This window comes from Podarcis pityusensis, assembly GCF_964106645.2.
Source record: "Podarcis pityusensis genome assembly, chromosome: 8".
Taxonomy (NCBI): Eukaryota; Metazoa; Chordata; class Lepidosauria; order Squamata; family Lacertidae; genus Podarcis; species Podarcis pityusensis.
The window spans coordinates 37,251,843-37,493,707 of record NC_138033.1 but is presented as its reverse complement, the minus strand read 5'-3'; the positions used below and the strand labels follow the sequence as shown (position 1 = coordinate 37,493,707).

At 46.3% G+C, this 241,865-nt stretch overlaps 10 protein-coding genes and 1 long non-coding RNA gene across 24 annotated transcripts; 5 read left to right on the top strand and 6 right to left on the bottom strand.

Moving 5' to 3' along the window:
- Positions 1–1,044: 1,044 nt before the first annotated feature.
- On the bottom strand, positions 1,045–51,111 carry NDRG4 (NDRG family member 4). 5 transcript variants are annotated; one of them, XM_081016912.1, is made up of 18 exons: positions 50,933–51,111; positions 39,560–39,651; positions 38,194–38,238; positions 21,210–21,315; positions 17,917–18,037; positions 17,034–17,096; positions 16,441–16,501; positions 15,712–15,798; positions 13,662–13,718; positions 12,302–12,405; positions 11,628–11,684; positions 11,482–11,533; positions 10,284–10,331; positions 9,230–9,265; positions 8,650–8,701; positions 7,063–7,101; positions 3,339–5,068; positions 1,045–3,299 (listed from the first exon to the last, which is right to left on the bottom strand). In XM_081016912.1, the coding sequence occupies exons 2-17, from the start codon at positions 39,626–39,628 to the stop codon at positions 4,908–4,910; spliced, it is 1,158 nt and encodes a 385-aa protein (XP_080873038.1). In that variant the 5' UTR covers positions 39,629–39,651; positions 50,933–51,111; the 3' UTR covers positions 1,045–3,299; positions 3,339–4,907. The 5 variants fall into 5 exon arrangements, with proteins under 5 accessions (XP_080873038.1, XP_080873036.1, XP_080873037.1 ...); XM_081016910.1 differs by lacking the exon at positions 50,933–51,111 and adding an exon at positions 50,506–50,753; XM_081016911.1 differs by lacking the exons at positions 7,063–7,101; positions 50,933–51,111 and adding an exon at positions 50,506–50,755.
- Positions 51,112–63,763: 12,652 nt separating this feature from the next.
- GINS3 (GINS complex subunit 3) lies at positions 63,764–69,933 on the bottom strand. Its single transcript, XM_081016945.1, has 3 exons — positions 69,685–69,933; positions 67,041–67,274; positions 63,764–65,025 (listed from the first exon to the last, which is right to left on the bottom strand). The coding sequence occupies exons 1-3, from the start codon at positions 69,871–69,873 to the stop codon at positions 64,795–64,797; spliced, it is 654 nt and encodes a 217-aa protein (XP_080873071.1). The 5' UTR covers positions 69,874–69,933; the 3' UTR covers positions 63,764–64,794.
- Positions 69,628–86,753, top strand: PRSS54 (serine protease 54). Of its 5 annotated transcripts, XM_081016904.1 has the most exons (8): positions 69,628–69,755; positions 73,975–74,032; positions 74,577–74,873; positions 74,985–75,156; positions 76,303–76,550; positions 77,186–77,310; positions 78,419–78,951; positions 86,522–86,753. In XM_081016904.1, exons 3-7 carry the CDS (start codon positions 74,621–74,623, stop codon positions 78,911–78,913), a joined length of 1,293 nt encoding a protein of 430 aa, XP_080873030.1. In that variant the 5' UTR covers positions 69,628–69,755; positions 73,975–74,032; positions 74,577–74,620; the 3' UTR covers positions 78,914–78,951; positions 86,522–86,753. The 5 variants fall into 5 exon arrangements, with proteins under 5 accessions (XP_080873030.1, XP_080873033.1, XP_080873032.1 ...); XM_081016907.1 differs by lacking the exon at positions 74,577–74,873; XM_081016906.1 differs by lacking the exons at positions 69,628–69,755; positions 74,577–74,873 and adding an exon at positions 70,902–70,949.
- On the bottom strand, positions 79,070–89,923 carry CFAP263 (cilia and flagella associated protein 263). The gene is made up of 9 exons (XM_081016918.1): positions 89,250–89,923; positions 87,441–87,564; positions 86,453–86,614; positions 84,929–85,084; positions 83,860–83,940; positions 83,085–83,240; positions 81,150–81,257; positions 80,156–80,311; positions 79,070–79,396 (listed from the first exon to the last, which is right to left on the bottom strand). The coding sequence occupies exons 1-9, from the start codon at positions 89,399–89,401 to the stop codon at positions 79,304–79,306; spliced, it is 1,188 nt and encodes a 395-aa protein (XP_080873044.1). The 5' UTR covers positions 89,402–89,923; the 3' UTR covers positions 79,070–79,303.
- A 1,295-nt stretch (positions 89,924–91,218) lies between these two features.
- Positions 91,219–119,016, top strand: CSNK2A2 (casein kinase 2 alpha 2). Of its 3 annotated transcripts, none has more exons than XR_013989622.1 (12): positions 91,403–91,584; positions 99,353–99,464; positions 103,749–103,850; positions 104,212–104,262; positions 106,468–106,527; positions 108,130–108,213; positions 109,790–109,900; positions 111,066–111,167; positions 113,357–113,457; positions 113,827–113,975; positions 114,290–116,209; positions 118,586–119,016. XR_013989622.1 is itself a non-coding variant. In XM_081016919.1 (12 exons), the coding sequence occupies exons 1-11, from the start codon at positions 91,481–91,483 to the stop codon at positions 114,364–114,366; spliced, it is 1,053 nt and encodes a 350-aa protein (XP_080873045.1). In that variant the 5' UTR covers positions 91,403–91,480; the 3' UTR covers positions 114,367–114,384; positions 118,586–119,016. The 3 variants fall into 3 exon arrangements, 2 of the variants coding, with proteins under 2 accessions (XP_080873046.1, XP_080873045.1); XM_081016919.1 differs by having other exon boundaries at positions 114,290–114,384; XM_081016920.1 differs by lacking the exon at positions 99,353–99,464 and having other exon boundaries at positions 91,219–91,584; positions 114,290–114,384.
- A 4,054-nt stretch (positions 119,017–123,070) lies between these two features.
- On the top strand, positions 123,071–128,163 carry CFAP20 (cilia and flagella associated protein 20). Of its 2 annotated transcripts, none has more exons than XM_081016948.1 (6): positions 123,071–123,428; positions 124,448–124,527; positions 125,392–125,503; positions 125,876–126,064; positions 126,566–126,676; positions 127,733–128,163. In XM_081016948.1, the coding sequence occupies exons 1-6, from the start codon at positions 123,345–123,347 to the stop codon at positions 127,736–127,738; spliced, it is 582 nt and encodes a 193-aa protein (XP_080873074.1). In that variant the 5' UTR covers positions 123,071–123,344; the 3' UTR covers positions 127,739–128,163. The 2 variants fall into 2 exon arrangements, with proteins under 2 accessions (XP_080873074.1, XP_080873075.1); XM_081016949.1 differs by lacking the exon at positions 123,071–123,428 and adding an exon at positions 123,501–123,646.
- Positions 128,164–141,255: 13,092 nt separating this feature from the next.
- MMP15 (matrix metallopeptidase 15) lies at positions 141,256–156,469 on the bottom strand. Its single transcript, XM_081016895.1, has 10 exons — positions 156,175–156,469; positions 151,862–152,010; positions 151,333–151,455; positions 149,944–150,251; positions 149,523–149,684; positions 148,747–148,952; positions 148,064–148,202; positions 147,188–147,338; positions 146,646–146,761; positions 141,256–144,937 (listed from the first exon to the last, which is right to left on the bottom strand). Exons 1-10 carry the CDS (start codon positions 156,274–156,276, stop codon positions 144,417–144,419), a joined length of 1,977 nt encoding a protein of 658 aa, XP_080873021.1. The 5' UTR covers positions 156,277–156,469; the 3' UTR covers positions 141,256–144,416.
- Positions 156,470–156,675: 206 nt separating this feature from the next.
- LOC308483268 lies at positions 156,676–160,020 on the top strand. The gene is made up of 2 exons (XR_013989626.1): positions 156,676–156,842; positions 158,031–160,020. It is a non-coding gene; the product is annotated as an uncharacterized lncRNA (long non-coding RNA).
- USB1 (U6 snRNA biogenesis phosphodiesterase 1) lies at positions 159,535–168,612 on the bottom strand. 2 transcript variants are annotated; one of them, XM_081016937.1, is made up of 7 exons: positions 166,312–167,251; positions 165,113–165,273; positions 163,297–163,480; positions 162,643–162,696; positions 162,256–162,361; positions 161,480–161,560; positions 159,535–160,791 (listed from the first exon to the last, which is right to left on the bottom strand). In XM_081016937.1, the coding sequence occupies exons 1-7, from the start codon at positions 166,464–166,466 to the stop codon at positions 160,687–160,689; spliced, it is 846 nt and encodes a 281-aa protein (XP_080873063.1). In that variant the 5' UTR covers positions 166,467–167,251; the 3' UTR covers positions 159,535–160,686. The 2 variants fall into 2 exon arrangements, with proteins under 2 accessions (XP_080873063.1, XP_080873064.1); XM_081016938.1 differs by lacking the exon at positions 161,480–161,560 and having other exon boundaries at positions 166,312–168,612.
- On the top strand, positions 167,895–239,806 carry CNGB1 (cyclic nucleotide gated channel subunit beta 1; the record flags this gene model as incomplete). The annotated part of the gene is made up of 33 exons (XM_081016771.1): positions 167,895–167,974; positions 168,603–168,970; positions 198,148–198,281; positions 200,640–200,673; positions 201,645–201,687; positions 202,462–202,594; positions 202,685–202,733; positions 203,757–203,829; positions 204,277–204,358; positions 206,272–206,305; positions 206,408–206,534; positions 207,376–207,451; positions 207,935–207,971; positions 214,009–214,141; positions 217,560–217,644; positions 219,377–219,629; positions 221,128–221,284; positions 221,946–222,062; positions 223,347–223,504; positions 224,372–224,491; positions 225,893–226,101; positions 227,754–227,804; positions 229,155–229,241; positions 231,426–231,490; positions 232,702–232,824; positions 233,052–233,193; positions 234,353–234,512; positions 235,128–235,225; positions 235,314–235,397; positions 235,946–236,064; positions 237,271–237,417; positions 237,590–237,767; positions 238,711–239,806. 33 exons carry the CDS (start codon positions 167,895–167,897, stop codon positions 239,023–239,025), a joined length of 4,071 nt encoding a protein of 1,356 aa, XP_080872897.1. The 3' UTR covers positions 239,026–239,806.
- SPMIP8 (sperm microtubule inner protein 8) lies at positions 182,352–193,425 on the bottom strand. 2 transcript variants are annotated; one of them, XM_081016946.1, is made up of 8 exons: positions 193,274–193,425; positions 190,903–191,127; positions 190,270–190,331; positions 188,598–188,772; positions 184,648–184,709; positions 183,688–183,752; positions 183,563–183,595; positions 182,352–182,473 (listed from the first exon to the last, which is right to left on the bottom strand). In XM_081016946.1, the coding sequence occupies exons 2-8, from the start codon at positions 191,123–191,125 to the stop codon at positions 182,443–182,445; spliced, it is 651 nt and encodes a 216-aa protein (XP_080873072.1). In that variant the 5' UTR covers positions 191,126–191,127; positions 193,274–193,425; the 3' UTR covers positions 182,352–182,442. The 2 variants fall into 2 exon arrangements, with proteins under 2 accessions (XP_080873072.1, XP_080873073.1); XM_081016947.1 differs by having other exon boundaries at positions 193,199–193,421.
- Positions 239,807–241,865: the final 2,059 nt, after the last annotated feature.

Genomic DNA, 241,865 nt, shown 5'->3' with positions numbered 1-241,865 from the left:
AATGTCAATTATAGCGGGTTCCAGGAAGTGGAAATGTTTCCCCACGTGTTTCTTGATATTGTCATTTCTGATGTCCATTTGTGTCCATTTATTCTTTTGTATAGAGGCTGCATGAGGACATTATTGGCAGATGGTGGCATAAATCACATTGGAAAATATAATCGCTTATGGCAAATGTTTTCAAGCTTTATGGGTCCACGGCTCCCTTGACCAACTACATTCTTTCTGCGACACCCATATGGGGCTGAGGAGCCCAATTATTTCACCCCTTGCCTGCAGAGCTGGCAGCCCCTCACCCCTTTTTCAAACACCCTCCCTTGTGGAGTGTTCCCTCAGCCTCCTCTCTTCTCCCCTCTCCTTGGGAGTTCTCTGGGCAGCCACAGCTGCTGCTCCTGGTCTGAGCTGCTCCTCATCCCACCCCAAAAAGAGGTGCCTCCTCACACTGCCCCACAGGGGACTGGGGAGCACCCCCTGACCAGTCCCAGAGGCACCTTTCATTCACCTAGGGAGCATGTAGCCAGGACTGCTGCAACAGACAGCTGTGCAAGCCTTTGGGAGGCAAAGACACAAGAGAGCATCAGGGGTGGGAGGGAAGGAAAGAAAGAGGGACAGAGACGAGTGTTGCCTGTGGCACCCCAAACATCATTCAAGGCACTCCAGGGTGCCACGGAACACTGGCTGAAAACCACTGGCTTATGGACTGCATCAACGCAAAGGAGTTTTATCACATGGCATGTGTCAACACAACTTTTTTGGATGGGAGGTGCATGTAAAAAATATTCAGAATGCTCTGAATGGGATTTCTTCAGAAGCCCCATTCAAAGTGCTGTGGAAAATAGTCAGAAAAAGGTCACCTGATCTCATTATGACATCAGGTGATTGACAGGTAGGCAGCTCCACCCACCTACAAGTTGCCTCACGGGAGGTCACGATCTGGCCCCTGGGCTTGGAAGGTTCCCCAGCCCTGATATATTGGATTCTGCTAACAGTAAATAAATAAATGTGGCACTCATGAATAAGCTGCCGCTTTGACTGCAAAGTGAGTCTGCTTGATCTTAATATCTTTATTAGTTTTCAACACAATAATCCTCTCTACATCAATGGGTTTGTTTGTTTGCCTTGTTTTACATTTTGTAGATATTGTGGCATCAATGCAACCAGAGAGCATCAACAACCATCATGCACAAAAATATTACATTTCACCTCATACAGAAAAAAGAAATCCAATAAATTCCACCTTAATCAGGAAAATGTTTCTTTAAAAAAATCCAATTCCCCCCACCCCCACCCCACAGTAATAGCTAGATCACCTTCAAATGAAAAGCTGCACATTGGTTGCCAATTGCTACAAGTAAATGGCAGGGGTGGAATCCAAGATAAATATTATATATAGGAATTTATAGATCTATCTCATCTGAAAGAACACATCAAGAAAAAAGGCAACAATATCTACAGCAGCCTCCTCCAACCAGGTGCCCTCCAGCAGGTGTTCTCTCCTGCAACTTCCTTCAGCTCCAGCCAACTTGGCTGTGTGATGCTGAGGAGCTGATGGGAGCTGTAATCCAACAACCTCTGGAGGGTCCCAGGTTGGCAAAAGCTGATCTACAGTAAAAGAGGGTCCTAGTAGCCTTCAGTCATTCATATTTAAAGTTTAGAAGGAAGCACACAAAATAAAAGAGTCTGAGATTAGAGGATTACATCAAACAGAGAGTGTGTCTGGACTGGTTGTGGCAACATCAAACCATTTAAATGCAAAGATGCCTGGCTACGCACACATATATTACCCCTTGACGTGCGCACTGTCAGGAGCAAGAAAGTCAGGTGCAAAGCCTGCTGAGTAGCAGAGAGGCGAGACAGACTCCTCGCAAGCTGCTTGTTGCTCTTTGGGCCAAACCCCACTTCAAGCTCTTTGCTTGCGTGGAAACGCAGCGATGTGCAAGATTGGTGATGTGGGTGGGGTGTTTCATCAGAAAAAAGAACTGAGTGTCTGACATGAGATCAGGACGCGGTAAGGATGCATTTGGGATTCAGCAAGAACGATGGGCTGGGTGGTCCAGCAGCAGTTTGGGGAAAGGGGAAGGAGAAGGGTATATTGGCTCATTTGGAGCCCAGAGTGGCATGCACAAGAGCCTTTCTGGTTTCACGTCAATAGCAGGCTTACAGTAATGCAGAGCGAGTAGGGAGAATCGTCTCTTCAAAGGCATGAATGTGCGGAACTTGAGAAGAAATGCGAAGGCAAATTCTTCCTAACTGTTCCTCCTCAAAACTCAGAAAGGGGTTCCGAGATGAATTGAAATGGAAAGACCGCAATAAATTAACAGCTCCAGAGCCACGGGGTGGGGGGTGGGGCTGCCTGAGACCTATCCTAGGGGACACACACGTTTGCTTCCCTCTGGTTTTGTGGTGCTGCCAGTAAGCCAGAACGGAAATGAGGCACTGTCCCAGAGAGCGCTCAGGTGGTTGCGGGGGGATCCTTCAGAAAGTCAGGCAGGACAAAGCACAAGATGACAGGGTGGCATGCTAGTACGAAGCATAACCACATTGCGAGGGGACAAAGTGAAGGGGCTGGATGCTAGGCAAACAGGGCATCTTTAGAAGTGAGGATCCCGCAAGCCTCTTTACTGGAATTGGGGGAACGTATCCTGTAACGTTAATTAATGCATATAGAATTGCCCCCCTGAGAACCTCCATCTAATGAAAGGACCAACGGAACTTATGGGTGGCTTCTTGAATATAAGAGTAATTATCATTTAATGCTTATTAAAGAGTCTATTTTTTTCTAAGTGCCATACAGATATTAAAACACAAGAAGACCCCTGCTCACAGGCTCACAATCTACTCAACAGGAAAAGAGTGGGGAGGAAATTCAAATGAACCAATGTTTTTCTCCCCGCCTTAACTGTGATGACATTACAGTGAGTAAATAAATACTAGATGAAATATTTCATAAGGGAAACCACAGAGGCTGCTGTCGTGAGGGTGAGAGACTGGGTGCTCCTGCGGGTCAATTGGAACAATGGCCTCTATCCAATGCTAGTTCTACTCAGAGTAGAACTTAAGTGGATACAGCATCTAATGTGGACAGGCACAGTCTGGGGGCAGATATCCCAGCACCTTCACATGATCCATCACATCCCTGAGGTGCAGAGGGGGCCACAGACAAAACTTCGGGTTCAGGGCCTTCCATGAGGCTACCTGTTTTTTCATACAGGCGGTACCATGGAGGAGATGTGACCAGCCCCCTATGGGGCTGTTTTTGGGGAGGAATCTCTTTATCCCCATCAACACAAGCCTTTCACCTCAAAACAGGCAAATGCAATGAGGAGCTGATCCTGCACAGTAGGGGCTGGAGTATGACACCCCAAGGGTGCCTGCCTAGTTGGGAATATTTTTTATGTTTTTATTTTCTGTGTTGTGTTTTAAAATAGTTCATGTACCCTGCTCTGGGACTGTTGATCAAGAACAGGAAACAAATATTTTAAATAATTAAATAAATGCCCTCATGTTCCTGGGCCCCATTTTCCATCCCTTGGGGCTGGATAAGCTTCTGCTATTTATTCCTGCTGAGCCTAAAAGCATATGCACAACCGAGCACTGCTTTCTAGGGGGGTTTCCTTCAAGGGAAGGATCCTGGGAACAGTTATTGTGCAAGAGTATCAAGAATCTACTATTCCTGAGGGGAAAGCCACAAGGGTTAGCATGCTCTAAACATGCGTAAATGTGCCCTTGTGTTTTTGATTCCTGCCACTGATTGTCCTTTTAAAAAAATTAATAAGCGATGGTAGTGGGGGCAGCTTATATTGCAACAAGTTTTACCCAATGGCCATTTATAGCACTGGTTAAAAGGCTTGAGGAAACCCCAAACAAATCCTAAAACCAACTATGACCTTTCCCTACCCCTTATGCTTGGAAAGTCTTGCTGCTCATTCCTAGTATTGCGGGGGGGGGGCGCATAACTTCCCACTTTCTGCTTTTGACTGAATTTACATGTAGGGGAAGGAAATGATGTAATAGGACCCCATGGATGGTTTTCTACAGCAGTTGGAGAAACGGCTCGACTCTATGTGCATGTTCCTACCCATTTAAGCTCCAATTTCCATTGTCTTTCCAACAAAACCTGCCGGCACAGAGTCAGCCACCAAAAAGGCTTTCCCAAGCTGTGGAACTAAAAAGCTTGTGCTCCAAAGCCAAAGAGAAGGGTAGAAACTAAGAGGCATTTGCCTTCAAGGTTGCAATTTCCCTCCTTCCTGAACCAGTGCTGTAAAGTGGTTGGAGTGTCAGACGAGGACCTTGGGCCAGTCACTGCCTCTTTCAACTAGCCTACTACACAGGGTTTTTGTGGGGATTAAATGAGGACGGGGTGAACCATGTATGCCACCTTGAGCTCCTTGGAGGAAAAGGAGGGATATAAGTGTCTGAAGATAAATAAAGTAAGTAAACCACTGCACGGGTACACTGTGGATTAATTGTTAGGCATCTAAGCTGAAGGGCCCACGGGAACACTCTCCCCCTTCTGACTCACTGGGTGAGTGGCTTTTCTGAAGGAGAGGCACCCTGGCTAGGCAAGTGTAAAACATCCCTCCTGCTCGCCTTGCCTCAAGCTGTGCAGAGGGTCATGCCTGCCGCTTCCAAGCCAGCTAGAAACCAACCCAATCCCTGGTTCAAAATGGCACCTGGGCCTATGGGTGGAGGTGGCCGTTGACATCAAGCTGCTGCTGCTGCTTCCCACTCTCCCTATCCCCCCTCCCAACTTTGTATTCCATAATGTGAAAGGAAAAGAAAGACGGCAAAAGAAATTAAAGCCACAGGAAGCCGCAGGGGATGGAGCCAGCTGGAGAGTGACTGGATGAGTGGGCCCTCGAGGCCACCCGTGAAGAAGAGGGCGAGGAGGAGTAAGGTGGAGGCCCTCAGCAGGATACCTCCATGGTGTGGTTGATCTGCCCCATGGCCTCGCTGCTCTCCGAGTGGGTGCAGGCTCTTGGGCGGTTGCCCCCGCCCTCCACAGAGCTGGCGCTGGTGAGGGAAGCCGTGCGGGAGCGGGCCAGGCGCGTCATACTGGCAGAGGGCACTATGGGGAAAGAAAGAGAGAGAGAGCATCAAAAAGCGGACCAGGGAGGGTTCAGGCGGAGCGAGCGCCACAAAGACGAGCAAAGCTGCCACAGGAGAGGGAAGAAGCAACATCAAGCCCCTGGCCTCAGAGGGCGCCTAAAGCCCAGCAGCCTTCAGCCACTCAAGCCCTAGCCATGCACCAACTCTTGAGGCGGAAGAACACAAGGGCACAAAAAAAGCTTGTTGGATCATGTCAATGGCCCATCTAGTCCAGCATTCTGTTCTCATATCATAGATGCCTGTGGGAAACTGGAAACTGAATACCAGAACACTCTCCCCTCCTGTGATTTCCAGCAACTGGTATTCCAGCATTACTGCTTCCGACTGTGGAAGCAGAGCAGAGCCACCATGGCTAGTAGCCATTGATCACCCTCTCCTCCATAAATTCATAGTCCAAAACATCTGGAAGGCACCAGGTTGTGGAAGGCAGACAAACCAGCCCAGCAATCACACCCCAAAGACATGACCAAGCTGACTGCGTGGGAGACAGTGGGTGGCTTGTGTGAAGAATTTCAGAATGATGTGCTCTAAGTACAGGAGCCCGCCATCTGCCTTCTCAGTCAACCTGGCCAAAGGCTAGGGATGATGGAGGTCAGGGTCCAGCAACAGCTGGAGGGCTGCAGGGGAAGCCAACCCTGGCCTAAGCAAACAGCCACAACAAGCAGAATGTGACCCAGTTGCTCCCAGTTGCAGAGTGCCAAAACACACATGGGGCATGTCAAGCTGCAAAATAAATTCTTCTACCACTGTTCTGAGGCTCCATCATCCCCCCCTTTTTTTTGCTCCCATCACCGCTGCAAGAGGCACAGGTGACCAGCAAAACGAGGTAGCAGGTAGGGCTGTGGTAGGACAGGGTGGGAAGCAAAGTGACTCTCTGCACTCTCTGCTCTGCCACTGACACACAATCCCCAACATCTGAGCAGCCAAGCAGATGCTTGCAGGAAACCAGCAAGCGGGACCCAAGCACAACAGCACTCTCTCCTCCTCTGGCTTTCACCAACAGGTATTCAGAAGTATTGCTACCTCTGGTTGTGGAGGCAGAACAGCCCATCGTGGCTGGTAGTTAATGATAGCCCTCTCTCTTAAATCCCATGCTGGTCAAGAGCCATGCTGACTCCGCTCTTGTGCATCTGCCCATGAACAAGGCCCCCAACTCTAAAGTTCAGCTGAGCACAATTCCCTTTCTGTGCCAAGATGCACAAAATCCAAGAAGTCATGGGTGCACTTGTAATTGCAAGACATGTGAAAATGCCACAGCTGGTCATTAACCTTCTTTTTTAAAAAAAATCTTCCAAGAGGGACACCCTAGGATTTGTAAGTGCACATGCATGGCTGTTGAGGAGAAATTGCAAACCCCCAGGAACAGTGTGTTTTGGGATTCAGCCAGGTGTGACGCTGCTGCCAAACAACCTGGCTGCTGCATCTCTCTGTGGGAAGATGTGACTATCAGCAGGAAGGTATCACACCAACAACACACTCAGGATGCTTTTGGCCAGCCTCTTGCAAGCTGGTATCTCCCAGATGTTTCAGACTACAGCTCCCATTAGCCTCAGTCAGTGTGGCCATAGGAGACTGGGATTGATGGAAGTTGCAGTCTGAAACACCTGCAGAGCACCAGAATGAGGAAGGCTGCCTTGGAAAGCACAGCGGCAAATCTTTTTTTGGGAAAACTCATCTGTTTCAACAAACGCCATTGGAATGACATAGCTGTGCGCTTCCCATAGTGTGTGAGTCATGCTACAGATGCAGCAGGGGGAGGGCAGATGCTTCTTTTTCTGTCAGCCTCAGTCACCTGTTTACTTGCCTGTCTCTTTACTGCAGGACCAACTATGGAAGCTGCAGCAGAAAAGCACACTCTGTTACAGCAGCAATGCACAATAAGGAGAGGACGGGGGCAAGGGGTACATGCAGCATGTGGATGTGACAGTGAGCAGACATTGGGGGAGGGGATACCTGATCCTCCACTCAGCCTTCGGTCCTTCAGGTACGCAACTAAGAGAGATATGGAGGGGAGGTTGAGTAGGAGGTGGAAGCAAAGAGCGTCTGGTTGAGGGTTGGGAGGGCAAGAGAGGCTTTTATTTTGGAACATCACACATTCAAGGCTTGTCTGATCAACAGCAGAAAAACAAGACAAGAACATCACAACTGATAACCAGAGAGAGAAAGAGAAAAAGAGAAAGAGAAAGAGACAGAGAAGGCAGGAAGAATTTCACACATACAAATTATTCCTGCATTGGAGAGATTGAACTAGATGGCCCTTTGGGACCCTTCCAACTCCATGCTTCTATGATTTTTGTTTATCATTTATTTCTGAGATACCTAATGTCGCTAGGCCAAGCTCTCTCTGACCAGGGTGATTAGGACTGGGAGAAGAGAAGAACAGATCTGAAATGTTTGGCAGATAACGGGTCTTTAAATCCACACTGAAAGAAGTGCAAAATGCCCTTTGGGTTCTGACATCTCTCTGATGCAAAGCCCTGGCCACGCTCCATGTGCTAATTCCCAAAACCATTTATCCTGGAGCTGACCGTGAGTTGTTCTCATGGTGTCACAGACATGCACAGAACTGGGAAGTATCAGACAAAGAACACCCAAACACACTCATTTCCTTGATCATAAACACACTAACGGCTCACTGCCTCTGTATGGCACATCCAGCAGGCCACGGCCCTTGATGGAGGAACCTTGTCCAGGAGCAGGCTCTCAACAACAGGGCTAGTAATCTGTTTGGAGCTGAAGTGGGGACACATGGGAGCACATTAAATGTGTAGAGACCACACCTACACTATTTAAAGCAGTAGCATTCCAACTGAACAGTCATGGCTTCCCCCAAAGAATTCTGGGAGCTGTATTTTGTTAAGGGTGCTGCTGAGAGTTATTAGGAAACCTATATTCCCCTCACAGAGCTGCAATTCCCGGAGTTCCCAAGGAAGAAAGAATGATTGTTAAACTACTCTGGAAATTATAGCTTGGAGGGGGGTGGGAGGATAGGAGTCTTCTAATAACTCTCACCATCTTAAGAGCCTATGACTGTTTATAATGGAACAATACAGCTTTAAATGTGGTCACAGTCTGAGCTGAGAAGGGCTGGGTGGATCATATCTAGTATGTGCCAGTTTTGCCAATGTTTGCTCATGTCCATTCTGTCCATACAAAAACCCATATTTAAATACATATTTGACTCTGAATTTATCACAAAATAAAAATTTAAACCCATATGAGTCTTATGTATGCATTTTAAAACATGCTTTATCCTAAAATACATGTTTTGGTACACTCTTTGAGCTGACAACTGCATCATAAAATTCAGATACTGACCAAGTGTGAAATCCAAAGAATTATACTCTCATCCAAATATTATTCTGGGAGGTACAAATTAGACCAGTTCATTACAAATGTAGACCAAAGGAAATTATCCTCTGCTGAGTCACCTGCTTCTACACTCTCCAATGACAAACACATGAACATCTCTTACAATCCCTCAGTTACACAAACACAGTTTTTGAGCACACTGATCCCTCAAACTAGACAAATACTTACTATAGCCCATCCCTTGAAGGAAGTACTTGAATGCTTCCGTCAGTTTTCCAGGCTGTTCAAGAAATCAGAGGGATGCAGATGAAAAACAGAAAGAAAAGCACCTACAACCAGACATTGCAAAAATAGCGGGTGTGGGTGTGTGCATCAAGCTCAGGACATGGATATTAGACACATGTGGATGAGCCCAGTATCTTCTGAATCTGAGCTTTTAAAATTCAGATTCGGTATTTTAAATCCAGTTTGTGAATCTAAATTCTGATCTTATTTTTATTTCTCCTCCTCCTCCCCCTGCCCTGCCCAGTTGCACAAACTCCCTATCACCAAGCAAAAGCGGGGAAAGATATTTGGGTTTTGCTTTGCTTTAAACTGCTTGGAACCAAAATGTGGATTTTCTTCAAAACAACATCCCTGCAACAACTAATCCTAGAGCAGGACGCAACTCAGAGAGTTTTGGGTGAAATGAAGAGAGGTGGGAGAATCCCACCCAGCCTAAGTGCCCAGGCACACCCAGGCAGAGGTTTCTGAGCTCCACAGAAGGTCTTCTAATAACCAAGAGCAGGGAGGAAAAGGAAGAACTCACCTGTGTGACTTGAGGGAGCCCACCAGAATCAGCCATCTGGGTGGAAAACAAGAGTTTTGAGTCAGACAAGCTTCACCTTCCTTTCCAGGTGACCAGCCCCCTCCCCTCAATTGCATCCATCACCCAGTCATTAGATGGGGCTGATGGGAGTTGCAGTCCAAAACATCAGCAAGGCAGCAGGTTGGGTTAGGCTTTGAGTACAGTCTTAAGGAGCCCCTGAATCACTGCTGGGCCTGGCAAATCCCAGCTTCCATTGGCTTCAGTCAATGCCACTCTGTACCAATCAACCAACCAGAGATGCCCACCATCTTTTCAAGATGGCCGACATCCTCAACTAGTGAAGGGAAAGGTAGACATTAGGAGGCTCAGGTGCCAAATCCCTATCTGTTGGGGGGTGGGGAGGCAAGCAAAAGGGCTGTCTCCCCCAGACTCAGAACCCCATTTGGAGAAAGAGAGCTGGAAGCAGCAGCAGCTTTTGCAAGCACAAAGATTAAGGGAAGGGCTGACACGCTGTGCTTCAAGTCCTGTCCCTTTTTAGAAAGGCTAGGCTGCCATGATGTCTAATGAAGGGCTGTGGCTTCTGAAACAGCCTCCTCGCTGCCCTTCCCAAAGGGCAGGAAGGGCCCAGCCCAAGTTGCACCAAACACAAAGTCAGTATGGGTCTTGTGGGCCAACCTCCCCATTCGCCTTAAATACAAAATATCCAGAACTAGAGTGCCCCCTGCTGGTGGCCTTCCACCCTGTGCTATAAGACCTCTGTGCAATGCCTGTAACTCCTATTATACATCATCTCCAGAACTGTGGCTTAAAAGTAAATGGGGGTAAGCACCACCATCCCCACTGGGTGTCTCAATGGCTCCTATTTTCAATTGGGTTTGGGGGTATAGATACATAAGACATTGCACCCTTGTCCTTAGCCCTCCAGTGGGAGGAAGAAGGGGAGAGCAAATTTTGATGGAATCAAAATCACTTACACAGAATGAGATCTAGGGGTGGGGGAGAATGGACTAGGGATTAGGGCTTGTCCTGAAGACTTGCCCTTCCTCTATCTCACCTTCAGGAAAGTGGTGGTGGTTGGATCCAGTTTGGAGTTGCATTCAACCTAACAAACAGCAAAGTCAGAGTTTCAAAATAGCATCAAGTCCAGAAGCACAAGCATCACCTGCCCTGCACGTGGTGTGACCCAGCAGCCAACACAAGCAGCCTCCGAGGTTCAGTACACCATGGACGAAACTAGGCTTTATTTTACCTAGGTCAAAGACCCAGTTTGGAACCCCTTCACACCTTTGTGCACGCATACACACAGGCTGGGAGCCTCAATGGCACCCCTCTGGAAGCTTCACCTGGGGCAAAAAACCTGGCTAGCCTCCCCGTAGCTTCGGCGCTGCAGTAAACCCCCAAAAACAGGGAAACAGAAGAAAAATGGGAGTGGTGTACAGCTTTGGCAACAACAATTAAAATAAATAAAAGGAATGTGACAGTCCAGTTTTTAACGATGACTCAAACAATAAAGATAGGGGGTGTGGTATAGGGGTTACAGTGCTGGACTACGACCTGAGAGACCAGGGATTCAAATCCCCATTTGGCCATGAAGCTCACAGGGTGACCTTGAGCCAATCACTGCATCTCTCAGTCTAACCTACCTCACAGGGTTGTTGTGAGGATTAGATCAGGAGCAGGTAGAACCATATATGCCACCTTGAGCTCCTTGGAGACAAAGGTAGGATATAAATGCAATGAAATAAAAATAATTTTTAAAAAGTGGGAAGTAAATGCAATAAATAATAAATAAATAAATTTCCTTAGGACCCAGGGGGGTTGCAGCTCTCTCTCTCTCTCTCTCTCTCTCTCTCTCTCTCTCTCTCTCTCCCCCCCCCAAAGCTTCGGGGGGGGGGGGAGAGCAGGCAATGGGGTAACAGGAAGTGCTTCATGCTGATGGCTCTTTTTGGGGTGCTTATCCACCACTGCATTTCACAAACCAATTTGAACAAAGTGGCCAAATCAGTCACAGCAAACAAAGCAGAATGCCAGGCTCAGCGGGGTGGGAAAGGCTAGTCTGAAGTCTGCAAAGGCATCCTCAGGAGGCCTCTAGTTGTTCTTAAATACAGTACCTGCCACCCGCCTCCCCCCAGCCTTCAGACAAAAGACGAGCTTGCAGACTAGGGGAAGGACAAACCCATGCTATGAGCTTGGTCCCCAGACAACATTCATGCAGGGTAGATTAACTCTTCGGGGATTAGCTCCTTACTCACCACGCCATCTTCGGCCGGTGCGTTATCGCCCACCACCAGCATCACTGGGCAGCTGCAAACCCGAAGGGGAGAAACATGATTAGCAGGAGAGACCTGCTCTGCTCGGGGCCCCTCCTCATCCTCCCTGGAGCAAATCAGTGGCTTACCGGAGTGTCTTGGCGTTCGGGATGCTCCCAGGTCGGTTAATGTCCAGGTCCCTGCGACTGAGAAAAAAAATGAGGAATTTTAATTGAAGCAGACAAACATGCAGGGGCTCTGCCACTGTGCTATGTCTGAGTTCAGCAGGACTACAATATTTGCATCATACCCAGAGGTGGAGCAAGGTGGGTGTGGTCTGCCCCAGGTGTCATCCCTGAGGGGGGGTGACATCGCCCCCCCGGGATGTTCACTGTAGGTGGTGCACCCACAGGGTGGGGCGCTTGCCCTGCCCCCTGGGTAGCTAGCCCCACCCCTGGGCGCATGCCACTCCGGGTGCCAGAGGAGCTAGCTCCGCCTCTGATCACACTGTGGCGTTTCCCCTTTTATTTACAACGTATTTGTAAAATTGTGCAAGAAACTCTCAATCAAGCACAGGAAATTTGCTTGGTTTTAGGGGATGTTTTTACAATCAAGTAGTATATACATTTTAAGAAATAAAAACAATAATAAATAGTTTTTTGAAGGTATTATTAAAAACAAGTTTCATCATAACTGGATGTGAGCTATAGTGCTTGCAAGCAAATTTTTAAAGGGGGGAATTGGGGAGAGTATGGTGGTAGCTGTCTGTTGGGAGGAAAGCATGGTCCAAGATGCATGCAGTTCCTTCAGCCCCTGCCCCTACCTGTTGTACATGTTCCAGAAGAGCTGGAGGTTGTACTGGTTCACCATGCTGCTGATCTGCTGTCGATAGCTTTGCACCAGCTCTGTGTTCCCCACCAGCTCTTCCTGCGGGTGTGGAAAAAGGGCAGACAGAAAGGAGGCCAAGTCAGAGCACCATTGAGGACCAGAGCAACCATTCTGGGCTGGAGGAGGCATCAACTGGAAAAGCACCTCTGTGAGCCCAAGGACTCTGCTGGATCCAGCTGTTTGCAGGGCACAGCTCACCGCTTATGAGCCAGGCTAAAATTGCAGACTCAGCCGTACTTAACTTTTGCCCCACATTTTCCAGAGACAGTTCTGCACTTTAAAGCACCTTGTCTGAGCACTTTTCTTTGCCCCTGACACTTTCCCTGCAGAAACCCACCCTTTGATGCTGAATCAGAACAAACAGCAGTTCAGGTTTTCCACAGATTGCTATTTGCTTGGATTCAGCAGTAAAGAGCAGGTTTTTGCAGGGAAAGTGTGTGGGGGGGAACAAAGCACTAGGATACGGTGCTTTAAAGAGCAGACCTGTGCCTAGAAACACAGCACAAATAAGTCCAGTCACCCCGCAATTTTGAGTTTGCAGAGCAGGCTGGCTGGCTGCCAACCCTGATCCTGGGTAAGGAAAGGTATTTGATACCCTGCCAGACGGAGTGTGTGTGCTGCAGACAGGTGGCTTTTCACTTGGTTTCATATTCTCTCTCACACACACCTCCCAGCATGGTCTCTTTGGAGTCATCCTTGGGAAGAGAACTGCGTGAAGTTTTAAAGGAGCCCTGCTCCGGTTAAGGCCTGGCTCAGGGCTTTTGTCCCAGCCCTGAAAACATGTTGTTTTTGTGGGGCAGAACTCTGGCTCTCTTTTACAGAGTCTCTGGCATTCTCTTGCTATTGACTGCTGAAACTAAACAGGGACTTCCTCTCTGCCCCAGGCCCTCCACACCTGTAAGTGTCTGCTTAAAATGCAGCCACCTGGAGATCTCTGTGCATCACAGGGTCACATTTGAGATTTTTTACTGTGAGAAAGCCAAGCCCTCTTTTGGTGGCTTGCACTAAAATATTGCCAGAACTAGGTGGGAAGCTGCATCACAAGAACCAACACCTTGTCAGAATGTGACAACCTCCACCTGGCTGCCTCTCAAGCTCCTTGCATGGGAGACTCAGGCTGCAATGTCCTTTTAAAGAGGTTCCCCCAGTCATTCTTGGACAGGGCCAGCTGGAGGCTTTCAAGAAGTGTCTCAGTCTTGCCCTTTGACAGCCCCAAAAGCAGAAAGGGGGGAGATTAACAGAAAAGCACCCCCCACCGCTCCCAGCTCCTTCCATAGCTGTTGCATGCTTCTTACCTGGCTGAACAGGTGAGTCAGAACTGTGTCAGGCAATGTGCTGGTCAGGCCAGAGAGCTGAAAGTTGAAAGCAGAGCATAAGAGTAAAGAATTAATTGCCTTGCAATATCAGACTAACAGTCCACTCCGATGCCCTCTGACCCTGAAGTAAGTGTGACTTTCTTCTAAGGCCAATTGACGTTCCACACCTAATAGCTGTTGACAATCCTCTCCTGTTCCAGGAATTTGTCTAATTCAGCCTTCCTCAATCAGACTACAACTCCCATCAGCCCCAGCCAGCACAGCACAGCTGTCTGGTGCAGGGGATGATGCACATAGTCCAAAACATTTGGAAGACCATTGATTGGGGAAGGCCGGTCTAATTCACTTTTAAGTCATCTGAGCTTTTGAGCCCATCAATGTTATTTTGTGGTCACTATGAAGCCCCAAATTAGATGTGAACTCAGGGGGGCAGGGAACAAACTGAAGGCAGGCCTCTCCCTCTGCAGTTCAGGGATATTAAGATAGGGCAGTCCACCGTGATGGGCTAAGGATGACTGAGACTTTATGTGCTTGAACTATCCTACAGGTGAATCAAAAATTTCAGTTAGCACATTCCAGGCAATGGGCTGTCAGGAGTGGACATAGAACCCAGTCACTTAGACCCAAGCCAGTGGGGAGCAGAACTCTTGGGAGGAGCTGTCTTGTCAGATGGGATGGCCCACTGTTGCCCACCTGCCCTCTGTCTCCTGAGATAACCCATCATCACACACCCAACCAAGTATGTGCCAAGCTGTGACACCCACAGAAAGGAATGGCGGTGTGCTCTGGTGCAGGGCTCCAGGTTGGAGAAGCCTCCATCACAAGACTGGAAAATAGGAGCAAAGGACTATGGTAACTACTATACAGATCCAGCACTGCAATGAGCCACAGGCAGCTTTATTTTGGGAGGTGTGGGGGTTTTAATTGCCCCAAGAATGGTTGCATGTGAACACGCTGCATACCCCAGTAGCCCACTGAAAAAGATCTAGCTTGTCACATTAAATGTGTGAGCAGCTTCCAGGTCTGGCCCTCTAATTAGGCAGAGTGAGGCAGCTACCTCAGGTGGCAGACGCTGAAGAGTGGCAGCAGCAAGCTTTTGGGGGGCTAGGCTGTGTGTATCATTTGCACACTCTACACATCCCACTCTCAACCCTTCTGTGCTAAGTCACTCATTGCCTTCATTGCTGAAGGTTGAACTGCTTTTCTTCTCAAGTTGTGCAAACGGTGAGGGGTGGGGGGAGGTCACAGGGTTTCAGCAAACAGATGCAAAATTGATTTTTTTTGCACAGGTTATTGCAGTCTGGGATATTTTGAGCAAGAATTCAAGGCCCTAGATGGAGATTAGTAAACAGCTGCTCAATTTGTGATAGCACAAAAATGAAAACCCCTACATGCCTGGGTTGGGTTAAGAAAACCCTGGGATTTCTTAATTATGGATCAATTAGCACAGCAATTTAGAAGCCAAGAAAGGAGACAGAAACCATTTTATGAAAGACTGGCAGGCAGTAATAACATACCTGGAAACAGAACCAGTGAATTAGGACAAGCCACATGAGGGCAAATGTACTCATCGTTTGTACTAATTACCTCAGAATATATTGCTTTCTGTTTGTTTGTTTGTTTGTTTGTTTGTTTGTTTGTTTGTTTGCTAAGCAAACCAAACTAAAAGTGAGCAATCAGGGAGGCCATTGTAATTAGTTTTTTTTATTGATAGGAAAGGAGGGGAAAATTTGTTTCACATTTTATGTATTATTGGCAGTTAAAAATGGATAAAACAGTAAGCTACCAACACCTGCCCCCCAAACATGCCCTGTGGCCCCACTCTGTATGGGCTGCTCTGTATGGGCTGTCAGAGGGAGATGCATGAACTTTGCTTTTTGCAGATGTCCATGGATCCAAAGAGACCTCACTCAGCTGTCCATCCCCAGCAATGAGTATACTTGAGCAGCAGCATCAGAAACCTCAATTGGCCTGCAAGACTTGGCTCTGGCACACACCCAGTAGCAACAGGGAGGGGAGGCTGTCTCACCTTGGTGGCTGCCCAGTCAATCCAACCTTTGCCATTGGGGTCCACATTGACCAGAACAAGGCCTTCAACCAGATCTGGGAAGATCAGCTAAATCAAAACAGATAGACAGGCAGATGGAGTTTATTCTGGCTCACAGACGTATCCACTGGGACAGAGAGGCAATTAGTAAGCATAAAAGTGAGCATCATAAAGCAAGCGCTACATCTTTAGTATCTAAAAATACAAATACACTGATTGGTTAACCATCTCTAGCCTTCCCCAACCTGGTGCCCTCCAGATGCTTTTAGACTACAGCTGCCATCAGCCCCAGCCAGCAGAGCAGTGCTTTTCTGGAACTTATGGGAGTTGTAGTCTAAAACATTTGGAGGGCACCAAGTCAAGGACGGCTGCTCTGCCCAGTAACAAGGCACAGTCAGTCCAATTCAGAGCCACAACTTGAGACTTCCCTGGGGAGTTAAGAAATCAAAGAGGGGGGTGGAGATAGCGCTTTCTCTCCAAAGCCCTGAACTGCAAGTCCCAGGTCACTTCAAATAGGAATTGCTGGTACTCAATGAAGCTGATTGCCCGGCAATCAGCTTCATTGAGTAAGCATGCCAAGGATCAGACTGGAGGTCCCTGCCCTGGAAAACACCAAAAATGGTGCTGGGCCTTGATAGTTTAAAAAAAACACCCAAAAACCCTTGTCTGGCTAGGATGCAGGACATACCCACCCACCATCTGATCACTTACAGCAAACTTGGCAAGGACATAGGCACCTGCTCCCACACCAATCCCGATCACATACTTGAACCTGCGGAAAGAAAAGTGATCAGTGGTCCCCTAGGTAGCCACTTCCTTTCCTTCCTCCCACTGGTGGACTTTTGTGGCTGTCCTTCAAGCCTCCTTCACTCAACTAAAGTTTGATGCTTTGTGTTTGATGCCAAATATCTTAATCATAGAACTTTTATAAGACAAATACTATCAGATTATTTATTTCCTTCCAAGCAACTCATTAACCAGATCTAAAATATTCCTCAGCCTTATCAGTGGCAATTTATCTAATTACTTCATCCACCGTTCACTCATGCCATCATTTTCTCCATCCTGCCGCCTTCCAGATGGGTTGGACTACATTAGCTCCAGCTAGAAGGACCATATGGTGATGGGGAAGATGGGAACCAGAGTCCAAAACATCTATAGGTCAAGAGGCTGGCAAAGGTATGATGCTTTTGCTCCCAGCTAAATTAAAAACCATCCTCCTCCTTCCACTGCCTCTCTGGGAGTCCTGCCCCATCATGGGATTTCACATCACAGCAAGGAAAAGTAGGTCACCCAAGGCTCACCCAAAGTGCTGGACGACACTGGGCAGCATGGCAGCTAACTGGTCCATGGAAGGATACTGGTACCTGTGAAGACAAAGCAGGAGAGCCAGGACACAATGTTGATGTCTTCTCCTAGCATGATGGAGGAGATCTGAGGGAAAGACCGATCGGGGACTAGGGAAGCACCCCTCTTTTTGCTCTTCTCCTTTGGAGAAGTCCCCATCCTCTGAGCCAGTCCTGAACCTCTCCTTCCTCCCCCAATCAGTGGGGGTGTGGGGCTGGCCTGCTTCAGCATCTAAGCTATTGGTTGCCCATGTCATTTACCCTTAGAGAAGGTCCAGCCATGTTTGCCTTGAACCAGGGCCAGCTCACATGACCAACATGACTGATACCCAGACCCATGACAGTTATTCCTCCCAGGAAGAGTTGATATCAGCATGCAATGAGAAGGTCGTCATCCATCACAAGTTTCACATCCTCACTAGGTTGCCAAGTTACAACCATCACCATAGCATGACCCACAAGGGAGTGTTTGAGGGACTCCGTTTAAGGCAGGGATGGAGAACCCTGTGCCCTTCCAGATGGGGTCCAAGTGCAATTCTCATTGGCTCCAGCCCACCTGGCTACCGGCTGGCGATGATGGAAGCTGAAAACACCTCATCCCTGATGGGAAACCTGGCCAGGTGTGGCCAGCTGTGCTGGAATACAGGTGTAGCAATGATGATCAAGCAATCCCATAACACAGCAAGAACAGTGTGTGTCCTAGACGTTTCAGACTACAACTCCTATCAGCCCCAGCCAGCTCGGCTGTATGATGCTGGTGGATAATGGGAGTTGTAGCTGTAATCCAAAATGCCTGGAGGGGTGCCAGTTTGGGAGAGGCTGCTCCATGGGAGGCACCTACCCCTGAGGGAACTGTGAGGCCCCCGCCTGCTGCCCAGGAGCATCCACATGGCAGACCACAAAGTGCTTGGTGATCTCTTGCATATCCTCAAAGTTGAAGAAAGTGTTGAAGCAAAGCTTGTCTGCAAGGGAGCAAAGTGGGGGCGGGAAGAGAGACAGAGTCAAAGTCAACAGGACTCAGGACAAAAAAAGGGTTGCAAAGCTTGAGGAACAAAGAAGCATGTCCTTGGAAATAAATTCTGAGCACTGGTTGCCCTGCCCTTTATTTTATTTTATTATTGTATTTATAGCATTTATAAACCATTGTTTCCTCCAAGGAGCTCAAGGTGGTGTGCGTGGTTCTCATCTTCCCATTCTACCCTCACAACAACCCTGTGAGGTAGGCTAAGCTGAGAGGCAGTGACTGGCCCAAAGTCACCCAGTGGGCTTCAGGGCTGAGTGTGGATTCGAACTCCAGTCTGCCAGGTCACAGTCTAACACTCTAACCATGAACACCACACTGGCTCTCCTGTGTGACCCGCTTGTGCCCTAATGTCAGCCAGGTGTGGGGAGGAAGAAATACTCCTTTCAATTAGTTTCTGCACCAGTGTAACTGCCTAGTGCTGGGAAACCATCATCCCTGGCCTTCAGGGGCCCAATTGTCCAAGTAACAAGGAACCTTTGAAATGGCTAGGTGCTTAAAGGGGTCGGAGCATGACACAAATTTGCATTTGTTCATTGTTATGTATAAATGTAGATTGAATTGGTGGGTGGTTAACTGCACTGGAACCAGAGCCCTCTGAAGAGACACCTCTGCCACCAGACACAGGTGGCTTTGAGAGGTCAGGTGAACCCCGAGGAGACTAAAAGGCAGTCCCCAGAGCCTGAAACAGTGGTTCCCGAACTTTTCTGGCCACTGTCTCATTGGTTCCATAAACTGCTCGCCCCCCCCACTACTCTCCACTTTGGGAACCACTGATAATGCCTCACAGCCTAGAAAAAGGCACTGGCCTTTTATTTAGCCAGATGGCACACCCAGAGGGTGGTGCTTCCATCTTGACTACCACAGCCACACACTGAAGCTCTTGTCAGCATATCCAAGACTCTGTGTTGCCAGCCTCAACCATGGCCAGCAGCACTAGCCATGGGCCTGCTTTCCCCAGCTGCTCTGTGGGACCAGGCCTACTGATCTTCCCCTTTCTCGTGCCAACTCCTTGCCTTGCTGGTGGAGAACACCATTGTGCCAGTCCTTGCTGCTGAGTGTGCTAGCCTTTGGAGTTTCCCACAGAACAGACTTCAACCTCCAGATGTTGGTGGACTCCAACTCCCATCAGCCCCAGCCAGCACAAGCATATGATACTGGGGTTGGCGGGAGCAAGCCATGCTGGCACGCACACACTTTAGGGCAGCCTTTGCCAACCTGGCGCCGTCCAGATGTTGGACTACAACTCCCATCAGCCCCAGCCAGCACAGGCTCATCTAGTGCAACTCCCTGCAACACAGAAACATATACTGGACTGCAATGGTTTGCCACTGGCATTGTCCAGATTCTCAGGGACAGAAAGGGGTTTCATGGAAACAAGGTCCCTGGATCAGCTCTGCTGCCAGCGCAGCCTAGAACATGCCTGCAAGGAATCAGCCTGCAGCTTTCCATTCTGTTCTCTTGACAGCTTTTTTCCTGCCTCTCTCCTTTTTCAGGCTGTGGCAGATCAGCCTCCCAGCCACCTTCCCTGCAGCCCCCCTCTCCCTCTGCAGCATTACAAGGTGACCTTTTTGGACAAGCAGCAGCAGTTTCATGCCGAACAGTCACATGACCGCCGCCTCCTCCCTGCCCAGCCACATCTCTTCTCCCCCCCCCCCCCCCAGCAGCAGCTGCAACAACAGCAGCCTCTGCCACCAGCCAGCCTCTGCTAAAGGCACAGGGCAGCAGAGTAGGCCTGATTTTTCCTGGTCAGTTAGTAGCCCCTGTGACTAGTTTGGAATGTCAACACTTGCTATCTGCACTGTCAGACTCTTGGGTTGAAGCTCAGTGGAAAAGCAACTGCTTTGCCTGCAGAATTCAATCACCAGCATCTCCAGGAAGGGCTGGGAGATATCCCTGCTTGAAGTCCTGGAGAGCTGCTGCCCATCAGTGCAGACAATTCTGAGCTAGATGGATCAAGTGGTCTGACTCAAAATCATATTCCTATGTTCCTTATTGTTATGACTAGGGAGGCAATCTCTACAGTCAGTGAAGGTTAGAGTTTGAGAAGACTCCAACTAATGGATTCCTGAATCCTGGCTGGAAGAGGCTGCGCTGAGAGATAGGGGCCATAACTGGCTGTTGCTTTGGAGCCAAGTTTGCTGAAGCTATGAGAGAAGCCTTGAGGGACACTCTTTGGGTGTAATGTTCTGCACCCCCTCTGTTGAAGGCTCCAGCTGTAAATATGTGTGAACAAATCATATTTTTAAGACATGGAAGACTCCGCAGTGCTTGGATTTTGCAAGGGAAATTTGCAACCACCATACTCAAATTGTTCAAGACATAATTGGGCACACAGGTGACAGCAGGCATAAGGAACAGGACTCAACAATAGGGCCTCCAGCTTTAATTATTCATTTAACAAAATTTATACGCTTCTTGATTGAAGTAAAATCTCTAAACAGTTTACAAAAAACATTAAAATTATCGAGAAGGAAAAACAGTTTAAAATAATTAAAACAGCCAAAAGAGATTAAAGGGTGTCAACATCTACATGTCTGGATAGGCCTGCCTTAAATAAGAGTTATACCCAGGGCCTGAAAAGAGTACAGCGAAGAGCCTGCTTGATGTCAATAGGCAGGGAGTTTAAAATTTATTTATTTATTCATAAGGAACCTCAAATAAATCTTCTTGGTTTCGATTTTCATCTGCCTCTTGATCTGCTGGACCAGCCTAGTCTAAGAATAAATGCAAGAATTTATACCCTTTTTAAAAATACTCATTTTATCTGAGGAAGCGTTTGGTGTAGCTCGGAAGCTTATGTTGTCTTCAGACTTTTAGCTGGCCTAATCATAGTTCTCTACCCAACTCTGTGTCTCTGTTTCTTGGTGACCAACTAAAATTGGGCCCCTCTGTTCTGCCTCAAAAGATCTTGGGACTCTCAGCCCCAAAAGTGCAAATCAGCCAAGGAAGCCTCAGGCACTGAAGTTGTGGCCTGCTGCCCCCATCCTGCTCCTTTCTGGTGCCCAAACCTTGAAGCACAGTTGGTCCAATCAACAGCAACTGAGAACCTCCCACCATTTGGTGGAGTTACTCCTCTCCTACCTTGGTCAGAAGGAAAGTGCTACACTTACGATTGAGTCCCACATCATGGTACGTCAGGAGAGCCGGGCGATTTCCCTTTGGGGACCCCCGAATGATGACATGCAGCAGCCCATATGGAGTCTCAATATCATGCTCCTGGAGGAAAGATGGAAGAGAAAGAGTTGTATCAGTCCTCCCCTGGCAGGAAGAAGGGTCCAGGTGCACATTGCTTGATCCACTTCAGAATGGAGAAAGAGGCACCCCCATCTTCTCTCTCCGATTCCCACTTTCCAATTTTCCTTGTGGAAGGCACTGGTGTTTGTACGGTCAGCCTGTTTGTATGGTTAGAAGAAGCCAGTCCCCATTTTCCCATAAGACCTCAGAAGTGTGGAAGCCTGGCTCCCCTGCCATCCTCTTTGTGTGCTTCCAGGGCCACCACAAAAGTCATCAGTAAGTATGGTGGAGCAGTTAAGAGTGCCAAACTAAGACCTGGGTTCAAACCCTGCCACTCTCTGCCAAGAAGCTCACCAGGTGATCTTGGGCCAGTCACTGCCTCTCAACCTATCCTACCTCACAGGGTTGTTGTGTGGCTTAAATGAGGAGGAGGACTGTGTACGGCACCTTGAGGACCTTGGAGAAAAAGGTGGGATATAAATTCAATGAAATAATAAATATATATATATAGTAAGTGGGCAGACGGATGAACATCCATATCCTGCATGGGATAAGTGGGGTTCCCTTCTCGTAAAACACACATAGTAGCAATCTACCTCATGGAGCTGCTGTGAGAACAACCTAAAACACCCACTTTTTAAAAGGACTCCCTGAATGATTATAAAAATGATGCAAATAGACTGCAATTTGTTAAGTTGAAGTGATACATTTCTAGGATGATGGCCTAGGTTAGTCAATTCCAATAACGATGTGTGAGCCAGTGGATCAGGGACCAGTTCATCTGTTCTCACATACCATGGACCCACAAGAAAGAGAGAGGCAGAAAATGGGGGTCAAACAGCAGCAAAAAGGAGGCCAGCTTCCTGCCAGGATGGATCAAATGTATCTGAACATAGCTGATGGTGGGGCATCTGACTATGGGTCCCTAGTGACCCTGGCCTAGTGAAATTATTCAAAACAGAAGGTAGTGATCTGTCCCTGTCCTGAGAGGCTGGGCACCAATGCTCCAGATGCCAACGCATGAGTATAAAAGGGCCACAGTTGCCAACAATATTCAGAAATATTCTAGTGGCCCATAGGACTCAAGGAAGGGATTGGGGCCCTGCTGCTCACTTGGAAGAAGGCAATCCAGATCTATTATTAGCTATTATTAATAATAAAAATGTATATCCTGCTTATATGCCAAAATGGCTTCTAAGGTATTTACAACGGTAAGATCAAACCATAATTAAAATATGGGATAATATTATAACATCTTTAATTAAAATACACAATAAAGCCAAGCAATGGGAAAACATAACCATTAAAACAATTTTAAACAGAAACCTGGGAAGCTGTTCTAGGCTCCTGCTCATGGCAGCTCCCCTGTTCTGTTCAGTTCTACAGTATCCCAAATTACACACACACATTCCAAATGCAGTTGCAAATTAAATTGGTATAGTTTTCCCCAAGCTGGTGTCCTCCAGATGTTTTGAACTACAACTCCCATCAGCCCCAGCATCATTTGGCCATGCTGGCTGATGCTGATGGGAGTTGTAGGTCTGGGGCAGGAAGGCTAGCATGAAGGCATTATCATTCTGCCTTTCCTGATAATCCCTAATATGCTATTCAACTTTTTCACAGCAGCCACCATCCTGGTCAACATTTTCATTGATAAAATGGATAAAAATACTTTTAAGGCATACAAGGCATACATGAATTTATCTCTGTAAGCTGCTTAGAGGATTTGCTTACAACTAAGGGATATGCAAATTTTGTCAAGGTAATGTTTTTGAAACCCGCTAAAAACCTGAAAGTGCTGCAGAATAGCTTAGTATTGTTATTCTTTATTCTTCTGCTAGCTCCTAGCCATGGTGGTTCCACAGTTGAAGGCAGTAATGCTCCTGAATAACAGATGCTGGAAGTCACAGGAAGGGAGACGGCTCTTGTGCTCTGAGACTGCTTTCTCATGGACACTGGTTGGCCACTGTGAGAACAGAATTCTGGACTGGATGGGCCCTTGGCCTGATTCAGCAGGCTCTTTCTATGTTCTTCCTATTATTTGGCAGTGGAGCCCCTTCTCAGGGCCAGGTCTCTGTTCTGGAACATCTTCCTGTTACATGGGATAAGCTTTGGTATGGTTTGGCCTCACACCACGCCAGTTAAGCTCTAGGGACAGCGAAACAATGTGGCTCCTTCTCACGTCAGTATCTCACAAGCATGACCAGCATCACTTGCGACCAGACAGTGTTGGCAGAGGTTCTCATGCTGTGGTGGGAATATTTCCTTTGGGCTTCAGAACATGTGCAGGCTGCCATTGCAGCATGAATGAGTAGCTCCAAATAGCTTGTACATACCTGGGATTGGGGGCGGGGGGGGGGGGTCACCAGGGTGGAAGGTGTCAATTCCAGAAGCTCCACCACCTCTCATTTTTGATGTTGTACATCTATTGCATCTCTGTTTTGATATAGTCTTGTTACTGCATTTTATTGCTCATTATTGCAAGCTGCCTTGAATGCTCTTGCAGAAAAAAGCAGAATATAAATTAGATAGATGGAACATTAAAAATGAGGCCATAGATGGGGCATTTGGGATGGGAGAGGCCAGCAGCTCTGCAACACACAGAATCCTCCTCTGGGTAACAAATGCCCAGTTTGCCCTTCCCACTCCAGAATGGGAAGGGGAAGGGAAGGGAAGAGGGCCCCTGAAACAAATGCACAGAGTGCCCCAGGGTCCTATACTTACTCTCATGTAGTACCCTACTCAAGACATCCTCACGGCCTGTCCAGATTGGGCTACGCAGCCCAGCGGTCTGACTCAGTACTAGGCGACTCACAGCTCTTCTGAAAGACCAGCTTCATCAGGCCCCTCCCTCAGCTGACCTCTACAGCAGCCATTTCAACTGGCAATAGCAGATGGGGAGAGATGGAAGCAAGGAAGGGCAAAGAGAGACCAAAGTGGCAGCGGCGGCAGAGGCAGCCATGCCAGAAAGGAGGGCAAGAGGGGGAGAAGGAGGTTGGCCTCATGATCCAGCAGAAACTCATGGCTCCCATTCCACCCCAGCAAAATCTCCCCACCGAGCCCCACAGAGGAAGCTGCATATTTTAGAAGCAAACACCTTTGGGAACCCTGTAGATTAGAGGCAACAACACCTACACAGTCTATACCCCCCCCATTCCACCCTGTAGCAGGGGAGCAGCCAAAAAGCTGCTGTAAAGCTGCTATATTCCAGTCCCACCACCATCCTTGAGGAGGATCAGGCTGCAGTTATGGGAAACTCCTCCTTTCTTCCCTTCATCCTGGCAGGTTTAGCCAAGATTATCCCCACATCTTGGAAGTGGAGTGAGATGCCTATCAAGAGCATCAGCAATGGGGGGGGGGGGAGGGAGAGAGAGAGAGAGAGAGAGAGAGAGAGAGAGAGAGAGAGAGAGAGATCCCTGTCAAGGGCAAGCTTTGCTCAAGGTCAAACAGCAGGGCAGAGCTGAAAGGCAAGGCAGCCCTCCAGATGGACAGCCCTGGCTCAGCTCTGCCTCCAGGCTCCACCTGCTCTGTCCTTGATGGGGAAAGCTCTGTGGGGCTCTGGGGAAGAAGAGTTTGCCAGGGGTGGTCTCAGCAAGGACAGAGAGACGTTTTGCCTCAGCTTCATGGTGCCAAAGATGTTCTCCTCCTGCTTTGCAAATGAATCCCGACACCCAGCGCAAAGCCACAAATGAGGTTCTCTCCCTCCACCCAGCTCTGCAAGCCAGGCAGAGAGGCTCTAAGAGGACAGCCAGCAGGAATGGGAACAGCGAGGGAAGGAGCTGTGTACGTGCCAAAAGGGATGCTGGGTGTGCAGAGAAAATGGTGCACTTTCTCTCCCCAGATGCCACACATGCCCTTTGCACATCAGAGAGGTGACACCAGGCAGCAGCATGTGCCTCGGCGGAACCTCTCGCCCATCTGCTTGCTGGGTGCTTCAGGCACAACAGCAAGGAGGGAAACTGCAGGAACCAGCCATGGATTATCCCCCTCCTCCTCCCCTCCCCCAAAATGCCTGCAGCCTCAGCCCTTGTCACTGCAAAATGAGGAGATGCTTCCCCTGCCAGCCCACTCCGCTGGTTGCACCCAGGGAATCCACAAAGGTTTCCCATGCCCTGTCTCCATAGTGCTCCATCCAAGTCTGTGATTGTCCTGAAGGGAAGCAGGAACAAGAGGCTTGGTCCCTCCTGTGGACCCCTTTCCCCTCAATGCCAGGTTGAAGCAATCGCAGAGTGTGCTGGAGCCAGGGCAGAATGCCTCTCTGCTTTGCCACAAAATGCCTACACACATCTCCTGGCATTTAAATGAGAGGGCAGGACCTCCAGGCCAAGCTGGTCTTTGGCACTCGGAATGCATCGTGCCTTGATTTCTCCTTCCGTAGCTGCAAAGGGAAAAGCACCACCCGCCTTCTAAGAGAGGATGGCCCAGGCTGTCCTTCAAGGCTCCTACCGGCCACACGTGCTCAAGGACTAGTGCAGATCCATCCCCCTCATATTGGACTGTGTTAAGCTGGGGCAGAAAACATCGAGATTAAGGAGCAGGCTGGGGTCTCCAGTAACGTTGGGGGGGGTGCCCCCTCCCCTTGCCCAGCAGTGGCATGCAGCAGCCCCACCACCTGCACACGCACACACACACACACACACACACACCTTGCCTGGCTGAGCTGTACCTACCCCATCCCAGCACTCTGGCATGGTGAGCTGCCTTTCTTCTTCTGAAGGAGAAGGAGCAAGAGCAGCAGCAGCAGCAGCGTCCTCCTCTGCCTCTCTGGCCACTTCCAGCTCTAGACAGGCTCTCCTCTCTCTCTTTCAGCTGGGAAGATGCACAGCTCTGCAGTGGGCTGGCCTCTTTCCACCGGCCTTGATAAAGGAGACCCACCCCCCTGGCTTAACTCCTCCTCCTCCTCCCCAGCTCACCAGGGAAAGATTGGTTTGAAGCATTCTACTGCTCAAATGGAGCCCAGTGATAGGCAAGGGCGGGGAGGTGGGGGGGATGAGTCATGCTCCCGCTGGATGGAAATGCACCTGTTTGTTTTTATTTATTTATTTATTTCCCAACAACATTACTACACAGCCAGCCAGCCAGTCTCCATTTTACCCTCATGAATAAAGATGGGAGTGCGCAGGCAGAAGGGCAGAGTGCTGACATTCACTTTCTATGGCTGCACCCCCAGGAAGAGGAAGCAGATCTGCAGGCTCACAAAGGGCCCAGAATTGCATGCCGCACCCCACTAGCATGTTCTCTGAAAGGTGGGACGGAGAAAGCAAAACAGCCCAGAGGTGCCCCAGCTAGAGGAGGAGGAAGATCTCTCTCTCTCTCTCTCTCTCTCTCTCTCTCTCCCTCTCTGGTGCACTGCAGTCATGCTCAGCCTTTCCACCTGCCTTCTCCATAGGAAGGGTTAGAGAACATCAAAGCACGTCAGAGAAAGGACAGAGCCTTCCTGCTGCATTCCCAAGTTTCTCTTCCTCTAAACCAGCTCTCCAAATGCAGATGCAAACACACACACAGTCTTCAGGTTGCAGAAATGGAAAGTCTATTCCAAGGACAGAGACACTCAAGGCTTGGTGGGGAGAGACAAGCAGGGAGGGTGTCAAGCAAACTCCTGACCTCTCACTAAAAAGCTGTGAACGGATACGAGCTTAAGGGTTGTGCGTTCATGCACTGAGAGAGCAGCGGAGGGAGGAGACCTGGGGTGGGTAGGCAGCAACCAGCCCACGGCCCCCTTCCTTGCTCCAGCACCCAATCACTTCAGAGAGTGCATCAGATTTGGGGGGTATGCCCAAGGACAGGTTGTTTCAAGTCTGAGAGGTGACAGATCTGTATCTGCAGCATCTCTGACATTGCCCACCTTCTGCTGCAAACACCAGCCCTCCTGAGGACATTTGCTCTGCAAGAGGGGAGTAATACACATCAACCACCTCTTTGCCTGGGGAGCAGCAGCTCTTCCCCATAGGTGGGGTTTGTCAAGCACAAATCTAGTCCCTTTCTCCAGTATACTTCAATCCTCCAAATAAATATATTTGTGTTCTCTGTGTCACAAAGAGTGCTGGGTTCAGAACAGATGAGAATATATAGCCCTATCTCAGGGCACCGTTCATGCTAGGCATCAAAGTTGGAATTCCCAAGTTTCATTCACTCACTTCTTATGGGACATGTTCCACATGATGACACCATACAGTCACTACCACCCTGTATTTTCCTTGTGGTTCTTCCACCATCTCTCAGACCACACTGAGTGGAATTTTCTAGAAGGATGGAAGAGTACCACAATCTCCACATGTGTAAATATGGTTTTAAAGGAGAGGGGTTCAACATGGGCAGCGACATGTCTGGAAAGTTAACTTATCACAGCTCAGCACACATTGATCGTGACATTTGTGGTGGGTGCTGTTTTGTGACCCTGTTTTTATTTTTTTAATCAACTTTTTAAAGTGTCACTAACATGCTTCTCTAGCTACATTTTAAAAGCAACAATGAAAGAGAGGTATGGTGCTATAACACCATCATGATGTACCATAATTCTAACATAGTGTTACAACACCATGCCTTGGTTTCACTAAAAAAAAAAAGCCAGAAGAGCATTTAGCAATAGATAAATAATTATTTTTAAAAACTAAAGCGGGGTCATAAAATGGCACCCACAATAAGGGCTTTAGTTACTGTGTGCTGAGCTGGAAATGGACACCCACCCACAGCAGCTATGTCATGCCCACTGGTTCAGAGAGAACCAGAGAGTTGCATAACATTTTTAAAAAATGTGACACTCCCAGTTTTGTGAAAAGTCAACTTGCAGCTAGTGCCAGACTCATTTTACCCTTCAAGCAAGCCACCAAGATTGTGTCGGGAGGGCCCCTGAATGGCATCAGCGGAGCCAGCATCCAATATCAGTGACCCACCTCCTGTGGAGCTGTGGGCACGCTATGCATCAGCAGAGTAACAGCAAGAAGTGAGGCTGTGGAGGCATTGGCATCGCGAAAGCTTCCTTTATTTACAAATCAAAACAACAAACGTGGCTAGCGTGAACAGCAGCCTCACACACGTCTGCTCTGTCTGAAAGCAATGAACAAAGAGAGAAAATACAAAAGCACACAGGACGGAAGTTCAGTGTCTGAGTTTCATTCCCACACTCCTATCACAAAGGAATGTAAATAGTGGATCACAAGATCTGTATGTAAATAGGCTGCAAATGTGCTAAAATCTGCAGCAATGATGTCATGAAAAGGGGGAGGATGTTAGTATTTTCATACTAACAGATTGCTTAGACTAGCGTTTGCCAATCTGGCAAGATGTTTTCCAGATGTTCTGGACTACAACTTTCATCGCTATGCTGGAAAGTACCAGGTGTGCAAAAGCTGGCTAAGATTGACCAACCCAAACAAATGTAGCCCTGCCCATTGCACCGAAGTGCAGATAGCTGTCAAGTGCACAGGTTGAGGTCCAGGTAAAGAGGGACCTGACCTCACCTAGGTGGCCGGGAGTTTCACAGGGTGCAGAATTTGCCCTGGATCAGTCCATGTCTGTTTAACAGAAGAGTAAGAGCCTCAGAGGTGGGTTGTATTGCATTTGCTGCCTTAGCTACCGGCTAATCGCCTACCATGAAGGTGCTTCTCTTGCATTTCACCACTGACCTCCCTCCCTCCCTCCCTCCCCCCCTCCTCAGCAGCCTCATTACCTGAAACTGCAGAGTGTCTGTGTGGAAGGCCAAAGAAGGGCAGCAGTATCCCATGCAACTGTCAAGAGGGAAAGAAGTGCGGAAAGGCCCAGAAGCAGATTTAAAAGCAGGAGTCCTCAGAACCCCAAAGAAACAGTTGCAGGAGGAGGGTGGAAACATTCCAATGGTCATCAGAAGAAAGAGAAAGAAACAGAGGGCAAGAAACCAAGGAAAGAAAGTAAAACAAGGCACGACAAGCTGCAAGGATGTACAGTAGACTCCTCTGGACTCAAAGCCTGGAATGGGAGAAAAGCTCTGAAAAACTGTTCTCTCCCTCTCCACTCCACTGATTAAAAGTGACTGCTGCCTGGCTTGGCTCCCACAGAAAGAGGGAGCAAAGTGTTACGATATAGAAGCAATGCAGCTGCGAGCTGCTATCTTGAAAACATCACATGATGGAATGTTAGGACTGTTCCGTGGGAAACAGAGGGACAGTCAATTCACAGGGCAATGCACCGGAATTAGCTCAGAGTGTAATATGAGCTCTTCCTTTTGCTCTTGTACAGGAAGTACAGGAAGTGTTTTGTCTCTCGACTGCTGGAGCTTGAAGAGAGCAGTCATGCTTTTGTAATACTGCAAAGACAGAAATAAAGGAATGTGAATACGTTTCTGTCTATCTCTTTCCCCTGCCGGGGGGGGGGCAGGAAAGAGGGGGGGTGTTCTTCTCACTCTGAGAAGGATCGCCTATCGCGACCTCTGCCTGGATCCTGCTGGGGAATGCAGACAGGGAGGTCATCAGGAGATCAAGCCGGGTGCCTGGAGAGTTGCCAGTTTCTCCTGATAAAGGCTTGATTTCCGACACAAAGACAGGCTGACATCAGATTTCCTCAATCTGATGCTCTTCAGACAGTTTTGAAATGCAGGATTATTTTTTCCTTTCTTTTTGGAACATACAATACAATGGCAGTACCTAGTTATTACCTAGTTACTATTTACCTAGTTACTATTTCAGTAGTCTAATTTGGTTCATTATCTCAAGCAATTTCAGCTCCAGACAAAATTTGGGGGAAATGAAAGTAGCATTACTCGCCCCATTTTAATTCTGCCTTTCCTCTGAGGAGCCAATCCCCAACCTTGCAACATCACTGTGAGGTGCGATTGGTGAAGCTTTAGGCCACCTCATGAAGTTTGTGCCTGATTGGAGATTTGAATCCAGCCCTCCCTGTTCTATGTCTGACACTTTATCCACAATGAGATCCTCAGTTTTATTATGAACACAGACAGACAGTCAGACAGTCAGACAGACAGGCAGGCACACACACACACACACACACACACACACACACACACTCCACACCCCCATAAGTTGCTGTACACATGAAATGAGACAAAGAAGCTGGCGTGTTTCATATTGTCTCCTCAGTGGGATTCTTTATTAACTTGAATACCATTCTTAACAGTCTGAAATCTGGCATAGTGTGAGTTGGACTCTGCAGTTGGTTATAAATATTGTCAGGTTTTCAACATTGTGGTTTCTTAGATGACAACTTAATTCCGCTCTATCTAAAATCAAATCTGGCAGGCCTGACAGATTCATCAGAATCTGGTCCAGAAACCAGATCTTTTGGTTTGCAGAACAATTGCAGTCTGCAGAAAGCTCCAGGTCCCAGATCACAGCCTGGGACAGCCGAGGTAATTCAGGCTGAGCTTGCTCATTTGAGACAGAATCCAATCTGTTGCCAAGCTCTGCTCAGGGCTCAGCAAAGTATGCAAATGAAACCACTGTCCGTGGTGCTGAAATAGACAGAGCTGTCCCCTGGCATACTTCAACTGGATCCCAAGGCTAGAAATAGGATCCTGGCTTACTTGGTTGTGTGTGGTTCACCCACATTTCCACTTGCCCTGCTGCTTTCCCCTACAAAAACATGCGTTTTAGTGCTGAATCAGAACAAACAGCATTCAGGATTTCCAGAGATTGTCATTTGCTGCGATTTAGCACTAAAGAGCAGGTTTTCAGGGGGAAAGACATGGGGGAAAGGCCAAACCGATTGGACCCATGCTTTCTAGGCAAAGCGTGGATGAGCCCATTGTCTATGCAGTCAACAGCAGCAAGCCCTTGGGGGTGAGACTTGCAAGGATGCCAGATGTCTCTGTGTGATGTACAAGCTGACAAATGTGTATGCTGCAATCACACCTTAAGGTGTACACATATGTAGACTCCAGAGTGTCCATATGTATGTGGGTGTCACAGATCAGATTTTTCCATATGTGCTTTTGTACACCTTCATCCACACATGAGCACTTTCAGTTGAACTCTGTCTCATTGCTTCCCATCCACACTAGTGGGAGGTGCTTGATGAGATGTCTTGTTGTCCCCTCCCCTCAATTAGTACTTCCTCATCCTCCATGAGTTCTGGAAACCTGAGGTCTATTGTGGGCATGCCTGCAGCTTTTGGTTTACCTGGGTGCGCTGCCATTTTAAAAAAATATGTTTCTGATATACCAGAAAACAAACACATTTTTAAAAGTGTGTGTCACGCCATTCTCAGCAGCAGCCCACCAGTGGAAGCTGGGGGTCTTGTGAAAGATGGCATCCAGAAAAATGTCACTACACATACACACACACAAAAATAGCCCACACAATACATTTCAATATGTCCACAGTTGGGTATCATGGGCTATTATGTTGGATCCCCCCCCCCTTACCACTTTTATCTGTAGATCAGGAAAGACAAATTAAATGGGGGGGTGTGAGAGTGTGGGCTGCCAACTTGGATGAGAACAATGTCATGTGGATGGCACAAAAAACATGCACACATGAGATGCATTGGATGCCCTGTGAACTGCTGCTTTTACACAGCTCCACTGCCTTTTGAAATCAAATTCCTTTGCTTCTTAGCCTGGAATCATTCTATGGATATATTTCACTCTTGTGCTCCCAAAGTAGCATCTGTCTGTCTGTCACATAATTTCTAATCGAAACAAGGTGTGAAAATACAGCACCAAAAAGATCATTCATAAAAAAGTGAAAAACACACTTGTCTGTCTGTCTGTCTCATAATGTTGTGGTGTTTTTAGGCTGTGTGTGTGTGTGTGTGTGTGCATGTGCATGCATGGAAATGAGTGTTTGCAGAAGCAGACTGAGTGTGGAGAAGCTGCCCTAATTAGCCTCCAACAAGTGAAAGAGGAGAAAGAGGAACATAACGCTAAGGCAGCTGCTCCATGACTGGACTATAGGGAAATGTGATGAGAGAGGGTGGAGACTTGGCTGTTGCTGCACAGATGACAGCAAAGTTTGACAGGTTCAAACCCAGAAAGGAGTTTCAGGGGTTCCATGAAGCTTGTCTCAAAGAAAGTCGAGAAACAGAAGCCAGAAAGGAGTTCCTGGTGGATGTTCTGGTTTTTATAAGGCCAAAGACCCTGGGAGGCCAAGGACCCTCTTGGCTCAATGTTGCCACTGTTTTGCATAGGGGTCACTTTAAAGGGCCACCCCTGGGAGAAGTTAGCAAATTTGGAATGCAGGGAGTTTCCATACACTGAGTCAGAACATTGGTTCAACCTGCTCATTATTGTCTGTCTGACTGGTAGCAGTTCTTCAGAATTCAGAAGTCTTTCCCAGGTCTACCTGCAGATGGCGTGTATTGAACCTGGGACCTTCTGCATGTAGAACCTATGCTGCAACACTGAGCTACGGCCCTTACCCAAAACAATCTAGATTTATTTAGAAATTAACGGCACTGTTTCCAAATTTGCGTGTCTGAAGAACCAACCAATAAAGGTGGAGCATGTAAATAAAGCATGTAACTCTCACTGGTAGGACCACAGGAGAAATCCTAAACCAATCAAAACTGCTGATATTGAAATGATTCAGAATTATTTGGGGCTAGCCAGCATGTGACCAGAGAACCAGAATGAGGTAAGAAATTGGTTGTGCTTATCCAAGAGAGAGATCTTAGGTAGGGTCCACACGGTGGACTGTTGCAATGAGAGAGAAGCAAAATCAGTTCCAAGAGGTTATTAAGAAAGCCAAACATTTAATAATATTTCATAAACCAACGGTGTGGCCACACCTGGAATAGGACTCACAGTTCAAGTCAACCCGTCTCAAAAATAATATTGTGGCACAGAAAACAAAAAGGGGAAATTATCCTGGGGCTAAAATGCCCTCCACACATGTAAAGGTTGAAGCACTGTAGCCATGTTTTTCTCAGCTGGAAAGCCCCACTTTGTGGAGGTCAGAGAGATATTTAGAAAATTATGAGCAACATGAAGAGGGGAAGGTTTCCTCCCCCAGTTATAATATGAGAGTGCAGCATTGCCTCTGTGGTGTAGCCCAGAGGAGGAATTGCCATGGGGAGAAGGTGACCAGACTCCTGCAGGGGTGAGATCCTTGACAGCGGGGCATAATGGCATCCTTGCTCACCACTGACAGACATTGCTAGCTTCTGCTTAGCAGCCAACAGAGCCCTGAACTGTTTGGGAACAGGCTCACCTTTGGCCCATATGAGCCTGCTCTTCATTGGAAGACCTCTTTAGCATCTCATTCTACATGCACCGACACGGTATTCAAAATTAGGTGGGTGGCATCTGAGGACAGAACTTTTTGGCGTGCAGTGCTCTGTATTGAATATACTAATTTTACTGACCCTTGGAAACTGCTGCTGGTGCCATTTGTGTGGCTTCTATATGGTGCTTTCCCTGCTTTCATGAGATGCCACCCTGGGCATCTTGCACTGAAAGGTGGTCTACAAATCCTATAAATGAATAAACAAAAGATGGATCACTGGAGTTTAGCTTCAGTGAACCTCATCCTGCAATGACTTGCAATAGGAGCACAAAGTAGCTCACAGACCAGAAATAGTTGATTTTAACCTCTTCAGCATGCTGGAGACATGAATTGATCTGATTTTTATTTTTTTTAATCGATGACCAGAAGCGCTCCTTCTTAGAGCTGGGGCAGCAGAAAGAAGAAAGAAAGCTGTCACTTGTGCCAGGAAACAGCAGGAGTGATTTCACGGGCTGTGTTGGGGCAGCATTTGCAGTTCCTAATGGGAAGAACAGCTCATTCCCATCATTCACAGGCCACAGAACATTGTCTACCTGGAATTGAAACGAAATAAAACCCGGCTCTTGCAGTTATTTCATTCATCTATTAATTCATTCTCTCTCTGTATCTTTTATGAGGATAAGTGCAAACAGATGTTCAATGGTCTGTGTTCCTGTGCCAGCTCCTACAAAAACCATCCAGATTTCTGGTGACAAAGCAGGAAAACTCTCTGAAGATGCAAAAACCCAGAGCCCTCCAAGGAAACTGACAGCCAGGATAGTTTAAAGCCCAATGTAGTCATGCTACACAAGAGCTTCAAAAAGGACCTGGACTTACATTATCAGGAAGAGCAGGAAAAGCAGATTATGTGAAATTGAAGGCAAAGAATTCAACTTTCTGAGAATTTCATGGTTCTTTAATTTTTAAAAAGCAAGATCCTTTACAGCTATAAAGTGTCTGGGCACTGATGGTTGAAGTTTCAGAAGTCAGAGCAGCTGCTGAACCAGATTTTCAGCAGTCCCTTCTCATGGTGAGCAAAACTAGAATGTATAATACAAAACAGCAAATTTGAACAATTTCATATTGGTCACACAATCCAGCTATGATGGGCACAGAATTTTAATACAGCGGTACCTCGGGTTAAGTACTTAATTCGTTCTGGAGGTCTGTTCTTAACCTGAAACTGTTCTTAACCTGAAGCACCACTTTAGCTAATGGGGCCTCCTCCTGCTGCTGCACCACCGCTGCACGATTTCTGTTCTCATCCTGAAGCAAAGTTCTTAACCCGAGGTAATATTTCTAGGTTAGCGGAATCTGTAACCTGAAGTGTATGTAACCCGAGGTACCACTGTACTTCTAGCAAGGAGTACACACTTGAAAGCAAGCAGACAGAGGCTTTGCGAAATGTTAGAAGAAAATGACTGAGATGTTTGTTAGCCCCTGAACAGCAAGAAATGTGGCTGTGGCCACACTGAATGAGATCGCAGTAAGTGAAAGGAGAGGTCTCCTCCTACCAGGTTGTGGTAGAGGTCCGTGGTATGGTAGCTGTGGAGGGTGGAGCAGGGAAGAATGTGCACAGTTAGGAGGTGTGGTTAGGAGGAGGAGAAGGAGCACTCCTGCCCTGCTTTTGAAAGTCCATCCAGTTCTCTAAGAGGTATAGGCAAACACAATGAATCCAGCACCAAACCACACTGAGAGTCAAAGCGAGACCTGGTCTGTGCAGTTCCAAAAAGACCAGCTCTGGAGTGGCTGGAATAATCATAAATGCAAACTGAGCAAGAACCTGCAATCTAACCTGCAGTTAACACTGCTTGGAGATCCTCGTATCAGCAAATCAAAGGGATGCAAGAAGCAGGAAGCCCAGGCCCTACCATTGCGAGGACTGAGGCAAAACAAGTTTGTTTGCCTCTGTGTGGCTAGTCTCCCATGTTTTATTCAACTTCCATGATTCAGGTTCTTCCTTACATCAGCATCTGGGGGAAAGGGATCCAACCACAGAAAGGCATGGAAAGAAGGAGGGAGGGAGTGGAGACAGTGCCTAGTTGTCTGGGGATTCTCCTTTGTGGTCAAAACTAGGACATTATGCTGAGGATGCTCAGAGTATGCATTGGAGGAAAACTGTGGATATGCCAAATATTTATTTTTAACACTATATTAAAATGATTTGTGTTTTGCTTTGCTATTCAAACACCAAGGCTACTTACAGAACAACAGCAACATATAACAAATGTCTTAGTCTAAAGGACAAGAGGCAGCTCCTGCCAGGCTTGTACAGCATACAGGTGAAGAGGAGTTGAGCAATTTCCCAAGCAGCCCACCCTTGCCTGAGCTTTGCTTGTTGGGGAGGCCAGCCGTTAGCATGGCCTCCATCCTTCCCCACATGACAGTTCATAGTCTAAGCAATGAGGGCTCAGAAGCTGCAGACTTTTGTCTCTTTGGGCATGAAAACGAAAGAAAAGTCAGTGGCACGCAAAAGAGCTGCTGAAGCTTTGACATGAGAGTCCTCAAAGAACTGTTGCTCAAGCAACCACTACCATGGAAACAAGAGCAATTCCTCCCAGCCAAATGAGCTTGGATTTCAGGCACTCAACACCCCTCCACGCAGCTTCTGCAACAGACAAGAGGCCACCTTCTTTTCCACAACAGCTCTACCCAACCTGATGCCATCCACATGTTATTGGACTAAAACATCTGGAGGGCACCAGGTTGGGAGAAAGCCATTCCACAGCAAGTTCCTGCTGTCAGCAGAGCTAAACTTCCAGAGCTAGACTGGAAAGGGCAGAAGTGGCCCTCACCTGGCTTCTAGATCTCAGGTCTGCATTGCCAGATGTGTCTGCTATCCAGTCAGGCTCATGCCAGATGTCTAAGCCCATTTTCCAATCTTCCGAACCACCATTCCACAAAGTTGGGGTCTTCCTCTGATGAGCAGTCTGCTCACCCATCCATTCAATATGCACATCTGCCCATCTGCTTTGACCCAGAAGAAACTGACTGTCAAGCTGCCCTGATAATGATGATTACAGTTTAAATTGTTAAATTAAACAATAAAAGAATCAATAACAACCACACTCTTCAAGTCTGCAGTTATTTCAATCAAGAGTCTTGGTAGCCTCCACAAATTAGGGTTTCTGGGTAAATGTCATTTTGATGTCTCACCGTGATCTTCCAACCTAGAGCCCCAGATTGATTGCAAATTCAGGGAACAGAGGCAACTCTCTTATCTTTGGTGACTGGGAAACAGAGACACCACCACAATATTTGAAAATCCCCCTCCAGAGCAAAAGGTGAGGTTCTTGAGGCAAGGGAGAGAAAAAATATTTGGACTGGGTAGGTAATGGACTTCTTTAGCCACTTGGCCAGTCAAATCAGCAGGCTCACCCAATGGGGGGGACGGCCTTTGGGGTGGCATCTCACGTGCAACAGAGGGTTCAGCCTGAGGCCTGTCAGGGCATGCCCCTTGCAGGTGCCTGAAGGTTTTATCCTGTTACTCCCTGTGCAGTAGAGCCAGTCCTTCCGCTGTGCAAAGGTTGTGTCTCAACCCCCACAATAAAACACCTTCACGCACCAGTGCTGCCCTCTCCCAGAGGCAAAGACAGTTGTGGGAGAAGGAACCAAAGCATTGCTTCCTCTACCTAGTCCCGGGGAAAGGTAGGCACAGGGTTGGTGAAGGCTACATAAAGAAAGCTAATGTGACAAGAAGCCCTATGTAGTGATGAGTAGCCTAAAAGATAACTTGGGAGATGCAGTGAGAAAATTATTGATAAGTACACTGACAGATGGTCTAAGGTGTAAAGGCAGTAAAAGTATGAATAGATGTTATTCTTATTAATTTATTATTTATTAAATTTGTAGAGCACCCTTAATCCGTAGATCTCAGGGCGGTTCACGACATACATACAATATAAAAACACAAAATACAAGAGAAAAATAAGAACAAAACACACACACACACAAACTAATAACCCCCCCTCCTGTTTTAACAGAGTCAATATGTCTCTGAAGACATGCAAAGGAATTTGCTGCCACAGATGGATAAACCTATGGCCTTGTTCTTCAGTTCTTGCCTGTGATGTTGGTTTTGCTCTGTCCGATAAGGCCATTGCCTAGTTACCCAATTGCAACTCTGCTTGTTATCTGACTTTAAATAAACAAAAGCTGTCTTAAACATCACAACTCATGTGGTTAATTGCATAAAAATCACTAGAGACACCTGCCAGATGGACTTTGCTAAACCACGCATTTGGCTCCCACATTAGCTAAAAGAAACTGACCAATGGAAGCCCAGCCTGGCAGCTGACAACACCTTGAACAGCACACCTTTATTCAGAGTTAATAGGTGCCTTTCCTTGTAGCCCCAAAATGCCATTTCTGACATTTTTTTTTCTTACGCCATGTAAAAGACATGGTATTAGAAAGGAGCAGATTTTCCAATGTAAGGCTTTCCATATTATTCATGCTATCAGCAGCTATGTGGTGTTAGTGTAAAATATCCTCCAATCCGTTCCTTCTCTCATAAATTTTAGAATATTAATGCAAAAATCATGACATAAAAATTATTCCAATCTCTTGAAACAGTGTGTAGATAAGTTTAAGCCCCGCCTGCATGTATTGAACCATGCTGAGCATGGCAGGTGCACAAAGGCAAGGAGAAGACATTGCAACTTACCTTCCAGTCTGTGTTTACTGCAGAGAGGAAAGTATCTGAATTCTCCTGGGAAGGAAACAGACAGAATCAAACCATTACTTCTCATACAGGTTATTATAGCTCATGACTTTCTTTCAAGACTACTGAGTGCACTCCCCAAACCTGGGACGTCATCACCATACGTCCCATACGTTTGGGATCTATCCTCTCTACAAATCGGGATGGAGAACCCGAGAAACTCCAGATTGTCACTGGCAAACCTTGGCAATGTCACAGCCATACAACCACCAGCCTCTCCCTCAAATTTGCAGTTTAAGAGTAGGTGCAACTGCCTAGGAGAATCTCTGCCCATCTCTAGAGCACAGATTTTGGGAGGAAGACTGGTTGGTCAACATGCTGGCCAGAGGCCGTGGCGTAGATGCCAAGTGGAAATTGGGAAGTTGGCTGTGTGCTGGTGTGAAGTACCAAGTAGGCTGACCTCTCTCTCCTCAAGCCAGGAGAAAATGATAGTCAGCCAGAGTTTGGAATTTCACTTGCACACACCTGTTTGGAGCTGGATTTAAATCAAGATATAAATATTTGCATATCTATCATGGCAGAAGACAGCTTCCAAACTTCTTTGTTACTGACATGGCTCACCAGGCTTGTATCTTAAGTTCCTTATTGGTGGCACCCACATCAGCATCACACCAGAGGCCCACCTGCCAACATGTCCTGGAGGGTTTTGGCTTTTCCATCAGGCTCTGCTCATCCTCTTGTTTACTGGGGATCCATACTGAAGAAGGAATGGAGGGTGGTAGGCAGGGCCCTGCTTCCTGCTTGTGGCCCAATGGCCATCTCTACACCCACATACATCCCTCTTGCCTCTGAGTGAGCAACTGGCAGTCTATGCAGTATAAAGGGTCTGAATTTGGTCCTGAGGGCACAGACCACAGATCTCCAGTGGAAGAGGTCTCTGGAATGAAAGTGATGGGTGTGTGACCAGCTCAAAGTCACACTGGCACAAGTTTCAGGACAAGTATCTTAAGAACCTTGCTAGATGAGACCAAAGACCTACCTAGTGCATCAGCCTCGTTTCCCCACTAGTCGATTAGATGCCTTTGAGAAGCCCAAAACTAGGGCTTTAAAGGAAGAGTCCTTCCCAACTGTTGCTGACTTTCTGAGTAATTTCTCATTCAGGTATCTTTTGAATCTGAGACCATCATGGACACCGTTCCCAAAGCAGTTTGACAATGGCTGAACCTTGCACCAGTCCTGGGAAAAGCTTAGATTTAAGTCCAGGGGTTGCTTGCTCTCTTGTCAATTCCATACACTTATCAGCTACCACTTGGTTTGTCCCCTTTTTAAATTATTTTTGCTAAGTGATGCCAAATCCAGCAGGACTCACCAGCTCAGTGTCCTGCCCCCGAAGCAGTGGCTTCTCTTCTGTAAATCGCTGCTCATGCAGGCCGGCCATGGTCACTTCCTGCAGCAAAAGTCCTGCACAAGAGGAAAATGCAAGCACAGCAGTCAGCACAGCCCCAGGGGTGCCCAAATCCTGACCCAGGCAGGAACCAGGCAAAACTTCCCTGGACCTCCTTACACTTCAGGTGGCAGAGCTTCCTGTTCAGGAGCAGGAAGTAAAGTTGGATTTGTCACCATGCTTGGTATTCATAGAGCACTTGGCCCACATTAGCTCAGTCATGCTTCCAACAGCCCTGTAAATCAGGCCAGTGTTATCATGCCTGTAAGACAGATTTGAGGGTGGATGGGGGAACACTGAGGCCAGGAGAATCATGGCTTGCCCAAGACTATTTGTGTTGGTGGCCCACCCATGGCTGCATCTGCAGTTTCCCAGGTGGGAAGAGGCTCCCTAGAACGGGGATGCTGTTTCTCAGCTGGAGCAAAGAGGCCCCTCACACTCCATCCCATATCACTTTCCTTGTCTGCCCTGCTCACCATTTTCTTCAAGTTTGTGCCTCTGGCTCCCACAGATTAGCTGCTCAAAGCCACCACCTCATCTGACTTCAGAAGAAAACCTCTTATTCAGGCCAACAGAGGTCCCAGCCTTATACAAGTTTTGTAGGAGGGCAAATGGCAGTGGCTGGACAAGGACACAGCAACACCCCATCCACAGAGATAATGTGAGCCTCTGCCCCACATGTCCTGTTCCCATTGCTGTCCCTGGAGACCTTGCAGGTGCCTCCACAGGCAAAGGACAACCAGGTGACTTCCTGCACATGCTGCCAGAGCCAGATGCAAAAGGCCCAAGCCGAAAACAGAGACCACCTCATGTGAGCCTTGGCTTGGCTTTTTGCAGATTGCAGCGGCAGTGACTTGGAGAAGTTGAAAGAGAGAAAGAGAGCTGCTTCTTTAAGCCAGAAACAGGATACATGGGGACCTTTGCTGCCAGTTTGCAGTTAACTGGCAAGAAGTCACATTCCCTGGGGAGGAAGGAGAATGTCTCATTTGGGGCCGTTGCCAGTATCTCCTGCATTGCAATTCATAATACCACCAGCAGCTTTGCCTGTTGCAAAATCTTCTGGCTTTCTGAGGAGCAGCTGGGGGTCGTAACCTGAACATGGGGAAAGAAACATGCTCTGCATCCTTTTGTTCATTAACGCATTGCAATTTTGCTGTACTTGCATTTTCTTTATTTGGGAGGATGGTTTTATGGATGCCCATGGTTTTTTTGTATGGGTTTTTTTAAAAAATTATGGTATGAGTCACTTTGAGTGCCTTTTGGGGAAGACATGGCAGGATAAATAAATAAGATTTAAATTTAAAAAACATAAACTGCACTCTATCCCTCCCTGCTCCAGTTGAGGAGCCCAGTTCTCCTCGGGGGAAACAAACTACACAGAACATTCTGGCAAGGCTAAGAACCCAGCCCTGTGGCTTCTTGTGCCAGTCAAGAGGCACATGCAAGTGGGATGATGCCACAGGGCAGCATGGGCAGTGCCACCTATGGCTGAGACAGACCACAGCCCTGGGAGGACATTGCCAGCAGCAGCCACTGCACATGGAGGCAGAAGGGGCACATCAGGGGCAGCAGGAGGATTTGCCCGCAAGCCATCCTGGGCCTCAAAGATGTTACCCACTCACTGCAATGGGGTCTTGATCCATTTGCACCCACTAGGCAATCACCTGGTGGAGACAGACTCTGGGACTCCCCCCTGCAGACCCTTGGTCTGCACATGCTGTGCATAATCCTTCACACAACCCCTCTTCATCCACCCTGACGGAGCGAAACCCAGAGCACAAACTGTGGGGAGCATTTAGCGCATGAAGCAAATGGGCAGAAGAAGGTGGTACCATGTGGCGATTGCACAGCTTTTGCTCTCCAGGGAAGAGGAGGAAGTAGTGCAGGGGTGTGTGTGTTAATTTTATTTTTATTGTTTATTACCTTTATGTAAGCCACCGTTTAGGGCACGGCCCACTCAAAGCACACCGAGGTTTGAGGAGGAACCATCTAAAACAGCAGCAGTACAACATGCCTCCTTCATGGAGCCTAGAGCTCTGCACATTTCTGGGGGCCCCAATGAGGCAACAATCTGGGCTGCAAACACCCACTCTCTGTCTTGCTGCATTGGGAAGCCCCAGCCAAGTAACACACACTAGAGTGCCGATTTCACTGCACACCAGAGAGGGTTTAGCACAGTAAAGCAGAGGACAGATGGAGGCAGAAAGCCTTCAGAACAGTCTCCCTCTGCAGCAGTTTACTAGGAATGGCCTCCGCATACCCTACAAAGCAGGCTCCATGATTGCCTGGTTCCTTTGGCTTTCCAGCAGTGGCCCTGTGTCGCTTGGGGGGCTACCAAGTCATGGGTAGAGTTGTTTGCCATCAATGATTCTGTTGCACTAAATCAGGAATTGGCATTGGCTTCTTATTTCAATGTGCTGAGAATCTCAACTTTTTTCCTTTTTTTGAAAAAGCAAGTTTCTAGTCCTGAGGGAACAAAAGTTGGTAAACTCTCACAGACTGGGCAGGGGCTGGGAAATGTTTCCAGTGGCATCGTTGATGCTCACCAAGCTGCCTTGTCATGGGGCTAGCTCTCCTGACTCCCAAGGGCAGGGAAGCTTGGGTCAGAAGGAGCTGAATCTGCCTGCCTGGTGATGCATGGAGACAGGAACTGGGCTGGAGCCAGAGGGTCTCTGCACCTGGGTAGAAACTCATGAAGCTGTCTGCAAAAGAAGGGAAGCCAGGTGATGCCAGGGAGGCCAGAGGGCAACTGATTCTGCAGGGAGTGGGAGCCAAGGGGAAAGGAGAAGAGATGACCAGCTAGCTCAGGGCTTAGGGGGTGGAGTGGGGGCTCAAGTCACAGGACAGAAGCCTGGGGGAAGGGTCTGCCAGGAAAAGGAAACTTGCTGGGGAGGGAGGGATGAAGAGGAAGACCAGATGGGATCACAAAGGTTGTTGGGTTTTTTTTGCCTTGTGATCAGAAGCTAGGAGAAGAAGCCACCACTGCTTTTCCATAGCCAGGTCCTGCATTGATACCTTCTCTCACTCTTGCCTTCACACACTAGCAAGGTTATGCTTAAAATTCAACAAGGAAGGCTCAAGCAGTATGTGGACCGAGAACTCCCAGAAGTGCAAGCTGGATTTAGAAGAGGCAGAGGAACCAGAGACCAAATTGCAAACATGCGTTGGATTATGGAGAAAGCTAGAGAGTTCCAGAAAGACATCTACTTCTGCTTCATTGACTATGCAAAAGCCTTTGACTGTGTCGACCACAGCAAACTATGGCAAGTCCTTAAAGAAATGGGAGTGCCTGATCACCTCATCTGTCTCCTGAGAAATCTCTATGTGGGACAAGAAGCTACAGTTAGAACTGGATATGGGACAACTGATTGGTTCAAAATTGGGAAAGGAGTACGACAAGGCTGTATATTGTCTCCCTGCTTATTTAACTTATATGCAGAATTCATCATGCGAAAGGCTGGGCTGGATGATTCCCAAGCCGGAATTAAGATTGCCGGAAGAAATATCAACAACCTCAGATATGCAGATGACACAACCTTGATGGCAGAAAGTGAGGAGGAATTAAAGAACCTTTTAATGAGGGTGAAAGAGGAGAGCGCAAAATATGGTCTGAAGCTCAACATCAAAAAAACGAAGATCATGGCCACTGGGCCCATCACCTCCTGGCAAATAGAAGGGGAAGAAATGGAGGCAGTGAGAGATTTTACTTTCTTGGGCTCCATGATCACTGCAGATGGTGACAGCAGTCACGAAATTAAAAGACACCTGCTTCTTGGGAGAAAGGTGATGGCAAACCTAGACAGCATCTTAAAAAGCAGAGACATCACCTTGCCAACAAAGGTCCGTATAGTTAAAGCCATGGTTTTCCTGGTAGTGATGTATGGAAGTGAGAGCTGGACCATAAAGAAGGCTGATCGCAGAAGAATTTATGCTTTTGAATTATGGTGTTGGAGGAGACTCTTGAGAGTCCCATGGACTGCAAGAAGATCAAACGCACCCATTCTTAAGGAAATTAGCCCTGAGTGCTCACTGGAAGGACAGATCGTGAAGCTGAGGCTCCAATACTTTGGCCACCTCATGAGAAGAGAAGACTCCCTGGAAAAGACCCTGATGTTGGGAAAGATTGAAGGCACAAGGAGAAGGGGACAACAGAGGATGAGATGGTTGGACAGTGTTCTCGAAGCTACAAACATGGGTCTGACCAAACTGCGGGAGACAGTGGAAGACAGAAGTGCCTGGCGTGCTCTGGTCCATGGGGTCACAAAGAGTCGGACATGACTAAACGACTAAACAACAACAACAACAACAACTCACTCTTGCCTGCCTGCTGGCTTCCTTCAGCAGAACACCCTTCACAGATGATGATGATGATGATGATGATGATGATTTATTTATACCCCTCCCATCTGGCTGGGTTTACCCAGCCACTCTGGGTGGCTCCCAATCGAATATTAAAAACACAATACAGCATTAAACATTAAAAACTTCCCTAAACAGGGCTGCCTTCAGATGTCTTTTAAAAGTAGGATAGTTGCTTATTTCCTTGACATCTGATGGGAGGGCATTCCACAGGGCAGGCGCCACTACTGAGAAGGCCCTCTGCCTGGTTCTACCTATGATGTGGCATTGCAGCTCACGCATATCCATCTTTGCTTCATGGTGACAGTGCTGCAGCTTTACAATGTCAAGTAGGGTGTGGGGCAGACCCCTCAGACCTGCGAGGTTTGCCAGGCATTCTGACGGACGCTTGGGGCAGCAAGAGGTCCTACCCTGATGGGAGTCACTTCACATGTCATTGCAAACCGAGCTGGACTCCTCTGTTAAGGGTGAGCAGAGTCTGCATCCTATTCCCTGCTGCATCCAGGTCCTAGTATTGCTCTGAGGGTGGTCTCTGAGTTCTCCTAAGTCATTCCATGCGGGAGGGATGAGCCCCCAGTCCCCTCTCCTTTCCATAGTGCCCCTGCCTAAGAATGCAGCTGTCCCATTTCTCTCAGACTTGAAGGAGGGGGGCTTGTATATGTTGATATAAACAAAGGGCAGCAAGATTGGATGGACAGAGTGGCTGAAGAAGGAGAGTTTGAGCAAGGACAAAAGTCCAAGGACAGAAAGAAGAGGTGGGACAAAGCAACCAGAGTATTAAAGGTTAGAACATGGAGTCAGCCCAGGTACAGAAGAGGAGAGGAAGCCTTGATAGCATTGCTAAGAATAGCACCAGGAGGAAATGTCCCCAAATGCTGATATTAAACTGGTAAATTTCAAGGCCAACTCTACAGCTGCACTTAAGCAAAAGCTTGTCTAGGAATGAGGAAGTACTCCAGTCCATTCATTTCTTGAGCCTTCCTTTATTGCTTTAGGCACACCTTTACAAGAACTGATTTGTTGGAAGGAACACATTTGATAGCACATCTGCAATTACTGCATTAGAAGCTATCTGATACTGGGTCAAATTAGCTAGTGCTAGGTCCATCTAGCAGCTAGTACAGTCGTACCTTGGAAGTCGAACAGAATCCATTCCAGAAGTCCGTTTGACTTCCAAAACGTTCAAAAACCAAAGTGCAGCTTCTGATTGGCTGCAGCAAATCGGAAGCCCCAGAAGCCCCGTCGAACGTTCGTCTTCCAAAAATAGTTTACAAAACAGAACAGAACAGTCTGCGGCATTCGGGAGCCAAAACGTTCAGGAACTAAGCTGTTCCTAAACCAAGGTATGACTGTACTGCCAACCAGCGACTCTCCAGGGTTTCAGGCAGGGAACCATTCCCAGCCCTACCTGGAGATGCTGTCAAGATTGTACATGGGACCTTCTAGATAGAAAGCAGATGCTCTACACTAAACTGCAGAACTTTCTCATACTTTAAAGAATGCATAATACATGCAAGAAAATGTCTGAAAAGCCATTTGATCTGTCATTGCTCTGGACATTTCACATCCCCTCCTGGTAAAGCTTATAACAACAAGGGTATAATTTTGTCATCTAAAGACAGTGCTTGGTGGTTTTAAAGATTAAATATCAGAAATTATTAAGTCCCAAGGTTTGCTTTGAACATTTACACCAGGGCCTCAATAAAGGTCATCCTTTCCTAGTGAAAAATGGAGATGAAGATGAAATGTAGCCACTTACTGAAGGCTCTCCATTGGCCTTGCCATGATTTGCTCCCCTTTTCTCTTGTTTTCCACATTACTTGTAGGCGCACCCCTCTGCAACTTTCTCTAGGGTCCCTACCTGTGACTTCATCTCTCCTAAATTTGTTTCTGTCAGTCACCCAAAGTTCTCCTACTCAACATCTCTCTCTTCATTCAGTCCCCAGCAAGAAATCCTTCCCTTCTGCAAAGCATCATATTCTCTGATCCAAAGTTCTCTTGTGTATAGGAGAAATACAAGCAAAGCACCCTTCCTGCCACTTCACAAATCTTGATTCTGTAATTCAGAAGCATTAACAGATTTGATATGCCCCTCTTTGCCTCAAACAGGAATGGAGGCAGGCAAAAGGAACATCAGAGCCTGAAGCTACAGGGCCAGTGGAGCACATTGTGGCAGTCAAGCCTGGAGGTTGAGTGTTAGAGGATCCTCTCTGTCAGAAAGGCATGGAGCCCATGCAATAGATGGAGCCAATAAAAGTGTAGATGCTCCCTCTAGATGTCGTTAGTCTCTGAATTACCAGTTTCTGGGGAACAACAGAAGGAGTGGGACTATTGTGTGCAGGCCTTCCCAGAGACATCTGGTTGGCTCCTATGTAATAGAAGGTGGTAAACAAGATAGGCCCCCTTTGATTCACCCTACCAAAGCTCTTCTTTTGTACTTTAAGCAAATTTAGCCAATGTAGCAAGATGCCTATGCAAAAGCAGAGCTGGTTCACACCTCTCTCCTGATGAGGAATTCACAGCGCCATCAAATAGGGGCAGTCCCACGCCTTCAAAATGGGATCCCACAAACATTACTGTGCCTGGATTAAACTTAAATTTACTACGCTCGTCTCAGAAGAGCACTCCAGCCACCAAGGACCCATGACCTGAGGCTGCACTTGGTGGAAGATGACTGGCGCAACCCACTGGACCCACATAAGGCAAGTCCAGCTTTGCCCTGATCTCCCTTTCTCAATATTAATTAATCAGGCTTTGACCTGCCACTAACCTTCCCAAGAAAGGTTGTGCACGCCTTGTTAGATGCTGTTTCCTACTATTACTTGCTTAAACAACTTCTACATGCACTCCATTTCCACAGGGAACTGGATGTGTTCATCACACTAATGGCACTTCAGTCCCAAAGTACAGAATGAGTGCTACGGAAAATCCTAGTGGAACACCATAGTCCAGTCCCCAAGGAGCAGAGTCAGCATCCCCAATTATACATCCTGCGTCCATCCAGACAAGGAGGAATGGAGCCAAAGGAGAGTCATCCTCCAAACTCCAAACGAGATCTGGAGGTGCTGTGAAAGAATGGTATGATCCACATTATCAAAAGCCACTGGGAGGTTTTAGAAGATCAACGTTGTCTGTATTATGGCTGTCAAGCTCAAGACCAGACTTTGCCAAACTTCTGCCTTTCAGATGTTGGGAACTGCACCTCCACCAGCCTCAGCCACATGCAAGACGAAGGTAAACCACCAGGACTATCATGTGTCCTGTTTTAGGGTCTGGGGAGGATGCAGATGACACACCAGTTGACTTTCTTGAGGGGGAACCCTCAGCACCCCTTCTACACTCTCCCGTTTGAGCACATGGCTCTTCCATCATCCTCACAATGACTCTACAGCAGTGGTTCTCAACCTGTGGGTCCCCAGATGTTGTTGGACTACAACTCCCATCATCCCTGACCACTGGTCATGCTGGCTAGGAATGATGGGAGTTGTAGTCCAACAACATCTCAGGGCCCACAGGTTGAGAAACATTGCTCTACAGCTTCCTCCAGTTTCTCCTGCTCCCTAGGCATGAAGGAGCAGACACTTGAAGAATCATAGGCCTTTGCTTACACTGGCGGCAGAGAGCGGGTCATGGGAAGAGAAGGCCCCGCCTACCTTTAGATGACTGCTGAGGCAAGCCGCCTGGTCTCACTGGGAGCTGTCCAAGGTTGTGAACCACCTTGTCTTGGAAGAAGCTCCAGAAATCAGTAATTGTTGCAGGCCTCAAGCCTCAGCAAAACAGGGCAAAGACAACAATTTCTGTCTCTGTTGCACACTTACAAGCCAGACTCAAGTGGGACAACATAAGAAATGCCTTATTTTGAGATTTCAACACGGACTAGAACCTCCAGACACTTTTTATATAATTTGGCATTATGTAAAATGCATATATGGAGGAGCCATCATTTTCAAGACAAACCTCGTCACCAGCCTAGTAAATCTGGAACTAGACTTGATAATGTGGTAACACTGATAGTCTTTACTTGGACTTGGCTATTTTAACGCAGTGTGCTACATGCCTACTTTATAGTTTTGTTTTTCATCTTTTAATTTTCATCTGTTGTCATATTCTCTTTTTTATATACACTATATAATGAAATAATAATAGAAGTAATAAAAAGAGAGAGAGAGAAGAAATGAATGGTTCTGCTGCCACAGGTCTAAAGCTGGCCAAGCCCCCTTTACTGATAGAGTTGGTTTTTTGAGACAAGAACAAATCACTCCTTCCTTACGAGAATGCAGGACACAGACACACACTTTGTTTGCTTTGACCTGTAGCACTAGAGGCTGCCTATTGCTGTCTTTCACCAACCGCAAGGGACAGAAATCTACACTACATGTTGCAGCCTACACAGCACCAAGCAACCAGTCAATGTCACTGAGGGGAGCCAGAGTGTTACAACCCAAGCAACAGGGACCTGCCAGCATTTCTAAGCCCTCTGCAGCAGGCTCCGTTTGAGCTGGAGCATCAAAGCTGGAGCTGAGCCAAGTGGTTTTATTTTATCAGCAAAAAAGCCAAGTAAAAAAGGTCACAGTGGAGCTAATGATGTTTCACCTTCTTGGGACACAAATTTGGAGGTTGAAATGCCCCTTGGCACCAGGAAGAGATCTGCTGGACATGATGCAGCTGATTCGATGCTGGTGGAGAAAAAAAAGTACTTCCTCACTGACATCACCAGCAGCAGCATCTCAAAGGCCTTGCAAGAGGGCTCTGGGGCACACTTGACCAAATCCAGTCCAAGTCTTCTACCACTATTTCATGAGCCGCAGGCAAACTGCTCATGGCCAGTTTGGCCACCGCTGCTACAGTGTAGGAGAGTGACAACAGAGCAATGGGTTTGAACAGTCCAGGAGGTACCAAACTTATTTTAAAAAACAAAAAATAAGAATCTTGAGTCCACCCATTAGCTCCTATTTTAAAACTTGCTAAGGTGCTTCCAAGCAATAAAATCTGTAAAATGCTTTCTGTAGGAATCTTTTCACTAGCCTATATTTACATGGCTTTAAAATACTAACAGGGATGCGGGTGGCGCTGTGGGTTAAACCACAGAGCCTAGGACTTGCCGATCAGAAGGTCAGTGGTTTTAAACCACACATGCCCTGCCTTTTTTAAAAAAAAATGCATGACTTGGGGAGTGGTAAATCCCTGCTCTGACTCTTCCATCCTAACCCAGATCAATGCAATATGAGTTGTGCTCTTGAAGGTGTCGGCTGCAAAGGAATTGTCTCCAGTGACTTTGCACCTCCTTTACAGAAAGGGTTGCACATTTGGAAGCAGAGGACTTGATGACAATTGGTGGTGTGTAACCATAGCAATCTTCTGACACCAACCAATGTTCCCCAACCAATGCCCTCCAGATGGCTTTGACCGCCCCTGCTAGAAAATCTTGGAAATGGTAGTTCACCCCTTGTCAAGCTACAGTTCCCAGCACCCTTAAGAAACTGAAGTTCCCAGGATCTTTATGGGGAGAAACAATTTGCTTTGGACATATGGTGAGTAGGCAGCCTCAGCCTATAAGGAGCGCCGAGTGTGGAGGTTGAGTTGTGCTTTGAAGCAGGTCTCTGCTCCAAAACCAATTCTCAGCGTGAGGGCTTACCCTGATCACATGTGAAATAATAAAACCACACCTCTGAGCATGTGCAGAGTATGCACCCACCTCATCAACAGGTATGACAGTGTTCAAGTGCCATAGCTCAATGGTTAGAGCATCCTCTTTACATTCAGAAGGTCCCAGGTTCAGTTCCCAGCATCTCCAGGAGAGAACCCCGGTCAAAACCTGCCAGTTGGATGCACAATGTGAAGCTAGATGAACCCAAGGCCTGACTCAGAATAAGGCAGCTTGATTTCTATGACCACAACTCCAACTAGTCCCAGCCAGCAGGGTCTGCTAGGAGTTGCAGTAAAAAAACATCTGGAGAGTCATAGGTTGGAGAACGCAGAGTATGCCATGGACCAAACTTGGACCCCCGCCAGGGCATCTGCCGCTGTACCACTGAGTCACAGCCCTCCCATGGGAAATTATGGAGGCTGCCTTGAGCAGAGGCTCCCTCCAGGGCTGCCTGCAAACCCTTTTAACCCTTTCACACCCTCACTGTTTGCCAAGTAAGGTGGGGGGAGGGAATGCCACTCTCAGGGTCCTTTGGCACAACAACCACCCCCCCCCAAATGCCAGCATTAGCTATTTAGGAAATGAGGTACAGGGGGAGGCATTAGGGAGCACCCCCCTTTCCAAATTACCCCACCCTGACACTGGAGCTGGGGAGAGGGCGTTGGATCTGCAGCCCCTGCTGCCTCCTCGTCTCCCCTGGGGGGGTGGGAGTGTCCACCGCAGTTGTGCCAGCCTGGCTCCCCAGCGCAGCTGCATCAAATCCAGAAGAGGCACGGTGGGGGGGTGGGAGCCTCCGAAGCTGGAGCAACCGCCCCCACCTCACGACCTCCGAGAGCCTGCAGGGAACAGAGGGGCGTCGGATTACCTGTCAGCAATTCTATCTTATGTCCCCAGACCTTCATAGTGGCGGCGGCGGCGGCGAGAGAGCGAGCGCTTGCGAGGCAGGCGGCGAGAGACAAAGGCGGCTCCCGAGCTAGCCAGACTGCTCACTGCGGCTGGGCAGGCTGCGAGCAAGCGGGCATCGCTCCAGCGGGGAAGGCGAGGAAGAGGGCGGGGGAGGGAAGGAAGGATGGATGAATGGATGGGGGGAGCTGCCAAGCCCGTCGGTTAGCCGAGCAACGTCAGCGGGGGGGGGGGGTTGAAGAGAACCGTGGGCGGGGGGGACAACCCCCCCCCCGCATTCCCGTTGCCAAGTCGTGCTGCGGGAGGCGGCGGCATCCTCGACACCCCACCCCGCCGTCGGTCAAGCCCCATCTGGGTCTCCAAGACGCTGGGGAGGCGGGTCTACTTACAGCCCAGAGCAGCTGGTCCCCTCCCTCGGTGCCGAGCCAGGCCGGGGTCTCCTCCGTCTGCTACGGAGGGGCCGTCCCGGCGCGGCCTCCCGCGTTGCAGGCGCCTGGGAGCGGGGCGTCGGTGGCTGGCAGGAGGACAGAGCCGCGGCTGCGCTCGGACGGGAGGCCGCCCGGTTTAAATGGGGGAGGAGGCGCCGCCGCTGCGTCAGGAGGGGGAGGGGGAGAGCCAGGCGGGCGGGCGGGGGAGGGTCTCGCGGCCTCGGCCTGCAGCCCGCCTTCCCGCTCTCCCTCGCAGCGGCGGCGGTTGCTAGGGACGCGCCGTCGGGGCTCCCCCCTCCCCCTCCCCCAGCGACAGAGGGAGCTGCCTTCCCCCGAGTCCGCGGCTCGTCTAGCTCAACATTGTCTACCCTGACTGGCAGCAAGGGCTCTCTCCCAGCCCTCTCCGGAGATGCCGTCGGGGATTGAGCCTCCTGAGAGCAAGGCTGGCGCTCTGCCGCTGAGCCTGGCTGGGTGCTTGGACCTTCGATGGACAGAGGCGCTTGGGAAGGCAAGCCAGTCCGAGCGCGGCCAGGCACTCCATCCCTCTCTCCGAGCTGTAGAAGCAGCCGTCGGAGGAGTTATTTTTCCGGTCCGGAGTGCCGCCCCCGGGAAAGAGCTAGCAAGGCGGCCTGAGAAACCGGGTCCCCGGGCTTGTCCCGGGGAGGAATCGTCAGCTGCAGGCCAAACGCCCGCAGCAATGATTCCCAGCCCGTCCCCAGACCCTCTTCCCCCCACGACGTGTCTGGCCCTGTCCACGCAGTGCTAGGTCCCACTGCAAGGCCGGGTGGGGGGGCACAAGGCGTCCCGTCTGCCGCCAAGAGGTGTCCTGGCTAAGAAGGCTTGGTCCCCTGAAGTTCACCTCTCACCCCGGATTGGGTGAAGGGCCTTTTTGCCTTCCCATCTTTCACCTTTGGGGTCCATTTTCCCAGAAATGCAAGTGCCCACGTTTGCTTTTACCAAAGTTGTCTCCTATATCTTCCCAGTCCTGTTAAGCCTGCTACTGATAGCCTGATAGTTCTTATTTGCAACCTTTTGACCTACCTCATCAAATATGGATAATGATGACATACTGGGATCTGAGTCTAGTATCTGAGGCATGATAAGTTTCATTTCCTATTTCTCCACCTCCCACTCCCAGAATTCCTGTATCTTCTCACATGATCACCACTTATGGAAAAACAGTAGGGACCTGACTCTTCACAGCCACTCCAGCATAGTGGACTATTAGCACTTGAAATTCTAACAAGAGTGAGATGAAGCAAGGTACTGAGTTCTCTCTCATCCAGGATGATGCTGACCAGAACAGAAATGGGTCACAGATTTGCTTCCACTTTATCAGCTCAATTTTGAAGTCCTGCTCCCACAGCTTCCTTAAAGGTAAAGGTAAAGGTACCCCTGCCCGTACGGGCCAGTCGTGTTCGACTCTGGGGTTGTGTGCTCATCTCGCTCTAGAGGCCGTGAGCCGGCGCTGTCCGAAGACACTTCCGGGTCACGTGGCCAGCGTGACGAAGCTGCAGCTGGCGAGCCAGCACCAGCGCAGCACACGGAAACGTCGTTTACCTTCCCGCTATAAAGCGGTCCCTATTTATCTACTTGCACTTAAGGGTGCTTTCGAATTGCTAGGTGGGCAGGAGCTGGGACCAAACGATGGGAGCTTACCCCGCCGCGGGGATTCGAACCGCCGACCATACGATCGGCAAGTCCTAGGCACTGAGGTTTTACCCACAGCGCCACCCGATCCCCCCACAGCTTCCTTGGGGAGTGTCTAATACCCCTGTGGCAACTCGCAATAAAATCTTTAAAACTTCCAAAAAAATAAAATAAGAATACAACAGTTAAACCACACATATAAAAAGCATTTGGAAACTTTTAAAATACTCATAAATTACAAAAATTCATATTCAAGGGAAACTAACAGTAAGAAACCCATGTTAACTAGAATCAGCCATATCTTATAACCCATACAAACATACTCATTGTGTGGTTTAGCAACTGCATTATTTTTTACCTTGATAAGCCTTTGATAAAGGCAATTGTGCCCAAATGTGTTGGGCATATTTAACAATGAAGCATTCCCATTGTTTGGGCGTCTTTGAGAGACATTTCTCTCCCCCCCCCGCCCCACCCCTTTTAGGTTAGCGAAAAATGCTCAGGTGGGTTGTGGCATTCAATTCTGGGCATCCCTGGATGCAGCAGATTATCTGGAATCCATTTTAATCTGGTTCCCAAATCCCATGTCACTTTTTTTTTGGACTGAAGCGGCATTGGTCTCCCTAGTGGACGACCTTCGCAAGGAGAGGGACATAGAGAGTGTGACTCTATTGATTACCCTGGACCTCTCAGTGTGGCTTTCGATACCATCGACCATTATATCCTAATGGACCAGCTGGCTGGGAGGGAACTGGGGGCACTGGAGTCCAGTGGTTCCAGTCAAACCTGACATGCTGGTTGCAGAGGGAGATGCAAGGAGGCTGGTGTTGCTGCTACTAAGGGTTATACAGAGTGTTTCCTGTGCTGTATGAAACTACTAGAGGAAGTTGTCTAGGAATTTACAGAGAGGTGCTGGTAGTAAGCTTATAGCAGTTCATTTCCCCTTTCATCAAATTTAGGTGAGGCCAGGGGTAGCCTGAAAAGGGGTCTGGAGCTAATGCATTGGGACATGGAGACCAATAAATTGCAACTTTATACAACTTTATTAAGGCAGCCTTTGTCAACCTAGTGGCTTACAGATATTGTTGGAGTCCAACTCCTATCAGCCCCAGTGCACATGGTCAACGGTCAAGGTTGATGGGAAACGGAGTCTAGCAATATCTGAAAGGACATGGGTTCCCCTCCCCTGCCACAGAACCATAGAGTGGGAAGGGACCTTGGAGGTCACCTTAATGCAAAATCTGCAATACATGATTTGCAATTATAATATCTCTGGCAAACAGGCTGGGCTTCAAGCCTTTGCTTCAATGACTAGTAGCCATTGATGCTCCTCATCCTCTATGAATTTGTCTAATCCTCTTTTAAAGCCATTTGGGTTGGTGGCCATCACTGACTCCTTGTGGTCAGGTCTTGCAAAGCTCTATGCACCTGGGTTTGAAAGCTCAGGTGATCTGATGTTTCATCTTGCAAGACCTGGTAATCAACTGATGCCCAGGGTTTGGGTCAGCTGCAAACCTGCCAACCCTCTTTCAGCTGAGCCAGGTCCTTACCCGCCCCACCCCTGACATCATATACAACATAATGTATAGGACAGGTGGGTGTGGCTTAGCCAGATGGGGAGCCTTAGTGGGCCTCATTAACCCCTGAGGCTGGAGGTTGCCCACCACTGCTATAACTCAATAAACAGTCATGCAGTTAAAATATGGATAGCATTAGGACATCACATTGCAAGCATGTCACCTTTGGGCTAGAGTAAACCTGAGGCTTTGAATCAAAGTTTGCACTGGAGGCTTCCTAGATTGTTACACAGGTGCTGGGCTTCTGCAAGATATCAGCTCTCTCCTCTATGAATCTGTTGGAAATCAAAATAGAAGTTAGTGCAGTGCTAGTTAAATGTCATAAAGACTTGTGCTTTCTTCAGGCAATGTGGAAGTATGTAATAATGACTTGACTGAAAGTTATGAGGAGAGCTCAGGCAAAAAAGGAAGCACCTGTAAAAGGACATCGTGACCTGACCATTGTGCTCTGGTATGGATTTATCCACTTTTCAGCATGCTTTTTAAAATCCCAATAAGTGGATGTTTTCCCCCACATTGCTTTTAGCTCAGCCAAGCAAAGATAAACTAATTAGGGTTATAATTACATAAGCAGTTTTATGTTGTTTCTTTCACCACATGGAGAGGTCCATGTGGTTACACGGATTGAGTAGCAGCAGGCAGCTGGACTGTCCAGCTGAGGAATGTCAGGCTTAAGGTTGGTTCATAATTGAAATGTATGGCCCAAGTGCCACATAGCGGAGATGCACCACTTGGCTGGAAGAGAAATAACGCCCCCCTCAACTGCCCATGATTGAAAGATTGCCAAGCGAATGCCTCTGAAATGCTCTTGGCTTCAAACTTGGGTTGTCCTGTTGGCTAATCATCAGCACTGGCATTCCCTCTTGTGACCACAATTGGCTAAAAACCTCTGAATAGCAATGTTCCATCAATGAGCAGCTCACTAACTTTACAACACCTCGGAAGCTGTCAAAAGAAGATGCAATTGATAAAGATGAGAATTAACGTGTTGTTATTGTGGACACACATTTGCCACTTTTGGTGAGCCAAATAGACCCTCCAAGTGGTTCACAGTTAAAACCTATTATTTTTGGTGTGTCACTTTTAAAAAAATAATAATATTTTTTTCTATTGTATGCAGCAATGCAAACAATATAACACCTGAGAACAATAATGAAAGGGGCATCTGAAATTAAAGATCTCAAGTTTGTTTGCCATACAGTGAAGACAAGGGAGAGATGAGATCACCAATGAGCCTGTCACTGAAATGTCCACAGCTGTCCATGCATACATGGTAGATGGTTCTCTTGTCTGATTCTCTGTATGCACTGAATAAAATGAAACTAAAGAATAGGAGAAACTGTCCATTTTTGGGCATCCTTATGCTTTTTAAATCTGACTTGTGAGCTTCTCAGCCAAAGCCATGTTGCCGACACGACTATACCAAGTGCCCAAGGAAACACCCTCAATGGTCTGGCACTTATACACTATTGCCGCCACCAAGAGGATCACCAAATCGTTATATCCTGGTTAGTGTGCGATACAACCAACATCCTTCAGTCTAATTAATGTATGAAGACCATAGAGTAAGCTGTCCCTCAGGCTTAACTATGTTCACTTCCTTCACCTTGGGAGGAAATAGGTAATCAAGGTTTTGTTCTCCTTCAATCTACCTGAGAAGCTCAGCATGTAAAGAGGTCTGAGCTGATTCTCCAAGCTCAGACCACATGGCTCCAACAAGCCATTCTTACATTCCTATATTTTAGGAAATTTCACCACTTTGTAATAGCTAAACTTCTCTGTCTGTGCAACCTATTCTGAAGCACATGAGTCTGACCTTTGGGGAGTTGGTAAATAAACATTTTTTTTAACTTACCAAATGTGTGGACTTTTCAATGCTAGAGGAGGAAGTTTTGGAACTCACAAGGTCATGTTTTAGAGGTCTAGCAGGCTATATTTCTACACTTTACTTTGCTGCATATTTTGTGATTTTAAATTTCTGCTGTGGTTCCCTCACCAAAGAGTACTTGCCCCAAACTTGGATCTTGGCATCCAGGAATCCTACATTTATACCTATTGTAATCAACAGTTAGAATCCTCAGCAAGGCTGAACCAGGCATTGTGAAGGTTTGACCTATAATGAGTGCAGTTTCTGAAACTGCAAATAAGCTTAATCATAATCATGACCATTGTTACTATAAATAACTGCTTATTGAATCATTTTGTCTTTACATTGTTTACCATCTAGCCAGATGAAGAGTCCTGAAGAACTTGAAAAGCTTGTGCAGTGTTTTGTGATACTTTGGTTGGTCTATTATAGGTTAATCTAAGCGGTTTTTTTTATGGACCAAGATGGTTCCCCTTACTTTTTGTGTGCTTGGAAAATACCAAATTTAACTGTTCAACAGTCAGGTCCTAAAATGAGAATAGTATACCACTTAAAGATGGAACTTGATTCTCTTAGGGAACATGCCCTCCAATTGATACATAAACTACTGGTTTCTTCTGGCTTTTATTTCTCTAGTTCCACTTTTGATAATATGCCTACTTTTTCTTTATTCCTGCTTTCCATCTATCTGAGACAGACCTGGGTAACATCTGATTTTAGTGCACAGCTGTGCTGGCTAGACCTGATAGAAATTTTAAGGACAGTCCAGCCCAAACTTGCTGGAATATGTTACGTCAGCTTTCCCCTGGTGACTTCCAAATGTTTCAGACTACAATTCCCATGAACCCAAGCCAGCAAACATCTATGATGTTGGGGCTGATGGGGATTGTAGTCCAAAACATCTGGAGGGCACCGGTTTGAGGAAAGCTGGCTTAGACATTAGTGGGGACAATCACAATATAGGGATAATTTTACAGAACTGATGCAAGTATTACTGAGATACTGTATATAAAGCTTTTTGAACACTTGAGATGTGCTATATAGGAACTTATTTTTATTTTTTGCTGAGGACAATTGCATTGCCCACTGCAAACTCACATCTGGGTTTCAAAAGAGGCAGACATTCATAGCCTATAACCAGTGGTAGCAGCAACAGCAACTGCTGTGCACTAGTGAGAATCAGGGCAAAATAATTACTGAGAAAATCTCATCCCTCCCCAGAGCAAATGGGATCAATCCACTGTTGTTCAAGGGGAAGGTCAATGGCATGGGAATTGGGGGAGGGATGTATTTATGAAAGGAAGCGCTTCTCACTTACAGAGTCAGCTTCCAAAGGTCTGTCTTTATAGGGGGCGGGGAAGCCTCAGGTTTCTTATCTCTCACTTGATTAATCCAGTAAAAAAAAAGGGGGGGTTGTAGCTGCTTCAGAAAGTTTTATTTATCCACCCATCCCAATTCTTCCTAGGTTTACATGATGTGGTGTTTGGGTCCACAGACACAATGGCAAGCAATAAGATTCAAACTACCTGTGAAAAACACAAAACGGAAAAGCATGATAGAAGTGTATAAAAGGATGCATGGCATGGAGAAAGTGGATAAGTAAGTCCCCCCTTCCCGCTGCTCTTATAACACGAGAATTCATTGACACCCAAGGAAGGTGAATGTTAAAAGATTCAGGACAGATAAAGGGAAGTATTTGTTTATGCAGCACATAGTTAAAACTATGGAGCTCCCTCCCGCAGGAGGCACTGATAGCCACCAACTTGGGTCATGGGGGGAAAAGGGCTATCTATGGCTACTAGCTATGCTCTGCCTCCACAGTCAGAAGTTGCAATGCTTTTGCATACCAGTTGCCTGAAGCCACAGGGGAGGACAGATTGGCCACTGTCCAGACAGGAAGTTGGACAATGGTCCAGTGACCTCATCCAGCAGGCTCTTCTTATGTTCTTAAGCTGAACACTGGAAGATTCAAAATAGACCAAAATGAAGTACTTCTTCACTCAGCACATCGCTAAACTGTGGAATTTACTTCCACGAATTGGCCGCCAACTTGGATGGACTGGATTAGAGTCATAGAATCATAGAATCATAGAGTTGGAAGAGACCACAAGGGCCATCGAGTCCAACCCCCTGCCAAGCAGGAAACACCATCAGAGCACTCCTGACATATGGTTGTCAAGCCTCTGCTTAAAGACCTCCAAAGAAGAAGACTCCACCACACTCCTTGGCAGCAAATTCCACTGTCGAACAGCTCTTACTGTCAGGAAGTTCTTCCTAATGTTTAGGTGGAATCTTCTTTCTTGTAGTTTGGATCCATTGCTCCGTGTCTGCTTCTCTGGAGCAGCAGAAAACAACCTTTCTCCCTCCTCTATGTGACATCCTTTTATATATTTGAACATGGCTATCATATCACCCCTTAACCTCCTCTTCTCCAGGCTAAACATGCCCAGCTCCCTTAGCCGTTCCTCATAAGGCATCGTTTCCAGGCCTTTGACCATTTTGGTTGCCCTCCTCTGGACACGTTCCAGTTTGTCAGTGTCCTTCTTGAACTGTGGTGCCCAGAACTGGACACAGTACTCCAGGTGAGGTCTGACCAGAGCAGAATACAGTGGCACTATTACTTCCCTTGATCTAGATGCTATACTCCTATTGATGCAGCCCAGAATTGCATTGGCTTTTTTAGCTGCCGCGTCACACTGTTGGCTCATGTCAACCAAGACTCCTAGATCCTTTTCACATGTACTGCTCTCAAGCCAGGTGTCCCCCATCTTGTATTTGTGCCTCTCATTTTTTTTGCCCAAGTGCAATACTTTACATTTCTCCCTGTTAAAATTCATCTTGTTTGTTTTGGCCCAGTTCTCTAATCTGTCAAGGTCGTTTTGAAGTGTGATCCTGTCCTCTGGGGTGTTAGCCACCCCTCCCAATTTGGTGTCATCTGCAAATTTGATCAGGATGCCCTTGAGTCCATCATCCAAGTCGTTGATAAAGATGTTGAATAAGACCGGGCCCAAGACAGAACCCTGTGGCACCCCACTAGTCACTCTTCTCCAGGATGAAGAGGAACCATTGATGAGCACCCTTTGGGTTCGGTCAGTCAGCCAGTTACAAATCCACTGAGTGGTAGCATAGTCAAGAGCGCATTTTACCAGCTTCTTTACAAGAATATCATGGGGCACCTTGTCAAATGCCTTGCTGAAATCAAGGTAGGCTACATCCACTGCGTTCCCTTCATCTACCAGGCTTGTCCCAGGGGTCAGCAAACTTTTTCAGCATGGGGCCAGTCCACTGTCCCTCAGACCTTGTGGGGGGCTGGACTATATTTTGAAAAAAAATATGAACAGATTCCTATGCCCCACAAATAACCCAGAGATGCATTTTAAATAGAATAACACATTTTACTCATGTAAAAACACCAGGCAGGCCCCACAAATAACCCAGAGGTGCATTTTAAATAAAAGGACACATTCTACTTATGTAAAAACACACTGATTCCTGGACCGTCTGTGGGCCGGATTGAGACGGTGATTGGGCTGCATCCAGCCCACGGGCCTTAGGTTGCCTACCCCTGGACTAGACTTCCATGGAGGATAAGACTGTTAATAGCTACTACCACAATGGATATGTATGCCTCTGAATTACAGTTGCTGGGAATCACAAGCAAGGAGAGCTTTGTTGCACCCTAGCCATCTGGTTGGCCACTGAGAGAACAAGATGCTAGACTACAGAGGGCATTTGACCTGATCTAGCTGCAAGGCTGTTTGATTGTTCTTATGAACTAGGAGGTCCTGACCCACCTTCTCAGTACAAGTCTTGGTTTAATGCATCCTTTTTAGTTGGGCTGGCCCCTACCAAGGGTGCAGGGCCAGGTGCGTGTGCAAAAATCACATCTCTCCATTCTGTCTCAGAGTAGCTAGGCTCCTGCCTGCCCTCACACTCCTTGGGGCACTCCTCCTTTGCTCTGGGCAGCCAGGCAAGGGACGCAGGCTCCTCTACCAAGCATGCAAAGAATGGGGGGCAACAATACATTTCCTGGCCAAGGTAGCAAGGTTGGGGGGGCACCAATATAGCTCCTTGCCAAGGATGCAAGGGAGCCTAGGTTTGCTTCTGGGTATCCCCTAGGAGCCTGTGGAAGAAACAGCCTTGGGCTGAAGCCTCTGGGCTTGGCTGAAGAACATTCTCAAGCAGAAGCTGCTGGCGCAGGGATGGGGCAGGAGGACGACAGCCCTCCTTGTCTGGAGGCTTCCCTGAGCTTGGTTCGACCTTCACTTTGCCTCAGGTCACATGCACACACCACGTCAATAATGACATGTGAGATAACAAATGAGCTGTCGCTGCCAATTAGCACGCTGGGCTAAATCTGCTCCTGGGGCTTTCAGTGCCACACAGCGGTGCTGGGCCAGCTCCCAATCAGCTCACTTCTCTGGCTCCAGCCCTCTGGCTCTCCTTGGGACACAAGGGCCAAAGTCAAACAACGGAGCGATGGAGCCAGCACAAAGCGTACTGGGGAAAAGCAGGGCCGAGCCTCCAAGGGAATATTAGCGATGACCCGGAGGGCAGGGAGGTCTGTAGCAAGGGCTCTTTTGGCACTGCTGGCTTAGTATGCCGGATGCAGCTCCTTCAAGCAAAGCAGCATCTTAACCCACAGGCTGCACAGCAGCGAATGACCTGAGCCTTCCCCAACCGAGTGCAATGAGGAGGTGAAGAACCCCTCACTTTGAACTTAGGCTGGTAGGCATGTTGGTAGGGCCACAGCACACCCTACAGCAGCCTTTGCCAATCAACATCATCTGTTGCCCTCCACATTTTGGAGCACAGTTCCCATCAGCTCCAGCCAGCATTGCACTGTAGTCCAAGACAGCTGGAGAGCACCATGTTCATGAAGACTACTCCACACTGCAGCCCAGAAACACTATTGTGATCCTGTGCAAAAGAGCATGCCCTCTTGATACCCAGCAAGAGCACTAACCCCTCCTGCTTAAGGCAGAAACCGAAATGGGGTGGGAAGTGTCCCCAAGGAATTTATCCATCCCACCATGCAAGCAACAGCTGCATCTTCCAAGACAGTCCCAACTCAAGCCCCTAAGAGCCTGGCTGTTGTATCAGGTCCAAGGCTACCAAGACCTGTTTCCAGCTTGTCACACCAGCCAACCAGATGCCTCCACAGGGCATGAGTGCAACCACCATCTCTCCGCTCCTGTTTCCCAGCAACTGGTTTTCAGTGACATGCTGCCTGACATACTGGAGGGAATATGTAGCCATCACGACTAGCAGCTATTGATAGCCTTATCCTCCTTGGCTCTGGACGTTGCTTAGTAGCAGAGCAAATGCCTTCTGTGCAAAAAGCTGGATGTTCATTCCCTGGCATTTCTGGGCAAAAAGATCTCTGCTGGGATGGCTGAGGACGCCTGAATCCAGCCTTTGCCAACCTGGTGCACTTCAGATGTTTTGGTCTGCAATTCCCACCTGCCTCAGCCAGTGGAGGTATAGCCTAAAAGTTCTGGAGGTAGTTGCTCAGAAAGGAAACTTCAGCTGAAGAGGTCACTAACTGCTTCTTTTACAAGGCTCTTTCAGTTCCGGTGTGTTACTATAAGGGAAAATGAAAAACAAAACATAAACAACTTTTTTCTTCCAATAGTAGATTTTTGTTATTAAAAAACAAAAATATACCTTTCTTCAGTATCTCAAAAAAGCACCCATGCTAACATTTATTTTCATCCAAATTCAATTAACAAATCAATAAATCAGATTCTTTTGAAAGGCAAAAGCATTCTTAGTCTTAAAACATTTAGGCATGTATGGAGCCTACCTGAAATTCTGTGTGTCCAGCAAGGAGGGTGCTTTGCTTATATTCTTTGCGTCTTTCCTCCTGCTAAGAGGAACAGAGCTGTTCATGTGCCAGTGCTGAAATGAAATAATTTATTCAAAGTAATTGCTTTGGAGCTATCTTTTCTAACCTGGAACACTCCATCATGGCCTAACTGTGGCTAATGGGAGTTGTGTACAAATTCCCGCTCACCCCCTCCCAACAGGTGGGCGGAGTTTGCGACCCTGTGCGGGGCTTACCTGGCCGGGAGCCACCCACCTGGTAACAAAGTGAACCATGAGGACCGGGACATTCGCAGGGAAACCAAATGGACCACTTATAAACGCCATCTCCAACTCCTCGAAAGATTCCATCAACAGTGTCTCCAAAAAATTTTACACATCACTTGGGAAGACAGGTAAACTAATATCAGTGTACTGGAAGAAGCAAAGATCACCAGTGTTGAAGCAATGATTCTTCAACATCAACTTCTTTGGACTGGTCATGTTGTGCGGATGCCTGATGATCGTCTTCCAAAGCAACTACTCTATTCCGAACTTAAAAATGGAAAGCGTAATGCTGGTGGTCAACAAAATAGGTTTAAAGACAGTCTCAAGGCAAATCTAAATAAAAAGTAGTATAAACACTGACAACTGGGAAACAATGGCCAGCGAGCACTCCAGTTGGAGAACAGCCTTTACCAAAGGTGTCATGGGCTTTGAAGACACTTGAACTCAGGACGCAAGGGAGAAAGGTGGTAAGAGGAAGGCACGCTTGGCAAATCCACATTGTGATCAACTCCTGCCTAGAAACCAATGTCCTCACTGTGGAAGGACATGTGGATCCCGAATTGGCCTCCACAATCACTTACGGACTCATTGTTAAAACCGTGTTTATGGAAGACAATCTTACTCAGTTACAAGTGATCTCCAAAGAAGAAGAACTGGTAACAGGGTGTCTTTGGCACACCCCTGCCTGGCAGGCCAATGGGCTGCTGGCGGGGGTGTGGCCTGGGACAGGTATAGGGGCCATTCGATCCATCGCCAATGCTCATGCGAGTCCTGTACAAAACAGCTGGAGGGCAGGTTAGGGAAGGGTGCTTTTGAGTGTAACAACAAACACCTTCAAAGGCCAGTTCTGGTAGTAAAAACCAGGATGTGTGTGCAAAATCAAGAGGTGGCATTTTGAAACTGTCTCCCCAGGAAGCCCACAATGTATGCTGAACCTTTAATGCAGAGGTTCTGGCATTCAGCGTTTTAATTTCTAGATGACTTTTCAACATTAATTAATTTCTGGCCCTGCACACAGGTGCAAACATAATGTTCTCCCAATTTCCATCTTCATGTGTTGCCTCCTCTGAGAAAAATGAGTCGCAGATGGCCTGGTCGGACTCCAAATGCCTGATCAAACACAGGGGACAGACTGAGCAAAATGTAGAGCAAGTAACAGATCAAAGGACAGACACAAAAGGCTGAGTTCAGCCTAGAAGAACTAACTGAGAAATATCAACATCAAACCTTTTCTCATTGTGTACTTCTAAAAATACAAGAAGGGGTTGAGAAATGCTAGAAGGAAGGATGTGGCAAGCACTGGCCATATGGCAAGAGATGAAAAATATACTCCTGTTGTCCCCCATCAGCAGAACAAGAGGCCAATCAGTTGTGGGGAAGAAGGCAGGAATCCAACCAAAATCTGCCTCTACTCCATCATAGTGTATGAGGAGTGCAACTTAAACAAGTGCTTATGCCCACAACAAGGAAGAGTTACATCAGCATTTCAATATGTTTTCCTCCTGCCAGGGGCAGTTCTGATAGGGCCACTCTGGACTTGTGCAACTATGAAGCCATACTAACAGATCTGAATAATTCAGCCTCAATAAACAGGTATAGACAGGCTTGCTTTTGCTAAAATCAGTTTTATTTATAATGCAATGCTAAACAAATTGTAAAAGGGAAACTGTAAAAGGGATTACTAATTTTCACCTACACTGAAATTATGCTGTTAAGGATGGAACAGAACCCAGAATGCAAAATCTGGAACCTGGAGATTCCCAAGACAGAGGATGTTGAAGAGAGCATATACTTTCCTGGAACATAGGGAAATCCATGCCAGGGGATGGTACAGAGGGGCTCATGGGTTGTCAAGCTGAGTCTGCAGCAAAGGCAGAGAAATAGCGGGCGGGAGTGGGACATTTATCCCTCCCTCCGCCAAAATAAGCAATACACAATGGAAGCAGGATAAAATGTCATTTAGATTAAAAGCCTAAGCTATTTAAGTGCAACAGCTTCCTCCAATAAATTGTGGGAGAAGCAGTTTTGCGAGTTCTGAGAATTCTCAGTTAAAAGATCCCAACTCCATTCAGAAAACTGCATTTCAAAGGACTGGGAAAGCTGCCCACTAAATTAAGATTTAGTAGAGTAGCTAAGCCCCTTGGACAGGAAGCTTCCAATGGGCAGGCACCAAGAGGCACATTAAAATATATTGGAGCTGCCTTTTCTCCCTAAGAAAGATCACTTTTCTAGCAAATAAAAGCAAAGGCAATAACCTGGTAGACTATGTACAAATACTCCAGTGATGATTTCTGAGGGCAAACTCAATTGCCTGAGAATTGTTCATCCTTTTGCCCTGCATTTCTAGAGTCATCACTTGAAAGATTAAAACATAGCTGCATTAGATTGAATAAAATGTTAATTATTGCCCAATAAGATTTGTTCCAATTGATTGTATCCATTCAGACACAAACCCAGAATAATCTTGTACGTCCTTAGAAGAGTGAGTGGACGGGTGCAGGCCACACAGTGTTAGCCAACATTCCTCAGAAATATGCTCTAGTTCAATCTCAAGATGTTACCAGGGAGATTTTCAATTCATAAAATGAACATCATTTCCTCTTGCCATGGAAGTGTCAACTGTGCCCTTCATGCACTCAGCTGTCCAAGTCAGAAAATTTTCTCTTCTTGTAATTCTGGATTAGGCTGGATGCTGTGATCTGGGAGGCCTGACCCTTTTCCCAGCACTGGAAGTCATTAAGTCCTTTCTGGCCTGCTTGAAATAAGGCTCGTTCCAACTCATCCAGACGGGCCACCAGCACAGACGTGTCCTCATTGAATGCATTCTGGGAAGAGTCCATGATGCGACGGAATCGGCCAATAAATGTCTGAAGAGGGAAGCAGAGTTACTTAGAATGGAAGGAAGTCCTGAGTAGGCTCAAGTAGCCAAAGGGAGTGCCAGGCTACACACAGGACCAGGTTAACAAACTATAGCAGCAGTCGGCGGGTGGGTGACTTTTTCCAGCCCAAGGTCACAGTCCATCATGGCCAACCTTCTTGGGGCTGCATGTTAGTGAGGTCAGAGGCAAAAGCGGGAAGAATAATGGATGCAAGCCTAACCTTTGTACAATGGGCTACATTTCAGCCACACAAAAGTCAGAGATTTCTACACACACACACACACACACACACACACCCACCCAGGGAAGCAAAAGGTATTATCACAGATCAAGGACACATTCCAGGCAGGCAAAAGCACTCAAGGAAGGCATGGAACAGGGCTGGTGTGGGTCCTGGCCTGGGAAGAGACAGAAAGATCTGGGTCAAGTTGGCTTCTCCTTTGACTGAGGCTTGCTGTGGCTGAATTATGAGTATAATGATTTGGGACCATGGTAGCATCTAGGCCATAGAAGGCCATTTACTTAATGACAATCCAATGGATTTGGTTTAGTTTTTGCAATGGATCAATGCAGCTACCTCCAATTTTCTGTGCTTGGATAATACCATGTTTAGCTATCTAAGAATAGGATTTTAAAACTGGAAAGAAATGATATTCTACCAAACGAAGGTGGGACTTAAAACTTTTGGAGATAACATGCCCTACAAAACACTAGGAAAAACTATCCAAATTGGCCTTTAGTGTACCATGCAAAGTATGCTCCATTTTAAACAGGAGAGGCAATTCAGGTGCTTGACCACTGCCTGGAGCTGGTAATGTGGACCGATACATTAAACTGAATCTGGGCAGGAGAGAGGTACTGTGTGCTGCAGGTACTCAGGTCCAGGTAGTAGGGAATGGGTTGGTACTCCCCTGGAAGCATCTAAGTTACCTGAGGACCAGGTGGCCTTGGTGGCTAGGAGAGCCTATGTCCAGCTCTGGTTGGTATGGCCCTTCCTGGTCAGGGATAGTTTGGCCGCAATGATCCAAGCCCAGGTGACTTCCAGACTGTACTACTGCAATGCACTTGAAGATGGTTTGGAAGCTGCAACTTGTGCAGAATGCAGCAGTCACACTGCTAATGAGTGCCAGACACACATTACAACAGTCTTGAAAGATCTGCAGTAGTTGCCTAACCCAATTTGGCACTGACATACAGGGCCTGAAATGACTTCAGCCCAAAATATATGAAGATACACCTCCTCCCACATCAACCTGCCTGTGTGTGCCAATGGACAGTGGCCAGTGAGAGGGCCTTCTCTGTGGTGGCTCCCAGGTTATGGAATGACCTCCCCTCCCAAGTTTTATCTTGTGCCACTACTGTGTGCTTTTAACTAGGATATTTCTGTAACCCACCCCAGGGCCATTTAGGCTATTACTACAAATAATAAACAAACAAAATAATTATAAGTAAATCTAGATAAAGTCTAGCACTGGATACTGACATGAATAAATGCTACACACTTTATTTTCCAAAAATGAGGACGCAGCCACTGTCACCTCTTTGTCACAGCAGCCCTGGGCACATCCTGCCATGTCTGACACCTGGTGAGGCTTATCTATTTATGTCTGCATAGCCTCTCCTGCACTCCCATTTTAAGATAGTTGTGAACTGTAGATTTGGAGTGACAAGATCCTGCTCAACTCTTTCTACCCTCCCCTCCCCCTCCCTCCTGTTTTGTTGAACATTCGTTCAGATGAAGAGAGTTGAAGAACTTGAAAGCTTGCTCAAAATTTAGCAGCACTTTGGTTGATTCTAATGAAGGTCTTTGCCATTTGGCACTGAAGCAAGTGTTGTACTTGCCATGATAAGTCAAAAAAGCACAGGGAAAAATTGGGTGGGAAGGTTGCTATGAACGTTTAACAGCTCTCAACGAGCAACACTTCACTACCAAAAGAAGCCATAGCACAGAGAGCTCAGAAGCATTAAGGGGAAGAAGCCTTCTGTCAAATTCGGTGTTTTACCTGCAATATAGTCTGAGCTAGTTCAGTATTTTCAGGACTGTCAAAATTCAGCAGCTGGGAGCCAAATCCATAGTAGTATGGCCCCAATTTATGCAGGTCAACCACATTGGCATCTGCATTTAACACCGTCCGCCAGCTCTCCTTGTAAATCTTTGGCAATTCCACAGAAAGGATCCTCCGTTTGTTGTCATATAAGCCTTTGGCCAGCCAGAGGGGGATTTCCAGCTTTGAGCCCTGTATAAATCAAAATACAAACAAGGTGAAAACCAACAATAAGCAGTATACATAAAACTGTAGCAGACTTGCAGCCGTGTTATGTACTCCAAGAAACTTGCATTGGCTGCCATAGTAACTTGGAAGCAAATTTGTTTGCAGCCTAAAGAGAAACTTGCACAAACAGAAACTGCACTGAAATTGCGGGGTTGAAGCACATTCTGCCTCACATTTGGGATGTGGTGTAGGACAGGGAAGCAATATAAAGTGATTCTAACATTTTGGGAGGGGGAGTTGGGAGGATAACAGTTTCAGACATTTGAACAAAATTGTACTGGCAGTGTCTCCCAGATGAACAGGTAAAATTAAGGAATAGACAATAGCAGACTTTCCATACATTTTAGACTACCAGAACAGTAACGAAAATATGTGTTTTTACACTATAATCTTAAGTGGTTTGACGCTATTGGGATGCTTGATTTGGGTAACCCTAATAAAATTTTGTTATATTTTTTTATTGTGTCAGGTTATATTTCTACACAAAATAGCACAGGGAAGTGTAGAGATGTATATAAAAAAGGGCAGGAATGAAATAAAGAGACTGGAAAATTACAAAATTAGAATCATTCCAAATGGAGATAGCAAACTTTAAAAAACAATACTGTGAATAGAATGTTTTTACATTTTAACTGTAATGATATCTGAGAATTTGATTAAAGTTACTTCAGAAAGACAAAAGAAAAGGATTAACTGTTGTCAATCTATAATGAAATGGTTTCAGGCTTTTAAAAATGGATTTGAAAGATAAAGGTAAAACAAAGCAATAATATTTTTATTGCTCTAGAATTTTTTTTTTAAATGGTTCCAAAGTAAGGTGCATCACAAATTTATGCGTGTGGTAAAAAGTACAGAAAATGTAAATTAAGACATTTGCTCTAACTTTCATGCCATATAAAGAGAGCCATTGTGGTGTAGTGGTTAGAATGTCAGACCAGGACTCAAATTCCCGCTCAGCCATGAAGCCCACTGAGTGATCTTGGGCCAGTCACTGTCCTCTCAGCTAAACCTAGCTCACAGGAATGTTGTGGGGATTAAATGAACAGGGAGCTACCTTGAGCTCCTTGGAGAAGAGGATATATATGCAACAAATGATAAATAACCTCATATTGCAGTGGGAAGGTGAATGTGGCTGAAACTGTTAGCTACAATAGCTTTACAGCTGTAGTTCCCAAGGAAGTTGCAGTTCAAAAGAACTGGAGAACAGCAGGTTGGGGACAGCCCTGTAGCTACAGAGGAGAGGAACATAGGAAGCTGCCTGATACCATGTCACACCATTGGTCCATCTAGCTCAGTACAGTCTATACTGACTGGCAGCAGCCCACTGGGGTTTCACGAAGGCTTCTTCCCCAGCCCTACCTGGAGATGCCAGGGATTGAACCAGGGGCCTTCTGCATGCGAAGCAGATGCTCCACCACTGAGCTGTGGACCCTCCCTCAAGATGGACCCCTCCCCCTCCTCTGGTGCCAAAGTTTGGCTGAAGTCTAAAAAGGTTTGGGCTCTACTCTCTTGAGCCAGAGCAAGCCTTAGCCTCTCCTTCCCAGGAGCTCCAAGCCGGCTTGGAGCACCAGCCACGAAGAAGCATGATCTACAGTGGTACCTTGGGTTACAAATGCTTCAGGTTACAGACTCCACTAAGCCAGAAATAGTGCTTCAGGTTAAGAACTTTGCTTCAGGATGAGAACAGAAATCATGCTCCGGCGGTACGGCAGCAGCAGGAGGCCCCATTAGCTAAAGTGGTGCTTCAGGTTAAGAACAGTTTCAGGTTAAGTACGGACTTCCGGAACGAATTAAGTACTTAACCTGAGGTACCACTGTACTTGGGTTGCCCATCCAGAGCCCAATGGCATGCAGATGCCTCATGCTCTGCTGACCTGCATTCAGATGCATTGCACTTTTAAATTATTTAGGACCTCGTTAAGGGAAAAGATTAAAAAGAGAAGGCTTGAGTTACAAGAACATGAACAGCTGCCCTTGCTGCTACCTTCTGCATTCATACAATCATAGAAAGGGACCCCCAGGGTCATCTAGTCCAACCCCCTGCAGTGCAGGAATCCTGTCCGCAGCCGTCTCTGGTTGAGCTCTACCAACCAACCTTCTGGTTAACAGCCAGATGCACCGACCCATTGTGCCATTTCAGTCATACAACTATCTTGGATTCCCCCACTGAAATCCCGGGATTTCTCATTGTCCTCCGAGAAACTTCAAACTCAACCCGGAAACTCGCCATGGTAACGAAGTCGCCTTATAGATCTATGGGCAAAGCCGATTTGAACGGAAGTCTGAACCTCCCGTTCTGTATCGTCACTTCCGACTTGAAGCTGTCGGGAGTTGTAGTCATTCCATCCAGGAGGGTGGCGGGATGTTAGCTCACCTCAGGGAGCGCGTTGTCTGAGGAGGCGGCGGCGGCACTGGCCGCTTTACCCAAGACGGTGGCGAGGCGAGGTAGTTTGATCTCAGCGCGGCACGGCAGCCTCTCTTGCGACATGAGGATGTCTGCCAGAGAGAGGAAACTCTCCTCGGTCCCCAGCGCAGCCTCCACCGGCGTGTAGGCCTCGCCCATAGCGCCGCTACAGAAAAGCCCGCGCTTCGTTCGCGCACGCGCACGCCGCCCTTCTCAATGGCCCCTCCTGCGGGGGGGGGCGGGGCAGGTCGTGCGGCTGCGCTGTGAGCTCGCTGCTGCAAAGCGCTTGGCTTGTGCCTTTTGCTTGTTCGGGGATCACTCGCCCTCTTCAAGGCTGCAGGCCTTCTTGGGGGTATCTCCGCTCCGCAAAGAACGGCTGATTTATAAATTTTCAATTTCAATCGTTCTTGACACAGATATTACAGTATAATAGTTCCTAAACCTTGGTGCAAATCTGGCCACGAAGCTTAAATTAATTTACAACTAAACAGTAAAGAATTTACTAAATAGTAAACCTTGTATGAGACTCTTGAGAGTCCCATGGACTGCAAGAAGATCAAACCTATCCATTCTTAAGGAAATCAGCCCTGAGTGCTCATTGGAAGGACAGATCGTGAAGCTGAGGCTCCAATACTTTGGCCACCTCATGAGAAGAGAAGACTCCCTGGAAAAGACCCTGATGTTGGGAAAGATGGAGGGCACAAGGAGAAGGGGACGACAGAGGATGAGATGGTTGGATAGTGTCTTCGAAGCTACAAACATGAGTCTGATCAAACTGCGGGAGGCAGTGGAAGACAGAAGTGCCTGGCGTGCTCTGGTCCACGGGGTCATGAAGAGTCGGACACGACTAAACGACTAAACAACAACAAACCTTGTATGATTTTTTTAATGTGGCAGCACCTGTACTTTGGGACTCTGCCTACTTATATCAGGCAGGCGCCTTCACTGCACTTTTTCCATGCCTGCTTAAAACATTTTTGTTTTGGCAACCCTACTGTATCCGGTTTTTAGTTTATTGCTGGTTTTAATTATTCAAAGGTTTTAAATAGTTGTCAACAGTTTTTACTGACAATTTTATTGTTTCATTCTTGTTTCATTGCTTTCATTTTTTTATTGTTTCATTCAATTTTATTGTTTCAGTTTTTACAAACAATTTTTTTTATTTCATTCTTTTTTCATTCATTTTTCATTGCTGCATTCTCATGAGGGAAAGGGGGGGACACACACACAGGATGGTAAGGTCAAAAAAGAGCTAGCAGCGGACTCCCATTTCTCCACCAGAGTGTAGCAACTGAGCCAAAAGCGAGTCCTATTTGCATGAATGGGACCTTTCCACCCCCACAGCCTATCATGGGAGGGAGGGCAGCATGCAGGGAGGGTAGGGTTAACCTTTCCCAATTCTGGAGGTGAAGTCAAACCACTGCGTTAACCAAAGTTACCTTCTTTGGGCGCAAGCCTAGGCAGTGTATGGAGGTTCTGGGTCGCCCAGACGTCAAGCCCCTCTTGGCCTTGCTAAAGTGGTCCAAAGGAAAGCAGAGCAATACATTTGGCACCAGTTTAGTTGCAGCAGTTGCTGGAAGGAGGTGTACAAGGCATCATCCAACCATCTTAGGGACTCCACTCTGGATTTATGTAGGGTTTCATCCTTAGGCATGTCCAAAGTTGGGGGCCCGCCAGTTTAATCCGGTCCTCATGGCAGTTTAAAAAAAGCTCAACAACTTTGGTGTAAAATCATTAAAAAGCTAAACAACAACTTCAACCCTAAAAAGGACCAACAGCTTTGGTCGGCCCCCATGGCCCTTCACTTCATCAAATATGGCCCTCTTTGGAAAAAGTTTGGACACCACTGCTAGTCTTTTCTTATCTCAAAGATGTTCCACAAGGCAGCAGAGATTTAGGATCAGGGTTTTCCTTCTAGATGGGCTATCTTCCTAGGTTGACAAGCCCCATCTGCTCCTACACCATGTGCAGAAACCGCCTTCTTGAGCCTGTCTTCGCATGCAGGGGAAGTCCCTAGTTCACTGAGAGTTTGAGACCCATTGGCTACCCTCACCAGGTCTTTTCTTCTAGAAAAAAGAGGTGCAGGAACTTGCTGACCTTTTTTTTAGGGGGCGCGCCTAGCCAAAGTTGTTGAGTTTTTTTAGGGGAGGTCATCTCTAGAAAAGCTTCTCTTCTTAGGATTCAGAAATGACCCTGGGGTCAGATTTGCCTTAAATTTAGGGAATGCAGTTATGGATTTGGAGCGAGAAGGGGAATTGCAAGCAGGTCTAGTCCCAGAAAGGTTATTGGTCATGAGGCCAGCAAGAAGGAACTCCAGCACCATGGCAACCACGACCTAACAATAGTTGAGTCTGCAGTGCCAAATTCTGGCAAAGGGCATGGTCGCTCCTGGGCTCTACCTGATGGCAGGAAATCAGAGGTCAGGAAATGGCAGGAAATCAGACCAAGCCAAGACCTCTTTGGTAAAAGAAGGCAGAAAAATATATGGTTGCTCTTGACAGAATAACTTGGGAGATGGAATAGGAAAAGGCTCACAGAAAAGAGATGTGTTTTAGAAAGAGCAAGACAAGAACCACATAATGGAGTTTCTAGGAAAGTCAAACAAAGGAGAACAAGAGGCAGTGTGGTGTAATGGTTAGAGCAAAGCTTTCCAAACTGTATGTCACGACATGTTAGTGTGTCAGCTGCAGTGTGTAGGTATGTTGCAGGAACGCTCCCTGCACTCTTCCCAGTGTTGGAAAGGGGTTAGTTTAACCTCCAGTTTGCTGGTAAAACTGAATTACTGTGTCGTGAAATGATGCATGTCTAAAGTGTGTCATCAACATGAAAAGTTTGGAAAGTTCTGGGCAGAGCGCTGGAATAGGACCTGGGAGACAAGGGTTCAAATCTCCACTTGGCCATGAAATTCACTGGGTCACCTTGAGCTAGTCACTGCCTCTCACCCTAACCTACCTCACAGGGTTGTTATGAGAATTAAATGAGGAAGGTGAGGGTCATGTACATCACCTTGAGCTTCTTGTAGAAAAAGGTGGGATATAAATGCAATAAATAAAGAATAAACGCAGAACAAGGTTTCAAGAGAATTTGCCATGGATCTTCATCCATCTGTTATACCGGTTGATTTGAGTACAGTATCTTTTCAATCCACTGTGGGAGGAGGGACACCTCTTGTTCTCAAGCCGCACCACAACTCTCTAGTTCAGTCTTTTAAAATGCAATGACCTCCAAATGTTTTGGACTACAACTCCCATCAGCCCCAACCAGCATAGTTATCATTGCCATATTTCAAAAAGTGAATATCCAGACAAATAGGCACACATGCACCTGGCGAGGTCTTTGTGGTTTCCACAGGATCTCCTCCCTGTACAGAAATTAATCTTGAAAACAGCAATCTGTTGTAGTCAATAGAATAAGCTGCAGTGCCCATGACAGCTCCTTTGGTTTGCAAATGGTCCATGGGTCCCAAAAGGTTGGGGGTCCCCTGCTTTAAAGCAGTGGCTTTCCAATTTCCTACTTCCAGGCAACCCTGCACCACAATGATGGGCCTTCCAATAAATTCCCACACTTCTGATAAGGAATTCCAATGCCGTTTTGTGGAGAATTCTGGATCGCCCAGTTTATGTTCAGCAGTAAATAAAACTGTAGGAACGTCATTGTTGGCCCATTTCTACTGTGTGACCAAGGACACACCCAACCCTCTAGCAACTATACATTGCAAGGGAAGAGGGACAAGAAAAGCTGAATCAGACCAATGGCTTATCTAGTCCAGCATCATCTTCTCACAGTGGCTGACCAAATGCCTGTGGGAAACTTTCAAGCAGCACATGAGCACAACAGCACTCTACCCACCTGTGCTTCCCAGCAACTGGTATGTGGACATGAGACCTCTGACAGTGGAGGTAAACACAGCCATTGTGGCTAGTAGCCGTTAATTGGAGAAGCTTGCCTGCCATTCCTGTGCCTTTCCTTGAGAAATCCCTGAAAGGCCTTCCTGAAGACATTTTGAAAAACCATTGTACTAAAGAAGATGACAATTGGTGTCTGTATGTGTTGCCTAGGAGAAAAGGTTTCAAGGTAAAACTGATCACTGTAACACTAGCAGCGCCTTGCTAGACATGCTGCATTTGCTTCTCCAGTGGCTATGGGATTGATCTGGGCTTCGGAACAGAAAGACTGACTTCTGCTGAAGATGAGAGACGAGGAAAGGTCCTGGGAAATGCCTGTGCCGAGCTTACGGTCTGCTTTCTTTTCTTCTAACAGGGACATTGCATAGGAAGCCTGTTTTTGTGCTGCTGCATCTTGCCCTCTTCAGCGGCTGGTGAGTGAAGCATTTGGGTCTGACCTTGCAGCAGAACAATGGCCATGGGCGGTAGAGCTAAGAGACCTTTCTGGGCCCAAAGATGCCAGAGGGCACAGAAATGGGGTGGGGACGCAATGCAATGAAGGTGGACATTGTGTGTGTGTTGTAAGTAGTAGTAATAATAATGGTAGTATCTGCTAGCACTGCCACATTAGATGACCCAAAATCCAAACAGTGCATAATACCATAATAAACCAGACTTTTGCCGACCTGGTGCCTGCCAGGCTTGGACTACAACTCCCATCAGCCTCAGCCAATGGTAAGGCATTATGGGAGCTGTAGTTCAAAAGGTTTGGAGGCTGCCAGGTTGACAAAGGCTAACACAAACAATGCAAACTAGGCAAACTGGTATACTTGCCCTAGGTCACATCTTTAACTGCTGAAGCAGTTTTCAGAGTAGATGACACAAGTTCTCCCTTTCAGGCAGAATTTGGCCAAGGTTGTACACTATTTCAAATGCTTTGCATTCTTTTCCAACTTTTGGATTTTCTTGTGAAAACAGGGCTGATGAGACATAACTGAGAAACAAACGTATCACAGGGAAGGATGGGATTCCTGTGGCCTTCCAAATGTTGGACTCTGGCTTCTACCACATCCAGCTATAATAGAGGGCCTGACTCGTTTGCCTGGATGGAGGATGGAGAGGTCAAATGTACTTCCATTTCTCTGCCCACTTTTCCCTCTGGCTTCACCCTCCGCTGGCATGTGGCCTTTCCCCCCAGAAGGGAATGCAGCCCTTGGGCTGGAAAAGGCTCCCCATCCACTGGAGGACATGTTCTGCTTCTTGCAGCACAATGGGGTAATGAACCTCCTGGATATTAGCAGGACAAAGGAGAAAATACAGTGGCTGAGGCTGAATTCAGACAGGCCTTGATGACTGACTTGCCCCTCCTCTTTCTCACTGGCACAGATTGCGGCATGCAGATCAGCTTAGATCCCAGAAGACCCATGCAAGAGTTTGCAGCTGTAGATGAACTCCCTTGGATGGTATCTTTGCAGGATGTCTATGGCAACCACTTGGCTTTGGGCTGCATCCTGGATAAACATTGGATAGTAAGTGCAGCCTCTACTTTCCTGAACAGGTGGGTGCTAAAGTGGAGGTTTTTACACACATGGAGCAGGAACAGTTATAGCTGCAAATCATCAAACACTGTATAGGAACTTCCTTCAAGGGCCAGAAAAAACTTTGCAACAATTAATAATAGTTCTTGCAGCACAATCCTATCCTTGGGTCATTCTAGCTAGACAAGTAGGTCAACTTGGAGATGTAGCAGGGTTGAAGTGGAGCCCGGGCAGAGGGCTCTGCTCAGTGGTCTGCCCCTGTTCCTTGCAGCAGCTGCAAAAGAGGTGGTGTTTCAGGAAAAGTGCTCCCAGGTGAGTCCATGAAAAGCTTCAGATGAAGACCTCTGTTCCCAGCCACACTGGAAAACTGGCTGCTCAGTTAATCAGAATCCTACCACAATAGGCTGCCAGAAGTACATAGCCCCCAGCAAAGAAACACAATGAAGTTTGGGGCTATATCTGGTTGGCCACTTTGAGAACAGGCTACTGGACTAGATGGGCAACTGGCCTGATCCAGCAGGGGCCAGTCAAAACGTTGGCAAGCCTAGCAGGCAGGAATTAGGGTCCCTTTTGCCACGTGCAAAAGCAGCAGCAGGAGACTTGTGCAGCCTATCTGCTTCTCTCTGTTAAGGCCTCCCCATGGTAACAATGGAGAATTGATTGGTTGTGTGCATTTGGCAACCAATAGGGTTTTTTTTTATAAAAAAAAAGCCAATAGCCACAGTCAGGAGGGTGGGCCAGAATTGTGGCCAACAAGGAAACAGTTAAACCTCCCTTCCCCATTTCCTGCATCCTGATGAAAACCTAACCCCTCTCCTGTTGTTGTTGTTTAGTCGTTTAGTCGTGTCCGACTCTTCGTGACCCCATGGACCAGAGCACGCCAGGCACTTCTGTCTTCCACAACCCCTCTCCTGCCTTCTATTTATTATTATTATTAGTAGTATGTAAATACATGTTTAGCATGATGTCAGGATTCCTGTGCTTTTAACTGGTACTTGAAAGTCAGGCATTCATTAACTGATTCTTTTCCTATATCGCTGCACCTCCTCTTCAATTTCTGTGCCTCAAGCCCAGAAGCTTCCCCCAGGAATGGAGAGGCCTGAAGCAAGGGGCCATGTCTGTGTTCACTCAAGTGCCTTTTCTTTGCTTACGCTTTCCATGGCCAGGACCCAGGTGTTGGCCCTGGTTGGTATCACAGGCCTGAAAGACAGAAGTTTCTTGATCCCCATCAGTGCCATCATCCCGCATGAAGCCTTTGATGAACTCACTCTTCACAATGATATTGCCCTCCTGAAGATAGGCGCCCGGCTCTATTTCAGCAAGGCTTTGCAGCCCATCTGCTTCCCACCTGAAAACTTCCCTGTGACAGCTCTAAGGAACTGCTTGGTTGTGGGCTGGCTGCATCCTCACACAGGTGAGCTACTTGTGTACCATGGCGCTCACAATGGCAGGCTTCACAAATGCTGTGCAAGATCAATTGCTCCATTATTTTTGGATTGCATTTACACCCTGCTCTTCCTACAAGAACATGTTTGGTGTTATGCCTATTTTCAGTTTTTCTCCCATGAGAACATCCATCCCTCTCATGGATACACATCTATTGGCCATCTGCATGTGGAAGACTTCCCATAGTTCCCAGGGATCAGATCTATGTCTTCCTTGCATGTGGTTATTGCATGTGGCTTCCAAGATTTCTCCTGGCTGGACACTTAAGAGACAAGGTGCTATTCAAACCTTTTTTAGAACACAGAATTCTTTTGAACCAATAGAGTCACTAATCTAATTTCAATTTGTAGACATTTTGCCAGAACCAAATTCTGGAAGCTAGTGAGATCTTTCGTCTTTTCTTTACCTTGCCCCTCACTGTTGGGTACTAAGGAGAGCTACTTCCTCTTTGCCCTGGACAGAAGACAGGAAATATAGCTTTTAGCACAGGAGGGTGGGCTTTGAAGGGAAGATGGGCAGCCCAATGTGTGTTGTGTTCAGTTGCCAACTTAGTCCTGTAAAGACCTAGAAAGGCCAGGCTTTGCTCATGCCTTTGTATCTCAGTCCAGACAGGGAGCGTCTCTCTACGGAAGCTCTCGGTGGTGGATGTTGACCCCTGTCCCCTACACAGAATCATGACCACAGAGTGCTGCAGCCACAGGAAAGCTGACAATGTGTCTGGATGCCTGGTGAGAAAGTCATGTTCCTAGGCTCATCTGCTGCTACCTCTACACAATTCATAAACACAACAAGAAGTTCTCTTCTAGTGACTGTGCAAACACTTCAGCAAGGCATAGTGAAAGTACAGAAAATATTTCCCCCTTTTAACACAAGAGAATTGCTGCAGCCGTTTACTGGGCAGGGTGGTGCTTTAACATTAGCACTTGTGTTTTCTATTATTAAATTATAATTTTTAGATATTGTTATAAATATATATATATTTGTGAGCCCCTTCTAAGAATTTTTTTCTAAAAGTTGGGGTATAAATCTATTGAAGAACTTTTGAGAAAGGGGCAGATCTACTCATTCCTAGGCAGCATTTGATAAAAAAAAGAAGAAACACCCATCAAGAGACCAGTTAAGAGCTGGTAGGTGAACCATAGCCCATAAGTAATCTCAGAACTGTAGCCTCAGAAATGTCTTGGAATGTCTAATTTTCATGTTATTCTGATGGCTGAAAACAGGGCCGGGCATGATGAATCTGGATTTAATCCAGTTTATTCAAGATCCACAGGTAAATGTTAAATGCACTCTTAATTCACATTTCTGCTCCGCTGTGAAGCTGAGTGATCTTAGGACAGAGATGGTGACAGGCCCATCTTCACAGGGTTATTGTGAGAATAAAACAGAGAGGAGGAGGAGAACCCTGTATGCCACTATGACACCCTTAGCCAGCCAGCTCACAGTGCCCAATTTCAAACGCTAATGATTCCTGCCTGCTGCTGGCAATCCCTGTTTGTGGAAGTGAGTTGTTAGGGGGACCATTTTCCTTGATCTGCTATTTGGAAGGAATCTGCAGCAGAGAGTAAAACAGCAGTTTCTGCTCCTGATGGAACCTTTTCATTGGACCAGGAGGCCCACCAAAAAGCTCCACAAACTCCTCCTTGTTCCTAAAATTCTGACTTTGTGCACCTATCATGAGGTCATGAGCTCCATATTCTTTTTCTTATTTTGCCTTGCCTTTTATTGTATTTTATGATTTCTCTGTCAGTTGTCTTGAACTGCATGTGGAGAGGTGGGGGAGAGGTATTTGAAATGAATAAATAAAGGCACCTTTGCTTTTTTCCTCTTCCAAAGGGATACCCAGGCAACCCGGTCATGTGCCAGGCAGATGGAACAAGGCAGTGGGTGCTGAAGGGAGTGATGACCAAGGGCGGTATGAGATGCTATGGGCCGTTTCTCTACACCAGAGTGTCTTCCTATGGCGACTGGATTGTGACCACCACAGCAAAGTGGGGAGCTCCGGCCTCTCCCATCCCTGACTCAAGACACAGCCCCTTCAGACCTCCCATGGAGGAGGGCGAAGGGATATTTGAACCCATTGGGGAGGAGAGAGCCATTGACTTCTCAGACCACACCAGCCTTAATCATACAGAGCACCTCACAGAAGACAGCCAGGAGCTCCCAGAAGGGCCAGCTGAGTCACGGGCCAAGCAGTCTGATCCCATCTATTATGACTACTACAGTGGGGAGCTTCTTCCCGTTTCTACAGCCAAGTTAGGCCAGCCTGAAGGCCTCCTCTCTAAAAGCCTCATGCCCTGTCTTCTGACATGCTGGATGGTGGCAGGTTAAGCAGCAGACATTTTTGAGAAATGCACAGCTGAGATATGGTGAGTGCTGTTATGCTCATCTGTCATTTCCCCAGAAGTCCCATTTGGACAATTAAACTTCAAACCCTCCTTATTCAATCTCCTCAGAACCATGTGGTATGAAATGACTCCAAAGTGGTAAATATAGCCAGATATATTGATGACTTATAAAGTAACTCATCACAGGGGAACAGAAAGGGAAAGGGGACAACAACTGCAGGGGTCCTGAGACCCTGGTGCAAATACCTTGTCAGGAAGAGAGAGCCAAAGAAGACAGAGGAAGCAGGAGGCATGTGCTACAGGGACTACTGTTCTCTTCCAAGGCTAGGCAACTGGGCCCTTGGTAAAGTGCCTTTGTCCAGCTCTCTCCTTCTCAGTTGCTCCCTTGCTCTGGGAGAAGAGCCTGCAGCTGTTGACTTGCCAGCTTTGCCTTGTGCCAAGTACTCTGGTAGCCCCGCAAGGCCATCTGTGAGACGGAAGAGGGGAAAAGAGGAAAGCAGTAAGAAACTGAGCTGGGAGTGAGGGACAGAGAGAGAGACTGAGAAAGAAAACCCAGACCAAGGGGGAGGGGGACAACTATTGCATGCCTTCTATTTACCCTAAATGACAAATGCTCTCTAAGTTCCTGCCCCTAAGGTGGGTGGAGCAGCTGTTCCTGGCCCTCTCTTGCTTGCTCATCCTCATTCTGCTCCTCTTTTAAACTCCAAGCAAGGAGAAAAAACCACACATATACAGAGAGGCTGCTTCTCCTCCTGTATCTGCACCGTGGAGTAATATCATTTCAGAGTGCTCCAGAAACAGCATCCACTATCTGCAGGCTTATCTACTTCCTGATGCTCTACTGCCACCTTCACAATCCTAGAAAGCTTAAATAAAACCCTGCTCTGCAAACCAGCAAGGGAGAGAACAAGGACAAGAAAGGATATGCCAAAGGCAACAGGTTGAAAGTGGAGTTTTTGTCCATAGCCACATCTCTTCAAGTTCAGGGCTATCCCTACACTGATCCCCAACTCCACTTCCTGCACACAATCTGAACACCCTTTTCCAATAGGGAATTTTACCTCTCTTTAACCTGGTGTTGAGTATAACAATGAGGCACTTGGCCACATATTGCCCACATCAGAGCCAAGCTTGTGTTCAGAGGCAGAACAGAGGTTTAACACAGACCTCGCTGTGGTCAGCCCTGTGGCACAGGTGCCCAGATGTAAGACCAGCATGCTCATACCTCTGCAATTTCCACCTTCCTCTCCCAGATCTTGATGATGTTCTCCAGTTCATGTACTGCCATCTTCTCATGGACATAGTCAAGGACAGGGGGCACTTTGTACTCTGCCAGTTGTTTCCGTAGCCTTTTGTTCAGGACCTCGGCTTTGAACCGTTCCTATAAAAAAAAGGAAAAAAGAAAATTATTTTGATGAGAGACTCTCTTTAGTTTTATTTCATTGCATTGTATGGGGTGGGGTGGGGACAGGAATTTAGATCAGGGAAATGGCAGGGGGAGAAAAGGCTAAACACCTCTTCATCCAACATCAATACACCAATCACATTCAGAACCCCCAGTGACTTCTTTAAAGTAAAAATAAAAATGTTTGGAGAGCTGATCACAGATCTTCACTGTAATATGTAGTTGGACCCTTCACCGGTCCCTTACTCTGGGGGAAGCACCTGCAGCTGATGACTGGCCGTTTTCATCTGAAGCCAGACACTGCAGGGCTCCTGCTGGTAACCCACCCTATTTTCTGAGTAAGGGAAATAGCTGTTTATCCTGAACGTACAACCCACGGAAGATAAAGAGGCACTGAGCCTTTCCTGACATTCTTTCCTTAGTCAGAGGACTCCCCCTCTTGATCCACGCAAATAAACCATCTTCAGTTTGCAACCAATCACACTTTTCTTCCTGAAAATGTGAAAGTTCCTGTCCAGGCTTTTCAGCATCACTTATAGCAAGCAAATTAGTTCCCAGATAATACAAAGTCCTCCCTTAGTGTACTGATTTTTCTCCTGGGATCATTTTTGCTCTACTTTGACTCACAAGCCTGAAAAATCACATGCATTAACAATAAAAAATAATAAAAATACATTAGGAGCCAGTAAACTGGACATTGTTCCTGGCGGCAACACCATCATTCACAAATAATCCCAGTAAGTTGATCCTGTCACTGTTACTTTAAAACCTTTGCTTGCAGTTAAATAGCTCCTGTCCCTCCCTTCAGTCCTACCTCCTCAACGAGGATGGCTTCATGTTCAATTTTTTCCAGAGACTCCTTTCTCTGGGCAATATCTTTCACCAGGTTGGTGGCCAGGGTCATTGCGGTATACAGTTTCTTCTGAAATAAAACAAGTTGATCCAGACTGAGAGTGAAAAGAAGGTTGGATGGCCTGTGTCTACCTAAGCAGAAGGAACTTTCAGAAGGCAGCATTCAGATTTACTTTGCATGTCTGAATGCTACCTGGCCACACACGGAACAGCTGTAACTGGAAAATGAGGTTTCAGTAGCCAGCACAGACACTAAATCCAGAATGGAAGTATAAAGTATGTTCACAAAATTATGTTCACCTTTACAAAGTTCCATCCTTATTTCAGATATTGTGATATATTGATATATTGCAATGTTTAGCTGGTGATATATCAGGATTATTCCCTGGGAATAATGCCCAAGTGAAAATGAAGACAGTAGTGCAAAGAAGAGATTTGAAGAGATGCAGAAAAAGAGACTCCTGCTGAAATCCCTTCTTCTGGACAGTGAAATATGCTCCAGAAGCTTTTGGGAAAGGGCCAAAGCTAAGAGGTTAAGAGCATCTGCTTGGAATGCAGAAGGTTCTTGGTTCAACTCTCGATGGATTCTCCAGGAAGGGCTAGGAATGGCCCCTGAGTCTGAAGTCCTGGAGAACTGCTGTCAGTTGGTGCAGACATTATTGAGCCAAATGGACCAAGAGTCCTGTGTCCCTAGGCTCATCCTCCTCTAAGTTTGGCCCAGGATGATACAACCTCCTGGACCAAGTCCCACCGTTTTGATTCTTATAGGCTCATTTGCACACAGTGGGATCTTCCTTTGGGGTGGGGGAAGCTTCCCATGGTAAGCATAAGGTTTCAGGGACAGTTGTCCCTCCAATTTTGCATTATGACAAGCCCCCCCCCCCCATGGTAGCCATTTTGTGCCTGGAGCCCCTAAATTCAAAATTCAAAAGGTACCCACTAGTCCAAAATGGTGCCTCTTTCAGGATGTGTGTGTGTGAGAGAGAGACAGAGAGACTCAGACCTTCTTTTAGCTTGCTTCCACACTAGACATTTACTGCAGAATAGCCAAGCTTTACCAGGGGTACCAACTTGAATAAAATATGGGAGAGGGGGCAGGTAAGCTCTGACCCGCATAATTGATCCCAAGACATGGCTCATGCACACCATTTGAATGGCAATGCCCATCAACTTGGGGAGGGGGCACAGCCCCCTCAAATATTTTAGTGGGAGGGACCAAAGGGAGATCGGCCCCTAGACGTTGGGTCCTATGCTTTACACACTCATTTTCTACAGGTTATTTGCATGACATCATAAACAAACATCATGTTCCCCATACTCAGTTCCCCCTCTTTTTCTTTTCAGAGCCCAGAATATTCAACTTTAAAAAACCCCAATTCAATAGCACACAATTACCCAAGTGAATATACCCCCTTCCTCCACTTCTATTCTCGCTGATTAAATTGTTCTGGCCATTTTCTGGACTGTTGCCATTTCCTTTCCTATTCTCTGTCCCTCTTCTCTAGGAATCAACTTGATCAATTTAACTCTCCCTGTCCAAAAAGCATTGCTTTTATATCAGCACCGCTACCCCCATTGCAGAGGGCATGGGCAGGTGGGGGAGAATCATGAATGAGAATGCAGTTTGGAGAAGGGAGCATTTAACCCTCTTGCACAATGTTTCTGACCATTGGAACTCTGCTCTGCAACAGAAGAGATGGAGGAAAAGCTGTGTTTACTCCTTAGCAGAATAATTGCTGGTTACAGAGCAGAGCTTTGGTCTACAGCAGCACTGTCCCCCTCAGTAGGGAAGTGCAGGCAGTTGGATCCCAGGTCTCTTCCAGCAGCCATCTTAAGCCATGTATGGGGAACCAAAGAGCAGGGGAGAGAGAGAGTACTGTGGGACTGCTCTACTTACTCTGTAGAAATTGAGGACCTGGATAGCGTTGCCCACAGTCAGCTTCAGTTGCAGCAGCTCCTGGTTCCGCTCATCAATCTTCTCCAGGAACTGAGCATTCTCGATTTTCAGCTGCTGGAAATCGACCTCGTGTAGTGCCTCCCCGAGTTCCTCCTTCTGCAGACCAACCGAGAACAGTGTGGGTCACTGACCAGGGAGCCCAAGTACATAGCAGGTTTCTCTGTGTACAGTTCTAGTTGCCTCACCTCAGAAAGGATATTGTAGAGTTGGAAAAGGTTCAGAAAACAGCAACCAAGATGATCAAGGGGATGGAGTGACTCCTCCATGAAAGGTTGCAGTGTTTGGGACCTTTTAGTTTAGGGAAAAGGCATTTAAGAGGTGAAAGGATATAAGTTTATAAAGTTATGCATGGCATGGAGAAAGCAGGTAAAAGTTTTGTTCCCTCTCTCATAATACTAGAACATCCAATGAAGCTGAAAGTTGGAAGATTCAGGACATTTAAAAGAAAGCATTTCTTCACATACAGTAGTGCACAGTTAACCTGTGGAACTTGCTCCCAAAGGAGGCAGTGATAGTCAAATTTGGATGGTTTTAAAAGAGGACATGTTCCAAATGTTGGGTGCTCTTTCTGAATTGATGATTCTGGTGTTCTACTTATGGAGATACTCCTGATCAATGAGCAACAACATGGAATGCATGGGACACCAAGCAATGGAACACCCGAGGCGAGACTGGCCTGTTGAGATGCACCTTCACAAACTTGCAGTTTACGCACCTGCTTGAGCTGCATTTGCATCTTCTTCTTCTGGACTTTCAGGGAATCATTTTTCAAACGAATTTTCTCTTTCAGTACATCCTGAAAAAGAAAGTCACCTAATTTCTTTCTCAGGCTTGCTGCTAAAGTTTGCCTGCATTTACATGTACTTTATGTGTGGCTGGGAGATGAGCACTTACCCTGCAGGCTGTGACCAATCACTCCTGGCGGCAAAGCTCTCCAGAGGAAACTCCCAGGTAATAACAGGAATGCTGCTTTGCCTTGGACCTTACATGTATCCAAATGGAATTGCCTCTCAACTCTAACATGTGTGAAGACTTTTGAGTTGCACAGAACTCTATTTTAGGCCAAAGAGTTAGGTGCATCTCAGAAGTATTTTGAGCAATTATACAATTGTGTATAATTGTGTATAAACAGCTCTCAACCCTGATGCAGTTAAACTAGAAGGAATGGCAGCTGCTCATTATTATTGCTATTGCCTTGCACAGGCAATAGCCATTCTCTGAAAGATTGAATTGAGGAAAAGTTGATGAAGATCAGAACTGGGACTTCATAGATACAGTTGCCATCTTTTTCATTGGCCCCACTCCTATGTATTTACCAGGCTGAAATGTAATATAACATGTAGAAATGTGGTGAAGCTGGCATGGAGATAGGAGGATGAGCTTTACCTGTTTTATTTCTGCATGTTAAGGATACAGGTACAGGGTTAGGTATGGTTCTTTAATAATAAATATCCATCCTATTTACTGATTCAGCTTTATAATGTCAAGATATGTATTCCATGGAATAAGAATGCTCTGAAATAGACACATTTCTCAGGAAGTCCTCCTCTGAATGACAAAGATTGCTTAAGGCGTCTGAATGTATGCCACTGTTTGGTGGGATCCACCATGATGTCTACAGGCTACTGCACTCAGTTGCTGGTATCTAACAAAACAAGAACATATGCAGGAGGATTAGAGACACTGACGGTCCCACTAACAGGCTGTTTTACCAAGGTTCTCAGTCGGCTAACAGAGCAAAATGAGAGCAGCTGGTGGGACTCCCCAATGTTCTCTCCACTTACCCTGTAGCGTATCCTATCTTCCATGTATCTTAGCACTTTTTCAGAGGCGATGACACTCCCTTTCTTCTTGGTGATGGTTTTGACTATATCTTTGTCAAAGTCCTGCACAGCTTTCTTAATGTCAACTAGGCGGATGTCTGCTTCCTCCAGAACAGCCTGCCAAATTCAGATTGCACCGTCAGTAAAGGAAGGCTGCATGTCATTGATTTGTTCTCATGGAAAACCATGCTGACCAGCTGCTGCCCGGGGACAAAGCATTGTGTTCTGTAAACTCTTGAGTTAAAAAGGTGGAGACCAGCAGCAAGCAGTAGGTGGCAAACATGAATTGCTTGGCTGTGGTACTCCAGCTGAACTCCTTGCCCAAGACCATTAATTGTTATGACTGTTAATGAGCAATGCCTAACTGATGGTAAGATGTCCAGCAATTATTTATTTACTACATTTATATGCTGCCTTTCTGCCAAGGCACCCAAGGTTCTTTTAGTATTTTAAAATTGCAATCCAACACATGCTATAAAATGTAAAGTTGCCTATGAGTGGGTGAGTCCAACGGAGCAGGCACTGATGTTTCCTGCCTCTCTTGCTTCCCCCTTTCCTTCCCACAGGGCAGATGGTGCAGGCCCAAATAATGTTTTTGTTTATCTCCCTTGCTCAGTTCCCACCTTGAAAGTCACACTCCATTGGAAAAGCTTTCCAAACCTGACCATGTTATTGCAACTGATAATCTTGGAACTAACCCTAACTGGGCTCCCCAAACTCCATGCATAAGAGCCTGTGTGAGCAAATGGCACTGCCAAGCACTTCAGCTGTATTTCTCATGCCACAGCTCCTGCTGTGTTTATAATACTGAAATACTGAATGAGGAAAAGAGTGATTTCATTGGCAGACAAATTAAGCAGCCACCCACTCTGGCCAGCTATGCACTCCAGGTTTAAGTATCCAGAAAAGAGACATTTAACCCAAGTTTTAGCTCTTCAGCATCTATTGTAAAATACACAAAAGAGGAATATTCTGACATTCTGCAAGAGGCAGCCTGGCATGTATCTTCCCAATCAACAGCAAAACTGACAGTCTTTTAAAAGGCAGTTCCTCCCCTTAACTATGGCTTTTATAAGCCCACAGCTCCTTGGAGTGTCCATAAATTGGTGTTTTTAAGCCTTTCCCAAAGTACTACTGCACAGAAATGTATAACAAGATCAGCGCTAAAGCCCAGAAAATACAGGGGATCTTGAAGCCCAGTGTTTTAATGTTATCAAGTGCCATCATTTCCTGCCTTCCGCTTCTCAAGAAGACCAGTTGTCTACAGCCTTGACTAAATGAACTGCCTTTGGATTATAAGTTTGATTGGTAGAAAAGTGCCTCTTCATCTGAATCACCAGATACTACTGAGTGGGCCAAAAATGGCATACCACTGCTCACTTACTAAATTTGACCTGGCATGAACAGGTGCCTCAATGAGGAGAGAACACACACTTCAGTACAGCGATACAACACATGCCTCTTCCTATCCCAGAGCAACTATACCAGGTAGTTCTGCAACAGCCTTTCTGAATTTTCCTTTAACCTCTGAACGTCTTCCTTTGTCTCCTCCAGCTCCCGTTGTGCTATGTCACATTTCTGTTCCACTGTCAGACCCACCAGACGATCTGCTGTTAACCGGGATTTAGATTTGCGCCTGCCTCGTGCCTGGAAACCAAATGATTGCAAGATAGAAGCACACAGCTCTGAATAAGAAGCCACAAAAGGTGCAACTGAACTCTAGAAATTACCATCACTGTATTTGTTTCTTCTTTTCCCCCTTTATGAATATTAATAAGTAACATGCTTTGTTAGGTGTCTTAGATGAAATTTGTGGTGAATTGGATACACAATGGATTGGCAGCCTGATATTAACAATAACAATAATATATGGTTAGTATTATATTTATTTGTTGCTTGTTACAAAAAATGTCTCAAAGCAACTTACAATTATAAAAGCATACATGATACAAAATTCAAAATAAATAAAAAAGATAAAAGAACATTAATTGACTAAAATTACTCATCCTGTAATAATATAAAAAGGGCAAATCATACCCTAATCTACTAAAAGATGAACATCAATTAAGAGCAAAATGCCTGGATGAAAAGGAATGTGGTCTAAATATAGGTAGTGATGGAACGTGGTACATCTCTCTGGGGAGAGCATTCCACACTTGCAAGCCACCTCTGAGAAGGCCCAATCTTGTGCTGGCACCCTCTGCCCCTCCCTTGGAGGAGGGCTTCAGATGACAAGTGCAGGGTCTGAGTAGGTCTAGGCAGGAAGAAGCAGTTCCTAAGGTACTGAGGTCCTGAGCCACCTAAGGCTTTATAGGACAAAAACAACACTTTAAATTTAGAGTCTGCTTCTCATCTGCACTCTGGCCAGTTAAGCTTCAGCAAAGGACAAGGGAGCAGACTCTTTGCACCATCAAAACCACAAATACTGCCATAACAGCTATACCAGTATCTGTAAAATAATCCCATAACTTACAAGTTGTGCTTGTCCCATGTCCATCAAAGAGCCAAACTTTTCCAGCACCAAGTCTCTTGGCTCAAGCCGATTGAAAGTCTTCTCAAACATTGTTGTCTCGAGTTTGAGCATGGCATTGTCATGGCTGAAGGTAGATGACAGATTAGGTGAGCAAACCCAGTGGTTCATGTGAGCAATGCATGTCACAAACCAAAAGGGATAACAGCAGTATCCATTAAGGCAAAGTCTGAGGAAGACAAAATCCTCAAGCTGCAATCTATGGTAACCTACTCCTTAGAGAGGGGACACATAATTTTTGCACCACTCTGAGGGTTGCATTTGAGGTAAAGCAGCAATAAATTCTGGAACAATAACTACCTAAGAAAAGTTTTGAAGTTTACTCTTTAAAACAGGGGTCAGCAAACTTTTTCAGCAGGGAGCCAGTCCACTATCCCTCAGACCTTGCCAGACTATATTTGGGGGGAGGGAGAAGAACGAATTCCTATGCCCCACAAATACCCCTGAGATGCATTTTAAATAAAAGTATACATTCTACTCATATAAAAACACACTGATTCCTGGACCATCTGTTGGCCGGGTTTAGAAGGCGATTGGGTCGAATCTGGCCCCTGGGCCTTAGTTTTGCCTACCCATGCTTTAAAATGTCCCACATAAACTATATATATATATATATATATATATATATATATATATATATATAATTTACAAATATCAACAAAATTCCTCTTCTTGGAACTGCCATTTCATCCATTTCTTGAGAAAATTATTTTCCATCTTCTGTGGGACAATCTTTATTGAAGATTACTTGGTTTAATCTTCTGTCTAAGCCACCGTTTCTCAGTTATGATCCTAGGGTCCAGTACTGGGTTTTAATATTTTTTCCGTACCAGTCCCTCTCAGGCAATGGAAATGCCTTTCACTTCTCCTTCTGGCTTACCTATTTATTAAGGTGTTACATTCAACACCTTAACTAATGAAATTAAGTTTAAAATATATCCTGGGGTATAATATTCTTGCTTGAAATTCTCAACATCTTAGTACATATGAGAAAAGTGTGTGTATACCATTTAAGTTTACCACAGGTAGCAGTCATACAGGGTGACTGCCACAGGTCTGCACACAGCATCACTGTTTCCTGTAACTTTTCCATTTACAGCACACACCCTGAACTTTCTCTTGAGCTTGTTTTCTGAATTTAGTATAGTTTGGTGACATGTTTCCTTACAGGTCGGGGAACAACATTGTAGGGTTAGAGAGGGTAAAGCACACATATTCATAGCATTGGGGGGGGGAGGGGGTTAATAAAACTGAAAAGCCCCATATCTTGGGTTACATCCACACCATACCTTTAAAGCACATTTAAAGTGCATTTCTTCACTCAAAGAATCCTGGGAACTTTAGCTTGTTAAGTGTGCTGGTAATGACAGCTCTGTGATGTGCAAACTACAAAATTCCCAGGAGACTTAGTGGCAAGCCATGACAGTCCAGGTGGTATATGTGTGCTATAAATGTATGGTACGGATGTAACCTTGGCTATTATTTGGATTTAGTTAGTGAAACCCATCCTTAGTAAGGCTGATGGCCAGAATGCGATTTACAGCCAAACCTGCCCCCTAGCTATGCTCCTCCGCTTTCTGCCATAGAAGTGAACGGGAGACCCGCGCCGCCCCAGGGTAGGTCGTTCCCTTTGCCCACAGGGATGGCTGCCAGCCAGTCGGGGGGAAGGAAAGGGGGTGTCTTTGAGGGGCCCCAAGTGGATGTGCGTCGGAGGAAGAGCCGGAGCCGCCGCGCGGGTTCTTCTCGCCGCACCTGGCTTCCTCCACCAAGGAGTGCAGCTGGGAAATGGAGAACTGGGCCAGGTCCTGGTGCAGCTCCTCGCTCAGCTCCCGCGACTCGCCCGTGTGGACGCTGTCGCGCTCCGACTCCTCGTCCGCCATGGCCGTGGGCTGCGAGATCGCCATAGCAACGCGGCACAGGCCCCGCAGGCCGCCCGACCGCGCCTCCTCGTCTTCCAGGCCCGGCCTTCCAGGAGGGGCCTCGTCATCGCGGGCGGCCAGCCGCTGCGCCTCGCGACCGAGACGAGGAGGCTGCTGGGTGGCGGCTGCTCCGCTCCAAGCGGGGAATAACCCTCGGCAAGCGGAGCTTCACCTAATCCCCGGACTATGGCACGGCCGGCAGGAGAGTTTGATGCTGACTCGCGGGCAGCTTGTTCCCTCGCTCCGGCGGCGGCTTCATGCCTAACCCGGGGGCGAGAGCACAGTGGCTGCTTCCTGCGCGCTCGGCCAGAAGCAGCAGCTCCTGACAGGCAGCTGCGGCCGGACTCGATTTCCGGGCATGCGAAGCCGGCCTTTGCGGTGCTGAAGGTGTTGTGCAGCTATGCTTATTCTGTTTATGCCTCGCTTCCCAAACCGAAAAGCCCTGCAGTAAGCATAGATCCGGAGTGTCGTCGCTCTCGCACCGGCAGCCTAGCAATAAAAGTCTCTGACCTACATTGCAAGACGGTCGGGAAAAGATTCCGTCTCCTCCGCCCCGCCTGCTCTGGGAATCATGCCAGTGGGCAACATTGGAAGGATAGTCAGTGGCAAGCACACATTAGCATGCCTTTCATCAAAATATGTTCCAAGGCAATTTACAACGCCGGAACAGGGGGGAAAGCTAAAAAAGAAATACAGTACACACAGTACGCCTTCCCAACCTACTGCTCCTCCAGATGTTTTGGACCGCAATTTCCATCACGGCCGGACGCTAGCCTAGGAATGATGAGAGTTGTTCAAAACATCTGGAAGGGCACCTGGTCGAGCGGGCCATAAGACCTCCTTCAGCATCAATATCATCATTATGAATATAATAATAATTCAATTTATATCTCACCGTTCCTCCCCAAGCAGCACAGGGCAGCAATGATAACCAGGACTTTGACTGATTAAACATTCTTTGGCCTTTGAAATGCGTTGTTGGAGCGTTGTTATTGGTTTGCTTTTATTTTATTATGTATTTTGTGTTCTCATTTTGCATTTTTATGTTGTGAACCGCCCTGTGATCTTCGGATGAAGAGCGGTATACAAATTTCAAAATAAGAAAATAGATATTAAAATTTAAAAACAAAAACATTCTAAAAGCAATTACGGTTAAAAGCATACTACTATCCAATGCGTTTGCCAGGAGGAATGGGTGAACAGCGCTGTTTTCAAAGTTCTCTAACTTTCAGGAGATCACCTCGCTAATCCCCATCAGCTCTCCCAAAAAGGGTTAATAACAATTTAAAGCATTTTGTATTATGTTACATGGCTATTTCAAAATGAGGGGGTGAAAGAAAAATCTCTACAGTATTAAAAGGGGAAAGCCTCCATGTTATCAAAAGAGCACTCGAGCTCCTTTCCTGCCACATTTTCTTTAAAAACAAAAAGCCACGTGCTCCGCTCCTCTTTTGTACGAGTAGGTGCTCTTCTCAACGCCCCGCTCGGAAACAAAGTGTCAATGGAACCCGGAAGTCTTGCGCAACGGTTTGTCTAACCGCGTAAATCTGCGGACCAGAGGCACGCACGTGCTCGCGGCGCTTTACGTCACAGCCCGTCCCTCTCACAGCGAGCAGGAGGCGGAGTCACAGCCGACGCGACGGCGGCTCGGCTTCCCTTTGGCAACGTCAGCTCCTCCTCCTCCTCGCCGCAGGGGGCCGCTGTTGCGCCGGACGCGAGCCGGCCCGTGCAAGGGACTCTCTCCGCGCGCGGAGCCGGGCTGGTGGGCGCGTCGCCGGCGCCGCCGAGGAGGCCAAGGCCGCCGCCGCCGCCGCCGCCCTTTCCGGGTCCGCTGCGGCGGCGCTCCGAAGGAAGCCAGGGAGTGCCGCCCGCGTACCAGCCGGCCTGGCGCCGCTCTTCCCCGTGACCGCCCCGCTGGTGCTGCTGCTGCTGGGCCGCCGCCAGCACCGCCGGTGTTGGGGCTACCGCTACTACTCCGCCCCGCCGCAGCCGCCGCCTTGCCTCGTTTCCCGGCCCCTCCTCGCCGCCGCCGCCGCCCGCTGCCGGTCGCCGCCCGCCCCCGCCATGCCCGGCCCGGCCGCCGGGAGCCGGTCCCGCGTCTACGCCGAAGTCAACAGCTTGAGGAGTCGCGAGTACTGGGACTACGAGGCGCACGTCCCCACCTGGGGGTAAGGCCGGAGGCGGCGGGAAAGAGACCGGCGGGCGGGCTCGGGGTCTCTCGCTCGCTATGGAGCTCGCTCGCTATTCGGCGCCGAGGCCTCGCCAGCCAGCCATGGCCTCCCAGCTTCCTGCCTGCTTGAGGCGCAGCTAGGCAGTCTGTGGCCCCGCGCAAGGGCCGCCCTTTCCCACATGGTCCTCGGGCGCCTCGACGTCCGCCTGGTGGGCAGAGCCGGAGGGCCCGTCTCGAAGGCGAGTCTGCGTGTCCAGGGCGCCTTGGGAGGCAGAGGAAAGCGCAGCTGGAAGTGGGCTCGGCCGCCTGGCGTCCCTTTAAAGGCCCTGCTTTGCTTCTTCCCGGGCCTGCTTTCCGCGTACTGCGCTCTGTCGCTCCCCATGTGCCCATCATTTGCAGCCTTGCTTTGCGTACCGTCCCTCGTGCCGAAGAAGGGGTTGGGAAAGATGGGATCAGAAAGTGGCTGGGATCTGGAACGGTGTTGATTAAGAGGGATTAAAGAATGATAAAATATGAAATCAGGAATGGAGATCTTGCAGTGTAGATCCAGGTTGTTCTTGGACTCCAAATCTCAGCAGCCCGCATGGCCAGTAGTCAGTAATGACAGACAATAATTGGCCACAGGTTTCCCGCCCCTGGGTTCAAGTAGCCTTCCGCGAATTAGTGTCCTCCAGACATTTTGCATTACAGCTCCCACCAGCCCTGGTTAGTAGTATGACTAGCAGCGATGATAGAAGTTGCTGGTCTGGTCTAGGTTGTTGCTGCTGGGATTCACTCTTAATACTTCAAACTTGGATTGTGCAATGCGTGTGAGCTAGTGCTCTTGGGCTCTTCTCCCCCCCTCCCTACAGAAGCCCCACATTTAGTGGTAGGGTAGGGGTAGTGATGGGAAATTCCCTGGAAAGTGTAGGATAACAGTTGCTTACTGTGGCATCATATAAGTGTCCTACAAACAGATCAGAATGAGTGCTCAATAAATAACAGACATGATATAACCATCCCATAAACTTTTTGTAAGGAAATCAGGATGCGAAAGCTCAGTAAGCAGGTTGCCTTGAAGTGACAGTACTTCAAAATGTCTAGAAAGCTACATAGTTGGGAAAGGCTAGTCTAGGCCCTCACAGGCTTGAGATGCACACACAAGTTCCAACTCAGTTACTCTGAACACCCTTCTGTACTAGGAGTAAGGTGATTGTTTCCCATTGCATTTTTATGGGTGAAAATGGGATTCTAACAAGTGTAATCATGATTCAGAAGTAGGGCTTAGGAGTTGCTAGTTATTCCTGATTAACAGGCACAAAGCTGTGCTCTTACGTACCGGTGTTAGGCGTGTGTGCATGTGCACATGTGCTGTGCTGGTTCCTCTGTCCTTTCAAAAATGAATAAGCAAAAGTAGGGTTGGGCATTTGGTTAATTGGTTACTTTGTAAAGTTTTATGAGCATAATATAATTAACAATTTTGATACTTAATACTAATCACAAAAACCAATTTGGATAACATTTATTGTGAAACAATAATACATTTATTAAATGAATTATTTTATTACATATTAATTTCACTCTTCACCCTAATGAGATCAGGAACAGCTTACATGGTTTTCCCCTGCCCCCGATCTTCTCAACAATTGTAAGAATGTAAGAAGAGCTGAAAGACCCATCTAGTCAAGCATTCTCTTCTCACAGTGGTCAATTTGATGCTTGTGGAAACCAGAGCGCAACAGCACTTTCCCCACTTGAGTTTCCCAGCAAGTGGTATTCAGATGCATTGAAAGCCTTATCCTCCATGAATTTGTCTAATACCCTTTTAAAGCCATCCAAGTTGGTGGCCATTGCTATATCTTTGGGAGCAAATTTCTTAGTTCTATGTGTTGTATGAAGTACCACCTTTTGGCTGTCTTGAGTCTACCAATATTTAGCTTCATTGGATGACCTCTGTTTATTTAGTATGATGAGAGAAGGGAAAAAGTCTTCACCCTATCCGCTTTCTCTAGTCTAGACCATGTATGATTCATTACGCCTCTTTTTGCCTTTTTTCTGAACTAAGACGCCTCATAGGGGAGTAATACTTGCTTTTTCTGAAGTTTTTCCAGTTCCACAATATCCTTTTTTTGGGGTAAGGTGACCAGAACTGTAATGTTCTACAGATGGTGGCACCAAAGATTTGTATAATGACATTATGATATTATTGACTGTTTTGCTTTAAATCCCATTCATAATTATCTCTCATATGAAGTTCACTTTTTTCACAGCTTCTGTGGGCTAGGAACACACTGTGGTGTCCAATGCTATACCATGATCTCACTCCTGGTCATCCAGCACCAGTTCAGACCCCATTAGTATTTGTTATGGGGTCAGGTTTTTGCTTTTTGTTTTTTACTGTATTATTTATTTTTGTGTTTTTTATATTGTAAACCATTCTGTGATCCTCAGATGAAGAATGGCATAGGCATGATGATGATAATAATGCTAAAGATGGAAACTTTCCAGAAATTGTGAATCCATAGAAAAAACAATGTTGGGGTATGGGGGGATTTGGGGTGAAATATGCAATCCATTTTAAAAGCATCCTTTACAGTTCAAAAGTCATTTTGTTACTTTTGTTACATAAACTATATTATATATAACTTTGCTTACTATAAAATTACCATGTTTTTGTATGTTAAAATGCACTTTATTCAGACAATAATTATAGGTTCAATTTACTTTTTAAAATCTTAGTTACAAATGGAGCTACAAGGTGCTGAACTGTAAGAATTTTTTTGGGCATCTCTTTGCTTTTACCAGTTTATGAGGAGCCAGCAAAAAATAATAAAAACAAAAGAAACAGCCAACATCTCTGTCTGGAGAGACAATGGAGTGCTCCTCCAGGGGTGAAGTCAAACCCCTGAAGTGACCTTCCTGGGACACAAGCCTGAGCAATGTGTATGGGGGTCCCATGCTGCCCAGATGACAAGACACGTGCCCCCTCCCCTTGGCCTCACTGAAGTGGTCCAAAGGAAAGCTGAGCAATACATTTGGCACCAGTTTGACTGCAGAAGTTCCCAGAAGGAAACTTGGAAGGTGCCATCCAGCTGTCTTAGGGACTCCACTCCTGATTTGTGTAGGCTTTACTAAAAAAAAATTCTCCCGAAAATATCAGGCAAGGCAGCAGAGGTTTAGGATCAGAGTTTTCTTTCTCCTAGATGAGCTACCTTCTCAGGTTGATGAGCCTCATCTGCCGTTTACGTCCCTCTACACAGCATGTGCAGGAACTACCTTCTTGACTGTTGGACCCACCATTGGTCTCATTCTTTCAATCAACTGGAGCCTGTCTTTACAGGCAGGGAAGTCCTTAACTCACCAAGGGTTTGTGACCCATCAGCTACCCTCACCTGGTTTAGCTGGCCAGTCAATTCTACATGAAATTTAATCAGTCTTTATTTCTGAGCTATCACTACCAAGTTCTGGGTCTTCATATTTGTTACTTTCTTTCTCCTTCTTTCGCCAAACCTTTGTTAGGCATTATAGACATATTTGTTACATTTATCATGGACTGCTCAAGTTTTGCCCAGATTGAAACAAGCTGATCTATTTGATATATCAGTTTATTTCTTGATTTGGTGTAAGTATTTCCAAACAGATCCGTTTCTTTCATACACTGTAGAAGTTGAAGGAATCTGAAGTAGGTAAGAAGCACGAGGGGTCAGAGGCTTGCCACCATGCTGCAAGAGGGATTAGTTTGGCAGAATCACAGACTGCATTTGAGGACTGAACGCCTGAATATGTTCTGTATTCTGCAACATTTAAAGGTGCATTTCCAACATCAAGTCCCAAGTTTGTTGCTTGTTTGTAATCTAGTCAAATGCAGAAGCAGTGCTATCATTACTTACTTTTCTGACTTTAAATCATGAATCCAACAGATTTTCACTAGAATCAATTGGGTGGCAACAAAATTCCCAAAACCTTTGCAAAAGAGGAGCAATGGCTCTGACAGTGTCCTAGAACCCTTCTGCCTTACTAGACTTTGGGAAGGACACAGGAGGACTCTAGGACCCTATCAGAGCCCTCCCGCCTCCTTCCCAAAGCTGGGCAAACACTCACTGGGCTTTGGGAAGGCAGCACTCTGAGATGCTGCCAGACCCCTCACACGCCCTTCCCAAAGCTGGGTGGTTCCCGGCTTTAAATGATGCATGGATAGACAAACCCTCACATGTAAGTTACCTGTACATACAAATTACAATGATCTCATACAGTACATGGTATTACATACAGGTCTTTCTGTTACATAGTTTTTAGAAACCATTTTAAGGGAGTAGATATATGAAGACTTTGCCTTAAACATTTTATTCAGCATTGTAAAGGAAAATATTTCATAATCTTTTTTTATTTTTTTTTATGGGGGCGGGTTGGGAGAAAAATAAAATGGTGTTGGAAAACCCTGCACTTTTTCTGAATTTTCTCAGTCCCTCCACCAGGCCTTCACATCTCTGCTGCTCAGTAAACTTGGCTGCTGCACAGTTCACCCCTAGCTCCACGTCATGTATAATAAACAAGTTAAAAAGTTTCGCCTAGGTCCTAGTACCGATCCTTGGAGGACTCCACTTTCTACCTCTCTATTGGGAGAACTATCCCTTTATTCTTTCTCTTGGCTAGCTGTCCCTTAACCAGTTACCTGTTCTTTTATCACATAACTTGGTGAGGAACACAGTGTTGACTGGCTCACTCATATCTATATGGCAGGTGATTCTCTCAAATAACTCTAAAATGTTAATGAGATAGGACCAAACCTTGCAGAAACCACGCTGATTCAACTTTAGCAATACTTAATTTTTCTAGATGCTTAGCCATGCTTCTCGCCAGTTTTCCTGGAATAGACACCAAGCAAGTCAGCCTATAATTTCCCTGATGTCACCTGGATCCTTTTCTTTTTCTTTTTCTTAAAAAAGTGGTGTTACATTGGCCACTTTCCAGTCCTCTGGTATGAAGGCTGATGTTAGAGACAAGTTAAATATTTTTGTTGGAAGGTCAGTGCTTTCGTACCACCTTGGACGGCTGTTATCTGGATTGATTGATTTGTCCATTTTTTGTTAATATTTATTCATATAACATGTACAGTGCATATTAAAAGGACATTAGGAGAAAAGAAAACACCCTGAAAATAACTATACAAAAAATAGAACACAAAAAGCTACTTTAAAGATATCAACAACTAATACCAGTGGGACAGCAAAAAAGAAAAAAAGTTTAAAGGGCGTAAGAGACAAAAAAGCCAAGTATGTTCGGTGATTCTTCTAAATAAAATCATACTTGGCTGAACAAGGCGACCTACCTGAAACTTGTCAACAAAGCCAAGAACTCTTGTCATCACTATTTGCCTCAGTTCCTCAAACTCCTTGAGTAAGTTTCTTTAGGCACAGGATTTGCCCCATGTATTCCACTGCAGAGACAGATGCAAAGAACCCATACAACTTCTCTGCCATCTCCTTTTCCTCCTTTTCCACACCTTTGAGTCCCTTGTTATCCAAAGGTCCAAATTCCTTTAGCCAGTTTTCTGGCTAAATAACTATTTCTGTAGTTATTGTCAGCAAGGTAAATTGTCCCAACACCTTGACTTTCCAGACAACTTCCATCTGTCTATGAGATGGTTTCATGTTTCTCCTTAAAGGAGATAAACAAATCTCTTCGACCGCTCTGTGTTTTATGTTGTGTCCTCAAATTCTTTCTTCGTATCTCTTAACGTTGTTGGCATTTCTTCTGCTAAGGTTTGAGTTCTTCTTCTCCCCTTTTGTTTGGACAAGACTTCCATTTATTGAAATAAGTCTTTCCTCGGATAGCTTTCTTGACCCAACTCATTAATCATGCTGACATCCTCTTGGCTGTGGTGGTACCTTCACTGCTTAGCTTCTGTTATTGTGGTTGCAGGGTGGGACCCAAGCATTTTGCAGAGGTTTGACCCTCCTGACTTTCTCTTTTAACTTCCTTTTTTATTAGAGGTTTCCTCTTCTGAAGTCAAATGGACTGTGTTGGACTTCCTTGGTAATTGCCCAACTATATTGAATTTGATAGCACTGTGGCCACTTGGTTCAAGAACACTTATATCTCCCTCCAGGTCCTCCTGGGCAGCACTTAAGATTAAGTTCAATGTTGCTGCCTCTCTTATCAGTTCCTGAGGGGTAGGTTAGGCTGAGTGTGACTATTTTAACATGATCTAATGAACCTCATCACTGTGAGAGGACTTGAATCTTGGTCTTCCTGGTCTTCATCCGGTACTCTGCTTGCTAGGTTGTGGTTTTTGGCACTGATGGCTACTTATGTTTCTGTTCAGAGAAACCTGTAGCTGTAGCATGGGGCCTGTGAGAAAAGCTTTTCCCATCCTGCAGCAAGGTTTGCCCCTCACTTTCATGGGGCTGATAGTCACTCCTTTCTAACAAATAACACCATTATGAAATAAGTGGCATTCATTCTTGGAATAATTGACCACAGTCAAAGGGGTAGCCAATAGATGAATGTGTGCTCTAGTCTTGAGTGGCAGACCTGACCTCTTAATATGTTATAGATTTTAGTTTGTCCTTGTAGTTTTGCTGAAAAGCCTAAAAGCCTTCCCTCCCACCCTTCCAACCCAATGCTATAATTTTAAGTGTGGATGAGTAGAAGGACAGATATAATTGGTTTGGTAATAAGTTTGGGTTCTTTGGATTAATGTGATAAAGAGGAAATGAATTAACTTTCAAGAGTGTTATGTGGGTTGGCATGCCAGGCAAACTGGAGTGGGTGAGAAGGAATTAGATGACAACTGGGTTGTGTCATACAGGAGCCAGCAGGGCGAGTTTGGACTGCCTTTCAATAACCTTTCCGCAATGTGTGTTAACGTTATAATCTGGTAAATACCTAGGAAGAATGCTATTAATTTTGGATTTCCCCTTTTAATGCATGCTTATGTGCCAAGTGGCAATGCTAATATACACTCAAGGTCACTTTGCTCGAATTGGAAAGGGGGGTGAGGTGTTCATTTCTGGCTAATTAGAGTAAAATTGTCAGCATGATATTGGGTATGTGGGAGTTCGTAAATATACGACTGATCTGGCACATGTAGCTTAATGTGTCCTCAGGATAACTCAGCACACTAGTCAACTCATATGCTTTAAACACTCCCTGATATACAGGCAAGATGATGAAACAACACTAAAAGGTCCAAGCTGGAAAATCTCGGGTGTATGCTCTCTTGGGATGTCTAAAAGCTAATAGTTTAATCTCTGCCTATGAAACGGTGAAGGAGGGTTTCTTCCCCCGCTGCTGATACCAGCCTCATTGTCAGGATGTTCAGGGGAAAGAGAAGTTGTCTGTTAAAAAGGATTGTGGGAACTGTCTTTCTCACTTTGGACTTGGAAGTTGTTAGTTCTGAACAGTTCCATCACTTCTGTAACAAAAATTAAGATTATCATTCCAGAGAAAGAGGTCTCTTGCTATGGGTGGTATAATATCTTTTTCTAATGATGGCAGGTGAATAATGAGTGTTGAGGACTATAGAGGTTGCAGGCACCATTCCTCCTTCCCTTGGATCTGTGGAATTCTGAAATGCTGAAGTTTAAGCATCCTCATAACCATCAGTATCAATCCATGGAGAGCAAGAGTGTGCAGAAGTGGGATAGTTTAGTAGTTTGAAAGGTTTGCGCGTTAATAGGTGCCCTGCTCCTCGTTCTTCAGTTTCAGGGTATTAGGAGTGGAGGGGTCAGGAGAGCATTTCAGCCTAGTCACTTTTCAGTTGTTTTCCTCTTCACTGTCTGCAGTAATCAAGACGATTATCAACTGGTTCGGAAACTCGGCCGGGGGAAATATAGTGAAGTCTTTGAGGCTATAAACATCACCAACAACGAACGAGTGGTTGTGAAAATTCTTAAGGTGAGTTTTTGTTGGATGAATATGAATGGTTTTCTGAGGTGGGAGCAATGCTGTGGCAACAAATCTTCCCTAACACTGTAATGGGCTGTTCTTGATCTAAGCCCCTTGCGTCCTTCATATCATATTGCATATTCATATCTGGAATGGAGGTGCTGCATTCTTAACTTTGTGTCTGGTAGTGGTTTTTGGTTATCACTCTCCTCATCTGTTTTTAAAAGGTAGCATTGCCGTTGGGACCATTTTGTGAAGGAACAGCATGTTTCCATGTGTTGAAATAGCACTGCACACGGTGGACACAGGAATTAACATCTGGCAAGTTTTACTTGGCAGGGCACATGTTAAGGCCTGTTCACTGTAATGCAAAGGCTACCGGAGCATCCTTTGGTTAACATCTCAATGATGAGCATTTGACTTAGCTGGAACTGTGGTGGAGGTGATCAGGCAGGTGGATTTTGGAAAGACTAACTTGGATGTTTCTGTTAGTAGCAATACACCAAAGCACACTTGGCCTTGCTTAAAATGAGGATGTGGGATTTTCATGTTTAGCATTGCTCATCATTTGCCTTCTCCTATAAAAGCATTTTATCAAAGGTGACCCAGTAAATATATTGCCAAGGTTGACATTACCTTGGGGGGGGGGGCAAGTGAATTCTCATGACTGACATGTTTAAAATTCATGTCCATGTTATCAAGGCTTATCTAGTTAGGGGGGGGTGTGGCATGGGGTGGGGTTTTCCTATGAAGAGGACAGTTTAGACTTTTATGTATTTAGATTGCCTCTTATTTATTTAGACTTGTGGTCATAACTAGCATCTGTGATCATTGCTGTTGGCCCAGCATCCTCTTTAAACTTCTCCCAGTTGTCCTTTCAACAGTTGAAATGGTGATCCTCAGTGTAAGGCTTTCCAGAAGTATTTATCACACATCAGTGGTGACTTATAGGCTACTTATTGTGGCTTCAGTGGTTTGCATTAGGTGAATCTGGGTTGGCATTGGCACAGTGCTACCATACTGAAAATAAAGAGATGTGTGGAAAGAAGTCCCAGGATGTGATTTTTTTCAACTTGGTCTGAGCAGATTGCTTCTTTGGGTGGTCAGTTTGTCTCTGTGTGGTGTTCCAATATTGTGTGTTCTAGTGCAGCATTTGTGAGAATTGTTTAAAGGGTAGATGTAGGAGGTAGACACACATTAAGTCTCTGCTCCCGCACCTCAAGACTGCCTTCGCTAACCTGGTGTCCTTCAGATCTTTTGGACTACAACTTCCATTTGCCCCAGCCAGCATGGCTGACAGTACGTCTATCACTTGATGGACTGTGAAGTACTCCTGGTTGAAAAGCATGGCTTTAGTAATGGAAACAGGCAGTGCAAGGAAATGCTTGCTAAGTAATTCCTGTGAAACCCATGACAAACTTCCTGTGGGCACATCACCTCTTTCTTGTTGACAACTTTCTGCTGTCCTGTTCACCAGAGCCCAGAATGTCCCCTAGAGACTGAAAGTGGGAGGGACTGTCAAAGTATGCCCTGAAAGAATCCTCCAAACTAAGATTGCCCTGTGTGACTCTGGTACCATCCAGTCTTGACATCATCCCTTTCTCTTCTGCATGATCCTGTGTCCTGCATCAAAAGCTTGTTGCTTCTTTCCCACTTGATTTGACCTGATAATGGTAGGGAAATGTTGGCTTCCCTAGAAATTGCAAGATTGGAATGGATTGGCACTACTGTCCAGTTTAATGGATGGGTAAGACTTAGTCTTAGTTCTTGTGGAAGACTTCGCAGCTATCGGGTGACTGGCTGTATGTTTAACAAGTGAGGTACAGCTTATGCTAAACGTAGTACATTAAGAGAATGAACTGAGCAAGGAAGTGCCTGGTTGCAAATGTCACCTTAGCCATGAGGCAAACTCCTGCTCTCAGCCCCTCTCCCTGTTCTGTAAGTAGTCCAGTGTTATCTCTGATCTTAGGTAGTTGCAAGGATTTTGGATACCGACATGAAGCATTTTGAGCAAGTAAGAAAAATACAATGTAAAGGTAACTCGAGGATCTTAATGTTTCCTAACTTTTTAAAGTTTTGAGATGCCGTTAATTGTTAAACAAGGCAGTACTGTAGTATTGAAGAGGTGGTCTCAGCAGAAAACTGCTCCAAAAGAGACCCTAGATGCAAATATACTTGCTTATCTTCAGGTTGTGCATCCACCCCTCTCCTGAAAATTGGTGGTTGATGGTGACAAAATAACAATAAGTGTCGTTACTTGTTTTTGTCTTTTTTGTATGAAACCTCTGGATTTGAATTTGAAGAAGAGGGAAACACTGCATGCTAGCCCTGGTGTTGTCACCTTCTGGAGCCCTAAATTCCTGTTTGCAGGGGCCCAAAACTCCTTATACTTGTTAATCCCTGAGCCTGCTCATTGCTTTTCTTCTTGGGCACAGCAAATGCATACTGTTGTGCACCTAACTGGCCTCTATTTTCATCCTGCTCAGGAGGCTTATAGGGTTTCCTGGATCCCCAGGATTTGCTGGTATGCTTCTTTCAGGGAAGAGTTGCAGACTTTGGTTACATGATGATGATAATGTTTATTAGTTAACTTTGCAGGCATTGATCATAAGTGTACAATGTAACTGGTGTCTACAAACAGGAATGGTATTTCAACTTCTCTCAGCCCTTTTAAGCCGCCTCCCACCAGCTCAAAACTGCTGCCACCTGCTTGACCCTAGTTTTCTTGCAGAAACCTCCTCTATCCACCGTGATTGCTAAACGTTCAGAGGCAATGTAGCAAGTGCTATCAGCAGACGGGAGGGTAGTTCTCTATAGTGTCCCATGCAAGACTGGAAAACTGATACTAAAAAATAACATGTATGTAGCACAGCTTTGCTTTTAATCACTGGCCTTGTAAGCCATAGGGTGCATGGAATTGGGTCCAGGCAAGTGAGCAGGCTTCTGGAAGAAGAAGACCCCTTCTCCAGTCCTAGGAAAGGTTTGCAGATCTTACTGACCCTCCTATGCCAGCCCCCAGCAGGCAAGAAAATTGGTTGGCTTATTTACCAGGCTGATAATAGTAAGCATATCAAAAAAGTGGTGACTTCAAGAATTTCAGTTACTTGCCTATTTTTTCCCCTTCCAGTGGCTAGCAGGATAAGAAATCATACTAAATGTATACACTTCAATATACATGCTTAATTTTCCAGGTTCATAATAAAATAAGAATTTTGATTTTACATAATTAATATTATAAGTACAGAATATACAGCTTTGGCTGTCAGCAGACTCCAAAGGAGCTGATAGTCAACCATCTTTTCTCTTACCTGCAGCACAAAAAGTTCTCTAGACATAAGCAGGGAGTAATTTTGCACCGATATGGGAATATTGATGAGATATGGTCAGGTTTTGGGTGTGGGTGCTTTCTAATCTAAACTGGCTACTTGGTGCTCCTCCTTACTGCTGCCTCACTTTTTTAACCTTTGAGGAGGGGTGTTTACCCCACCCCACGGTTCTGTGGTGTGGCTGTCTGCCAGTACACATTAGGAGGGATAAAGCTGTGCTAGCAGCTGAGGTTCTGAAGAGCTTCTCACCATTTTAATTTAAATTATTTCCCCCGGGGTGAGAGTTGACAGCAAGGTGAACCAATAAGACAGCACATTTTGAAGTTCCTGGACCAATGAGGACAGAGGAGCAATGACCTACTTTGGTGCTTTAATTGGTCTAGCAACCCACCCAAGTGGTGTCTCATTGGCTCACTGCACTACCATTCTTGTTCTATGAGAAATCCACTAAATGAAATGGTAGGCAGCTCATAGGACCCTCAACTGCTACTGCAGCACTGTATTCCTAGCATTCACTGCTGCTCCCCACCACTTGCTCCTGGCTTGCCACTATGGGCTATACTTTGAGCTCTGGGCCTTTCCCAATCTGAAACGGACATTTCTGTACTAACCACTTCCCCATGAGGTGTATTCATCATGGGCTGAAATTCTGCCCCATCCACTCAGTCCCTCATCTTCCCCACATTCGGCACGGAAGGCTTTTGCTTATACTGTCAAAGACTCCCCAGCCACATGGCGGGTTCTGCTTTCATTTAAGCATAAATGAACAAAAGCCCCCTGCAGACCTTCTATACTTGGGGAGGGGGGGAGATGGGATGGAGCAGTTTTGGTGATATGCACCAGGGCATGAGGGGAGGTGCTTGCAGGCACACCCCTGCCTCCCATCCAAGGATGTACATTTGTGTGTTCAGGTAAAAATTTAACATTGAAAGAAATCTCACTTCTATTCTCTCTTTATGTATTTAAGCCAGTGAAGAAAAAGAAGATAAAACGGGAAGTTAAGATTCTGGAGAACCTGCGAGGTGGAACAAACATCATTAAACTGATCGACACTGTCAAGGATCCAGTGGTAGGTCCTAGTATGTGTCAGGAGCACTGGAATAATTGGGGTTATCTTCAGAAGTGGGTCATACAGGAAGCTTAGCTCCTCACACAGGTTTCACAGTTCAAGTGTGTGTTTACTGCAGGTGGAACAGGTCTTACGTTGGGATTTTTATTGTTTAGGCATCTGCATAGTTTAAAAACCACGTTAGTTTCTGTTTTTAACAATAAGCTCTTTAAATGACCCTTTGAGTTCTTTGGATAGATAAGGGAGGGTTTATTTCTGTGTCTTGGGGTCAGAGAGAGCATTATCCAGAAGAATCTTGGAATAATCAAGAAAGCAAGTTACAGGAAAGGTGTGGTTATATCATACATATTCTCTCTTGCAGTCAAAGACTCCAGCTCTAGTGTTTGAATACATCAATAATACAGATTTCAAGGTGAGTTTTTCTTCCTTTCTATACATAATGGATTTTCCAGAAAGCCTTAGGAGAGGAAATGTTGAATCTATTGAAACACACAAAATTTATTCTTGCGGAAGAATGAATTGTGCAGTCTTATGGGCACTTTGTAAGAAACTAACTGCAATCAGCAAGCAGTCTTTCTGTGTGGTTTTTGTGGTCCATGTTCAAAGGGAGTAGTGCAATAGAAGTTTACTGCATTTCCTTGATACTCTGTCTCAATATAGCAACTGTTGCCCTGCAGCATGTAATTCCATGCTAATCTCCCTGCTATGATACTCTGTTTACTGTAGTCTTGTTGATGAGGAAAGTGGGGCCTGATTTTTACAGTGGAAAAAAGCTGGATATGAGAGTAGAGTTGGGAGGAAATGTCAAGATTTGTTGAGCATTAGGGGGAAATTTGAGACTAGGTTCTACAAAAGTGACAGTCTCTACTTGAATCACAGTGGAACCAGGTTACTGGCATTTAAAATCACAAAGATTATGCAATTTTAAAGCTATGTTTTTTGGTGTTGGTTTTTTGTTTTTTTTTTAAGGAAAGCAGTCAGTAAATTGGAAGCGTTTGGTTTGCCTCATCTATGGGTGATAGCCTAAATATCTAGGTCTCAAAATGTGATGATAGAATTTGACAGCGAACTTGTAGAAACATGGCAGGAGTTTAAAGGGACCAAAGAATCAAAGGAAAAGTTACACACAAAATTGGACTTTTGGAGGAGAGTTGGAATCTGAAGCAGCAAATGCCAACATGAGCCATAGTGAACGTTTCAGAAACTCAATGAAACTGAGAATCTGTGGAGGATGTATTTCATTTCATTTCATTTTTATACCACTTTATATTTTTAATAAAAAGTTTTCAAAACAGTTTACAACCCAGATTAAAACATCAAATAAAACAATACAGAAAAAAAAATTACAGAAAGAAGTTAATCATTAAGTATACATTCAAAGCAGCATAATTAAGAGGACTCTAAAATATTATCTTAAAAAATTCAAAATAAAGCATTACAAAGAAGGTCAACTATAGAATGCTTCTCTGAGGTGGAGACCTGGAGTTCCTTGTCTAACTGGCAGTGTGCTGATGTGGCTGAGCTGTGCTGATCCCAATTCTTAGTCCAGACCTAGGTGTAGCTAAGAAATATTCGTGTGCTAAGTGTGCAAGGTGAAGGTTCAGAATCTTCTTATGTCATCATAGTGCCCTCTAGATGTTGAGGAGTCCAACTCCTGTCAGCCCCAGCAGCCAGTGTTTTTCATTTCATTTCACTTTTAATTTGTACACTGACTTTCTATATTGCTATGCACAAGATGATTTACATGCTGAAGAAACAACAAAATATATAGCAAAAATCACATATCTTTTAACAAAAAAGTCATAATAAAATGTATGACTTTAAAATAAACAACTTATACAAAATAAGGTAATATTCTGTAATCCATTAGCATATAATAGTGCACAATAAAATTAACCATCAAAATATCAGCAAACAATAATTAAAGAAATTCACTATCAACAATAAATCATCACTAAAATATGATAAAAATAACAGCAAGTTACAATGCATAAAATATAACACACACAAAAACAATGTAAAAGGATCAAATTGAGCAACAAAGCCACATAACTTACAAAAAATAATAATTCACCTCACCACCAAAAAACCCCACCTCTTCTCCCTTCCCAGCCATGGTCTCGGAGAGGCTGTTGCTCAGTTGGACTTGATTGAAGGGGGGGGGGGGAGCAAGGCTCTTTTGCCCTTCTTCATACTTTCTCCCCAAAGAAGCTGGTAAAGAAACTGGTAGCATGCTGAGTTGATCCATGGGGTGGGGCATTTGCCTGCAGGCTGAACCCTGCCCATCAGCTGCCATCACCCAGTGACACCAGCTTGTTGGACAAGTGGGTGTGGTTTGGGGGAAATGGAGAGGTGGGACGAAATAGGCCCGGGGGGCAGAGATTCCCTTTCCTTGCTCTAATGCTTGCCAGGATCCTTTAATGCTTCTCTGAGGTTTGTCTGTCTTCTGCTTCAGAGATCTTGCAGCTCTGTCTCTTGACCTGCCCTTGAGTGTAAAAGAGGTTCTACAGAGTGTGGAACACAGTGAGGCCACTGCAAGGTGGGGGTGGAGGTGTAAGAATGACAGGAAAAGCACAACACTGATTTTTGCAATTTTCTGTTTTCAAATTGATTTCAGCAACTGTATCAGATCCTGACAGACTTTGATATTCGGTTTTATATGTATGAATTGCTCAAGGTGAGTATTCATGGGAAATTTGAAAGGTCACCCTTGGTTTGAATTTTGTTAAGTGGGGTTGTGTATAATTAATACCTGCAGGATTTTTTTATTATTTGGGAAAGGGAAGAACAGCACTGCTCCCATACTTCAACACTTTTTTGTGGGCAACATTATGTCTTGGTCACAGCTCCAGAATACCTCCAAAGTCCTCTGGGACTTCTTGGGCCCTGATTACCTCTTGGAATAATTTAAAGGTGTGATGTGTCTCTGTGGATATGCATAAAATTCATTCCCATCCCTAAACCCTTCTCTGTAGAGAAGGATAGACAAGTCAGAGGAAGTTAAGAAATCAGTCAGTCACATAGCAAGAGACAACCTTGGAAAACAGAGCATACATCTGGCTCTTAGTTATTCTTCAGAGGTCCTCAGGAGTCAATGGATTTTGCTTTCTGACTTTTTAGTCCCTGTGCACTGAAAATGACTCCCAAGTTCATCTCTACTAGTTTCTGCTGCCGCCTTTATCTTCTACCATCATATCATTTCTTTAACGGCTCTCAAATGTAAAGCAGTGTCTAAATAAATTTTGCTGTTTCAAAGTGTTAGAACAACTTGCAGCTTGGTTGAATTAGGTTGAAATGGCCCCTTATAATTTCTGGAGTTCAAAGGCTTTATTCATGCAGGAGCAGATTTATCTTTGTAGGATTTATTTGCAGAAGAGATTAAAGAGAGAAAACAGAAGATATTGTCTCAATAAGTTGGGAGAGAAAGAAACGAAATGATAGAGTTGATTTGAGCAGAAAGGCTACAAGCAAGTGCTGGCTAGATTGCTAGAAAAACAGTACCCTCATGTGGTTTAAAATAACACATGCATTAACTAGAAGCTCAGAAGAAGGAAATGTCTTTACTTGTTTCCAACATGAAGGACAGACAAATTTTTCTTGTAAAGCCACAGGTGCTGGTGACATGCTGGAAACAGGCACCACCTTTGCCCTGGCCTTGACATATTTTTGAACCCAACTGGGATGAGCAGCAGAGGGCAAAGCAGCTGCCACCAAAAGTGCAGTAGCCTGGAGAGAAAGAGTGAGTCCTGGGCCATCTTGTTCTTGCTGTGCAACTAGGCAGTACTGCAGCTTTTAACCTCGAAAGGGGTTTCTAACTAGAGACCCACATCACGGCCCCATGTGAAAACATGAATATCCTTTTTTCAAAGCCTTGGCAGGCTTGGCTATCTCATTGTTAAGATTCCAGGAGGAAAGGTTGCTTGACCTATTTGATGGGCTTGGTTCTTTCCAAGATCTGTGCTTAGATTTAGGCTTTTGGGAGGACTAACAAAACTCTTGGATAACTACTTCTACATGGCAGTGTGGCATCCTTGCTGGGGAGAGAAACTGGCACATAGCACAGATATATTCAGCTGCTATAATTTCATCAGTGGAAAGGTTTAATTTTCCTTGTGTGTCTTTTTTAATGTTTTAATTTAGGTTTGGCATAAGTAACGAGTACATTCAGTATCTCTATTTTCAAATCGTAAAGTCTTTCATACAGGTGAATTACAATTTGAGACATTTTTGTTGTTAATTTTCCTTGTGTTGGGTGTTAACGTCTACATGTCTCTGGCAGGCCTTGGATTACTGTCACAGCATGGGAATCATGCATAGAGATGTCAAACCTCATAACGTCATGATAGACCACCAACAGAAAAAGGTAAAGACATCAGAAGAATGACCCTTGTGCTTTGCTATGGCTGAGTTCTTGATGCTGAGTTGGGTCTCTGCCCTGTTCCCCAGTCTGGTGTCTTTTAGAGAGGCCTCCATCACCAGATGCTTCCAAGATCTATCAGAATTCATGGTTTAAGCTGCTGCTGGGGGTGACCCAATTTCTTTACTGATTACCTCCCCAGTTTTGCCTATGTCTTGATTCTTAGCCATCCCCTCTTTTTAAAATGTGGGTGTAAGTAAGATCTTTTACTATATATTCTAAAGGAATATTATCACTGGCTTTGGCTTCTGTTTTTGCTTTTTTTGTTCATTAGTCAAAGCGGCTTACATAATAAAATGATTGCTTATAAAATCACAAGCTAAAAAAAGTAAATACAGCAACAGTATAACAACTGTTTTTATTTAAGAGCAACAGACAAAAGCAAATTCATAAAAGCAGTACATCAGATGTTAAAAGATAGCTGGAATGAAAAAATTCACGAGCCATTTAAAAATAGACAGCAGGAGCGTGGCAGATCTCCAGTGGGAGGCTGTTACATAATCTAGGTGCAACTACTGGGAAAACCCGTCTCTTGTACCCACCTGCCTAGCTACACAGAGCTGTGTAGGCATGGAACACAGAGAAGGGTTTCTGATGCCAATCTTAAAGGCCAGGTGAATGCATATGAAAGTAGGTGGTTTCTGAGATAATCTCCTAAGCCTTTTGGGAGCTCAGTTTGACTAGGTGGCTGAAGGGGAATAAGGAGAAGCCCTTCTCTATGTAAAATGGCAGCTACAGCTAGAGTGCTGTTAGTAATGCACCACATCAGAAGGCTATAAAAATGATGGGTCCAAGAGAGCAAAGCTGCCCCTTTTTCTTTTCAGCCTCCATAACCAACCCCTGATTTTCACATACACTCAGTGAACAGCCAGGCTTTCTTTGGGCCCCTGCATTTCCTCTCCAGGCCTTCCTGACTATTTCCTCCTTCACTCTCTTGGTCTCCTCTGATGCTGCATGAAAACCAGGCAGCCTTGGATTCCTCCAGCCCGCCTGCTACACAAATATCTAACACAGTCAACTTTTGCACTCCCCACTTTGCTCTCTGAGAGTGGGAAATGGATGTAGAAAACACCTTTGTTTGGCACTTTCTGTTCATCAGATAATCTTGACAGCAATGCCCCTGCACCTTTGCAGGGTTCGTGAGCATGAGGCAGGAAGCCCGGCTTGTGCTTGGGAGCACCAGTTGTATCCTCTGCAAGAGGTTCTTGCCCTTGCAGCTGTCCTTGTGCATTAATGTTGACTGGGGCCTCCTTCCGGCTTAGCTGTGCTCTCCCACAGGTGCATGCAGCTGGTCCCTGTTTTCTGGCAGTCAGTTCACTTTCCTTTTAGGAGTCTGGTGACTTATGATTAGTAAATGAGTCATCCAGTAATACACAATCTGACCAGTACAGCAGAGCTAATTTTACAGAGTCCAGCAGATGATAGGAGCTGAGCACCATCCTGGCTAGCAGCTGTGCAAGCGCCATTTGACCAAAGTGGTGAGCAGGCTCCCTGGCTGACTGACTGCCTTGTATGTTCATAGTTGCGGCTCATAGACTGGGGCTTGGCAGAATTCTACCATCCAGCTCAGGAATACAACGTCCGTGTGGCCTCGAGGTACTTCAAAGGGCCAGAGCTCCTCGTGGACTACCAAGTAAGATTTTGTTCCTTAGCCTGAAGTGCTGGTAACTACCAGTGCTACTATCCCCTTCACCTCCCCAGGGAGGGGTCAGCAAAGATCAGTGTCTGCCAGCAAACCAGTTAAGGGTGACTCCTGGTAAGAAATGAAGGGCAACGTGGAGAGGAATTCTCAGTGGCTGCATCCACGCTAGAACTCAATGGGCTCTTCGAATTTGAGCCTGGGAATGTGAAAAAGACCCATTGTTCCTTCCTCTTTCTTGTTAATATGCCTCAGCATAAGCAATAAGATGGGATACAGGCTTGGAGGCCTAATTCCTGCTTTTGACCTCACCCGTGTATTTCCTGATATGATTTGTGTTCTCAGTTAGGATTATCTTTTCACCTAGTTCATTCCTAAGTGACACAGGAGGCCAGCGTGCTTGAAAGGAGGTGACAGAATCATGGCAGATGCTCTCCCCTTCTCACAACTAGGCATTGGGGATGAATGACTGCCAAAGGTACCTTCAGGGCTGATTCTGTAGGACTCTGTGGGCAGGAAGCAAAAAGAGTCATTGCAATCAGGCTTAATAGTCAGTGGGGGGAAATGTTATAGGGCAGAGAGATTCGTTTAAGCAGATTCTTACTTAGAAAAGAAGTGCTTTGTGTCTCTTCAGCCTCATTAATGGGCAGCCCATGCACATGGAGGGAGGATTGCTCTGCAGATAGAGCTTCCTTCCTGAACTTCAAAACAGGAGGATAGATAATTGATTACAGGATAGAAGTAAGAAAGAGAAAACCACAAGGTAAAAAATTAGTTGGAGGTATGTGGCACTGGAACAGAACCAGTAATAGGAAATGACCAGACTGGGCCTTTCTTGAGTGCTGACAATATTCCTTTGATCAAGTGAATCTGAACATTTCTTGGGAACAGATGGTGTTAACTACTTTAGACAGGACCAGTTCTCTGCAGTCCGGAAATAAAAGTTAGGGTACTTTTAAAGCAGTTGTCTTTCAGATATTGGAACCATACTCTTGTATAATATTCAAGGCTAATATATAGCTTTTAAGTGACTCGGTTTTCAAAATCCAGGTTGCAGTTGCACTTCTAGAGGTAGACGTGTCTGCAGAAACCTGAATACTCAACCTGCCCCAATTCATTTCTTTTTCTGCTCTTTTGTCTCCTCCCTCCCCCACCCCAGATGTACGACTATAGCTTAGACATGTGGAGCTTAGGCTGTATGCTGGCCAGCATGATCTTCCGAAAAGAACCTTTCTTCCATGGTCAAGACAACTATGACCAGGTGAGAAATTATGGCATAGAACAACTTGCAAAAGGAAGCTAGTTGTTGAACATGCCCCTCTCTCTTTCCACAGCTATCATGGCATGGATCAGGATATCTAGTCTTTGGTGGCAAAAGGATGTCCCTGTTTGTAAGATGTTCTTAAGGTTTCTCAAATTAGAAGTGCTTATTTTGAAAGCTTATGCTAAACCTTGCATTTCTACCTTGAGGCTGGCTGCACCATTGGGAGGCCAAAGCACTAAGTTTATAGGGTGGCTGGGGGGGGGGTGCTTCTTCACTTGTGGATGCCTGGTTGCAGTGTTTACCTTTTCCCACTGCACAGGTGGCCAGGGAGACACCTGCAGCCAGTCTTCACTGTCATGTAGGACCTGACTATTGGCAGCTGTCCCAGAGTGGATGCAACAAAATGTGTGCAGAAGTCCTACTGTAGGGTCACTCTTGTTTGGGCAATTAATAGAATCCCAAGAGTTGCATCTTCAAGCTTCATGGCTGTAAACTACCCTTGTGATTATTCAAATAGGAAAGGGTCAAAGGAGACCTTTCTTGCTTGTTTCTTCTTCATTTGGTAGAACTCCACTGTGGTCCCTTTTTTGCTGGCACTAAAGTATGATAAGACTAGGAGGAAAGTCATTGGCATTGGGATATGATTCTGTAGCTAACCTGTGCCCATGTGGAGGATTCTTATTAGTACAGCCAGAGCTGTGCTAGTTTTCTTCTGCCCCTGTACAAGGGACACGCACAGTTCTGAAGCAGAGGGCAAGGAGTTCCCTTGAGCTGACATTGGGCCTCTGCTAGCTTCCTGTGCTATAGGTTTGGAGTTTGCACCAAGGCCTGTTCTCTAGTGTTTCAGTGTGTGTTACCAATTGTAAATACACTAATATTTTGAGAATGCCAATAACCATGTCAGAATAAACTTTAAATATAAAAATAGTTTCCATCAACGAGGCTGAGTTCAAGAGGAGAAAAATGCAAATACAATGTGGAAATACATGAGTGTAATAACTAGAAATACGAAACATCTTAACCAGAACTACTCTACGTTGATCAGCATTCAGCAAATAAGAATTCACATTTACGCTTTGAGCTGTCAAAAATAAAATACCTCTATCCAGCCACATATGTATGGCACAAACTCATATAATTTTATTCAAATCATTCAAGTAAAAAGGTGTTCAAGGCCCATTCAGTGTATTTTAACCTGGGGAATCTGACTCTTGCCTTAATTATTCTTATAGGTCCTATATGTTATCGTGCTTTGGCCTTTTGACATGCAACATTTGTGGAAATAAACTCCACAGATTTTGCATATAAAATGCAAAACCACAGTAGCTGCTCAAAATAAGCTGGAACTTGTTTGAGAACCATCTCACTGCGATCTTCAGTACCCTCAAGTAACTTGTCTGAAAGGCTTTTTTTAAAGTTCCAGCTTTTACATCTAATGTCCTCTTGTGCTTAAACATTGTGCCCTTGACATTGCAGGACTCAAGTGGACGTAGACTTGGTCCTCCTCCTGGCATAGCTCAAACACCCCTTCCATCCACAACTGTTAAAGCAGTCTTCTGTTGCTAGCCAAGGCTGAAAGGAGTTGTAGCCCAAAATGTCTGGAGGGCACCAGGTTGCCGTAGCCCGGCTAAAAGTATTGTCATACAAGTGGGTGGCTTTGAAAGGATGGCAGCTGACATGGGACATAGAAAACTACCTTTTCTTGGTCTGTCTAGCCCTAGTCTTGTCTGCTCTGACTAGCATTAGCTTTTCAGGACAATTCTATGAGTCTTAAGTCTTTGCCTGGCCTGTTGCCTGAGATCCTTTTCAGTGGTCATGGCAGGGACAGAAACTGGGGCCTTGTCCATTCCAAGCATGTGCTGAGCTGCAGCCCGTCCACATTCCTCCTTTGGGTGGAAATAGCTTATTTTAACTAGCAAGATGACTTTGGTGATATGTCTGAGACAGAGAGAGAAGATACAAAATGGAGACACTCCTCCTGCATGCCAAAGTCGTGTACCGTCTCAAGCCTGCTTGCACAGCTGGTTCATTCAGCCACGAGGTGCCCCTTGCCTCTGCCCGGCTCCTACCCATCGCCCTTGCATTGGCAGCTCTTGAGCTAGCTTTGTCCCGGTGGAGCTGCAGAGCGGGTGTAGTTTTGCTTGCTCTCCTCTTTCCAGTTCAACACATCTATTCTTTCATTTCAGTTGGTTCGCATTGCAAAGGTCCTGGGTACAGATGAATTATATGGTTATCTGAAGAAGTACCACATAGAACTGGACCCCCACTTCAATGATATCTTGGGACAGTAAGTTTACTGTGGCATGTTTGTTTCCTGGTGGTGCCCAGGGTGGGAACACTAAGCATGATGTATAGGGCCTTTTCTTCTTCCCTACTGGAAATGGATTTTTCAACCCATGGGATTTATTGTATTTTGGTAACTTGGTTTTTTTTTTTTTAAAGGGGGGGAAAGGGGGGGAACCCTCACAAAGCAGATTTAAAACGCACCCTGTAGGTACATTTACTTGATTAGGTTGCTGATAATGGGAAGTGAAAGCCATTGAGGGGCCAAAATGTCCCTGTGTCAAATATATGAAATGCAGTGCAGCTTCTTTCTGAGTTCCTCCACTGGATCTCTTCATTTGGAAATCTTCAGGCTTTTCTACTTTGCTTACAGGCATTCACGGAAACGTTGGGAGAACTTTATCCATAGTGAAAACAGACACCTGGTCAGTCCCGAAGTCTTGGATCTTCTGGACAAACTCCTACGATATGACCATCAACAGAGGTTGACAGCCAAAGAAGCTATGGAGCACCCCTATTTCTGTGAGTATTTTGCTGGAGCAGGAGAACTGTTCAGTTAGGCACTTGTTTATATAAAAGCTGTTCGCCATTGCAAAAACGTTCGATTACATGAGCAAGGGGGAATAATTCTAGAAAACCTTGCATATAATATTCTGCAGAAGTAGGAGAATTTTCTTGGAATTTAAGGAGGTAACCTCAATTTTGGAAAATAGAAAATATTTTAAAAGGACTCAGTGTAACTGCATTCTGAAATGTTTGTATCTCTCAAAATGAAAAAGTTCTGGGATTTCAAGTCATGCTGGGCCCTGGTAACTGCTCCCCCTTTTCTCCTACAGATCCAGTTGTGAAGGAGCAGGCCCAGCCCAGCTCCGACAGCCCTGTGCTCTCCAGTGGCCTCACAGCAGCACGATGAAGTTTGGGGGAACGACGGGTAATTCCAGAGGTTTACAAATACAAACACACCCTTCAAGTCACCTAGGGAAGGGATGAACCAAACCCCTGTATGCTCTGCAGCAAGCCTCGTCTTGAAGGGGGTTAGGGCTTAGCCTCCCTCTCTCTCCAGCACTTACGGCTACCCAAACTTTCTCTCTGTGTTACTGATCCAAACAGTTGTGCGAGATTTACTTGGATAAGCGGCTGTACCCCCACGGTCTGCACGACTGGCTCTGGGTTGATTCTGCAGTTTCGTACTCTACCTTTCCCAGCCTACCATTTTCTCTGTTCTTCCGTTGGGCAACATTTCAATTTCTCCCCTCACACACACACTGGAATGTAGCATATGCACCCCATAGAGGCAAGCTCCTGTGGGGTCAGATTCTACTTAAGTCATAAGCAAATTAAAGCCTGTAAGTGGTGGATTTCACCTCTGCTCTCTCCAGGCCTCACCCTGGCCCTCATTTTCCTGTTTTTAAACCAGCAAGTCTTGGAAATGGTTTTGAGTCGGTCAAAAGTACATTCAAAGCAGGTAGCCATTGGGGAGAATCCTACTTCCTCCCCCTTCCATTCCCTCTGGGGAAGTGCCTGCCTTAGTTGGAGGAAAGGTCATTCTTTGAGACAGAAGTAGAGCTTCCTCTGGCGAGGCATGTTATTATCGCTAGAAAAGCCAACCTGGTCATTCCCATCACTGTGCAAAATTCAGAATTGTGTTGATTACAGCTGCTTTGACTATGTGAAAGAGGCAAAGAGGAGGTGTTTGGGCAAGGAGACCAGTGGGGAATTTTGGAAGCCAGACATGGAGGGGCTGTTCAGAATTGGTGTGCAACAATCTGCCAAGGGTTCAGATCCCTATAAGCATTTTTACATGCCCAGCCCAGTGTTGGAATTGTTGGGGTAGAATCCTCTGCTTTGGGGGAATGGTGTGTAAGATGCTCCTTTTGTTTTTCCATTGGGTCTCGTCATGAGCCCCATAGTTCAACCCCACCTTTTGGGGGGATTATATTGTGTGATTCTGGTGACTTCATATACCTAAATCCACAAAAAAAAAAAATTGTCGCCATGCCGAAATGCAGATTTTTTTTCTTTCTGTTACATTGTCAAATATTTAATTTTAAGTAAGAAGGTTAGATTGTTTCTATTTGAAGCATCTGTTTACATTCCACATCCCCATAACGACATGTTAGCATTGATATCAGGTCAGATCCATTTGTACAATTCACTGGAACCAATAAATCTCTCTGTGTACAAACTTGTGTTGTCCTCCGTCTAGTCTCTGGGAATTCCTTGGAAGGAAAGATCTGATTTGGGGGTTGAGGTACAATTTTGGGGGCATAGGAGGAAAGCCCTCTTGTTAATCTCTACCCTTAAAGCTCGGTAGCTTGAGTAGAACCTTGGATGTGGAAGACCTGTGTTCAGGTCCCAACTCACTGGCTGGCTTTGAGTGCAGGGTTTGCTCTCTGCTTTGCATCCCAGTTTTGATGTCCCTCTTGGACCTTTTATTTCTGATCACTTTGTTGACCACTTTCAGAGGACGTTAATGCCGAGCAGAATCTTAAAATGATGGACTCTTCCTTGTGACCTCTAATCACTCTTCCCCTAACCATTGCTCACTTCTGTTTTACCCATACATCTTTTCTCACCTCGCTGTCCTTTCAGGAAAAAATAAAGTTTTGTTGCAATTCTGCAATTAGTTCTTTTTTAGAACATTGAATAGCGAGCTCTGGCTAAATATCAAGAAGTAAGTGCATGGATTAATTTTTTTTTTTTAATATTCAGAACAGAGCACTCTTTACTTCAATGCAAAGTGTTTAAGAAAGCAGGTCAGCATCTCCGCCTTCTATTATCTTAATTTGAATTTGTCTACGTGGTTTTCATGGCCCCCAATTTACTATTGTTTTACTTTTAAGAAAAGCCATTGTTCAAAATGCACACAAGATGTAAGACATTCTTGCATAATTAAATGTTAGATTGAATGTAGAATTCGGGGGTGGGGAGGCATACTGCCGATCCTTGTAGCTATGTTTAGCTGAGTTCTGTCAAAGTATGATCAAAACTTACTGAAAGATAGAATCATTTTTATTGAAGTACCTGATGCGTCTTCTCAGTTCTTTGATCCAAAGGCTTCAAACATCAATACAAAATTTCCTCTGCCTTTGACAAATGGGGGTAAGGATCCACCCCACTGCCCCTTGGAGACTGTGATGGAGTCTTTTTGCACAATGTGGTGGTACTATAGCAGCAGTAGTAGGAGTAGTAATGATGATGATGATGATGATGATGATGATGTAGGAGTAGTAGTAGTAATAATAATAATAATAATGATGTAGCACTTTCATACATGCGTGAAGCTTTTTAAACATTAACTTGTAACCCTAAACAACAACTTTGTATGGTAGGTTATTATTATTATTATTATTATTATTATTATTATTATTATTATCCTCATATTGCAGGGTTGAGGCTGAGGAAGGGTGGCCTCCCTAAGGCCACTGTTGGAGGTGAGATTTGAATTGGGGTTGCCTGATTTTTGTAGCAGAATCTATTAGCTGCTTGGCAGCCTCCCGGACACTGGCATGGGAACTGATGGCCCAGAACGAGCATGTTAGGGAGTGATGTGCTTGGCAAGCATTTCTCATTACAAACCAGGTCTGTGGCATTTCTTAATGTTGTGAGTTCAGGCATGCATATCCCAGGAGTGGTGTGGCCACGAGGACCTTTGCTTCCGATTATTGATCTTTGTGTGCATGCTTGTTACTCCTCCTGCGGCAGCCAGCCATTTTTGGACAAGCGTGCCACTTGAGTGCTCTTATGGTATGTACTTCCCTTAGTCTGCTGAGCCAGGGAACAAGAATAAGCATAAGTAGAACTTTGCTGGATAAGGTCAGTGGCCCATCTAGGCCAGCATCCTGTTCTCACAGTGGTCAACCAGATGCCTGGGGGAAGCCTGCAAGCAGGGAATGAGCAAACAGTACTCTTCCCTCCTGCAGTTTCTAGCAACTGGCATTCTGCAACCAGTTGCATAACATAGGAATGTAGGAAACTACCTTATACAGAACAGCTGTCCATCTTGCTTGGTGTTGTCTATGCTAAGTGGAGGCAGATCCATTAGGGTGACTGGGCACCGCTTTAGCAACCTCAGTCTGCCGTGGTCATTGGCTCTGGCTCCACTTATTGCTGGTCTCCCTGCCTTTCACCCTAAGCGTCCCAATGAGCATCAGCCACCACAGTGGCTCTCCAGGGTTTCACATATGAAGTCTTCCCCAGAGCTACCTGTAGATGTTGGGTATTGAACATGGGGCCTTGGGCCTGCAAAGCAGATTCTCTACCACCAAGCTACACCCCTCCCCTAAATGAGCTGCATTTGTATAGCTACTCTTCTGCATATTTCTGGTTTTGCTGGGTCATGAGGTGGGGCAGGAGCTCTCCCGGGTTAGAGTTCCAAGCAACTGAATGCTGTGTCTTTCATATCTGCTTGGCCTTGGCAGAATCTGAGCATATAAAGCCCTGTCTTCAGCCTGTGGCTGGAGGATGTAACAAGTGGGAATGGGAAATCCAGCAGAAGGAGAGATGCATTGAGGCATGCTCTGTGCTGGGGAAAGGGATTTATGTGAAAGAGAAGTCTTCATCGCTTCATAGCCTTCCATCTCGAATAGGTGGACTAATCTTCAGAAACAAAGATGGTGGAGGTACTTTCTGCTCTATCATGGATGCAGTGGTGGAATCCTAATCTGAACATTTATTTTCCTCTGACATTTTCCTTTCTTTTGCTTGCTGTTCCTCAAGGGCGTGGGGTGGGGTTGTTAGTGGTTTATTTTGTTCTTGTTCTATTATGCGTTTTGTATGTTTATCTTGTATTTTTATGCTGTGAACTGCCCGGAGATCTACAGATGAAGGGTGGTATACAAATTTAATAAGTAATAATAAAAGTCATCTCGTATTCAGGCTCATGACTATACCATGTCAGTGCCTTGGAGAGGCATAGTTGCTTCTCAGATTGGGAGCTCCTGTCAAGGCGGGTTGGCTCCACAGTGTTGAAGCCTGCCATTGAAATGCAGTGGTGTTTGACCCAACAGGCCTTTGGTCATCAATGTAAACAGTTGTCTCTGGCTTTTGTTCCTTGTGCTAACCGTTCTGGCTACGCAGTGCCTCCAAGCTCCAGCTTTGCGTTTGATGCTTGCTTCCCGTCTCTTCCCTAGGTCTGTCTGGTGCTGTTCTCCCAATTTTCCATAAGCAGAACAAGAACCAAATCAAACGTTTTAATCTGCTTGTGTACAGAGATGGTGGTGTGCAGCTTCCAGATGTCGTCATCCGAGTGGCAGGTTACGGGAGCAAGGACTGCAGCAGTGGCGGCAGCTGATGGGATCGAACAGCATATAAAAACACAAACCTTAACTTCTGTCTTTGACTTCCTGTTGACCTCTTCCTGACCAAGAAAGCATGGGAAATGTGAAGGGTATGCGAAACCGCTGTTGGCTCAGGTGACTTCCCTGAACCCAGCCCAGTGTATGGTGTTCTGACCACCTGGCTCCTGTTTTGCGGGCTGGGGGAGGAGGGTGGGCCTGTGGCATGATGGACAGTTCTATATTAAGATAATTATATATTATTGAATAAAAGTTTTAAAAGTAAATGTATGGAGAGTCGTACAGATGGAAGAAGGCATGCAGTGAGGCCTCTGCTTTGGAACAGGACAAATACCATATGGGGCGGTGGGGGAATGTCTCCTTGTATAGGTCCACAGGACCTTCCACTAGACAGACACAATTTTTATTAAGTAAAACTTGAGAAAGAGCAATGAAGTTTCCTATGAATTCCTCCCATGTGATAATCATTTAGAGTCAAGGCCCCCTCTCCCTAGAATTCCTCCCTGGTCTCTTCCCCAACCCCTAATGCATGGGTAGACAAACTAAGACCCAGGGGCCGGATCCGGCCCAATCACCTTCTAAATCCAGCCCATGGATGGTCCGGGAATCTGCATGTTTTTACATGAGTAGAATGTGTCCTTTTATTTAAAATGCATCTGTGGGTTATTTGTGGGGCCTGCCTGGTGTTTTTACATGAGTAGAATGTATGCTTTCATTTAAAATCATTTCTGGGTTATTTGTGGGGCACAGGAATTCGTTCGTTTTCCCCCCTTCAAAATATAGTCCAGCCCCCCACAAGTTCTGAGGGACAGTGGACCAGCCCCCTGCTGAAAAAGTTTGCTGACCCATGAAACAAACCAATCAATATGTAAAATGATTCACGGGATTCAGATACTCTCATGGTTGATTTCCAAAGCAGGTGGTCAAAAAATAAGTGAAAGAAGAAAGAGGGAAAGATGTCCTCCTGCTCATCATAGTCACTATCCCTGAAAATCAGAAACTGTTTCACAAATTTGCTCATTAGTGTCTTGGCATCAATCACTTGTTTTTTTAATTATTATTTTTAAATGTAGCCTCTTTCCTTTGATTCCCTTGTCATCTTATGGCTGAGCTATGCATGATGCCTAGCAATCCATGGCTGACCTGTTGGGGTGTTGGTGCAGATTAAAGTGGAGAGGACCCCCAAAGAGCTATAAATTGCATGCAGCGGTGGTGGTGGTGGTGGTGTTGCTGCTGTTGCTGTTGCTGTGCAAGAGGCTGCTTTCCTTCCCTGGGTGGGGTGGTTGGAAGAATATAGGGCACCTGGGAAGCAGGGAAGCAGTCCTTGAGCACAAAAAGGGAAGAGCAGAACGCTCCCTCTGCCAGTGCCACATGCTAGACACTTTCACTATTCCCATTTCTCTGTTTCCCCACAACAAGCACACACACACACAAGATCAGCCACGATCAGTCTCCCGGAGTATGTAATTTGCCTCTCACAAATTCATGTCTGAGCATTCGGGGAGCACTTGGCAACAAAGAATGCCAAGCAGACAGCCTAGAGGGTAAAGCAGTGCCTGGACCGTAGGAGAGAGAACAGTTTTGGAGGGCTGCTTGGAATAGCCTTATTGCGAAGGAGCTCTTCTTGCTCAGTACTAGAACTCAACCTGATACTGGAATACTAAGTTGCTTCTGAGGTCTGGAACACATGCTGCAGTGCCTTGTTTTTAACTTGAAGGCAATTATTTAAATGGGGGGATCCAACTGGATACTGTTTCCCCCCAGTAAAGAGTGTGTTACTGTCTCCTTTAACACAGATAGCATTTCACCCTCTCTGTTGTCCAGACACTCCTGTTAACAGATCTGCTTGTGTGTCTATCCACACAAATAAATTAAATATTGTACAGTGGTACCTCGGGTGAAGAACTTAATTCGTTCCGGAGGTCCATTCTTAACCTGAAACTGTTCTTAACCTGAAGCACCACTTTAGCTAATGGGGCTGTCACGCCGCCAGAGCATGATTTCTGTTCTCATCCTGAAGCAAAGTTCTTAACCCGAGGTACTATTTCTGTGTTAGCGGAGTCTGTAACCTGAAGTGTATGTAACCTGAAGCGTATGTAACCCAAGGTACCACTGTACTTGTGTTCACTGAGATACAACTTTTGTGATCCTTATTGTGGTGACCCTGTGGTTTTTGCTGTATGTCACTACAAGTTTAAAAATGCTTAGCAAGAGCTACAGATGTCACTATAACTAAAATCAGGTGGGTAGCCATGTTGGTCTGACACAGTCGAAATACATAAAAAAAATAAAAATTTGTCTAGTAGCACCTTAGAGACCAACTAAGTTTGTTCTTGGTGTAAGCTTTCGTGTGCATGCACACTTCTTCAGATACACTGAACTAAAATGTTTGTTTACACATAACAGTGGACGGTAAGTAAAATAGCTTTATGGCTTGAAATGTCAGTACAGAAACAACAACAACAACATCATATGGTTATTTTATTTTTTAAATTAAATTTCTATACTGCCCTTCATCTGAAGATGACAGCAGTTTACGCTGATTTGTGTGGGAAGTTCCTTAAAGATAGAGTAAGCCTACAAGCTTCTTTTGACTGGTGCAGGTGAGAACATGGCAGCTGATAAGGTGCCCTAAGCCAAAATCAAATTACCGCCCTGGGTTCTAACATTTCTAAAAACATATCTCTGTTTCAGTCCTTGCGTAGCAGTCCTAATCAAGGTTTAAGCACACATATCTGAGAACCTTGCCACTTGCTTGCTGATGCTGCCCTCTTTTGCATGGGTCATGGCTGTTTTCTGTGCAATCAGGAAACAAGGGGATGTACAACAAAAAGTGGGGCAGCGTGAATATTACTGTTTGGGATTCCCAATATTCCATTCTACTCTTCCCCACCCCAATTAATGTTCCTCACATTCTACAATAACTGTTTTCATTCAATCCTCATTGGACGGTTTTGAGGTGTCTCCGCCCTCCCAGCTTTCTTTTTTTATGTATTAAAAAAACACTCCATGTTCTAAATTCCATACTAAATGATTGCAATGCACTCTATGTGGGGCTCCCTTGAAGACTACTCAGAAACTTCAACTGGTCCAAACATATTATTGGTTGGGGTTGCTTTGAGAACTCAACCCCTATTCTAAAACAGCTACATTAGCTGCCAATTCGTTTCCTGTCTTAATTCAAGGTTCTCGTGTTAGCATTTAAAGCCCTAAATGACTCAGGCCCAAATAGCGAAAAGGCCACCTTGTTCTCTAGAAACCATCTCGGGTGCTAAGGTGGGCAGAAGGGCCCCTTTTCGTAGTTCCACTGCTGAGGAAGTCGAGGGGTGGCAGCAGCCCAACAGAAGACATTCTCTGTGGTGTCCCCTAAGTTGTAGAATTCCCTCCACACAGATTTGCATCTGACACCTTCACTATACAGCTTTTAGAGAATGCTGAAAACACACATCTTTAACCTGGCCTATGACACATTATCAGAATCCACCCTATTCTGGTGACTGTAACCTGTTTCAACTGTTTTAAATCCTGAATTTCAAATTGCTTTACCCCGCCCTGGGACCTGTTGGTGAAAGGTAGGTAACAAATTAGTGATAACCATAATAATAGAAGCTCTCTCCAAGTGTTCTCCAGAAACTGGTACCTAGAGGCTGTGATCCTGTAGGTGATATATAGCTATTGTGACTAATGGTCACTGGTGGTCTGCTTTTTCTGCATGCATTTTTCTACTTTCTTTTTCAAGCTATCCAAGCGAGTGATCACAATTTAAAGGCAAATTCATGGGGAGGCTGTTGGCCCATGATGGCTTCCTATGACCCCCAGGTTACAAAGGTGGTAGCATCCTGCTGGGTATCAACAGCTGAGGTTCATGAATGGGAACAAATAGGGAGGGCAGCTTTGAACTGCTTAAAAGTTTAAAATAAGCAAATCATATTTTGCAGGAAGAGTGCAGCTCTGTATGCCTACACAGAAGTATGCCCCACTGAGTTCAACGAGGGGATTATTGAAGGTAGCGGGGTTGCTGCACAAGCTGCGCTATGCAATGAATTTCTCTGAGGTTGCTTTGGAGGTCAGCTCTCAAGGGAAGTGAGTTGGAAGTTGGAGGAAGGCAAACAAGCAAAAGAGACAAGGGAGTTTCAGACCTACACTAGAAACTACTGAATGGACCTCTCTGCACTTTTCCGATCTACGGGGTAAGCGGACGCGGTGAGGTAGTTCCCTCGTCCCGCCCCGTTGCCCAGGCAACGCGCACGAGCTGCGCGACAACACACGGCGCCTAGAGAGCGAGAAAGAGGACGGCAACTAGTCCCGTCCGGAAAGTAGTCCGTCCCTTAACGACGGGGGGCGTGGCTTCGGCGCCATGTCCGGTTGGCCCTTTGAGCCTCGCTTTAGCTGGCTGGCGGAGCGCTCTTCCAGTCGCGCGGGGACGAAGTACACAGTGAGAGGGGACTTGTGTCCTTCCGCATAGGAATCACTGAGAAGAGCGAGAGACGCGCGCGGCGGCGGCGGCGGCGGCTGAGGAGGGAGCCCAACGCCCTCTCACCCGCTCGGCGGAACGAGCCTTCCCTACCCGCGACGCGGAGGCGGCGGCGGCGGGATGTTCAAGAACACGTTCCAGAGCGGCTTCTTATCCGTGCTCTACAGCATCGGGAGCAAACCGCTGCAGATCTGGGACAAGAAGGTGGCGGAGGGAGCTGGTCCTGGCCTACCTGGCCTGGGGGGCGTTTCTGCGAGAGGGTTTCTAGTCCTCATGGCTGCCAGGGGGTTGGCCTTTAAGGGTTGGCCTTCAAGAGTTGGCCTTCAAGAGCTCTCTTCAGAGCGCCGCCAGGGAGAACCCCAGAGCCAGCCAGCCTCGCTTCCTCCCTCAGGCTTCACATGCTCGAAGGAAGCCCGAGCCAGGTCTGGGGAACCTCCGGACTCTTTTGGACTACAACTCCTGTCGGCCCCAGCGTCGTATTACTGTGTTTTGTTGGGGCTGATGGGAGAACAATATGGAGGGCACCTGTTTGGGGAGGGATCCTCTTAGGGGTTCCCTCCTCGTCTGTTGCCCCATTTCTTTGGAAGCTCCTCCACTGTCCCTTGGGCCCCGACATCTTAGGGTGGTCTAGCAGTGCTTCATGCCTGGTGGTCCCATTTCCAATTGACCGGAAGCAGAAAGCCTCATTTTCCCTTCCTACTACGGCTGAAAAGAGCCCTGTTGGATCAGACCAAATAGCTTTGCAGCCTGTTTCCCTCAGTGGCTAAGCAGATTACTCTCTAAGTCATAACTTCCCCAACTAGGTGCTCTCCATATGTTTTGGGTGCCAGTTTCCGTCAGGCCTAGGCAATGTGGCCAGTGGTAATGGATGGTGGGAGTTGTACCACATAATGTAGTGATGGTCCCTGACTTGGGCAGCTTTTAAAAAGGATTAAGCTGAATTCATGGCCAATTAGTCTAGCAATGACTACTAGCTGCAGTGGTTGTATACTGCCTCCACTATAATACCAGTTGCTAGGAACTGCAAGTGAACAGAGTTCTGTTGTTTTTATGTCCTGCTTGCGGGCTTTCCATGGGAATATGGTTGGCCATTGTGAGACCAGGATGAAGCCTGCACTTCCAATTCAGAAGTATGTCTTCCTGGTAGGGCTTTCAGATGCTATTTGAAGCAAGAAAGTCGTCTGCTTAATTGAGTGATGTCCTATTTCATTCTCACCTTCTAGGTGCGGAATGGCCACATCAAAAGAATTACAGATAATGATATTCAGTCATTGGTGTTGGAGATTGAAGGGACCAATGTCAGGTAAAGAGGAACCACTGTCTATGCTTTCCTAATGTCCCATTGAGAATTAGATGTTGAAAAGCATTGTGGGATTGATTCCCAGCTCCAGTTTCCTCACAGAGATTTCTCCATCAAAACCACGCCAGCTTATAGTGACTATGGAAACAGCTCATTGCTCCCATCCTTGGTAACGATGGGTCTGGGATTGGAGGAGCCCATTGTGGCAATTTATCTGTTGTTATGCTTTGAATGGGCTGACTGCATGTGGCCCTCAGGCCAGAAAGGATTAGTCTCCCATGTGGCAGGAGCTTTCCCTACAGCTGCTGGGATGGAGAACCTTTCTCAGCCCGAGAGCTGCGTTCCATGGTGGGTAAACTTTCAGGGACTGCTAGAGGTAAACCTGGGCATACCAACAGAGGTGACTCTTAGTAGAGCTGGATACCTTCCAACCATGCAAAAGTTAAGAGTTTCTACACAAGCTTTTCTCAATTTTCAATTGAGGCATGGAAGAGGTATTGTCACAGATCATATAATGCATAGGATGCATTCCTGACAGGCAAAGGCTCTTGAGGAGGGTGCAGAGCGGGGTCAGTGAGGGTTTGTGGCCTGGAGAGAGTCCCAAGGGTTGGATGAGAAGATTGGAGGGCCACATTTGGTCCCTGGGGCTGAGTTTCTCCAATCCTGCTCCATAGGGAGGCAGAAATATCAGTATATAAGCTTTTAGAGAATCCTGAAATGCTTGTAGAAATATTTCAAACAAATGGGTTCTTCTGATGCGGATCCTGCACCTGAATTTTTGAAGCCCTGGGAGATGAGATGCTCTCAGAAGGCCTGCTTCTCCTGCAAGTCGTGCAGTCTTGCTCATTCTGTTTCTCTTCCCCACAGTACCACATACATCACGTGTCCTGCTGACCCAAAGAAAACGCTGGGGATCAAATTACCCTTTCTGGTGATGATAATCAAGAATCTGAAGAAATACTTCACCTTTGAAGTACAGGTTAGTTCATGGAGCTAACACAGCAGGTCCAGAACATGACAGCATTAGTGGACAAAGTCATTGGTCTTCCCATCTAAAGTCATGAGATGGTTGTTCCTATTGTGTAAAAGGTGACTTGCTTAGAGCTACTCAGTCTCTGAGATCCATCTGTTGCTCCAACCCTCGGTTCAGCCTTACTGGCAGAGTTCCTCTCCAGCACTTCAGTCAGGTCCTTGCCTAGCCTGACATTGCTTATTCTGCAGGCCCCTCCCTCCAGGGGAGCTGAAGGCAAACTGCTTAGTATTCTTATCAGTAAGGTTAGGGGACTGCAGGCTTGACATCTGCAGCCCCCCCCCCCCCGTTTTCCAACAGTGGTGTGTCTTTCTGTGTTAGGTGTTAGATGATAAAAATGTGCGCCGACGGTTCCGTGCCAGCAATTACCAGAGCACCACCCGTGTCAAGCCTTTCATCTGCACCATGCCTATGCGCCTGGACGATGGCTGGAACCAGATCCAATTCAACCTCTCTGACTTCACTCGACGAGCATATGGTACCAACTACATTGAAACCCTGAGAGTCCAGGTAAGGAGCTGTGCGTTCTGACAGCTGTGACACTTGCATTTCAGTTGCTGATTTGGGTGGTTGCCCTTGTGAAGAAAGAGCCATTGTGGGTCCCTGCTTCAGTCTCTCCATAGCTAGCGGTGGCAACTGCTGGGGTCTTCAGTTAACATGGGGGAGATCAGCATTCAGAGTTAACACTGGAAATTCTAGGCCCACAAGTGTCAATCAGCAGATTTGACTGGTTTCTTTTATCCCTGGGCCTGATCTCTCTTTAGAGGTTGTTCTGAAACACATGCATTGTATATATGTATGTTAGTATTTATATATAAAATTTCTTACCAGTCATAAAACCCAAATCTGAGACTGTACCAGAATGACTTCCTAGCTGATTCTGTTTATAGCGAAATGGAATAGCATCCATTTTGTGGTGGTGGTGGTGGGGGGGGGGGGGCTGGTAGATGTCAGGCTGCTTTGAAATGACTGCTGCTGAAACACCCTTCTTGGGCATGCTTGACTTTTCAGATCCACGCAAACTGTCGCATCCGCAGAATTTATTTCTCTGACAGACTCTACTCTGAGGATGAGCTTCCTGCTGAGTTCAAGCTTTATATCCCAGTCCAGAACAAGGCCAAGGTGAGCAGCTGCTGGAGGATCGGGGGGAGCAGGAGTTTGCATTCTAAAAAGCGCTTGTTAAGCTAGTTGTGGGTGCAGAGACGGCTGGAGTGGAGCACTGGATTTGGAGGGCAAGAATGCATCCTTATCTTCCACCCTCCTCAAGCCAAGTCTGACAGGTTTGCTGCTGACTCATCGAATGACCCACTTTTGCCCACACAATTTGAAATCAAATAGCATGGGCAAAGGCACAGCCTGTAAAGTGCCAACTTTCAGCTAACCTTGTGAAGTCAATGTGCATAAAAGCCCCAACAACCAGATGATCGCCTGAGTTGCGAAGCCATGGGTGGCACAGTTCTTTGCATGCAGCTTTGCAGCTGCTGCCAATTCATCTGATTGGTGCTACATCTTTACCTGCCCCCCCCCCCGAAGTCCTATCTCTGTAGGAAACATGGACATGGCTTGGTCAAAATGGCCTCATGGACCAAACAGGGGTGTCTGGGGGCCTAACTAGGCCCACGGGCTGGAGGTTCCCCACGGCTGCTGGAAGTGAGGGCAACTGATGCCAAGAAGTCAGCTAAGAGAGCTTTATGCGTGGACTGCATGGAAACTTAAGAATTTGGCCGCTTGCAGCATAATCTAGTGTATTATTTAGTAAGCATCTTACACCACTCCTTAGCTGTCAGGTTCACAGAGCAACTGATATACATTCAAACAACATATGCTGCAATATAGCATCACAACAAAGTGGAGCAGATAAATGTCCCAATGTTAAAACGTATAAACTAGTTGATCTTAAAAGGTCTGCACCTGGTGCCTAAAGGTGAGTCTCTCTAAGGAGTGAGTTCTAAAGAAGGAATGCTATGAAAGTTGAGCCTTGGGAAATTGGATTTCAGGTGACAGTTCAGCTATGTTCTAGCAGGGGGCCTTGGACAAATCTCTTGTCTCATGCGCATGCACACACAGGCAGAGAGCCTGCTGGTGAGGGATATTGCTGCAATAAGAGAGATCTGAATGCCTTTTGAATGAATGTGAACTTTTGAATAACTGTCTTTCTCTGCATCTTTCCCCCTGCAGCAATGATGTCACATTGGGAAACACACTGAGAGAGACACTGAAGAGAGGTGGAAGAGTTTGTTTTTTTAAATTAAAAACAAAATTTAATGTTGATTTACATAGGGTAACTTTATTTAATAAAAGTTGGTATCTAAAATGCTGGGACACAGGACAACTAACCATGTCATTGTTTTGTGTGAGCGAGATGATGCACGATCAAGCTTGCACTTTAAAATCAACCCCAGACCAAACTTGAGTTATGGGGCTTGATCCTGAGTGCATGCAGACAACTCTGTTGGAGAGCAGTTTTGAGATCCTTGTGCCCCCGGCCCCCCTCAGATGCCAGTGGTTTTTCTTCTTTGCTGTTCATATCTTTTTTCATGTATGCTCCAAATACGTGTGGACTCCTCCCCTTCTGGAAGCTGCTATTAAATATTTGATTTTCTTTGTAAGGCTGTTCTTGGTTACTACATGCTGAAGGAGGCCTTATGCATCACAGGCTCCCTTGCAGGTGAATTGATTCCCTGTGGTATTGTGCCTGGCCTGCCTTGTCCCCTTGTCAAATGTCAATGTGTGTCTCCTGCTTGTGTGCCAAGGAGATAAGGAGGGATGGTAGCCAAACTTCTGAACTGTCAGATCTGATTTCTTGGGCATGAACCTCAGTAGAACCCCTTCCTCTTTCCCGGTCATGCGGTGTGCACATTCACAGTGCAGTGCACGCAGCTGATGAAGGGAACTGGGAGCATGTTTTGCCCCCTTGAAAAACAAAATTCTGCCTTGGTGCTTTTAATGACTTCTGTAAAGTGGGCAGGGGAATGGCTGCATCTGAAGCTTCTCTTGGAAAGGCGAAAGCAGAAAGTCTGAGCATAGGGAGATTTGACAAGGGACTAGGCTGGCTGCCTTTCCTTGCTGGTGGCATCAGTCCAAGGAAGGGGCTGGGAAATCCGGGCAAAGTGGCCTTCTTGGGGGGGGGGGGCACTTTCCAGAAGCCTCAGCCTTACAAATATTGTTACTAAACTTACTCCCCTTGCTTCACCAGGTCACAGGGTGGGTTACAGCAATTGACAATTCAGTATTAAAGCAATTAATGCAAATTACAGTCACAATAATAGGGTGGCTCCTCCAAACACACATCTCTGGTATCAAAAGAGGTGTGTCTTCATAATTCCCTGAGACTATAGTGAAGGTGCCAGGCTCATCTCTGGGGAGGGAATTCCATAATTTGTTGAACTTCCATCAGCCTCAGTAGGCATGGCCAATAATGAGGGAGGATGGTTGTTGCAGCTGTGGAACATCTGGAGGACGACAGGCTATCCACCCCTTCTCTAAGTAGGCTGGGGAGAGGTTCCTGTTGCATCGAAGAAGTACCTCTGCTAGACCTTTGCCCTTTTTGAGTTTCAAACTTAAGCAGGGGAGGTGCTCCCATGACTCCCCATCTGTCAAAATGCAAGTGTGGGCAGAGTTGCCACCCAGCTTGCCTCATGATGCCCTTTATCTTCCGCTTCTTCCACTTAGCTTAAAATGAGTGACCTAAAATAACCAGAACTCTGAGCTGAAGGATTGTTGACGGTCTGTACTCAGTGAGCACAGGTAGTCTTGCTGGCTGGTCTTTCAGACCAAAAGCCAAGAGTGGGCAGGAGGCTAATACATTTGTTAGGATCAACCAAAACATCACAAATTGCTTTAGAGATGGCCAGAATGTTTCCATTCACACACACACACATGAGGAAGTTGTGCAGCAGTTACTGTAAATCCTGTAACACTAAATTGTGTACCTGTCTGATAATGTGGCTGGACCAGAATAGATCAGCTTGAAGAACAGCAACAGAAGCCCCCTCCCTTGGTTTTGTCCTAAGGAGAGCACCATGACTTCAGCAGTGCCTGCCGACAGGCCTCTAGCATGCATGTGGTGGTGTTCCTTTCACTTCCAGCAGGTGTTGCTGTTGTGTTTCTAAACTCACTGTAAGGTAAACTGGTTAATGGAGGAGCAGCCCTGAAAGGTCAAAATCATGGGCGGTTCTAGGGCCTTGCGTTGTAAGGCTTGCCTTCTGTCAGACCTTGGGGTGCTGAAGGTACATGGATGAAGAGGTTTCTGCTTTGACTGCTTGACTAGTGGTGACCTATGGAGCTCTTGTGGTTCCATGGATTTCCTCTTTAAGGAACACTAGCAAGAACTATGTCAATTCAGTAAAAAAAGGAGCAGCTCACAGCTCCTGCAGTTAGTAAAAAATAGCCCTTTTATGTCTCTGAGTGACTTCTAGCACTAGGGTGGGGAGACCGGCAAGTACACAAATCTTGGTTAGCTGAGGGTTTTAATGGTGTGGAAGTTGGGGGGGGGGCGCATTGTGAGGGTCTTGCCCCCAGGTGAAGCAGGTGTGGACTTCCCTAGGTGGACAGATTTGATAAGTGACTCTCTTTGCTTTTATTCTGTGTCAAGTCCTAGATTGGTCTCTAGAGACTCCGGAGGGCAAGTCCTTCCAGGGCAGTGGAGGTTTTAATAGCTGAAAAGCTTCCACATGCTGATAATTTGAGGCGCTGTCCCTCCTCCAAAAGAACCAGGGCCTCCTGTTGCAATGCCAGACCCACCTTCAGTTGTCGCCAATCCCTGGAACAGAATGTGGCAGTTTTCCTCTGCATTGCAGCATTGAGAACTTGGTTGTTCTATCTCCTGCCAATGTCCTGGATAATCCACTCAAGATAACTCCTTGCTGGAGATGCTGCCTCATCACCACATTTGGAGAGGGAGCAATTTTCTCCCAGCCTGCAGACACAAACACCTGCTCCTTTCTACCACAGTTCTTGCTTGGTTCTCTTCTTGGGGCCTGCTGGTTGTTGGGGTATACCTGCAGACAGCATGGGTCAGTCTGGGCAAGTGGAAGAATCCCACTGTCCCAACATTAAATCTGTCTGCAAGGAGTGAGCACTGTTTCTAAGGGGCCCCGTTAGCCAGAACAAGTGGAGCAGATATGCCTGTGGATGCGCACAAGGCACCAATTGTCCTATCTGGTGTTGCAACTCTCACAGGGCAGCTCCATCTCAGCAGCTTCTCACTTCCTGGCCCCTCCCCACCGCCCTCATTCACTGGACAGCAGCCAGCCACAGATGGCCAGCCAAGCTGGGATGCCCCTACTCTCCTTTTGTCAGATTGCCCATGTCTTAAGAGGCAGACAGTGCCCGCTGGGTAGGGGCTCTTTCATGTGCAGGAGAGGGAATAAAGGGGGTCTTTATTGCTCAGCGGCAATGCATGAGCACAAGGGTCTTCTCTTTTAAATGGGCTTTCTGGTGTGCTATTTTCTGCTGTAGACACCAGGCTTGCTTGGATGGCAGAGATCCTCTCCGAGGAGTGGGAAATGACAAAGGCTGCAAGTGGAAAGTGGGAGCTGTGGGCAAGGAGCGGGATTCAGCCCCAGCCAGCAGGTGTTGGGTTTCGAATTTCCCAAAAGCCAGAGATCCCTCTTCAAATAAAACTACTATCTTGGAAGGGTTTTGCTCCTAACAAGGCAGCACAGCCCTATGAAGGTGTCTGACTGTACTGGCCCCAGGAGCTACACACCAGACACTGGCTATCTGCCTGCAAAGCTATAGGCTTAGGGGCCCAGGACTCTGCCTGTGCTGCAGACCTTCCTGACTCTGTTTGGTGAAGCCTTTGGCATTCAGGCACCTTAAGCCCTAAGTTGGCTGAGTCCTTTGCATGCAGACTAATGGCGACCCCCTTGACATTGCTCCACAATCAAAATCTTACTGTCTCGCCTGCCATTTGCTGACTTGCACTAGTGATGAGTCAGAGGGAACAGACAGGCTGTTCCTTTGGGCAAAATCTTCCTAGGGCATGGGAGGCAGGTGGTTGCTGAAGCCATGCAGAATCGGCAAATCCAGCTGAAGCAATTTCTGCCTCCCTTATCCAAGTGGGATTCAAAGGCAAAGAGATGCTGCCTCTGCAAAGGGCGTAGAAGTTGCACCAAGCAGCTGGCATCATTGGGATGGGGAATCACCAATCTGTTTAAGGCTGCTTGCCCCAATTGTGCATACCTTGATTTCATCCATGTGACATTTCTTTAACTGTTTCTCTTTTGAATGATAGTCATATTTTTAAATCTCAGCAGGCCAGTGCACAATAAACAACCTTGGTGCCTTTATACTATTTGCTATTAAAATGGATTGGCAAAGTCAATGGCCCATTGCCATTGCTTCATTTAGTGTCCTAGCACTTAGTCTACAAATAAGAACTTTTAAAAATGCTATGTTGCCTGCAGTGGTTGTGCCTCAGGAGGATTGTTAGTGGCAAAAGATCTCTGCGCATTATGCTACACAGCCTGCTGCCCTCAAGATGTTTTGGACTACAATTCCCATCAGCCCCAGCATAATATGACCATTCTGCTAAACCATCTTGTTGATGGTGGTGGGGAAAACAGGCTGTTCAGCTGCAGGTCAAACACCCCTGCTCTGTCCCTTTGTCTGCTAGCTGATTTGAAAGTGCTGCCTCCATAGGAATGATGGGAGTTGTAGTCCAAAACCTTTGGAGGACACATGGCTAGAGAAGGTCTAGTTGCTATAAGTATGCTAGTCAGTAGTTTACAATCATGCCACAAAGGACCAATGATTGTGCACAAACGCATTCCACGAAGAACAGGAATCAATTTTGGGACAGAATCACAACTGCCCATCTGAAATACACATCATAACCAGTGCCGAGTGCTTCCCTGCAGAAGAAGCAAAACCTCAAGGATCCACACTGCATTTGGCAAATTGGGTAGCAATTAAGTGCCTAATTTTGTGCTATAAATTGATTGACTGGAAATCAATGCACCTTTTTGCTGTGGCTGCAATCTTTTAAGCAAGCCAGTGGCCTTGGAGAAGTGCTCTTGGAATGATCCTGTTGAGGCTTTCATGTAAATTATATTCTGTTGGAATCAGGTGAACCATTTTTCCGGAACGCATCAAAGCTGGCTGGTGTGGACTTTTTTGCTTCTATAAAGAAAAGTATTTGGGTTGCAGTGTGGAGAGGATCATCTGACAGGCAGGCACAGCAACAGAACATTTTCTACAAGGCCAGTTCCACTCAGCCCGTCTGATGGGAAGTGTTGGGGCAGGACATGCAATTTGCGGATATAGTCAAAGCCCCTGGGCATGCTCTTAATGAGCTTTGTTCCAAAGAGCTACTGTTCCCACAGCAGCAACAGGAGGAAGGGAAGGAGGTGCTGTTATCAAATAGCCCATGATCTCACATCCTCTTCTTCAGATGGTCAGAGTTCACTGCACAACAGAAGCAGCGTTTCAGGAGGCAGAATCAATAATGAACGTATCTTATCAGCCTCCTAATGGGGTCAGGCTCATGGCTCAGTGCCTTCCTGGATGGAAAGAAAAATCTAATTTGCTTGGCAGTTTCAGGAAGGCAGAAGCAGCAGCTGTGATGCAGAGCAACAAGCAGGCTTTAATTCTGATGTCTCCGAAGCAAAGCTTGATGGGCAGAGAAGCCATAACTGAAGGTGGAGGGGGCAGGGTAGGGTGCCAAAGATCAGCCGCTGCTCAGCCCAGCTGTGCAATCTGGACTGTCCCAAGTTTCTGTGCACTGTGCTGAGAGGTCCTCTTTCTGAGCACAGCCAACAGGAATTGGGCTTCAGGAGAATGTGGTCAGCAAATCTTGCAGTTCTCAAGTCACTTCTGTAAAGTGCTACATGTGCTGACATTGTGTAGCAGCAGTAGCAGCAGACCCCCCAAGTGTCCCTATTTTCCAGGGACGTCCCTAATTTAGAGAAGCCGTCTCAGTTTCTTATTTGATCCCAGAATGTCCCACTTTTCCTTAGGATGTCCCTATTTCCACTGGAGAAATGTTGAAGGGTATGAAGTTATCTGACCCTTGAGCCCCTTGTTGTTGTTTTTTTAATAAAATATTTATTAAAGTTTAAACATTACAAAAAAGAAAAGAAAAGAAAAACAAGAGAGAAATATACAAAACATCAACAATACCAAAAGAAGAAAAGAAAAGAAAAGAAAAACATTTTAAAAAAACCCAAAAGAGAACAAACAAACATACAAAAGACCCCCATATTTTCATATCCTTATCTTTCATTAGCTTATTTCCTCGACTTCCTCACACCTCCTTTTTTGTATTCTAGTTCAATTAAATATTCTAGCAAGTCCTTTCCCTCTTTCACAAATTTAGTTCCATGATTTAATTTGACGAAATTTTAAACTTAAATTTACATCTTTACCCAATGTCAGCTATTCATACTTAATTCTTTATAATATTTCTACTAAAGTCATATAACTTCTTTCCAGCATCTTTCTAACATTCATAAATTTTAGAATATTTCTGTAAATAAGCTTTAAATTTTTTCCAATCTTCTTCCACTGACTCTTCTCCCTGGTCTCGGATTCTGCCAGTCATTTCCGCCAATTCCATGTAATCCATCAGCTTCATCTGCCATTCTTCCCTGGTAGGTAGGTCTTGTGTCTTCCAGTGCTTTGCGATGAGTATTCTTGCTGCTGTTGTAGCATACATGAAAAAAACTCTATCCTTCTTTGGCACCAATTGGCCCACCATGCCCAGAAGAAAGGCCTCTGGTTTCTTTAAGAAGGTATATTTAAATACCTTTTTCATTTCATTATAGATCATCTCCCAGAATGCCTTAATCTTTGGGCATGTCCACCAAAGGTGAAAGAAAGTGCCTTCAGTTTCATTGCATTTCCAACATTTATTATCGGGCAAATGATAGATTTTTGCAAGCTTGACTGGTGTTATGTACCACCTGTAAATCATTTTCATTAAATTCTCTTTTAATGCATTACATGCCGTAAACTTGATACCAGTGGTCCATAACTGTTCCCAGTCAGCCATCATAATGTTATGTCCAACATCCTGTGCCCATTTAATCATAGCAGATTTCACCATTTCATCCTGAGTATTCCATTTCAGTAGCAAGTTATACATTCTTGACAAATTCTTAACTTTAGGGTCTAACAATTCTGTTTCCAACTTTGATTTTTCCACTTGAAAACCTAATTTTTTGTCCTGATTGTATGCCTCCATTATTTGGTAATAATGGAGCCAATCTCGCACTCTGTTTTTTAATTTTTCAAAGCTCTGTAATTTTAATCTGTCATCCTCTTGTTCCAAAATTTCCCAATACTTCGGCCATTTGGCCTCCATATTGAGTTTTTTCTGAGCCTTTGCCTCCATAGGTGACAGCCATCTTGGGGTTTTATTTTCTAACAAATCCTTATATCTTATCCAGACATTAAACAATGCTTTCCTTACAATATGGTTTTTGAACGCTTTGTGTGCTTTGACCTTATCATACCACAAATATGCATGCCAACCAAATACATTATTAAAACCTTCCAAATCCAAAACGTCTGTATTTTCAAGAAGCATCCATTCTCTCAGCCAGCAAAAAGCGGCTGATTCATAATAAAGTTTTAAGTCTGGCAGGGCAAATCCACCTCTTTCTTTAGCATCAGTTAAAATCTTAAATTTTACTGACCCTTGAGCCCCTTGAAGGCAGTCCTCTGTAGTGAAGTTTTTAAAAAAATGTTTTATTAAGTTTTTATATATGTTGGAAGCTGCCCAGTGGCTGGGGCAGCCCAGTAAGATGTGTGGGGTATAAACAGTAAAATTATCATTATGGAATGGGACGTCCCTATTTTCATTGAAGAAATGTTGGATGATATTATTATTATTAATAATAATAATAATAATAAAAAATAACATTCACCTATAATAAAAGTGAGCCCTGTCTGTGCTTTAGATGATCTTACTCTGTTTTATTATATTTTTTGCTTAATGTTTATGTTCACAAAGGTGGCGCTGTGGTCTAAACCACTGAGCCTAGGACTTGCCAATCAGAAGTTCAGCGGTTCAAATCCCCGCGACGGGGTGAGCTCCTGTTGCTCGATCCCTGCTCCTGCCAACCTAGCAGTTCGAAAGCACGTCAAGTGCAAGTAGATAAATAGGTACCGCTCCGACGGGAAGGTAAACAGCATTTTCGGGCGCTGCTCTGGTTCGCTAGAAGCGGCTTAGTCATGCTGGTCAGATAACTTGGAAGCTGTCTGCAGACATACGCCGGCTCCCTTGGCCTGTAAAGCGAGATGAGCGCCGCAACCCCAGAGCATAGCTGTCAACCTTCAGATTTGAAAATAAGGGATTAGCAGCCTTGAAAATAAGGGATCAGCAGCCTCACCTGTCCCGGGGACAGTCTAGGGGATACCTAAGAATCCGGGATAGCAGTGGGAAGCAGTGGGAAATGGCGCTGGAATAAGGGAATTTCCCGCAAAAAAAGGGAAGGTTGACAGCTATGCCCCAGAGTCGTCTGCGACTGGCCTTAACGGTCAGGGGTCCCTTTACCTTTACTTATGTTTACAGCTATAGTTGTTCTGAAAGGAGCAGCATCCCATGAAGTTCCTCATTCCAAGTATGTTTTCCGCAACCTTACAATCCAATTCTTCACATTTTTTTCAAGTTTCTCATCAGAGTCCTGTTAAGCACTCAACCCTTTCCTGATGGCTGAAAAGTTCCAGAGGCAACACTTCAGGGCTTCCTTTCCTTTACATGCAAAGCCCTGGTTGTATCTTTGATATTTGCTTTATTTATAGCTATGCAAACAGAGCTTACTGGAAGCAGATCAACACCAGGTTAGCCAATCCACTCGCCCTGCGTCAGAGATCTGCACCGAAAGCTTGACCTTCAGGCTTCAGCCAACTCCCAGCTCCAAACGCTTTCTTGGTCTCACTCTCCTAACTGGCTCCAAAGCAGAGTTTCTCTGCCCTGTTCCTCTTGGAGAGGCAGGCACGTTACAGGCCACAATCCAGTGCTGGAGAGGAATTCCCAACTATCCTGGGCTTGGTTATACCTCTGACCAAGATGGACAAACTCAGAAGACCGCTTTGAGGGTATTTACAACATTGCCTATGCTTATTTATTTGCCTCTTCGTTTTCCAGTTCCTTTCATCCTTACAATTGGCTAAAACATTCCCGCCCTCTCCAGCTACAAAGTATATCAGAACCTAATGAACAAAGACAGACAACCAATGTTAAATCCTCATTGCAATCAGGCTGTAAATGATATAGTAGTAGTAGTAGTAATAAAATTATTATTATTATTATTATTATTAATAATAATAATAATATAGCTTCTTTTAGCCAAATGTTCTAAAAGGCTTTGGGTATTGGCTTTTTGTTAGCCAATATATTTTAAAATGCTATATACGGCCACCAGTGCACAAAAAAGTGTCCCTTTAACCCTTGGTTATGTGAATCTTTTGCAACAGCTTTTCGGCCAGTGCTTTTTCCCAAATTTTGTTGTGCCATTTTGGAATACTCAGGCCCTTTAACATATTCCCTAAACCAGCAGATCCCTGCAGGTATCAGAAGAATTTTAATAAAGAAGTTATTTTAATAAAGGTTACAACTCCTGTAACGATGTTGAGCAATACTAACTCTGGAGTTTCAACAACAACACCCCCTCGCCCCCAATAAAATTTGATAGTTCTTTGAAAATGAAACCCTAGCATTGTAAAGAAACTCTCAGCCTCTCCAACATGGTATTGTCCTTAGATGCATTAATGCATGGGATTCTCAGAGCAAGATACCGTATTTGCAAGCTTTTCAATATCATTTCTCTGTACTTTGAGGTTAATTTATGGGAGAAGTTGTGCCCTTCTGCAGTGTCTGTTAATTTGGGGGTTCATACCTGCCTCTCTCCACCTTTAGCCACCACTTTTCTGTCAGCACATTTGGGGAATTTTCAGCTCAGAGCAACTGAAAGCCATTACCCAAGAGTCATCAGCATTCATCTTGAGGTCTGCTGTTGATGCTAAGTCAGGAGTGACAGTGAAGGACATCTGATTTCACATTGATGTTGTGGGTGGAATGCAAAGATTTGTACCATCTGTGTACATTTGCTCTTGCAACAAGCTTACTCTGAAACCTCCTTTAGTAGGTGAGATATGTCAGACCGCCAACATTTTCAGCTTATAAAGTTTCGTATGGGTTTTAATTTTTGTATTTATTGCAAATCACACTGAGTTTATTTCCTGAAAAAAGTGAATAATAAAAGCAGTAAATAATAATAATAATAATAATAATAATAATAATAATAATAATAATTTTTATTTAGGTTGTCCTTTCATTAAAATCACTATTGATTATTTTCATGGGCTTCTTGCATCTTGAGTCCTTTCTGCTAATTAAAAGTTATATAAGCACCCTGTTTTGAAACTATGTAAGTTGAAGCGTTTGTTTAGGACAGAGATGTGGCCCTCCAGATTTTGTTGGACTAGGACTATGTGTTATGAATTGACACATTAAAAGAAGGATTTACAGGCCAATTTTAGAGCCAACAAACCATCGAAAAAGAAACAAAAGCATTGGATTTGCTCTAGTTACAGTGTATTCTCCAATGTTTGGAAGGAAGTTTTAGTTGATGACATCATGATGGGCTTTGCACCCCACAAGAGCTGCCCAAGGGGTTTTCAAGACCACCTGCTGTTGGCTAGTGTGTCAAGCAGGGTGCAGGACTCGATGGGCCTTTGATCTGATCCAGCTGCAGGGCTCTTCTTACAGTCTTAAATAGAAAGTAGGGACCGAAAGTGGGGGAGCACATTACAAACATGACTGAGCACAGAATCATGTGGGTTTGTTCTTGCTAAGCTTCCAACATTCTTCCATCGTCATGGGAAAGTAAGAGAAACTTGTGGTTTTTCACTGGAGATTTCCACTTGCATCTTAAATTAATTGTTCTGCCAATTCAGAAAGAGCCATTTGGCTTTCGGGCAATGCATTTGTTAATGATTTCACTGCCTTTTTCATTAGCTACTTTTGCATTAGCAGCTGGAGGCATTTGTCCTTACAGCTTCCAGAATTATTTTCTTAACAGTAAGAAAGAGGATGTGGCTTATAGGAGAGCCCTTTGTTAGAATCATGATCCCCAAAATTGCAGGCAATAAGCTTCAGACAGCAGCGCTAGGTAGAAGCACCTTGTTTAGCAGAACATGTTTCACCCATAAGCCGTCTTCCTCACAGGCAAAAGCTTTCCTTGTGATTTATGCTGGTATACCCAGTTAAAACAGCTTATTCAAGTTTCCAGAGATTCTGTCTTCATGTGGTAAATTGCACGTGCAAATACAAGATTGCAGCCTGACTCTTTGGCTTCCTGTCTCTCGCACGCTCAGTATGACATCGAGGGTCATGATATTGTCTCATGTCTCTTGAAATCAGAGGCAGGGCTTTTAAGGAGAATTTTGAGCAGCACAGCAGTAGAGTGATTGCAGTGTTTGTGCCTCACACATGCCACAACAACACACCTGTGCATTTTGCATGTGTGTGCACAACATACTCTTTCTCAGAGCCACTGTTTATGACATACAGAAGACATCACTCAACAGCAGAACTGGGATTTGACAGCACTAATGCAGAAGTGTCTTGTGTTCAAGCTGTACACAGCAGGTGTCATGAACTCTAAGGAAACTTCATTTGGAGTCAAGGCTATAAGAAGAATGAAGAGCAAGAGAATGGACAATCCAGATGAACACACAGAGAGAGAGAGAGAGAGAGAGAGAGAGAGAGAGAGAGAGAGAGAGAGAGTACTCAGCATCCCTGTTTATATATATTTTGGCATCACCACCCTCACTGTATCATGGACAACTTCACACAACTTATCAGGAAAGCAGTCCCCATGCAGAATTATTTCATGAATATTGGAAACATTGGTGAACACACTGTGGAAAGTCCACTGCTGGATCAAACACTGTGGAAAGTCTATTGCTGGACCAAACACTTTGGAGGCCCCTAGGCAGTCAAAATCTCCCTTGCAAATTATTTCCTAAGAAAGCTTGATTATAATTTTCTTTTCAAGATCAAATCAATATTATTTTGAACTGGTGTTGCAGGGCCCCTCAGCCGGTGTCCACTCTGCTTATTTGGTAATCTGGCACTGGAAAAGTAGCAGTGTAATCTGTGGGGAATGTCTTTGGCATGGGGAGGAAAAGGAGGACTGCTTGATCAGGGTCCCAGGGAATACTGGAAGACACACATCTCACATTATCCTCCATCACTTCCTTTTTTTGTCAGCTAACATTATACGTGTTTTGTAGAGCTCAGATTTTGAACTGCACAAATGTTTCCCTTTCTAACTGTGCCTGGCCCTGGATCTGCCTGCTTTGGGTCTGGCTGGTGGACACAGCAGCTTCCGAGTCATTCCTCCTAAACCCATCCTAAACTCTGCTTGAAGGGCAGAGCCTAAGGTTTACAACATAACCTGTCCTCCTGCTCCTCCTAAGCTACCCTGCTTCCCACCAGTTCTGTGTTAAAGCAAAACTGAACTGCCAGCCCAGTTAGCTTTTGCATAGAATTGTTTCGAGGGTGGGTGGCTAAGTGGGCTCTTGCCCTTACATGCTCAGTAGCCATTTGCTCCCATCCAAGCTAACACTGCTCAGTGGTTGCTGAACTCCTTGCAACTTCCCTACTGATACTGTCAAGCGTTTGGCTTCACACCCACCCGCCCAATTCAGCTCTGCTCCAGATATAGCTTGGGGTGATGATGATGATGATGATGATGCCATAGCAGAAGCACCAGGAGCGTCCCAGTCTTCCTAGCTGCTTCCTGAAGTCACGTCTCAAGTGGACACAGCTGCACCGCTGCTAGGCCAGGAAGCCAGGGCAGGAGCCAAGCGTCTGCGACTGAAGCTCATTTCTCCTGACCTCTGGGTTAATGAATGCACACAGAAGCAACAGAGGGAACCCTGTTCTCGAGGTGGACAAAGAGGAGCGGCCACTGGCAGCTGCTGGGGTAGTGTTTATTATGCAGCAACTGAACACAAGTGGTAGAGGCGGCACGTATAAAACTTGTCGGCAGAAGACAGGAGCCAACCAGGGTGTGGTGTGTGCACAGCACAGAGGAGCAAGGTGCAACCTGGCACCTGTTGCCTTAGTGGCTTTTGTGTGTGCGGAGCAAAAGCCACCAGCGAGAGCCATCAGGGATTGCTACCTAAGAGGACCCAAAACCAAGGCCTTCTCTACAGCAGGAAGATACAGACCAAAGTGCCCCTGGTCTATGTGTGTGGAAGAACCTGCTGCCTTTTCAACAAGGAAGTGCATGTAGGGCAAGCATACTTTGTTATTTTTATTATTAGATTTATTGCTACCCCTTCACCAGCAGGTCCCAGGGCAGGTGATTTAAAATTGAAACCAGCTAAAACAGATTACAGTCCCAGGAATAGTGTGGTTCCCCAAAAGACCTATCTCAGGCACCAGAGCCCAGACATCCACCCCATTCTTAGCCATCAGCATCACTGGTGGCTTTGCAGGAGACACACAAGGTGGGTGTGGAAGAGAATATTCCCTTTGGCATTATAATCTCCACAAAATGATTAACGCACAACAGATACCTAACTAAAATGGCAATTCTGGGAACAAAATGGGAAAACCCAGAGCTACAGGCAGACATTATCCTATCGAAAACACAACTTTTAAAAAGAAATAGACGCCACAGAAAATTGCTGAAAGCGCACTTGGAGGCAAAATGAGTTCCACGCTTCAAAACCTAAAGGTCAGCACAATGTTGTGGTTTATTGGCAAGCTGTGAATGTTTTATTTTTTTTGGTAGTTCTGAGCACTGAAAATTAATTGGCTTTTCAGTCTTTGCACTTAGGAGATGCACCAATATATTCGGCCCATCGAAGGCACGCTCCGAGAACAGCAGGCTGGCCCTCATCCCCACAGCAAAGCTGGGGTTTCATTTTCTCTTGCTGTTTTAAAGTTTCAGGGTTCAACCGTGTCTGAAGTTCTACTTGTGACCTGGTGCCCCCCTTTTCTTCTTCTTCTTCTTCTTTTTTTTACATGACTCTGCTTTGCTCCCATCAATGTAAAAGCAGGAGACAGCTTGTTGTGGTTTTAGAATGGAGGGGGAAGAGAAAGTCGATTTGGATGAAGGGCAGGGCTGGGGGTGACTGCTTGGGTTCAGGCCACAACCCCCACCCCACTACCACAGAGATGTCAACACTCACAGCAGCAAGTTTTACACCAGTGTATGCACAAAATTAGGCTCATTTTGCCAAGTCAGTCAACCTAGATATTGGATGACTTCTGCAACAACAATAGAGGAAGAGGGAAGAGTTGGGGCCAGGACCCCAAGTGAGGATCAGGAGGAAAGAAGCAGATGCTGCCAGGCCAGGCCTGAACACGAGAACCTGGGTGCTCTAAAGAAAGGCAAAATGGTGTGTCTTTTAAACAACAACTATTTGATGTGTTCTGGAGCTCACTTTTCTGGAAATAACATATTCAGGACAAATTGAGCTAGGCTTGAGCAAGGGGCTGAAGAGGGTCTCTCCAAGTAGGGGTGGTTTTGCTTTCTTCATGCAGACAGCCAGGTTTATATGTGGACTCCCACCCACCCACAAAAAACCCCCAAAAATTATGTGCAATTGCTTACGCTGCATCATTAATTCTGCTTCCAAAGCGCCAGGTTTTCAAAAATACATGTAATTATTATTAAAGAGAGAAATAGTGTAGAGATAAGAGGCTAAAAAGCCTATAGGAGGGCAGTGGGCAGGAACAGGGCCTGTGGGGCAACTCCTTGGCATGGGGGTTTCCCTTTTCAGAATCAAGGAGATTGTGTTCCTGTCATTGTAGAGAAGACTGAGGAGGGCAATCATGTTTTAAATACAAATGAGAAAGGGAGGGGGGATGAGAGAGGATTCTCAGTCTGCTCAGCTTCAGAGATTCAGAGAACAGGAAGACAAGCCACAATATGGTGCTAATTTCAAGCATAAAAATATTAATATCTGTAAAGCTGAGAGGAAAACACCTAGAGAAGCCTCAGAAAGGGAAAAGAGCCATTAAATTAGATCTCCAGTGATTAGGGAAGGGGTAGGAGGTTCTTTGCTCTTTGGTCCTCATTACCATTGACAGAAGCAGAATAAATGATCGTACAAGCAGGCCCGCTTAATTTGTATAACATGTACAGGTTACAGAATCCTTCCTATTTACAGTCCAAAGAAATACACCCCAAAATGCTATGTGAAGGCACTTGGAAGTCACAGAAATCTATGTAAATCAATGCAACTTTGCTTCTTTTGCCTGTTGCGACGCAAGGCGGTTGGTAGTTGGAGGCAGAAACTCTGAGGCAAGAGAGTGGCCAAAGAGGAAGGGGGGCAGGCTCCCCCTCAAACATTGGGGCTGCTTGGAAGTGCATCTTGAGAGACCAAGGGAACTATAGCTGTGTTGCAAGGAGTGGTTGCAGAGTCTCTTTGGAAAGAACAAAACCTGTTAGGACAGCAGCCCTAGTGCCCAACTGATCTCAACATAAATCTCTCATGGCCTTGAGCCGAGTTCTGCAACCCTGCATAGGTTTAGTAAGGCCATCCTCCTTGCACCTCCCACTTTCAGGAAAATGCACACTTGCGCAATTTCTGTGGCCAATTTTTCAGGTGAACTGCCTGTGCAAATGTCTCATGCACTCAGTTCACGCAAGGTGAGTGTACATCTCCACCTTCCTTGGGAGAGAGGATATATTCCATGGACAAACTGGTCCTCAGCCTTCCAAAGCCCAGGGGTTATCCTTACACCAGCTCAGGTCCCTCCTCTGAGGAGCTGAATCATCGCCTACTCCAAAGTGATACAGGGGGGCCTCAGAAATCAAGCCACGTGGTCACTCCTCATTCACAGTTACAGCACAACACCCCCAACAGCCTCCAAGGCAGCCCAGGAACCCAAACCCTAGGGCTATGTCTGCATCAAGGCTATTCCACCCAGCAGAGTCTGCTTCCAAGATATGCAGCAAAGACCAGGGCAATGGGAACAAAGAGAAGTAGGAAATGCGGGGGGAGAGGTAGGTAAGGAGCAGTAGTCACATAGTGGGAAGGAGACAGTCACACAGACATGCACACACACAGGGCACCCAAACAGTCCCTTCTCCAAATATTCCTGCGCAATCTCCTCACAGCAGTAGTAGCTCTGGCAATTACAGTAGAAAAGTTTCCCACGTTTTGCTCTGCAAATGAAGAGGCAGGGTGGGACGGGAAGCACCTTTGAAAATAAAAGTCAAGGTTTTCAGGATGTCGGTTACTGAGCCCAAGGGAGAACACATCTGCAACTATCCATGGGCACACCAACCTGTCCAGGGCAGCCCATTGGCTGGGGATGGGGGAGGACTCAGCAACTTGCCCTGGCAGGCAATGAAGTGTCTCTCCCACCCCCAAGGGGGCGGGGGGCATCAGGTCACAGTTTCTGGAGTACATGCACAGCAGGGGTGGCACAGACACAAATTGGGGAAGCAGGGCCCCCTCCTTCAGACCTGCAAACAGGCCTGGACTGCCATGCGTGTATTAGGTAGACGAGGGGGGACGAGACCCACAGGTTAAGAGAAGGCCACATGCCGCACCCTTTCCAAAGGGCTGTCCATCACTCGGGCAGGCCAATCAAACAGGGGAGGTCAGTCACACACCCTCCACCTGCCCATGCCTGGGGGGAGGCGGGGTATCCAAGGCTGAGGCACAAAGGTAGGGATGGGGGACCTTCCTGTGAAAAGACTCTGCTGGGAGCCGTGGTCCAGACGAGCCCAGAGACTTCAAGAGCTTCTCCTCCAGAGATGCCCGGGGGAAGACAAGGCAGTTTCCCCACCTGTCCTATGCTCCAAAGCTCTTGATGGAGCTTGGAGGTGGTGTGGAAGCAGTAGCAGCAGCAGTAGCAGCAGCCAGGTCAGCTGTGGCTTCAGACCCAGTCCTGCAGGGAGCGCTTGCAATAGAGCAGCATGCGTGGGGTGCCCTTCCGCTGCAGCTGCACGATGACGTAGACGAGGCCCAGGATGCAGAGCAGGAGCAGGAGCAGCAGCGTCACCATGATGATGCTCATGGTCAGAGGGTAATCGTTAATGTGCACCACAATGTCCACATCGCTGCCATGGCCAGGACCCTGCTCCCGGCCGCCTCCAACGCCATCACTATAATCGTCCTCCGCTTCGGTTTCCTTGTCCTTCTCTGCAGGGTGAGTGTCCACGGCATTGTCTTCCTCATCCACCACCACCTCCTCTTCCTTGTCCTGTCCTGGGCCATCGGGGTGGGAGGGGGGCTTGCCCACATCGGGCCACCTGCGGCCGGGGTCGGGGTTTGTGGCCACCTCGTCGTGGCATCCCATGAAGTCCCGCAGGATCGACTTGGGGTACCCGGGTTCTGTTTTCAGCCGCTCATTGTCAAACTTCCAGTACATTCTGCCTTTGTAGAAGTAAGTGTAGGCTGGAAAACAGGAGGTGGTAGGCACTGTTAGTTGGGGTCCCTTTCCACGGCTCACAGCTTTTTCACATTCTCTTTTTGCCCAGGCTTTCTGTGACTCTTAAGATCTGCTTTATGTGTTTGCTTTTTCCGAATTCCTGCTTAATCCACTTTTATATTGACTTTATATGTATTTATATTACTCTCTAACCGGTTTTGTTTTTGTGATATATTGTTTATTTTTAGACCATAAAACCACCTAGAGATTTTTGAAATAGTAAGTTGTATATAAAATGCTTTTAAATGAATGAAAGAAAAAATAAATAATGATATTCTGGTGTATTCTTAGCTGCTTGTATCATTAAGCATTGGCTTCCACTGTTATGAATTATTTAAGGCCCTTTGCGAACTAAATCACCGTACCATTCCTCTGACTCTGGATTATCAATAAATGTATTTAACCCTATTGGTCCTAATACAGATTCTTGCAGGACTCTACTGTTCAGTTAGCTCCATGGTGGAAAAAAACATTCATTCATTCCTCATCAGAGCGTTGCTGCTGTGATCATGCTTTACAGTCCACATGGGGGACATAATTCAAGCAGATGGGCCAGTAGCTCTCAAGAACTCCTTGGATCATTTTTAAGGAGCTGGCTTTACATTGACTCAGTTCACACATCACAGTAAACCACAGTTAAATCATGGAGTGCAGGGGGTAGTTAATTCCCACTTAGGGGGCCTGATCTGTGCCCTCTCCCCAAGCAAATTTTTCTAGCTTCCCAAAAACTCCCAGTTTGGGCAATGGCAGCAAAAAGAAATAAAAAGTAATTTGGCTCACCAAGGATAAACCAGAGAGGACCTGTTCTTTTCCTCCTCTCAGGTTACACAAAGAAGAAAGAAGCCACCATCCCTGGCTTCGAACAAGGATCGTGAGTTTTGTTTCACGCCCAACAAACCACAATCTGAAGCCAAGTTTTCTTCTTGGTTAACTGGCCGTGGTTTCTCGGGAGCAGAACAAACCACAATCCCTAATTGAAACAGGATGTGAAGCCGGCGATGGTGTCTCGTTCCCTGCTCTGCGTGAGAGTAAGGAGGAGTGAAAGGCTCCTTCAGAGGCATGACTTACTGGGTGACCTGCAAATAGGGCTATCAACTATCCTCCCGTGGAGTAAGGAAGCAGACTTCAACAAGCTGCATATTGTTGCTACAAGACTGGCATTTCCACATTTGAATGCCAACTTGCTAGTTTTTAGTTTAGCAGGTAGCTCTAAAAAGTTATTTTATTTTAACAACATTTATATACTGCTTGATTGTAAGAAAACCTGGAAACGGTTTACACAAAAAGTTATTTTGCAGATCTCTTTCTTCTCCCCCCTTCCTCACAAAGGGTTTAGATGTGGGTCTCTTTCCAGCATCATCTTCAGCGCAGATGGAAGAACAAGCTTTGCTCTTTCCTGTAACATCTAATGCAAGGATAGCAAATCTGTAAAGGGCACCACAATTCCCATCATCCCTGAACATGCTCACTGGAGCTGATGGGAATTGTAGTCCCCGATGTCCTGTGACCTAATGCCTGCCTTTCTCCTCTCTGGTTTCCTGCTTCCAACAGCACTAACAAAATATTCATTATTAGCATTCATAACTTTAGCAACCTGCTCCTCAAGCTGCTACTTTGCTCACTATACCAAGAGTCCACATTTGTCTTGTCAGGTCAGGGTCCTTTTCTACTTACTGGCATCAGAACTTAAGAAGGCTCCCTTGGGGGCATGAGGGATTCCGGCCCATACGCTGATCTTCCTTGGGTATCCTGGATCCACAGAATGGCTCTCCTCATCAAAGCGCCAGTACCTAGTGTTACAGAATCATAGTGTTGGATCCCTGAGGATCATCTAGTCCAACCCTCCCCCCTCTGCAATGCAGGAATGTGAATCACTGGCCCTTCTTTCACCATTCACACTCCATACTTACTTATCAAACTCTGAGTGCTAGTCTTAATGGGCAGGGGGAAAACATCGTCCCTGAATTGGGGACCTCTTTACAGACCCTGCCCACACCTTTGGTAAATGCCTCAGTCCCTGGGAAGGTTAGGAGGCAAAAATCTCGGGATTCTCCAGCCATCTGAAGATCCTGCCACCAAGTGCTATTACAAAAACTCACCAAGAATGCCTCCCTTGTTCTCTTATAAAGACAACGGTGCTGGGCTGAGAGGTGCTGGAACTGAGTTCTGGCTGGGGAAACAGCCCTGCTGCCGCCTTTCACACGCCAGGTACCCACCTGTCCCCTCTGAAGAAGAAGGTGTGCCCTGTAGGCTCCCACCAGATGGCTGCGTCCATCTTGTCGTAAGGAATGCCCTGTCCATAGCTGGTCAGGGGTTGCGGGTAACCCGCTTCCAAATTTGCCTCACGGAAAAGCCAGTACTGATCCCCTGGAGGAAGGGCAGAAAAGAAAATTAGGCAGAGGCTGGGCCATGAAGCACACAAGAAGCTTGTTTTTCTTGTGGGGAACCCCCCCCCCACCTCCATGCCCAATTCTATGGCATCTATCAAGTCCTGCCTATTTCACCTCAATAATATGTATGGGGCAGGATGGGGTGGGTGGGGCAGGTTGCTGGTTTCTGTGCTGAGTGCAGGCGTCTGTCTGTTTACGCTACTTTTTAATCCTGGTTTCTCACACTTGAGGTGCATATTGTTCAGACCAACCTGATTTCTGTGATTGTCAGTTGTTTCAAACTATTTTTTAATAATGTGCTTTAATGCTGGTAACCTGCCCTGGGACCTTAGGCTGAAGGGTGGGTGATTAATTAAATGAATGATGATAATGGTAATACAGAGGGGGCCAGAACACAACACTCAGCTTCCCCACCCACCCTAAAGAGCACAGGAGGGAGTTTTAAGAACAGCTCTTTGGGCTGAACTCCAGGCCCTGAGGTAAAACACAACACATGGACTTTCTGAGGGGTGCCCATGAAACGCCCACCATCCTTCTGCTGGCCCCACAGCAAGGAGAAGAGAAAGGAGTCTGTCAGGAAAACCCACAGGGGCACTTTGGAGTGGGAAGGAGAGGGAGGGGAAGACACACAGAACATTTCTGCTGTCTCGACAGAAGACTCAGGAGACCCTCTACGGGGCCTTTGCTTTAAACTTCTCTCACCTCTAAAGAAGGCGAACCGCCCGTCTTGCCTCTCATATGCAGCATCGATGTTCCCAGGGAGGCCCCTCCAGAAGTGCCCAATGGGCATGGGGTAGTTGTCCAGCACCCGGTTATGACGAACCCGCCAAAACCAGCGACCCTGGATAAAAAAACACAGGGAGCTGCTTAATACCAAGTCAGGCCCAGTGGCCCATCCAGCTCAGTACTGTCTAAAATGGCTGACGGTGTCCATCCCCAAGGTTTCAGGCACATGGAAATGAGGAGCAGTGAACTTGGAACCTCTGGCATGCGAATCAAGTACTTTCTACAGCCTCCCCCCTGCCCTGGGGAAAGGAAGCTCAGGCCTGCTGATTCTGGTCCTGGGGCATGACACCCACACCCTTCTCCTATTCACAGGTTCGCCCACAGGTAGGTGCCACCCATCATCATGGCAAATGAGGCTCATATCCCACTGCTTGCTGCCCACTTCAAGAGCTCCAGGCCTAGGAGCTCCAGCCCTAGGACAAGAGGAGGGAAAGGGGTCTAGGACACTTCAACAAGTCACAAAATCTGGAATTTGAGGCACAGTTATTCCTGAGCTCCCCTCAACACCCCATTGCACAAGCCAGACTCTCGTCTTGAAGCATTGCTCTGGTAACTGCGGAGAGAAACCATGGAGTCAGGACAGAGGAAGCTACAGGTACCTTGAACACAAACATCTCCCCACGGAGCATCGTCACTGTATCAAAGTCCCCGTCGCAGATGTTTGGGCCGTACTGGTCTGGGTTGCCTGGGCTGGGGGGCTGGTCTGGTTTGCCAGGAGGGGGTGGTCTAGGAGGCTTGGGACCTGGCTTTCTGGGTACCACAGTAGGGAGGGGTTTGGTGGGCTGAGGCTGTCCCCCTGGAGGACCTGAGTTGGTGGGGCAGGAGGAAGAAAAGAGGGAGAGGGTTTTGTTTATTGCAACTTATATCCAGCCCTTCATCTGGTATAGGAGCTGAGCGTGGCAAAAAGCACTAAAATATATAAAAACACAATCAAAACTGTTAAAATATAACAAAATACACAATTCACAGGTAATCTATAACTTGACATGAAGTGAACCCCCAACAGAAGTCACATCAGACAATCAACTAGCTCAGTGTCAGGTCAATTCTCCCCCCAAAAGCCCTGGGGGAATAAACATATTTTTAACTGATGTCAAAAGCTAGCCGAAGATGGCACCAATCACTTCTTAGCAGGAAGGGAATTCCAGAGCCAAGGCCCCATCAAAGAAAAGGCCCAGTCTCAGACCGCTGCCTGGCCCTGCAGAGCTTAATATATCGGCTAATGAATGAAGAAGCTGCCAAACAAACGGGAAGATAACACAGCATCTGTCTATGGCTCAGGCCAATCCTGCAATCTTGTTTACATGCATATGACAGCTGATGGTCAGTCCTTAAACATACAAAGACACACAGACCTTGTTTGCCTGGCACTCACCATAGAGCTGCTGGATGCCACGAAGGTCGTCATCTGGCAGCTGGAAGTTTTCTGTGTCCATCCACTGATAGAAAGGAGCCATGATGGCGCTGGGGTTGTTGGAATGCTCCAGGCCCAAGGAATGCCCCAGCTCATGGACAGCCACCAGGAAGAGGTTGTTCCCTGTTGACAACAGGGAAGGATCGTTCCCCAGCTCCACTCACTTCCGCACTGGACAAGAAACACTTCCCCTCGATTCCACTGCTTATTAGGCTGACGTGGAAGAGGAATCCCAGCCAACCCTACCCATGGCCAACCATTAGGGCAGAGCCCAACTGAGGTTCCTGGTATTCTAGGCCAATGTCAATGTCAGATCCCTTTGCCTATGGCAAGAAGAGCACGCCTTCCTTACATCCTTCTCAGGCCCGAGATTCTTCCTTACCAGACACATCGGCATTCTCAAGGGTCCAGGGCTCATCCAAGTCAAAGTGCGCGTCTCCTCCCATACCAGGACCCGGGAAGTACGCATGCGCCAGAAAGCCCCCGGTGCCATCAAAGGGGGAGCTGTCCCCATGGAATCCGGAGGCAAAGAGCACCATGATGTCTGCTTCCTTCCTCCTCTTGTGCCGGATTTCATCGTATGGGATCTCCTGGAAGATGAGGGGCGTCACTCGTTCCCACACCTGGAAGGCTCGGCGGACGGCATCGTAAGAGTAGTAGAGCCCCAACTTCTCTGTGTAGTTCTGGATGCTGGGAACACAGAAGGACAGGCATTACTGGAAGCGGGTGGGGGAACCATGCAAGGCAAGCCTTCCCCACAGCTGCAACGCCACGTGCCTTTTTAGTCCCAAGGAGCCCTTCAGCAGCAAAGATGCACACCAGCAAAAAGTTACTGAAAGGCAGGTGTAGTGGAAAGGCAAAGACTGGCAGATGAATTCCACAGAGGCTTACAGCAAGAATGAATGGAGAGTGGACTGCCCTGCTCACAGAAGCAACTGGCCCCTGTTTCATATTGTGATTGCTGAGGCTTTGGTGCTCCAGAAAACGCAAGCAGGCAGAGGAGGAGAGGGTGTGTTGAGTGCACATCTGGGCAGGTCACCCTTTTGCTATGAAGGGGCAACTTTGCATTTGATCTCGAGGTCTCACCTGGGTTTTTTTTCCTCCACTGTACCTCAACCCACATGTGGGTTTATATATCGCTGCCGCCACCACCACCTTCGTGCCCAGTGTATGTGGCACAGCTGACGAGGCAGGCCGTTTCCTACAGAGGCTCAGGTCACAAAAAACTGGTCAGCCTTCAATGTCCTAGAGAATCTATAGGGAGAATGCTTTTTTCCCCTTCTGCAGGATCCTGACCCAGCTATTCTAGGCATCTCTGGAAAAGCAGCAGGGACCAAATGAGGGGATTCTCTGTCCACTCACAGCATAATCCATATGAATGCCAGTGCACAATGCAAGGCAAAACTTCCTAGGCTAACTTCAGCTTCCTATTCTTTAGAGATATTGCTAGTCTTTATGGCGGCATAGAAAAGTCAACAAGGGGTGGGGCCTCTGAATTATGCTCCCTCCCCGTCTTCCACTTTCCCCCTCCTAATGCTGCCCATCTTTCCTTTGTTTCTCAAAGCATTGTGAATTCTGTAATTCCAGACTCTGCAATCTAAAGATGATTATCAAGCATATTTCTGCAAAATTGCATCATGCACATTTTAAAGCACAAAGACATTTGCAAAGTCTTCAAGCTTCTGTCAACTCTACAGCCAGTTCCTGCCCTGCACCAAAGGTTCCCTCCCCAAACAGTCCTGCTTCATGCCTCAGCAGCTGTGGAACGTACCTGAAGCTCAGGTGAGCCTGGCTCCACCTCCGCCCAGTCAGTGCATAGCGCTTCCGCCGCATGTTGGCCTTGACTTGAGCCCCAATCTTGTCGGCGACACCGCAGCGGGGCCGCTTCATCCACCTGCAAGCGACAGTCAAGCCTAAGCCCTCATGCACGTACACAGGACACCAAGAGCCAGCACCCATGCCCACTTGCAGATATGAATTTGGGAATTCCCACATTAAAAGCTGAAGGAGGTCGCCCCCATCTCCACTTGCCTTGTTCTTGCAAAGTGCTAAGGTGAGCAACTGGGTGCTTGGAAGGATGGGGAGAGAGAGAGAGAGGAAACTCCCATCTAACAGAAAGATCAGTGGCAAAAGGATGGAGGAAGAGAGGGCTGAGCTGGCAGCAGGAAGAAGCATCCTTCACAACACCCATTGTATCCTCCTGGAGTTTCCCTTGCCTCAGTTCTCCAACAAGGAGAAATCCCTCTTCCCATCACAGGTGACCTGCAGGAGGAAGACCTTCTGAACAGGAAAAAACTTACGCTTTTGTCTCTTCATCCAGAATGCCTGTCACAGGGATGCCATAGAAGCTCTGCATCTCAGAGAGGGCTGAGGAGAGGGTCTGAGCTGAGCGCAGGGTGGACATCTGGCGGTTGGACTGCGGAAGGTAGCCATAGAACTGTAACCAGCCCTGCAAGTGAAGAGGAGCCCTATCATCAGCGTGCAAAAAGCCACACCGCCTGCAACCACACAGCTGGAATATCTCCTTTCTGCTTTAAAACGCCTAAGCCTTTCTTATGTGGGGTATTGTCGAGCACTCCAAAAGTAAAGCAACTTTCAATGTATTTTGAGTCAGACAATTCCTTAAAATAAAATAAAAGAACCCTTCCTGTGTGCCCATGCAAGAGTTAAAACCCGGGACCTCCAGTTTAAGCCCTACTGTCACACTGGCAAACTTTCTACAAATTAATATGTAGCCATTATTAGGTGATGGCTCCCATTTTCAGACTAGAAATTGAAGGGGGAAGGCCCAGCTTCATGAACACATTTCTCAAGCTGGCAACCAAGACTATTCATGAAACAGGAATGGCCTGTAGCCTGCAGGCCAATCTTGGCGCACTAGGCCATTTTCCCCATTAGTGGTGTCAGCTGATGGGCAGGAGGACAGGGTATAATCCTGCCTCATCTAAGAACAGGATTTTGCAGCCTAGGTATCAGGATTTAATCCCCAGTCATCATCTGATGAGCTAGGATTAAAGCCCTTTGTCCTTCTACTTGAAAAGGGTTGGTGGTGGTACCTGTGGAGTTGTGTGGAACTCCCCCATACCCTGCTGACACCCACCCACTGCTCCAAATGACACCTTTGCAAAGGCAAAGCCCATTTCAGACAGCCCCCGCCTCCCCCCTCTGACTACCAGAGCTGCTTCACATAGCCCTTTTGCAAAAGGCAAGACTATTAAGCACCATAATGGCATTGTGTGATTGGCAGGGTGTGGCCCTGCCCACCTGTCCAATTTGGCCCAAGAGGCAGATCCCCACCCCTGGACAGATCAGCTCAGTCTGAGGTGCCCTTATTCCATGTGGGACGTTCCAGCTAGCAACAAATCTTGTGAGTGGGTTGGCTTCTCAGCCAACTGCTGAATAGGACAATTGTCTAGTGAATGAGCAGCTGGTAGTCTTGTTGACCCGTACACTCTGAAGCACAGAATCATAAGCTGGAGGCAGACAACAGATTTTCATCAGGTTGGAAGTGGTGCAGCAGACGCCTTGTTACATGTGGAGGACCCCCATTCCTTGACTTGGTCCCCCGTCATCCCTAGTTAAACTGGGTTTTTAAAATATGCTTTGCTAACAATAATGCAGAATAAATATATTAATAACAACCATACAAAGAAAACAACCAAACAATAACAGAATCCATTTAGTATTAGTCATACATGAGAAGCACGAGAAAAAAACGTAAATTAAGATTAATTCACTTTTTACTAATTACTAATTTTGTAAAGACAAGGCTACAATCTGCCAGCAACAAATGCATGAGAGAAATCTCCAGAATTACAACAAAGCTAAGTAAAAATAAATAAAATATTAAACAAGAGCCAGTGTTTAGCCTGACTATCTTCACAAGGTCTACAAGTCTACAGTGTACAGCACAAAGTTCCCAAGATCCTGGTCACTGATCTCCATTGTCATGCCTTTTAGCTATCACAGGCTCCATAAATTTGCATGTTTCTGCTGGTATATTTGTTTCCTCTGCTCTATAATTTATATATTTAATAAAGTCAAATGAAACTGGGTAGAAGACCCTTTTCTTGACAGCCCTTTGTGCAGATGAACTTTACATACCAAATTTCCACTGTCAGTTTATCTGTGTACTTTCCAAAGTGTGTGATGGTCAGTTGCTGCCATTAGCAAGTAGCACATTATTTTTATAATCCAAATTTTGGCCATCCCAGATGTTCAAAATCACCAGGGTGGGAATTGCTAGTGTTTCTCGGTGAGTAATATATTGGACTTCTTCAACACGTGACTCCTGAAAATTGTCACTTTAGGGCAATTCCACCATTTATTTAATTACATTTATATCCCACCTTCTTCTCCAAGGAGCTCAAGCTGGCGTACATGGTTCTTCCCCAATCTCATTTAATCATCACAACAACCCTGTGTTAGGCTGAGAGGTAAGGTCACCAAGTAACTTCACGTCTGAGTGCGATTTGAACCCTGGACTCTCAGGTCCTAGTCTGACACTCTAACCACTACACCACGGAGAGGGACATCAAGGTGGGAGTATGTGCCCTTTCCTTGTCCAACAAATCAGCAAGTCTGTGAAGATGACCAGGAGATGCAAGGCAATTAAACTGATGTAAGATGCCAGCAAAATATGGTTTTAAGCCAGGCATAGGCAAACTCAGCCCTCCAGATGTTTTGGGACTGCAACTCCCATCATCCCTGACCACTGGTCCTGTTAGCTAGGGATGATGGGAGTTGTAGTCCCAAAATATCTGGAGGGCAGTGTTTGCCTATGCCTGTTTTAAGCATTGTTTCCTTGACCCTGAGCCCAAGAGCCTTGCTATTCCAAGTTTCCCTCAAGCTGCACCGTCCACATCAGTGCCAAGACCAAGATTCTTTCAAACTCTGTGCCTTCCCCATGTCCAGTGACAATAAATTTTTGGAAACTTGCCCTTTTAAGACAATACAGCCACCCCCAACCTGGTGCCCTCCAGATGTTGCTGGACTGACTACAACTCCCATCAGACCCCACCCAACACACCATGCTGATGGGAGCTGCAGGGCACCAGGTTGGCATAGGCAGACTTCACATTTGCCGCCTTGCACCATTCCTTCAAAGTCAGCCTAAATTCTCACTCACGTCTCCATACATTTTGCCTTGCAGGAAATAAACTGCTTCCTTAATACTGAGCCAGCGGCTCTCTAACACACCCAAAGCCTCTTGCAAAGTTCTCTCACCTCTGGTGGGTGGAGGGAGACCTTAGCTTGTATTGCTCTCACAGGCTGTGAAGAGAGCATTTTTAAAAATCCAATTGAATTATTAGAATAGAAATCCGGTCTTGGCACTGATAACATGCAAGTTGTAACTTAGCAAGAGAAGGTTCTGCTGAAAATGCTTCACCACCTCACTAACTGCAAACGCAGACACCACAACTACTTATGGCAGGTGTGTGTGCTGTTGCTGCAGCCTGTGAACACATAGACCACTGGGCTCCCTGATGCACATCTCCTCTGAGACAGGAGGTCCTCCCAGCCACTGATTCAAGGGCATCTGCTGCCAACTGTGCCTGTTTTCAGGGCTGCAGCCCAAAGCTCTTCCCACCCCCTATTTATTTCCCCCTAGGAAGGTGTCTTGGGCTTCCTTGCACTTTCCTGACTATGCTGGGTGGTGCCCACTGCAGGCATTCACCTGTCCTTGCAGCACTAGCCCAGGTCCTGGGGCTGCCAACTTCTGCCACTCATGTCCAAGTGGGTGAGGACAAAACTAACCAGGATGAGAAGTTTGCAATCTTTTGACAAGAACCCCTTTGGTATCCTCTCCCCCCCCCCCCTTTTTGTGAACGGCCATTCTGGAAAGCAGAGGTCGCGTTGAGGTTCCCAGCAGCCTTCATCAACCTGGTGCCCACCAGATATTTTGGATCACAATTTCTATCATCCCCGACCTTTGGCACCAACTTGGCAAAGGTTGTCCGGAAGACCGTGGCAGCCCAGCCACGGTCCTGAGTTTATCTAGAACCCAGGGTTCTCCTCTGCCCTTTACACTGCCCAGGCAGGAGGACTTTGCCAAGAAAGCTCTCTCTAGCCTCCCTCTTCCAGTCTTGGATCAAAGCTCTCCAAAGCTTAAGAGCAAAATAAAAGGTGAACACAGCACCCCTCAACCCCACATAATTTGGGCATAGCTGGGCACCTGTCAGGCCATCAAGCCCGAAGCTGAAAGAGCGCTCCTCTTCCCACAAGTTGCTTGTTCCAAGGCCAGGCTCGCTTTCCCCCTATTTGCGGGCCACGATGGAGTCGCCCTTCCGGGGAGCGGGGCGGGAGCAGCCTGGGGCCCCCACGTGGGCCCTCGGCTGCTTGGGTTTTCCCCGGGCCGGCGCGCTGCGACGTTGCCCCGCCGACTACCTGCGCTCTCCGGACTGGAGCCCGGGGCGCAGGTGGCAGTCTGGGGAGCGCAAGGCAGGGCTGCTGCCGCCGCCGCCACCTCCTGGACGCCTCCCGCGGGCCCAGTTCGCCCCTTCCCCCCGGAGCGCCGCTCTTTTGTTCGGCCGGCGGGGCAGGCGGGAGACCTTGCCCAGGCGGCCTGCCTGGCCAAGGCGCAACAAGAAGCGCAGCAGAGCGGGGGACCTACCTCGGCGTCCACTTCGCCCGGGACCGGCCCCGCCGAGGCCCGCAGCAGCAGCAGAACCCCCAGCAGCAGCAGCGAGGGTTGCGAACAGCCTTCGCCTCCCATACTGGACGCCGCGCCTGCTCCTCTCTCGGTCCACAGCACGAGCCGCCGCCGTCCTCGCCCCGGGCCTAGCCAGGCCCCCTTCGCTACTTGTCGCCCGCCCGCCTCTGCTGTTGCTGCTGCTGCCGCCGCCGCCGCGCCTCGGCCATTGCCTTTGTGTGGCGGGCAGGCGCTCCAGCCTCGGCGCTACGCCCGTCCCGTCTGCTCGCCGCTCCCTTGCCCGGCTGGCTCAGCGGAATGCTCCAAGCGCCGCCCGCCCGCCCCGTCGCGCCCTGCGCTGGGCTGGGCTTGTGGCGGCCGCCGTCTAACGGCCAGCCGACTGACCGCCCCTCAAGCCCAGGAGCCAGTCCGGAAGGCCCCCGAGGGACGGGCAGCTAGCAGCCCCACGCCTCCAGGCTCAAACCGGAACGAGGCGGCGGCTTGGTGGTCTGGGCTCCGAGTCCACGCTTGTAGCTGTTTCAGTCCTGGGGGGCGGGGTCCCTGTGCGTTTCCTTACATAGGATTCGGCGGGGCCCCAAATGCCTCGGAAGCGGCGCGAGGACTGAGACGAGCAAAGGATAGCTCACATGGTGAGCGCATGGTGCTGATAACGCGAAGGTTGCGGGTTCGATCCCCGTATGGGACAGTAGCATATTCCTGCCTTGCAGGGGGTTGGACTAAATGACCTGCAACTCAACTATTCTATGATTCTAAGATATTTCCCCGCACTTGATCAAAGTTGTCGCTATTTAGACGTCAAGACTTACACACAGCACCGTTCTATGGAATCATTTATTTATATTGTTATAATGAAACTTTTCCCTCAAAAGGCAAGGGCAGAAGCGACAGGTGCAATGCCCAGCCTAACCGTGTTTACTCAGAGGGTAAAGCCTGCTGAGTCCAAAAGGGCTCTCTTCCAAGGAAGTGTGCAAATAATTATTGCCTTAGCAACTTTCATGTTCTACACTCAAAACAGCTTCTCTTCACCTGCCCCACCCCACTCTTGAAATTGCACAAGTTCACCTTGAATGTGCAGCAGCTTAAAGGCTAGAAAAGCATTCGCCACCCATTCCAAAAAGCTCCCTGCCTGGTTTTGGCACTTCTCTACCCAGTCCCACCAGGACCAGGGTAATCCATAAGTTGTGGATTTGTTGCCAGTTAGCACCTTCCTAATATTTGGCTGCTCAACAACTGTGGCCTTAATTAGACACCAGTTCGGAAGTAAATTTTCACTGAAGACAGTGGGATTTCTTCCAAACAGAGAAGAGGCTATGGGCTGTTATTAAGAACAGCTGGGAAATTCTGTTCAATGCAAAACCGAATAACTTGCAGAAAAGGTTTGGCCTTTGCCAACCTGGTGACCTCCAGATGGACTACAATTGCCATCAGCAGTCCACAACCTCTGGAGGGTGCCAGGTTGCCAAAGGCTGTTCCTAAACAATGATTGGTGAGGAAGGGTCACAGTGGGCAATAGAACTGGCCTGGCAAGAGCAACTCCCAATGCAAATTGAATTCGTATTTTAACTCCTGCCCTTTTGCTTACCTTTGTGACGTTGAGCAGGACTTTGCCTTTTCCCTGGTAAACAGAGTTCAGCAGCAACTGTCAGTGCATAGTTAAGAACTTTTCTCGGTTGGGTGATAAAATTAGGTGTTTTTGTTTTGATCAATTGGGAATCAGCTTTGGCTTGGGTTTATTGCATTTTCTGCCAAAAGATATGGCATCCCTAACACAATCTGACCAGAAGTGCATTAAGGTCAGCACCATCTTTTTTTCACAGAGGTGTTTCCGGGCAACCGATAAGCAGGACACAGAAGATGACAGCTGCTTCCCGCAACACGTATTCAGAGGAATTCTTCCTGTGATGTCGGACCTTCAGCACATACCCATAGCAAGGAGGAGGGCATAGCTCAGAGACAAAGTTGATGCTCTACTTGTAGAAAAGGCCAGGTTCCATCCTCGCATCTCTAGGTGGGCTAGGAAACACTCCTGACTGAAGCCCCAGAGAGCCAGTGGCCTATAGACAATACTGAGCTGGGTAGGTTATTAGCCTCAATTGATACTTGAGAGAACTGCCTTGTCCCTTATATGCCTGGTGGGTCGCTGTGGTCTGGAGGAGAGCTTCTCCTTTCAAGCCCCCCAAACATCAGAAGTCCACTCCATAGTGGTTTGGAGCAGGGCTCTCAGCCTGGCTGCACCTGTTTTGTGCAACAGCATTCCTGTCGAGATACAACAGGCGCTCACTTTTGTGCTTCTGGAAACAACTGAAAGAATTTTCTGTTTTGACAAGCTTTTCCAGCTGGAGGAGAAGAGTCTTAGGGGCTCGTTTTGTGTTTTATTTTTGTACTGTTTTAAAAACTTTTAAAGAGCATTTTTAATGTGTTTTTTAATCACTTGCTTTGACACAGATGCAGATGAAAAAGGTCGTTCATAAATGAATAATAATGAAGCAGCTTTATCAATTGCTGTCCAAAGATTTGTTAAATGCTCCTTTACAGCCCCATTATTACAACTCGTGGGAGCAAACTCTATAAACTATGTATTGTATGTGGTGGTACAGCCTTCCTTAGCCTGGTGCCCTCTGGATGTTTTGGACTACAACTCCCATTACCTATGCTGGCTGGGGCTTGTGGGAATTGTAGTCCAAAACATCTGAGGGCACTAGGTAAGGGAAGGCTGAGGCAAGACTTTACATGTGTCCTGAATCCACTGCCAATCTATCTCATTAGGTGGGTCCACCTTATAATACTATAAGGGAGAATATTTTTTGGATATGTTGTATAGTTTTATAAACCTTCACTGTATTCTCCTTCCTTGCACAAGCCCCCTCTCCCAGCTAAAAAAACCCCTCAAACCCTTTAGCTTTTCCTTCTTCTGAAAGTACTCTAACTAATTGGTTGCTTAGGTTATTTTTCTGTACCCCTTCCAGCTCTACAATGTATTTTAATTTTATTTTTTTTGTTATGACAACCAGAACTGTACATAGTATTGCAAGTGTGGCCCATGTAACAGATTCATGTACTATGCTGGCTATCTTTGAGGCAGCAATGCTTCTGAATACCAGTTGCTGGAAACTTCAGGAGGGGAAAAGGCTCTTGTGCTCAGGCCCTGCTTTCAGGCTCCCTGTTGGGCATCTGCTTGGCCACTGTGAGAACAGGATGCTGGACTAGATGGGCCATTGGTGTGATCCAGAATGGCTCTTCTTATGTTCTTATTTTCAGCCCATATCCTAATAATCCCTAGCATGGAATTTGCCTGCTCCGAGCATTAGATACAACAGCTGCTCCAACAACAGTAAACTATATTTATTAAAAACTGTTAATACGGTTTCTCATTGAAAATTCCAAGGCAGATTGTAACAGCAATACAAAACTTAATTCAAACCTTTGCAGATTTATTTACGCTTTTAAAAAAAAATTAATACCGTCTTTCAGCTCCAATTGGCACCCCACCCCCCACATCAAGGCTGTTTTTCCTACACTCTTGTTGTAAGTTGGTATACCTGTCCTGTTTTACCCCACAGAACTCTGGTGTGGTGGCCTTTTGGGCAAGCTGAGGATTCCCTGAGAGATACCTTTATAGACCCTTTATGCAGCCCGTACCAACCTGGTGGCCTCCAGAAGTTTTGGACTACAATTCCCATCAGCCCCAACCAGCATGGGATGGTGAGGAAGACAGGGCAATTAAACCTCCATAAGAGCAGACTGTGAAGTGATGGTAAGGAAAGCCAACTCAACACTGACCCCTGGTGGTTATCTGGCCAATTGACAACAACACTACTATGGTAAAACCCAATGCCCCTTCTCGCAGCTCCATGTACCCCAATATATATGGTAGTTTTGTGGCTTCTGAAACTGTCCACCCAAGGGGGGGGGGGCAATCTGTACTTCTGTTTCTCATTTGATCCATTTTTAGCTAACAGCTCAGTCTGATAGCCAGGAGGCTTCATGCTCTCAACCAGCAAGGATACTTTCAAGCCAAATGCTTCTTGTGACATCAGCTTTAGGGGGAGGCAGGGATCCTCTCAAACTTGTAATTGGTAATTTCTGTTGTCCTCCAGATCAGGAGAGATTCTCCACAGCTGTTGTCCACTTCAAAACTGAGCATCTTTTTCAACTGGCCCTCAGAACTGAATGGCACTTTTGCATGTCACAACTCCCTCAATAATCATGCTGGCACAAAGCTGTGGCTGTTAATGTAGCCTCTGCATTCTTTTGTAGCACTGGACCCTTCACCTCTGTAGCACTGGACCCTTCACCTTAGGCCCATCACTTGCAAGACCCTTAACAATGAGCAATGGGGGCAAGGGGCTACCGCCATCTAACTGCTGAGCCACAAATATCATTTGTGGCTTCTGACCATTCCTTGTGTCCTGGCGAAAAGGTAGGTAAGGTCCATCCTCAGCTGGCGGCTGCTGCGGATTATTCTCCCAGCTCCTACCGTAAAGGGAAGGAGAAGATCTTCTTGCCAGACTTGCAACGGACTTCGGCCCCAGGGATTCGCACAAGGTATGAAGAGTCCTCAAACCCATTCACAATCTCCTGGAAAAGACAAAGGAGGAGAGAGGGGTGGGAATTATGCAGAGCCCAGGAATCTGATTGGCCCCTGAACATTTAACAGGCAGCATGCTGGACATATTGATATGTGAGAAATGTGGGTAGGAGAAGGCTTATACTTCTGAATACCAGTTTCTGGAAACTACAGGAGAGGAGAGCATTCTTGTGCTCAGATCCTGCTTCCAGGGTTTCCCACTGAGGCATCTGGCTGGCCACTGCGAGAACAGGATGCTGGACTAGTTGGGCCATTGGCCTGATCCAACAGATCTCTTCTGATGTTCTTATGGCTTTGTGCTCCCATTTGGGCCTATCTACCTTGGTACTAATTGGCTTTGAGGTCCAGTTCAAGGCTGCTGGTTTTGACTTTTGGAGCCCTTCACAGTGTGGGTCCTGTGTGCAGGAAGGAGCACATTCTCCTACACAGACCTCCCTGTGTGCCTGCTCTGTCTCCCATCAACATTTAAATCAGCCTTCCCCAGATATTTTTTGGAGCAGCACTCACATCAGCCTCGGCCAGCAGGAATTGTAGTCCAAGACATAAGGTTGGGGAAGGCCGATTTAAAGAAGAGGAGATGTAGAGATAGCTTTATAGTTGCAGTACCCTCTCTGTGGAACTCCAGGTTGTTTAATTCCTTAAACATCTATGCTCGTGAATGACATCCGAGGTGGTTACCTGCAACTCCTGAAGACAACTTTCAAGTTCTTCAGAAAGGTTTCCAACACACCACGCGAGGCTGAGATGGAATGAGGGATTCTGTACAGAAGCCAGGAAAAAGCAGGTGCTAAGAATCTGGAGAAGCTGCACTAACCCAGCTGGGTGCCACTACCCCAGAATTCCTGGTAGGAGCTGAGCACCCTTCCATGGAAATGAGACTCCAGGGCAAAGAGGGAGGCTTTGGGTGGGTTGGTTGGTTTCTTCAACAAGTTTATGTTACCACAGCTACTTTATACACATATCACATGAGATCTGCAGTCTTATTTGGGAATACTGGTTGGGGCTGATGGCCAAAATATCTGGAGGGCACTCGGTTGGCAATTGTATATATATAATGTAATAAACTATATACAGTGGTAGCTCTGGTTAAGTATTTAATTCGTTCCGGAGGTCCGTTAGTAACCTGAAACTGTTTTTAACCTGAAGCACCACTTTAGCTAATGGGGGCCTCCCGCTGCTACTGCGCCGCTGTTCTCATCTTGAAGCAAAGTTCTTAACCCGAGGTACTATTTCTGGGTTAGCAGAGTCTGTAACCTGAAGCGTATGTAACCTGAAGCGTATGTAACCCGAGGTACCACTGTGTGTATATATATATATATATATATATATATATATAATAAACTATATATATTATATATATAATGTAATAAACTGTTTATTTCCAGGGCCGTGGTCATTCAGCAGCAGCCTCTTTTTGCAGACTCCACTCCCTCTTAGAACAGTGGAAGTCTTACCTTGTAGAAAGAAGGGAGACTGAATTCCTCCATAACTCTGTCCACTTCAGAAACCAACTCCAAGAGCTGAGAATGCCCAGAAGTTACCTCCAAGCCAATGAAGGTCCTGCAGAGAGATAAGACAGAATCTTAGAGCAGTTCAGTGTTAATGTTTACTGTGAGTGCCCACTTTGCCCCAGAAGGCAAAGCGCTGAGGGGGCACCAATAGGATGCTGCCCCACTTGAGGCAAATACTGGCCTCCCCCCTCCTCTCTACCAACCTTGTCCTTGTGCAATTATTCTGCTTGTGCCAATCAAGCCACAGGATGGCTGGCAATTTCAGCCTGAGGACATGATGCAAAGCAGCCTAGTGCTCTCTGAGGAGTAGCCTCAGTGCCATTCACTCACCTGCTTTTGGGATCATTGGTGTAAATCTTCACTCGATCTGCTCTACAGGTGAACCTGAAATGGGGAAAGAATCCATCTGATTCCTTTGCAAGATGAAGAGAAGAGGAGAAGGAGGACAGGGGAGAAGAAGTAAGGCATACTGAGACCCAGGGGCTGGGGAGTGCATTTTCTGATTTGCCCCTCCCTGGAGCCTTTAAGTCACTCTCTTCCAGCAATTACAGCTCTCCACACTTACCTTTCCCTTTGCTTCCTTTTACCGATCCAGGTTTTGCTGCTGTTCTCTAAAACAGCTCTTGCCACAGCAATTCAGATGTTTGGACTACAACTCCCATCAGCTCCAGGCAGTGCCAGAATATATAGAGGGCACCAGGCTGTAGCAAAGACTGCTCTAAAGTATAAAAACTGCACACAAATTTTCAAATGGAATAAGGTCAATTGATTTAGTAACCATGTGGAAGGGTGGGTGAGTTCCACGAGTCATTCCACATCACGATTCTGGGGTGAACAGGGAGAGGTGTCTTTTGGTGTGGGTCAGTAATGCCCTGTCTGCTTCCTCACAGAAGAAGTGCGGATTAAGAATATGCGCTAGGTCAAGGGGAGGTGGTGCCAAAAGTGCAAGAGGAAGGCGTGGTCTAAGGGTCCAAAGCATCTTACCTGGGGAAGGAAGCCAGGTGTTCCTTGAGGGACTGGACAACAGGGCTTATCCAGTGGTGGCGCAGGATTACACCCTGAGAAAGGCTGATGTGGAACTCTGCCATAGCCGTCAACGATGGCACGGATGCACGTGCACGCAGGAGGAGGAGCTGGAGCAGGTCGAGGAAGTCTTCCTGAGCCTCATCTGTACAGAACGGTAGAACAACAGTGAAGGATTGGAGCAGGTGGGTGTGTGGGTGCATCTCTGCTAAGCTGCGGTGGCAACTTGGTGGCAAGTCACACTTTCCAGGCCTCAAATCTCTTCTGTAAAATGTGGATTACAATGGCCTCCTCTACCCTACAGCCACTACCAACCAGTACCTGTGAATGGGTAGAGAAAGATGCTCTTTGTCTACCCCAAGTCTCCCCTAGTCACGATGGCTCTATATTACCTCTGCTATTGGAGGAAGCGGAGCATTATTCTGTATATTGGGTGGGGGAGAGCACAAAGAGCAGGAGAGTGTGATTGAGCTGGTGTTCTGGTTTGGGACAGAACAAGGCAAGAAGCAGAGACCCCACGGAGTGAGTAGGTGAGGTCTGCATCTGGGCCTCCCTCAACACTTGCTGCTCATTTGCTACTGCCCACTGGCTGTGGAATGATTTGAGGTGTGCTTTGTTGGTGGGGAGGAAGGTGGCAATCTGGCAACTTCCAGGAACTTTGGGGTAGGGGAAAAGGTTTTTTTTGTGCAGAAAAGAGCAGAGCTGCATGCTCAGAGGTGTCTGTGAAAAAGCTCCATGGTGGTTTTGGAAAGACACCGCAGATATGGCTGTAGCCAAACCCAGGGTGTGGGTGTCATAGATATGGCTTAAGCCGCCTGCCAAAACTCAGGGTCACCCATGTAATTGGGGGAATGTTGGTCAGCTCTTATGAAAGGTGTGTGTGTGTGGTGGTGGTGCTTTACACCGCAACACTTTGTTGCAGTTAAATGATCTGTGGTGCTTCTGATCTGGTTTCCCCCCTCCCACTTCATATTATGAATAGGAACAAAGGAAGCTGCCTTATACAGAGTCATACCAGTAGCCCATCTGCATCAGTATTGTCTACACTGACAGTGGCTCTCCAGGGTTTCAGACAGGGAGAGTCTCTATCATCCCTACCAGGAGATGCTGGCGATTGAACCAGGCACCTTCTACATCAGTTGTGGCATTCTATTGGGGTGTTTGAAAAGAGCTATCCTCTTAGACATGTTTAGCCTGGAGAAAAGACTGAGAGGTGATATGATAGCCACCTTCAAATATCTAAAGGGCTGTCCTATGGAAAAGGAGCAAGCTTGTTTTCCGCTGCTCCAGAGGGGAGGGCCCGAACCAATGGATTTAAATGACAAAAGAAAGGGGATTCCAACTAAAGATCAGGAAGAACTTTCTGACTGTAAGAGATGTTCGACAGGAGAACAGACTCCCTAGGAAGGTGGTGGACTGTCCTTCACTTGAGGTTTTTAAACAGAGATTGGATAGCCATCTGTCAGGGATTGGATTAGATGACCCTCTGAGTCCCCTCCAACCCTACAATTCTATGATTCTGTGTCAGTAAGCACAATTCTATTAAGGATGTCTGGTCAGCCACATTAAGTTGTGACTGTGGCTCTGTGGGCACCTCCCTCCTTTTGCCCATTGGAATGGCACTTCTCTGCCGTACAGATCAAACAGCTGGAAGGGCTCTGCTCCTTGGAGAAAAGGTACCATTTCTGGCTGAATCCCAAAGATGTGTGTTTCCAGAGTTTGACTTCCTAGTGACACTGGGGTTGGAGAAGAGGACAAAGAGCAGAAGGGCACTCACAAGGCACATAGACATGTGTTGCCCAGTTGCCTCGCTCATGCGGAAAGGTCCGCAGGCGGCCTCCATGCTTGCTGCTGTCGTCCACCACTGTCTCTGCCTCCTCCTGATCTCTGAACATACTTAGCACGCTGTCCGGCACAGGAAGGCGAGGAGCTGTTGAGCTGCAAGGCAGAGGGAGAAAAGAGAATTCCCAGCCCTTTTAATACTCCATTTGGAGCAAAACAGGCCAAATGACTCTTGGCCCCTGGACACTGCACACGTTTTTCAGTCCATGTCCTACCCACAACTTCAGCACTCAGGTGAGTGCAAAAATAAGTTGAGTGACTGGATACTAATGGCTCTGCAGTGCATGGAGAAACAGAGCAACCCCTCATGCCCAGAAAGAGTGTGGTTTGAGGAAAACTGGGCAGAAAAATATTTCAGATGACCACATCCCTACATCAAATTTGTATCTAGCATTGGGTTTTTCCTGCTCTAGGGTAAGTACTGTAACTAAATACTGTACATCCTCTCTGCTTTTGTGGAGAAGCAAAAACATTGTTGCCTTGTGAATTAACCGCAGCCCTGTATCTGCTTTATTTCAATTGCTATGCTGTTGATTTCAGTCTGAATTACATTTTAATAATTGTTTTAATTGTTGCAAACCTCTGGGAAACCCAACCCACTCAGCTTTGGGACAGAATAAGGAATGGTGGTAGCTCAGTTGCTGGTGCTTCTGCAGAACACCCCTGGCTCAGTTGGTGCTTTCTCCTGCCAAAAGGGCCCCAAAGCAGCAAGGCTCAGACCTTGCCTTGAGACACTAAGGGAGGAGTAGACACCAATCTGAGGTGTTTTAAAGGAAAGCAGTTGGCACCAATTGCACCAGGAAGTGCATGGAACTGTTGGGAGGTAGCCACCAAAAGGTGCCGGGAGGAGGAAGAAGGGGCAACAGTGGCACAAACCATTCCATGGGGTGGCAGGGGGAGAGAGAAAGAAAGCAGGACCCAGCCCAACTGTTCCTGCTGCCTCTGAATTGTTCCCAATCTAGATGGTCCTTATAAGAACCTGCCATTTTACAAAAATGTTTACAAAAAATATTTAAGAACTGGTGCCCGAGTTTGCCTTTTTCCTTTTCCCTCCCCACCCCGTCTTCCTTTTGTGCGTGTCTTTTCCGGCAGCAAGGGAAGGGGGGGTTTCCGTGTTGGAACTGATACGCCCACCTGTCGCTGGGAGAGCGGCGGCCTTGACGCCCCTCCGCCGAGCTTGCGCCGCCGGCCTCGCCGCCTTCCCCTTGTGCTCCCGAGGATGCGCTCTCATCTTCCGAGTCGGAGCTGCTGTAGCCCACCAGACCTGCGACCGCCGCCACTCTACTCATGGCCGGCACGTCAGGATCTCCACTTCCGCCACCTAGAGAGAAAGAGGGACTACTGCGCAAAAGCGCCTCTTTTGATGAGCGAAGCTTGCAGAAGTCATGCTGGTGCCATCCGGCAGTGGCTATAGACGTTTAGACTCGCGACGCGTAGCGCTGGGAGTCGCTTACGGGTCGCTTCGGGAGAGCCTTTCCCCGCGCGTTCGCGTGTGGGCCGAGCGGTAAGAAGAACGGTGGAAATCATCATCATGTTTCAGCATCGAATTGGTGTGTTTTTATATTTGACTTCGTAAATCGTATCGTTGTATCGCAACTGTGATAACTTTCTCTTTTTAAAAAACATTTTTTTCCTGCAACTTGTTTTGTTATTAAAATTCATTACAAATACTTTTGGGGCGCGGGGGGGTGGGGGTGGATAGCAGCAAAGAAGGCAGGTGATGTCCGCTTCCCTAAGGGAAACGAGGGCAAAATAGAAAATAAGTCAGCGGGGCTCATTATTTCTGAGCTGCAAGATTTCTCCCAAATATTTTCTAATTTGGCTAAGCGCGGGAAAGCACCAGGTAAGCATAGTCTTGTTTATAAAACCAGCTGAATTTTGCAATGAGTCAATTACCACAGCATTAGTATTTTAGAGCATTTTCCTACCATGGAAGGAACATTGTGAGATTGCATGATAAAGATCTCTTTCCTTTCCTTTGAAAGGTGTGAACGTTGACTATCCATTTCCAATATCATGACTTACAACTTTGAGTCTTTTGTTCTTCTAGTAAAGTTCACAAACTCTTCAAAGAGTTTTAATTTAATTTAATTTAACCAGATTTTAGAATCATAACTTTTTGTAAAGTGGTTGGGTTGCTCCATGAATAAGCAACCTGTCAAACGCATCTTGCAGTTAGTTGGTAGTGAAGCCGTGGAGCATTTTTCAATCACTTCAGGCACAATTTCATTTTTGGAATCGTACACATCAGCTTTTGCTAACCTGATAATCCAACATCTGGAGGGCACCAGCTTGGGTGAAGGTTGATATATATACTAGCAGTGACCTCAGTAGTTTTATTGCATTTATAACCCACCTTTTTCTCCAAGGACTCAAGGTGGCATGCATGGACCTTCCTGTCCTCACTGAATCCCAACAACCTTGTGAGGTAGATTAGGCTGAGAGGCGGCAAGTGGCCTAAGGTCATCACCCAATGAGCTTCATGGCCAAGTAAGGGGATTTGAACCCTGGTTTCCCAGGTTCTACTCTGACACTCTAACCACTACACCACACTGGTTCTCCAAGGGCTTGCGCTCAATGGAACCAGCAGCCACAAACAAGGTTTGAAGTGGGCGGCGGGGGGGGGGGGGACACCCCAGGTTGGCATAAGTACAAGAAAAGTTTGGGAAACAAAACCTGTTTGGAGTGGGGAGACAGCAGCCTAATGACTCCTGAGAATGTCAGATGGGCATGGAACTGGCTGGATGACTGTTGAGGCCAAGGCAGGGGACAGAAAGCTTGGCGGAATCATCAAACGGTAAGTTGGGAGGGACCCCAAGGGTCATCTAGCCCAACCCCCTGCAATGCAACTAAAGAATCCCTGACAGATGGCCATTCAACCTCTACTTAAAAAACTCCCATGAAGGAGACTGCTTCACCTTCTGAGGGAATCCGTTCCACTGTCAAACAGCTCTTACTGGGAGGGGGCGGAGGGGGAGATGCATGGAATCTCCTGGAAGAGGGCCGGAAGCCAGCCATGCTCACCCGCAACAGCCCCACTGACACTTGCTCTCCTTGCAGACCCGCTTCTCTCTCTCTCTCCCCCTCTGGACCACTTCGTGGCAAGGCCATCCGTTCTGTTCCTCCGCCTCGGGTCTAACGGGCCCGCGGACGCTGCGCAGGAGAACTTCGCCCTCCACGAGGTTTGCCCGCAATAGAGAGAGAGAGAGGCGAGGACCTACCTCTCTTTCGGGCGCATCGTGTGAACTCTCCTGCCTTGGGGTTATTATTGTTGGGGTTATTATTATTGGATTTGGAGGCCTGGCGGCTTCTGGCGTCGGGGATGCGCAGCTGCAACTGGCTGCTACGGCACAGGCTGGGTGCGAAAGAGGATCCCCGCTTCCCTGCCTGCCTTCCTAATCCTGCTATGGGTGAAGCCCCCAAAGGATCCCAGCAGCAGCAGCAGCATCGGCTACAGTTTTGCCGGTAAGTGACGGAGCGGAGGCCTCTCCCCCCAGTTCCTCCTTCCTCACCCGGCCCGAGCGTAGCGCGCCGCAGTTCTCCGCGCGGTCCGGCAGAGGGCGGCCCCGATCCCACGGCTGGGTCCTTCCCCTGCTGGACGCCGCCCCTTCCTCCTCCTCCTCCTCCTCCTCCTCTGCCTCCTCCTTCCCCTCCTCCGGCTGGCTCGACGCCGCCCCCCCTCCCCTAGCCGCCGCCTTTTCGCCTCTCCTCACCGCTGGGACTGCTGCTACGCGAGGCCGGGGATCCGACGGGGCGAGCAGGCCGCGAGACACCTCCGGGCCTCGCTCTCCAGGTAGGGGAGAAGGGAGGAAGCTGGGCAGGGCGAAGCTAAAGCGCCTCTTTCCTCGCCCCGGAGCTCCTGCCCCGCCGGCCACACGGAGCCGAGCGGGGTGGCGGTCGCTTTCCCCGCGGGCGGCGGAGGAAGGAGGAGGAAAAAGGCGCTCCTGGCCCCGAGCGGGGCCGCCTGCCCTGCTCCTTGGACGGAGTAGGCCGAGGCCCGGCCAGCGGCACGGGAGACGCCCCGATAACATGTGAAGGCGGCGCTCCCGGGCCGGCGGGGCGAGGCAGCCCTTCGCCTGACCCGGTCGGCCTCGTCGCAACCTCTTGGCCGGCGGCCTGGGGCAACACACGGCCCTCCAGGTGTGTAGATCGCCCCCCCCCGCAACTCCAGATGTTTTTGGCTTGCACAGCTGCCTGGGGTTGATGGGAGTTGGCGACCAGCAACATCCGGAGGGCGCCTGCCTGGCCAAAAAAAAGGCTGGCATCTTGGCTGGGGGGGGGGGAACCTTTGCGTTGCAGGGTGATGGAGAGGAACAATCTCGGTGGGCTGTGCAGTGTGGAGAAGCCCTTAACAACCCAGTCCCCCACCAGGGCATTTCTGCGGTCATGGTAGGCAGGATGTGGCCCTGGGCAACCTGAACGGAGAGGACCAGTGAAGCAGCCTTTAGCCCACGCAAGGGCTCTGGACTGTCCAACCTACATCTGGCTTCTTGGGGTGGGTGCTGCTCCCCAAGTCTCTGGCAGAGAAGAGCCTTTCTATGCCACCTGGGATCCTTTTTTACCTGGAGGAGGGAATCTGGGACCATCTGTGTGTAAAGTAGATGCTGTGCCACTGAGCTGCAAAACCTGGCAAGGTGAAATTCTCCGTAAGTTGGAAGAGGGCAGATGTATGCAGCTGAGCATCTCTCTAAAGATGGGCTCAAGCAGAGAATCTGGCCAAATTATCATGCCCTTGAGTGAGGAGATGGAGCTGCTTTTAAAAACTTAAGAACAGCCCTCCTTTAAAGCCACCCGAGTTGGTGGCTTTCACTGCCTTCCATGGGAGTGAGTTCCATAGCTTTTAACTATTCACTGCATGAAGAAGTACTTTTTTTTGTCTGCCTTAATGTCCCAGTCTTTTAAGGTAGTGGAGCAGAGAGTTCACAGTTGCTGCTGTCTTGTCTTATGCATCTTGAGAGAGTAGATGCATTGGCAACATGGTGCACAGATCTTTCCCTGGGCTCAGTACAGCTGTGATCACTGGAGATGATGGGAGCTATAGTACCAAAACATTTGGAGGGCACCAGTTTGCAGTAAAATTCTTAATCAGGTCCCCAGATAGACCAATTTCCAAGAAAACTTGTGATAGGTGGCTCTGCTTCACCAAACTGGAAGGTTTATTTCCTATAGTTTGGCTGTGGATTTGCTTGCTTGAATTCTTGAGCTTTTCCCCTCTTGGATTGTTTCTTTTCCGTGGGACATTTTACTTCTGCTTCTCCACCACTTGATACCTGGCTGTTGCTAGCTTGCTTACGTGGACAACCATCTTAACACACACACCTGCCCTCATTGTATTGTATTGTCAGATCTTGGCATGAGGACAGTTGAGAAGCTCTTCCCATCCCCTGGGGCAGTTTTGTCATTTGCATGCTTACATCAGCCTTCCCCAACCTGGGGCCCTCCAGAAGATTTGGACTACAACTCCCGTCAGTCCTGACTATAGGTTAGTGATGGTTGGGGCTGATGGGAGTTGTAGTCCAAAACATCTGGATGGTACCAGACTGGGGAAGTATAGTTAATTGGTATCCAGCAGACAGAGGGGTTCAAAAGATGGGCTGAAGATGCAGTAGGGTTTTATTTCAGATTTGTATCTTGTGCTTTCCAGATAGCTATGCAAATACTAGATGCAACTTTGATTAGCGTTCAGCTTAGTGTTTGCAGAGCTGATGTCATATTGTCAACAAATGATGTTTGTCTACCTGGCTGCCTCTTTATATTATTTTTAAACTTTTTATTTTCTTTGTGCAAGGGTCTTCAAAGAATGAAAAACAATAATCTTGAGTTCAGTACAAAATGGATTGTCCCCTTTGTGCTATGGCAGGAAACACAGAGGTGAAGGCAGGCAGGTTGGGACGGCCTTGACCCATCCCATGGCAGTCATGGAGAAGGTGAACTTGGCCTTTGAGTTACCCATTTTGTGGCAGGGTGCTTGTACAAGTGCTTGCTGCTGTCCAGAGAGACGCAGCTTGAACTGTACACACAGTCCCTGGTGACATCCTGCCCTGTTTCTGGATGTTTATTTTTTTTATTTTTTTTTTAATAATTTTTTATTAAGTTTTTAAACAAACAAAAAAGAAAAACAACACACACAAAAAACAATACAAAACTTAACAATATAAACACAAAACAATTAATAACGAACTCTCTTTTCCATTACCAATTTTAAATTACTTATTTTCTGGACTTCCTCATACCTCCCTCTTTTGTATTCCAATCCACATTTATTTATCCAGCAGTTTCTTTTCCACTTTTTTAATCCCAATCTTTAATTTAATAAAATGTTAAAATATATAACTTCAACTCTTTTAAATCTAATCCTTGATCTTAATATCCTGTAACTTTAAAGTTTTCCCTTTTAAAATCAAATTTCCATTTCTTTAAACTTCTTTAATCTTAATCTTTAATCTTAACCTATCCTTATGTTTCTGGATGTTTATTTATAGCCAGCTCTGTTCCATGGACTCTTGATGGTGCAGGTTAGCAAATAACTTAGTAGTGTGGACAATCTTTGGCAAAGGAGAATTGTGATCAGTGGAAAGTGTATTTTGAAGCTCCAGCTCGGGCAGAGTCCAGTTTTCCAGAGTTTTCAATAATAATAATAATAATAATAATAATAATAATACCCCACCCATCTGGCTGGGTTTTCCCAGTCACTCTGGGGTAAACTGGTTTGGGCTGAAAAACAAAACAAATCTCACAAAACTTTAGATGTGCATTTTTCTGTGTGGATATAAATAGGTCAGCCTTTGGCAACCAGGGATGCTCCAAATATTCCAGGCTACAGTGGTTGCTGACTGAATAATAATAATAATAATAATAATAATAATAATAATTTATTTTATTTGTACCCCGCCCTCCCCGGCCAGAGCCGGACTCAGAGCGGCTAACGTCATATACGGTAAATAATACAATATGCATAAAAACCAGCAATCAATTTATTAAAATGCATCCCAAAATTAATTCAGATAAATTAAAGTTAAAGTTAAAACTGGACAAATGACAATCCTCAGGTTAAAATTGAAGTGAATGGGGGTGCCTCAGGTCAGCAAAGGGTGTTCCAAGTTGAACACCTGGGACAACGAGGAGCTATCAGAATGATGGAGATCTGGGCAGGAGGAAGAGGAGGAGAGAGTCGATCCTGGGAGAGCCCCTGGTTGTGCTCCCCAAATCAGCGAGGGGGAAACATGATGGAATGGGTATTCCTTGCTTTGGACATGATGGCCGGGTTGAACATTAGGAACAGAAAATGGATCTTGAAGAATTGATGTGTACTGTTAGTCCAGCAGGAACGAAACTGTAGCCAGAAGGGTGTCTTTCTCTGCATCCCAGCAAGCTGACCAGCTTTTTTCCAGAAGTGCCACTGAGACTAAAATGCCACACAGATCTCTGGGGAAAGGGTCCATTTCAAACTACCAAGTTATTGATAAATAAAAAGAAACTGAGACATCTTGGTTCTGCATCCATCGGTCATTTTCTTCTCTCCCCCTGCCCCCCGCAATATATATGCTACCCTAATATGTTTAATAAGCTCATATGGCTACATCAGGTTCTAGAGGTCAAAGATCCTCAGGTGTGTTTAGCCTGAAGGTTAGGCCATTGCAATATATTGGCTTGCTAGCTTAGCTTGAGTCCAGAGTGTGTTCTCCTTGCTTCCAGGATTCCTCTGCAAGCTCTTTCCTACCCAAGCATATGAGAGGATAGAGAAAATACTCAGTTCTCTTGACATCACAGGCACTGTGTGCCCTATAACCTAAATTAAGTACCAGGGCTACCAGGGCTGATGTTTTTAAAGGAAAACAAGCATGGTAAAGCAATATAAATGCTCCTGGGCAAACTGTAGATTGAAAAGGGTATGAAAAAGGGAACCCTGGCCATACAGACTTACACAAAGGGATTGTTTAGGTCTTTTAAAAAGCATAACAACATTAGATAAACCCTGAATCTGGATTAGGCCGGACACCTCCATCTAGTCTAATATCCTGTTCTCTCAGTGGCCAGCCAGGTGACTATGTTTTAACTGAAACTTTTTATAACATTTTAACTCTTTTAAGATTTTTAAAAAAAAGTAAGTTCATCAAAAGATTATTGTAGGATGTACAAACAGATAAAATACAAAACAAACAGGAACAAAACCCTGAACTAAGGCATAACTTAGCCTGGGTATCGCACCCCGCCTCCACAAACTCTAGCATCACAAATAAAATGAGAAAGTTGGATAGCTTTCTACAGATTCACAATAAAAAATGTAAAGCACATTTCAAGAAGCACATAATGTTTTTGTCTCATTTAGCTCTGGTTTTCAAGCCAGTGACCAACAATGTTTGGGAATCTTGTCGAGCTACACAGATTTTTGAGAAGCAGGTGAAAGAAATTGACCCTCCTGTTGAGTCACATAAGTTATGAGAGGGGACCCTGTGCCATCAAATGTACTTTTCAGTTTGACCCCTCTCAGACATCAGTTGTTGTTTCTCAGCTCACTTTTCCATTAAAGCCAACCATTGCACTTTGGTGCACCAAACCTTTAAAGCAAAATTGTGTGTGGTGTCCCCATTGATGCACAATAGGATGTTTTGTTCATTTGTTTTTATGTTGTGGATGTGTTTGCCACTCTGGGCTCCTTCAAGGATATAAATTCAATAAATACATATGGGAAGCCCACAAGTTGGACCTAAATGCAGTAGCACTCTCCCTTATTGGGATTCCCAAAGCTATTGTAGCTAGTAGCCACTGAGAGCCTTCTTGTCCGAGTATTCTCTAATTTTTTGTTCCATAAATATCTTGTTCATGTCTATCTATGCTGCTTGCAACTAGTGTGTGTCCCCTAGTGAAAAAGGCCTCCCCTTGGAGTTAAAATGTTAGTGGGGACAGCTGCTTGCTTCCAAGCTTCTTAAAAAAATATATTATCCCAAGTTTTGTGCAGGATGTCTAGAAATGGGTGGATCCTTCAGGAGAGATCTGCTGCCATTCCAGTTGCTCGTTTGGGATTTCTCGTTTCTTAATTAGTGAGTGTTTTGTTGCTAACTTCAAGACTGCCTTCCTGGCTAGCCTTGGAAGTGTCCGTTGATAATTGTCCAGTAGCAATTGCTTCAAGCTGCAGAGCTTTTTTTTAGTATAGTCGTGTATCTGGAACTTGCATGGCAGAGTTGTGAGCAATTGTTGTGTAAGTTTTCAATATAAGCTTTCAATATGGAAAAAGGTTTGTCCCTAGTTGGAGAAACACTTCTGCAATCTCCAGCCTGCGGTCTCTGGCCTAAAATTAATTTTTTGTTTGCTTGTTCTCCCCACAGTTGTGGGTGGTGGGGAGGTAATCGTTAGTAGATTAAATATGCTTTTTAAGTGCGATAAGCAGCTTTTTATCTGAATTGCTGTCTTTCCTTGCAGGTTCCCTTCCTTGATACCTCCTGCATCCTTTAGGATGTCCCGTCCGCTGGTGTCTGCTTTGCTTTGAGACGTACCACGGTGGGGAATTGTTGCGCCCAGTGCGACGAGTTTGTCACCTCCAGGTTTGGGAGCAATTGCTGCGAACTCAGATCTTCTTAATTGATTTGCCTCAGTCGAGAAGCTGAAGCCCTTATTGTGGAAACCCCGATTTCTTTTCCCCAGCATGTCAGAAAGCTGGCCGCAGCAGCCCCCACAGCAGCAACCGCCGGCGCCGCACCATGCTGGGACCACTGCCCTCCCGGAGCATCCCATCGCCTCCAGCGCTGTGGTGGAGAATCCCTTGGGCTGTGCCGTCTACGGCATCCTCCTTCAGCCGGAGCCCAGCAGCCTGCAGCACCACACTTCCATCCCGGCTGGTGGCGGAGAGCCCTCCACAAAATGCGGGCTGTGTGGACACGACTTGGGGCACCTCTCAAACCCCCAGGAGCACCAGTGCCTGCAGGGGGGCCACGACCGCTCCTTCCAGTGCACCCAGTGCCTGAAGATCTTCCACCAGGCCACCGATCTCCTGGAGCACCAGTGCCTGCAAGTGGAGCAGAAGCCCTTTGTCTGCGGCGTCTGCAAGATGGGCTTCTCCCTGCTTACCTCCCTGGCCCAGCACCACAACGTCCACAACGGCAGCTCCGCCGTCAAGTGCTCCATCTGTGAGAAGACCTACAAGGCCGCCGCGGCTGCCGTGGCAGCCCCGGAGGAGCCTGCGCCACCGCAGCAGCCGGCCGCGCTCAACCGGACTCCCGTGGAGAAGCCCTACAGCTGCTCCATCTGCCAGAAACCCTTCAAGCACCTCTCAGAGCTGTCGCGGCATGAGCGCGTCCACACCGGGGAGAAGCCGTACAAGTGCAGCCTCTGCGACAAGAGCTTCAGCCAGTCCTCCCACCTGGTGCACCACAAGCGCACGCACAGCGCCGAGCGGCCCTACAAGTGCACCGTCTGCGAGAAGGCCTTCAAGCACCGCTCCCACCTGGTGCGCCACATGTACGCCCACTCCGGGGAGGCCCACCTCTTCCGCTGCAACGTCTGCGAGCTGCACTTCAAGGAGTCCTCCGAGCTGCTGCAGCACCCCTGCACGCCAAGCGGGGAGCGCCCCTTCCGCTGCAGCGCCTGCCACAAGGCCTTCCGGCGCCCCTCGGACCTCCGGCAGCACGAGCGCACCCACAGCACGGAGCGCCCCTTCCAGTGCGACCTCTGCCAGATGAGCTTCAAGCAGCAGTACGCCCTCATGCGCCACCGCCGCACCCATAAGGCGGTTGCGGGCACCGCCGCCACGCCAGCACCTTCCGCCGAGCAGGAGCTGCCGGTGGGGCCGTTCAAGTGCTCCCTGTGCGAGAAGGGCTTTGTGCAGCCGGCCCACCTCCTCTACCACCAGCACGTCCATGGCATCGAGAACCTCTTCAAGTGCAACGCCTGCCAGAAGGGCTTCAGCCAGTCCTCGGAGCTGCTGCGCCACCGCTGCGTGCAGAGCGCTGAGCGGCCCTTCAAGTGCGCGGCCTGCAGCAAGGCCTACAAGCGGGCCTCGGCCCTGCAGAAGCACCAGCTGGCCTCGCACTGCGCCGAGAAGCCCCTCCGCTGCACCCTCTGCGAGCGCCGCTTCTTTTCCTCCTCCGAGTTCGTGCAGCACCGCTGCGACCCAGCCCGCGAGCGGCCCCTCAAGTGCCCAGACTGCCAGAAGCGCTTCAAGTACGCCTCCGACCTGCAGCGCCACCGGCGGGTTCACACTGGGGAGAAGCCCTACAAGTGCCCCGCCTGCGAGAAGGCCTTCAAGCAGCGCGAGCACCTCAACAAGCACCACGGTGTCCATACCCGGGAGCAACATTACAAGTGCATGTGGTGCGGGGAGCGCTTCCTGGACCTGGGCCTCCTGCAGGAGCACAGCGCCCAGCACACCTCCACCGACAGCACGTACCCCGTGACACCCTGCCTGCCCTGAGCATCTCCCCCTACTGGTGGGAAAAGGTTCATGTCATCCTCCATGCCCTGTTAGCGCTGGGCCTAGGCTATGGCGAGCGACTAGGCCATGTGGGACCCTTTCCTTCTCCTTTGCAGACCAACCTGCGAACAGTGGAGGGGGTGGGGAGGGCTAGAGCAAGCAGCGTCGGCCTCTGTGTGAGCACTGAGCTCAGCAATTGTTCAATTCAGCCCATTTGCTCCTATGAATGGGCTGAGTGTACCTTCGGAACCAGCTGTGACTCAGGCTTGCTTTGCTGCTCCAGGCGCAGTGTCTGTTTTTTGGGTCAGGGTGAATGTTCCTTAAGCCTGCCAACCAAATCCAGATCCTCATCTTCCCCCCACCCCTGCCCCTCATGATTCATTAGTGTCTACAGAGGGGAGTGTGATATTCAAATAAATTTGCTGCTTGAAATTTATAGGGCAGGACTCTGCAGCAAGGGAAGCCAGGCAGGTGAAATGGTGAGAGATGGACTTGGTGGGCGCGGCTTCCCTTAAGGTGCCATCCCTAGGGAAATTCTGCTTGTTTGCGTCTGTTCAGTTAAAGCGTACATCCGAGAGAGGGAAACTTCGAAGGGAACCAGCTACTAGATGGTCCGATTAGTCTTTCAGCCTTATACATCCAAGAGAGAAGGCCCCAGAGCAGCCGTCAGGGCTGGAGGCTTTTCATTTCCTCCAAACACCGGAGCTCTCAAGGTGCTGTCTAAGCCATTGGTGTGAGTGGTCCCAGGGCAGCGACAGAGAGGGAGGGTGTGGTGGAACACAGTTACATATTTAAACGTCTTCTAAAGCCAGAGCAAAGCTTCACACTGTAGGGGGGAAGGTTCTCTGTGTTGTTTCTAGGCTTTATCAAAATGGAAGGAAAGTTTTTTGTTTTGTTTTTTACGTGCAACTAAAAAAAAGAATTTGGTGGAAGGAGCATTCAAAATGCGCTGCTAGATCTGTCCTGGAATTGTGAGCTAGAGGAGCGCCATTTGCTTTAGTGGTATGATTGGCAATAAGATAAGCTACAGCTGGTATCACAGAGACTTTGGAAATGCTTTCCTTTGGGACCGTTCTGTGGGACACTGTGTGTGTGTGTGGTTTATTGCCCTTTCCACACTCAGCCCCCAAACTGTATTAAATTGGGAGGCTGCTGCAGCAGGTAGAGCAAGAACTGTCGATGGAGCAACCCTCAAAAAAAGCTTTTGTTTGTTTTTTATCTGTTTCACACGGGACACACAGAGTGGCACTGGGGAGGCCATTTTCTAGCCCTGGATCCATCCTGCCAGTTTCCCAGGACATGAAAAGAGGACAGAAGTGGACCATTGGGATGGGTCTGGCCAACTTGCCTCTCAAGACCCAGAGCCGTGTGCCTGTCCACATGCAGGGCCTGCTGACTTGTCTTTCATGACACCTCAACTGTATAGAACTAACTTTTATGGAGTTTGTCTTCATTATTTTTCATATTGCTTTTTTTTAAAAGCAGTTTAATATTCATTAAAAATCTGTGTAGCTCAGTTGGCTGTCCCTTGGAATCCTTAAAAGGTAAAGTCGTTGCATTTTGACATTACTGAATAGTGAGTTCACGATATGCTGCTTAACTACAGGAGTGACACCGGTCATGAAAATTCCTCTTCTGTTCCTTTTCTGGGGAGGAAACTGGTGATCAAGAGGCCAGAATGGTCTTGCAGAACATCCGGTTGTGCTCTGCAGCAGGCTGAGCAGATTGAATTGAAAAGGCCTGGGTGGGTCACCTCGTCCATCGCCTGCTAAGCAGGATGTTTTGAAAGGAAAGGTCCCCTTCCCTCTGATGTCGGCTCAGGAACTGCTCAAGAAAGCAGGGAGGGTCCTTTTGTGGGCAATTTCTTCTTCTTTTGTCTAAATGAGTTTCCAGGCCTGGTGTCTCCAGTACTCAGCGGAAGAACCAAGGCAGCATTGACAAGGCTGCAGGCTCTCCCTTCCCAAGGCTCGGCTGCTTAGGAAGCTCTTGCTTGCCAGTGATCTCAGTTCCATACTGGAGGCCTTGTCAGGGGCTATTCCCCCTTATCCCCACCTCCTGCTCAGAGAGGCCAAACACCATGCACAGGGAGAAGGGGTAATAGCTGCATGTTTGGGGGAGAAGGCCCTGACCTCCCCCTTTTGAAGGAGGTCTTGTCATTAGTCACCAGAAATGTGACTAGGAAAAATAAATCTGCTTGTGGTTGGGGCTCTCTGGGGCTCTGGGACTTAAAGATGAAAGGAAACAAACAGTGATTCTCAGAAAAGGATTTGGCCTGTTTAGTTAGCCCAACCTGGTGGAGCTCCACGTTTTGGACTATAACTCCTATCAGTTTCTGTGCCGGTTGGGGCTGATGGGACTTGTAGTCCAAACCATCTGGAAAGAACACCACATTGGGGAAGTCTGAGCTAGCCAGTGGGCCTGTTCTCTGCCCATAGGACATAGGAAACCAAAACAAGGCTAAATGTGAATGCACCCCAAGTTGCCTTTCTCTGTATGTTGCTTTATTTGGTGGACAGATTTATCCCACCCTTCCAAATAGCTCAGGGAGGTGCATGTGGTTGTTCTCCCTTCAGCCCCCATCCTGGCCCATCTTTTTCCATTCCTCACAACAACTATGTGAGGTTGAAAAAGTGCAGCTGGCCCAAATGAAGTTTCTGACTGAATTGAGATTTCAACCAAGGTCTACCTAGACGAAGTCCATTGCTAGCCACCAAACCCCACTACCACTGCTGTAGGGCTGGGCATTTGACCTGTAAGATGGTGGCTGGATATTTTAAAAGTATTGATTAGAATCATGGAAACAACATAGGAAGACATCATCATCAATATTTGATTTTATTTCATTTAAGTCTGTTACGTTTCCAGCAACAAAGTTAAGCTCAAAGTAGCTCCCAACAATAAGCAAAACATTGCAAATAACATCCCAACAATAGGAAAGTATAATAACATAAAAATGCAGTAACATCAGGAAAGCAAGAATTAAGAAACTGCAGTCCAATACCAGTACATAATATGTAGATTTGATACCTTGTGCCAGTGGTTTTCAACCAGTGTGCCGAATGATGGTCAGGGGTGCCGCAGGCAACACTGGCCTCTGTTCCTCTTTCCTTCCCTCCCTCCCACCTCTGATGCCCTCTCATGTCTCTGCCTCCCAAAGGCTTGCACAGCTGTTTGTTACAGTAGCTCTGACTACAGCTGGCGAATGGTGCCTCTGGAACTGGCCAGGGGGTGCAGGAGCTGAGGCAGTCTCAGAATAAGCAAGCAAGCAGGCAAAGGAGCCTAGCCAGCCAGTCCTCCAGCCCTTGCTGTTGGGAATGGACAGACAAGTCCCAGGCCCCTGTGGGGCAGTGTGAGGAGGTGCCTCTCTTTAGGGCATGGGCAACAGCAGTGGCTGCCCAGAGGGCTCCAAAGGAGAGGGGAGGGGAGAAGAGGCTGAGGGAAAACTCCACAAGGGAGGGTGTTCAAAAAAGGGTGAGAGGCTGCCAGCTCTGTAGGCAAGGGGTGACATAACTAGGCTCCTGAACCCCACAGGGGTGCCGCAGAAAGAATGTACAGTAGTTAGTCAAGGGAGTCATGGACTCAAAAAGGTTGAAAACCTCTGCCTTATGTTAACGACAACCTTCTCTGCCCCTTCCCCTAGGGAGGAAGAGGTTGGAAGAGCATCCATAGGGCTCCCATTTCCCACTTTATCCTCTCTACAGCTGCCTCAGCCAACTTGCAGTTGTGGTCCAAACATCTGGAGGCCACCAGGCTGGACAAGTGGCCCTTGCCGCTAATGACTGCTTGCATCCCATTTGGAAGAAACCTGCAGCTGTAGCAGGTAAACAGTGTGAAAGCTTTTGTCCTTGGCTGACGCCAGGCTTGTAACCCTCACTGACTCACCCTTGCTAACAAATGGCACCACCATGACATTAAAAAGGGCAAGTTGCCATCTGCACAACAGCATTCATGGAATATTTATTGTACAGTACATCATTATTGTATTTAAACCCTGCCTTTTCCCCAAACCAGGACTCAAGGCAGCTTACACAAATTAAAACAACACAGATAAAATACAAAAAGCTAAAAACATATAAAAGATAATTAAGAAGTAATTAAACCATAATATAATTAAAACCACGCAAAAACAAACCTATTAAAATACAGTAAAAAACCACACAGCACTATTAAAAGCCCTTTCCTTAAAAAACGGTTCCCAAAAGCTTGTCAGAATAAAAAAGGGCTTCACTTGCCAGATGGACAACAAAGAGAGCCAGTCTGGCTTCTCTAGGAAGGGAGTCCCAAAGTCTGGGAGGAGCCACTGAGAAGGCTTTTCCTGTGTCCCCACCAAGTGTGCCAGTGCGGGTGGTGGGGCTGAGAGAAGGGCCTCCCCTGAAGATCTCAGAGCCTGGGCAGGGTCTTATGGGAGAATATGGTCCTTCAGATAGCCTGGGCCTAAGCCATATTGCTCTGTTTATCCCAGTTTTTGGATGAAGACTGTTTCCCAAAGTGGTATCCATCCGGTGCTGGGCTGATACTTCCTGGGGCAGAGAGGTGCTGCAGTAACCAACAGCCCTTTGCCCCATGGCCAAGGGCAGCAGCCAGAGGATGTTTCACTTCCCTTCTGTGGCCTGAGGGCAATCTTGGTGAAAAGACTAGGCAGGGAGCTGACCAGCATGCCAACTCTACTTGCCGTTAAACAGAAGTGCTTGCGGATCTGTGGCTTATACTGGTATCACTGGTGAGGACATGAAATGTTCTCTGGGAAGGGAGGACGATCACTTTCTGAGGATGCCTCATTCTTCTAGCCTACCATGGCAAAACAAAAACCAGAAGCTCCTGCAGGCCCAATCCAGCACCTGCCTGGGATGTTCTCGCAACACGCAGGCCCCTTGTACTTCCTCCCATTGCAAAATGTTGAACATTCCAAGCTATCCTGGGAACTGGCTGAGGTATGTTTGTAAGTCTAAGCATGCCTCTTAGCCCTGCGGAGGCTGAAGGCATCAGCTGCGGACAGGGGGGTTGGCCTGAGGTCTCCTGCTCCACTCGCATTGCCAGGATAAAGTAAGGGGAGCCAGGAGGAGGAATGAAGGAGCCCTCCTGCTTCCTTCTCCCTCTTGGGAGTGCAGCCAGGCTGCTGCCAAGTCAGCCTGCACCACCTTTTGCTCTGTCGCCCTGTATTTGTCCTTTGGGCACAGGTGAAGGTTAGACTAACTGACTTCATGTGATGGAGCCCTTCAGGGTTGGGCTGTACAGAGGCCAGAAATCGCCTCTCCTCGCTTCCATCATGATCACAACAGAACCACTTCATATAGCACTGAGACTGCAAACTGGGGGATAGGAGCTACAAAGAGACGTTCCCATCTGCTCCCCCTTCCTGTTCTTTACCTCAAAAAATGCATCCCCTACCAGGTAGCAGTGCTCTCTCTGAACCCGAAAGTTCTGTAATCAGAGACTTCAATGGATCACCCATTCTCTGGCCCCTGACAATGCTTTCCCTTTTAAGTCTCACTATTTTGTTGCAGCAATACATTGAAAAGCTCTGGGCCAACAGGTCTGATGGCTGCAAGGAACCAAAGATGGCACCTCCTGAATCTGGTAAGAGATGCTCAGTGAAGGCTGGCCAGCAGTCTCTTCGTTGTGAACCACTTTGCTGTGGCATGCTGGGAAGAAGGCCAAGGCAGTTTTGGGGTGAGGAGAACTAGCTATCCTTACTGCTCCCCTCCTGTTTCCTCATCCCCCGCTTTGAAGTGTATTTTATTTGACCAGGAAACGCCTTCTCTGCACCTTCCTTGTTGAACCAATAGCATTTATTCCTTGTGGATGTTCAAAAGCTGAAGGAGAAGATTCATGTGGCTTCTTTTTCTGTGGCCTGTCTCCTAGCGCCAGGGTTGGAGATAGTGAGAGCGGCTAGAAAGCAACAAAAGAGACCATTTCATAAATCCACAATCGGTTATTTTGAAATCAGAGTCGCCCAAGGTCAGATCGCTTGAGCTGGGAGCATTGGTGCTGCTTCCTGGGCCATTAGTTGACTTAGGGGTGGTGTACAAAGAGTCTTGTCCAGCCTTGCCCAACTTGGTGTCCACTAGGTGTTTGGGCTACAACTCCCATTGATGGCCATAGTGAATGGGGATTGTGGGAGTTATGATCCAAAGCACCTAGATGGTACCTGGAGGGTATCAGGTTGGGGACGGTTGGTGGTGGTTGGTTTTGTCCATGTGCGAAAGATGAGTGTTCTGAATTCCCATCTTTGAATTCCCGATTCCACTGTCCATCCAGTGTACTAAAATGACTCTTCCCTGCTGAATGAAAATCTAGTGCAAGTTGTACTCTCAGCAACCACTGTCCTTTTCTATACATTCATTTACTGTGTCATAAAAGCACCATTCTTTGAGGGGGGTTATTCATACACATTGAAAACCTTTTCCTGTTCCTCTTAAGAGCATAAGATAAGCCTGCTGGATCAGGCCAATGGCCCATCTAGTTGAGCATCCTGGTCTCACAATGGCCAACCAGATGGCTGTGAGAATCCTTCAAGCAGGACCTGAGAACAAGAGCACTCTTCTCCACTCCTTCCAGCAACTGGTATTCAAAAGCACTACTGTCTCTGACCATGGAGGCAGAGCAGCAGTATGGCTTGTAGCCATCAATAGCATTCTCTTCCATGAAATTGGCTAACCTTCTTTAAAGTCATCTAAGTGGGTGGCCTTCACTGCCTCGTGCGGGAGTGAGTTCCATTGTGGTTCAAGTCACATCCAGTTTGGCCCCCAGATAACAAGGCTCTTCTTAATGAAAGCCATGTGTGAGCCTGAAGGCTTGCTCCAAAAAGAGCAAGATCAAAGTCTGCCCAGTTGACAATGAATTGGTTGTATCTGGCTCATGAGCATTGATGGCTGGCTAGCCTTCATTCAATAGCATGTGACTTTTTCCTCTCTCACACTGAATTGGGTGGGATTCCCCCCCCCCTTTTGTTCCTTTGGGGCCAGCAGAGCCAGTTACCTGTGTGCTGATCCAAAGCTCCTGTAGGTATTGCTGCAACAAAACAAAAAGACGAGTTATTCAAGGTTTATGAGGGAGGTGATTGTTAACCCTAAGGGGATTTAGGTGCATGTGATGATACTTACACAGTGTTGTAGGGCATGGGCTTTGGTCCATATCTACTCAAACTTGGGTTCTGGTTGAGGCAATACTAGCATGAAACAGGGGAGAAAGATGATGCTTTAAGTTTTGAACTGAATCTTAAATCCAAGGTATGTGGGGGTGGAGTGCAGAACCTAACACAAAATACTGCAGTGTAGAGTGCTTCTGTTCAGAGTACCAGCCACATCCTCTCTGGGGCTGCTCTATTTCATTTTATTCCCTTCCCTACTTAGTTATCCATTCCCCCCCACAACAGACCCTGTGGACTGGACACCCTGGTTGTGAATGTGCCCTTCTTAGAAACGTTAGGACCGAGAATCTTTTCCAGCCTCAGGGCCACATTCTCTAGGGAGCAACCCTCTGGGGGCCTGTATGCCAGTAGTGGCCAGAGGCAGCAAGGGGCCAGAGGCAACAGTTGTGACTCTTAACCAGGCATAGACAAACTCGGCACTCCAGATGTTTTGGGACTACAACTCCCACCATCCCTAGCTATAGGACCGGTGGTCAGGGATGATGGGAGTTGTAGTCTCAAAACATCTGGGGGGCCAAGTTTGCCTATGCCTGCTCTTGACCTTTGCCCAGCAGGACTTTCTGCCAGCCACACAAACTGAGGTTTCTTTCTACACACACACTGCACTTCTTCTCCCCCCTCCCCCATCTCTCCATTCTGCTTCCAAGCTAACAAAATTCATTTTCAGAGATTCAAGGATGCTTTCCAGCCAGGAAACGACCTGAGAAAGGGGCAGTGAGAGACATAGCTTGCAGAGAATCCCAGGGGCCAGAGAGAGGCAAAGGGGGCTGCATTCAGTCCCTGGTCCTGAGGTCCTCACTCCGCCACCCCAGGTTCAGAAATTCTCTCCAGGGCATCCAGACAAAAGCTGCTTCAGCCACCACCTCTCACTCCTCACCCCAAACATGCACACTAGCGAACAACAGTCTCTTACCCGCCAGGTCTGCGTGACGTCGGGTTTTAAGTACCTCACAGCATAACAGCTGAACCCAAGAACTGTGAAAGAAGCACAGAGGGCTTAATCTCCTGGTCTGCTTTGCCAGGTGTGGCTGATGCAGCTAAGTAGCCACAAGTGCTTCTGGCGTGTTCCTATGCGCAGGCCCAGAGGGAAAGCTGGGAATGGAAGGGATTTGGCAAGACTTGCTGTGCAGAAAGCAAGTGCCCCAACTCCTTCCTTCTGCACTGAGTGGCTTCAGAATGAGGAAGGAAAGGAAGGTCAGGAGGGAGGGCAGAGTCAGTCCATACAATGCTGGGGATTGCTTTGGGATTCCTGCATTTGACAAAGCTCCTCATTCAGGAAAGGAACTTCACACACTCATAGCTGTTAGTAGCATGTCTCTGTGGCCAAGCATTGCCCGGGGCTGATGGGAGTTGTGGTGCAAAACTTCTGGAGGGCACTAAGTTGGGGATGGCTAATCCTAATAATTTCCACTAAGTGTTGCTGAAAGACACCAGGGATTGGTGCAAAGGCGCTCGTGGTTCTTCTGCCTTCCAGTTCACAGAACCTTCTTTCTAATCACTCCTGATTTGGGAACATTTTTTCACGACCGTTCTGTGACCTGGCAAAATCACCATGTGGACAAAGCAAGATCACGGGAAGATCACAAGCTGAGAAGCACCTGGAGGAGTTTTAGGGATTGAGCCAAGACCTTGAAGACAAATGGATTACAAAAAATCTCTCAAGAAAGTAAATTAATGCTGAACTATAAAATATCTGAACAGGAAGTGGAAGGTGCCATTCAAAACATGCAATTGGGCAAATCTCCAGGACCGGATGGGCTGACTTCTAGATATTATAGATCCTTGAAAGAGTGGCTATTGCAACCTTTGAAGGAAGTCTGCAATGAAATTTTGGAAGGGAAAAGGGCACCAGAGTCGTGGAAAGAGGCGTACATTACACTTATACCTAAAACAGAGACTGAAAAGACTCAGCTTAAGAACTACCGCCCTATATCGTTACTTAATGTGGATTACAAAATTTTTGCAGACATTTTGGCCAAGAGATTGAAAAAAGTATTGATGGAAGAGATTCATAAAGACCAAGCGGGCTTTCTCCCGGGAAGACAATTGTCTGATAATTTGAGGAATATAATTGATATTTTGGAAAAACTAGAAGTGAATATAAACACTAAAGCAGTTCTGATATTTGTGGATGCGGAGAAAGCTTTTGACAATATCTCTTGGAGCTTCATGAAGAAGAATCTACAGGGGATGGGGGTAGGCCAAGGTTTTGAAAATGGTATAGGTGCAATATACTCTGAACAAAAGGCTAAATTAATTGTAAATAATGTGGTGACGGAAGAATTTAAGATAGAAAAAGGGACACGACAGGGGTGCCCAATCCCCCCACTGCTTTTTATATCGGTCCTGGAGGTTCTGCTGAATATGATTAGAAGGGACCGGTTGGTTAAAGGTATACAGGTCGGAGCCAAACAGTACAAACTGAGAGCATTTGCAGATGACTTAGTATTGACGTTACAGGAGCCAGAATCTAGTATTAAAAGGGTTTTAGAATTAATTCAAGAATTTGGTCAAGTGGCAGGATTTAAATTGAACAAGCTAAAAACTAAGGTTTTAGAGAAAAATTGAACACCGATTGAAAGAGAGAGGTTTCAGAATGAGACAGGCTTGACTGTGGTTAAGAAAGTGAAATACCTGGGGATTAATATGACAGCCAAAAATGGGAACTTATTTAAAGATAATTATGAAAAATGTTGGACGGAAGTGAAAAAAGATTTAGAAATCTGGTCAAATTTGAAGCTTTCACTGTTGGGTCGTATTGCTGTGATAAAAATGAATGTATTGCCTAGAATGTTGTTTTTGTTTCAGACATTGCAAATTGTGGACAAGATGGACTGTTTTCAAGAAGTGGCAGAGAGATATTTCTAGATTTGTCTGGCAGGGCAAGAAGCCCAGAATAAAATTTAAGATATTAACTGATGCAAAGGAAAGAGGTGGATTTGCCCTGCCAGACTTTAAACTTTATTATGAATCAGCAGCTTTTTGCTGGCTGAAAGAATGGCTACTTCTTGAAAATACAGACATTTTGGATTTAGAAGGTTTTAACAACGTATTTGGATGGCATGCATATTTATGGTATGATAAGGTCAAAGCACATAAAGCATTTAAAAATCATATTGTCAGGAAAGCACTGTTTAATGTTTGGATAAGGTACAAGGATTTATTGGAAAATAAAACCCCAAGGTGGTTGTCACCGATGGAAGCGAAAACTCTGAAAAGGCTCAATATGGAGGCCAAATGGCCGAAATATTGGGAAATTTTGGAACAAGAAGGAGACAAATTGAAATTGCAGAGTTTCGAGAAACTAAAAAACAAAGTGAGAGATTGGCTTCATTATTATCAGATAATGGAGGCATATAATTTGGATAAGAAAATTGGCTTCCAGGTGGAAAAATCAAAACTAGAAACAGAACTGTTAGAACCCAAAACTAAGAATTTGTCAAGAATGTATAACTTGCTGTTGAAATGGAATACTCAGGGTGAAATCTGCTATGATTAAATGGGCACAAGATGTTGGACATAATATTATGTTTGCTGACTGGGAACAGTTATGGACCACAGGTATGAAGTTTACGGCATGTAATGCCCTAAGAGAGAATATTATGAAAATGATATACAGGTGGTACATGACCCCAGTCAAGCTTGCAAAAATCTATCATTTGCCCGACAATAAATGCTGGAAATGTAAAGAAACTGAAGGTACATTCTTTCACCTTTGGTGGACGTGCCCAAGGATTAAGGCTTTCTGGGAAATGATATATAATGAACTGAAAAAGGTATTTAAATATACCTTCTTGAAGAAACCAGAGGCCTTTCTTCTGGGCATTGTCGGCCAATTGGTGCCAAAGAAGGACAGAACTTTTTTTATGTATGCTACAACAGCAGCAAGAATACTCATTGCAAAGTATTGGAAGACACAAGATCTACCCACTTTGGAAGAATGGCAGATGAAGGTGATGGACTATATGGAATTGGCAGAAATGACTGGCAGAATCCGAGACCAGGGAGAAGAGTCGGTGGAAGAAGATTGGAAGAAATTTAAAGACTATTTACAGAAATATTGTAAAATTAATGAATGATAGAATGATGTTGGATAGTAATTAAGCGGTTTCCAGCTGTAATGTTCTAAGAGAATATGAAAAAAGGGTTATAAATGGGTTAAAATCTAATGGTAAGGATTTGCTGAACCAATAAATTGAAGTGAAATACAAAAAAGGGAGGTCCGAGGAGGTCCGGGAAACAAGCTAAAGGAAAATAAGTAATAGAAAATATGTGTGTTTTTAACTGTTTTTATTTTGTATTTTTCTTTTTTCTTTTTCATTTTCACTGTAATATTTCAAAAAACCTTAATAAATATCTTATATATATAAAAAAAAGACCTCGCCGAGGGACGCGGGTGGTGCTGTGGGTTAAACCACAGAGCCTAGGACTTGCCGATCAGAAGGTCAGCGGTTCGAATCCCCGCGACGGGGTGAGCTCCCGTTGCTCGGTCCCTGCTCCTGCCAACCTAGCAGTTCAAAAGCACGTCAAAGTGCAAGTAGATAAATAGGTACCGCTCCGGCGGGAAGGTAAACGGCGTTTCCGTGCACTGCTCTGGTTCGCCAGAAGAGGCTTAGTCATGCTGGCCACATGACCTGGGAGCCTCGGCCAATAAAGCAAGATGGGCGCCACAACCCCAAAGTCGGTCATGACTGGACCTAATGGTCAGGGGTCCCTTTACCTTTACCAAGACCTCACCATGTACTTGGCACCTCCCAAAGGCCACTCCCTAGGGAAGCTCTCACTTTGAGGACCTGATCATGCCAGCAAATGGCTGTGGTGCAACTTCCTGATAGACAGAAGGATGCTGAAGGTACCTCCTACCTTTTTTGCTAAAGTTGGGCACCTTGAACTCTCCTGCGCTGGATACGAAGCGAGACCAGTCGTCCATAGCCCTGGTGTAGCTGGGCCATTCCTCCTGGTTGGTGCTGGGCAAGAGAGGCGCCATTTTCCCTGCTCGGTACTTTTCAGTCAATGACTTGCCCAGCTCTGTCATACCCTGAGCAATGACAAAGTTACAACAAGGCGCTCCTGCAGTCGGACACAGCGGAGCACAGAAGAGTTTCCTGCGCTCAGTTTAAGGATTGCATGTGGTGATGCCCCCCTCAATTTCTGAGGGGGAAATGTGTGCAAATCAGCTTCCCCCAGCCTGGTGGTCTCCAGCCGTTTTGGATTACAAATCCCATAGGGGCTGGTGGGAGTTACAGACAGTCCAAAACAGCCAGAGGGCACTAGGTTGGGAAAGGCTGGCACAGAGCACACATTGGGTAGTGGCACCAGGTAGTGGCACCAGGTAGATGGGCATTTGTGCCACTTACCCCATGCAACTGCCTCAGGCTTTGTGAGGGATGGTTAAGTGCAGCTGCATGTTTCTAGGAAGAATGTATGAATACACACTTTTTTCTACTTTGAAATGCATGTTCAGAATGCACTGATGTCTCCAAGGAGTAAGTATGACTTTTAGAAGACATCTGAAGGCAGCCCTGTATCGGGAGGTTTTTAATGTTTGATGTTTTAGTATGTTTTGATATATGCCACCCAGAGTGGCTGGGGAAGCCCTGCCAGATGGGTGGGGTATAAGCAATAAAATTATTATTATTATTATTATTATTATTATTATTATTATTATTATTTAAAACCTCCTATCTCCCTTCCCCCAAACACACACCTGGATGCAGAGAAGTTGCTTTCTATAAAGAAGCAGCAGCTCATCCAGGCTCCTCTTTTAAAAGTGACATGATAGAAGTTTATGCATAGTCTGGGAAAAGTGGACAGAGGAAAGGTTTTTCTCTATTTCTCATAGCACTGGAACTCATGGACATTCAATGAAGCTGTATGTTGGGAGGTTCAGGACAGAGAAAAGAAAGGACTTCCTCAAGCAGCTCATAGTTAAACTATGGAACTCACTTCTACAGGAGGCAGGAATGGTCAACCACTTAGATGACTTTAAAAGAGGATTAAGACTAATTCATGGAGGGAAAGGGCTATCAATGGCTACTAGAATAGCCATGATGTCTGCCTCCACAGCTGAAGGAAGCAATGCTTCTGAAGTTGCTGGAAACCACAGGAGAGGAGAGTGTTCCTATGCTCATTTTCCGCTCACTGGTTTCCCATAGGCATCTGGTTGGCCACGGTGATCCAGCTGAAGGCTCTACTTATGATCTTAAGTTAAGGACTGTGCTTTGCTCAAAAAAGCAAATGGGGTGGGGATGGGCGTAATGCACAGGCCACTGAAGGGGCGGCCAGTTAAGGTGGTCGGATGTAAAACTGTAGAGGGCTCCTGCACCTTTCATAGTTGTGTGGAAGAGGGAATTACAGCAGGTGAAGTATGCCATGCAAGCAGCATCTGCTGGAATCCCTCCTTGATCCAACTATGAGAACTTCAGGAGCCCTCTCCACTTCCTCACCTGGCCACCCAACACTCTGCAGAGATGGATGGACCACAGGATGACAGCGACAGCAACAACAGCAGCAGCATTTGATGGCAGTGACTCACCAGGGATGGGAGGCGCTGGGTGGGCACTCCAGCCAAGGTGAACGTTGCATTTTCAAAATCATCTTGGGGGGAGGGGAAACAAACACAAACAAGAAAGATGAGTCAGAGATGTCAAGATTACCTGCCCCATCCCAGCTGGCCATGGGTCCTGCCTCTCTAAAAATATCAAGTGAATTGCAGAACGTGCCACTACACCAGAATCCTGGTTTTGGTTTTAGAATACAGTATGCAAGTTCCTGGTCCTCATCACCTTGATGCATAGGTGGACTGAAGGGGAAAGAGAACAGCCTCTGAGGTTTCTAAGTAGATCTCCCACTCAGTGCCTCCTGTGCTTCTCGCCTGCTACCACCTCCATCTCTTCCCTCCAGTGCGGCCGCATCCTCCTACCACCTGCTTCTCTCTGGCCTCTTTCTCCCCCCCTCCTCTGCCACCTTCAGCATGCCAGGGCTTCCTCAGTCTGCTTCCAGATGGTGGCAGCAGCAGAGGTTTTTTGCCGCAAGTGGTGAAACATCCTGGGCCAGCCCTGTACTCACACAACACCACAAGCAGAGCAAACTCGGGTCTGGAGTTCAGTGCTCAGTTTGGCTTGACTGGCTTGGCTCTCAATACCAATGAGCCATCTGCCCCAGTTACCTTTGCAGCAAGTGGTGGTTGTCCTGCAATGCTCGTCTGTGAGCTTGAAGGCTGCGGTGTCCATATCCATCTGCCTTAGCGTCGGCAAGCGGGGGTGATAGATGTGATGCTTCACTCCAGACAGCATGACTTTTCTGGGCTCCAGCGGGATGAGGACCGCCGGAGAGGCGTAGACAGGAGGAGCATCTTGAGGACAGAGGGTCAAATCCAGCATTTGGGCCATTGCTGCAAAATTAGCCAGAGGAAAGGCAAAGGGGAGTTACCACCTTGCCCATGCTGTCCTCCGGGCAAGTGAAGGCACCCTCCGCCCCTCCTGCAGAAACTCTTCCTTGAACTGGAGTTATCGTTGAGTTCACCGTTTGAAGGGGTGGCCTCCTCTTACCAGTGGAAGATGTGGGGGGCAAGATTTTTATTCACCAAAATGTCTTGGGCTAGCCCTGGGCATCCTTCTGAGCAAAGGGCATGCATAAGACTTGCTTGCAAAGATCCTCAGGCTGGGATGTGAGCTATCAAGCTCCCAGAGGACGCTGAACACTAGGAGGATCACAGAAGTCTTCTGACTTGTTCATAATTTCTTCCCCTTCCATGCAAAATTATGAAGAAGAATAATTTTCCAGGACTTAGAAATGGTTTGAATGCATAACTGCTGTGATCAGGCCACTGGAATCCATGCAGATCAGGGGTGACTGACTTCCAGCCCAGGGATCTGATCAAGCACATTTTTCTGGTTCCCCTAAGACCCAGTGGCAAACCTTGAGGTCTCAAATCTTGTTTTCCATTCTATGCAATAGTTGCAGAGCACCTTGCAGCACCTCCAAGGCTCCATGCCCAGTGTAACCAAACAGGTCATGGTCCCCTAAATCTGCCTCTGCAAGACCCCAATTTTGGCAGTCATTGTACAATGGATTTAAAAAATAATAATTAACAGTGTTGGTGTCGGCAGAGAGCTTGAAACCTGGTTATCAGCTATGGACTATGTCTTCTATCAGCCGGTAGGGTTTAAAGGCACTTAGGCTTCTGGGAATTGTCATCTAGAACTGCTGGGCGGCACCATATTGGAGAAAGCTAGTTTAAATTAAGTTACGTTTCCAAGCTGTGATGAGCCTAAATCAAAAGTGGTTGCTTTCCATCTCCTCTGACATGCACAAAGAGAGGAGAGCATGTGAATGTGAGCCTACAGCTTCCCATGGTTCATGGAATGCTAGACGTAGCATGACATCCAAACTGATCCTGTGCTTGCTGTGTCTCAGAGCAGCAGAAGGAACAGAGGTGCAAAGGGCTGTATAGAAATGCTGGAGGTTGCTGGGGGAGGAAGTTCCTCAGGAAGCAAAAGAGCTGCCTTAGGAGTGAACTTCCTCTCTACGTTTGCAAGGACTGTAGCGGCTGCAGCTTCCCAGCTCACAGGGACACACGCAAGCAACATGTGTCTTTTATCAAATGTGTCAGAACAAGCAGGGCTCTGCAGGTCCCATTTCCTGCTTCCTGTGGAAGGAATTCAAGGCAGCCTTCAAAAGCAGCATAGAAAATGTCTTTCCTTCGACTCCATGCACTCAGGACCTGCCAGGCGGTTGTCACAGTTGTAGGAGTTGCAGCTCTGCATCACTCTTCCATCCCCGCCTCACAACTGCTATTGTGCTGCCCTTTCCATTGAATTATCGTCCTTCCCCACCCCCAATCTGGCAGGCCTACCGGTATTTAAGCAGGCTTATTGATTGCCGATAGACTTGCTTCAAAGAGAGTCTCCTCTGCAATGCTAAGCAAGTGCCTCCTGTGTCTTTCACAGAGTTCCAGCGGCAAAAAGGCCCCCATGGGGCCTGCCTCAGGGCTGGAGGGCAAGCAGTCTGGCACACACAGCTCTGCCTTTCAGCACATGTTACTGCCACTCTATCTGCCCCCTGAGGCACCTGCCTCACTCTCCCTAAAGATGAGGGTGAGCTGGCAACCAGAGTGGTTTAGGGAGAAAGCCACTGAGCTCTAGAAGATGAAGATTCCTCCTGGCAGCAGTGCCAGTCTCCTTCAGGTGCCTTCTAAGACATCCTGCCCATGGCTCATGGAGGACAGTCTTTTGTCTGAAGGACTCTCTGACTCAAGTCTGGTTGAAGATAAAGAGCCCTCGGAAGGGAGCAGTGTGTGGGTTTTCCACCAACAGCTAGGACCCCCACTGCAAACTGAGTGGACACAGAGGGCTCCTTGTCTTTCCCCCACACCAAAAGATGCATTTTTTTTCAACTTACAGCATTTATTTCTAAATTTGCTTCTATGCATGTCAATTAGCAAATGCAAATATAATGCAAACCTGTCTCTTCTTTGCACAAGGGGCCGCTGAAGCACCCTCACAACCGCAAGTCCGCAAGAAAAGGGAAAGGAATACCTCATCCAAGGGGAGACCTGCTTTCTTCTCTCAACTTGTTTCCCGTTCCAGGGCTGAGGGCTCACTTGCCCCTCCAGACATTCTTTGTATTGACCCCCAATTCTCCATGGCAACGGGAAGCCAATACCCCATGGAACAGTTGGGTGATGAGGGCAAGGTTGCTAGGTGACTAGAGCGATGTCACTGGAGTTACCTGGTAACGGGTGATCTCCCCCATTCACCAGGGCTAAAAGAAGGAAGTGTCGTGCCTGAGGTTGTAGTATCTGCTGTGGCCACTAGCCGGCATGTGCAGGAAAAGGCCAAAGAGAAATTTTTACACAAACATACACCCGCCCCCCGCCCCCCGTGCTGGTCCGGGAAGAAAGGAATTAAGAAAAGAATTGAAAATAAAACTGCCAGCGTAATAATGCCATTAGAAAAACCTATGATGTGACCACTTTTGGAATACTGTGTACAGTTCTGGTTAGCTTACCTCAAAAAGGATGTTGTAGAGTTGGAAAAGGTTCAGAAAAGGGCAACTAAAATGATCAAGGGGGTGGAAAGGTGATGATAGAAGCTTATAAAGTTATACATGGCATGAAGAAAGTGGGTAGAACTCGCGGGTGGCTGGTAAAGCTGGCTGTTGGAAGATTCAGGACACAGTGCATAGTTAAACTGTGGAACTCACTCTCACAGGAGGCGGTGATGGTCACTGATGTAGATGGCTTTAAAAGAGGATTAGACAAATTCATGGAGGAGAGAGCTTTCAGCAATTACCACCCATGACAGCTGTTCTCAGGCTCCATGGTTGGAAGCAGCAATGCTTCTGAATACCAGTTGGTGGAATCCCTGCGACGGGGTGAGCTCCCGTTGCTTGGTCCCTGCTCCTGCCAACCTAGCAGTTTGAAAGCACATCAAAGTGCAAGTAGATAAATAAGATAAATAGGTACCACTCCGGTGGGAAGGTAAACGGCGTTTCCGTGTGCTGCTCTGGTTCGCCAGAAGCGGCTTAGTCATGCTGGCCACATGACCCAGAAGCTGTACGCCGGCTCCCTCGGCCAATAAAGCGAGATGAGCACCGCAACCCCAGGGTCGGTCACAACTGGACCTAATGGTCAGGGGTCCCTTTACCTTTATATGAGGGAAAACAGGATGCTGGACTAGATGGGCCATTGGCCTCATCCAGAAGGCTCTTCTTACATCCTTAAGGGCTATAGCAGTTCAATGTTTCAATCCCCAATTGATTTAGTGCACCCTTCTTATGTTGTTATGTAGGAGGCTGGGCAAACAGAAATTGCTGTGTGGTGTCCACTTCCTACCCACAAACAGCAATAAAGAAAGCAGAGCACACCCACACTCCTAACCTGTCAACTGCAGCCATTATTTGGAGACCCTCCCCCCCACCCCGCTGCCACATCAGCCTCCACCAGCTCAGTGGTGGTTGGTATCCAACAGAACTGGTGGGGCAGAAGGCAAGGAGGCTAACAGCAGGGGGCACCAGAGCCAATGACAGGCAAAGCTAAAGTGAATGACAGGCAGCAAACTAATTCTGACATTGCTCCCAATCCCCTCCCTGATTAGCTCTACAAGAGATTAGGGAGGAAGAAGCTGACAGTCAGGGCTGCCCCCTGGACTGGTTGTAGGAAGGCAGGCAAGTGGGGACTGGCTGAGGGCTGACAGAAGACAGTTGTTATTACTGGTGGTAGTAGTAGTACCCCACCCATCTGACTGGGTTGCCCCAGCCACTCTGGGCAGCTTTCAACAAATATAAAAGCATAATAAAGGGACCAGCCCAAGGGACCAGCCTCCACCACACCAGACAGGAGGGCTCTGGCTTTCTGGTGCCTCCTTTTCACCCTCTTCCATCTCTACCAATCCCAGAGTGATTGCCTGCCCGCCAGCACAGCATGATGGAAGTTGTAGTGCAACCACATTTGGAGGGCACTACATTGGCGAAGTCTAAGTTAGGGGTTAAGTCAGGGGTCAGCAAACTGTTTCAGTAGTGGGCTGGTCCACTGTCCCTCAGACCTTGTGGGGGGCCAGACTATATTTTTTGGGGAGGGGGGGAATGAACGAATTCCTATGCCCCACAAATAACCCAGAGATGCATTTAAATAAAAGGGCACATTCTACTCATGTAAAAACATGCTGATTCCCGGACCATCCATGCGCCGGATTGAGAAGGCAATTGGGCAATATCTGGCCCCCGGGCCTTAGTTTGCCTACCCATTAAATGGATGGAAAATCAGCACAAGTACCCTTTACAATAGCAGTGACAGCACATAAATAGATTTATGCTTAACTCTAAGCCATAACAAAACACAAGGGATATTCAGAGCTAAGGTACAATTTTAGTCCTTAGTTTTCTGAGGGCCAACGCAGATAAGGGAAAACACAATATAATAACACTCCGTTTGTTCTAAAAAATTGTCCTCTTCTTCTCTGGTGATCATTTGTAGCTGGGTAAGATTGTCTTCCATGACCGCGGTCTTAACAGTGAGTCCATAAGTGACTGTGGAGGCCAATTCTGGATCCACACATCCTTCCACAGTGGGGACATAGGTTTCTGGGTAGGAGTTGATCATGGTGAAGGTTTGCCAAACGTGCCTTCCTCTTAGCAGGTTCTCCCTTTCGTCCTGAGTTTGAGTGTCTTCAAAGCCCATGACACCTTTGGTAAAGGCTGTTCTCCCATTGGAGCGCTCGCAGGCCAGTGTTTCCCAGTTCTCAGTGCTGGTTACTCATATGGCTGATCTCAGCAACCCTGAACAACTCTGGAACAGCTGATTAAGGGGGAGGAGGGAGAAATTCTACTAATCCAGCACAACTTGTTGGTGAATGCTAGACAGGGGTCAGCATACTTTTTCAGCAGGGGGCTGGTCCACTGTCCCTCAGACCTTGTGGGGGACTGGACTATATTTTGGGGAAAAAAGAATGAATGCCTATGCCCCACAAATAACCCAGAGATGCATTTTAAATTCTACCCATAAAAACATGTGGGCTGGATCTCGAAGGTGATTGGGCCGGATTTGGCCCCTGGGCCTTAGTTTGCCTACCCATGTGCTAGAGCAATAGTTTCCTAGCAACCAAGGTGTTAGCTGGTGAAAGGACATTTGGATGATCCAGGAAGAGACTTGCTACTACGGAATAACATCATCTACACCATTCTTCCACATATGAGCAAGCCTGGCAAGGAACAGGCCTATTCAAAGAGATTAGGGGCAGTAGAAAATCCTGTTAGCAGCACAGAGTCAGTGGGAAAGGGATCATCCTTTAATTGACAGCATCTGCAATGACACAATTAACTTGACTGGCCTCTGGCTCCCGCAGATTGGTCCTGAAGATTGAGAATCCACTCCATCTGCTTTGGGCAGTGGCGTGTGAATGTTCAGTATACTCTTTGTCCAGTGCTAGTAAGCCGTGAACGAGTCATATATGGAGCTTTGCCTGCAAAAGTGTGAATGTGGCTACATACACATTAGTATCTTGGACTGCAGCGAGGTCATTCCCAGCCCCACACTGCTGGGCTTCAAGTCACATTTGTACATTGCGGTGCACACCAAAGAGATGTCTTCGCCTGATGCTCATTACCTGAGTTGTTTCCCTGCAAATGCAACACCCTCTGGGCTCCAGTTCACTGAAGTTGTCATCTGAGCATGTGCAACAACAGTTGTCTGAAATGTATACACCTCATCCGAACTACAACTTCCGTTCTCAAATGAGATGGAAGCAAGTGTGAGGGAAGACACTTCAAACTGCAGTATTTCTCAAGAAGCAACAGGATAGATATGGGTTGTGGCCAATGTCATGTGTGCTCACCTTTAAACACCAGCAGTGGGAGTGTGCTAGAGTTAGGAGTCAACAGTAATGTGTACACAACCTCTTGCTAGCTAAGCTCTTTCTGCTCCAGGGCAGATGTTCTCTCATTTGGGTGGTGCCTCGGGTTGGGCTGCTTTTCTCTCCTGGTTTTTAGAACAACTCAGCCTCCCTAATCCAATTTGTTTACTGTGTTATCAGCTAATCCCTTTCCCAGCTTCTCAGAGGGTTGCATTGTAGCAGGATAGCCAAGGACCTTGTTCTAACTAGCAGCGACAATAGATGACAAGGGAAGCCTGCAACTCTTTCTGCTCTACCTACCTGCCCTCGGAGGAAGAACCACCCCCGGCATAAGAGGCAACAGGACCATGATGGCATCCACGACTCTTTAGCCTTTCTGCAGGTAATTTCAGTTTTCTGTGGGGTAGACTGAGTGGTTCAAAGTGGTTCTGTAAAGAACCGTGGTAGAGGACCTTCTTAGTATGTCAAATTTTCCTGAGTTAGTCCCCTAGCGTCTCCAGGTAGGAGGCGGGGGAACATGTTTGGAAACCCAGAAAGCCACAGCAAGCCAGTTCTAGACAATCGGCAAGATGTTCCTGCAGATAAGGCAGCTTCCTATTGAATTAGAGAGCTAGGAGAGAATTTGCAGTAAGGCTTTGTTGCCTATTGAGGGTGCTATATGCTCAAAATGCTTAATAACTGCCGGCTTGTGTTTGGCTCCCTGTTTTGGCACTGCTTGAATTGTTACTGTTGATGAAGTAAGGTGAGCTGGTTTGGGGAGAGGAGCCATAAAGTCATGTGCGTGTCTTTTTGTTGAAGCCCTGGAATCCATTCAATACATCAAAACAAGTGTTATTTCACACTTTCCGGTGCATTTTCACTTTCCCCTTCACTTATCACAAAAAGTTTGATCTTCTGGGGGAAGTGGGTTTGTGGAGCAAGATCTCCCCATCAACTCTCATTGTGCAGCTTAAACGTGTGAATTAGAAGCTGCCCAGAAATGCCCACAGACTCCCCTAGTGGTATCTTTTTGGGCTTTTTTTTCCTGGCAAGAAGCAGTAATGAAATTCTGCCTTCTGCAGGTGGCAGGATGCTGGGCTGGATTGAGAAAGTCATACCGCAACCTCCTGTCAGCTCCCCCATCGCTGTAGTAGTGGGGAAAGACACACAGGCTGACCAAATAGCTGTAGAAGCTGGGCCTATATCTGCAAGGCAGGTGAGTGGACATCTCAAAGGCATGCTGAGGGTGGGGTGGGGGCTTTGTACCAGGGCCGGCCCGCTCATGAGGCAAGATGGAGAGACTGCCTCAGGTGGCAGGATTCATGGGGGCAGCAGATCCTGATGTAGATCTTCCTTCCTCACTCATTTCTTCCCTGGTGGGGATGGGTGGGAGGTGCAATTTTGGCATGCGCCTCAGGTGCCAAAATGTATTGGGCCAGTCCTGGACCATACTAATTCCATGGACTTTTGACATGTCACATTCTACCCTGGCAAACACAGGCTTGATCTTAAGGGTCAGCAGTGGGAATGGTGTGGTGAGAATGAGGTGAGGATTACTACAGGACAGCTGAGAATGGATCAGCAGCAGAGATGATCACACGTTGGGATGTGGTTTCAAGTGGGAGCTGATGTGCTTTATGAAAACAAGAACAGCAACAACTATCCTTAATTTATAGAACAAAAGTGTTTGGCCACTGGCCATTAGTGAGAAAATAACTCAGAATTGAAAAGTGATAAAAGGAATAGGAAAAAAAACACAGGACAAATTTTTACCACGTGGCAATTTATTCAATACACAAATGATAATGGTCTTAAAGAAAAGCTCTCCAGAGCATTGTTGCAGATATGGTTAGTGTGAACAGTACGGTCTGAACTACACTCTTTTTTAAAAAAATTGTTTGCTATCTGTGACAGATGAGACGATTTATGTGCTGTCCCCTCACATAAGGTTTGGATAATCTGTGTGGGTTGATAAAGAAACAGTTGCATTAATGTGTAACCTGGTAGTTGATGAGAGGTGTAGCAGAGAAGGATTAGAGATGTTATGCTATATGCTTGTAATACAAAATTATTACATTTATTGTAATAAATGAAAATTATTTAAAGAATAAAATTAAAACAAGAGCACACAACTGGAGTGTGCTATGCTCACCTTCTGCTCCATTTATAAAATGAGCTTAACTCACCCTGCTGTGCTTTGGCTTTTCAACCAATCTAATTGTGTACACGAATGCAGCAGTGGCAGAGTTGAGCAGTGGCGTAGCGTGGGGGGTGCCAGGGGGGCCGGCCGCACCGGGCGCAACATGGGCGGGGGGCGCGCTCGCACTAGCAGCTCTCTGCCCCTACTAAAATCCACGGGTTAGGGAGCCCGCGCTCGCTCGGCTTGGCGAGGAGGTCGCGGAAGGGGGAGAGCGAAGCCTTCTGCCGCGGGCAAAAAAAGGAGAGGAAGCCGGGTGGGCGGGCGGGCGGGCTGGCTGGCGGGGGTCTGGCTGCGCCTGCTGCTGCCGGTGCAGGGCAAGGCAAGCAGAGCGAGGAGGAGAGAGAGGGGAAGGGGGGGGGAAGCAGCTAGGAAACGCTGCGGTGTGGAGGAGGAATCAATTAAGGAGAGAAAGCGAAAAGCCTTGGAGAAAGGGAAAAAAGGAAAGAAAAGAGGCAGCTCCAGGAGAGCGCGGGGGAAAGAGAAGCCTCGCTGCTGCTGCTGCTTGGGAGAGTAAATTACTGTACTTGCCTTGCCCCGGGTTAGGGGGCGCAAATTATTTGCCTTGCCCCGGGTTAGGGGGCGCAAATTACTTGCCTTGCCCCGGGTGCTGATAACCCACGCTACGCCGCTGGAGTTGAGTCTTCCACAGCACGCAGTGTAGATTGGAGGCTGTGTGTGTGTTTGGCAGAGATGCTTAGGAGGATGGTGTTCCAAGCATGTCCCTGTTTACAACTGAGAAAATGTTGGAAGGTCTGCAGAGGGTTGAAGAGCTGATGTTGCTTCCAGGCTACTTTTAATTTTGTTAAGGCAGCTGCAGCTTTTGCAGCAAATGCAATTGTCCAAGGCAGCCTTCCTTCCCCAACGTGGTACACTCCAGAGGTTTTGGACTCTACAACTCTCACCAACCAAGTTTGGCTTTGCTGGCTGGGGCTGATGGGAGCTGTAGCTTGAAACCTCTGGAGGGGAATGGCTGAGCTAATGTGATACACCTGGCTGCAGTGTAATATGCTGCCAGCCCTTAAGACTATGATAAGAGCCTGCTGGATCAGACCAATGGCCCACCAAGTCTAGTAAGCTGTGCTCACAGTGGCCAATCTTAGGACAGCCCTCCCCTCTCTCATCCCTGAGTCCATCATTTACACAGCAACACAGTGAAAGAAATTACAGAAAGGTGTGTGGAGGGCTTTGAGCCCTAGTCCAAAGGCTGATATTTAAGATTAGATGGTCTGCTCATCAAGTAGGCAGAGGAGAACTAACTGGTTGGGCTTGAGCAAGATGCTTCTGGCTGATCTTCTCTACCACCCTGTGGGTGCTATTTCACTGCCTGAGAGTTGTTTTCTGATTGTGGTTTCCTCTCTCTTGTGAATCCTCAAGCTAACAGAAAGGAGTCCCGGGAGTGTTGCAGAAGGTAAGAATTGGGGGTGATGGGGAGGGGAAAGAAGAGTACGTGTGTATAAGTCCTGGAGACAAGGCAGGGTTTGGATTACAAATTCTCAATGCTCCTTCAGACAGCCTCTTTATTCAGCATTCATTTTGATTTGCTAGTGCAAAGCTCATGCAGATGTCCTGCCCTTACTGGGTATTCATTCTGATTTGCTTCCAGGGCAGTTATATGACAAGGAGCATTCAGCCTGGTTCACTTGCAGGGTGTTTACCTATCTTCCCATTAATAATTTGCTGGCCGCATACTTCAATGAATGTCCCTGGCACTTCTCAAACTGCAAGAAGTCCTGTTTTGTTAGTAGATTTGTCGTGGGAGGGTGATGGAGAGCTCTAATCCACTAGGATTGCACAAATCTATGTTTCTGGTATGCGTTTGAATCCCTCCTGCAAATTACTGACAGATGACCCACAGGTGGGTTCAGGCAGCTATTGCTTTTGGATGACATCTCTGCAAATGAAGCTGCAAATGCATTGCCTTGTTCGCTTACTATCTACCTTGGTGGCTTGACTCTGCCTCCAGAAGGCTTGCAAAGTGGGAGGGAGTTAGAATGAGTCTGGGGCACCCACACTATTTTTTGGGTTGTCACCTTCTCCATACACCCCTTCACAATTCTGCACTGTTAGCCATCGTAACCACCTGTTGTGTCGCCAACATTTTCAGACGCATCCTTGAACATTAAAAGTATGGGCAGTGTGCAAGGATGGCAGTAGAGGAGAGAGGTGCTGTGGAACCTCCATGCACATTTCCAAACTTCAGGATCTCCTTTGAAAAGTTGCAAAAATGCAACCCTGTCCCTTAAGGAGGTGTCATGGGGGCATCACCAAAAAAGCTTCTGTGGCTGTAAATGTGATCCAGAGAAATCTTATATGCTCCTGGAAATGCAAGTAGCACCCAAGGATAATTTTAGCTTAAAGCTTGGCTTTTCCTCCATTTAGGGTTCAAAGAACATGCTCGTGATTCTGTCTCAACAACAGACAGGTACCTGCCATTCTTTGTTTCTCTCCCCCTTATTTTACACATGTACCCTGTTTCCATCTGGGTTCCTTATTCTGAATTGCGGCTAAAAGGAATAGTAGGGGAAGGAGTCATCTGTTTGAAACTTTCTAGCACACACCGAAAGGCTCCTTTTTGAGGTGGTTTACTCAGAGGATGGTGGCAAACTGTACAAAGTGAGGCCTTCAGGGATCTCCAGAACTGCCCCCTTGTAGAGATGCGTTGATTTTAGACCCTCAAGTCACCACTTTGGGCAAGACGAGGAGGACTGTTAAGGCAGAAGACAAACCAAAGACAAGTTTCATATCTGCATTACAGGCCAAAATGCCCCTAGTATTTGTTACAGAACCATAGTTCCAGGAGACAGCAGTTAAGATCCACATGCTGAGTTTGTGGATCTGGCTATATTCACATATGTTGGGAACTCTAGCATGGGTGAGAAACCAGATCTGGGAACGATGGGATGGGGAGCTTAATTTCTTTCGCAGCCTTTTCAACACCTGCCCTCCTTCCCATGTGGCAGCTGAATCAAAGGCCCTGCTTTCTGCAATTCAGGGTGTGCTCATCTGAGTAGCACCCTTAAATGACTGGGTGGTTCTGTGTATATGTTTGGGGTGATAATAGGGAGGGGGACCCAATTCTTTGCAGCTAGCTGCCTTCTGGGTGGGGAAAGGTCTTGGCTCTGCTTCTGCTGTTAAGGTCTGGAAGGAAGGAAGCTTCTTTGTCCACCCCAGTCCTCCTCCTCCTCCTCCTTTGCAGCCCTGGCCGAGGAGTCCTCTCCTGGATATCTCAGGGCCTGGAGAAGGTGATGCCACAGCCGGCACAGAACTCTCCTGTCATGCTGCAAGAGGCTGCCAAGAGCTTTGAAGCTAGCATTGATATCCCAGATGTGGTGAGTAAGGGTGATCCAGTTTGATGGTAGTCTTGCTTTCATCCTGAAATGTTTCTGATGGTGAAATTTATTTTTTTGGTCTGTGTTCAGACAGAAGTCCAGAGCATAGAGGAGGAGAAAGAGGAAGAGGAAGAAATAGGTAAAGTGCTTGTGTGTGTTTGTGTGTCCCCCGCCTGTGAGTGGGCACTGAAGTGTGTTCCCTGACATGATGTATAGAGGGGTAAAGGTAAAGGTAAAGGGACCCCTGACAGTTAAGTCCAGTCGCAGATGACTCTGGGGTTGCGGTGCTCATCTCGCTTTACAGGCCGAGGGAGCTGGCATTTGTTCGCAGACAGTTTTCTGGGTCATGTGGCCAGCATGACTAAGCCGCTTCTGGTGCAAAGGAACACCGAAATCAGAGCAGCACACGGAAACGTTGTTTACCTTCCCACTGGAGTGGTACCTATTTATCTACTTGCACTTTTTGGCATGTTCTCAAACTGCTAGGTTGGCAGGAGCTGGGACCAAGCAATGGGAGCTCACCCCTTCACGGGGATTTGAACCACCGACCTTCTGATCGGCAGGCCCAAGAGGCTCAGTGGTTTAGACCACAGTGCCACCAGCCCCCATAGAGGGGTAAGTTGCCTGTAAATAATTGACCAGCATGAGGGGCCCCCTATTCAATCATAGCTGTGCAGTTTCTCATATCTTTAATACTCCGCAGAGTTCCTCTTATCTGTCCCTCAGGTATTCACAGCAGCTCCTGCCATTAAGTCAACGATTTAAGAATCCTCCTTAAACTGGACACTGGGTAGGATTGCAGCAACAGGAAAGGGAATGTTTAATCACACACACACACCCCACACACTGAATGTCATGATGAATGTCTTCCCCTAACATTAAGGACCAGGGAAAGGGGGACTTATTATTTTTAATTTTGCTTTATTTGTTTCTATAGTAAGATGCGAATAAAAATATATCTATGCAGTGTACAAACATAATTTAAATCCAATAGCAACAACAACAAAACACAGCAAAATACATTGATGGAAGAGAAGTGCAAAATGAGTTATCTGATATGAAGGTTATAGAAATGATAATCTGGCCCTTTCCAGCAGACGGCGCGAAAGTATCTTCTTTTCCAATCCCCTGTTCTCTCTCTCATTTCCCCTACTTCCACCAGTATCTGTGATTGATGAAGAAGAGGAGCAGAATGAACTGTACTACAGCTCAGACAACAACGCCCCGGATAAAATGTAAGTTTTCCCAAACCCATCAGGTATTTTGAACTTCGCCTGTGCTTGAATCCTAAAAACATTATACAGAAGTAGAAATTTCAAGGTAGAGAGTCTGAAGATGAAGCTTCTTAGTAGGAACCCCTCCCTGAAGGAGCAATTTGGAGTGCCATTTATGCACCTTTAGCGATGCTGCCACTTTGCTGGGAATGCAAAGAAATGCTCTATGATCTTAATCTATGTACTAACTAGCACTTGTGCAATGTTTGACTGCAATTTCCCACAGAAACAGGATGAAGGGAACCACAGGGGGGAATCTTCTTTGTGTATTCCTTTTAGTTCTATAATGTGGACACAAACACTCTCAACATGTGTCTTTCTGTAGCTGTGATGACAGTTTTATTGTGGACTAGTAAGATGAACAATCGTAATAATGTGTTCCTTTTCTCTTTATCTCTTTCTTTGAAGTGGTGGGAAAAAAGTGATCACTTGGATTTGGGAAGGATTTGGGAAAATGATGCCTCAACCTGAAAACATGAAAAAGACGGAGGTAAGTGCAGACAAGGCAGAGAACCAATAGGAAAACAAATAAAAGGCAACGGTATTTCATTTAAACAAAATTCACGGAGACTGCAAAATAATACTTTGCTGGGACCACCCAAGGCTCACAAGGTGGTGTGTGAGATTTTGGCGTACACAAAACTCTTCCTCAGGTTGGTGTGTGTGAGAGAGTGTTTTTTTAAAAAAATAGAATATAATGAAGTTTGCTTTCAGTCTCTTGGGCTGCACAAAATAACTAAGCTGGGCTGAATTGTTGCAGAAGCTCCCAAATGCTGTAGAATTCATTCATTCGTTTGAATTTAGGTTTTAAATTGCTGACTTCCGGGGTGGCGCCATCGGCAATGGCGGACTCCCTCTGAACTGGAGGGACTAGCTCCGCGTGAAACTGGAACAGTTTCCTACTGGAACAGTTAAATGAGAAGACGGATTTGATGACTAATGCGGTCAGAACTTTTGAACAGGCAGTGGGAAACTATGTGGAGCCCACCCAGGAATTAGATCAGGAGTGTGTCCTGACAGAGCAGATGAGAGAAGAGGATGTTGCTGAATCTTGGGCGCCAGAGATAGAGGGAGCTGCGGCCTTGCAGGAACATGAGCTTTTGGATTTGACAAATGAACTTGGAAAAAGCCAGATTTGGAAAGATAAAGTTTGGATTGGTTTGGAAATGGGGGGTTGGATAGACCCCCCTATGCAGGGATGTTTGGACTTTCCGAGTCTGGCAATGGGCCGTGAGATGTTTGGAGCTGTGGGGGCTCTTAATTTTGGAGGGATTCTGAAACATGTTTTTAAATACTACATGGAGTTTAGTCTGGACTATGGAAAAGGGGCTGATTTGTTGAAAAGGGTCAAAAACATCACCAAGCTGGAGTTCCCACGAGTGAAAGGAGAATATGAAGAAGAGCTGCGGAAGGGACATGGAAGAGACTTAAGGGCCTCGGATATAAGGTTACCAGGTTAATGCACTAGATTGATGGGATAAAAAGGACTGACAAAACCCGGGACCAGGAGGAAGGGACGCTGGATGAAGATTGGATTGTTTTTATTTCTTTTTTTTATTATTAGGACTGTTTTATAAAATTGATGAATGTTAGAAAAATGTTGGAACGAAATTACTTGGCTCTAACAAAAATGTTTAAAGAATTAGGTAAGAATATTATGGTTGTGAGAAGTCGGTAAAAATAAGATTTAAGTTTTAAGTTTTAAGGTTTTCTATAAGATAAGATGAAAATAGATTAAGGTAATGTAATGACAGAATATTATGAAATATGGAAAGGATTTGCTGCGATAATTATTAACTAGGATACAAAAAAAGGGAGGAGGAGGAGGTCAAAGAAAGAAGGTAATCAGAGTTGAGGATTTGAGAATGATGGATTTATTTTTGTCTGTTTGTGGTGTATTTTTGCTTTTTGAATTTGTATTGTTTGATGTGGTTTGTTTTTTCTTTGTTTTTTCTTTTTTCTTTTTCTGCTTTGTTTTTTTCCCCTGTAATTTTAAAATTTTTTCAATAAAAATCATTTTTTAAAAAAATGAATTTAGGTTTTAAATTTTATAGGGAGGCTCTCCTGGTACCTTCATTACATATCTTTAGATGCCAGGCAAAAACATTTCTCTATAACAAGGTTTTTGCCTGATAAACATTCAATGGACTTTCAAATGTGTTTGTGGGAAGGTGGCTATTGGCTTGTTTTTGTTTTATGTATTTGGGGTTCTCATTTTGTCTTTTTACGTTGTGAACTGCCCTGTGATCTTTGGATGAAGGATGCTTTTCTCTGAACTGCAGGCTCCTCCCTACCTGCCACTTGCCGCCCTTTTCTACTCCTTTGCAAAAGCCTGTGAGGGAGCAGAGCTGGCATTCATAATACAGGTACCTCTTTTTGCTTTCTCTCCATTTGTGCTACCAGGAAGGGACCCCAGGAAACCAAGCTGCACAACGGGGTGAGTGACTGGCTTTGGGGTGCCCTAGTGATTTGGCTGCAGGCTCTTGCAGGAAGGATGCTAACTTCATTCTCCAACTCTCCTCTTCCCACCCCCTCACAGCACAGAAAGGGAGTTTACCTGCCAGCCCTCTCAGTGAACCAGGGATGAAGCACCGGGCCTCGACTGACAACCAGTCCACTCGGAGCCTCTCTCTCTTTCCTCGAACACTTGGCGGTGATGGGACCAGGTCAGTGTGCAGAGCAGCCTTGCTTGGCCAGTTGGATCCAGCAATTCAGGTGCTTCTAAATGCTTTGCATGGCAATGGAGAACAGCAACCAGATATTGTAGAGTTGGAAAAGGTTCGGGAAAAGGCAACCAAAATAATCAAAGAGGATGGAGCAACTCCCCTATGAAGAAAAGTTGCAGTGTTTGGGGCTTTCTACTTTAGAGGAAGAGGTGACATGGTAGAAGTTTAGAAAATGATGTATAACCTGGAGCAAGTAGATAGAGGGAAGTTTTCCTCCTTCTCTCATAACTCTAGAATTATGTGAAGCTGAATGTTTGAAAATTCAGGGCAGATAAAGAAAGTGCTTCTTCACACAACACACAGTTAAACTATGGAACTCACTTCCACAGGGGGCAGTGATGGCCACCAATTTGGATGGCTTTAAATTCATGGAGGATAAGGCTACTTATCTACTGTCAGAGGCAGTATATCTTTCTGAATACCAGTTGCTGGAAACCCAGGAGAGTGCCTGTGTGCTCATGTCCTGCTTGAGGGTTTCTCACAGGCATCTGATGGACCACTGTGAGATCAGGATGCTGGACTAGATGGGCCATTGGTCTCATCCAGCAGACTCATCTTATGCTCTTATGTTTCGGCTTTGTCGGGTCACCTCACTGAAGAAGAGAAGACTTCATGACTTGAGGCCCTGAGATTCTGGACTTGGATGTGTCTCCTACTGGCTGAGTGTCAGATGACACATTCCTCGGAGGTGTTGGGTCTGTTGCAAGGGCTCTTCAGAGAGCTGTTGGTCCCCCCCAAATTTTGAGTGTGGTTCTAATAAGGATCTTCTTCTGACCAACAGTGTTATTGACTGGTTTGTTCAGGGACTGGAGAAAGTGATGCCACAGCCTGTGACCAAAGGGAAGGAAGATGGACAGGTGAGGAAGGGTCTATTGGGTACCCTTTTTAATGTTCCAGTGGTGGGCCGGTTTATTCTTTTGCTGCTCCAGTGCTGTGTCCCAAATCATTCTGGGTAGGTAAGATGAAATGGGGGTGGAATTAAATTCAGTGGTGATCTGAGTTACTGAGTAGGATATCAATTTTGGAGATTGAATTAATTTAGGATGACTTTTTATAGAGATGATTTAGGGGGTAATGGGTTCTGCCCCTCCCAATTTTACCCTCTTAATCACTTGTGAGGTAGATTATGCTGAGAGGTGGTGACTGGCCCAAGGTCACCCAGTGAGCTTTACAACTCAGTGGAGCTTTCAGCCCTGGTCTCTCAATGTTGTAGTCTGACACACTACACCACACTTGAGAGAGGATGGTTTTGAACCTCTTTTAGGAGCTAATGGAGCAGGCAGATACGAGAGAGCAGAACTTGCCCCTTGACGTCACACTTTGTTTTCTCTTCCCAACAGAGTGCAGAAGCTGCAGACCTGAGCCCAGAGCAAGCAAGTAAGTCATAATGAGTCATTTCCCATTATGCTGTTCAGGAGGCAGCTTTTCTTAGCCATTTCTTCTCAGAGGGTTGGTCACGGGTGGGCTTCTACCCCTCAGATCCAAGCAGCTTCTTTTATGATGCACCTTCACACAGCTGAGGGTGGGCAGTTAAACTTGCCTTTGCAGATAGCAGGGGGAATGAAGTTGAGAAGTTCCTTTGAATGCTCCCTTATTATGTGTGAGGCAGATCTTTGCCAACCTGGTGCCCTCTGGATGTTTTGGGCCACATCTTTCCATCATACCCAGCATCATACAGCCATGCCCTCTGTGGGAATGTTCAGGGTGGCAGGAGAGGATATACTGTTTATTAATCTCCTTCCTAACTTGTGCTAGCAAGTTCCTTTACTTAGCAGAGTTTACATTTCCCTTCTCATGCACAGCAGAAAACTAGCTGCAAACTCGTGTGAGTTTCTTAAGACAATAAGCAATTCAACCTGGCTTGTCCAGATTGAAATGTGTTCTAATATTTTCCTGGTGAGACCCCTTGAATCCCTCCTAAAAGAATAAAGACACCACAGTTAGTCATAAGCAATAAAAAGAAAGTTTACTCATGATCAGGCAGAGCATAGTGTGATCCCTGAAGGCAGGCTTAAGGCTTAAAGTTACAAACTTATACAAACAGCTTTATCCCATAAGGGAGATGACCTGAGGGACTGATTGGCTGGCAGCCAGCAGTTCATTCCAGGAAGTTTGCAGGATGAAAAGAAGATGGAAAAGAGAGAGAGTGGCAGCATGCCTTGCCCTTTAGGTCACTCTCACCCACTAGTCACATGCAAGGAAGGATGCTCCAGCCCAGGAGGAACAGGAAGTTTCGACTGGCTGGACCAAACATTCCCTTGCATGTCCACTCTAGGAAAACAAGGAATGTTGTATTTGGCTGCTGCCAGTGGATTACATCCCATACCCTCAATGAGTGATGGGAGTTGTAGTTCAAAAGAACTGAAGGACACCAGGTTGAAGAAGGCTACTGTAATGACATTTGATGAGTGCTGAATGAATGTTTCTGAATGTATGAGGAAGTTCAGTTAGCATCCCGGGGACTTTGCGGTGGGCGCGTGCCTTTCCATGCTGCTGATAACTGCAGCTCTTGATGTTTGCCGTGGATAATTGTTTGCTCACCACCTCTCCCAGTTTATTTCTATGACCAGGTTGGAAGGGGGCATGCAATTGTATGGCTTGAATCAAATATTATACTACCTCTCCAGCCCTCTGCAGGACGACAAGCCTTCTGTGCTTCGCAGGTCAGGGACAGGAGGATCCAAACCAATTTCAGTGGCTGTTTAGCAAGCATCCTGTTAATCTGACTTTAGCGTTTTGCTCACTGGCCTGGGTGCTGAGCTCCAGTGTATTTCTGTGGGCATGGAGAAGGGTAATACCATGTCAGGGAACTGACATCGGAGCCAGAGGCGGAGGCAAGGCTCCCAAGCGATGCTGGAGAAGGGCCCAGCAGGGAGAGAGGCAGCTCATCTGCTGGGGAAGGAAATCAGCGTAACACCAGGGATAAAGGGGGGCAGATGGGGGAATCGGCGAGGGGGCTCCAGGACTCCTCGCCGGAGACCAGCGAGGAGAGCACGGGTCCTCCGCTACCCACACCCTCCCTGCGCAGAAGACTTCCACGCAGGGAGAGTAGGAGGAGACTTGGCGTCAAACAGCTTTTATGCTGGAAAAGATTTAAGAAACGCCCACTGACGGATTCTGCTAGCGACTGAAACAGCCACGAAGTGAAGGGCTGTCCAGACAGAAAAGGTTTAACCAGGCAACCTAGCCAGGAGTGGCGGGAACTTACGCACGAGCAACCCCTATAATTATTACATACCATATATCTATATATGTATAAATTGTTCTCAAGTTTAGGGAACCAAGGGACACAATATTTGTTGGTCACCTTCCAGGGGCCACATTCTAATGGTGGATGAGGCCAGAGGCAAAACTAGGTGAAAAGTCAGGTTTCTCTACTCCCCCCCCCCCCCACATCTCTCCATCCTCTGTACAGGCAAACGAGAGGCATTTTCACAGGTCAAGAAAACAAGTGAGTTAGTGAAAAGCACTTGGGAAGAGAGGGTAGCAGAGCCTGGGGAAGGGGGTACAGGTAACCCACCAAGAACTGGAATTGCTCTGGGGGGTGGGGAAGCTGAGGGTTTTTGTTTTGTTTTGCTTTGCAGCATTTCAAATGGGTTTATGTTCCCAGTGAGGCTGTGAAAACACCAGACCCCTTCCACCCCACCCCCCCAGTCCAAACTCTTTCCTTTACTGTAACTTCTTCTCCTTTTGTTTCAGGGAGCAAAGGGGCTTAAGTGCCTCTGAAACAAAGGGACACTGAAGATTTGAAGACTTCCTTTTCCAAAAAATGAAACCAGCCTGAATTTATAATGCATCAGGAAGAAAAGACTTTGCACGTTTTATTTTATTTTTCTAAATTAAATAAAGGCTAGCTTTTAAAAGAGCAATCTGAACATGAGGTGGAGGTAGCCTTATTGCTTAGCTGGTCATGAAAGAAAAAGCAGTGTCCTATGTGAAAATCATAGAAATCATTGAATTGTAGAGTTGGAAGGGACCCTGAGGGTCATCTAAATCCAACCCCCTGCAAAGCCGCAATCTCAACTAAAGCATCCATGTCAGATGGCTGTCCAATGTCTGCTTAAAAACTTCCAATGAAGGAGAGTCCACCACCTTCCGTAGGAGTCTGTTCCACAGTCAAACAGCTCTTACCGCCAGAAAGTTCTTCCTGATGTTTAGTTGGAATCCCCTTTCTTGCAACTTCAGTTCATTGGTTTGGGTCCTACCATCCGGAGCAGGAGAAAATAAGCTTGCTTTATGGGAGGGACCTGACAGTATCCTTAGTTTCCAGGTCCAGGACAACATTCCTGATGGAAGAATTTTAACCAAATAGGCTTCACTAGTCAGTAAGAACTGCTCCCATGTTGCCTTCCCCAACTTGGTGCCCTCTAGATGTTTTGGACCACAATGCCCTTCAGCCCCAACCAGTGTGCACACTGTCTGCGGCTGATGGCTGTTGTAGGACAAGCACCAGGTTGGGGAAGGCAGGACTGGTTAATTCATAGGTAGGAGAAAAGTAAAGGATGGCAATACATTTTGGATTTGGCATTGGGAGGTCGGAGACTTGGACTGGGGAGGCCTGTTTTTGATATTTTGTATTCCCCATGTCCTTCACCCACTTTGTTTCTTGATCCAGTAGTGTTTCTCCTCCAAAATAGTCAGAAAATAGTCTTTTACTGCATTCAGGAATATATATGGCAAAGCTGGGAAATGAGGAAAGCTACAACTCACCCAATATTATTTTTCTTTGAGTAGCTCTCTCATGTAGACAAAGTATTTCTGTCTCTTCTATCAGGACATTATAGCTTTACTAGTTTGGGTTTTTTAGATCACCTTTTGGTCAATTTACAAACCTAAAACTATTATTTAAAACACAATCCAACCATAACATCTTAATTAATGTACAAAGTATTAATAGAAACATCACAAAACCCATCAGATTAATATCAAACAGAAGCAGCAGAGGCCAGCCATCTCCTAAGGCTGCTTTCATGCTGGGTGTTTCATGTGAAATTGATTGTTCAAGTCATGTTTTATTGGGGCCCAGTGGATGATGTGAACAACAATTTGCAATCAGCCTTTTCCCAACGCTGCTTCCATCTCTTTTCTTTCTTACTTACTACTTGCTTACTTACATAGAAAATTGGATGTTTATAAGAATGGAAGCCCAGCACAATCTCCACAGGTGTTTATGCCCTCAGCCCTACAATCAGAAAAAGTGCAATATCCCTCAAAATCAATTGCAATCCCACCTGGAGCTTACAGCAGAGAAGCAATCAGTGTTTGAATGCTTCTCAGGAGGAAGCAGCCTTAATGGAAGTTTTCACCAGTACTCTGAACTTTGATGAAGAGGTCAATAGAACAGAGAAAGCTACCATGAAAGTTTAGGCTTTCAGCCCCCTACCTAGCGATCTAGATTTTACTTTCAGGACCACACATGTCAATGGTTTCAACATGCACCATGACCTCCCCAGGGCTATCTACTAGACTATCCAAACAATCTGTCACAAATTAAAAGCAGAAAAATGCTCCCTTTGTAGATGAGTAACTCAAGACAGTTCATCAAGCCCACATGATGTACATATCACTGACTTTAATACAACAACCTGGTTTCTCTTTCCAAATTCCAGATGAATTCCAGACTAGCAACAGGTGAACACTATTGTCCTTCTGAACTTAGTAGAAACTACACAAGATATCATTATTTATTAAATTTCTATACCCCCCCCCCTTAATCCAAAGATCACAGGGTGGTTTACAATATAAAAACACAAAAATACATACCATAACAGGAAACAAAAACAATACTGCCCCCAACAGTCATTACTCAAGGCATTCAGAGCAGTGCACATGGTTTACCCTTGTGTTCATTTTGTCCTCCTCACAACAACCCAATAAGTGGGTTAGGCTGCAAGGGAGTAACTGGCTCACTATGGCCCAGTAAACTTCATGGTTCCTCACAATGAGATTAGTTGCAATTGCTGACCTCTCTCCCTTTGCCCCCATCTGGTGGGAAGAGCTGCTGCTTTTCTTCTTGGCTTGAGGGGTAGGAATCCTCACGTCCAGGGGCCAAAAGTGCTCTCAAATCCTCTCTCATCCAATTCATAGGACTCCATGTGTGTGTTTTTCACCAGGTTGCAAAATGTCATTGAACAACAATCATGCCTCTTGCCTGTCTGTGTGGAGGATTGAGAGGTCTGTGCAGAAAGAGAGTAGAAACCAGACTGCTATTCGAAGACAAAATTTACATACATTACTGTGTCATCTTTTGCCTCTGTTCTTGTCCACCATTGACATGTGGGCCCCAGAAGGGATTATGGCCAGCCCTGTTTTACTACAGAGCCCAGGGCAAATGAAGATGTCTGGTGGCACTAATCTGGTCTCACTAGTGCTACAGTCACTTTTCTCCCAGGATGCAAGTCCACCTTAAAATTACAAGAATAGCCCACCCCCACCCCAGGCTCCCTCCTTTCACAATCCAAAGCAAAGCAGAAACAAACTCTCTGATCTCCCCAAGTGGCTTTATCTGACTGTCCTGCTTGGGGACCTGGTAAGCGACATGCCAGATGCCTCTTCTTCAAGGGGAACAAGGAATGGATTAATCTGTCAGTTTCTGTTTCTCATTTTTCCAGTCTTAAATTCAGTTTGCCACATTTTCACATCAGTTTATGTTTTTTGTTTAGTTTTTAAAGTCATCACGAAAATTAATCAGTGCATTTCTCATATTATATGCCTTCCTCAGTGTAAGCTGGTCCATTAGGACAAATGGGGCAGTGCCCCACCAATAGCACTCTGCTCTCAGCCAGACCCCACTTGCTAACCTTCTTACTTGCAACTGGTCCAAGGGGTGCTGCTGCCTATCAGCTTCCTCCTCTTTCATCTCAGTTTTGCCTTTATAGACCCCAGCAGGAAGGAGGACAAAACTAGAATTAGATCAGTCTGTCACTGGCTCTGGCGCCACCTACTGTTGGTCTCCCTGACTTCTTTCCCTATCAGTCCCAAAGGGCACCAGCTGCCACCACTGACACTCCTGTGGGCAATTTTGCTTAATATTTCTGCAAGCAGTTTCCCCTGCTACATTATTTTCACAAATATACACGTTTTTATGCACACTTTGCCCTGAGATACCCAGTTTTGTATGCCAATTTTGCCACCCACCCAGCTGCTGACTTCCTCCTGGCTTTGGAGTCCTGCTTGGGGCACAGGGGATAACTTAAAATTATCTGGGGGTGACGTTTGCCAGAGCCAAGCCAGCAATTTGAGAGGTTTTGTGTCTGAAGAGGACAGAATCACTGCCTGCCGAAGCGGGACACAATGAATAGTAGCAAGGTGATCCCATTTGGGCTTTGCCACATAGCATCTGTGCCTATAAATAATTAGATAAATCTTCTTGCCCAGTGGTCCCTAACCTGATGCCTTCACCATTTTATTTCAGCCTGCACCTTTCCCACAAGACAGAGCCATGTGGAATTCTTGGTGGAAGACCATGAAATCCAAGAGGAAGCAATGTGTTGGTGTGGCACAGCTGAGTGGACTGTGGGGGCACCTCCCAGCCCCCCAAAGCAGAGGTAGGAAGCCAAAGCAGGGAAATTAGGAGGAAGAAAATCTGTTGCTTGTATAACTTGGCAACTAGGGTTGACATATTTCAAAAAGTGAAAATTTGAACTATTTTTAAGGGAATTCGCTGACATGAGTTGCCATACACCAGAGATTTCCCGAACATGTTAACACTGGTAACAGAATAGAGATATTAAGGCACTCAGAGGACCTCTCTCTGCCACAAAGGTCCTGAATTCAAACAAAGGCCGTGGATTCTTCATTGCCCTTCCTCTAAACGCAAAGGTACAGCTTGCTTTGTCTCTGAACTGCCCTTTAGATTGTGATTTGCTACATTGCTCTGTGGAGAAGACAGCATGTTCAAAGCTCTGCTTTGCTATTTCTTTCAATGTGCAGACCCTCCCCATAACCGATGTTTCCTTTGTGATGAGGAAAGAGACAGGACCAGTTCAGTATATTTTCTTGAGGCAAAAGATAAAATGGTGCCTCTCCTGTTTCCTACACAAAAGTGAAACAAGGCTTCACTTCTTCATACTTCAGTGCTGGAGACAGGACAGCATCTTCTGCTGTCTCCTCTCAGATGTTGTTGGACTACAACTCCCATCACCCTTATCCACTGGCCATGTTGGTTGCGGTTGATGGGAGTTGGAGTCTAACAGTACCTGGAGGACAGCATGACCTCCATCCCTCTGTTAAAACATAAACACAGGGGTTTTCATTCACTTGATCCATCCCTTTATGCTCATATAACTTAATGCAGATGTGGTCAGATCGCTCAATCAAAACCTGTCTCTGTGTTCAGAGTTGGCAACCAAAAACTCTGGCCTGTTCCTGAGCATGGAGATCATGGTTGCGTACACACTATAGCTTTAAAGCCCATTCCAAGCACATCCTTTCCCTCAAATAATTATGGGCACTGTAGTTTGCTGGGAATTGTAGCTCTGTGAGGGGTAAGCTACCATGCCCAGAATTATTTCAGGGAAAGAATGTGCTTGGAATGGGCTTTGTAGGTACAGAGTGCACATAGCCCATGTCAGTCATGAAATTGACCAGATTTTTTTTCCAAAGGAAGGAAAAGCTGCTGTACCAGATTGATTGATAGGTAGGTAGCTTTTCCTTCTTTAGCAGAACCCTGCTAAAAGGTAACTATCAGTGCTCAAATTAAAAGGTCAAATTCTGACAGAAGGATACATTTTATTTATTAAATTTATATCCTTTCCTCTGCACAACAACCCTGTAAGGTGGACTAGGTTGACTGGCAATGAGATTCATGGCAGAGTAGGGATTTGAACCCTGGTCTCCCCGGTCCTAGCCCAACACTCTAGCTGCTATGCCACACTGGCATTCATCTCATGATGAATGCTAGATTTATCATGTGTGGACTGGACAATAAAATAATTAGTCTTTAAGCAGCCTTAGATCTGCAACAAACTTGAAAGGCTTATTTTTCTGCGCTCCCTCCTCAGATGGAGGCTTCTATTAGCAAAGTACATTCAAGGGCTTGCCTATTATGTGTGGTGCCTAGTAACCAGGCTGTGACCCGTTTTCCTCCCTGGCAACTGCTCAGCTTCTCCTAGCAACAGCATCCCTTTGGTCCCTCAATGTTCCTCTGTTGAAGCAGGGAGGGGGGATATCTTAGGGAGCGGGCTATGACAGCTCAGTGTAGTTAACAGGAAATAGGATCTGCATCTAAACTGAAGGCAAAGCAGACACAGGAAAGAGTCAAAAGTCTCAATCTTGGAGCGGTTGCCGATTATTTGAAAAATACATGCATTAAGAGAAGGCTTTCAAGATTAGCAGAGCATTACAGGGCTGAATATAAGCATGGCTTGACGTGCTATCCGCTCAGGGGAAACATGGTTTGAAAAGGTGAGTTTTGGGTTTTTTTTTTTTCTTTTGCAAAATATTTCTGAGGGGTCCAAAGGCAAAAAATGAGGGAATAAGTTAAAGATTTTTAGAAAGGTCGCTGTGTTTGCCTGTTGTTGCAAAACCAACAAGGAATCTTTTGGCACTTTAGACGCCAACAAAATTATTATGGCACAAGCTTTCGGTGTATACTACATTCCACTTCATCAGTTGCATGAGGTATTATATTGAGTTGCAGGTGCCTCTATACATGCTCGTGGAGGAAGGAATTGCAAACAGTGAATGAGGGATAGTACATTAATGAACGCAACTGTAAACCTCAGTGTTTTGTTTGAGCAAATTTGATTTAATGTGTTTTGTTGGTGCAATCAGACCCTGTGGCAAGGAATGATGTTTTGGCTGAAGGAGTCAGCAGGGTGCTTGTTTTGTTTACTAGCAATGTGCCTGCTTTGTGAGGGGTGGGGATACGCCGAGAAAGAGCTTGCATATTCTTTGGACTGCTGAGTGTGTGCAATGAGCCTCTGTATATGCTGTGGACAGAGACACTTTGCAGCCCATGGAGGGTGGGCAGGTTTTGTCCTCACTACAGCAGTGTCAACAAATGCTATGGGCTAAGGTTACCAGATTTTTTTCAATGAATCCGGGGACACTTTTCAACTTCAATTGATTTTTGTATGGGGGCTGATTTGTAAATCTGGGGGCTGTCCCTGGGAAATGGGGACGTCTGGTAACCTTACTATGGGCTGCATCCTCCAAAGCTATCTCTACTCAGAGCAGACCCATTGAAATGAACAAACCTGACTAACTTAGCTCCATTAATTTTTTGAACGTGTTGACTACTCTGAGTAAAACTTAGTTGGCAACGACCTCTTGCTGTTCTTCTCCCCATAGGAATGAGCAGCACCAATTCATTTAAATAGAAGAGGAATGGGGTGCAATCGTGGACAAAGGAGGAGGCAGAGGCCAGGCTTGATCTGCTTTGCTAGGCCTGTCTTGGGTTCAGTTTCTTTGTCATGCTGGTGTGTGACACAGTGTTGAGGGGGACAGGCAGAGAGGGGGGAACACATTCACACCATACATCTGAAGCACCATGCTACAAATTTAAATAGTATTGAGGCGCCTATTCCCCTCACTGAACAGTTCCCAGAGTGGTTTAATAGGTAGTCCCTCTACCCAGAGAACTCTGGGAACTGTAGCTCTGTGAGGGGAAGTCAGTCCTCCTAACAAGTCCAAGCACCCTGAACAAACTACACTTCCCAGAATTCTTTGGGGGAAGCCATGATTGTTTAAGGTGGTAACATAGTGCTTTAAGTATATTGTATGAACATAGCCTGAGAAGGTGAGAGAGTCATCCTTGTTAGTAGGAATGCCAAGAACCAGGCACTGGCCACCTTTGCTGTGGGCCTATATAGTCGATAGTCAGATGGAAAGCTGCTCTGTAAATCTCCTTATTCTTCCAGGGCATTTCTAACACACATTAACTTCAATATGACAAGAAGATCCCTGGGACTTCAGGGTTTGTTAATCATTGCTGTCTGACCGTCTGTCTTTTGTCCCTTATAGGGGTGCCTCTGATAGCTGCACCTTCATGGTAGCTGCTTCAGGCAAAGTCAATGGGTTTGATGCCAACTTAGGCCCTTTACCACAGGTAGGTTGGTTGGTTGGTTATTTATTTATAAAAGCTATTTTATACCCAGTCTTTTGTCCCCTAAAATGACCCCATAAGATGGCTTTATAAAATAGGGAAGGGGCACACTGTCACAACATAACAAAAGTCTGTTTAAAGACAGAACCTGAGTTTTCAAAACAGGAAATGTTCTTCAGAATAATGTTGTGGGTTTTTTGTTTTTGTTTTTAAATTAAGGTAGAAGAGGAAGAAACTGAAGCAGCCTTAGTTGCACCTCAAGGTACTGTATATAGAATGCGCCTGGTCCAATTCTGTGCAGGCCTGCAATGTGGACACAAAGCTCTGAGCAGGCAAGAGCTGTCCTGTTCTCTTCCAGTGAGCATACACAGAGTGTTTGGCCTAAGGCAGCCTTCACCAGCCTGATGCCCTCCAGATGTTTAGGGCTACAACTCCTGTCAACTGCAGCCAGTATGGCCAGTGGCCAGGGATGATGGGACTTGTGGTCCAAAACATCTGGGTGGCACTGGGCTGGTGAAGGTTGGTATTGGACAATTTTTGAAAGCATATGACTCTTGAGTGTGCAGACACAGACGTGAATGTTGAATTATAAACCAAAAAGGTTGCATCATGGTCATGAAATCTCCAGCTGTTGCAAAGCTGGTCACAGAGACCAAGAAGTCCAACAGGGCAATAAGGAACATTTTAGGGGATTGAGTTTGTAAAACAGCATGAAGCTGCACAAGCTCTTTGGGGAATGAGTGGTGGTGTAACCGCCACATCAGAATTTGCCCCTGAAGTGACTCCATTTGCATGTTTGTGCGCCTTCAAAATACAGTATTGTTACAGGCTACCCCACTCCCTGTCAAGCTGTGCACAGGATTCCAGGGGTCTTGGCCCTCAACCAGGGCCTATGCTCCTTTGGAGAATTGAAGACGTGTTGGAAGCTGCTGTAGCTTTAAGAAATAAGATTTATCCACAAATTTGTACCTTCAGTACAAATGGAGTCCAGATGTTACAGCATGATCATCTCAAGAGGAACTTGTTCCTCACAGCAGTGCAGTGCTGGAATCCAAGGCCCAGTTACCCTGACAATTTTCCAAATCTCCTGTCTGTCTTCATACCTTCAGGTGGGGGGGAGGACAGTTCTCTTGCATTGCCAATGTCCCTCAATGGCACTTTATTGTTTCTTAATGACCCTAGCTTGGCCAGGTCATTTTCCTAGCCCAGGAATTCCTCTGCAGGTTGTATATACCCTTCATATCCCAAATAAACAAAATCTTACCATTTATTAATTTCTAGGGTTTAGGGTGGTCTCCACCCCAACTTATAACCATATAATCACATCTTACATATTGGTTCAGTTCTAAGGGTTTCAGATGTATATGAAAACTAGTATACTCAAACATCCCCTGTGTGAGCATCCCTAGCCTTCCAGAGCAGCATACTGAGCAGTCCTTGCCCCCTCCAAAGTGGAAGCCTTAAAAGCTCTTCCCATGCTAGGAAAAGTTCTCCACCTTGCATGAATTTAACTTGCAGAATTTCAACCAACTGACCTTCAACCACGTATCATTGCACGAGTTAAATGAGATCATACTGTGGTCAATGATGATTGTGTATAACACACACACACACACACACACACACACACACGAAATGGCTGGTTTGGAACTGAGCAACACCATTTTTCTCATGTGATTTTATGTTTGCTTTGTTGCAGCTTCAGATCCCCTTGGCCCTTGCTTGGAGCCTCTAGCTGCCTAGCCCCACCATGTCCAAGCAAAACCGCGACGTTGAGTTAGCCCGCCTGGTGCATGACAAGCCACTCAGTCATCCTAGCTCCTCCCCCTCCCGTCGCAGCCTAGCCGAGCAGCTGCCCAATGTCCCCAGCTACCGCTCCACCACTGCCGCTACCTCCCGCATCCCTGTCCTTGTCGCCAGAAAGCAAAAGGCTGGTGTGACAAACCCCAGTTTTTTGAAGGAAGAAGGGTCGTCTTCTCGCACCCAGGGTAACGTAGCATTTGCCATGGCTTTGTGCGTGCAGCTTTGTGTGTCAGGCTTCCTTCGTTTCGTCTGCCTGTGTGTGTCTCTCTTGTGTCTGCTTCAATACATGTACATCCAGTAGCCATAACTTGCAGATGTGTAGCTGTGATGCAGTTTTGCATCAAAAGAGAAAAGGCCAAGAGTTGCTCTGCTGTGCTGAAGGTTGCAAATGGCCTTGCTTCACAAATTGCTCTATTGAAGGTGGCAGGCAAGACCTGTCCCTTTTGGGTATACTTTTTAGAGTAGGAGTGGAGAACCATTTCTGCCCAGCAAGCCAGATGCTTATGTGCCAACTCTGGAGCCCCCCCAATTTAAAAATACATATCTTTATTTTAAAAAATAAAAAGCAAATGTAAACCAAACACAACTGGGCAGTTGTTCCATTACCATTGAAAACAGTCCCAAATGAATTCAAGGAGCATTAATATGTATAGCATGGTGAATGCAGTTTTGAGAGGTAGGTGGGTGGGGCTGTCCACCTGTCAATCCCCTAAAGCCATAGTGACATCAGGTGACACTGTGCTTTGAAGTCCCATTGTTGGGACTTCAAAGCACAGTGTGGAGGATGTTTGAAAGCCCTTTTGCAAATAGTCATGTGCTGCTTTTTGAAGAAGCTAAGTTAATTAATTTTGAAGAAATAATAATTCACAGTATATTTAAAAATATTGCATAAAAGCTTGCTTGGAGTTTGCACTAAGTTATTATCTCTGAAAAGTAATATGTGCTTCCTATCACTACAGGAAGGCATAATCAAACCTCTTGGTGTTTGAAACAACTTGTCATATTTGAATAATGTGCCTAACTTTTCATAGCAATAATTGTACATCTGAATGCATTTATACCTTCCAGTTAATTATTCCTGTTAGTTCTACAAGATAGTTATCTAAATACAAAAGGGTATCAATATGAATCTATGACACAGTTTAACATGATAACACAGAATCAACAAGATGATATAAACATTTTCTTTATCAGGGTATTATAACTAGAATTTATACTCCAAATATTAAATATATTTTATTTATTTTATTTCAACCAATTATATACTATGTAATTACAAGCAGTATACAAGAACAGTGTACAATCAACACAATCAGTTGAAAGTATTAAAAATTAAAATATTTTGAATTGATTCATGAAAAATAATAACACAAAAACTTTGTTTTAATTTTTTTAAAAACCCACAAAATTTATTATATACTTTGGCCATGGTATAATTTGAATTGCATGGAAAAGAAACTGTATAAACCTGGGATAGGACATTTAAGAGGTGGCTATGTTTACTGAAGGTGTCTGAAAATACAGTTGGGAATTAGGAGGTTGTAGTTTCAGGTGTCTTTTGATCAGTAAAGGACCTACATCTTGAACATTTTGGTATGAGGAGCCTCTGCTAGTGATGTATCCACTGGTTTTATCTGTCTTCTTGTTTTCTTCTGGCTCATTTCATATATTTTCTTGCCAAAGGACGGCCATCAGGGAGATACCCCACTGTGAACATCAAGAATAGGAATCCTAAGAATGGCTCTTCAGGGCTGCCAGTATTTGCCGGCCGTGCTCAGACCTCACCACCAAAGAAACCCCAAACCCTCGCTGTACCAGTTATAGCCAAGGCTCCCAAGAGGTATGCACCCATAATGTTTTAGAACCTAAAGTCCAAAAACCTGTCATTTAGCATCCATGCAGATTCTTGATTTATCGAGGAGCATTGACTTGTAACTGGGATACAAACCTGGGATAAGCATTTGCATACCTTTGGGTACACAGCTCAGGTGCATAAATGGGTTTAAAGCTTATGTCAGAGCTGATCCAATATCTTCCCACTGGCTGAGGCTGATGGGAGTTGTAAATCTGCAATGTCTAGAGGGCAACAGGCCAGCAAAGGCTGAATTACCCTATGGGCCAACAACTAGTTGCTAACTTCTTTGTTTGTTATTTATTTTGTTTTTCTGTCAAGTGTCCTAAATCTGTCTGCCACTCTGTTAAAGTGGTTTCTTTCTAAAGACTCGGGGTGCCTTTTATGGGCAACCTTTAATCTGCTTGCACCTTATTAGTTCTCCAAATCTTAATTTTTTGTCTTCCAAATAACATTAGTTTGTGATCACAGCTGAGCTACCAGGGCCAAGGACAATCTCACAGCTGAAGCTGCTGTTTCAAGGCAGCAACAGCAAGACATTGATACTATCAGTGTGGACTAAATTTAGGACTCACTTTTTTAAATGGAGAGAATGTTCTGATCGTGTGTACCAAAAAATACCTGACCTCTTTCTTTCCCCCCATTTCAGGAGGAAACGCTCTTCCCAGGAAGAGAGTGTGGAGGAGCTGAAAGTGCCATCTACAAGCCCCTCACCAGTCAAAGCTTGGCCGGACCTTTCCAGTCCACAGAGAGAAGGATCACTTTGGTACAACACTAGAGACTTTCATTTATACGTGGCATTTATATTCTACCCTTTCTCCAAGAAAGTCAGGGCAGCAAACATGGGGTTCTTACATGTTATCTTTGCAGTATGTTTACATCAAACAAGAGCTAGTTTGACCTCACTGCATCTTTAGCATGTAGTAGCTTAGTTTGTTTGGTCTGCAGACCATAAACATCAGATACATTGTAGGGTTAGCAAGACAAGCGCAGCGTTTTTAGAAAAAGTGCAAGATATGCTTTCCCTTGTAAGTGTCCAGCAGTTCCTAAGAACATAAGAAGAGCCTGCTGGATGAGGCCAATGGCCCATCTAGTCCAGCATCCTGTTTTCTCACAGTGGCCAATCAGATGCCTCTGTGAGAAACAGGCAAACAGGACCTGACCTCCAGAACACTCTGCCCTCCTGTAGCTTCCAGCAGCTGATATTCGGAGGCATAGCAATCATGGCTACTAGTCATTGATAGCCATATCCTCCTTATTTTATAATAGGCTGCAGGAGAAGGCTGCATGACAGACTTTGCTAGAGTGTACTCCAGCCCTCCAGGCTGCAAAGCAAAGAATGTAATGAATGAAAGTCAAGCCACACTGAAAAGCTACCCACCAGTCAATAAGAAACCTATAATTCATCTGCCTATAGCCTCCATCCCAACTTGGTGGTGCCCTTCAGATATTTTGAACTACAGCTGCTATTGGTCCTAGCTAGCCACCCCAGTCATATGATGCTGAAGTTGATGGGAGCATAGCCACACTGGCCGGGACTGATGGGAGTTGTAGTCTAAAATATCTGGAGGGCACCAAGATGGAGAAGACCTACAGCTTGGCATGTGGGAGAAATTAGGTTTCAGTTCACAATTTATGTACCTAATTCGTGATTCCCAAAATAATCCACAATTTGAAACGAGGTGAACCTTCTAAATCCGCACTTCTCTGAATTTTGCAAAACTATCAAAATATGAGTATGTACAAAATGTGTATATTAGAGCAAAGTGTGTAAAATGCATATATTATTGAAAACAACATACGAAATTGTATTATATTAGAGAAAATTGCTTGCAAATATTGGTATATTAGGCACAATTGCATTTAAAAAATGTGTATATGAGGAGAAATGGTCCCTCCTTCACTACAACTTGCTAAAATTGGGCCTAGAATTAATTAATATAGCATTGTTCAATGAAAAGGTTTTCATTCATAATATCACTTCTGGTGATTATAGCATTAAGCAATGGGAAAGTTTTCATTCATAATATCTGGCCTGGTTTTACTATAGTTTGCCAGATCGCAGCAGCTCAACAGCAAGCCAAAACAGTGCAGTTATCAATGACCGTCTGCAAGAACTGGTGCGTCTCTTTAAAGACCGAACAGAGAAAGTGAAAGAGAAATTGATTGACCCAGATGCTTCTTCTGACGAGGAAACCCCCGTGGCGTGTAAGTGAGACCAGCACCATCTATTACAAAACTTGAAGGCTCTCCTTTTCCGGGGGGGGGGGCGTCCTGTGTCTAGCAGGGGGTTAAAGATATTCAACCTATTTCTGAAACATCTCTCTGCTCCTTGTCACCTTCTGACAAGCTCCTTTTCAAGGGTTGCCAACTGCTTATTGCAACATGACTTTTGAGGTTTCTGAAGCCATAGTGCACTTACTTAACTGAAGCATAAATAAGCTTTGCAAAGCTTGGACTCAATCAAACTAGCACTTTGCAGCAGGGGTTTAGCTTCTCTTCAGCTTCCTTAGGATGGGCAGCATAAGCTTTGCTGGACCCTGATAGCTGACCCCGATGGCTGCTATGTCAAAGGTCTTGCTGATTAGCAAATGGGCGCAGCAACTTTCCACACACACACTCTCTCTCCATCCTTTGATACCAGGTTCTTCTATTTGAAGCAGAAATCAGCTGCATGTAAAAACTGACTCTGGGTGTGAGTTGGGGGGGGGCATGACCATCACCAGAGGATGGGTAACTTGAGCACCAAAGTACATGGAGGAAAACAACCCAGGCCTTCTGTGTCTAATGATTAAAGACTCAGAAGCAGCATTTCCCAATCTGATGCCCTCCAGACATTTTGGACTCTTGGTCCTATCTACCCCAGTTGGCTTGAGCTGAGGGGAGTTGCAGTCCAAAACATCTGGAGGGCACCAGGTTGACACCACAGTGCCCAAGCATGTGCAGAGATTTTTTATTCTCGCTGTTGAATAACTGCAGCCTCTGCACACCTAGTATCAATTAAGATGGTCAAAGGCTGGCTAAAAACAATGGTTTTGATTCCAAAGTTTGCCTGGTTTTCACTTGTTCCCATAGCACCTTCCAAAGAAAAGCCTCCAGAAGAAAAAGAGAGAGTGAGTGAGAAGGGTGGAAAGAAGAAAAGTCCCCCACGTGCAAGAAAATGCCAGTTCCCTAGCAGCATTGACCCACTCACCAGTGAGTACCTGGAATGGGCTTTTGACCGAAGAGCCTGCTGTAGAATATTAAGCAGGGGGGGGGGGATGGCCATGTCAGTAGCTCGTCCTACTCTCGAGTAGGACCCTGACAGAGACACATGCCCGACTGACATGTTCTCTCCCTCCTGGTCTTTCATTTGGGAGCTTCAACAGCTTTCTTCTGCCCGAACATTACAGCGACCGATGCCAACAGACATTGGCACACTTAGGGATCCACAGAGTCTTCGCAGCTTGCGTAACAGACCTCAGCAACTCAGCATTTTGGCTAATCTACTTTATTTACATATAAACACACCCGGAGCACAGCAACATGGCTCCCTCTCTCTCTAGCATCAGACAGCAGAGAGAGTGAACAAAGGACAAAAGTCCCACTTCACGGAACACAGTAACACAAACATCCTGTCTCCGTCACTTCCCACTTTGTGGAGTCAAAACAGACACCGTCATGTGATAGACAAAAATCCCATGTGACTGCAATCATGGAGCAGGAATTCTAACAGGAACAGGCCAGAGGCTGATGGGCAGGTTGCTTGATGCTGAGCGTCTCTTTTTGGAAACAGGCACTGAAGAGGGATAAAGCAGTGAACTCCATTTTTAAGTCAGCCAACTTCATTCAAACCTCCTGAATGATCCTTTGGATAAGTCCACACTCCTTCAAATTGCACTATAAAGTGCTCAGCTAAAAAATAAAATACCAAAATGCATTTAAAAGGTGCATTTTAGTACAAAATACATTTAGAAATTCACAAATATTCTATATGTGCTTTGTGACATAACACATGTGTTTGTAAAGAATACAAATTTACATACCTCTTTTAAAATATTGGAGGTTAATATGGAAATGGGATGGAGTGGAATTGTGAAGATGCATTCAAAATTGACAGAGACCAGAAATAGACTGTTTCATCCATTCCAAACAATTCAAATGCGAACAGAATCAAATTCCTGCTCCACCCCTACCTGGAATCCCGAGGCCAGTGTGTAGATGTCCCCAGATTTTCAGATGGAGACCTAAGGCTGAGAGATAAATGCTTGTCTAAGGCCACCCAGTGAGTTCACGATTAAACTGAGAGGTGGGTGCTGGAATGGCTCCATCTCTTAATCAACTTTATTCATAGCAAAAAAGCACTATAGTGGAGAACATTCATGGAGCACATTTATGGTTAAGAACTACTAATTCATCTTGCACAAAGTTCTCATTCTCTGATCCCACAGGAATTGGTTTGCCTTCTATTTTGAGGTCCTGTTATTTTGGACCCCCATGCTGCTGTGCTCAGTTCCTATAGTTCCACTGAGTTACCCTAAACAAGAGAAGCAGGATAAGTTCTTGGCAACTAGCAGAGCTCCTGAGTCTGTTCTGGGTTTTCCCCTCCCACTCTAGATCTGATGTACATCTTGTGGCTCTTCATTGTGGTTTTGGCATGGAATTGGAACTGCTGGCTGATTCCAGTCCGCTGGGCTTTCCCGTTCCAAACACCTGCAAATGTTTATTACTGGATGGCTGTGGACTATTTCTGTGACCTCATCTACATTTTGGATATCAGCATCTTTCAGGTCCGCCTGCAATTTGTCCAAAGAGGAGACATCATAGTAAGTGACACCCATAAGGCCTTTGTTCTATTCGATTAGCCCCTGACGTTTTGGGACGCGGGTGGCACTGTGGGTTAAACCACAGAGCCTAGGACTTGCCAATCAGAAGGTCAGCGGTTTGAATCCCCGTGACAGGGTGAGCTTCTGTTTCTCAGTCCCTGCTACTGCCAACCTAGCAGTTCGAAAGCATGTCAAAGTACAAGTAGATAAATAGGTACCGCTCCGGCGGGAAGGTAAACGGCGTTTCCATGTGCTGCTTTGGTTCGCCAGAAGCGGCTTAGTCATGCTGGCCACATGACGCCGGCTCCCTTGGCCAATAAAGCAAGATGAGCGCTGCAACCCCAGAGTCGTCTGCGACTGGACCTAATGGTCAGGGGTCCCTTTACCTTTTAGTCCTTGAGAAAGCCAAGCATTATGAGGAAACCAGGCCTTATGGGGAACAGTTGAGGGAGCTGGGAATGTTTAGCCTGGATAAGAGAAGACTGAGGGCCTTTCACACTTCTACTTGTCCTGTGCATGGGAAGCATAGGTCTGAACACTTTCCTGCTTGTCCCATTCCTTTGCTCCACCGCTTTCCCCGAGAAAACACACTCCTTAGCACTAAATTGGAGCAGACAGCAATCCGCAGAAAACCTGATTGCAGTTTGTTCTGATTCAGTGCTAAACCAAAGGTTTCCCCAGGGGAAAGCTATATGAGATTATAGCCATATTCAAATATCTAAAGGGCTGTGACACAGAAAATGGAGCAAGCTTGTTTTCTGCTGCTTGAACAAATAGATTCAAATTACAAGAAAGGAGATACCAACTAAACAGTAGGAAGAATTTTATGATGGTGAGAGCTGTTGCACAATGGACTGGACTACCTCAGAAGGTGGTGGGCTTTCCTTCATTTGAGTTTTTTAAACCAAGGTAGGATGGCCATCCTTCAGGGATTCTCTAGTTGAGACTCCTGCTTTGCAGGAGGTTGGGCTAGAGCACCCTTTGGGAACCATCCAGTGCTACAATCCTATGGGCTTATCCACACTTCCTCTTGTCCCACTGCTTCCCCCTAGGGAAACGATTCTTTCGTGCTCATTAGGAACAAACAGCAATTTGGGGTTTCTATGGATTGATGTTGGTTTCCAATTTATCACTAAAGAACAGGTTTTCCCTGGGAATATAGTGGGGCAAGGGGGAAATTGTTCAGACCCATGCTTTCTAGGCACAGGCCAATGTGGATGAGCCCTGTGGATCTGTGAAAACCCTGTGTGGCTAAAGATCACAAACCATAAATGAAGAACCTGTGGCTCTCCAGATGTTGTTGAACTCTCTACTTCCAACAGCCAGCACACCCGATAGTCAGTGATGATGAGAGTTAGGCTCCAACAATGTCTGGAGGGCCACAGGTTCCCCAGCCCTGCCATTGGGCAAGCTTGTTTATCTTCACCGTCCAAGGACCTCTCTTAGCTGTGGACACTTTGGATCTGACAGAAACAGCCAGTGTGGGGGTACCCATAATATATTTTAAATTTTGGTTGGTGGACAGGCTTTCATTCCTTGCTTCTTTCCTGGCTGTGTGGCTGCCCATTATTTGCAAATCTCTGATGGATGCATCTCTTCTTCCACTATGAAACAAGTGGTGATGCCTCCTCTCCTTTTGCCTCCTCTTCCAGACTGATAAAAAGGCCATGAGGAAGAACTATCTGAAGTCAGGCCGCTTCAAGGTCTGTACCATTTTCCTTACTTGTTTTAATTCAGCATTCTGCCAGCTGGCACCCTCCAGATGTTTTGGACTACAACTTCCATTGCGCCCCCTCCCCAGCTGGTTAGGGGCACCTGTTTGGGGAAGGCTGTCGTATGTAAAATGATCAGTGGCTAGAAATTAAGAGTTGCATCATTTTAGTTCAACTACAGCAATTTTAGTTATATGAAGCGCTCATCCATGCCACAATCAAATATTAAAATGGTAGTTTTGTTTTTTATATAATTCACTTATGTAAACAAATGTGCTTTGCAAAGTTGCAAACAGTCCTACTTTGAGGAGACTTTTAAGTTCAAGGTCTGGACAGGGCTGAACCTGACAAATATCTGGAATCTCCTGATGAAGGATCTCAGTACAGAAGAAACCACCTGGGGCTCTGAGCCCCTGGTGGTTTCTCCTGATGGGGACCTTACTCAAAGAGTTTGGCTGGCCTCTTTCATCACAGGATGCCACTGTGTTTTGTTTTACATGCAACATTGTCCCTCCTGCTGTCTTTTCTCCCATCTTCCTGTTTCCCAGGCTCTTGCCTTGAATATCTTTCCTCTCCGCTGTCCCTTTGCACTGTTTCATCTCCTGCTTGCTGCTTTTCACCCCCTCCCTCTTTCCGGCTCACCTCTGGGGCTAAGAGCCCCAGGCCCTTCCATCTTTTTCCTCTTCCTATTTTTCCCTCCTCCTTGTTGTCCTCGCAGAGACAGCAGAAATGTCCCTTTATAACTTGCCTCTTTCCCTTCTAGTTTCATTTATTTATTATTACATTTATATCCCACCTTTCCTTAATGTAGCTCAGAGTGGTGTGGTCTTCCCCCTTCCCATTTAATCCCCACAACAGCCCTATGAAGGAAGTCAGGCTGAGAGACAGTGACTGGCTTAAGGTTACCCAATGAGCTTCATGGCCAAGTGAGGATTTGAGCTCTGGTCTCCCAGGTCCTATCCTGGCACTCTAACCACTACACCACACCTGGCCTCTACCTCACCCCTCTGTTCCCCTTGCATCTCTTCCCTTGCCCTTCAAAACCACCCTGGTTTCTTAGCTCGTGCACGGTGGCCTTTTAACAGGTGCTGAATGCTCTCTTTGTGCCTCTGATGGGAAGCATTCGCCCCAGTTGGATTGCCTGACACCATTATGTGGTCAGAGGCAAGTCACTGTCTCCTAGCTCCAGTTCCGCACATGAAAAGCAGAGATGCTGAGATGACAAACACAATTAGTATTATAAAGCCATTTAAAGGTGCCATCAAATTACATGCAGTGATAGTGTTGGCAGATCAAGTTGCTAATATCTTTTTTGGGGGTGGGCTGTGTGCCTCTTTCCAGATGGATGTGATCTGCCTTCTTCCACTGGATTTTCTTTACCTCAAAGTGGGTTTCCATCCTCTCTTGCGCTTGCCTCGCTGTTTAAAGGTGAGTCAGGACGAGTTACGCTCCTACAACCTATTTTCAAAACTCTTTTTGTTGTGTTTTGGTAGATGAGCAAAACAGGGAGGGGGAGGAAGAACATTTTCCCTTTTTTGCTGGGCTTGCTGAAAGTGGGAAATGCACTTGAGGTATTTATTGAAACCTTTAAATATTTGGATTACAATCGTGGGAATAGACATCTGACCTTGCAGGACAATGTATTCAGAAGCTCTGTTGTGTGCTTTCTATAAAACAAATGCCCTACTGGAACAGCTACATGAGAAGACGAATTTGATGGCTGATTCGATTAGAAATTTTGAACAGGCAGTGGGAAATTTTGAATAGGCAGTGGGAAAATATGTGGAGCCCACCCAGGAATTAAATCAGGAGTGTGCCCTGACAGAACAGGCCCAACAGGAATATGAGCTTTCGGATTTGACAAATGAACTTGGAAAAAGCCAGATTTGGAAAGAAAAAGTTTGGTTTGGTTTGGAAATGGGGGGTTGGATAGACCCTCCTATGCAGGGATGTTTGGACTTTTCAAGTCTGGCAATGGCCATGAGATGTTTGGGATTGTGGGGGCTCTCAATTTTGGAGGGTTTTTGAAACATGTTTTTAAATACCACATGGAATTTAGTGTCGATTATGGAAAAGGGGCTGATCTGTCGAGAAGGGTCAAAAATATTGCTAAGCTGGAGTTCCCACGAGTGAAACGAGCAGGAGACAAGGGAAAATACAGTTACAAATATGAAGAAGAGCTGCGGAAGGGACATGGAAGAGACTTAAGGGTCTCGGATATAAGGTCACCAGCTTAATGCGCCAGATCGATGGAATAATAAGGACTGACAAACCTGGGACCAGGAGGAAGGGACACTGGATGAAGATTGGATTTGTTTTTATTTCTTTTTTTCATTACTAGGACTGTTTTATAAAATTGATGAATGTTAGAAAAATGTTGGAATGAAATTATTTGGCTTCAGTAAAAATGTTTAAAGAATTATGTAAGAATATTATGGTTATGAGAAGTTGGTAAAAATAAGATTTAAGTTTTAAGTTCCAAGGTTTTTTATAGTAAGATAAGATTAAAATAGTTTAAGGTAATGTAATGACAGAATATTATGAAATATGGAAAGGATTTGCTGTGACAATTAACAACCAGGACACAAGGAAGGGGAGGAGCAGGAGGTCAAGGAAAGAGGGTAATGACAGTTGAGGAGTTGAGAATAATGGATTTGTTTTTAAATGTTTTTAAAATTTTGTGGTGTATTTTTGTTTTTTTCTCTCTTATTTTGTGTATTTGTATGGTTGGAAGTGGCTTGTTTTTCTCTTTTTCTACTTTGTTTTCTTTTGTAACTTTAAAAAAAATTCTTTCAATAAATATCATTAAAAAAAAAAAACACCTTTAAATATTTGAAGGGCTGTCACTTTGGGCTCATCCAGAGATCCTAAATTTGCAGATCCTTCCATTGCTACCATAGACTGCCTTGGAAGGTGGCAGACTCTCCTTTCTTAATAAATTAAAAAATTGTCCAGTAGCACCTTAGAGACCAACTAAGTATGGGGTGGGGTTTTTCTCAGAAGGGTAGTAGGAGACGGGTGATTGACTCAATGGGTATGGTAAACCTGTTGACGACTGCATTAGTCCTACAGGAAAAAGCATGGGATAGTATGCAGATGACCAAAAATAGCTTTAGCATGTGTAAGAAAAACCCCACCCCACCTTCTCACTATATATAAGGGTCTGGTGACTTCTGTTTCAGTGTATCTGAAGAAGTGCGCATGCACATGAAAGCTTATACCCAGAACAAACTTAGTTGGTCTCTAAGGTGCTACTGGACAATTTTTTAATTTATTTCGACTGCATCAGACCAACACGGCTACCTACCTGAATCTCCTTTCTTAGACATTTTAAAACAGAAGCTGGATAGCCTCCTGCTAGGAATTCTGTGGCAGTGGATTTCTAGCATCAGGAGGTGGGTTGATCTTGATGACCTTTCAGGTACCTTCCCTTCAAAGCACTTTCAAGGAATTTGATTCAGGTGCTGCTGAAGGGACACCCACCAAATCATTATTTCAGTAATTAAGAAAAAGTGCTGGGAGCTTTTCCAGCTAATTTTATTGTGAAATATTTATCCATTTGTCCCTGAACTGCTCTTGGTGCTCATCTGTACTTTTCATTCTGTCCCACAGTACATGGCCTTCTTTGAGTTTAACAATCGGCTTGAAGCTATTCTGAGCAAGGCATATGTTTACAGGTGAGGTAAGCTTTTGATGATGACCCTCTTCACTCTTGAATGCAGCTGCTATAGGAAGAGGGGAGACTCAGGAGCATTGCAGCATTTTAGTACCTTTCATAACTTTCTCTTTGTACAGTGGTACCTCGGGTTAAGTACTTAATTCGTTCCGGAGGTCCGTACTTAACCTGAAACTGTTCTTAACCTGAAGCACCACTTTAGCTAATGGGGCCTCCTGCTGCCGCCGCGCTGCAGGAGCACGATTTCTGTTCTCAACCTGAAGCAAAGTTCTTAACCTGAAGCACTATTTCTGGGTTAGCGGAGTCTGTAACCTGAAGCGTATGTAACCCGAGGTACCACTGTACTGATCCCCCCCCCCAAACTGAGGGATCACCTACCCTTAACTTGTCCTGTCCCTAGAAAGCATGGATCCAAGTGTTTTTCCATTTGCCCCACCGCTTTCCTCAATAAAACCCACTCTTTAGTGTGGAAAACAGAGCAAGCATCATTAAGAGGAAAACCAAATTTGCACTATCAGGCTTCCCTGGGTGAAAGCAGTGGGATGAGCAGAAGCCTGGATGAGCCCTGAGACCTTCTGAAGAGAAAAGCTGCATGTTGATCTACATAGTCTAATGTAATTCCATTATTTCCAGAATTCACAGCATGTGATGTTTTTTCAGAGGGCAGCAGTTGTGTTGGGCTGTTGAGGTGAAAACAACCAAGCATCTCGTAGCACTTTAAAGCCTAACCAATCTGTTATGGTATAAACTGGGTGAGGGTTAGACAAATTTTTAGATAAGGCCAATGCCTTTTTTTCCTAGAACTCACTAGGTTCATGGCAATCTGCCTTCTGCCCCGACTACATTTTCACAGGGAGACCTCCAGCGACCATCATTGATTGACCCCTGGCCCCTTCTCACCTCTGCACGTTTTAAAACTATTTTTGAAGTTGCACATAGATGATGCTCCTAAAAGAAAATCTGTATGAAGGCAAACTTATGGAATAGGAGGGCCAAAGTGCCTACTTTCCATTGGCATATCCAGTGTAACTACCATATAACAATCACTATAATATAAGATATTTTTTCCTAAGACCATACATAAGTACAATTGACCACTAGTGGCTCTATAGGTTGCAAATGGGAATGCAGACATGAAAAGTGAGATTGTTTTAGAGAACAACTTAAAGAGTATTTTGTTAACATTGTCGTCTTTTTTCACCCTCTTTGTAGAGTGGTAAGGATCACAGCCTACCTGCTCTTCAGCTTACATGTGAACTCATGTTTATATTACTGGGCATCCTCCTCTCAGGGGTTGGGCTCAACTGCCTGGGTCTACAATGGGGAAGGAAACAGGTACTCATTATATATTTCATTTCTGCATTGCTATAATCCAACCACCCCCAACACGGTGCCTTCCAGATGTTTTGGACTACAATTCCCATCAGCCCCGGCATCATAGAGCCAAAAAACTAGAAGGCACTAGGTTGGGGAAGGCTGGTATAATTCATTGTTAGAGGATAAAAGCAGTAGTAGATCAGTTGCTTGGGCATTCTTATCCTCTCATATCTTTTTTTTATAAGCTATATCCGCTGTTATTACTGGGCTGTCAAGACTTTGATAACAATTGGAGGACTGCCAGACCCAGAGACCCTCTTTGAGATCATCTTTCAGCTGCTCAATTACTTCACAGGTGTCTTTGCTTTCTCTGTCATGATAGGTCAGGTAAGAAAACAATCCATGCCTTTTCAGTACACAACAATCCTTGTTCCTCCCCCTGCCCTGATTCTGCCAACCTAGAGGGGGTTAGGATGCAGTGAAGGTTTAGGATGCAGTGGACTCTGTAGACAGGGTGCCTCTGCCACTGCAGAGGTCCCCACTGTGCCCACCAAAAGCTGCGGGCAGAAGCTACCATTGGCAGTACCCTTGCCAGTGATGGCCAGCAATAAACCCCTGAAACAGAGCATTTTAGAGGGTGGGGAGGGGTCCAGCTATTGGCAATGGGTGCTATTCACGCATCTCTGCTACACCAGTCTGGAGGCAGCAGAGTAAAAATTTGCAGTTTGACTCGCCCACTTTCTGCCCTGGCTGGCATGAGTTGAGGAGTATTCACATTTTAAAAGTCTTTTAAAACAATGCTGGGGAAGGGGAAACTCTTTAAGAATGTAAGCAGATGCTTAGAAAGTGTTGGGCTCTGTTGTGTGGAAACTGGGACTTTTCCCAGCCTATTCATGGATAAAGTTAACATCAAGGCATTCCCAGGCTCTCGACTCTACAAAGTGAATGGCCACCATTCAGGTATCATGTTCCAGTTGAAAGAAAGAAAGAAAGAAAGAAAGAAAGAAAGAAAGAAAGAAAGAAAGAAAGAAAGAAATTACCCTACAATCTCATACAATAAAACATCTCAACATGAGTTCTGGTTTTATTTCAGGACTGAAGAAATTTGTGGCTACTTGCCTAGCCGTTTTTTTAATTCAGGCCACATTCACTCTATACATTCAAAGCACAATTATACTGCTTTGAACAGTCATGGCTTCCCCCAAAGAATCCTGGGAACTGTAGTTTGTTAAGAGTGCTGAGAGTTGTTAGGAGGCCCCTATTCCCCTCACAGTGTTACAATTTCCACAGTGGCTTAACAGTCAGTCCCTCTTTACAGGGGACTCTGCGAACTATAACTTACTCCCATTAGTAACTCAGCCCTCTGTGAACTGGTGCTCCTCAACCCCCCACTGCCCCATGATCAACTTCCATCAGCACAGCCACCTGAAGCTTGGAAGCTTTAGTTTGAAGGCATTAGGTTGGGGAAGGCAGAGATAGTTCAATGGTGTAGGTAAGCAATGCTGAACAAAAATTCCCTGAATGGTTTTCTCTTTATCTCACACAGATGAGAGATGTTGTTGGGGCTGCCACCGCTGGACAGACATACTATCGGAGCTGTATGGACAACACAATTAGATACATGGCTTTGTACAAAATCCCCCGATCTGTTCAGAATAGAGTCAAAACGTGGTATGAGTACACTTGGCACTCTCAAGGCATGCTGGGTAAGACTGAACTAGGGCTTTGAATATTGGCTTCGTAAGGTGTTCCTCTGGTTGTTCAATACGGCTTAGGTCAAGGCTAGCCAAAATGGCGCTCTCTGGATGTTGCTTGGCCCCAGTTCCCAGCATCCCTGTCCACTACTTATTGGCTGGCTGCAGGGGCTGCTGGGATGTGGTGTCCAACAACCACTGGAGGGTGCCATGTTGGCTACCCCAGTTTAGGGCCAAACTAGCCATAATATTGAATGCATATTTACATTTCAGGTGAATTGAATGACACAAGTAGCAGCCACAGGGGTGGGGGTGGGGTGGGGAGGAAGAGACTGATAATTACAAGCAGGGTGAGAAATTTAACCTTTTCCTTCCTTGCTATGGTTTCATTGGTGCCAATAGGACCTTTTTCTCCTATGAAAATAGCAGCTTTGGAGGAGTGATTTTTTTGTTGGTGTCTGGACTACTGCAGGGGAGAAAAGGTTTAATCCTTCCTCCCTGACTCCTGAGATCCCGCTAGTTATCAGTCATCCACTCTAAGCAGCTGCTATTTGAGTTTTTAAACATGTGCGCTGGCTAATCTCTAATCCGCGGTTTCAAGAAAGGCAAACTCTTCCTTTGCTGCAGATGAATCGGAATTGCTGATGCAGCTGCCAGACAAGATGAAGTTGGACATTGCAGTAGATGTGAACTATGACATTGTTAGCAAGGTGCCTCTTTTTCAGGTATGGTCCACACCCCCTCAGGGATTCGCTTACTTAAATCCAGACATGCTTGTACAAGCCAACTGATTCTTCCTTCCTTTGAATTCAGGGTTGTGACCGGCAGATGATTTTTGACATGCTGAAAAGGCTCAGATCTGTGGTGTACCTGCCCAATGACTATGTCTGCAAGAAGGTAACCAGCTTTGTCTAAGAAGTGAAAAGTAGGGTTGAGCTGAACTGTGGAATGAGGGGTGAGGTGTGGGAATACTTGCAGGACATTTTAAGTACCCAATTTTCAGTGACTTTGGATTCAGTGACTATGAAAATGTTTGTAGTGGTTGGCGGTCCTTTCTGCACCATGCCTTGATAGTACTGTTCTCCATCATTCAGAGTCATGGCTTCCTCTCACCCCCTCCCCCCAAAAATCCTGGGAATGGTAGTTTGTTATGGGTGATACCCCTTACAGAGCTAACAATTCCCAGCACCCTCAACAAATTACAGTTGTTGTTGTTTTATTCTGATAGCTCAGTTGGTAGAGCATGAGACAATCTCAGGGACAGGGGCTTGGACTAGATGACCCCCGTGATACCTTCCAACTCTACAATTCTATGATTCTATGACATGAAAGCAGCAATAAAAAATAAATAGAACAACATTTAAAACTCGGGTAGTCAGTCTGAAACCTGAAGGGCAAAGGATCCCTGGTGCTGCAAAGAACACTTTTCCTCCTTGTTACTTCAGGGGGAAATTGGCAGAGAGATGTACATCATTCAAGTCGGGCAAGTCAAGGTGCTCGGAGGACCTGATGGGAAAACGGTGCTTGTGACTTTGAAAGCTGGATCTGTGTTTGGAGAAATAAGGTCAGACAGATGGAGAATGTCGATGTGGGGAGGAAACTGGGCTTGGCAACAGGAAGGAGAAGAAAGGGGCTCAGAAAGATAAAAGTATAGTCATGTACAGTCTTGCTTACTTTTCATCCAAAATGAGATCGGCAGATTTTTCAGGTAATTTTTTTCCTTCAACTGAAAAAGATTTCCCTGATGATAAGAGAAGTCCTGATAACAAAGAAATATAGGTACTTTGACTATCCTTTCCACCTTTGAATCTTGAAACTGAATGGCTATAAAGAGATGTACATGGCAACTATCTGATTTTGTTCTAGATTTCAACTACAGAGGGGGCTAAATATACTTTGGCTAACAAATACACTCCTAATCAATCAGGATTGTATGAAGTCGTCCCCCCCCCCCCCAAAAAAATGGACAAATGACTGGAGGGTCTATAATAATAGGAGAAATTCAGTGGAGTTATTGCACATTAAAGTAGATAAATCATCTAATAAAAAAGGAAAGTATGAGATCATTCTAACTGAACAATTGAAGCTCTCTCTTGGAGACATAGAAATCCGCATGAAATAGGCTATACTTATTATTCAATTGTCCATGAGTCATATTCCTGCAGAGTTTTTACTTCTCCTGAATTAATACAGAAAGAGAAATCTGTATCTATAAAGACGGTGACAACAGGGTTTTCAAAACTCTGAAGAATTCCATCACCTAATGAGGAACGCAGAATGCACAGTGCAGAACCCAGAAAGCAAATTATGATGCCTTGAAAAATGACACCTGAAAAATTATACAGTTTACCAATAATCTGTACCCATTTCCCATGCCTCCTTCTGCCAAACTCTCATTATGGAAATGCAGAAGAGCAATTTGGTTCAGGGGCAGCCCACCCATGAGGCAAGGTGAGGTGACTGCCTCAAGCAGCAGAAGCCCATGAGGTGGTGTTCCACACAGGCATCTCGCCACCTCTGCTGCCAGTGGAGAAGCGGTGCTGGCAGGGGCACCGGTTTCTGGTGAGATCTCACCAGATCTTGTGGAGTGTGCAGTCATACAAGATCTTGCTGGAAGCTAGATATTTCATTGATGCTGAATGAGGTCCTCAGGAGATGCTGAGAAAAAAGGCACAGGAGCCAAGCTTAGTGCCCCAATGTATTCAATAGTAGATGTTGAGTTATGGAAACCAGATTGAGTCCCCAGTTGATGTCTTTTTCTTTTTCTTAGCTTACTAGCTGTGGGAGGTGGAAATCGACGCACAGCGAATGTTGTGGCTCATGGATTTACTAACCTTTTCATCTTGGAAAAGAAAGATTTGAATGAAATTTTAGTGCATTATCCAGAGTCTCAGAAGTTGCTGCGGAAGAAGGCCAGGTGAGCTGCAGGATAGCCAGGTGCTGGTATGTTTGTGCACAGCCATACTCTCTATCAAGTCCGAAATTTCATGAGTCCAAGCTGAAATTTAGGCTCAGCAGCTCATTGGCTCCTAATATTCCCAACACCTGAACAATGTGTGAAAATACCTGTTTTCCCTTTCTGTTCTTAGGAGAATGCTGAAAAACAACAGCAAAACTAAGGATGACAAAAGCAAAGGCATCATCATTCCTCCAAGAGCTGGGACTCCTAAGCTCTTCCAAGCCGCCTTATTCGCTGCAGGAAAGATGGGAGGCAAAGGGCGGTTGGCTCATATCAGATGGAAATTGAAAGAGCTGAAAGCTATGCAGGTAAATGCACAGAAAAAGTAGCTGCAAATGTCAGCAGTGAGTTCTCTCCGGAAATGGGGTAGAAGAACCTAACAAGTTAGGAAGTTCCATGGTGTTTTTACAGCTGGGACCCCACAGGGGAAGAGCAACTGAAGGAGGGCTGGTTTTGAGCTGAAAAACAATATAATGAGCAGCAGGGAAATGGTTAAACACTTATCTCCCTGCCCTGCCACCATTCCACTCAGTAGCACCAGCATCCCAAAGCCACTTCTCATTTAGAGATGTTGGGACTTTGTTACCTTTGGCTCAGTGTGTCTGATTTCCCTAGCTTTTTAAAACAAAACAAACCTTTCCCGTAGGCAAGACTTAATCTATGCAAGAGCTCTGGACTGGCATGTTTTCAAAGCTCGGACTGAAACTAGAGCATATAAATAAATAGGGTGCTTCCTATTTATTTATAGCTTCCTCTAACAGCAAGCTTGGTGCCCCAGTGTCAACAGGGATGGTAGCAAAACAAGGTCACTGAAGTAGTGATGGGCTCGAGTGAACCTAAATGTTTGCCAAAATACACACATTTTTTGAAAAACACAAAAAAGAAGCAACTAAAACCCCTTCCTCCCCAAGAGCTCAGTGGACACCAGGAGCACAGAATTTTCCTGAATTGTTATGCGGAACGGTGGGTGTCAAGAGGGAGAGCTGCGTCAGCCCTGAACAACAACTAGTTTCCTGCCTGTATCCCAACTAGCTGGCTAGCACCAAAAGCACTTTGGCTATGGGGTGAGAATATACTTTTGTTCTCTGAATACTACTGAGAGTCTCTACACATCAGGGACTAGAAAGATAGATTATTTTTGGATCTGTGAGGGTTGTTTCCATACAGACTTGTGCCAGACAGTTCCCTGCTCCAGATACTAAGCATGCCCCTTATTCAAGTAACCACTAGCATGATACCTTTGTCTTTCAGGAGGCCAGTGCCACTCCAGTTCCACCTAAATCACCCGCCAGTCATAGATCGCCAGCCGGCTCCCAGAAATCAGTTCCACCTAAATCATCAGCCAGTCATAGATCACCTGCCGGCTCCCAAAGATCAGTTTTACCTAAATCACCAGCCATTCATAGCTCACCAGCTGGTCCCCAAAAATCAGATGACTGCAGCAGAACAGAGAAGATTGTCTCAAAATCTTCAGATCACTCTGTTACGGTTTGCATAACTCCAGCACCTAAAGGTGATGAAGAGATTCTCTCCGTAGAGATTCTAGACAAGGACGAAACTAAGTAGAAAAGTCCAACTAGCTGACTGTCTTGCTTCTCATAGAAGGACACTGCCATAGGCCATAGCCTGAGGAAGGCACTTTAGTGACTATGGATCACTTCAAAATATGGATAGGCTTGGGCTCTTCCAACGTTCAGAATGTAGCCTCCAACGTTGTGCTATTAGATGAAAAGATGGCTGGAAATCCATCTCTTTTAAAATAAGGTCTAGAATTATTTGCACCCCCAAGGTATGGGGGTTCGTCCATACCTTGGCAGAATGTGGATTTTGCACTCCTTGTGCTCTCTTTAATTCACCCTCATCTATGTGACATCCTCCTTGAACTACTGTTCTCCCACACTTTCCCCATCGTGAACCAGGACTTTCACAAGGCATTCCCACAACCTCACCGGGCAACTTCATCAAGTGCAGATAGGAGGTTAATAATGCCAATCTACTTTCCTGGGGTTTCAAAGCCATTGCCTTTTGTTCTAGCCTTGATGGACGTGGTGAAAATTGTTCCTCTGCCTCTGTTTGATCTCCCTGCCCTGCTTACAAACATTTGAAGAAAAATATGGTATGCTTTAATGCCCAAATCTATATTGACCTGGTGGATTGTCATATTTCCACATCTAACTGATGCATTGCCGTCCCTGGAGTGTACATGCATAACTTGCTTAGCCCAGCCTTGGCCATCCTGATGCCTCACAGGAGTTCCGGACTCCCATCATCCCCAGCCAGCATGCCCCAGGCAGTAGCAAGAGCTGTGCACTAGCCTTGACCTAATAAACCGGCATTCTTTCCCCTAGTCTCTTCCTTATTTCTTGTAACCTGTTACCAGTGTCCAAATGACTATTGTCATTTCTGTGTTTTGGGGAATTCATTAATATCCTTTCCCTTGCAATGTAAGCTGAGGGGCAAAGAACACAGCGCAGCAATAATTATTTAAGATTTTAGCAGCATTGTAACAAACAGCATATGTAAAGTAGCAGTGTCTGCAGGAAGGTTAATTACATTCCAAATGCCTGGGTAAACAGAAAAGCAAACCATTAGCAGAAGGGTGTTTTTGTTGTTAAGCTTTTGCAAATTAACTCATGCACCAAAACATCTACTTAACATGCCTCCCTTGGTAACATCTGCCCCATGTAAGCAAGTGAACACTATTGTCTTGCAATAGGAATCATAGGCAAAAAATGGGCAAATGGAATGGAAAATGAGCAAGTGGATTTAGGCTGAGTGCACATTACCCTTTATTCCAGCTCCTGTGTGCTTCCAAGTCTGATGTTCGAAGCTGTGTACACATTATGTCAGCCCCAATCCATATCTATCATGTAGTTTCTCAATAAATACTCCTGTTTGAAGCGTTTCCCCTCAAAGCAGCTTCGATTAGATTTGAAAATGCAAGCTGAAATTAAGGTGAGGTGTGTACAGCTCAGACAGCCATTGCACATGTGCAGATGACAACACATACGCAGATGACTGCTTCACTTAATTGGAATTTAGGGGGGTTGCGGAAACAAATCGGGTAATGTGATCAGTTGAGGACATTTCTACATCACAAATGCAAATGTGGCTTGAAATGGCACTGAGGGGAACAGGAATGTGTTTTAAGATGCTCAGTAGCGTTACTGAGCCAATCATTTAGCTATCCAGTAGGTGGCAGCAAGGGAGCCTAAATTGGTACACCATAAAAGAAAAAGACCTCTTGCACTGTAGCAAAGCATTTGCATCAGGGGCCAGGTCCAAATCCTGGTATCTCCAGTAAGAAATGAGGTAGCATGGGAAAGGTGAAAGAGAGATGAACATAGCTGGAGAGATTTGTAACCTTCCACTTAACATTGCCCCTAGAAGCTCCGGTGCTGGGAAACTGCAGAAGGGCTTTCTGAATGGAGAAGCGAGTACTGTGACATAATAACTGGGCAAAATACCAATTGGATCCCTCTTATAGCTATTTGCCTGAAAAGCATTCTGCTTGCTCCTTAGCAGCAAGCTAGACTTACCCATGGGTGAAGGAAAGACGTGTCGGAGGAGAGTCCTCAAAGGCTCAAAGTTCCTGGAGGAATCTTCCATGACTACGTCACAACTCTGCCCTTTGGACACTCCTGTGACACTTGGAACTATGTGTCCAGCACACAAGGAGAGGTGAGAGGTCTGGAGAGACAATGGAGGTGGGATGTGGGTGAGGGGGGCTGATGATGACCCACCACAATTTTCCTGACTCTTTCTCCTCATGGAACACAGTCAAGCAAAATCCAGCCTAACTATTACACACTGGCAATGAGTTCCTTGGGGAAAATTGAGGTATCCTGAGTTTTATCAGGCAATGGGGAAAACACCCTCCCCAAACAAAATCTGCTAAGCTTCCCATCCCTAAGCTGCACCCCCAGACATTCCAGGAGGGATGGAGGAGAAAGCCACAACTGTGAGCTACGGCAGAGTTCGGCCAAAGGGAAGCGGGCAGCAAGGCAGCAAACACACGTGGCTTAGGAAAGCTGAACTGGGAGGAAGGATGAAGGAAAGAGGTGCCATGGCGAACTCTGCAGACAAGGAAGGGAAACTGAAAATGTAGTACACATTTTTCCTAATAATACACATTTTAAATTCCAAATTTCACCATTTACACCCCGAAGTGGCTAACAACACTACAATACAGTATACAAAATTTAAAACCTGAATAAAATTCAGTATTTTAGAAAGTAAAGCATTTGAGAAGCATTCAGGGTGTAAGGTTTGACCAGGTGCCTGAAACTCATTTGAGGCGGTGCCTTTATAACTTTGTGGGAGGGAGTTCCCTAGAGTTGGGCCCATCACGCTGAAGGCATGACTCACTGTGGACGTGAGTTGAGCTTCTGGCCTATAGGGAACCA

What these genes read in the sequence shown, in the direction of transcription:
- SPMIP8 (XM_081016946.1), bottom strand. Translation starts at nt 191,125, where the DNA reads ATGGCCCAAATGCTGGATTTGACCCTCTGTCCTCAAGATGCTCCTCCT. An exon ending in ACGTCACGCAGACCTGGCGG is followed by an intron (nt 183,753 to 184,647) that starts GTAAGAGACTGT and finishes GTTTCATGCTAG; the next exon opens with TATTGCCTCAACCAGAACCC. An exon ending in CCCATGCCCTACAACACTGT is followed by an intron (nt 183,596 to 183,687) that starts GTAAGTATCATC and finishes GTTTTGTTGCAG; the next exon opens with CAATACCTACAGGAGCTTTG.
- CFAP263 (XM_081016918.1), bottom strand. Translation starts at nt 89,401, where the DNA reads ATGGCGATCTCGCAGCCCACGGCCATGGCGGACGAGGAGTCGGAGCGC. An exon ending in GGCTGTTGCAGAACTACCTG is followed by an intron (nt 85,085 to 86,452) that starts GTATAGTTGCTC and finishes TGAATTTGGCAG; the next exon opens with GCTGTTCTGGAGGAAGCAGA. An exon ending in GGAAGGTGGAAATTGCAGAG is followed by an intron (nt 79,397 to 80,155) that starts GTATGAGCATGC and finishes TCCGTCTCACAG; the next exon opens with ATGGCCTTGCGGGGCTACCA.
- GINS3 (XM_081016945.1), bottom strand. Translation starts at nt 69,873, where the DNA reads ATGGGCGAGGCCTACACGCCGGTGGAGGCTGCGCTGGGGACCGAGGAG. An exon ending in CAGACAACGCGCTCCCTGAG is followed by an intron (nt 67,275 to 69,684) that starts GTGAGCTAACAT and finishes TGATTTATACAG; the next exon opens with GGCTCAAAGCTGGAAATCCC. An exon ending in TAGCTCAGACTATATTGCAG is followed by an intron (nt 65,026 to 67,040) that starts GTAAAACACCGA and finishes TTCCCTCTTCAG; the next exon opens with ACATTTATTGGCCGATTCCG.
- PRSS54 (XM_081016904.1), top strand. Translation starts at nt 74,621, where the DNA reads ATGGGATTCCTGTGGCCTTCCAAATGTTGGACTCTGGCTTCTACCACA. An exon ending in CTGGCTGCATCCTCACACAG is followed by an intron (nt 76,551 to 77,185) that starts GTGAGCTACTTG and finishes TTTGTATCTCAG; the next exon opens with TCCAGACAGGGAGCGTCTCT. An exon ending in ACAATGTGTCTGGATGCCTG is followed by an intron (nt 77,311 to 78,418) that starts GTGAGAAAGTCA and finishes CCTCTTCCAAAG; the next exon opens with GGATACCCAGGCAACCCGGT.
- CFAP20 (XM_081016948.1), top strand. Translation starts at nt 123,345, where the DNA reads ATGTTCAAGAACACGTTCCAGAGCGGCTTCTTATCCGTGCTCTACAGC. An exon ending in ATTGAAGGGACCAATGTCAG is followed by an intron (nt 124,528 to 125,391) that starts GTAAAGAGGAAC and finishes TCTTCCCCACAG; the next exon opens with TACCACATACATCACGTGTC. An exon ending in ACTTCACCTTTGAAGTACAG is followed by an intron (nt 125,504 to 125,875) that starts GTTAGTTCATGG and finishes TTTCTGTGTTAG; the next exon opens with GTGTTAGATGATAAAAATGT.
- NDRG4 (XM_081016910.1), bottom strand. Translation starts at nt 50,542, where the DNA reads ATGAAGGTCTGGGGACATAAGATAGAATTGCTGACAG. An exon ending in GGGGGCAGGACACTGAGCTG is followed by an intron (nt 38,239 to 39,559) that starts GTGAGTCCTGCT and finishes TTTCCTTCCCAG; the next exon opens with GAGAATTCAGATACTTTCCT. An exon ending in TTGACTGGGCAGCCACCAAG is followed by an intron (nt 13,719 to 15,711) that starts GTGAGACAGCCT and finishes TTCAACTTTCAG; the next exon opens with CTCTCTGGCCTGACCAGCAC.
- CSNK2A2 (XM_081016919.1), top strand. Translation starts at nt 91,481, where the DNA reads ATGCCCGGCCCGGCCGCCGGGAGCCGGTCCCGCGTCTACGCCGAAGTC. An exon ending in TGGTTGTGAAAATTCTTAAG is followed by an intron (nt 99,465 to 103,748) that starts GTGAGTTTTTGT and finishes TATGTATTTAAG; the next exon opens with CCAGTGAAGAAAAAGAAGAT. An exon ending in ATATGTATGAATTGCTCAAG is followed by an intron (nt 106,528 to 108,129) that starts GTGAGTATTCAT and finishes TGTCTCTGGCAG; the next exon opens with GCCTTGGATTACTGTCACAG.
- MMP15 (XM_081016895.1), bottom strand. Translation starts at nt 156,276, where the DNA reads ATGGGAGGCGAAGGCTGTTCGCAACCCTCGCTGCTGCTGCTGGGGGTT. An exon ending in CGGGCGAAGTGGACGCCGAG is followed by an intron (nt 152,011 to 156,174) that starts GTAGGTCCCCCG and finishes CTTCACTTGCAG; the next exon opens with GGCTGGTTACAGTTCTATGG. An exon ending in GGGAGATGTTTGTGTTCAAG is followed by an intron (nt 148,203 to 148,746) that starts GTACCTGTAGCT and finishes TTTTTTATCCAG; the next exon opens with GGTCGCTGGTTTTGGCGGGT.
- USB1 (XM_081016937.1), bottom strand. Translation starts at nt 166,466, where the DNA reads ATGAGTAGAGTGGCGGCGGTCGCAGGTCTGGTGGGCTACAGCAGCTCC. An exon ending in CGCCGCTCTCCCAGCGACAG is followed by an intron (nt 165,274 to 166,311) that starts GTGGGCGTATCA and finishes TCTGCCTTGCAG; the next exon opens with CTCAACAGCTCCTCGCCTTC. An exon ending in GTCTCCCTTCTTTCTACAAG is followed by an intron (nt 161,561 to 162,255) that starts GTAAGACTTCCA and finishes GCTTCTGTACAG; the next exon opens with AATCCCTCATTCCATCTCAG.